This window comes from Simochromis diagramma, unplaced genomic scaffold, assembly GCF_900408965.1.
Source record: "Simochromis diagramma unplaced genomic scaffold, fSimDia1.1 OVJJ01000802.1, whole genome shotgun sequence".
NCBI classification, from domain to species: Eukaryota; Metazoa; Chordata; class Actinopteri; order Cichliformes; family Cichlidae; genus Simochromis; species Simochromis diagramma.
Genome location: NW_024387492.1, coordinates 10,544,677 through 10,833,034, shown reverse-complemented (window position 1 = coordinate 10,833,034; position 288,358 = coordinate 10,544,677). Strand labels below are relative to the sequence as shown.

Sequence of the window (288,358 nt, the reverse complement as noted above, 5' to 3'; positions counted from 1 at the left end):
TTTTTGCACATCTGATGCTATAATAGAGCTGTAACATCACATTCTGTGCTGTTGCATAACTAGTGTTAATGCGTTTTATTTTCTCATGCCTCTTTTGCGCTCGGTGTTGCCTTTAATATAGAAGCACACTGAGAAACATGATGTAGTGTAAAAGAAAGGGAAAATATATTGATTCAAGTATATATTTATATTCTTTCCATTTTCTGAAAAACTTATTTAGCAGGAATTTATTAAAGCCTACCCTTATGGAATGAATTATGGTCCCAAGACCTTTCTCTTTCATTCCATGGTTCATCTTTTTTTTGTAATGACTGATGTATGTGTAATGGAAATGCAAACTCTGCCAGCAAATATTATTGGCTTTCCTTACCTGAACTGCTACTGGACTTTCAATATTAACTGGGAGAGTTTTTATTCCATTGCGTGACTTGTAAGGTAAAGGTAAGAGTTTTTACATGTATTAAAATTATAGGTTTAAGCATTGTTGGACACATGAGAATAATAGAAGCACATAAGATATATAGTATAACTCTTCCTGGTCTTACTGATTGACGACTTCTCCAGGGTGTACCCAGTCTCTCGCCTGGTGATGGCTAAGATAGCTCAACTAACCCTGACCCTAAATGGGATAAGTAGAATAAAATGGAAGAATAGTTGGTTATAACACAATATATTCAAATTCACATATATAATACTGTGCAAAAGTGTTGAACCACCACTCAGTTGTTTATATTTTGCCTCCAAATAGCAAGTCTCCCTTGTTGCTTTTTAAAGTGGTGTTAAAGAGTAGTTCTCCAGGGCAGTGTTAAACCTGAGCTTTGAATCATTCAAGCATAAAAAGACACCTAACTCAAGGGATTAACCGGTGTTGTGTCTACACATAACAAACAACTTAGCAAATAATCAATTTTCAATTTTGTATCTTTAGGCATTTTGTTACTAGCAGCCTATTGAAGGAAGACAATTTGTTCTCTCTTGTTTAGCTAATACGGTTTGTCAGGCATAACATAGTTTTTTTTGGCAGCAACACGCTGAATGAGCTATTAGCCAAAAATGTGGCATATCTCAGCATGGTCTGCTGTGTATCCTTAAAGATTTGAGGCTAATAGACAAGTGGAGGATAAAGGGAAATGTGGGAGGCCTAAAAAACTATCTCCAGCATATGAATTGTTTCTAAAAAAAAAAAAAAAAGAAAAAAGAAGAAAAAACTGAGGGGAATATCCAGCAAAAACCTGACACAAGACTTGAGAAATACACTTGGGCCTTACGCTAATCCATCTACTGTTTGCCAGAGGCTCATCAGAGATGGTCTCAATGGAAGGGCGGCTATGAAGAAACCATTCTTAAGGAAGGGAAACAAGGAGAAAAGGCTGGGGTATGTCAAATTACACAAGAATTGGACTGAAAATATGTGGCAGTAGGTTTTATGGAGTGATAAATTCAAAATTTGCTTCAACATTATTTAAGCAGTGTGGCATCATCTTGACAAAGACACACCAAAAGGCAGCCAACATCCAAGAAAGAGCTTAGAGTCCTTCAAGAAACCTGGAGAACTATTCCTGAAGACTAAAGAAATTACAAAAAAGTGGTACAAAATGTTTTTGTCTTTCATTTCCACATCTGTGGGGACAGTTTTCAATAAATTTCCACACCTATTTCACATTTTCCTGGAAATCTAAAGAAATTAGGGGTGATTTAAGACTTTTGCACAACACAGTAACTTCAACCATTCAATAAAAAATCAGTCCAAATATAAATGATGTTATAAAAATACAGATCTCTGTATTGGCACTGTCAGTCACTAGACTACATAGTGCACTCTGTGTTCAAACATTGCCATTATATAGTCTTCTAAAGCGCTGAGCTTACACACACCTCTGAATCTCTGTCATGCTCACAGCATTTTACAAACTAGTATACTTAAATTCTTCTGCCATCAAGATCATATCCAGTCAGCACTTTTACTTTCAAGATGAATATCTCCCTGACTTGGGGATTTCAAAGACTCAAGACAGAATAATGACAGGTAGGATGAGAAGGATAAAGAGCTCAAGCTTAAGAATAGGGAGTGGGAGCAAAGGGATAACAAGGCAAAGGGCATTTCGCCGGCCAAACGGCTGGTTGAGCGAGAACAGATAGTGTGGCTGTGGCTCAGAGGGCGCATAAAGCATTTTTGAAAGCATTTTGTCATGTAAAGTGCCCAGAGAAAGGAGTTCCATAAATCTCTTTGGTATATTAAAGTATAGATATATCTGCCACCATGCTATTGAACCTTGTGCACATGCTTCAGTGCAACATCCTGACCAATTTTTATGGTTTCCACCTCAGCCACTATAAAGTAGATGATTGGCTGTTTGGTGGAAGGGCTGGGACAATCCAGCATCTTCGGCATAATTAAATGTATATTAAGCACCTTGGGAAAACTGTTGTTGTCAGCTGGCACTCTATAAATAGGAATGAGTTGAATTAAGTTGATTTTAGCCACCATCTTTATACCCCTTTGAGATGTAATCAGCAGACTGCCGTGCTGCTCTCCTGTTGGAAAAGAACCAATTTTAAGTACATAACTTGGATATTACAGCCTTTTAAGGCTAAACCAGGATGAAACCTACTTAAAATTAAGGTAAAGGCTCTTAGATATGGAGGGCCTTAGGTGCCAAAATGAATGAACTTCCCCATAAATCAACTACAACTAATTGTTTGAATAATAACTCGGGCCGGGAGCAAAGCTCAAATGACTCCTGTTTTAAAGACCTCACGGTGGTTGTGTGTAAGTATCTGTATTTATTTTAAAATCCTTTTACTTCTCAAGAATGTATAACCCATTTCTTAGGTCCCGTGGCATGAGTTTTTCTAGGTAGCAAGACAAGGTTTTAATTTTCTAGTTTTCTGTATTCGAGGTTTATTGAACACTTCTAAAGCATATTAAAATCACAGTAAAGTGTGCAGAAGCTACTATACAAAAAGACTTTGGCCAGTTGGTGCGATTAGAACCACGTCAGTCAGTCAACTTGCTAAGAATGAGCACCAGTGGTCCAAAAAAATCCTGACATTAATATCCCGTAGAAAGGCATGCAGTGACCCCCTCTCTTTCTGTTACACAGCCATTCCTCAGCTGCACCACATAGTGCAAAGAACACATGCCTCTGCTGTGTCCCGGTGTCATATACATCTATACCTACTACATATTAATTACACTTGTGCACACTGTTTGGTACCAGATGTACATTTTTTGCATTTGCATTTCAATCACAAGGCTAAAACCAGTTCCATATTCTGCACTAATCCCAGTATAGACTATGTATGCTTCCCCGTCCAGCTGCTGCAGTTGTCCAGCCATCCATGCAATGGATCTGTCTCTGCTCCTTGGATGAGAATGCCACGAAAAGAAGTCTATATTTAGACTGAAAACATAAATGAAATAAACGAGACCAACAGCTATTTAGATGTGAAACTGTATTGCATGTTACTTCTCCATTTATTGCCACTGCAAATTTCCCCCTCATAACAAGCCGGATTTCTGCACTGACTTAACTAAATGTGATCTAAAAATTGAGGCCTCGGCTCTGTGACTGATTCAAATTGGTGTTTCTGATGGGCCAAAGAGATGTATTTGTATTGCTTGTTTGCTATGCCAGTGTAATGGGCATAGCAATTAAGCCCATCTGCTGACTTTGGGAGCGAGATCTGGTAAATGGAGAGCTTGTCAGTCAGTCAAGGCTTACAGTAGGACACGACCATTCATGCTCACATTCAGGTCTACCCAATAGTTCCTATGTTTTATATTTTATGCACATTCACTTGCTTCTGATAAGAGTGTTTTTATGTACTGCATAGTAAATGTCATAAAACATTTTAATTTTTGTTTCATATATGTATATTTTATATATAATTTTTAATTATTCATAATATGATAGTATGTGATAGTGCCACCAATGCCATTGAGAGGGCACTGATGCTGCTAAACGCTAAACTAAATGACTAATGTGTGCTGATATAGCTAGTAAATGGAAAATTAATTTTTAAAGACATCAGATGTTTTTTTGCGTACATTTATCACATACAGTTTACTTACTGTGCAGTCGGACACGATTACTCACAGGCTATGCAGTGACACCCTGAGCGCTGAGTAACCTTAATGAATCTTCTGATGCACAAACAAAGGAGCACATGAAAAAATGGAAATGTTGCTTACAGATGATTTGATTTGAGTTCCCTGTGTTTATTATTCCGTCGCCAGAAAGGTTATTGTATTCAAATGGCCTAGATGTTACGCCTAATAATATTAGCAGGGGCGACACACACACACACACACACACACACACACACACACACACACACACACACACACACACACACACACACACACACACACACACAGAGCACCAACTGTAGCCTACGGACATTGCAGTTGCTCATTGCATGAGCCACTAACAACAATTAATCCCACCACTTCAGTTCCCTCCAAAAAAATTACATGCTTGTATTATTTTGATGTACTGTAACGTACTAGCTTTCCGTACTTCCTTGTTCTGAAAATGAGGCATCTGACTCAGAATGTGCTTTCATCTAAGAGGACTGTTTATGTTGGTGATGTCACTTTCAATTGCACTGCCTTTCCCTCTGCAATTATCTACGGCTGTGGCCTTTGTTTCTGTGTTTAATTCCTCCATTCATTTGAATCAGACCTCCGTCTGCTGCTTTCTGCAGAGTCCTTATTGAAGAAAATGAATGGATTGGAGGTTTTAATTAGGAAAGAACAGACATTGGATTAGGTCACCATTAGTCTTTTCCTGTCTGCCCTACCATTTCTTACTGCTGTAAATAGAGCTCGGTGAAATGGCCCAAAAATGTAATCTTTTTTTTTTTTCCTTTGTCACATGATGATTTATGACTTCAGTTAGGTTCAGTCATTTTACAGTGAGTCTTTATACAGCATTACTCTTTTTTGGGGAGAGGCTCAGAATCAATTGAACCAACTAACTTAATTTTAAACATAAGGATTGCTTTTAATACTTGGATAAAAATCCTTTCACTCAGTGAATACTTGGACGGCACCGCATGCACTTCCATTGAGATAGATTAGATTCTTTAGTTCTTCGAAATCGTTCACTGTCTTTCTGAGAACAATGTGTTTTCTTTAGCCTAATGATGGCCTCACGCACTTGCATCACCATTTCTTTGGGCTTTCAGATTTCAGATTTTAGTGCGTGAAAAGAAGCCGCGGGCGCCGACCTGCTCGCTGCTGGTTTAGTCAGTCCTTCAGCTCACAAACGTTATCAGGATCAAACCAGAGGAAAGACCGACTTGACCGGCTTAAAATTACAATGAAAAACTATAAAAAGTTTATTAAAAACCTGGAATCAGCTTCAGATATTTCTACTTCACCTTCAAGAATGGGGGGTTATACAGTTTAGAAGCCATGGAACCAGGCCTCAACTGGCCACCAAACTTTTAAGTGTCAAACAAATTTTCAGCCTCTGAAAACGGGGGAGTGTTTCTGTGCTATTTTCACCGTTTAAATTTTAAACTGTTATGCTATTTCTGCTAATGCCAGCTATATCTTTTGGTGCTCATAACTTTTATGCTTTTTAAAATATTAAGCTTTTGAACATCTCTACTCGTCATATCTCCTAAACCGTGGACTCCAGAGACATGAGCCTTGTGCCAATATATCTTCAGACACTCACAGTGAAATAATTTTTTGATACCGCTTACCCATGAATTACGTTTGTTTCAGGATAGGAAATCTATCCTCTGAGATTTCAAACTCTGGGATTAAAGCCGTTTTTTCTGTCGTCGTATCTTTCTTTGGGATGAATGCCGGTTTGGCTCACTGAGATTAGCGGGCACCCTGATGCGACAACGGGTGGTTTGAATCCCACCCGTTGCCACAAGTCTTTCCCACTCTTGCGCCTTCTGCTTTCTTGTCGCTCTTCAGTGTAACCTTTCAAAAAAGTCATCTTCAGCAGATAGTTCTATTTCTTCAGCTGTTTTCGGCGCACGATTTCTGCTACACAGCATTCACCCCACATTCTCGCAGGAAATGCAACTTTTTCTAGTGTCTATTGGATGTTTAGATGATATCAGGTCTAGCCTACTTTGAGTAGTTTCTACAATTGTCTATAAGATGAGAGGTTATAAGGCTCTAATTTATCATCACTTTCAAATTCACCTTCCCCCGTTGCAGCTGTCACTTTAATGACTACCATTCCTTAAAGACTATCCTTAAACACTAAGTATTATTTGGTACAGGAGTTTCTTTTATTTTTCAGTTTTGTTGTCATTCTGTTTTTGTTCATGGGTTAATTGGGGTTATCATACAGATGCTTTGACTTCATCCAAAGCCTTTTCATTTCAAGGAAAAACGTAATTATCTCTTGAAAAACATTTATTGTGTTTCCTGGAGAAAAATAATCCTGCAGAACTTTGAGCTCTAACCACCTCTGCAGAGACCTGGAACACCATGTTTGGAGCTGTTTATTTGTTTTGACAGCAGTGGAGATGTTTGGGGTCATAGATGTGGGCCAGACCCTCCACTCACATCCTAAAAATGTTAGCTAGATAACCCCTTCTCCTGACCTCTGCTTGTCAAAAGCTTTTAGTGTTGCTTTTTTGCAAACACATGCCCGCTGAAGATATTCGTTGTGCACAAACGGCCAGGACCAGAGGCTTATTTGTGTATGAGACAGAGTTGAAAAGTTCAGCTTAAAGACACGACCTTAACTAACACTGTTATTATTTAAAGGGAGGTTAAAACAGTGCAGTTGTACAATGCAGTCTGGGAAGAAGCCAATCAATATACAGAGATCCGCCTGTAGATCCGCCACGTGGATGCCATCTAACGCTGCCAAAAATGGAAGGATAACGCTGTTCAGTTGTGAGACAAATTGTTTATACTGATGGCATAAATACACTATAAACCTTAACAAAATGCTCCTTTCACTCAACTTCTTGTGTGAATTCTTTTGGACCAAATAAGAAAATCTTAACCACAAGTCAGAAAGTATTTCATTATTGTTATCATGGGTCATGTCTGGTTCTTTGCCTACTCAGTGTTTAGAGGGGAGCCAGACAGCCGATTTACATTCCAGCTTGATTCACTGTGAACTAAAAAGGCAGTAAAGGTCAAAATCAGCTATCTGGAGCTCCCAATGTGTTAGCAGGAATTTGCCTTTTACAAGTTCCTTCAAAAGTATAGACTCTTTAGACGTCTCCCTCTTCGTTGAATGAAAAGTAAACTGATAGCTGATTGTATATTTGTAAGGGCAGATGTACGCAGGGATTTTTAAATGAATGATTATCTCTGCCCCCAATTAACCCCCATTTTATGTGAGTGAGTGGTTTTTGTTCAGTTTCATGTTTCAGAGGTTCAGTTGTGTGGTCCCGTAAAGAGCTCTCACCAGTCTTATCTGGCAGGCTAAGTAAACACAACAAGACAGTTTGGAAAGTTTATGTGAGTGGGCTAAAAAGGTGACCTCGTTTCCTCTGGCTCTAGTTCAGATTTTTAGGACTGTGTTTATAGCTACACGGTATATTAATCCTTTAGTAGAAACCTTGGTATCATCTGCCAACTCATTATGCACAGAGCTCCCAGAAGAGATTGTCCCTTGATTTTATGCATGCTGTTCAGCTGTGATTGTTTACTTTTTTTGTTGGGACATTCCCACCTGAGCACACACAAGCACTTTAATACCAATGTATTCCATACAGATAGGAACGAGAAAGCGTTATATCATTTAAAAGCCAAAAATCAAACATGGTTTGGTCTACATGAGACTGCAAACTGCAACAATAATACCTTTCGGATATTTAAGTGATGAAAATTCTCTAATCCTGTAAATAAAAGCTACTTTTATTTTATATTAACCCAACATTCTCAAAAAGAAGCACTCCAAAGGGACGTGTGACTGCCTGAACAATGAGGCTGGCAGAGCTTGTCTGCTCATTCATTTTATCATATAGCCCGGATAAAATAAATGGACAGACAAGCTGAATTACATCCTTTAGGAAATGGGCTCAGAGATTATTAAGGGAACAGGATGGGTCATGTTATCTGTAATGTTATCAGTTAAATGTTCAGCAGAGCTGATGTCTGATTAATGAGTTTCAGGAAATATTGCCAGCTGGGTCTGGGACGTTAAGATAATCAGATTTCTGCAGTAAGCGTCCAAAAATCTGTTGATGGGAAGGAAAGTTAAAGAAAACTTGAGATATATATATATATATATATATATATATATATATATATATATATATATATATATATATATATATATATATATATATATATATATATATATATATGAGCTGCAGATAACTGATGTTATCAACACTTTTATATAGCCATACTTTTGGATGAGTTTTATATGAGTATTGCATTAAATGAAGAACAGAATCTCATTATTTTTCAGACTTATACAAAAGAGCTTGATTTAAGTAAAATAAGTGAACAAAGTAAATGTGGCCTCAATTAGCTACTAATATACTAAATATATGGCTCTAGGAAAATGTCTGAAAAGACATTTTGTGGTCAGACTGTTTTTGTGGGAGATGACATTGACGCCCAGTAGTGGATCAGTCCTTAAGACCATTCCTATAGCACTTAATGTGTCTACATTAATGTGGCAGCACCACAAGGTGATTGCTTTTGTAATAGTAAAACATATGAAGAATTGCAAATTCATATTAGTATAATTTGCTTTTTATGTGCATGCATACTTGACTCCAGCTATTTGTCCTCCTTTGGGTACTTGTTTATTTACTCCATAACTCAAATACTTCTGAAACAGGAATATTGTTAAATGTGGGTTTCCTGGTCTCCCGCAGACCACTGAGCAGTCACCAGCTCTGTGCCCCTTATTTAAAGCGTTAAATCACATTTACATACTGGCTAACTGGAGCAGCATGGCTCTCATGGTAATTTCTCTCTCTATATATAGGAAAACACAAATTCTGTTTTCACAAACAGATGCTCGCAAACTTTTATTTCCATTATTGATAAGTTGGAAATGAAATACATGTGAAATGTTACCTGGCACACAATGAGTACCCTTCATGCATCTCGGTATCCCAATTTCTATCCCGACAGATTCTATTCTATTCCATGTTATTGGGAGAAGATGAGCAACTCGGACATTTGCAGAGTAGAGCCGCTGCTCAAGTCTGGGCACTTCCCACCGCTTTTCTAGGTACACACAACCCAAAGATATTATATCTTCCAAGACCTGGGAATGCTTTAGGATACATTTGAAGGACTTGGAAAGCTTTGCTGAGAATAAGACTGTCTGGAATGCCACTCCCCTAACCTAACTTTGGATATGGATAGATAGATGGATGTATTAAATGATTTAAAGGAGTCAAGAATCTAAAAAGAATGGTAACCATACAGATAATTGCAGGAGAAACACATCTATGACATCTGCATATTAATGGTGAAAGCAAAGAGCAATGTTACCGGGTGACTATGGAGTTACTTGCATTTCTCTGTTTTGCTTCCTTTGCTTTCCCTATTTGCTGTCTTTCTCTGTGAAACATCTATGTGCGCGTGCACACACACACACACACACACACACACACACACACACACACACACACACACACACACACACACACAGAGGAATGCAGCTGAGCCTCTTTGAGCACCAACAGCTGTAATGGTGTGATAAGGTAGCAAAAATCCAACGCTGGGTTTTATTTCTTTAGGCATGGTCAGAATCCCAGTGTGACAGAGGTTTTTGCACTGCAGAGTTACATGGCTACCAAGCCCATATTTATCATTCCTCAAACCTTTGTGTCCTTCTAAATGGAGACCAGTAACATCGGCTGAAATATTTTCCACAGGGCCTCCAATCAAAGAACATCTAGATAAGAGACAGGAAAGAAAGAGAAAACGATGTAAGGAAAATAGTGTGTTAAAAAATCCTGACGAAGGCCCATTTCCATTTCCACCACGGTGACAGTGATCTATGTTTCCTAGCGGGCAATACAGTTTTTCTCCTTCTGTCCTTTATCTCAGATAGACTATACAGATAGTGAATACATCAGTTCACGGATGAAGGATGAGCCCCCACCCCTACACCACCTGAAAAAAACCCCCACACTGAGCCACTGCTGCTCTGGCAATACTCTGGACGATTATGGACCGAGCTTGCCACACCCACCTACTGATTCAAGGTTTGACACATAACTACTATACAATAAGGCCTCGGCGTAATGCCGAGAAAGGCCATTTGATAGTAGCTTTGATCAGAAATACATATTACTGTAAGCATATACGAGTTGCATTCATAAAAAGTTAACAAAAAATAATTTAACCATGTTAGCTTTTCTTAAAGCAATTGGAGAATTTTCTTGAAAGTAGATATCACTTTTTACTTTGCGGCACACTCGGGAGGTAGAGGATACAACAAGCTTTAATCTGTGTGATTTGTTTATGTCTTCAACCTGTCAGGGCTGTTACTAGCTGTTATTAAAATAATAAAGGTGACATACTTTTGAAGATCATTCAGATGTAGATAAAACAACTGCAGGTGGGATGTGGGATGATCAAACGTGTCAGTGTATGACAAAACATCAAAATGCTGGGTACTTTGTTGTACAGATGCTAGATCCACTATGTCACAACGTAAACGGTTATTCTTCAAGTTCCTTTTGCTATTTTTACATCTATTAATGAACTGATATGTTAATGAGGGGGAAAAGGGGGAATTTCAGTAACTTAATGTGGTGGTGCTTCCTAAAACTTTGTATTATCTCAGCTGAGCTTTCAAGTAAATGTTCCAGAAGCATTTTTTGCCATAAAAACCTCAGTCATCTCATGTTTGACCTGTGCAAAAGTAGTGCCATAATTTCCTCTTGACACAACATGTAATTTTCCAGTTTACGCGACATAAGAGGTGCCAGCCTCTTATGGAACATTAAGCTATATGCTAGCGATTAAATAGCAGTACCCTGCAGGGTCAAACTCCCAGCCTTTTGTCAAGGTAGCTGTAATTACACAAATATTTCACTGGACACATATGTTTTTATGAAAGACATGCACACACAAAGATGCACAGGAAACACAGTGCTTCCTTGCAAGTGTCAAGCCTCCCTGTCTCTATCTTAGGCCTTAATGTTCCTCCAATTACCGCCAATTACCGCTCTCACCACCGGCGGATAGCAAAAAGATTAACACTGAAATGCCAAAGTCATTGGGCTGCTTATTGAATGCAACACTCTTCTATCCCGGCGTGCTGTTCTTATATTGATTTTCAAAAGGCGACGCTGCTGATCCATGAAGGCAACATGGTGGCATATATTAGAGCCATTTGAGCCAATTAGAGTGATGTATGTCTCGGCAGCCAGTGGTGCCATAGTCAGCGACACACTTGAATGAAGACGCCCTCCGTCATTTTTCAGAGTAATTAGAAAAACATCACATGCCATGAGTAGAGTATGCACAGACACACAAATACCAAGGGAGAAAGAGAGACGACTAACGGCAAACACGATTTAATTTTGATTTATGCTGCAGATTTTGACCGAATAACTCGCATCACTTATCTTCATTTAGAGAGGATAGACATCTTATTTACAAGTCAAATCATGGATGATTTACCTGGCAATATTTAGCAAGAGTACCTCCACAGCTAGTTGAGTTAGAACACCAAGCTTTACATCACATCTGTAGACCTGCAGCTGCAGGTCCCTGGAAGTTGCAGTACAGACTAAAAGGAGTTTAACTCAAGCAGCCAAGCTTGCTGGGCCTATTTCAGAGAAAATTAGGGTGTGTAACAGTTGTGTGTGCGTGTGGTACATACATCCTATTTTTCTCTTCAGTGCTTCCCTTGACATGATCATTTTTGCCCACTTAAATCCTCACCTACAGTGTCATACACAAACAGCAGCTCGCTGCTACATCCCTGTGTTCTTTATGCATGGCTGTGCATACGCACATGTGTGTACAGTCAGGGTGAGCTGGTCAGGTCAGTCGCCTGAAACCACTGCAGAATGATAAGTACACACATGAAGATAGTGGAAAGGCAGAAAGGTGGGACTGGTGGTGAAGTCAAAACCAAGGATTGCTGTGCAAGATCCCAACAGGAAATAAAAGCAGGTACTAGAGTTCTAAGCAAATTTGGTACATGTCAAGACCGCACCACTAGAATGACAAAAACTACACCTGTACCTGTATGTTTCTTTCACTGATTGGTCTCTATAGACTCAGGAACAGGAGGATCATCAACAGATCCAAGAGGAGGATAGACAGAAGCCAACTATGGAACTGGCTAAGGAACAGGGAATGCCTTGGTTGACCTACCTGGAAACAGATTTTGAAACATGGCAAGTATTGACAAGCCCAGAAACAGAGGACTTGTTAGTCTATCCAGGTAAAGCAGACGGTTCAGCCGAGCAGCTGAGGTTAGAATAAACCCAACAGGCCAACTCAGGGGGACTTAACAGAGTGATGTGAAGGCTTATGGTAACCACATGTATCTGGTATGCTGGCAGGGGGGCTCATTGCTTTGGTATAAAAACAGACAGGAGGCTAGTAGGCCAGTTTGTTTCCAAGTTATCAGGGAGATTAACTTGGAGTTAGTGAGCCAAAGGCTGGCAGACATATGAGCTGAAACAGGCACAGAAATAGCAGGCTGGAATATGGACAGTGGTCTGCTAAAGGCCTGTTACCTCGTCTTAAGATTAGCAACCTCAAATGATTTGTCATCTATGGAGTGGCATGGTTCTCTGTTCAGTGTCGGCGTGGTGCTTTAGAATATAATGCATAGGGCTCAAACCCACTAGACTACTGGACTTGAGTCAAGGCCTGGAGTGATAGAGTAACAAGACAGCATTTAAAACACACAGCTTAAAAAGAAACACACAGGAAAGAGTCTATTTTCAAAATAAAATGGGCAATAACACTAAGAATGATCACACTAATTCAGCTAGACAATATACACCCAGGCTTAACACCACAATTGCAACTTCATCTACTTTTGTGAAGATTTCAGTAGTGCGTAACGCTGTACTTTAAGAGTGGTGTACATATAATGACCGTGTTGGATTAGAGTTGTCTGTGTCTGTATCCTCAAATAATAAACATGCATAAAGAGAGAGAAGACAAGAGGGACGGACACATGAAAATAATGTGGAACAAAAGCAGGCCCCTCATATGATGAGTGGACCTGTGTTTTCTATGAATAACAAATTGAATTAGAGCAATGTCCTCAGCTCTAATAGGGTATCTGTGTCCTGTTATATCTATTTACCTGTATCTGGTTCTGTTTTACTGCTTATAGAACTTGAGGCTACTTGGTACTGCTTTTATCAGCCTCAGGTCAAACTGCTGGATATTAAGGTTAACTGGAAAGTTGCTGTGTTTTTTTTTAAGAGCTACAGTCCTGGAAGTTTACATTAATTTCTACAAATGATATTTATATCCTTAGATCCTTTATATCCTTAGAGTAGTTCTAAACAGGTTCCAGCTGTTGCTGTAAATGTAACTTGCTGCTGTTGTCCTCTTAATGCGAGAGGTCTTTAAGTGATAGAGGACAGGAGCAGGATCTTTCTGTATGAAATTAGAAAAATATAACAACTTTAATATACTGGCTTCATACTATATGTGCAAAGTTACTGCCCCTCCATGTGCATAGGCATGGGTTTTAATTCCCCCTTATTTTTTCCCCACCATTTTTAAGCTCTCATGACTTCTTAGGTTGTGGGGATAGGTTAATTGGATAATCCAAATTGCCACTAGGTGTGAATGTGCGAGTGAATGTGAGTGCGAATGGTTGTCTGTCTCTGTGTGTTAGCCCTGCGACAGACTGGCGACCTGTCCAGGGTGTACCCCGCCTCTCGCCCCATGACAGCTGGGATAGGCTCCAGTGCCCCCCGCGACCCTGAAAAGGATAAGCGGAAGCGAATGGATGGATGGATGGACTTCTTAGGTGAAATAACCTAGCCACATGAATTTTTTAGTATTGAGAATACATTTAGGCCCTTACCAGCTGAAACATCTAGTGTTCCAGTGGTTTGGTTCTATTACTCTCTGTCATGGACATGAGTTTAGCTATGGAAACTATGGTATATCCCTTGTTATTGCTGCTTAAAGTTGCTAAAGTTTTGTATAGCCTCATTAAGTATGGCGTGGTTATTCTACAGAAAAATCTGCTGAATCTGAGAGTGTCAGGTGGGAGGTATCTCATTAATTTTTGTCATGGAATTGCCCATTTGACAACCCATCCATCCATCCATCCATCCATCCATCCATCCAATTGCTCACTAGTACTTATCTGGATGGTAGCAGCCTAAGTAGAGATGTCCAGACCCCTCCCTCTCAAAAGCCACACTTCCATCTCAGTTGGGTGAAGACTGAGACATTTTCAAGCCAGCTAAGAGGTGTAATCGCTCTTCAGCATGTCATGGGTCTACCTCAGGTCAGTCTCTCAGTAGAACACGTCTGAAACACCTCATCCAGGAGGCCCCGAGGAGACACTGATGTCAAGAAACAGTGGTTCTAATCTGAGACCCTCCTGAATGACTGAGCTCATCGACCTGTCTTTAAGGGTGACCCCAGACGCCCTATGGAAGTAGCTCATTTTCACTGCCTGTATCTGCAATTTCATTCTTTCGCTTACTAACCACACAGGTCACGGCCTCAGATGAAGGTGGGAACATAAATATACCGATAAATCATCAGCTTGTCTTTCACGTTCAGCTCTCTCTTCAATATCACCGCAGACAGAGCACTAATCCATCTGTCAGTCTCCCCCTCCACGCTGCAATCACTTATGAATAAGACCCTGAGATACCTGAAATCAGTGGGCACAGCATCTTTTTGCAGGTAAGAAACATGGCCTCAGATATGGACGTTTTTATTCCCATCCTAGCTGATATTTTCTCCTTTAACCTCACCGCGTCACCTCTCTCGTTTGAAAGAATTGGTTCAAATGACAAAAACTGACTAGTATTTTCTTAAAAATGTAATGTATTTGATAACTCATAGAGCTGCAACCAACCCTACAGTAACCCTTTTTCTTCATTGTCCTCGTTCTCACTGCAGTTGGTTGTTGAAAACCAGCAACCCTTGTAATCCACTGGGTCTTCTTCATTTGCTTTACTGCCAAGATTATATAAAAGGCTTGCATTATCAGCATGTTATATTTGGAGTATTTTTACTACTTTTCCTGCCTGTCAGACTGTTATTACTAAGATTAACCTGACATTGTTATAGTATATTGCTCTCATTTAGTGATTTGTGTCATTTTTGCTACACTGATACTTCGATTAATCTTTTGAAACAACAAAGTCACACAAGACCGCAAAGCAACACGGGGCTTTAGAGCAAATTTTAACATCTCATATGCAATGTTAAAAATCACATTGTTGCTGTAACTACCCTCTATTAATAAGTCTAGAGGTATAAATCTATTGGGCACAGATGCAGGACCTGACTCTCAGACCTGCACAAAATCCTTCTAATAAGCTATAGCTTTTTAAAGGAGATAATATTCATTTTTATCACAAATGTTACTAGATATTAATGTCAATTTATGTTTTTTTAACATTATTGTTGATTTTCCCTTAATGTAAGTAAATTCAAACATCCACTTTGAAATTCACTGCCTTGCTCTGTGCTCCTTCATGCTCTTCTTAACCTAGACAGACCTTGTGTCTCTTAAAACAGAACACCAAAAGAGCTTTTAATCATTGGTAATTGAAGACCCTGCTGGGAGTAAATGAGCCTTAATCTGACAGCTGAGTGCATACCATTAGCACCAGGGGCTTAGGCATTTGGATGGCACATTCAGTGCGATGCAGATAGAAGCAGGATTTATAGAAGTGTCGGTAACTGTGCAGCTGTGTTCGCAAGTTCCTCCACTTGTTTTGTAGGATTTCTCCCTGTGGGAATTTTACCTCAGGCTTAACCTACTTGTTTTTATGCAACTCTGTCCTCAGATGCACTTCTGTAATTTAACTGGTAAGATTGTAAAACAGATCTTTCTGTTGATCTACCTCATAAATCACATCTCATAATTTAGATTCTCCGTTTCCTTCACTCTCCATGGAAAAAAAATACATACATATATTCAGATAATGCATTTTCAGTTCAGAAGTTGTACCTATCTATTTTTCCCCACATGCACGGTATGAAGTAAAAATCTTTCTGACTTGCATCCAATTTGGCTGATAAGCTCAGGTTGGGTTTTTTTTCCTCAGGTGAGAACTGTCCCTCAGTCAACTTAGGAAGCAATGGGATTGAAGAGCAAGTGTGAATTAAAAGATAAGATAAAATTCATATGATAATGTTTATTTCATTTTCAAAACATTTTAAAAAGGTCATGACAAAGATAAACCTGTCATATCTGAAATGATAACATATCTGAAGTAGAGGTTAAAATATGGACAAGTTTACCTGGTACATAACTAATAATAGAAAACAAAATTCACTGATCACATATAGTAAATTCATATAAACACCTTGATCTCTTAGGTTGGTTTTCCTGAAGCCTGTAATGGAAATAAGAGTGGCAACACTTGCAACATGTAAGTGTGCTTGCTTGCTTGTACATAGCTGCTTGTGTTGGGGTAAAAGCTTTACAACCAAAAATGGTCATTTTTGCTATTTTTTGTCAAGTTCCATGTGACAAAGTAAAAACAGCTCCTCGATGGATTCCTCGAAGGTTAACTGGAGCTGCTGGGAAATGGAGACTTAAAAGAAAGGACACTGTGCGTGAGAAGTGAATTGTAGTGTATTTGCACATATAAAGAATGAATGAATACGCTACTATTCAGCTGATCATCTCTTTAATCCCATTGTAGCAATAGGTACAAAATGATACGTATTTCTGATGATATCCAGCACCTACTGTTGGTAGAAATCAGCTTTCAAACCACTCAGGTAAGGCCAGATTTATTGAACCTTGAGAAGATGTTGTTAGGCTCTCTGTGGAGACTCGGCAGTCCCTAATATGCAAGCAGGACAAAATGAAATGCAAACAATTTGACCATAATGATGTTTTATAAGGTTAAGGGTAAATAGCCTAAATAGAGCCTAAATATAAAGAGAAAGCTTTTATGTTTTATGTAGAATAATTCGTTTTGCATTTTAGTCTTAGGATTCTGCCTGACTGGATAGGATTTTATTTAAACGATAAAAACAGTTTCTGAGATTTTACAGTTGTTGAGCTAATACAAGAAAAACATTTTGTGTTTTACTGAAAGCTACACTGCTTTGTTGGAGGCAGTAAAGCACAAAAAGCTAGGGTGGATTTGAGTGACAAAGACCTTTGAACATAAAGAAAAGAAAAGAAACAACAAATTGTGTAATGGTTTTATAATTATTGATTTATGTAAGTAATACGAACCATGCAACAGACTGGTGAGCTGTCCACGGTGTACCCTGACTCTTGGCCTATGAGAGCTGGGTTAAGGACCAACCCCACTGCAACCCTGAACTGGATAACCAGAAGATAATGGATGGATGGATGGATGGATGGATGGATATTGATATTTTCAGTTTGGTAAAGAAAAAAAAAAGTCAAAACAATTTCCTCCCTCTCCATGATTTCTGCAGCCCCCGTAGTGTTGGAGGTTCTGACCTGGCGGTGGATTAGCAGGTTCTTAGTCAGCTCGACTACAGTTTGGGATTGACTTGGTACTCTGACCCATCCTCTTACTGCTAATTGGTTAACCCTCTAATCCAGTTCGCAGTCAGCTATAACACCCATTCAAAGGCAGCTTGACTGTTTGGCTAAAGCTCAGCGTGCTACACCAAGAAACTGCTGGCAGTCAGACTCAGTGTCAGTTCATTAACAATGAGTAGTGAGAATACACAGATACTTGGTTGACATATTTGTGTGGGAGGACTGTTATAAACAGTAAACTTGTACTCGGATTAAGTGACAGATGGAAATGTGGAGCCTGTGTAATGACTTCTTTTGAAGTCAGATCACCTTCTCTGATCTTTCAGATCTGTTATCCAGATCCTGTGATTATTGTTCAAGACATCAACATATAAACTTTGATTTTTATTCTACTCATACTTTATTTTTAGAAAATCATTAAAACACAAAAGCTGTTGAAAGAAATGCATTTTGTTTAGAACATGAAGAAAAGTCATTTTCAAGCACTCCATATTAGAACATTCCTATTATAGTTTTGGTGGGAAAGATTTTGCAGGATACAGACATTTAATAAGAAACTTACATAAGTGAAACACAGGATGGAACCTGTTATGATCGAGTTCACTGAGCTATCTATAAATGCAAACAAATGTAGTATATAAGGGTTTTACTTGGCAGGATTCTGTCAAAAATGAAATTAATACTTCCATCCATTTAGAAAACAATTAAAGCTGCAGAAGATCAACATCTGGAATGCAGCTCTCCTATTGCAGTTCTCACATCTCTGTGGTACAGGCTTACCGCCAAACAAACAAAGGCACATGTGTTTACTCTTCATATGAACTAAAGCTTTAAGGTGAAAACAGAAGGGAATTCCTGCTTCAATAATTTTAGCTATTGAAGCAATTTTGTAGAGCGTAGAGTGTTTTTAGAGCAGTAGATTTGTTGTGTATAATAATGTACTGTCCTCCCATTTATATCCAGCTTTTCTAGACTTATTCACTCTCAAAGTACTTTAGACTGCAATCTTAAGACTTTAACAATGCAGAAGTATTCTCTACACCTCACCTATTGCACATCCACAGCTAATTTAGAATCATCAGTTAACTCCACGTGGATGTCTTCGGAAAACAGGGAGAAGAAACTCCACACAGACAGGTCCGAGCCAGGGTTTGAACCAGGAACCGTCTTGTTGTGAGGCAACAGTGCTAACCACTCCAACAGTAGGTTTTTGGAGTTGAGAAGGTTATAGATCAGCACTGCCATTATCAGCACTGACAGTCTTATTGTTGGAAATGTGCATGGCTATTTACATAGTGAAAACTATGAAAAACTGTTGTGTTTTCTGAAGCAGGTTAACAATAATGTGTTTGCCTCCAGCAATAATAAAGAGAAAAGCAGAAAAGGAGAATGAGGCTAACACTGACAGCTGAAATAGATAAAGTCATAATTGGCTTACAAAAGACACCCTTGATGAACTGATTAGCAAGAAAAGACATCAGAAGTAATGGGATGGCTGTCTTTGAGCCAAAACCCCAAGTGTAAGAAATCACACTGGACAGGTAATCTTAATGAAGATAAACCAGTTGCTCGGGGGTCTTAATTACTTCATGTGTAATCTTGTTGTATTGCCATGCACAATCTGCCAGTCTTTCAATTTATACTAACAACATTCTGCTCAAGGAGAACAAGATACCATATGTGCATGTTGAAGCTGTCAACTCAAATCGAAAAGATCTGAGCCACTGAGTTCTCCTTTCTCTCCATTTGTGTCAGGTATTTCCCCCCTATGGCAAAATGGAACAAATGCTAAGGCAAATTGATCCAACTAATGAAATGGCTGTGCCGGAGACTGAGGTCATAAGCACCCATCAGAATTACAGATTTGCTTATACTACAAGGCAGGAATGATGGCTGAATAAGAGGGGGATAAATGAGTGGTCAAGGACTAATTAATTGATCTGATGAGTTGTGCAACATAGCTGTGTGTGTGCGCAAGTGTGTTTCCATGGCCATTTGGATGCAAGTCTCTGGCCCAAATGTAGGTATGATGGCTGATGGGATAGATTTGTGAGAGGGGAAGTTACAGTAAGTGGTTCCTTAATGGACAGCTGTGGCCTCATCTGTCAACTCTGGACAGAACCTTTAACCGAGGCATGACATGGACTCACACACATGCACCGTGTTGTTTGAAATGTCCTCTTTTTGGATGTGCTGACACAGCTATTCAATTAACCAATTTTTCAGTGACTACCAGTTCTGATCATTGATTACTCTGGTCAGTTATTTGACTAAAATGCCAATTGTTCAGTGGATTGAAGCTTGTTAAATGTGTGTTTGCTTCTTTACTCTGGTTCATGTCATCATACATTTATTGTATTTTCATTTTGGAATATTTTATAATATAAATAATTTTTCATCTCAGTTTTAATTAGAGTGCATTTATAAACTTGACTTTCTGTTCTGTCAAGATGAAATTATTTTATCAAAACATGAGCAATAATGTTGCGAGTTGACCTAACCCAACCCATAAAATCAGCTTCATTAATATTAATGACAATATCTGTAATCTATATCAGACACTGGCAACTTGATAACTACTTCCTGGCTTCCAAGCCAGTGAGAACAGGATTAAGATAAGGAGCATTATTGGTTTATCTTTACTTAACCAAACTGTTTTGCACCTTGTGTCTCTTGGGCACAGTGTTTGAAAGCTATGCCGTTTGCTCTGCCCCATAATGGAACATTCCATTAGCAAGTATGTCGTATGCCCCTTTGTCTCTTTTTGTTTGTGCATGTTTGTATGTCAAGAGTTGAAATAAAACTCGAGTGAAATAAAACTGTGCTGATAAATGTGCCTCCTGCAGACCCCCCAAGGTGCATTAAAGTGCTGCTCTACCAGGAGACCATTTGTCTCTGAGTGGTAAATACACAGTGGAGGCAGAGAAGCGATGGCACGGCAAGCTGTGTGGTCTCTGTCTCTGCTGGGGAAACTGTGCATGAGGTGGGAGGTGTTTTTTTTATTGTGGTGTGTGAGTGTGAGCCTATTTGGCTGTATGTTCACAGATTCTCACTTTCTAATTTTCTCTACTGAATAATGTGCTTCATTTGAATCCAAGGTCACGCTGCTTCTATTAAAACAGAGTCAAATATCTGGAGCCTGGTCAATATTAGCTAGAATTAAAAGAATTCAAATGTCAGGGGGTGAAACGGATTTCAGACTGTAACCTATTCTCCGTAGACGTGGTTTAATGTGGTAAACATCTGTCCTGGCTCCACTGAGCACAAGCTCTCAGTCATAGTATTGCTCATAAAAAAGCAGAATAGCTTTCTTTCATGTGAGGTCAGGAATCCAATGTTTAGACTTTTAATTTCTATTAATATTGACAGCACATGTTTCTGCAGACTATGAAACTACAAGCAGCAAATGATTATTTTTGCTTAGTACTTAGACAGGAAGCTGCAGGAAATCACCACCCTCACTCTAGACCAACTTAAACTGTAACATAATTGAAATAATAATGTAATATTTATCTATATTTTTTATCGTTATAACTCTTCACACAGAGCCGCACTAGTTCCCTTGCTTCTATGAAAATATACTGAGCTAAGCTAACTGTCTTGGAGCTGCAAGATCATGTTTAACAGATTTGGAGGCCTGTTATTAATTTTATTCAGCTCCTGCCAAGAAAGCCAGTTCTCTCTGCTTCTGCTCCTTGTGTTAAGCAGCCTTAACTCCTGTGTTGTGTTTCCTATATGCTACGTCAGGCCTTTACACTTGCTTGTTTGCATATCTCCCTGCCTTCAGTTTTATCTCCAGTATCTCGTCTACTTGGTTGAGGTGACTGACTTGGCCATTGGAGTATATCTCATTTCTTTGCCTTGAGAAACTCTTGGATTGCTTTTTCTTTGGATCATTATCCATTTGCACTGTGAAGTGGTGTTCGATCAGTTTTGCCGCATTTGGCTGAATCTGAGCAGAGAGTATAGCTGTGTACATTTCACAAGTCATTCTGTTACTTTTATCAGCAGTCACATCATCAATAAACACTAGTGGCCCGGTTCCACTGGCAGCAACATTGCTTCCATGTCTGACAGATAATGTGGTATGCATCTCTCCTTCTCCATACTTTTCTCTTCCCATCATTTTGCTGCAGGTTAATCTTAGATTTGAAATGTCCAAAGAAATTATTTTTCAGCACTTCGCAGAACCTTTTAGATATTCTGTGATAAAGTCTAATCTGGCCTCCTTGCTCTTGTATGTAACCAGTGGTTTGCACCTTGCTGTAAACCATCTATAGATAATAATAATGGATTGGATTTATATAGCGCTTTTCAAGGCACCCAAAGCACTTTACAATACCACTATTCATTCACTCTCACATTCATACACTGGTGGAGGCAGCTACAGTTGTAGCCACAGCTGCCCTGGGGTAGACTGACAGAAGCGAGGCTGCCATATCGCGCCATCGGCCCCTCTGGCCAACACCAGTAGGCAAGTAGGGTAAAGTGTCTTGCCCAGGGACACAACGACCAGGACAGAGAGCCCAGGGATCGAACCGGCGACCTTCCGGTTACAGATGCGATTCCCAACCCCCTGAGCCACGGTCGCCCAGATCCATTCGTTCATAGCAGACTTTGACAATAATATGCCTAACTCACTGAGCGTTTTCTTGACTTTGTTAGATGTTGCGAAGTAGTTTTTTCTGAGTTACTGAAATGATTCTATCATTATCCTTTTTAGTCTTTCAGCCCTTTTGGTGTTACTGAGCTGGGCAGTGCATTCACTCTTTTTAAGAATGTACCAGATTGGCAATTTCTAAAGGGTTTTCTTACAGTAAGTTACAGTAAAAAGCTATAAGATAAAAATTCAACGCTCTGAATAAACTTCAGACATTATCTCTGCTTTATTTGTCAAGGGATCAGGCCTCACCTGTCTATAATAAACTGTGTGTCTGCACTGAATCCACTTTGGTGGTGTACAAAGGTAACATTTATAAAGTTTGACCTTTTTTTTATTAAATAAATTATTTGTTTGCCATACCAATCACTTATTATTAATGTGCACTGATGTGCAGAATCAGACCCACCAATGATGATTATGATGAAATCCTGCAAGTAACCTAACCTTTAGTAATTTCTCCATCATATTGTTTTGGTGCTACTAATAAACCTTTGTTTCCTTGGGAAACTTTAGTTCTTAGTACAATTTTACCTAATTGCTGTTCCTCAAATTATCACCACATGTCTAATGACATATTTTCCAAAATCAGAAGTAAACCATGACAGCTAATGGACAAACTTGATCCTGTGGGCTACTCAACAAGCTTTGCACACCACACTCGGAGACCCTCGCACAAACATACACACGCTTCTAATAATAATAGGGTGCGACTCCTGAGGAATGTGTCCATGCAAGCAAAAACACTCTGCTGCTGGTTTGGCAGAAACATACTTCCAAGACTTTTAATTTGCCCTCCTACTATTTTCTCCCTCTTGTGCAATCAGGGCTTTGTGCATTTCTATGTATAGCAGGAGACAAGACAACGAGCAGAGCCTATTTATTTACCAGTTGTTTCTTTCAGGGGTTGTTGGTGCGTGACTGGGAGAAGCACTCTGGAGACAGTGCTGACTAAAGCAGACATGGTGTGTGGATTCAGCTTAGCTGTAGCCAGGATTCTGTCAATGGCAAAACCACAATACAAAATGAGTCCTTGTTTTCTAATAACAGTAGAATGCTGCAGAATAAAAGAACAGATAAAGTCCATGTAGCTGCAATATCAGCACACGGCTCGAATACTGTGTAATACTTCATAGAGTATGCTAATCTATGAAAGGCATGTTTAAACAAAGACTAATATTAAATCCAGGGCCAAAAATTGGAGCCAAAATCCACTTTGTCTATTCAGGGAGTGCTCATGATATGTCATTGTCCCAAGGCCACCCATTTGACCCTTCTGTAGCCACAACACAATTGTTAACCCTGCCACACCTTTCCATACCGCACACATGGAAATGGGCGGATATACAGAAGAATTTAGGTTTGTGTATAATTCACCTAACTGTAACATTATTTTCCTTTCCTGTCAGAATGAGAGGGGGAAATACTTTTAGTTGTGTTACACCCCCAGATGAAAACAGACTTTCTTTCCTTTCATTTTCGAGCTTGGACAAGGAAAATTCATTCTTGTCAGTTCAGTTCAATGCTTTTTGTATTGAGAGTAGCGCAATTTATTGGAAAGGAGTGTGCTGTCAGAAAATGACAAATTGCTCAAAATATGCTCCAAAATATGCTATTACATTGTCAATTTCCTGTCCAGTCGTGGTGTTTTTGAGCTGTGGTGAAAATGGGCCCGGACAGTTTAATTTGTCTGGTCTACTCCTCATCAGTTTTTATGGGCAGCTTTTATATTGTTTGTCTGTTTGTCTTTTTTCCCCTAGCTTCTATCTCATAGATGTTTTCAGCATGCATCCTTTCTTTGGGCCGTGGTCGGCTGCACACATCAACACCTTTGAGCTGTCCTGTGTAAAAACAGCTTGGGACTGAGCATTCAAGGCCATTGTAAGTGTAGCTTAATGATAGTTGTTGAGAGAGAGGAGACCATTACCCCACCACTCTAACCACCCAGGTTGTTTCAAAATGGGCTTTTGGGATGGGGAACTCTGAACCTAGGGATCTTTCACATTGTGGCATGAATCCATAAATTGTTTTTTATATCACTGGAACAACACAGCGAAATATACCGTTGTTTGTACAAGTTTTTTTTTTTTTTGGCATAAAGTGTATAATACCTTAAATGTAAAGCAATAACACAAAAACATTACTTGCTACATTACTTGCTTATGTGACTTGTAAACTGCTCAGTCAAAATACAGGTGAGGAAACTAGCTAGCTAGCTAGCAAAAAATAATGCTAAACTCAGTAGAGATAAATTGTAGCATTTGGGTATTATTTAAATCCTTTACATTTAAATAATACCTTAAATGTAAAGGAATACTACAAAAAAACACTTGCTTGTGAAACTTGTGAACTGCTCAATCAAAATAAAGACAGGAAACTAGCTAACTTAAAAAAAAACAGCAATGTTAAGCCTGGTAGAGATAAACTGTAAATTATAAACTCGTTTTATTCAACAGTCAGGTAAAGTCAGGTTTTAGTATTCTATATTGTACAATATTTAGAAATCAACAGATGGAAAATGTCCTGCTTCATGTACTTACCAAAACGTAGCTAATTCTCATTAGCAATGCTTCTTCACTAGAGAAGATCTATCAGCTTAACCTCGTATGACTCATTTTAATCACAGCTTATGTAGCACGGTGGCCTTTGCCCACCATCACTGCTCTCACCACAACCACAGAGGTCCCAACTCCTTTCTCTTAGTGGTCGTTTATCATTCAGACAAAAACTAATGGCCTGTGCTCTTCCATTGTCTGCTGCACTGAGGAATTCTGGGAACTTTCTCTCGTCCCAGTCATCATGCTCAGCAGGACAGGTGCTGGCGTTAGCTTAAAGCTAGCTGAATCATTATGATCAATAATCCATTAATAGCGTTAATGTACTTGTTGTTGGCCTCAGGGTAAGTGCAGGTAACTGAAGAACAGCGGTGCACAATGGAGTTAGAAAGCTTGTGGAGTGAAAGGTGCTGAGTAGTGCAAGATATATGATGTGTCCTAAAATCAGATGTACTGATGACACTGCAGCTGGAAGTCCACTTAACATTAAAAGAGTACTGAAATTGTCTTAGAGAGTATCAGCAGAGAATATGAAGGCATAAAGAAGGTTTAGAAGTAAAATAAAATCTAAAACTTGTAACCTACAATATTAGTCTGTTTTGTTTTTTTAAAAAACTGTTGTTGTTGTTTTCTGGGTTGAGTATAGAGTCTGGGTGCTCTTATGAGTTGCTATAAATGTTGAAATATGTCTTATCACACATCACACATAACTGATTGAGGTTCAGAATCTAACTGATTTATTATAAAACATGCTTTTCTGTTGTTTTTATTCTTTTGATTAATACACAGCATCTTAATTTGTGTAAAGATGTGTTTATTAACGATGCTCATTAGGATTATCCCAGTTTTCTGTTGATACCCATTTTTATACAGACATCCCTGAGGAATGTAGTTACATGTGAGCATTTAACCTTCTATGGGTTAAATAGAAGTAAAGCCGATTTGCATTGCGGAACTTCTTGAGTCCTAGAGTTTGGTCTAGAAGGTAAATGTATTTTTTTGGCACCCGCTACATCATATCTTCTGATTTTCCCCTATTCTTATTTTGCATAATTACCATGCTGTTTCAACTGGTCATGATGCTTGCTCAGAGTTGGGATCCCAGCTCTGTCTCCACAAAGTGGGACAACAATTGTAGTCACAGTAGGGACATAAAGCACAAGATGTTCGCCGCTTTTGGACATACGCCGTGGTAAACCACAACTAGTGCACTCCTGAGTTCTTGGCATTTTTGTAGCCCTCCTTGTGTCTTCCTGACGTCATGCCCAGGCAGTGTGGAATGCCATCTGTTGTCATTGAGGCAGGAAAATCTCCAGGAGTCCAGCGCATGTCCCTCACCCAGCCTCTTTTAGGCACTGCAGGTAAAACCACAGTGTATGGTCATGTATCAACAGGTATTTATAATTCAGTCTAATTAAATAGATAAAAGAAAGAAATTCTTGTTTCCTGCAAGAAAAGACAAGGAAAAGCTGGCAGATTTGATTGATTTGCTTCTGGCCTCTGTCCTTCATTTTTAAGCAAGGCCATGCATCTCCCCTTCTTCTTCTGCACCCTCTTTCCATTCTCTGGGAGAATATCTAATGCTGTTGCCTTTGCTGTCTGTATAGATTGTGAATTCCAGTTATGGCACATCTGATTCATTGGTATTCAGAGTGCAGGACACAAGTGTCGGGTATGCTGGGCAGAATCGACATGTACGGGTTTATTGAAATACACTCCTCGTCCTACCGGTAATTGCTCTTAGTCTTTCCTGTGCTCGTCTGCTTCCATCTTTCTCTCTGTCTCCCTACACTGCGTCTCTCAATTCCTCTCATCTTATTCCTTGTTCATTGTCGTTTGTCTTGTATGTCTTCCACCATTTACGGCATCCCTTGTTACTCCCTCCACTAGCCCTATTTCATCATCTTCTTTATCCACTTTGTTTCTGTTACCTTTCTCTCTCTCTCTCTCACTCGCTTGCTTCCTCCTCTATTTTCATCTTCATTGCCATTCTCCCCACTCTAACCTCACTGTTCCTTTTTTCACCTGTAGGATTTGAGTGCAGGATAACTGAGTTTCCATCACGGTTCTCATGAATAGGTTATGCAGATGTCACAGACACCACTACCCCTCATAAATACCCAACTTATACATACTTCTCTCTCCAGCACATGCATAATACCTGATGTTCATCTTGCCTAATTAGCTGTCTCTTTAAATATGTGAAATTTATGCAGTATGCATGACATTCAGTGGAACAATGCAGCAAATGTATGCAAATCACATCTTCTGTTTACCTGTGCTGGATGTCATCATTGCTCATGTGTTTGTCTTTGGGAGTAGGTAGCTTGTAAATCCCCTTTCTCTTTCACTGTGCTGCTTTCAGCTCTGTGTCTTCCACAGCCTTAGCCAATACAAACGTGAGTCGGAGCAGAAGAAGAAAAACAGTTCTTGTTGTTCCTTTTCTCTATTTCATGCGTCCCGCCTTGTCTTTTCTGCTCATACCACTCATAGTGTTTGCACAGGAGCTCTTGGATTCTCACTGACTCGCTTATATTTTCTCTAGTTGTGTCTAGTTTTCTCCCCGCTCTCTATCTAAATTCTTCATGGCTGTCCCAGAGGGACTAGGCACCATGTGTATATGCACTTTTCACCACCAAAATGCTTGTGTAGTGGTATGTGTAGATATCAAATACCTAGTGTACTTAACATTGCTCTTTTTATGGCCTTCAAGCAGCAGAGGCAGTGATATAGAGTTCGTTTTAGGATTATAGGTCTGGCTGGGTTATGAGTGTGGGTCTGGTGGCACACTAGGGCTGTTAACAAAGACAGAATTATGAACACCATTTCCTTTTGCAAACAGCAGGAGGCTGAGTATTACCCTGATCTGTTTAACCTCGTAATCAGCTGTGGAGGACTGTGGAAAATCCTCCTCTTTATGCCAGTGTCCTCTGTGCTAAGCAGGAGCAGGAGATAAGGAAAAAGGAAGAGGTGGAGTGAGAGCACATTTGCTTGTGCATGTCAGTGATTTGTCAACATGAATACAATGTATCCTGCTTTCAACATGACAGAAATAATCCAGAGAGTCATTGTGCTCAATTTGAGGCGCAGGGGCATTGCTTTAGGATAAATAAAGATCACTTCATGTTATATAGGAGAGGATGCCTCATTATATGGTAGGGGTCATCTCCAGATGGCTGAACGCCGAAACACAGTGGGACTTGGCTTTGCTCAACCATGTATGTAAGACACGTTGACCACCAGTGTGATCATCTGACCTTGCATCCCACTGCTTTGTTTGTGTCACTGAATACTCAGAACAGACTGCAGTGTGCGCTTTGTCACTGTTAATTTACAATTAGCTGTATTAAGCTTCCACTAGCAGCACCGATGCACGATTGGCTGCTATGAAAAGGGTGCTAAGCATGCACAATATCAGGATGAACTTGCTATCCAGTTGCTTTCCCCTACACTTTCTTTGTTTTCTAAGGCTTGGGCAATCTGTTACTTTATCTGCACCTCCCCCTTCCCACTGCTAAAGAGGTAGAGGAATAAGAGCTTCATTTGGGTCTTTCATGTCAGACGATTTTCTAATCTGCTGGATCAGACATCATATTCTTGTTGGAGTCTCTTCACTTTGTAAATAGGGGGTAATGAGGTGGGAAACTGGCTGAGGGTAGGTAACGCAGGTGTCCAGAGGGAGGGCATTAGCAACAAAGAACATGATGGAGGTGGAGGAAGAATACAGTGTGATTGATGGCTGATGGATACACGAAGGAAGTGTGTCAAGGGGTGTGGAGGGAGAGTGCAGGGGCTCTGTCTGCCTGCTGACTCTCCCCATAGGAACAGCTGTCTTTCAGACTGTAGCAGATGTAGATTCACAGACGGGGGGAACATGGCCTGACAACTCCTTTGGTCTTTTCTCCAACCCCCTTCTCTTCTTAAATAAAGTATATGTCTGTGTTACTAAATTAACTTTGAGGGTACAACATGGAGCTCTGCTTTTTACTCTTCTTTTATACGCTCATCAAAGCATTACAAGAGCCTCCCTGCCAGCTCGATTTTCCGCTATTTACGTCACTTCTCTATTTCACACTTAAGTGGTCAATGCTGTTGTATACCTTATCTACAGCCTGCCATAACATAGTCCCCTCTGTGTGCTGTGCAAAGTGGAACACACTCTAATGAAGAATTTAAATTCAATCAGAACGAAGCCTGTCTGCAGGAAAGAGATGTTTTCAATTACCCCGCTTCTTTTTGTTTACCTCCCGAAGGCTTCAGCAGGGTAATATATTTAAGATGGTGAGAAATGGTAAAAGATTGCCCCAGTTTGCTTGATTTGTTCAGATTAAATGGTGGATGTGGAGGAACGAGAATCAAATGAATTGTTGCTATTACTTTTAAAAGATATACGGGGACTAATATTGTAACCGTTCTGTATGCATAACTGTGGCGCAGGTGATGGAGTTAGTTCTCTGGTATATTCACACTATATTCCCACCTCCACATGCTAGACTGTCTTTGAGTAGGACACTTAAATCCCACTGCCACTGGCAGGCACCCTACATGGCACTATGTCACCACTGGTGTGCGGCACAGAGAGAGGGAGAGGAAGCGAAAGACTCAGAGAGAGAACGATTAAATGAAGCAAAGCATTTTAAAGCTTTTTGTTCAATACCGAGGTAAAAAAGTGCAAAAAAAATGCTTTAAAGGTGAGACAGTTTGTTTGAGAAAGTGGAGAATGGTGATTTAGAATGACATTGTTACGTGTTATATTTTGCATTTAATAGCCATTATAATATTAAATCAACCAACATGGAATACTTCAAATTGTTATTAATCTAAGAGTTTAAAAGACGAAGTGTATTTGGCAAGTAGAGAATCAGTTAATTAATTTATAGTGAAATTAAAATAGCCTTTCTAAGCTATTTAGATCTTATTGGTTACATGCTAACTTCTAGCATTTATTGTAGATTCGAGCACAGAACCCAGTTTTTGACTTGGCGTCATATATCAAGCTTAAACTAGAGGAGAATTTGTATGGAATTATGCATAATATGCTGACAGTTTAAGACACCTTTATCTGATTTCCCATGATACATGTGTGATGTAATGTAGAAAGATGAGTACAATTATACTTTGCAACTACTTAAAGGCAAATTTGAGGGAACATAAGATTTCAAGTGGTAAAATGAAATGCTTAGCTGTCCTTTCCAAAAGTCTCATGAACTGATTCTCATCTCCAGCTGCATGCTGAGATTCAAGACCTTTTGTTAAAAAAGTGTCAAATCCCACATGCTTCCCTGCTGATGCTTCTAACCTACTTTTGGGTTCAGCTGCAGAAATTCTGCTTCACTTTCTGGCCCCATTTGGGGTTCATTTGAAGGCTAGTGTGAATTTATGTGTGTGTGTATGTAGCGTACAAGAGTAAACCCGTTTGCGACTTCATGTGTGTTTTCTCCCATTGTAGCAAATTATCTTCTTCATTAATTTTGACATAAAAGGAAATTAGCCTGTTCTTTCCTCGAGGCTACACCTAAATTAGAACAACTGAGGTAATCCAGAGATTTCAAGGGCTTGAGAGACTGAGCCTACCCTCGGCTCAAATAGTCAAACTGAAAAAAAAAAAAAGGCTGACACTTCTAAGTGACATTTCTGATTTATCTCGTACAAGGTTATCTGCCAGCTTTTCGTGGTTGTTCGACCGCCTGGGGGTCACAGGGTGATTTTTCTGTTGTCATTTATATTTTCGGTATCTCTGTGTCTTTTTCATACTGACGTCTCTGAGTTCAATCTATGAAACCGATGAATTCTGTGCAAGCACAATTCTTGAACATGTTTGTCTTACACTGCTCAGGTAAGCACCGTCACCCCACCCCCCATCTCTGCTCAAGAACCTATGTCAGTTCTTCATTTTCCCATCTGTCATCCTTTCCTTTGTTCAGTTTGACTGTGTTTGTCAAGCGGGGAGGCAATCTCGGGAAAGCAGGCAGACTCTCCAGAGAGCCGATGGCAGATTCCAAACACGAGGCATTTGACTTGGGTGTCAGAGGATGCACGCTCAGATACTGCTGATCTGCCCACCCAGAGGCCTGTCTTAGCAGCAGTCAAGCAGACACAATGCAGCATCAGAGAAGAGGAAGGAGGAAAGGGAGAGAAGGAGGAGGTTAACAGCTGAGACAACCATGTACTGTACAGTATCCTGCCCTGTGGGAGGTCTTTGAATGAAAGAGCTCTGTGCCTGAGTGATTTTCATTTGGTAGTCTGCTGAACACAAGCACTTTGTTGCATTTCAGCTTGTTTCTTTTTGTTTTAATTGTGACATATGTGATTCTTATTTATTTTTTTCCGACTTAAGTGTCAGAGTCTTAAGTCTTTGTACCGCAGCCTTGCAAGATTCAGGCATTCTCATCGAATCTCGGTTCTTTCTGCAGGTCTTCACGTTACCTAGGGTCAGTTTTGGAGCACATTTTTACTGCAGGGTGTCCCTGTTATAAAAACAGGTCTGTTATCTGTGATGTCTCACTGCTTCCCTGAGTTATAGTACATTGTTTGTTTTGACAGTTTAGCTCACACATGTCATGGAAGTTTAGCATCAAGGCTATGGAATGAGGACAATTGCATTGCTCAAACATGGTCATCAGACGATTGTAGTGCGGTACCGCGTCTCGCTTACGGTTGGGACCGAGAGAAGAAAGGTTGCATTATAAAAGCAACAGATCCTGAGTGCCAACAATGCTGATGATGTCAGCTATAACTTTGGAAACATGGTAATAAAGGCTGGCCAAAAATAAAATGAGGAGTCTCGAAATGATGGACATTGAGTTACCTTGAAAATGCAATGAGCACAAGAGTTTTGATTTAATTTTGATAGTCTGTAACCATAAGCTACTGAGCAGCAGCTTTAACTTCCTCTTGCTCTTGTTATACCCTTTGTTCAGTTGCTTTCTTATAATTGAAATTATAATTTGGAACAATTTATACAGTTCTGTGCAAAAGTCTTGCGTCGCTACTCGTTTCTTTATATTTTCCTAGGGAAATGGAAAACTGATGCAGAGCTTTATTGACATGAGCAAACATACACGGAAATGCAGTATGTATGGTAAAATCATAGTTTGTACAAGTCTGATTTTGAGGCTGAAAGTCACTATTTAGTGTAACCACCTTTATTCTTCAGTGTAACCTGAACTCTGTTTCTTGGACATTCTTTAAGTCGCCTTCAGGAATATTTCAGCAAACTTCATGAAGGGCATTTCAAAGCTCTTCTTTGGATGTTGGCTGCCTTCTGTTTCATTCTTTGTCAATATAATTTGCAATATGCCTTCCTCTTATAATAACTGTTGCCACTGACTTGCAGTCCGGTTCTTGTGTAGTTTGCTATAGTTTAGCATTTTCTCTGTGTTTCCTTTCCTTAAGAATGGCTTCTTGATAGCCACCCTTGCACTGAGCCCAGTGCTGATGAGGTTTCAGCGAACAGCAGACAGATCAGCTGAAGAAGCAGATGCATCTCCTGTGTTAGGCTTTTGCTGAATTTTCTCCTGTTTCTTAAAGAAATGACTTTGAAATACTGTTTTAGACAGTAGTTTAGACGTGCCACTTTTTCTTTTGTCCTCCACTTGTCCAGGTTCCTCAAATAGTTTAACTGACTGCACACCATGCTGAGACATGCCAAGTTTTCTATTAGCTCTTTGGGAATCATCTTGTTGGTGCAGAAATGCCTTCTTATGCCTGTCAAAGTATTAGCTTTGGCATTTTTTTTAGATTCGGCAAAAGAAATGGGAAGAAATTATGTGTTTTTACCAGCTGTTAGTAACAAAGACTGATAAATAAACCAGATTACATGCATCTTTCTCAAGATCTGTTATTTTTTTGTCTCCTGAACATAGCTTCCCTGTTTTCAGTTGATATTGCTGCACTCTTTCTTCTAGATAACTCTGAAGTATAAACTAGTCATTTATTTGATATTGTTCTCACTCTAAGCCATTATATCTATATGTTCTGCTATTTTGGGCAGTAGAGGACAGCAACATAAACCAATTGGCTCTAGCTACAGGAATCTATCATCAACCAATGGATGTCTCTGAGCCACTGTGCTTTGGAGACCTCAGGCTAACTAGTCTGTATAGAGGATGGAAAAACTTTTGATGAAAGAAAACCAGCCCATCCATCTCTAACTGTTATTATAACTGTGATTTACTATAATTTGCACTGGAGTTTGTTCCTTTTATTTTCCTTTTATTATTTTCACATTCCTCTTGTGAATTTGGGGTACGTAACCACTATTGTGCTCTATCTTTGCTTTTTCTCTTTTTACTTACAAATTAAAGAGACACTTGGATATGAAAAGTTTTAAAGTTGAGGCATTGTCAGACTCGTCTCAACTGTCACAAAGTCCAGGAAAGTTTAATTAGTTTTCTCTTAAGAGTGAATTATGTTCACCATTGTGAGCATTCGGCAGATATCGTTTATTGCCTCTGAAAACATTTTGAATTTAAAATCAAGTCTTTGTCACTGACAATTCCTTACCGAGCAGAAAGCGAAACGAGTGATGCGGCTGATGCATTTTTCACAGAGCTCAAAGCATCGCTCCTCGGCTGAACCCCTTCTTTAAAAAAGAAGCCAAAGAGTGGAAATGCAAAGATTTCCACTCTGTTCCTTCGAGCTGTCAGTTGTTCAGTGATGCCTTTGATTTCTACAATGATGGTAATAAAAAAAGAAAGCGTTTCATGCTAGCGTACACCGTTGGTGAAAAGAGCTTCTTCTAGTTTACACTGTGTTGTCTGGTGTGTCTGCTGTAAAGGAAAGATGTTAAATCATAAATATTCACCCCCAAACAGGCAAAAAATTCATGAATCTCATCTCAACTTCATGCTGGTTATTCATGTCCCTCTTTTTGTTGTTGTTGTTGTTTGTCTTTACCACAAGATAATCCCAGAGCTACTCATTAGAGATGACCTTTCTTCCCAGTGGTGTTCCGGGACTCCTAACCCATGACTGCTGTGTTGTTCAAGCAGAGCTACTCTCGGCTAACCATCCCACCAGGGACAGGGAACTTGAAAGTGTGGGCCCCTCACAGCACTTCAAGTCATACTGAAAGCAACGGGGACATGAAATAACGAGAGTTGAACAGTGTCTCAGCTAAATCAATGAGAAATCAATACTACAGACTGTATTCTGTGGCCTTTGTCTTAGCAGATATACCTCTATGGTTTGCTCAAGTCTACATATTTACATTCACCCTCATAAAGAGCTGAGAAATAATACTTAAATCTTATATTTTTATGATAATACACATAATTCTTGAAAGTATATGGATTATGTGGCTGTATGACAAATAAAATATTTAGTGTGCAGGAATATGGTCACGAATACTAAGACGTACAGCATCCTGGTTCTTTTCCTTCCCTCCTTATATTTGAGCTCGCTGCTATATATTTATTTCGTGTCTTGTTGGAATGCGAGGTCATGATCTTTTCTTGTTTTTGCATTTTTCTCTTCACTCGTACTGTGTGTGTTTATTGTATCAGTGCTCTCACATCTCGGAGATGAAAACACTTTTCCTGCTGCTTCCCAAAAACCACATCAGAACCTTTCATCTCGCTGAAATTACGACGCGTCCATTGAGTATAAGTTATTTTTAGCATGTTCTCGGGCTAGCCTGTGATCAGAATGTTTTGGATTCAAATGAGTTCGGCTATGCCAACGCCAGTCTTTCGCAGCCTTTTCATGCAGTGCAGCTGCGACTTGAAGTGCCTGAGATTGAACAGATCTTAGAGATAAACAAGTTTAATGTGCTAATTTACAAAAAAAGACTACGCAGTCAGGCAGACAAGGCAATGTACTGAATGCTCAACGTCTTAAACATTTCATCCCACGGTCCCCTCCTCTTTTCTCCCTGCAGTTTGAAGGTGCTGCTATTGTTTCATTTCAAATGAACACCACAAACGGCAATTACAGCAAATGCCAGCAGTATCATTTGTATGTAAATTTCCTCTTTTATTTATTCCAGGTCAGATTCTAACCTAACCCCAACCCTGAATCTATGTTTTAGTTTATTGCTTATCAGCCTATGCGTGCAGCACTACCTGATAAGCTGCTTATTTGTTCTATAAAACACTGGATTTTATTTGTAAAGTAGCGACCTATTTTAACTGGACATGGTGAAATCTTTTTATGGCACTGTTTGTACAGCTGATGTGAGTTTAGATGAAATCGAGTGTATTGTAGCCCTCTGTTTTCCTGCCTTTTTGTTGTTTCTAAGTAATACAGCAGCAGTAGCGTTTCTGTGCCTGCAAATTTCGGCGCTCTTAGAATACCAATTCGTGTATTTGTACGTAGCACTAAACACGTTCCTCTAAATCTCTAGAATACATCCATTTCTTTCTCTAATCCGCCCCGAAGAGATGAGGATTTTCTTCTGTGTGACTCTGCATGCCTCAGCCCCCTCCACATGAAGCCAGTTATTTGCTGTAAATAGCTGGGCCTCTCCAGGGAATGGTTTATGGCCTGTGACAGCCGGGATGGTTGCTGTACTTTACAGTCTACTAGTGGCCTCCTCTTTAATCTGCCTGCAAAAAGTTTGCTTGTTTTTGCTTTTTAAACTGCTAGATTAAAAGATATTCTGTACTGTACTACATGTACAGCATAAATCATACTTATCTCGCAACGAGGTATGTCTGTGTATGAAGTAAAAAATAGCTTTTTGTATTTGCTATAACAGATTATCTTCTAATAGTGGCATACTCAATAAAATGCAGTACAAAATATGTCAGCGTGGCAGTAAAGGATATATAAAGAAAACCTGGAGTTTGATGTAAATAAAGATGCGCATACTAAGAAAATAAAATGTGTTAAGGGCAGCGAATGAGCCTTGACAGAGAGATAAAGCTTTGTTCGAGATCTGCACTGAGATACAACTGAGTCATGAAGCCGAGGTGATATGTAACTCTCAACCTGAGGCTAGTAGATGACTCACTCATTTGGCTTTGAAAAGTATTTGAAAGTGCTGACTTTCATTACTCATAATTTATTCTGCTCTGCTCACATTCCACGCAGAACTAGCTGTAAAAAAAAAAAAAAAAAAGAATGCATGCACTTAGTTGTAATTGTACCAAGGATGCACAACAAGCCTCGGGTGCTTGTATTCCACGGCCTCTTTGCACAAACACAGCTGCAGGAGCAATAAAAGCAGCTTCAGCAGGTAGAAGCTTAGACATAAAATGGGCTTGGGGGATGTTCGCCGCGCTTTCTAAGCAACGTTTCAACATATGGAACGGGAGCGGTGCTCTGACTTTTTAATGCAGATGGAGAAACACAACAATGCGCTGGGGTGAAGGAGTATGAAATTGTTTGCGTGAAAGCATCCTACAACTCCTGACAGGAAAATGAGTTTTCTTATCAGAGTGAGAGTGGGAAGTGTTGCCCTCAGCAAGCGACCTTGTTTATGCGTGAGCTGTTCGGTGTAGTCTACGGACTTACAGCAAATTAACTTCAAGCTGTTCAACTTTGCGTTCACGTGGTACTTTATGGATTTCTTTAACTCGAAGATTCCTTGAAAAATCACCGACATGCATTTCGCTGTGTGCAAATATAACCACTGAGAATATCTGCACAGCAATCAGAGCACGAATGAAACTCCTGTATAAATGCATCGCTGCTACAAAAACATTTGTTCATGCATTTAAATAGGAATATTATTTTAATGATGGGCATGTTCCACTTGTAGTTTCTGTTATTGCGCCTGTCTGTTACTTTCTCTTTCTGTGTCACTGAGTATTAATCTATAATTCTTTGAAGAGCGTTAGGGTCTTTAAAAAAAATGAGCTTAGACATTTGACCCCTTGCCGCTCTCACTTTGCTCACCCGCTGTTGTAGTTCACGAGGAGTCCAGTCTCCCTCTCCCACTCATCTAAACACTATCAAAATGAGAAATTTAACTTTATAGTATGCTGCAGTCTGTCAGGATTTAACAAAAAGTTAGATGCCTTTGAGGCAGAAGAAAGGGTGAAGGATTAGAATTTGGGACCACACACCTCTCCAGTCTTTGTGAGCTCGGTTTTTCATGTAGTAGTCACAGAAAGCGGCTCAATTCTAGAGTTTTTACGTGTTTTAGATATTTTTACTTGAATGTCATTGAACTTTATTCAGCCCTTACGACAGACATGACAGGCAGATGACAGAAGAGAGTGACAAGAAATTAGGGAAAGAGCAAAAGAAATCACATGCAGGAAGTGGTCAGGGAGGAGTCAAACCCAGGCTCCTGCAGACTTTATAACATGTGGGCCACCTGCTCAGTTCAGTGGATCTAACAACCAAGAAGATTTATGACCCGAATCTTACACTAAAATTAGATTCAGTCCTAAACTTACAGAGGTATGTATTCCCACATCGACAAGACTGCTAAAGTTGAAGCAGGCTACTCTGTGGTCTGACTGCATTGCAGAGCCAGAAGCTGAGAACACATTACATGTGCTCTGAACTCCTACACTGATTCCTTGTTACTTTTTATATTGATTTTAAAATTCTTTTACTCCATCATCTGGCTATGTAGTACAGGTCCTCGGTGTTACAGTAAGTCTGCTAGTTGCCTGATGAAAAGCTTTAGTGAGGCTGTCACAGGATCTTGGAGGTGATGAAATACCTTGGAATAAGTATGATTTTTACTGTTGTAGTCTAGTATCTTATTATAATCTTATTGAGGTATTTGAAACTTCATATTTTAATCACTTGTGTATTAATGTTTTATTCTTTTTAATCTAGAATTTCTCCTTTTTACCTGTCATCCATCAAAGAAGCATCACCTTACATGGCAAGTCCTTTAAAGCTACTTTCAATTGCTCTGCTTGTGGGTCACCACAAACAGAGGCACCTCTGCAAGTCAGAGTTGGACAGATGCCCTTTCTGACACTACCCTTAAGGGAATCTGTATCATTGGCTGGAGGTGAACCAGCAACCTTTCACATACCAAGAGAATGTGGGAATCATTAAACTACAGAGGCACATGATGAGAGTTTAAAGTGAGTTCTTTTAAGTAAAGAAGAAAAAAAACCTCAGTTGCAGCTTCTCATCTCATCATCGCAGACCAAAAGAGAAAAGCGTCTTCCTGAGATCAAACAGCATTTGTGAGACTCTAGAGCCAAGCCAGACCACGATGCACTACTATAAAACTCTGGGCTTGGAATTCAAGTGTGTGTGTGTGTGTATGTGCACGTGCATGTCTGGAAGTACAGGTGCTTTGTAGTGCTTGCAGGCAGCAAGGTGAAACTTTCAGGGTCCCTGGGGGTCTCTGCAGTAGATCAAATGTAGTAGAGCCATTCCTTTGCTTAATTGTGTAGCATGTTTGAAGGAGCTTACTTGAGCAGAAAATTGAATATAAAACACTTGAGTCATCAGACTCATACATTATCTTGCGAGCGCAGAGGGGGGGTTGGGTAAAAGGAGGGCTTCTGTGGAGATGAGAGAGAGATTACACTGGGCGTGTGTGTGTGTGTTTTGAGGAATGTCATCCTATTGTCAGCAGACAAAGGCAGTTTATATTTGCTCATTGTAAATCAATCTAGTGTGCATAGTTTACTCAAAAGAATAATCAATATTTAAGCATGTCTGTACACGAGGGAAAAAAAAATCAGCTACCACATTTTTCATGCCATTTTTCAACTTCAGTTGAAGCTGGTTTACATTTGTACGAATAAACCTACAACATATCGCAAGGGTTTATTTGTGGCTCCAAAAGGATTCAAGCTAACTTCTTTGCCAGAAATTGTGAATGACCCTTCACCATGAGACCAATACAATGTTCTTACAAAATCAATTTGTGTTTAATTCAATGGAAAGAGGAAAGTGGGAGATATAATTCCATCCATCAAATACTACAGCTATCAGACTAACCGTCATCTTTGAACATCAGTTTTCTTTACCTTGAATAAAAGGTTGTTCGTATTGAAGGTGAGTATATGGCTCCTAATTTTATCAACTCAATTGCTTTATAGCAAAATGACCTAGTTTCTTTTTTATATTGTAATGAAGTAAAATGCTAGCAGTGGACCATAACTGATGAGGTGATCATCCCGAGGCTGAGCTCACTGTGAGACATTGAACCTTATTGATTTGTCATTCCCTTGTTGGGAAATTGTTTGGGTTATGACAGAGTCTTCATCCACAGCCATCATTGTCACTCATAATGACCCCTGCACCTTTATTCCTTCCATCTGTCTTCTCTGTCTCACTGCACAGACTGAACCCCGTGTTCGATAACCCATTTATTTTACCTCATTTTTCACTCTTTTTTTTTTTTAATGTCATTCCTCTCTGCAGTGAAGTGTAATAGCTAAGACCTAATGAGATTATTTGAATTATTCCAGTTTTAAGATATTTTCATCCACTGCTCATCTTCTGTATGATCTCTGCTTTGCACCAACATTATAAGTCTATGTCATCTCCATGGACCTCAAGGATGGGTCAGATATATACGGGTTATATAGTAATAAAACATATTAACAAACCTGGGCTCACAGCCATCATCTTCCCATCCAATTGAGAATAGATTTATTATAATGAGACTGATGGTGCTGCGTCTAATTGCTCTTTTGTCTGTTCAGTTCTCTGAGGTACAGATACAGGGAGAGGGTGCAGGGAGGGTGCAGGGAGAGGGTTGACCCATAGCTTCTTAAATAAATCCTTTCACTCCAAAAATTAGAGCCACTGCAGTCATCCTAAATGACACTGTTTTACATATTTTCTAAATATATTACCAAACTCAAGTTCATCATTCAGTAGCTCTATAATAAGAAGCCTAGTAAGGCTAATCCTTGGTGTTTCTCCTAAGAGATAAACCTATCTTTCTATCTAGCACAGGGCAAGAGTATATATATCTATATATATATATATATATATCTATATCTAAATTCTGTGCCTTGTATATTTTGTCAGAAGCTCCTTTTCCATTATTCATTTTTTTTCAATCACCTTTTTTTAATTAAGAAAGAAATAGAAGTTTCTAATGAAAAGAACTGATCTTTATTAATTGGGCTCACTGCTCCGCTGCTTTGCTGAGGGGGCTGTTATAAAACGTTCTCCGGAGTCACCTGACGCTTCATTTATCATCAGCTGGAAACCTTCCCTTTAGGGCACAGAGCAACTCACACGCACTCAAACACACACTCAGATGCACACAAGCGACTGCAATGCCGATGTCATCGCAGTCTTGTTGCGATACGTTTCTCCATCTGTCTAAAGCCTTGTCTGTCTTGGTCTCTCGGGATTTGATCACAAGTCGGGTGCAATGCTCACCAATGAAGTAGTCTCAAAGGGACCTTCTGAATGTTCAGGTCAGCAGTAATCGCTCATGTAGCCACCTGGTTTGGTGGTTAAGCTTTATACCTCTGGGTGCCATTGTGCTCTGAGGTGAGCTTTAAATCACAAGGTGATGTGCCTAGCTGGAAGTGCCTTCAGTCAATATCTGCCAGAGATCCTTTAGTTGGACTCTCACCTCTCCAGATTATCCTTGTATCTTTAATTAATGTCAACTGAGACAGGACTCTCTTCCAGACTCTCTTCCAGACACTCTAAACCAAGGCACAATGTACATTCCAAATTCCTTTAATTTTAAATATGTTTATATTGTCTATCCTGTAAAATAGTCAGATGTCTATTCATATTAATGTACAGAATTCACCTGCTTGCTGCTACTACTGCACATTCACCCAATGTATATACTATATATATATATATATATATATATATATATATAATGTTCTTCCTCTACCCCCCCATTTTTGCACATGTCGAGGAGCGTGTCAGGCTACATTTCACTGTGTGTTATACTTGTATAACTATGCATGTGACAAATAAAGAACCTTGAACCTTGAACTGTGGAAAGGACAAGGACTATTCTTGGGTAGTCAGTAGGTAGACTGACTGACCAAATTATGTATATTTCTTTATCTCAAGCATTCAATCAACAGGTATGTAAAGGAGACTTACGGTTCCTGACTTTGGGTATGTGTGTCTGCAAGATTTGTTTTGTCTTTTCGCTCTAACATCTATATTTTTAATTAGCTGTCAGCTAATAAACAAATGTTTTTAACTGTGTGTGTGCCAGTGTCCCAGGGTTACATTACAAGTCACCCAATGCCAAAGAAAAATGTTACAATTTTATTTTCACTCGCAGCTGCATGTCTCAAATCGGCATTGGCCAAAAATGTTTGCATATATACATAATCCACTTACGCTCCTGTGCTTGGTCTCTGCATTGCTGTCCATACTAATTATAAGCACTCTGGTTCACTGTGGTGGCATATCAGGCCAGCTGACTGGGAATTAAGTGGGGGTTCCTGTGGGTATGTCTATGCCCTTTGAGTCGCTAAATCTCCTCTACAACCGCCTCTCCTGCTGCAAACGCAGGTCACAGGTTTGCTGGGTCTTATTAAAGCATCGCCACAGGCAATAAAAGAACTCATATTGCCTGATAATGCTCTCCTGGAAAATCCCTGGGTCTCCGTGATAGCGGCTTAAGACTACAAAGCAACTTCATTTCTCAGGTTACTTGCTTTGGCAGAAAAGACACTCTTGCCTTTTTTTTCATTGTTTGTTTTGCTGTGTTGAATAGAGTTTAACACAAAGACGCTTTGCACATCAGGTAAAGTTTGAAGGCAGCCTGAACCATTTACATTAAATTATTTTATTACCTGTTATGAAAAGGGTTTGTCTCCATGTATGTCTAAATGTTTTCTGCTCATTAGCTCACTGTGTAAGTTTTTTTAATACTTGGCACAATAAATACAATTAATTTGAGCTGCTGCTTGCAACACGAGTGATTTTAATTAGCAATGCTTTTATTGCAGTGGGCTTTGCACTTCCACTGTGCAAACTTTATCTCTTTTATGTGCCTCCTGCTTTGTGTCTTGCTAAAGATTTTCAGCTATTAAGCTATATTGCCTGTTTACAATCATGTTTTAAGCAGATAAAACAGGATGGCAATGTTTTCACTTCTTTGCAATCGGTGGGGACAAAGAGCTGTATCGCTGTTCTGCAGCGATCCATCCACATTGCTCCGTCCACCTTCTCTTGCTTATCCAATTCTTGGTCAGGGGGGAGGGGCTGGAGCCTATCCCAGCTGTCATAGGGCGAGAGACAGGGCACACCCCGGGTAGGTTGCCAGTCTGTCACAGGGCCAACACAGAGAGAGACGACCGTTCACTCTCACATTCACACCTACAGCCAATTTAGAATTGACAGTTAACCAGACCTGTGTGTTTGCATGGGTCTGTGGAAGGAAGCCAGAGTACCTGGAGGGAACCCACACAGAAATAGGGAGAACATGGAAATTCCACACAGAAAAGCCCTAAACTGGATCCGAACCCAGGACCTTCTTACTGTACTAACCATTGCACCAGCACACCACCCTCCCATTGCTCCATCTAATGTTAATATGGAGTGAAAAAGGCTTCAGGAGTGTAGGAGCTGATTTAAAAAGAAGTCTGCACTCAGCCTGCAATCACCACCACTGTCTGATCGGAGAGCCGTCCATCACCACCCGCAGCTCTTATTGAACCAGACCCCAGGAGAAGTTAAGACGCTCCCTCCAGCAGCAGCTCAGAGTGGCGGTCTGAGTTATGCCGTCACTGTTATTGCTCCACTGGGATTGCTAACATAGACAACTGACCTGTTCCTTATACTGACAGATCTGGTCTGGTGATTGGCAGGTGCCTGTAGCTGATGTGTTTAGATATTCAACCGTTGCATTGAACTGATCCCGACCACCCCCTACCCCCACCCCCACTCCCGGTGGGCCTGGGGATGTTCAGGTTGATATTGAGCTGCCAGCCGAGTGGCAGCTGGTCCTGACGTGCCTGCTTCACCCTCTAGTCTCTGGAGGCCGCAGCCCAGCCAGCCATTTGTAATTAAAAGCGTATAAAGGCAGATCAAGCTCCTTCCTTCTCTCTCCATTTAAAATGCCAGAAGGCTGAAAAGGAATCCACTAGATGCCCAGGACCACCAGCCTCCCTGGAGAGTGCTTTCATTTTTAAAACCTGAAACAAAAATTTCACGATTAGCCCTTAATTGTGTCCCAGGAGAGCAAACATTGAACACAATTTATACACATTCTCTCTTAAAACCATCCACAGTTCTAATATGTGTATATATATATATATATATATATATATATATATATATATATATATATATATATTATGGTACCAAATATTACATTTATGTTGGTAATTAGAAAGCCAGATCTGACGTGTCCCCTAAAGAATCGTCGTCAACCGACTCGCAAAGACATTTCTGGGTGTTTTGCATTTTAATTTTAATTACAGATTTTTCATTTAGCACTGATTTAAACTTGTGAAAATGGATGGTAAAGCCGAGCTCTAAAAGCTGAAGTGAATAACTTCGAAAAGAAAAATCTGTGCAGCAACACGAGTCAGAGATAGCTGACATGCTTACCTAAATCTACTGCAGGACCGCATTCAATTCGAAGCATGAACTCATATTTATGAATTTGTTTTTCCATCTCGGCTGTGTCAATACCAGAGCACTCTACATATCTATCAGGGACTGACAGATAGCCACACCAACACAGAAAGCCTCGATCTAGAACCCACCATCCATGACCTTCATGGTGCTTTTGCATTTAGGTGGACAGAAGCCATTCTCTGCTTCAAAGGATTTTAAAATTGAGGTCTTCAAAGGTGCAACGTAGATGTCTGAGGCCCAAAGAGACCCTAAAATTTCATCCAGCAGAAATCCCTACTTTCTAATACCCACGTCTTCCCTGTCAGAGTGAAACAGGAGCCCACCGCTATTAGCATAGAGAAAGCTTGGCTGTCTCCAGAGCTGCTATTGTCTGTCTGACTGTGACTATCTCCTCTCATCTACCTGCTGGAACTCTTCGTCCCTCCACTTGCTGCAGTCACACGCTTTCACTCAACGCAGTCAAACTGGCCTCATATACATATTCACCAGGAGCGATGTTAACGTGCGCTCTCATTGCCACAGAGTCACATTTGCCAGTGGTGATGCTTCTATATTTCAGATTTTATTAAGACACTGAGGTGTTATTGATGTGGCAGCTGCTCTCTGGCTCCAGGGCAGTACTGCTACACTCAGTAAGAAGAGTGCTTCTGTTGCCTAAAACGGACATGCACTGCCTTTTTATGTATCTACTACACATTATGTAATACAATACTGTATCACATATGACGGTGCACTTAACACAATTAAAGAAAGTCTTCAAGCAGTTGATAAAATCTCTAAATGAGTTCTACAACACTCTGTAGCAGATCATTTTTACTTATTAGCTGAACCAGTAAGAATGGATCATTTTTTATGTTGCAGTCTGGCAAACCATAATCTATAGAATAATCTTGAGAAAATAACACCAAGTCCCAGTCATTAAATAGCATCCTCTCACGAATGACCACCACATTCCTGAGTGCGTGTACGTGAACGTCATTGTTATTCCTGTGTTTTTCCATGCAGCTTACAGAACGCTCGTGCAAAGGCGCCCTCCCTTGCCTGTGTCAAAGCCCCTCTGGTCACTTACCATCGCGCAGGGCAGCAGAGTGGAAACACAGCAATCCTGGCACTGCCAATACGCACTCTGAGTTCATTCACCGTAGAGCGCACCAGTCTCCCTGTTCCATCTGTCACTCTTCTCTCGTAATCCTCTGCTCCGGTAAGCGATCGTACTGGAGCAGGAGACGCATCTTTGCTCAAAACATTGTGAGCACTTGGAAAAAAAAACACTGCAATAGGTTTGTGTTTATAGTGACTGAAAGGGTAATACCAGTATTTATCAAGCTTGTGGCAGTCATAAGAGTTCTCCAAAGCCTGCAGACAGTCTCTTTAATCTGAGACATTAGAGGCGATTTTCTTGTCTACCCTCTGGTATTTTAACAGTTTCTTTTTATTGTGTTTATTATTTCTATATGATCATGAGTGTGCATTGTTATGAGTCCAATTTAGCTTTATCTTATTTACTTTTACCAGGTGTGTTTGTCTTTGTGGTGAAGTCGAGCATTTTAACACTGGTGTCTGACTTTCTTGCTTTTCTGGAAACCTCAGATGGCCATTGTAGCCCTGTAGTCTGCAACTTGATTTAGTAGTATTTGTATATTGAACATTCACCATACATGATAATGTCACTATGCTGTGTGCAGGCTAAATATAAACTCCAATATATCATATCATGCTGTTCTCATTTGGGGTTTTATTGCTCACAGCAGCTAAACCCCTTTTTATATGGTTTATTTATTTATTTATTTGCAAAGCATAGGGGGACAATAGAGCATTCTGAAGTAATTACACTGACAGCAACAGACATGTAAATCAGACGAGATGCTAACCCACTCAAGTCTGATTGGACTGGAAACATCTCCCCTTGCTTACACCTCTGACATTCTGACATGCATTTGGCAGATTTGTGATGCAGCTTCCCCAAAAACAATGCTTTTCTCACTCCTCCCTGACTCGTGTACTTGTTCTCTCGCACTGCCATATGTCATAATAGGCTGAGGCAAATCACTTCCAGCTTAGAGCAGAGATAGTGATTGTATCAAACTGACCCCTAACAAGCTGTCAGCTCACATTTCATAAAGCATGCATCAGCACTGGGCAGCCTGGCATCCGTTTGGACAGTCCAGACAGGTCCTACTCAAGCCGTGTTATTTCTCTTAGTTGTCTGCCTCTCCGTGTTTCCCTGACAGTTTGACTTGTTGTCTCATACTAAATGATCGAGTGGTTTAGCAGTTTGATAGGGACTCAAGTGCAGTGTTGGACAGTCAGGAGATGTCTGCTCATTTCATCATGGACAAACAAGCCTCTCCCTCTCTCTTTATTTCTCTCTTTTCTGGTTATTAAGTCGGATCCTGCTGCTGAAATCTTCAGTTCCACAGTTACCACGTAGAGGGAGCCCGTGCGTGTTGAGAAACCAAAGCGTGGAAATGCTGAATGAGTGAGAGTGTGTGTATGAGAGAGGGAGGGAGAGAGAGAGGTGGACGAAATCAAATCGTAGGGGAGTAATAATGTCAAACAAACCAGCAGCAAGATAATCCATTCGGACTGTGCGCCAGGTTTAACAGACTCTCTTTTCGTTTTGGAGCAACTTCGGACAACTCGATGGGAACCTGATGACCCGCTGACTGCTCGGAGCTGCGCGACAAGTTGCTGTTAGGGGGGTTTAAAAAGAAGGCTCACTATTTTTAAATGGGTACAGAGAAATTTCGGGGGGCGTGGACGTGAGAGGAGCAGAAGCAGCAGCAGAGCAGCATGTTGGCTCTTGGCTCCAGTTCCAGTGTGGTGATGTGCCGCCTGGAAGAAGAAGAAGAAGAAGTGGTCTGCGCGTAGACGGAGCGGTTGGACGCGGAGCCCTGTGATTGTCAGGCGTCGGCTGCGGACTTTCTGTCATTTTGAAGATCTTTTGGTATTATTTGGATTTCGCTTGCTGCCGTTTTGGCGACAGAAAAGGACTTAAGGGGAAGGAGCAAGAGCTGTTAAAGGTTGCCCCGCGTAAGGAATGAAATCTGGCCACGCTACTGCTTCAATGACAGTTTCTTTTTTAAATATATTTGTTTAATGGAAACGTAATTATTGGTTAAGTGGCTGCACATAGTAAGTCACCGTGGGCTGGTTAAATCGATGATCAAGTAACGTGGCTTGAAAGCTGCCCTCAAGTAATCCCCAAGGGTTCTTCATTTGTAGTCTAAATACTGACAGGTGTTTGTCATTCAGACTGTGTCAGAAAAAGTGTTTTATTCAGTCGTTTTTTTCAGGATTTCATCCACATCAGACTTGGTTATGGTAACCAGATCTTTGGAATGGCTCGTGCACAATTATTTTGATCCAGTTATTTGCGCCTCTCACGCTCAAAGGAAACACGCGTTATATTTGACCACCTTACAATGCGTTTGAAACGCGGAATGGGAAAGCAACGATCACTTTAGCGTCTTCTTGCTCTTGAGTTGTAGCCGATTTGGCAACAGGCAAAATGACAAGCAACGGACCTGTCATCGTCTACGAGTGGCTGAAGACCCTCCAGCTTTCCCAGTATGTCGAGTCATTTGTGGATAATGGATATGACGACCTCGAGGTTTGCAAACAAATAGGAGACCCCGACCTGGATGCCATCGGCGTCTATATCCCTCATCACAGGCAGAGGATTCACGATGCTGTGCGGAGGCTGAAGGAGGAAGCCAAAGAGACAGCCAGTGGACTGTATTTCACCCTTGAACCCATGCCACCCGCGGCCGAAATTTATAGCGGGCACCTGGTGGAGTGCGAGTCTAAACTGCGGGGATCCAAGTCTTGGACCGAGCCCATCAGTGACCGGGTTGGGCGAAACGGCGGGTACATTGGGGCGCAGAGGAACCTGACCCTGGGCAACAGGAGGGAGCTGATGATTTACCCCAAGCTCAAGCTGAAGATCATGATCAGGGATAAACTCATCAGAGATGGCATCAACCTCGCCAAGCCGCCCTACTCTAATAAGGTAAGAGGAACCCCGGTGAACTCTGTGACCTCATCAAATCAGTTAATGAAAGCACAAGATATACAGGCAATTATGCAAACACATACTTTAAATTAACCCACTTAACAAGCAATTTAGTATGATGACCACTAAAATGTAAGCTTTTCCGTTTTTGCGCCTAAATAAGTCTTATTGAATTTTACTTCACTGCCTTTATCAGGTGAAAAATTACAGCAGATTTAAGAAACTGTTCACAACAAGAGTCAAAGAAATCAGTCAAAGCCGAAAGAGTAAAGCTTTTTAAACTAAACATGGACTAAATCCTTTCCGAAAGGGTTGTTTTGTAGTGTGCCTGAGATGCTTGTGGCAAGGAAGGTCTGTCACATGTTCACATCATCCATCATTCGGTTGAAAGATTGCCCTCTGTCAGCTAAAAGGTGTTTAGCATATTTCAGTGACGTGTTCAACGTCATCTAAAGAGCTGAGTCACAGGCAAATGTCAGTGTGATGCCTAAACATTTTCAGGACCATTGCACTTTGCAGAAGTGTGAGTACTTGCTGTCATTGTGAATGATGGGAGTGAAGTTGCTGCGGATCGATAAGAAGAGAGTAGAGCCTGAGGAGCTTTCACCCTGTCTGCGATTCCTTGTGGGGAGGAATTTACACCCTGATTATTAATCCACTCTGACCTCACCTGTCCCCCGACTTGCTTCGACATTCAGTGTGGGTGGATCAGCCAGACCCATGGGACTCAGGCCTAGCTCTTTGCCTTGATGAATTGGCAGCGGGCTGTCGATTGCAGGTGCAGTAAATGAAGAGAGCCCAGCTGGGTAGGCTATTGCTGTCCGGTGAGGAGCCAGACTGAGAGGGCCTCTTGTTTTCACAGCACTGATAGTGACCTTTCTTCAGAAGTGTTTGAATCATATGCCTTACCAGCTGAGAGGCCTCCACTGAATTACTGCTGTTTGCATAGAGCAGGGCTTTTTGAGAGGAGCCACTGAAAAGGAGCAGGTCATGTGATCTGTATTGTTTTTCTGTCTAAGGCTCTGCACAGCTAAGAACTGACCTGACACTGCACGGGCATCTTTAGAGGTCTGTTCCGTCGTAACATCAGGCTTGTTAACTTGTCAGCAGAACAGGCAAATCGGATGCTCGCTGCTGAACTATTACAACTGAATTATTTATCTTTGTGGTCGCCAGGGACTTCCACACTTGATTTAGCCACTTTTGAGCCTGTTGATTAAGTATTTTGAGATGTTGAGTGAGCCTGAAGAATTAAGGCAGAAACAAGTGCAATGAGTTTGCTCTGAAAATGTGTGGATTTGTAGTAAGTCTTCATGCTTCTAAGGGCCTCTGTATTTCTAAAAATCCTGGTTATGGCTTGCAAATTTATTTGAGGGTGTGTTCCCAATAACGTTTTTTATTATCTAGTTCCAGTCAGACTGAAAATAATCTTGAAACTACAGAGTTGTGAAAATGTTGATGACTATTTCTGGCTTAACACATGCGTCTACCGTTTATTTTGTAGGATCTAAACTTTGGTATCATGCTTGGTATTCAGTATTTGCTCGCTCCCAAATTGGCTTTTTGAAATTGACAACAGTTTTGTATTTTGCATGCTTTGTAAGCTCATTTTGTCCGTTTAACCATTTTGGCTAACTGCGAATCCCACAGAGATTTGGGATTTGTGAGGGATTAACTGTCAGACTCGGCCTGAAACAAAGTGTAGATTCCAGAGGGTTAAACTATCTTTCCATTTGAAGGCTGTATTTATTTAGAGCTGGAGCTCTGGCATTGAAGCTTTTGAGGGAAATGGGCAGGTCAAGGTCTTTCTGCTTCCCTCACTCTTTCTGTGTGTGCGCGTGTCTATGTGCATATGTGTAGCCCTGCAGTTTCGAGTTGGCTCCAGCACAGTTCTTTTTTTTTTTTTTTTTTTCTTTTTTTTTCCCCTCCTCCACATTAGGAGTGAGAGGAGTGTGGGACATGGAGCTGTGACCAGCTGATAGTTTGACTGACTGAGCTGTGATTGGTCTGTAGATATCTCTCCTCGCCCTGCCCTTGAGATGAGATGTCATCCCCAGTGGAGACTGAGACCAGAGATACAGACATAGGGCAATTACAGGACACACAATGTCAATCTCAAGGGATGGTCATTGTGTAGCATAACCAAGATCTCCATCCACATTTAAACCATCCTCCGTGCTCTCAGCACTCGGATTTTCATGAACCATGGCCCGTGGGTACTTTGCAAGCAAAACCATAGGCGATATAGGCACCGAGATTCATAAATCCTCTCTAGTGTGTGCTGAATGTTTTCGTGGGAGACAACCCATTATCAAACAATTCACTGTAAGGGCTCTGCTGGGTGTAATAAATACCCGTGATCCTTATCAAGGCCGCGGAGACCTCTTGTCTGAGAGAGAGAATATTATTTCTTATGATGTAAACAAACACTTGTGCCGTCGGTTGCACATTTCTCGATTTCTCATCGGGGAACAAAGCAAGCGGCGAAGATGCTGCCGCCAGTTTTCTGGTTGTTGAATGCACAGCAGTTATGGAGTTAATTTTCATTGTTTTGGTTGAAAGATTGTGAGACGTTGATGGAATAATACAGATTATCATTTCTGATGATCTGACTTGTACGTGTTTAATTGCTGCTTTGTTTTGCTTCCAGTAAGGGGCGCAGCACATGTGGACAGGATACAGGCAGCTGACATGCTTACATCCATACAGCTGTAATACCAAAACAGGTGTGGGGGGTGCATTGATGTACAACTGCAGTATTTGGACATTTGAAGATTTTGTTTACCTGTTCTTTTTCCTTTTTGAACAAGACAAATAATTGCAGTAAGCAAATACAGTATTTACCTAAATTCCCCCCCATTGTGTCCAGTTGCTCTATTTTCTAATCCAGTTCTTTTAACATAATTTCTTAAATTTCTCAACCATACTGGATGTTTCGGGTTGAAGCGTATGGCGCCTTTTCAGCAAGAAAAATTTTCAATATTGATGTACCGGCCGCTCGGTGCCAAGTTATGAAGATGTGTTCTCATGCTGATCTCATCCAGAGGCTGCTGCTTTCAGCACCAGCAGACATAGTCAGTCATAATAGCGCCTCTTTGTTAGCGCTGTGTGTCAGGAGGAAGCAGAAGCTAAACACTGGGAGATTCTCCATTGTTTGTATGGAAGCTGATGGAGCCACATGTCCTTTCACTACTGGTCTGTTTTGCATTCCCAATTTCCGTCCATTGAAACAAACTGCGGAGGCAAGTGTCCAGCATTGTACTGATGGGTGGATGATTTTTAAAAAATACAAAAAAAACCTTGGTATCATTCAGAGAAAGATAGAGTTGTAAATAGATGGGCACATTGTTTTTGAATTCTGGTGAAGGCTTGGTGGGCGTTTTTTGGTCAGGAACGGGCTGTCAAGTTGTGGGGGAAAGTTAGCTCTGTCTGACCCCACAGAACAGCTGATCACATGTAGCGGGTGCCACAAGTGACAGGCCTGCAGCCTAACTGGCCTTAAGAATGTAAGAGAGGCAGCAGGCCATTAGAGGTGTGGGGTGGTGCTAAAGAAAAAAGAGAGATGGCCTTTAAGAGGAAGTTCATCTTACATGACAAACACTCACCTCACTTCCTGTTTCTGTACTCTTATCTCTGTTATTATCCCAACACTCTCACACAGCAGGAAATTTGAGTTCTGTTTAAGGTGACTGCCTGTTGGCCCGCTGTGGCCGTTGATGGCCCTCGGGCTTCACTGGAAAGCTGCCAAGATCTGGTGGGGGAAAAAAAAACTAAAACAATTTTAATGAATCATCAGTGCTGTCAGATCATATACATTTACCGGCCAACTGCCAAATGCGGTTAAGACACAGAATTTGGCTTGCATGGGGAAAAAAAAAAAAAAACTGGCACAGGTTTCCAGTTAAGCTCCCATGCTATGTAGCTGCTACTCTATCACATAATGAAAAATATGTGCAAGGAAAACTATTAATTTGACATTTTTCCCAAATGAGGACCCTTTTCATCACACAAGTGAATGCTTTTTTTAGTTTTTGTTTTTTTTCCCCTGCGGAATACTTTCAATCTTTGTTCATCAGGGTAAGACGGGCTTTTTTCCCCGCAATGAAGGCGAAAGCCTCGGGTTTGTCTGTGTTCTGCTGAAAGCACTGTTTGCTCAGTTCTTATTAAAAGCTCCTTAAAGGCATAATCAACCAAGGACTCATAAAGGGGAAGTCATAAAGAAGTCAAGGACCCACTCTATTGTCCTGAGAGGACAGAGAAAGTTAATTAGCAGAGTGAGTTCCTCTTAACATTACATAGCGTGTCAGGGTTATATGATTGCTCACATTCCCAGCAGAGTGAAAAGGACTTATATGCACTCCTATAGTTGCTCCTTTTGTAAACAACTCATGTTTGGAGACCTCTATAAGAGTCTATGTAAAGCTTAAACTGAACGCATCACTTTCAGTTCCTCTTCAAATCAGTTTGATAAGCAGATTGAGGGCCATCACACAGACCTTTTCACCTCACAGTGTGTGCCCTGCTGGATCAAAACACAAAGCTGTCATGTTGATCTCGCCTAGACGATAAAACAGGCAGCACACCTCGAGTCTTCTTCTGGATCTTGCAGTCGAGTCGTCTTCTTTTTTCCTCATCTTGTATTTTAGACGGCCTATTGATTCAAGCTCATGTGATCATCTTCCCATTTGTAAAAACTGCTGTGTGCAATAACTCATGAGAAATTTAGCACATCGTACGGTCTTGCTCTGCCATTCAGCCAAAAGCAATACCTGCAAAAGCAGTTCGGTCCAGTATTTCGAGAAACGTTATCACTGCAAAGAGATATCCGTTCGCTGGATGGGTTTCAACTTTTTGTACTGTGAGTCAGAGAGCTTCTGTCTGTCCCTCTGTCAGAAATGCTGAACCACCCATCTCCTGGGAGCATGAGCAAATGTGGGAAAGCAGAATTTACACTATATATGCAGCTGGCAGTCTCATTTTAGCAGGAAGGAGCGAGAAGAGCTTGTTCCTACTGTGCCGTTTCTCACATGATCAGCTAAATTTTAAGCCACTTTTTTCCCTCTCTCTCCAGCTACATGAACTTGATGTAAGCTTGAAACTTACAATTCAACAGAAACACACTGAACATTCTCCAATTAACAGGAGTCGTCATCAATGATAATCTCAACATTTAGACCTTCAGTTGGTGTTGAAGGATTGGATTTCTGTCCTCTGCTTTAAGGCCCTCCTCTTCAGTCTTCTGAGATGTGTTGTATTTAAGTAACATGTGGAGACGTGCAGTATATATGTATCACTTAAAGTTATGCGGTCATGGTAACAGCTTTAAATAAAGCAGGCCTCGCTGCCATCAGGGCCATTTCATTTTCCACAGTGTGCTGGGGAACGGGTCCTGATGACACACATTCATGACAGATGCATTATCAGAGCTATTCTGGTCCAAGGTTCAGCTTCCTGACAACATGTCCAGATGACATGCATACTATGTTACCTGCATCGGGAAAAGATTGCCAGCTGCATTATAAATACTAAAGTATGTTTGGCTTCTTTTTAGACTCCCCTTTCTACCTTTTAGTTTGCACGTTTGCAAACTTACTGATTTCGTATACTTAATTTTTGCTTTTAGCGTCAATAAAAGTCTTACTGCTTGAGTCTAATGGGAGTGTTAAAACTGCATTTTTAGCTGTACTGCAGAAACCTCATTAATAGTGACTGTTTAAGCCAGGTGGGAGAAAGAGACTTTATTTACATGCAAAGTTTGACTTGGGGATTAAAAGAAAATGTCTTAGCACTTTTGGATCCAAGCCTTTAAAGCTTCCATATAATTTATGGTTTTGTGCACATAAGGCAGATTCATTGTCAGCCACAGCAAACAGAAACTACATGCTCGGTTACTACTGTAACACATTTCTTCTCCACGTCTTTCTCGGTGCTGTGCAAATGCAAAATGCACTAACAGCTTCTTGCTTGCATCCAAAACGTGTGCAGAAGCATAAAGGAAATCCTAACGTAAGAGCACCCTGTTGTGTTTGCAGTATATGTGCACAATAAATGACCCCGTAGTCCTGACAATGAAGATATCAAGCCGCCCCCCCATCTCCCCAACAGGATGGCAAGACAAGAGAGATGACAAGAGAGCAGGCCGGAGCATCTGTCTGTGTCAGGATCCAGATTGCACTCGCTTGCAAATCAACATGAGCGCACATGTTTTCTATCCCTCTACATCTCTATTTTCCACACACTCATTACTACAATCAAAGTGGTTGCCTCACAAGGGGTGAATTTTCTTATAAAACGTGACAAATTTTACTAGAAATGCACAACCACACTGTTGGATATTAAGTGCAATCTAGGGCTGTCACTCATCTCAAGTACTGATTTTTACTGTAATGTCCTAGGTGGTCGTGTGTGACCTATAGTCCTTGGAAAAAGAGCTAATTATCCAGGACTCCCACACAACTACGAACCAGAAGATCACACACTAAAAGAGCTGTGTTAAAAAGTTACCATGGAGACTAACAGAATGATATTTAAACATTAAACCAGATGTTTCATCCTGTAATCTCTGTAATACATTGCCAGGAATGGCAGGTTTAAATGGCAAACGCAGAGGTTGGGATTATCACAGTAATGCAATAATTCTATCTGCAAAACGAGCGCTCCATATATTTAAATGTTGCTCAAGCTTTTGGTTAAGCTGCTTTCTCGTAACACTGGTGTTTCTGAAAGTTAAAATTCATAAAGCTGAAGGGGGGCAGTTCAGCAATGAATAAGCTACAGTTTGGTAAATCTGTATTTTATCAACTGGTTCCTAGAAGTTAAATCTAATGGAGAATTATGATAGGAGTCCCAGTAATGACTATTTTTAAAGTTTGCCACTGCAGTAGCTTGCTTTGCCCAATCAGCAGTCCGTAAACCAAACATCACATTTAAAATTCCAAAAAGCTGCAAATCCTTTCTTTAGAGAAACTGAACATAGAAAAATGGATTTTAGATAAATGGATAACTGCCAGCTAATGATTCATATCACATGGGCTTATTATTTTCAGTTCATGGCTTAGTCATTTTCATCAAATAGTGAATCCCGACCTCTTTCAGCAGTGATTTCAGATGTTGACTGTTTCAGTTTTAGAAAGGAGTTAAATCAATCTGTTGATAAAACTGTCAGTTTTTAATCAATTTATTTGCAGTTCTTTTAAATTGGCTCATCAAATTCAAATAACAGTTTTCAACTAACCTTTATCAGTGCTGATAATCTGGATGGGTATGCATATGAGCTGCAACGGTGGGGGGGAAAAAAAGAGACTTGGACATGAAATTTCTTTTCATGAGCCCTGCTCTGCTCCTTTAGAACATGTGACATAGGGCAACACGACTACAATGTTCTAACTGGATAAAATAATCCTCTTTCCTATGAAGAAGAAGCTGTTAAGGATGAACAATGACTGTATTTCTTGCTAAGCACGTGGCTCAGACGTGCATCATAAACCAGAATGATCAAGGTTGAGAAATGTGGTATTTTACTAATGTTAACTGCATCTTAGTGGGTGGATTTCCTTAAGCAGGGTGCAGTTTTGGGTGGGTTAAAGCCCTACTACCTGTAACAGAGCTTAATTGTCTCACATGTAGCTACAGCTTGGCTCATGTCAGCCCATATTATCTTGGACTGTGTTTAAAGGATGTAATGCAGGGGTGTAGAGAGACAAGTAAGGCATGATAGCAGTGACTGTGAGTGTTAGAGAGACAGACAGGAGTGTGTATAATTACCTTGTCTGAAGCTGCTGCCAGCTAGGTGTATGGAACGCAGCGCAACCAACCCTCAGTCACCCTCCCCTCACCCCTTTACCTCTAATTGGTCCATTTCCAAGGCATGAGGGCAGGGCTGTGCTGAAAGCTTTGATCACGGAGACCACACCAGTGTAGATACGTCCCTACCTGAGTGCTTTTGTAGTGGCTGTGCCTGGCAGGGGATTAAGCCATTCTGAACCCACTGAGTGTCTGTCTGCCTGTCTTGCTCTGGCTTCCCTGCGGCTTTACATACCTGAATCTGAACTCTAATTACCTGGCATTTTACTACATTCCTCAAACACACCCACGCAAGAACACTCAAATGCGTACTGTGTATTGTAGCTCTTGTTTTAACCGCCCCCCCCCCCCAAAAAAAAAAAAAAAAATTTCATAGGTACACTCCAGTCTTGTGTGCTTTGCTGCTTTTGATATTGAAAGCACTTGTGGCTTTTACAGCACATTCTGAAACAAATGAGTCTGGCTTTTGTGTAATCGTTCTTTTTCTTTGCCTATATAAATAGAGCTCAGTTTCTGAGAAATTGTCCTATGCATGTGTTGTTTCTTACAGGAGACTAAACAACAAAGCATTCTGATGTGTAGCAAACTAACATATACAATTAATATGCCATTAATTAGTGCATGAAGCAACATTTTCTTGCCTGTTTAATTAATTTTCATTGAGCGACGGTTAAGCTGACTCTAGCAGTTCTGCCCAAATGGGATGCTGCCAACTAGTCAAACTCATTAGTACGTCAATCCAGACATGCTCGGTAAGGAAGAGTTCATCACACTAATTGCTGGTTTTTGACCTCCGTGTGTGTGTTAGAGTTAATAGTTCTATTCATTAAGTGTCAATCACTTGCATGGAAAGAAGACATTCCACTGTAGCGTCTTACAGGCAGTTTACACTCACTATTGTTGTCCTTGTGCACGTTGCACATGCCAGAAGTTACGTCATCACTGTTGGCGCATGGTGCTGTTTCATCTTGTTGTTCACTTTTCAGTTTTTGTATTCTGCAGCAAGACTGGAGGCACGAGTCTGCCATTAGGTCAGTTTGTATAAGGAGTACAGGGGTTTTTGGATTGCAAAAAGAAAGACTGATAGAACAGTCGTGGTCAGACAGTTTTCTTTCATGCCTTTATCTAATGGTATGGCAATGATATGTTTTTTAGTCTCCACAAAGAGTCTTTGCTTGTTTAAAACCCCTCAAAAATCAGTGGCATGTAGCTCCACCAGTATAAGCACAGAACAGTATAAAAGGTGAACGTCATCCATTGGTTTCTGATGTTTTGTTCTGGAGCCTCAGCATTTTCACTGTCACCATCTTGGTTTAGAAAAATAAAACCAAAACCGTAACAAGGAGGGGCAGGTCTGACTGTAAAACTTGGTGGTTTCAGAAATGAGGATTATCTGCGGCATGCTCATTGGCTAACAACTTCTGACTGGCAAGTCGTTAGCCAATGAGCAAGATTTACAAGCTATAATTCAGTAGACTCAAAAATGAGTGCCTGAGTGCATCACCAGAAAAGTGTTTAGAGGTCCAGTCAGAAAAGAAGTTTCTCAGACTTCAAAAGGATCTGAAGTTTTTTGGCACTTGGTGGCCTTCTGTCACAGGGCGAGAGGCGGGGTACGACCCGGACAGGTCGCCAGTCTATCGCAGGCCTAACACAGAGACGGACAATGATTCGCACTTTACATGCTTTGCAAGATGTTGCATTTTAAGTTTCTGCAAAGAGAAATGTGCAGATTCAATCCTGTCATTTTAATCTTGCACCAAAAGAGGGTTAACTCTACACGTAGGTATTTATTGTGCGTAAAAAGTATTTTTGTGAAATGGCTTAACATTCTGGTTTTTCCTTAACCTTATCAGAGTAAATCATGTTCCCAAGGAATATTTTTCTCTCATTTTGATGCTGCTGATGATGCCTTTTTGCCTGACGTGCACTCTAATGGGAGCTTCATGTGCTGTGGGTCAACAGCATAACCACAGTTTTCTTGTTAGCAGCTCTTTTAAAGAAGGCTTTGCCAAACCAACCACTGTTTACTTTAATAGCCCTTCAGAATTCTTTCCAAAAAAGAAACATGCCTCAGACAGTGTTCGCCGATCCTGCTGTATTTTAGGTGAGTTAATGGGGTTGACATTCAGAGGTTGGTCCCATCATCTGAAGAGCTAAGAACATTCTAACCTCAGCTTAACTCTGTAAAAGGTAAACGTGGTCTTAAGTCTTCTATGAACAAAGTTAGGAGAAAACTTGCCTTAACTTGATTTAGCTTCATTTTTAAATGCATCCATCTGAAACCATGTCTTTATTGCAGCTGACCTGATGTGGCTGCTACTGAAAGGCAAAAGCTTGTGTAACCAGTCAGCTTTCTGATAGTCAGCTTTGTTTTAAAGAGGATTAGACTAGTTTTTTTCCCCAACACGGAGGACTTTGAAGAAATATTACAACACAGAAGCTTGTGAAGAGCATTTGAATAATGGAGTTTATAGCAAGAAAAGTACAGACTAATGAGAAGGAGAGCCAAAGACGGAATGGATATGAATATTTCCAGATTCCTCTCACGACACTGACCCCTGTGTGGTAACAGCAGACTGATAATGTGCCCCGAACGGGCAGCAATCACAGCGGCATGAGAAACGGTCATCAATCTGGTATCTCACCTCTTTGCTGTGAATCAGTGCTGATGTCATACACAAAAGCCAAACAATAAACAGGCCAACTGACAACTCCTCATCCAAACCTAAGTGCTGGGGTCATGCATCGCACGTTTTCTCTGCTCCGCCAAACATCCTCACCCAGTTTCACTTCATTCTCACTTTCTTTCAGACAGTGCAGACAGGCTGAAATACAAATAGACAGACTGGCAGATCTGTCAAACCAAAAGAGAGGAAGAGATAAAGACAGACAGTTGGTCTGACAGGCGGACAAACCGGCACTTTTAGACCGACAGAAAAACTGGAATATACAGAGAGACAAGCTTGATTGACAGGGAGCTAAAATATGTGACGGGCATCTTAAGTCATTAAGAGTATTCTCTCATTTGAGACTTTTTAATGGAACCCCACTGCTCTCCTACCCATGCATATAACAAATTATATTTACAATAAACTGTATTCATCAGCATTTGCAGCTTTGAGTATGAGGCAGTTACACTGATTTCATACAAGAATGAGTGCTGAAGTTAGAATTTATGGTGAATGAGGGAAATGTTTATCTATCAGAGAACAAAGTTACTAGTGTGGAAACGGCATGTTTTACACAATTTTGTCACCTGATTTAAAAAAAAACATTTTCAGATGGGGAAATGTAGCACTGTTAACCCCCCCACCCCCCACCCTCTTTGGGACCATACACCTACTCGCACTCAGATTTTCATATGGTAGTAATTGTGAGCCTGTAGGAAATGTATGCTTTGGATTACATCGCAGCATGGGAACATTTTGTTTTGATCGGTTCTCAGGCGAACGGTATTGTGATGTCAGTGTTATGGTCACTTGGCTTTGTCCGCGGCCTAGAGAAGAAACTGCCCCCCCCACTTATGAGAACACACTGCCAGTTCAGAACAATGGACTTCAAGATTGGGGTTTATTCTCCCAGCAGCCTCTGCATCTCTAATCCCCGTCCACTCCATTTATGAGACAGCTAAATGCGAGTCCACCCACCTACCCCTCCTCAAGTGCTCCTGACCCTCCCTCCCCTAAAACGAGCGATGCCACAACTTCACCTGGTTTTGGTAAAACTTAGGAACAAAACCTGCAGGAATTTTAAGCGTCAGCTACTTACTAGGAACTTCTATCCTTAAGATCTTTATGTGAAACAGGTACATTATAAGATTAGATTACATTGCTAATACTTCCCAGAACATGACAAAAAGCCTTTACTGATTCCAGTGGCAGTCACTCTTTGGCTTGTTTGGAAGGAAGACTACAATACTGCACTGGAAGTTTAGGGTAGGGATTATGTGTGGAGGCTGCCTTCATTGTCATGCAGGAATCCCACAGCCTGAGCTTATATCAATTGTTATGTAAAGCGGCCATTGAAATTGCATAATCTGCTTTCAATCGAGTTTCTGATTTGGACATTATGTTGAAATGATATAGAGAAAAGTTAAAGGAAGACATGTGAAAGTATGTTACCATTTTCCCCCATCCTTTGAGTACAATGCACTTGCACACAAACTACCTCTTCCTTTCTTTTCCATCATCAGATGTATACTTCTGTAGAAGAAGCCATTCTTGTCCCTCCCCTACAACAGATAAATGCAGGGCAGTCTTAAACATGTTTGTCTAGAAATCAAAGCCACTTTTCACTTCCATGATCATTACCCTGCAAAATCACAACAGAGTGCACAAAGATCAAGCATTCTTGTTGATTACGACGAGGCGTCTCCTGTAATTCTAATCAGGATATTGATGAGGAGCCCTCTTCACTTGGGAGGGTTGAAGAGGGTTTTGTCTTGAAATGGCATTATGTCTTCAGAGGCTCAGACTCAGATGCGTTCTGCACACTGCAGTCACACTAGCAATGTTTTATATGCCTCAAGGGAGAACATTTAAAAACTGTTCTGTACTGATTTTAGTAACTTTACTCGAAATTCTGATTGATTTTTGTTGTCTTTTTCTTGATTAAGTTCTGTAATGACTACTTTTGTAGACAGAATAATAGTAATTAATATTCAATTCAATTCCATTTTAGTTAAATAGCACCAATTCACACCAACTTGTCATCTCTAGGTGCTTTCATATTGTAAGGTAAAGATCTTACAACATCATAAAGAAACCTCAACACAATCCCCTCTGAACAAACCTCCTGCAAAACCAGGCACAGGGAGGGGCAGCCAGCAGAGGGAACTGGAGTCTAAACAGAGTGAAAAGACACTGTATATTAAGAAAAGCAAATATAGTAATGTTATATATGAAATACTGATAATTTGTATAATTGTATTTACTGTGAAAGGAGGATTTCATGTTTTCCTAATGCAAAATTTTCTCATTAGGAAACAAACACTGTAGTTAGAAATTGGCACATAAGACTAATGGCTATTTTGATGCTCTGGCTTTTTATGACAGTCTCTGTTAGACATTTAAAACACTGCTGACCCAGTTTCAGTCTGAGAACTCCTGGTTTGTATTTCAGTCCGGATGGGCAAAAGCAGAGTCTTTGGAAACGGAGAAAAAGAGACACCTTATTTCAGACACAGACTCCCACATTCACCTCCTGACTGGGCCTCTTAGGTCACCGTGTGCTGTTGCCTTATTCATCATGCCCTTATCACATGGCCCTTTTTCGGGAATTAAACAAAGACATCAGTACCAGTGGTTAATTCAACATGGATAATGAATTACAGGTGTTTCTGACCTTGCTGTCAATGCTGCACACTTTAATTTATGCATCTACTGTCTACGCTGACAGGTTCTTATTACCAGTGATGTGACAATTCCCATATCAGGTGTACATATGCACTATATGGACAAAAGTACTGGGCCACCTACACGCTACACCTACAGGAGCTGCTCTACCATGGCAACACATGCCATGAAGCTCCCGGCGCACATTTTTCGTGCAGATTTTAATGCCAGTGAAGGTTTTTAACTGACTGTTGGTGACTTTTACACACTCAGCAAGCCCATTCTGTAACTTTAAACCATCTACCATTTCATAGCAAGGTTGCTGTGGTTAAAGAGATTAATAATAACTAATGATTAAATGCACAGTTGTGTATGAACAAATAGTGAGTGAAAAAGGTGACTGAAGAAGAACACTAAGTGCATCATGTTCCCACGATGCATCATTCCTGAGGTGGGAGTCAGGGCTGGATCAGGTGACCCTAACTATGATATCAAAAAGGAAACCTAATCTTAAAAGTAGAGGGGTGTTTTTCTCCCGAATCCAAACTGGAAGCTGGTTCTGCAGAATGGTGTATATGCATTTTTAGCCATGTTTGTAATATGGATTATTTCTAAAACGGTGCTAAAATACTCATCTCATCTTTCTCAAATGAAAACATGTTATTATGGACATAACCTCTTGAGAGTGAATCAGGATCCAAGACCAGTTGAAACCGGAAGATTATGGAGCCATCCACATTGTCAGACAATGAACAACTCATTAATGGAATCAGAGGCTCCGCAAGACATTTTACATGAGCTATCAAGCCATCGAATGAGCCATCAGCCTCTACAATAAAAAGAACCACAAGCTTTCTTTTGAGGTTAACACAACACAACGTTAAAGAGGAAATGGCATCAGAGTACCACCAAAGTAGCTGCAATAGCGACTGCCTACTTTGGTTTATTATTACCACTCATTAAAAGATGGTAACTGGAAGCACTCGGTAGGCACAAAGCGCAAGCTATTAGACGAGACACAAAATAATCACTCAAGATAACCTCGCAGTATGTGTTAAATTTCGGTTGGTATGAGGGCTGGGCGATATGACCTCAGCATCACATTAACTGAACATTTTACATCAATTACGACTAATGAACGATTGTCATTATTATTTGGGTTCTTGCCTTCATAGTTCACTGACGAGGTCTGAAAGAGGTTTGTACTTTTAATATTCTGGGGTCATTCTAGGTAATGCGATTGTGCTCCAAGTGTTGAAACAGAATGGTACATGAACACGTACTGGGAGAGAAGTATTACCAGAGTGGAAAACCCACAAAAAAGTAACAACATGGTAAGATTCTGTGGACTTAAAGGTTCTGAATGTCAGTTTTGGAAATTGGCTTAGTTCTTGTTAATATGTACAATATAATCAGTTCATGTAGAGCTTTAGATTCAGAGTGCATAGTTTGTATAAAGGCTTTATGTCTTTGTATTTAAAAATAACTTAATAAAAGGTTCATTTTCTGCAGTTTACTCTCCTTTATTGCTGCAATTTTCCCTAAATCTTAAATCCATTACTTCCATTCAACCAAAAGATCATTCTAAATAACGAATTAGAAAACATTTTTGAAAAAAAAAAAGTATTTTTACTTATTAGTGTTCCCCTCAAATATTCAGCAGCCTTCTTTTTCCAGCTTCACAAATACACAAGGCCGCCCCGATTTTTGTCAGCCCCTCCAATCAGAGGAAGCAGCATTTTTCTTTCTTTCTTTTTTTGATCTAGCTGTAATGGCTGTCTCATCCCTTCCGTGTCATGCCTGCTGTGAAACCGATCTTTGCCATAGATACACATCATTGTGAGTGCTGCATGAGAAACTAGACATGCATCTCAGCACGGGTTAGAATCTCCCTCGTCCGCAGGGGTCTCTGAAATCAACTACTCGATATCTATGAGGCTCGGGGGTTGTCAGATAGAGTCTGATGAGACTAATTTGGCTTGATGTTTATTTTCTCTCTGGGAGTTTGCCGGTGTGCTACAGACTGAATCGGGAGATGAATAGAAACATGTGAACTGATATCACTGCCTCTGCTAGCTGTGAGAGGGTAACACTTCACAATCTGTGGGGGGGCAACAAAATGCATATTTAGTTACATTTTTAAAAAATTGATCATTTTTCTAAATATGCAGTCTGCACAGGTTCACTTTTTTGGGTCACCTTAATAGTAAAAATCGTGTTCTATATCCAGCATTTTTGTACCTATATAGTTCAGTGGCTGAGTAAAAACCATCTGAGCCAAGGACACTTCCAATGGAGTCAGCACTCTGAGTCTCCAGAGATGAGATGGAAAACTGCAGTGGATGTAAAACACAAGCAGAAGTGACAATGCTCTTTTTTTTTCGTGGAAGCCATGTGCTGAAGCTGTGTGTGTCTGTGCACACGCGTGCATATACAAGCGTGCATGTACAAGCACATACTCAAATGGCTCAGTTTGATTACTGCCAACCAGGATCCTTTTCCCTCGTGCACTTACACAGATGGCTGCACTGTGAACTACATTAACACTGCAATGCACCTGAACTCCACTATAGAGCATCAAAATATTGTATGCGTTTAAAGCCTCTTCATATTTGGCTGTCCCCTGTGACAACATCTCCTCTGGGTATGTCCTGTTTCTAAAAGTGAGTATGAAGCCTGGGTATTTATGTTGACAGTTCCAACAGCCATGAGTGAAGCCCCCCATTGAACCCCATTCACAGCCAGCTCATTTTGCGATGTCAAGTCTGCCATCTTTCCTCTTTTCCAAGTATTTTTTTCCAACTCTAATAGGTTACCAAGGCAACATTTAGGAACACCGCTGAGGGTTTTTGGTGCTATGTTCTCCTGTGATCGCGTGGACAATAAGCCCAGTGACAGGCGTCGCTGATATGCCTGCTACAGTAATCATAATGACCGAGATCAGGGCTTGCTACCCAGTTAGAGCTGTCAGGGTGTCATTTATTGACAGGAAGTAGGGGATTTAAGCCTGTGCTGTAATTCCCTCAACTGCTTCATTTGATTTTCATTTAGCATATCACTCCTCAGGGGTGCAAGCCAAAGCTAAAGAAGTAGGTCACTATGTGTTGAAAACTGAGTGACTGTGTGAGTATATGTGGAAGCACTGTGGCAAGATCCTGCCCTTAAACCCCATTCTGCTAAATATCAACTCCTTGGAAGAATGCATTACTATAGATGAAGATCCTTGGCCATTCAATCCTAAAACGTTGGACTGAGGCATGTCCTGTAGGAATAGCCTGAGTCAGCCAATCGTGGCATGCCTGCGGGCTCTCAGCTGCTAATGCGCTCCTAACTGCATGTCACGTATCCCCCTACTGAAGGTCAGAGGTTTAGTGGAATCATTCATCTGGTCTTCACAAAGGCGGAAAAGGCACTGGCAAAGAGGGAAATGTGGCTTGTGCAGGGTGACAAGTGCCGCTCAGGGTCCTGGAACATGCCAACCCCCTATTTTCCACACAAGCAGGAGGTTATTATTAATATTCCGCTTATCTAGAGAGAGGAAAAGGGTGGGTGGAAAGAAGGACTTGTCTTTTTTTTTTTTTTTTTCCCACATTTCAGATCATACTTTGATATTTTTTTTTTTTTGCTTATTTATTTATTCATATGTATATTTTTGGGATGGGGGCAAAAAATTTTTGGTCTGATCCCTCGATCAGGATTGACTCACAAACGCTAAATGAATTCCATATTGTGGTGGTATTCCAGCTTTTACCAGAGTGGCTTGTTTGAGCAGTATTGGAATACTGAAAGTTTCCAATAAGATTTGATGGGAATTTGCATGTGCATTTTTTTTTTTTTTTTTTTTTTAAAGACCCAAAATGTATTGCATTTATTCCCATATGGCATGTTTTCATGCTATGAAATACTTCTGATTAGCATAAAAAGTTACACCACAACTCATTTTGACATATTTTTATGACCTTGGAGAAGGATGTGCTATCTAAGTGCCCTTTCGGTTTTTGCTTTTCTTTTTTCTTTTGGGTGCAAAATATGATTGAAACATATTCTCACATAGCTCGAGTAGTCTCTTTTTAATATTTTCATGTGCCTGCATGATCAGTGCTCCCATTCTGGCTTGAGTTAAGGCATAAGACTCCACTACCTCTTTTTAGCTCCACTCTGTAAATAAGAAAAACACCCATAGGCACATCATGACTTTGGTTTGAGCTGCCAAAAGCATTGTGGGTCAAGCACAAAGAAACCATGTATAACATTTAAAAACTCAACTAGCACCACGAATACGACCAGCTAAGTTACAAAACACAGTGCTCGATGCAGCCGGAACATTAGTTATGCAAGTCTTTGCTTTTTGTGTTTGTGCTTTGTTTATTTCTTACACTTTTACCACGAGTTGCTTCCTCATTCTAAGTTCAGAAAGGTTACATAGGAACAGAGCGGCTTCATCTATTGTGTGTATGTCTTCTCCATGTCTGTCGTGTCTGCCTGTCTCCCCTTTTTGTCTCAGAGGAAAACTCGCTGACAGAGGCTCTTTGTTAATAGAGGGGAGAGCAAGATGAGAATAGGTCATTCAGGCAGATTAGTGCTCGCTGAAATCCTATAGGAGGGGTCATCCACACAGTGCTGCTGGAATCCACTTGTGACCTCATTCGTGAACCTATTCAAAATCCTGGCCACATCCACTTATGTCTGACACTGTTTTGTAAACAAATACTGAGCATGCTATTTTTTTTTTCCATGTATGTCATTTTTATGCGGTTCTGGCACTGGAGCGTTGGGCAAACCTGTCTGGAAGCGGCCTTTTTTTTTTTTTTTTTTTTTTTTTTTTTTCTTTAAATGTTTCACTCTTCTGTGATTTTTACTTTAAGGCGTTTCGGGTGAGCCGGGCACATTTTTCAGCAAGAATGCTCAGTGTTGTCAAGTTCTTCAGACTGCCGAGGCCGACAGAAGGATTTTGTCTGGTAATGTTATTTGCCTTTAAATAAGGGTAAGAATGCGAAATGACTAGTGCTACTGTTATGAGCATTTGAGAAAAATCCCTATAGTCTATATCCACAAAAAAAGATTCCTCATTTTCAGAACTTCTGTTGGATTTCTTACAGCTATTCCAACTTATTAGTAAATAGAAAAAAGCGTATTGCTTGATTAAACTAATAGAATTAATTGGCAAATTTTCCTGTGCAAATGCAATCAACCTGCATCGACCCATTTAATATGCGTTCATTTATAAGGAAAATATGATTTTTATGAGAGTACAAAGCTAACCTTCACAGCTGAACTAAAGCAAGCTGATGAAAATGATTAGCTCAAGTCGTGTGATGCTTTAGAAAATTTCCACAATATGGAGACCGCCAAACGAGAAATGGTTTTGAACAAAAATGAATAAAAATTCAAGAAGCAGAGCTGACAAAAAAAATGTAATCCATCCAATATTTTAGATTATCAATCAGCAGCACAGCAAAGAGAGGAGAACCTCAAATCAACGGTTCAAGTGCTTCAGTTTTACCATGGCAACAATTACCATTGAAGATCTTCCAGATGTTTCTTTCACATTTCCCTTTTGCCAAAATTCTTTATGTGTTGCCAAATATTTGTCGTTACTGTGCTTTGTTGTCTAAACTGTTTGCATGTTGTGTTGCTATACAAGTGTTAATTGTGCATTATTCGCCTCCTTCCTTCCTCTTTAAGGGATAAATGGGAGCAGGCTAAATCACTGAAGGGCAAATACAGTCTGCACTTTTGTCAAGGCAAATAAAGCTCAAGATTACTCGGGGCTGGGAGGCACCACCAAGTGAGAGAAAGCAACCAAAGAAAAAAAGAAGCATTCACATGTTTTCTATTTGTGTTGCATTGGCAAAAGTTGCTGTTTTCCAATTTTAACATCTGTGTGCCTGATCCTTTGAAGTCAGAGAGAACTGTGCTAAAATCACTTAAGAAAATATATAAATGCAGTAAAGGGTTATTCAAATGTGTGTTCTGGGAGAGACTTTACTCATAGCAGCTGTTTCACTTAGCTTTAGTACCTGCTTTTCTACCTTATGATACATGACAAATGTAATTTGAAGGTACTTGGAGGAATTTCTCCCTCGTGGCTGCAGGTATCTGTACGCAACTCAGTAATGCATGCATTCTGCTTCCTTATCACAGTGTAACATTTCATCACTGTTCCAAAGTAGTCACCGTAAGATTTTCTACAGGTGGAATCTCTCGAGCGTTTGCTGTAATTTTGTTTGCGTGCACTGTGATGAATTAGATAAGTGTTTGTGCACGGCGAGGTAAGATTCTCTGCTCGCAAAACAGCGGGGCGCTGTATCACTCGTGGAACTGTTGCTGCATTGTGTGTTGTGTAGCTGTTCGCGTATCGATTGACTCTAGCTTGCATCAGGTGCATTAATGCAAATGCATGCATGGAGCACCTGCACACGATGCCCATGCTGGATGAGGCGACAGCAGACGACCACCACTAGAAATCGAGATAGGGAAGAACAGATTGCATGCTTGTCTGACCCAACCTGTCTGTGTTTGTCTCTCACACACACAACAAAGGTGGGAGCTTTTTGAAATTAGATGCTGGGCTAGTGAAAAAACAGACAAGCATTTCCAGTCAAATTAATATGACAGCAGGGAAGCAGGGGAACAGCCTGACCTTATGAGAAAAGCTTGAGTGGAGTAGAGCCAGGGGGGGTTAAACGACAGCTCATTATGTAGGTGACCTCCCTGATTGTTGCAAAAATGTTGTAAATTTTTTTTTTTTTTTTTTTTAAGATATTTGTAATAATGTGATTTTATGCCCCAGTCACACAGGCCTAGAGATCAGTCGGCTACACCCTGGCAACCACTGCTTGCTAGGGGGGGGAGAAAAAGAGTATTCCTGGACTGGTTGCTGTGAATAGATTACTTAAAAAGGCAGTCACACAGGGCTTAGAGACTCCCTTGTAACCACAGGTCACAGGGGAAAAATGTGTTTTTGCTGTTGCCTATTGTTTACAATAAAGACACCAATTTATCACTGGCTAAATACTCATCAAGAGTGGGAAAACTATAAAAAGGGCAAAGCAAACCAGAAACGGTACGCTTGCCTTTAAAGTAAAAATTGGTTAAATCTGGCTTATTTACTGCTTTTTAAGTACTTAACCAGTGTTTGCAGATAAAACGGCATCTTCCATGCAAACTGCAGCCAAATGTGGCATATGCTAGCAACCAAACCACTGTACACCAATAAAAAAAAATAAAATAAATTCACAATAAATTCACTACAGGACAGCAAGCTAACCTCTTTACCCCATTTAAAAACTACAGAGTATTTTCATGCAACATTTGAATTATACAAAGTTGGTGTACTTGTTTGTTCTGCAGGAAGTTTTACAATAAGAAATACATAATCTACCAAAACACTTCATATACAGAGCGAATATCTGATTAAAAATGAAAACTGTTTAAGCATCACTGAGCAAGTGCTTAACTTTAAGTATAACCTCTCTTCTTCCTCTCCTGTCTGGTCTTTCTTGTCTTTGTCCATCTCTGAGTGAACTTATCAGGCTCTTTTCTGATAAGAAATACAGCAGCTGTACCTTTAGCTAGGAAAACACTGTGCAACAAACTGGACACAAACAGTTTGTGTGTTTGCTGGTGTTTTCTGACCAGGTTCCCTGGAGGTGGCCAACCACTTTCTAGGCCTGCATGAGTAACACAGGATCCTGTGATAGGGTCTATTTTTAGCCGAATCCCTTTCTTTTACTAAACTTATCCAAGTAGATCTGGTAAAACAAACCAAACATTGGTTTCACTTCACATGTGGGGTATGACAATGTGTTGCATAATCCAAAAGCATATATATTTTATAAACTAATCTCTGCAGTCGGAATAGTTTTTTGATATTTTTTTCAGAAGACTGTCAAACGGGGGGAAAAAAAAAATAAAGCTGCTATTTTTGCCATTACGTGCTATTTTGCTCAATAACGAGCAACTGCGCTTTCTGTTATTATTATTCTATTATTGAAATAGTGAAGACATTCTTTAGATGTCGTTAATATATTCACTACATTTTTAAAAAATAGAAAAAAATAACTGTAATCTAGCCAGTCTTTGAAGATTTTTTTCCCTCTCTTCTCTCCTGATACTGTTTGCATGTTTGCACTCAAATTTTCAGCTGTATGTTTTTCTCTAGATGGAAATATATACAACATGACTCTGAGGGTCGCCTTTTTTTTTCCTTTTTTTTTTTTTTTTTTTTTTTTTTTTTTGGCAACTTCCCATGAAGCCTAAACTTCCCATGAAGGTTTGGGAAGTTTTGGCTTCCCATGAAGGTTTGGCGAAAACTTCCCATGATGATTCTCCAGAATGCATGGTGTCAAAGCTAACCGCACTTCTAATTGTGCAGAGATGAGGGATGTCACAAGCCATTTTAGGCCAAGTGCAACAGTTGTTTGTGATTACCACGCTAATGTGAGTATCAGTTTGATTCTAATTGGTACCAAATGGCTTGGGAGTATAAAAGTGTCAGTCATAATGAGATGCAGGTCTCCCTACAGACACTGTGATTGTAGATGTCAGTGTATATTCTGTTGAAGTTGCATCTCATTCCTAACACTGCTCCCGCTTGAAATTGAAATCCCTGCTGGGAGTAAATGAGTAGCAACGTGACAACAGAGAAATGCCCAGTAGAACTCCCTGCAAGGTTCCCCACTGCTCAACTTTTGCCTTCTGTATTGCAAACACCAGACATTCATAATGATACATTCAAATGACAGCAGCTCATACCACTTCTAAGTGACATGATCCTTATAAAACTGCAGGGATCTGTTATATTGCCTGTCAAAGTAAAAGTAGCTATTTTTTGTAATTGTCTGCACGCAAAAATAATGTGCACATTCATCTAAAGCATATAATTATCACTCTCGTTTTAGCATTACAAGAAACACAAAAAAATGGTTAAAAGCATATGATTACAAAAAAGTAGTGACATGCTAAAACAAGAACCTGATTATTCTTTGAATGTTTCCAAAGTACTGAGATCTGAGTGCCGAGATTTGTTTTTCTTGAACAAGTTCCTCACACTGATACTCATTTAGAGCTAATGATAGCCGTGGCACCAAAATGCTATTATCATTATCTTGCATGAATAGCTGGTCTCAGAACTCGTCATTACCCTCCTCTGTGAAAAGCTGCTAATGCTGCCTCTGTGATGGCAGCGGCCACACGGTCACGCACTGGCACCAAGCGCAGTATTTACCTGACGGTTGGGTGTAGAGCTCTGCTCACACACTTTATGCTCAGGCGCTGCAATTAAGTGAAGCTGCTAAAATAATTAATGAGGATTAAAGGATTAAGGAAGAAGCTGTCAATCTATTTTTGAGTCGTTTGTTGTGAAGATTTTACATCCCGAATTGATTTGGAATATTCTGAATTTAAAGGTATCTGGGAGTTCTTTAGAGAGATTGGTAGTCTGCTTTCTTGTATACACAGCCTTAATGTTTAGAAGACCCCACTTTCAGTAGACTAGGAAGAGCCTGTAAAGTCATGCAGTTCTGCTGTATGTACATCATTAGACACACACCATGACTTATTTTAGAGCATTTTTAAAAAGTGCTAAATGGCATCTGGCCAATTCATAGCAGACTAGCTAATGTTCTATGAATCCTAGATGTAAAATACTGTTCAAAAGTTTTAAGCCATTCCTCATTTCTTTGTATTCTGCTTCCATCAAGCCACACTTTCTTCTGCTTTTTTTTTTTTTTAAAAGTGTTCTTGAGCAATAGTTCTCCAGGCTTTCTGAAGGTCTTTTAAAGCATTTATTTTGACACTTTGTTACTTATTTTCAGTCCAGTTCTTGTACCTGACCATTTTCAGAGGAATGTTCTGTTTTTGTTTTGTTTTAGGCCACTTAACAGTGACCAATGAATTATTCAGGCATAAAAAAAGCTAACAAAAGAGATGTACCAGTGCTGTCAACCAGTGACTTGCATATCTTGGCAAAAAAACATAAATTAATTAACCCTTTCATGCATAGTGGTCACTACAGTGGGCAGCTATTCAAAGGCTGTTTTCCTGATGATACACTTGCACATAAACCACTACACTGGACACTGATGGGTCACTCCATACCCTGCGCACCCACTGGTTGTTTAATGTTACTATAGATGTATGACTTGTTTCATTGTAATTATTGTTATTTAACCCTGTCATGCATGAATTATGACGACCTCAATCAGGATTTTTTTCTTAAGTGTTTTTTATTAATCTTGTCATGCCTAAAGATGAATAAAGATACTTATAAAATCCTGATCGAGGTTGTCATAATTCATGCATGACAGGGTTAAACAAAAAAAAAAAAAAAAAAAAAAAAAAAAGAGGGGCGCTGTAAAATTAAGGGACAGGGGAAGTGGCAGACCTAAAAAAAATGTGTGTGGGCCTGAAGGTGTTACACAGTACTGTACATACTGTAAAATAACTTTTATATGCTCTTGATATCTTATTGAGATCTTTAAAATGATTTGTATTTGCAGCATTAGTTTAATGCTCCAAATGTAAAAATAATTCTAAATGTTTCTGGGTGTTTACATTTTTGACAAATTTTATTATTTTTCTATTTTCAGTGCATAGTATTTATTTTTTCTTATTCAAATCAAGTAATAAAATGTAATTGGACAAATAATTGATCATGTAAATAAGTATTGGCTGGAGCCCCATTTGATTTAATTACATTTGACAATAACTTTTACATTTGATTAGTTGACGCAAGTCCTGCAGGTCATCTCTGGGGCGGGTCATGAGCTTGTGGTTTGAAAAGGTTAATTTATCCTCTTGAGGGTCACACAATAGCCATGAATATTTTCCTTAGCCAAGAATTGAGTAATGACTTTGATTAGTCAACTCAAGGGTGTGCTATTGGGTTATTGGTTGGGCTGTTTGTGCTATGACATGCCTCTGTTACACCCACACCTCTTCATAGATGAGCTTGAAAACAAAGCAGGAGCAATTCATGGGTTTTAGCAGGAGTTTATGCATAAGATGATGATGGTAGGATGAGTTTGGTCCTTATTGAAATGACCCGGGTGATAAGCTCCATGAAGAGTAGGAAGCTGGCCTCAACAGGTATACTAACCATCTGCCAGTATTTGATGTCTTATTACCACTGAGCAAAGAGAATTTGGTTAATAGAGATGAGCCCAGTGGCGCAAATTAGCCCATAGCTTTCTTGGGGTTGATCATTCAGGGACTGTGTGTTTGCGCAGAGGTGGTCATTAACTTGGCAGGATTGAGTAGCCGTGGCAACAGAGGTGCTGCTGCTCCATTGTGAGGCTTGTTAATCAGATACAGTAAATAGCATTCATTTTGAGATGACAAGTAATGAGAGGGTGTTTACAGGGAGCGTGATGCTGTTATACTAATGCTCAGAAGGACTCAGACAAGAGCTGCCTTGCTACACAAGTTGGCAAAGGTTAAATAACTAGCGCTCTTGTTCTCACCAAACTTGGCTAAGCCACACAGCAGTTTTTAATAGGATACCTACGGTAAATATGGTGTAATTGTGGATAAGGAGATTTAAGTCTAGATGAAGGGTCTTGAGCAGAGACCCAACTTCAAACCCTTCAGTGCTTAATATGGTTATTATGTTAACTCAGGCCACGCTTTAGTTCTGTGGAGGTTTTGCAAGCATGCTTACTCAATAGCTGAGGGGGAAAAATTAAGTATTTTCAAAAGGCACTATAACCCAAGAAGGCAAATGTCTTGTTACACAACCATCAAACCATGACACACGAATTTGCATAATTCATGAAATTTATCCACTCTGTCATTGCCGAGCTGTTTAATCTTCGGTTGCAGTGTGTAATTCAAAGCTATTTTAAATTTCATCTGCGGAATTTTGAATGTGTTTTTAATATATCTAATCGCTGACTTTCTAGTTACTTGTGCTGAGGGCTAATCAGAAACATATTTGGAAGTCTAGACTCTGCTTTGCCACACACTGATTATTAGAAGCATATGCTGTGTAAATTGCATCTGGTGTGGGGGGTCTCTAATTTTGAGGACGCTCTTATAGTTTCTTAGTGAAGGTTCCCTGTGTTGCTACATAAACTGCTATCTCTTGTGTTTAAACCACCAATATTGAAGGCAATTGTGACAATAACAGTCTTTTAAAACAAAAATCAACTGGTATTGGCCAGTTGCTCAGATTCTGATTATGGTGCAGTTATGTTTGCTTTGTTCAGAAATGTATTCTTTCCTGTCATCATGTCTAGTTTATGAGATGTGCAAAGGGAATTACAGACAGACCCTCCCCTAATTTGGGCTGTAACCCAGCAGAAAGCGTGAGAAATGGATTGGGAGCTTGCAGAAGAAAATGTGCTCAGCTGCTGCCTTATGTATTGCACAGAGCTTTAATTAGTCTATTACAGCAGGGCAGTAGCAATGGGTTATATGATCCACTGCTATTAGAGCACTTAAAGTCAGCGTGTCTCCTGCTCATTTAACCCCGCTGAGCCATTAAGGCGGATGGTCTGCACGGACTCTTTATCAAATTGTCTCGTCTGAAATGAAATGCCAGAAAAACTCACGCAAACCGCAGTGGTTGAAATATCTCGTTACATGTTGTGCATGATGTGCTCCACGTGGTTTGTTTTCCATTGTTGCAATGGATATTTATGCCACTGTTTTGACTTTATTGACACGTGGCAGCCTGAACAGTGGCGCATACATTAGCCGTTGTACAACACCAAGCAATAAGTGAAACCACGGGCCTCATTGCTGCTACAGCCATCTGTCTAGTACAGAGTAAATCTGAGTGTGTTTTTTTTTTTTTTTTTTTTTTTTTTTAAACCTACGTTACAGACTTGCAGTGTTGTAATTGGAAGTTCTCTTTGATCCAAGCAAGAGAAAATTGGCTTTGTTTGAATTCTTGCCTCCTTTGCTGAAAGTAAGGTTACAGTGAGAGTAAGAAGCAATTGCGTATCTGTTGGTGTGATAGTGTATTTCAATTATTTGTATCTACGGTGATACAATCAGCAAGTAGGGAGCTTATAGCTGTCACTCATACTTTGTATGCTAACCAACCAGCTTTGATGGTAATTACTTACTAGCGGCTCTGTTAGCCTTCGCTGCAGGAGAAGCTGACTGCTCGAGCTGTATTTTAAAACAGACTGCTCTCTGGCAAATTATGTTTGGTACGTCTAATCAGCAGAGAAATAAGGCCTAGGTTGCTGCAGTGACATGAGGGAAAGATGCTGAGGCTGAGGCAGGATACTGGCAAACATGCAAGGAATCGCTAAGCAGTCTGAGTAATTATTTCTAAATCAATATTTTGACAAGCAAAGCTCTGGAGTGCCAAATCCCAGCCCGTCAGATTTGAGCGAACTTATCCCTGTGGAATCTCCAGCGCTCAGTGCTGCTGTCGTGATTGATTCCCACATGATACCTTTCACATCATGGCCATCTGCAATGTTAACAGGGCGATCCCCATCGATCGGGGTCCTCAACGGAATATATTTGAGGCTCGCTGCAGACCAGGCTGCACTTTGTGTGATCTGAACGTTAGTGTGATCTAATATTACAGCCTTTAATTAAGCCCTGTTTTCGTTTAATTAAAATGTTTTTGTTAAAGTAATTATGTCATTGTTAACACTTTTGGTAAATTCATGCTCGGGTGGCTGGAATAAGCGCACGTGGACCATATATAACCGCACACACACACTCGCGCATAAATTGTAAACAGAAGCAAGAAGGGCTTGACAGATGAGGCTATACATATTCATTAATGAGTCATTTAACTCCAGCCTTTGAACCAGCCTCTACTGGCTGTGCACCCAACTTGGTACTATATTAGCCTAGACAAATTCTTACACGGCCATTTATTTCTGCCTTGTTCTGCAAATTCCTCTTCAAAGGATAAATGTTTAACTGTAGCCTGGCTGCTGTATAACAAATTGTATTCTTTGAAAATGAATAAAAAGTGAATGTTAAGGTTTTATAGGCACAGAATCTCTTCACTGACTGTGACACTAATGAAGCAGGTAGGAAAACACAGCCTGCGCATTTTAGTTACATTTGTAAATTTGTACATTTAACATTTACAATAGGAAGAAAAGGATTGCCCATAACTGGGGGGTTATTTCAAAAGCTGGTGGAAAAGAAAAGACCGGACTTTTACAACATTTTGATTCTTGTGTTTATTAACCAACCCTATCTGACAACCTCAATATATACGCAACCGTGTGTGCGTGCATTATATATAGACACATGTTTACAGTTGTCACACATTTTCCCTATTTTCATTTTCCATGTACATCGTCCAATCTCTATCCACCATTTTTTTTTTCCTACTTCTTTTAGTGTGACACAAATTTCCTCACACCTATCAGTTCAGCCTCACACTTCCTGACAAACCACATTATCTCTGCACTGCTTCGTCCAGTGAACAACCCTACTCTCGGCCCCCTACATGCAGACACACAGAGTAACGTCTCTCAGATGAAGGCCAGCATATGGCAACATGGAATCTTTTAATAACACCTCTTGAGTACTTGTTCTGGGCCAGATCTGCTCTCAGAATGTCACGCTGTTGCTCTCACGATTCACAAAAAGATGTTCGTCCATTTAATGGAAAAGTCTTGAATCTAAAATGCTTCACTGACAGCTAAATAATTATAGCAGTGTATGATCAGCAATAGAAGTTTACTGAGCTTTGCATTTGTCTAATGCTACAGTTATACGAAGTAAAATAGTGGTTGGAGACTCCAGCACAACCAAAATTATTGCAATCTGCAATGAACATGCAATCCTTTAAAACTGTTGCTTTGACAGGAACCATGTCTGTGACACCTCAGTCAGCTGCCGTCTTCAAAGCAACTTCAGTGCATCGAGACGATGATGAAACAACAATAAGATGAAGTCGGGTTGCCATCAGTTTTTGATCAAATGGGGTCAAGTTGGAACTTACATGCTATCTGTTTGTAATAATATGGCGTTTAACTGTGATAAATCACTGAAAGTCACAAATCTGCTGCCCTCCACTTCACTACTATTCAAGAGTCCAACCAGACTCCAAAAATAGTGCTTTCACTGCAAAATGACATAAGCGCTCAGCAACCTTGCTTATATATAGGAAAACAACCAGAATACAACCAGTTGGCAGTTTGTTGCACATACCTGTGCGTTAAGATCTATGTTTCCTTTTGTTGAAGCAAGACAGATTATGCGATGGAGAAACAATAATACGTGACCGTGCTTCCACTAAATGACTACTCCAATTACTCATAGGTTATTGTTAATAAGTGGACATTTATGTTTAATTGAGTGCATTTTGTTTAAGATGAATTTCCTAGCTGTGGCTAGAAACGCCTCGTGTAGTCAGTGGATAAGCAATAACACAATGGGTCAAGTCTCTTTCAAGACAATGGTATCCAAATGACTGGGCATTTAATAACAAGTGACATGCTTTTTCAGTGTTCTTGAAATAGGTTTCAAAATCAAGATAAGCTTAAGATTTTAAGTAGGGTTATTCAAGTTAGTCAAAGAGACCAAGACACCTCCCAAGTGGTATGCTGGCATCGCAAGTCAAAATACTCTTGCTTTGGCATACATTTCATTATGGGAAAAGGTTTGTGGTAAAGTTAATGTGGCTATTTGCTAATGAGGCTAATTCCACAAGAAGGGCTGTGGCCAGATTTTGTACCAACAGACTGACGGGGAGAGAAGCGATAGAGGAAAAAGATTAAAGAGGAACAGCTTTACTGATAAATTCCAGAATAATGAAAAAGCAGCGCCTCAGTTCCCATCCTCATTCTTCTTCCCTCCGTGCTCTTTGCATTAAGGATAACTAATGTCCCCGTTCCCGCTGTTTGCTTAAATTGTGTATTCTAGTTGTGTGTCATTTTTAGTTAACATGCAAAGCACATTGAACCAGGTGGCTGTGGGGCACAGAGCTGTGATTTCCCTCAGCAGGAGTCAGGTTTTAGAAAGGAGCTAACAATGAGCAAACGTCTTGAATGGAGAAGGATGTTTTTAAGTAAAGGCGGATAGGAGCTTTTCATCTAGCTGTATGCTATTTTTTTCTTCCTGTTTGCATTTAACTGGGGTTGAGGAGCCTGCCTTGAATTCCATCCGGGATAATAAAAACACGAGTCACCCACAGCTTTATAAGAAAGCGGAGACTTTTGCTGCCTGCAGTTATTATCACAAGATATTTTGCTTCAGATTAATAACCATCGGGAGTTTTAAAAGTAGTGAGCTATACTGTGTAAATATGAATCAATGATTTTATCCAGTAGCAGCAGCAAAAATATATTGCTAGTTTTGGATAAAATAGCTGCTAAAGCATCCAATGCATTATCAATGCTTGGACACATGTATTCTTGACATATTGATAGCCGATAGCATATCCTGAACAGGGTTATTAGTAACCTAGGGGCTTTTTTCCCCCCCCACCCGGTCCCACAAGATATCCTTCTCAGCTGACATCCTACGCGTGATTGGCTGAGTGGGCAGTTGGCATATTTTCCTGGCTTTCCTTGTAGTCTTACTTGATTCCCTTTGGCTGTGTTAGGGGTGATGTACAGTTCACTTTCAACTTACATCCTAGCTGCTGGGTCGGTGGTAAAGCTTGTGTGTTAGCAAAGAGAAATCTTCTTAACTCTAGATGGAGAAAAGTAGCTGGTGAGGAGAATTCAAGAATTCAGCCCAGCTTTTTGTAAATCGGTGAGGAGAGAAAATAATGTTGATCAATTTGATGACAATTAGAGGAGGCACAGTATAAATATCCTAAATATTGTTAAATTAAAATTAAAGAGTGAGAGAGGGAGATGAGGAAAGCACAGCGGACGGCTAGATGGATTGACCTTTTTGTCTCAGATACCCAATCCACCTATTTGACAGAGTTTCCAATACAAGTATTGGATGGTTGCATCCCTGAAGAAAATGTGTAACGTAATTATTCTCCAAATCAACGAGCCAACCCAAATCTGCTGCTGATGCTGTCTGTGTGTTGATTTTTAATCACTGGAGCGTGTACGCTTCTGTGTGTGTCTATGCATATTTGTAAATACGTCTGCATGTGTGGATTTCCGGGTGGGTGTACTCTGACATATGCCTGCAGGTTTGCACCACTCTGAGGGAGAAATGGAAGCTTTTCACAATGACACCCAATACTTGACACGTCCAACCGTGAATCTACAATCAATACAGCAGCACATATTAGACTTTAGTGCAGAGTTGTTCTTTTTCCCCCCACCCCTGTTCTCTGACTGTGATCGATACGAAATTACAAACCCTGCCTAGGTCCTACAGTTGCATCTTGCTTTGAAGTTTTTCAAAGGATTAACATGAGCCAGCTAGCTGAGATTTCTGGCACACATTACAGTACATGTAGCCATGTATTTTCTGTCTTCCAATAATAGTCCAAGTCCAATTCGAGCAAAGATCCCAAATGTTAGTGGGAAATGAACAGTGCTGCAAGTCATGTTCACACACTGTCTCCATGCATACAAGGTGGTGTAGTATATGTCAGTGTAGCAACACTATTCACCACCCTCTAAAGTCCATTTATCATTTTCCAGTCAGCATAGACACCTCTAGACAATAGATACTTAAGCGTTTAGACATGTTCCATATTTAAATCAAGCAGCTACTAGGTTTAAGTGATTTTTATGAATGTGTGTCCCCCTGTCACTGATGCTCTCTGACCTTTCCTCCTGACCTTGTACTGTCTAGTCACCACCTGGCTCCAGGGGAAATGTGGTGTGACACAGGACGCACACAGTCTGCCTCACACGTACCTGACAAAGATTAATGGCACCTCAGATATTCATCATTATTCTCCCTAACAGCAGTCGGATATGGCCCTGGGCCAGATCTCTGCCATCAAAACCCACCGTTGTAAAATATTTCTTTTCACTGCTCAGCTGAAACCTGGCCAAAGCCGCGTAGTACTTTACAGCTTCCTAAACATTTTTTTAAATGCAGGATTACACAAATGAAGATTCACCAGGGTGCCAAAAATATGCCATTGCTACCAGAGTAAACAACTGGTTTTTTTTTTTACTGTTAAGTGGCCTTTTACAATCCCTTGCTGTCTGTACGTCCTGCGAGCAAGCAGTAGGCCTCCAACCTCTTGTTATCCATCCTAATTGTCTGGAAACGAGAGTCGATGAAGCTCATACAAAGGACTGCTGGAGGGAGAGGTGGTGGTGCTTGGATGGCGTGGGGGGTGGGCGGGCTATTGTTGCTGTCGGATAGATAGAGAGGTAATCATATGGGGAATGGAGGGTGGAGGTTGCTCTATCTGCCTGCTGCCTCTCCTCATAGGAACATCTGCCTCTCAGACTGCAACAGATGCAGAGGCACACAGGGAACGATGGCGGGCGATGGTGCTGCTGGGAGCTGATGCATCCTGCCAGGTTGTTGCGGGGAGATTCAGCACCAGTGTGGTTTTTAAGTATATTAGTTGTCTCTGTTGGCACTTCATAGCTGATCATTTTTAATCGGTCATCATTCACGAAGCAAGGAAAAGGCAGCAGCCAGCAATGTTCAAAACCATACGTTGTGCAAAGTTCTAATGCATGAGCTAAAATGGTAATGCTGTTAAAACACACAATAGATTAAATCAGTAATTGAGAAGAAAAAGTTGCTAATTAAGGAAAGGCTAACCGCAAAGCAGGTAAGAATGCAGAAAATCACACCCACCTATTAGAGAGTGCTGGGTGTGCACTTTTGGCATCATTCTTTGCATTGCCAACCAGATTTCTGTAAATTGTCTCAAATAGGCTGAGATTTGTTATTTGTCAAAAAGCGCCTTCCATTATACATGGTACATTTAAATAGGATTCCAATTATTTGATGCCACGTTACCTCAGATTGGCCTCTGAATGGCTCCACACACCATCTGGTGTGTAGGCTAGAATCGTTCGCACTGTATGGTCCTAAAATACACTTACAATACACACAAGCTCACGCTCATCCGCTCGCTCAGTTGTTCACTCGCCCGGACTAGTGCCTATCTGTGATGCGGTAGCACACCTCGACTGATAGCCTGCTGTTAAATCTCAATGAGCCAATTTTCTTCTTCCAATGAGATTCACCCAATTACAGTTCTGCGTATTGGTATACCACAGGACAGCTGCTACTGCTGCTGCTGGGAAATGGATTGTGGTTTGGTAAAGATTGGCTTCAGCTCCTGCTAGATTTGTTTTAATCACATGTTTGATTAAATAACCATAGCTCAAAGTTAGCTGTGAACATTAAAGGAAAGAGACACAGATTTTACACCAAACCAAACTTCTTTTTTTCTTCCTGCAGAATCTCTGTCTCCTCTTTGTTTCTCTGGAGTTTGCATTGTCAGTAATTTGGGGACATGCTTGATCTCAGACGGAGGGCTCACAGGCTCAGGCAGAAAGAGTTTGACTTTAGTGTCAGAGGTGTCTCAGATGTTTCAGGAAAGCAGCTCCCCAAAGACCTCAATATAAATACACATATCGCAGGTATGTGAGCCACACTTGTTCAGCAAGGGGTTACAAACATGACTCTGTGACATTAATTCAGCAAAGATTTGGTTTAGAGGACCGAGCGGTGCCTTACAGATGCAATCTTTCCGACCTTGTCATTTCTACTTCAGTGACGAAAAGGGCAGGTTTTTTTTTTTTTTCCCCAGTGAGCTTGAGGCCAGCTATTTTTAAAACTTATGTGGAGGAATCAGCTACTGTTTTGGATCCCAGGCAGATTCTTACTTATTAGGTTAAATCCATGACTTTGCTTTTTACTCTACTTTTCTTTTAAATCCCACTTTAGTTTTTTTTTTTATCATTACTTCCATCTGTTTCACGTGAAGGTCTTGTAAGGATGTAAGGTCTTATCTGTTACAGAGGTCTGGTGTGGACAGTGATGTGCCAGCAGACCACCGAGCCTGTAGCCGTGCTTATCAGCCTGTACTGGTGGCACCGGCCTGGACCGCTCTTTATCTCTTATCTCTAACACAGGATGTAGAGCAACATGGATTCTGGCTCAGCAGCAGCTAAGCAGGATATCAGGGGGGCTGCTTGCTAGCTGGCTTATTGTCGAAATGATATCAGAGAGATTATTAACTCTCACATTTGATGATTGTGTGTCTGTGTGTGTGCGCGCGCGTTTTGAAAGAAATTTTATGCAGTGTCTAACCTGATATTTGTATGAAAGGTGATTATAGTTATTTTTTTCAGTGTGCAGGTTTTTGGCATTGTGTCTGTTCATTTTCAAAATGACAAAGTCCAAAATTATGCAGTATTCATGTAACACTGTTCATGTTACACTAAGATGCTGAGATCACTATCTAAAAAAGTAATCGGCACTCAGATAACACATCCTCTACAGATTTTTAAGAATTATTAACTTTACAAAGCCAGTGTTTGCTTCATGGTTGCTGGTTTGTATTGGATTACACAAGTTTTGCCAAAAATACTGTTTACCTACCTCCATGTAGCACAGGGTGGTGCTCCTAACTACACAAAATCTCTAGCACTTTTTCTGTTGTGGACTTATAACAGAGAACTTCTTCCTACGACCTCTGGGTGTATTCATGTCTACAATAAAGTAAAATCAATGTTAAGTAGAATAATTTGAGTCCATGTTACAAGCAGTTCAGATATCAATACTAACATTTCTTCCTCTCCTCATTCCTGTTTGCATTAATGGTAACAGCAGGGTAAAAAGAATTGAATTAATGCTGATATGCTGCTTATGAGTCACATATAGTATTACCATATTTATGTATGTTAATTAATTCACATACTCTTTGAATCATCACATGCTTTGAGTTTCATTTTTGACGTTCTCTAACTTAGGGCAGCTTTACAGGGCGGCCTTCTCATTTCGCTCACAGGCTTTGCCGATGCTGACCACAAAGTGTGTTTGTTATGACAAGCATGATTAATATGTCACTGAGTGAAGACTCTTGCCAGGCATTTAAACTGATTCAGGGGAAAGCCAGGATGCCAGGGGGTAGAAAGAAGCCCCTGGATGAGTCTCACTGAAATCAAATGTTACACATTTTAAATACCAGGCTTCTTCTGTGACTTCTGTAATATCATGTATTTTATTTAGGTTTTAAAAATGCCAAATTGAAAATGAAATCGGGGTGTGGGTATTTTCCCTGTGTGCTAATAAATGGGTGTGCTTAAGTGCTCAATAACTAAAGTAACAGGTCATTTAAATTATTGATGAGTGACTTGGAGCAAAGACCCTGGGGGCAAACTGCCCTGCCAGTTGACCTTTCTGCTGTGAACTTTGATCCATTCTGCACACGACTCATTACAGAACCTGCTACAATTCTTGACCTTTTGCAAGATGCATGGGAAGTTCCAAATGTCAGTACCAACCTTCGGCAACATTGCGTATAGGCTGTGAGATTTTTATGAACAAAAAAGGCCAGAAGTCTTATTTGCGCTTTATAACAAGAGAAAAGCTGATTAACTACTATATTATACGATGAGGAATATGCAGTAAACCCCTTACTGTCCATTTTGCCTAGCAGCAGTGACTGATTGAATGGATGTCATGGCAAATGCCACAGCGCTGCTTTACATAGCGGGGTGACGATGGCTTACACCATGAGGAACAAAGCATCTTTAATAGTCAGCTATAACCCATCATTCTTTCAGGTTCAACATAAACCGAGTCACTCCTCCACTCATTTACAGTGTATATCACCCTCATGACTGAACACATTAAATCAATAACAGGTACATTCATTCTCGGGATTCACTGGTTTCCATTTCTCAGAAAGAAAAAGCCTCGTCCAACATTTTATTGAAGCAGTATATTTCAAACCTGGGCAGAAGAGCCTGTTATTAGCTAGTTAATGTGTTTAATGCTGTTGCTTTACAGCCTTTCAGCTCGACAGGCTAATGGCATGTCCCGGCTTAACCTTGATCTTTAGGGTGCCTGCATGCTGAATCATTGCGTGCAACAAAGGATATTTTTAGGCAGACTAGGACAACCAGATTCAAATCAGTTGTTACCAATCAGAGTGTGTGTTCTCCTACTCTAACATAATTATGATCAAACGCATCCGCGACCACCCATCGCACAGTTCCTGATACGGGATTAAATTTAGCACAGCCCTTAGGGTGGAAACATCTCTGTGAGCCCTGCTGAGACCCACAAAAACAATATTGCTGATCCTCCAGACCTCCCACTCCCACACAATGCACCACTAAGCTGCAGAAAGTGTTGGGTATAACTGCAGCACTTTTTGCTGTGGGATAGATTAGTGCATGCACAATTAAAATGGGTCATTCCACCAGCCACTGCCAGTAAGGTATTTTTATTGTTGGGAGTATCCCATTGGATTAGCCCCATGTTATGTCCTGCCTGCTGCATTTTTTTTTCCCCACAAAAAAGAAAGGGGGGGAAGAGGGGGGCAGAAGTTAGTAGGGAACAAATGTCACCCTTTAATAGTACAGCATTTACTTGGCTAATCATAGAAGAAGGAAAAAAGAGCAGTTTTAGGGATTTCGTATCAAGAATAGACAGTTTTGTGTATACTCTACACCTGTGCACGTCTGCAACTATCTGTGTGTTAATTTGGGTTTTGGGGAGGAGTCAATATGGCTAATCCCTGTAAAAGCCACATTTTTGCCTCCTCTGTTTTCAGAGTGCCCTAACCTGTGGCTTATCATCACCTCAGAAGCTTAAAGCTCTCAGAGCTCCGTCAAGGGTTGTCAAAAGATAGCTGGAGGGAGCGCAGGCCCGAATCAAGTTGCTGCACAAATCATCTGTTGCTGGAGGGCTGCGGCTGTCAGTGGCACCCTGTCAGATGACTGGAGCGAGGGAATGAGAAAGTGTAACACTGCTAGAAGAGTTGAGGTCGGCAGCTGCCCTTTCCTTAATATGATCATTTGAATTCAAAGCTGTCACTGATCTGATTGCTGGCATGCTTCGAATTTATATTCCATGACCGCTAGGCTTTACGAGGAGTTGTGAATGGAACACAGAGGTGGCATACATACACACTCATTTCCTGGCTTAGTCGCCCATGTGTAGCGTGCTGGTTTGCATTGATTTATTGTCTTTTTAGTTCAGACTTGACAACTTAGTGCTGAAAATTAAAATGCAGAAAAGAGTTTGTTACAGCAATGCTTCACACTATGACGTCGTTTTCTGGTAGCAGAGTAAAAATAGGGCAGGAACTTAGGATAAATCAGTGGTTGCAATAAATAAATTTTCACGTTTGATGACAGGATAGTGAGTAGATGCCCCGACCAACTGGTAGTCCAATGATTTGGGGTGTTTCACACCTTCAATAACAAGGTATGGGTCACCTGGTGGGAGGCAACCTCTCACCAAACAATTGCAGTCTGCCTTGGACTGACTAAACCCTGTGAATGTTTGCACATAATTTCCAGCATGCTGCATTCAGTCATTCAGGCAACTGACTGTGAGTCATCACAGACATGATTACCATCTTTTTCCTTTTTTTCCCTTTAAAGTAACCATCATGATCGGAAGTTTATTGCACGAGGTTCATTGCAGGTTTGGCAGTGCTGCAGTTGCCCACCATTGTCTTTGTGTGACTGCAGCATTAAGTGCATTAATGCATCAATTAATTCAGAAACAGTTATAAAATATAACTGTGGTACTTGCATCATTAAAATGTGATTGGTCTATGAGATTGGTGGCATGTCCTTGAAAAGCCCCATGCGCTATAATAAAATAAAGGCAAACATTCATCTGGTGTTTGTGTCTGCATAGTTCCCTACCTGTGCAAGTGAAGCATTATGGGAAATCCACAAGCTGCATGCTTGTGAACAGTCCTCAGCAAGCACTAGCACCTAGCCTGTGCGCTAAATGCAAAGGTCAAATTTTAACTATGTACAGGGTTAGCTTGAACCGGAAAGGGAATCGCTGTGATTGTGAAAAGTTTGGTTTCAGTCCACCATAAAAAAAACATTCTTGCTACCAGATATCCTCTATCATTTTCTGTAGCAGGAGAAAAATGAAAGACCAATAGCAGCCCGAACATGGACAAAAGTAGTCTACATTAGCAGCTGTTTCAAGTGGTCTCTACAACATGCATGCATCTGCAAAGTTTGGTGTAGCACCAAGATATTACCACTGATATCTGATGCAGGATCTGGTTCTTATTGGGTCCTCTTTCACACCAAGAAGGCTTTCTGCACCTCCTAAAGGGTTATCTTTCATGGCATCATGTTGAGAACTGTTCACTCTCAGTATTTGTTAAACAGACAGGAAAGCGGTGTCAAGCCTGAAGCCTCACTGACCACATATGTGTTTGTGTGTCTGACTGCAGTCCTTTCCAATCTAAGCATCTTTCATACCTCCCTTCTCTAAACCAAAGAGCATATTTGGGTGAATTTATGTGTTGGTGTAAGATGAGATACAAATCCCATTACATTCCTAATCAGAGAAGGATGCGGAGTTGGCAAAATTCAGACAACTGTGAGCAGAAGTGCGTTGATGCTTCTAACCCTGAGATGTCTGGAATCCACAGACTTTCTCCCCTGCTTCTACAGATTTATCAAAGTCCTCCTGTGTAATTTCTATACTAAATTACAGAACAGAAACTAATATCACAAAGCATGAAGATCAGCACTTTTTCTTTGGCCTGTATGCCATTCCTTTTTTGACGAAGTGTCTTGATGTGATTTCTCATCCAGTCTAGTGTCAGAGTATAGTAAAATGAAGCCATCTCAGTTATTATTTAAATGAATAAAATATAACAGCACAGCAAAGTCAGTGTTCTAGTTTTTCATAAATGAAAAATACATTACAAACCCCCACACTGAATACAAGAACTCTATCAAGAGGGGAAATTAGTGTCACAGTGTACTGATTCTTTTTTTTTTTTTTTTTTTTGGTTCTTTTTGGCTAGGAAACTGAGGGATTGCTAGTTATCGCCATGTCTATATTTCGCAGCTCCATATCATGAACATAGCCATAAGCAGAGTTAAATCTGTGAAGTGTTGAGATCCAGTGTGGAATGTACAGAGTCAGTCAGAGGGGCCTATTGGTCTGGAAGGCTGCTGACAGACAGATTGATGTAGTGCTCACTCCTTTGAGAGATGATGAATGACTTTCTGTGGTGCTTAGAGTTGCCAACTCCCCTCCAGCGGGAGAAATGTTGGCCCTAGAGACTGGAATATAGATTCTGGTGGCAAAAGCGGAAGAGTGGTGGTGCCAAACAAGCTGACGTTCAAGATGGTTTAGGTTGCGCATGGAGCACGATGAGGTTTATAACCCTCACTTTAATTTAACCCTGGAAAATCCTCTGATGGAATTAAAGGCAGTTCCCTTTTTTTAATGTGTGTTTGTGCATACTGTGTCTCAACAATCTGAGGTCACTGAAAACATTTTCATCTTTTTGTTTAGAGAAACTGCCAAATTATTGCAGGAGGCAGCTGAAATTAAGGTCAAGCACTACATAAATAAAATAATTTCAAACTAAATGTATTAACACACAGATCCACAAGGTTATAATTTTCATGACTGCCATTAGCTGTCTAAACATTATTATTGTTGAATTAATGTAATTTTTGAAATACTCAGTCACTTGATTCACCTTTCCCGTCCATTCTGATGCTCAGCTCGAACTTCAGTAGGCTGTCTGGACCATGTCTATAAGCCTAACTACATGGAGTTGCTACATTGTGATTGGCTGACTAGATACTCACATTAACAAGAAGCTTAACACGTGTAGCTACTAAAATGCAATGTATTTGCCTTCATCACAGTGCTTTCATTCATGTGATAGATTACAAACTCAGACTGAAGTCTTCTGGGTTCACGTGTAGGTGAAAGTTGTCTGGATGTGCGTTTCTCTGGGTGGCAAACGAATGTTTGTATTATTTAAAATTCAAAGAAAAACAAGGGGGGGAAAAAATAACACGCAGTAGTTTTACTTATCAGCTGCTGACAGCATGCCTTGTCTCTACTTGTCAGCGGTCCCACTCAGTCACGACGGTGCTAATTCAACCCTGCTACATTTCCTATATGTTTTGATAACTGCAGTTATCCATGGAGTGCTTTTATTATGCAAACATCGCACACAAGCAGCTGGAGAGCCGATTTTAATTCAGAGGGCCTCGTCTCAGCCAAATGCCGAGGAACCCTGTGATGTTAGGCTGATTAACAGCGTACATTGGCGTGTTCTTGCTGTTGGCTTTGTAGGTCAGGCAAATTAAATCTGAGCTTTTTCACTTAGATATTGTAGTGCCTGCACACAGTTTTAACAGCAGGTCGCATGTCACCAGTAAAGTGCCTGTCAAGAAACCCTGACAGGACTTCATTATGCGAATATGGCTGTTTCATACTGTTATAAATGACAATATAGGGAATTACTGTCAGCTTGGCTTTTTAGAGTCCACTCTGCTCTTGCTAGAAGATAAAGTACCTTTATTGAAATTTCAAATAGCTGTCATGCTAATTTGTGCATTTTGCTTGTGGCAATTTTTTTTTTTTTTTTCTCTTTTTTTAGAGAGAGTTTCTTGTACCGTCTGCAAACCTCTTTGGCCTCCTCTTTAGTTGGCATTGCTTAAGGCCTGTCTCTGCCTGCTGTAAAACCAGCGCATTAGGCCCTCTGTCATCGAGGAGATGGATGGACAGTGGCTTCTCAGCTGGCGCGTAGATAGCATTGCAGTTTCACGGGCGACTCTTTCAACAGGGGAGACATGCCAGCAGCAGGGAGGATGGATGGAGAGGTTGGATGTTGGGGGAGAGTGTGGATTAATGAGGGGCGTCTGGTGACGGATGGGGCGACATCAGTAGATGGCTGTTTCAATTTCAGCCTCCCACTCTACTTCCTGCCTATATTATTCATCGGGCCGAAGTACAGAAACTCCTTCGCTGCTAAACTTAAAGCAGTTATTGCTTTTTTTTTTTTTCCCCCCCTTTCCTTTTTTTCTTCTCAAGTCTTTTATTCCCATTTGGCCGATCAACTTTTCAACAGTAAAGCCATGCATTGTCATATATGTAAAATTTCCCTATAATTTTCATCTTGAAAGTGCTTGTTTTTTTTGTTGTTTTTTTTTTTCAATGTCAGTAGGAAGAAATTTAAGCAGACATAAGAGCCTCACACTCAAGTTAACAAGTCCCATGATGCTGGGTCATAAATTGTGTCCACCATTCCCTCCAGGTCCCCCTCCTTGCCCTCTCTCCTTATTCATCCTATCCAACCTCCCCAGTGGGACCATTATAATGAGTATGTTAGTATGTGTTTGTATTCTCTGAAGTTGGGGGGGCTTTTAGAGGAGAAGCCATGAGCAGCAGAACGGGGGGAGAGGAAAAGGCTTTAGATGAAAGATGAGAGGAGGAACTGAGCTATGAGGAGAAAGGGAATCAGAGGAGAAGTGGGGGAGGGGGGAGGGACACAAGGACTACATTAACTATTTATGGGTATGCTCCGATGGCTAATGGGAATTACATCTGTTTTAATTATTGATGCCCTAACCGTCTGTCTTTAGAATCATCTCCTCTGGGGATTGAACTGCCTGACAGATTCTATTGTTGTTGTTTACGTATGATATGGAGGCATATGTAGATTGCGTTCCACTAATAATATTTGGTTGCAAGTAATGGTCCCTAAATTAATTTTTTTTTCTGTTCCTTCCTTTCATTTTAACAACTTAATTCAATTATGCTTTTGCGTGGGGACTTGAAATAAGACATAGAAACTCAATCGCCTTTTCTACAATTGATGCCTTTTTGTGTGTCCTGCCTGAGGCTTGTGTAGGAAGCAAACTCATAATGATAATCTAATCGTGGTTTTCACAGGCAAAGTATGAGCATTGGCAGGTATTATAAGCTGGAAATGGCGCAATGTCTAGAAGGACAGGTCTTTGGAAATCGAACCGGTCCACCTGCATGTCTACGTTAAAGGCCTTCTTTTTAAGGAATCTCTTATCTTTCAAGGGGAACAGATTTAATGTTTGCTCAAACTTGGCCACCTTGAGTTTCTGCGTTTTTCTCTTGCCAGTTATCTCTCGAGTTTTGCTCTGCTCAGATTGGTTGCCAACTGGCCCTTAGTCAGCTCTGCTGTGAGAAGGTATTGGTGTAGCAGATGGCACTGGTAAAGCCTGAGGTGTCTTCAGAAAACAGAGGTCCTGGCTTTGCTGCAAGTTAGACGAAGATTATTTTCACTCAAGATGAACTCTTTGGGTTTGCGTATGTGTATTTGCCTCGTATTTCTGTGTTAGGGGTCTCACTCCTGCTACAAATACTACTCCATAATGTCACTGTATTTATAGAGAAGTGAACTTTCTCTGTGCTCGTCTAAGAACTGCTGCTGAAAGACACAGAGTAGTCTCAAGCAGTTATCAGCACCTGCCTCATGCTAGCCATTGTTAACATCACCACCGCACCAAGTATTAATTACTTCTCACTGCTAGGCTTGTCTGACTTGGACAATACCGTAAGAGACCCAAAATACACCAAATTTTATATAAAACTTTATTGTTCCAGGGTGTCCTGAGCTGTCCAGTCATGTCCATGTTCAGATGTGATGATGCATGGTAGCACTTTCTTATTGCCAAAGATGCTGAATTACAGTCTGGCCTTTTGTGGATGACTCCGCTGATTAATGGGCCCTATTAAAACCCGTCTGCTCGACGTGCTTGGTGGGGGGAGGCGGCAGAGACGAGTATCGAGGATGGGAAAGGGCCCATCCTCCCTCTAATGGATGGTCTCAGAAATGGTCCTTACCACATGTGTCATACAGCATCAGAAGATGTATTGATGTGCTAAAGCGGAGGACTGCTAGAACTGTTACGGCTGGTTGCATCAAGCAAGAAAGCATATCAAACACAAAAAAGGCTCTAATGCAGAAATTCCTTTGCTCTTAAGTGCAAAAAGGATAATGGCAGACACAGAGTGACAGTTGTTCAACTCAGCAAGTCAATATAGTGAAATATGCTAATCAACCAACTGACAATTACTAATAGGGTGACGAGAGGATCTAAATAAATCGTAGTGGTCCAGTACCTCGCGCTGAGGTGTTATCTTACTAACGGTGCAGTATCATCCTCATTAGAGCGTGTCCCATGGTTAATTATTGATCAGCTATGCAGAGATAAGTCACTCACCGAAGGCCACATGCTGGGTTTTGAGGCTCAACACTTCTCCCTGCTGGGCAGCGATGCACACGCGTGCGTGCACACATGCGTTTAAAAACTGTTAATCACGGTTTACTCTCACACCCATCTGTCTCAGTCCCAGAGTTAATGTACGTTTAATATGTTTACTAAGCACCCCTCACTTTTTAGTTTAATAGAATGCTGAACTCTGGAGACCATGTGGCTTATTAATGCACTAACGGCAATTAGGGTCAGACATGTTTGAAGAAGAAAAATGGCATGAAGCTTTTCTTAATTAAATGACAAATTTCTTTTTTTTGCCAACTTTGCTTTAATATGAAATGTGTAAAACAAAACATCCAGCTCTCCCTCTATTGTTCAACTTGTGTTCCCATTAAATATATATCAGCTGTGTCTTGTTTTTAGCCCCTTGCCTGTGTTAGCGGATCATTACTGTGGTTGCCTTTTTTCCTGGAATTGTTGGTGTCAATTCTTCCACATTTATGGATCTTGTTCTGCATCTTGTTGTCATGAAGATGGGGGGAGTGGGGTTTTTCTAGGAAATCTTGGTCAACTGAAATCAACCAACTGTCACATTAGAAGAAAAATCTGCACATTATCTCTAAAACTAAATTGGCACAGCACTGAATGTAATCTCTCAAAACGAGTCATATTTATAGCTCGCCCCTGCCCATAGTCACATGTTTCTAAAAATAAAATTCTATCAACTGGCAGCACAGGCACAAGGACTAAGGTGGTCAAAATGGACCACTTTTTTACTGGTAGTCTCCTCCTGGTGCCACGTGGATCAATCTTGGCTGGCTATTGATTGGCTATTCTTTCATCATTATAAAAGAAAAATGATTGAAAGTTCAGATGCTTCATCGCAGGATTTCTGCTAATGCTTAAAAGCATCAGATATCAGTGCTGATAGCTACCCTGCTGTCAAATATGTGCAAAAATATATCACTTGCAGTCTTGGACCTGCCTGTGATGGTGTGCAGAGATTTGATCAGTACAATAAGTACTAACAGTGAGATCGGGTCTGAGCCTTTTGAGCCATTCGCTCTCTGTAATAGTAGGACAGGCAGATAGTAAGAAATGTAACATGATGAATCTAGCTATTCTCAAGGTAATTTACAATGGCTTTGTTCCATGCCATTTGTTTCCTAGTGTTTACATTGGATTTCCGTCACTCTATATTTGACAAATAGGCATTCATATCTTGCTGTATGGCATCACGATTGAAAGAGCAGACTCAAGGTTATAAAAGGGTCCTTGTCCTTTATGGTATAATAAAGGCAAAGCCATTTTATTAGCAAATAATAAATGGGAGTAGTCTCATCCTTAGCTTGAGTGCACCTTGTCCTATGCTAAGGAACATGTTTTGTATTGGCTTTTACAGTTTTAGTTATTAAGTAACAAGTGTAAATATCAATAAGCTACCACATGCAGTATATTGTGACAATATGGTGTGTTTTTTGTTTTTTTCTTTTCTCCCCTGGAGCAATCAAAAGGAGCATTTCCTTGGTATCATGTGAAATAATTGAGTGCGTAGTCATTGATTTTCTTGTCTCTCCTCTCTTGCAGGTAAGTGGATGAGTTTTGCCGCGAGGGGTCCACGGGGCTGTGGGGTGGTAAGTGCAGAATCATTTTGAACACAGAGTCATTTCTCAGCTCAGGACACGAGCCCATTCCTCCCGGTATTCAGACACGCTGAATGAACAGCTGCTCACCTTAAAAGCCGTGCTTTTGCTTTAAGCTGTTCTCCGGATCACCCTCAGTTCGCAGCGTAACACGAACAGACACACAATTGATTAGCTTTACCTCAAGAAACGTTGCTGTGCAGATAAGCAAAGGGCAACAAGAAAAACACACGTATCCTATAAATGTGGAAGTAGAGCATTGTGGACACATCTCTACAGGCGCGTGGCCCTGCAGCCACCACGCAGCACATACACATCAATGTTTTAAAGCTCCGATGCATTTTTGATCGATGACAGTGTGGAACTGTGGAAACAATTATTTGTTGCTTAATGCTGAGAAATGAGCAGCATTATTTGTCTTGTAATTCAGTATATTTATTTCTTGTTCATTTCCTGGTTTCTTGAAAGTTTAGACCTCCAGTTGCCAGCACAACATTCAGAATCACTTTATTGTTAAATATTATAACTACTATTTCCCTGGCAGAATCTTCTTTCCTCAATTATCCAATAAAAGTAATCACCTCCAGGTTGTTTTGAGGTTGTAATCTGCAGCATATTAAATGTTTTTTAATGAAGGTCAGGATAATAACTGCAGTGGATGTGATATGGTTTTGCACACTGTGAATGCAGCTAATTCAGTAGCACAGCATCGGGATTTCAGTTTGAGCGCAGGGGGAGTATCGTTTCATTTTAGTAATTGACCTTTTTTAATTGATTCCATCTCCTGTTGCACAGGTGTCGCAAATATCAAGACGTTCAGAAAAACAGTTAACCTTCACACGGCGCGATTTACATATTTTAATCATCTACATCGATTAAAAGAAGCCCATTTCTCCTGATTTGAAAATGAGCAGCTCCTTTTTAAAACATTTTTTATATACAATCTTAGGTTTAGGTTAAATTTCGGGTATCTGTCATATCTCAGTGTTTGAGTTACTCTTTTTTTGCTGCCAAAATTACTTCAAATAAATCAAAAATAGTCTGGATGTTTAAATTGCAGAACCTTTGCACAGGTCCCTTAATGTTAACCTCAGATCTTTTCAAATATAATAATCTGTTACAACTTTCCAAAACTTGAGCCGTAAATACTCGCACACAGCAACTTATTTTCTTCTGACATGTGCCTCTAGCAAACTATGATTGTTAATCACTTGTCAGTAATCTTATTTGGCATAAGAGCACATACTCTACTCCATCGTATCATTTTCAAAAAGGATTGCACGCTGTGTAAAATGTAAATAACAGCAGAAAGCAATTATTTGCAAGTGATTTAAATCACATCTCATTAAAAATGGGACATAGACAACATGTTGAATGCTTTATGTGCTCATTTTGACTTTGATGGTAGCAGCACATAATCATCAGGACAGGGTAATCAAAAGCCTTTTAAGACAAAGTGACAAGGGAAGGGATAACCACCCTGTTAAGAGTGGATCGACAGATGGTTCAACAAATTAAGAATAAGAGTTCTGAGGATAAAACTGCAACACATTTGTGGATTTCATCACCCTCATCATATACAGACTCCATTCAATACTAGTAATCACTCCATGTAGAAAGCCATTGTCAGTTAACACAGTTCATTGCAGCAACAACTGCAAGGCAAAACTCTATCCTGCCCCAAAACATCCAGATCTGTGCAACCTTTTCCTGCCCTTTTCTACCTTTTAATTCTTTCCCACTTAAAGAAGACCTCTGATAACCCTCCCCTCTACCCTTAATCACGAGCTTTGACACATATATAAAAGATGTGGTTTGGCCATTAGAATATATTCTGGAGTTTTCCTAAGGTAGAATAGAATAGAATAGAATTCAACTTTATTGTCATTGCACATGCACAGGTACAGGGCAACGAAATGCAGTTTGCATCCATCCAGAAGTGCTTTAGTGATATAGATATATTACAATATATACAACAACAACAACAATCTTTATTTATAGAGCACATTAAAAGCCAGGGGCATGCCAAAGTGCTTTACATAAAACAATAAAACAATAAAATGATTTACACTAAAACATCGGAGTCATATAAGTGTGGGATTATGTTCACAGGTAAAAACCACTAATAGGAATAATCTATAGCACACAGCTATAGCAAAGTAGAACTGTACCATCATACACAGTGATAGAGAACATAGACAACGCAACAATAAAATAATAAAATAATTAGCACTATAACGTCAGAGTCATATAAGTGTGAGATTATGTTCACAGGTAAAGACCACTAATAAGAATAAACTATAGCACACAGCTATAGCAGAGTAAAGCTGTACCATCAAACACAGTGATAGAAAACATTGACAGCGCAGGACAACGCAAAACAACCAGACACATTTATAGAATAACTCACAAGAAGCGAGGCGAGAATTTTAACTAGTAGAAAAAGCAAGTTCAAACAAATATGTTTTAAGCCGTGATTTAAAAGATTGAATAGAATCAGACGCCCGGATGCCAATCGGGAGATTGTTCCACAGCTCAGGTGCAGCTAGAGCAAACGCTCGATCACCTCTAGACTTCAAGCGAGATCTGGGCTGAACCAACAATGACTGTGAGGAAGATCTTAAGGCCCTCGTAGGAAGATATGAATTTAAGAGTTCCTTAAGATAACTTGGCCCTGTGTTATTAGTAATTTTAAAAGTAAACAACAGAATTTTAAATTGAATACGAAATTTCACAGGCAACCAGTGCAGATCAGCAAGGACGGGAGTGATGTGAGCAAACTTCTTAGTTTTAGTTAGAATGCGTGCAGCGGCATTCTGGACTGTCTGTAATCTATGTAAAAGGGTAGAGTGGAGACCATAATAAAGTGAATTACAGTAATCTAGTCTTGACGTTACAAAGGCATGGATAAGCTTTTCCAAGTCATTGTGCGGGATGTAGTGTTTGGCCTTGGAAATAAGGCGAAATTGGTAGAAACTAGATCTGACGACAGCAGATACTTGTTTATCAAGTTTAAATGAGCTGTCAAGTAGCACACCCAAATTCCTAATAGTGTCAGGGAAAGAACTAGTGAGAAAACCAAAAGCATCATGAAGTTTGGCACGAAGAGCGTCACTGCCAAAGATCATAATTTCAGTTTTCTTATCGTTAAGGATAAGAAAATTTGCCAGAAGCCATTGCTTGACCTCACCCATGCACTCTCGAAAGTTACTCACGGACATAGCTAGATCATCATTCAGCTCAAAATAGATCTGGATGTCATCGGCATAATAGTGAAAGGCAATGTGGTATTTCTCAAAAATGACACTTAAAGGAAGCATATACAGTGAGAACAGGGTAGGGCCTAACACAGATCCCTGGGGGACACCACAGCAAACAGGTACAGCGGAGGAGGAGGAGGTGGCCAAGTGAACCGAAGAGAGCCGATCGGAGAGGTAAGATTTAAACCAATCCAAGGCAGCGCCCTTGATGCCTACAGTGTGCTCTAGTCTCGCCAATAGTATGTTATGGTCAACCATGTCAAATGCCGATGAAAGATCCAATAGCACTAGGACAGAGGGGCGTCCATTGTCAGCCATTAGTAAAAGGTCATTAAAAACTCGGAGCAGTGCTGATTCAGTGCTGTGGTGTTGTTTAAAGGCGGATTGATATTTATCATTAATGTTATTCTCATCCAGGTAGGTCTGAAGTTGAAGCAGAACTACCTTCTCAAGAATTTTAGCCACGAAGGGAAGTTTGGAAATCGGCCTATAATTGGCATAATCATTTTGATCGAGGTTACTTTTTTTAAGAACAGGTTGGATTATAGCATGTTTAAGAGCTGATGGTACATAGCCGGACAGCAAGGAGGAGTTCAATATGGACAATAGACAAGGTCCAATTGCACTAAAACAATCCTTGACTATACGGGATGGAAGAACATCATGTACAATATACTCACATATCTATATTATTGCTAATATATATTGTAATATATCTATATCACTAAAGCACTTCTGGATGGATGCAAACTGCATTTCGTTGCCCTGTACCTGTGCATGTGCAATGACTATAAAGTTGAATTCTATTCTATTCTATTCTACAAGATTAGTATTGTTCAGTTTCTCAATTAGATGCTTCAGAGTAGAGAGAGAAACAGGTTCAAATTGACAAAAAGTAGTAGAACAATCAGGGGTGGGCATACGGTCGGTCACCAAAGGAAGGGTAGATTTAAGAGATGCGACTTTATCCAAAAAATAACTTGAAAATTTTTCACAAAGGCCCGGGGAGCACGGCAGAGGCATAGAGGGGCAGGGGTTGACCACAGAGTTGAAAATTTTGAATAAAATTCTAGGGTTGTTTCCATTGGTGGTGATAATTTTAGATGGGAAAGCTGCTTTAGCCGTTCTGGCAGCTGATTGAAACTTCGAGCGGCTAATGCATAAAATGTCATACGATGACTGGAGATTATCTTTCCTCCACCTCCTCTCATCCCGTCGACACATACGTCGTAAGGCGCGAACAGAATCATTTAACCAACATTGTGAGTAGGTTCTGGGGCGTTTCATTTTGATCGGTGCTACAATGTCAAGGATAGAGGAACATGTAGTTAATAGAGTATTGGCGAAATTCTCAAGCGTATGTGGGGTAAGACAATCTGACGTAGTAAATGAAAAGTTCACAAAAGAATTAGGAAATTTCAACAGAGTATCAGCATTCACAGTACGCGTAGGGCAAAGAGGAGCCTCAAAGCGTGATCCGGTGTTGCCAAGGTCAAGATCGAAAATAACCGGAGAATGGTCGGAAAGTCCAGTGTTTCTAATTTCCTTAATACATATATCCACATCGTATGAAAAAACCAAATCAAGGGTGTGGCCCTTAACATGGGTAGGTTCATTCACCCACTGGGTAAGATTAAAAGAAGCAGTTAGTGCTAGAAAATCGTTAGCCAATTGGTCATCCATACAACAGACATGAATGTTAAAATCACCAGAAATAATAACAGAACCATATTTAAAAAGAATGGATCCCAAGAAGTCAGCAAATTCAGAAATAAACATCTTGTGGTATTTAGGCGGACGATAAACCACAACACACAGAGTAGTCAGAGGGCCAGTCAATTCCAATAACTGAGCTTCAAAGCTAGAATAGGTTGGGGAGGATAGCAGCCGTGCTTCATGTTTGTTTTTAAAAACCGAGGCTAGGCCACCACCTCTACCAGTGAGCCTTGGTGAGCTAAAGAAGGCACAGTCAGGAGGGAGAAGCTCAGAAAAGGGGATAAACTCACCTGGAGAAGTCCATGTCTCCGTCAGAAATAGAACATCCAGTCCCGTGGTGAGGAAAAAGTCATTTAAGAGAAAGGCCTTATTTGAAAGAGACCTAACATTAAATAAAGCCATCCGAGTCTGAGGAGCTAGGTCATTAGCGGTAGCCCGTCGCAGGGTGTTGAGATTGCTGTGTTGAACACCGCGGCCAGGCGGTGTAATCCAAGACCGAGCAGAGTGATAAGCCACTGGGCAGGTAGGATAGGTTTGAGGGCCAACAGGGCAGATCCAACGATGACTTAACAATTTAGCCGCAAAGCGGCTCCTGGAGTAGAAGATAAATCGTGACAGCTCATGACTTGTAGAAGGGTAATCCATAGCCATGGCTCTAATATAAGCCTTGATGCGAACGCGGGCACCACTCCTTCTACCCCGTTTCCTGAAGCGTTTCCTACGCAGAAAAGGAAAAGGTAAGTAGGTCGTTTTGATGGAAGAGACGGGCGGCAGGGGAGTGGCACCACCCATGGTCCCATAACTGTCCAGTCGTTGAGGACAGGAGAACCGAAGATTCAGGAGCGTGTCTCTATCATAAGTTATTAGCGTACAATCGCCTAGAGAACATAAAACCAAGGATAAAATAACAAAGAGTACTACGCCGAGGCGCAGTCGAGGTCGCAGACGGTCAGCCATGCACACCGGCGCCATCTTGAAAACTTGAAAATAGTAGATATATATATATTAGCAATAATATAGATATGTAAGTATATTACAGAAATAGGTCTATTATGGTATGTTATAATGTACACGGTATGAAGTATGTTGTGAATATTCTATAACTATAAGTATGTACAGGCTGTAGTGAGTACAAGCTATGTACAGGATATGAACAGGATATAAATATGAAAAACTATACAGAATATAAAATAAATAACTTTACAGAAATCTGAGATATACAGCTATACAGAAATGGGAACTATGCAAGTTGTAAACAGTTGTAGGGTTAAAAATTATCGTATGTACAGAATGATTATTTACACAGAGCTATACAGTAGTGCAGTTAAGATAAGTGAGGGTGTGGATCATTTCTACAGAGGCTATATAAAGTGCTAGTGGTTGTGAGTGGTGGTTCAGTCCATGTTATTATTGTGTGTTTGAGGGTACAGTTGTCGTGTGTGTGTGTGTGTGTGTGTGTGTGTGTGTGTGTGTGTGTGTGTGTGTGTGTGTGTGTGTGTGTGTGTGTGTGTGTGTGTTCAATCCATGAGTTTAACGTGGGTCAGATGTCAGGAGGCAGAGTTCAGGAGTCTGACAGCTGTGGGGAAGAAGCTGTTCCGGTACCTGGTGGTCTTAGTCCGGAGGCTCCTGTAGCGCCTCCCAGAGGGCAGGAGGGTGAAGAGTCCATGTGATGGGTGACTGGGGTCTTTGATGATTTTCCCAGCCCTTTTCAGACACCGCTTCCTGTAGATGTCTTTTATGGCAGGAAGTGGTGCTCCGGCGATGCGCTGGGCAGTTTTCACGACCCTCTGCAACGCCTTCCGGTCCGAGGCAGAGCAGTTCCCGTACCAGACTGTTATACAGTTGGTCAGGATGCTCTTGATGGTGCAGCGATAGAAGTTCACCAGGATGTCTGAGGACAGGTGGTTCTTCCTCAGTCCTCAAGAAGAAGAGGCGCTGGTGAGCCTTCTTGACCAGCTTGGAGCAGTTGGTCGTCCAGGTGAGATCCTCGGAGATGTGGACTCCCAGGAACTTGAAGCTGCTCACACGCTCCACAGCTGTCCCCTTAATGTGGATGGGTGGATGTGGGTCAGCATTCCTCCTGTAGTCCACGATGAGCTCCTTGGTCTTCTCGGTGTTAAGCAGCAGGTTGTTTCTGTCGCACCACTCAGCCAGACGATCCACCTCCTCCCTGTAGGCAGCCTGATCGTTGTCACTGATGAGGCCAATCACCGTGGTGTCATCTGCAAACTTAATGATGGTGTTGGAACCATCAGCAGGTCTGCAGTCGTGAGGGAGTAGAGGAAAGGGCTCATCACACAGCCTTGTAGTACACCGGTGTTCATCGTGATTGTAGATGAGCAGCGGTTATCCAGCCGGACATGTTGGGGGCGTTTGGTCAGGAAGTCCAGTAACCATTTGCAGATGAGGGAACTGATGCCCAGGTCTGTCAGTTTCCTGATGAGTTGTGAGGGGTGGATTGTATTGAATGCTGAACTGAAGTTTATAAACAGCATTCTGGCGTAGGTGTTGTTGTTGTCCAGGTGTGAGAGGACAGAGTGCAGTGCGATGGAGACTGCATCCTCTGTGCTCCTGTTCTGGCGGTATGCGAATTGGTGGGGGTCCAGGGTGGGGGGGAGACAGGATTTGAAGTGTACTAGGGCCAGCTGCTCTAAGCACTTAGTGATGATGGGGGTGAGTGCTACTGGGCGGTAGTCATTGAGGCAAGATGGGTTGGAGTTTTTGGGTATTGGGACGATGGAGGTGGATTTGAAGCAGGCCGGTACCACAGCGTGGGCCAAGGACAGATTGAATATGTCTGTGAGCACTCCTGCAAGCTCCTCAGAACATGCTCTGAGAACACGCCCGGGGATGCCATCGGGACCTGCAGCCTTGTGGACATTGATCCTGCTCAGCACCGCTCCTACATCGGTGGGGGGAGAGAGAGTCAGAGGTTGGTGGTCTGGCGTCACGTCTGCTTTGGTTGTGGTTGTGGGGTTCCCTCGCTCAAAACGAGCATAAAAGTTGTTGAGCTCGTTGAGGAAGGAGACATCAGAGGATGCGGGGGAGGGTTTGGTGGTCCTGTAGTCTGTAATGGTCTGGAGTCCTTGCCACATGCGTCAGGGGTTGGAGTTGGAGAAGTGTTCTTCTACCTTCTTTTTGTAATGGTGTTTGGCTTTTTTGATGCTATTCTTTAGATTAGCCCTGGCTGTACTGTAGGCGTGTGCATCTCCTGACCTAAAGGCAGTGTTGCGGGCCTTCAGGAGGAGACGAACATCCCGGTTCATCCAAGGCTTCTGGTTGGGGTACATGGTGATCCGTTTCTGGGTGGTGACACTGTCTGTGGTTTCGGAGATGTAATCCAGTACAGATGAGGCGTACTGGTCCAGGTCTGTGTGGGTGAACATATTCCAGTCTGTGTTTTTAAATCTGTCCTGGAGCACTGCATCTGTCCCCTCTGGCCACACTTTAATTCGTTAACGCTTCACACCACAAACAATGGAATATTATGTCTTCTAAAAAATATAAAAATGAAAATAAAATGTATTAAAAATGAACGAACAAACAAAAATGCTTAGACGCACAGAGAAATCTTTGGACAAATAGAAATCGAAATGTTGCACCACGTGACCAAACACGGAAGTAAACTTTTCATTCAGAGGGAAGGCAACGGTGTTAGCTTGTGCTTCAATTTTGAACCATCTCGCTGGGACTAGAAGACCGTGACTTTCTCATTTCTAAGTATTTAGTGGATTAAGTGGAAAGGAGACCATGACCCAGGCGGAGAAAGAGCAAGATAACGGGAAGGACAAAGAAAAGGAGCGAGACAGGGAGAAAGAGAAGGAGCAGCAGCGCGGGGTGAAAAGACCCATCGCTCCTCCGGCGATACCAGAGCCTCCTCAAGAGGTGAGACGGAAAATGAAGTACCCAGCAGGTAGCTGCATAGGCAACCTCTCTAACTTCTGAAACACAACCAATCATTTTGATTTAGAAGCAGGCCTAAAGTATGAGAGAGCTTCAAGGATTACTTCTAGTCGACTTTCAAGGGGTAACGAGTTAAGATGTCTTGAGGTAAACTGGAGAACTGTCCAAGATGTCTTACGAATCAAAACTTCCATCCATCCATCCATTCGCTACCGCTTATCCTTTTCAGGGTCGCGGGGGGTGCTGGAGCCAATCCCAGCTGTCATAGGGCGAGAGGCAGGGTACACCCTGGACAGGTCGCCAATCTGTCGCAGGGCCAACACACAAGGACAGACAACCATTCACATTCACTCGCACATTCACACCTAGTGGCAATTTGGATTATCCAATTAACCTATCCCCACAAACTGCATGTCTTTGGACGGTGGGAGGAAGCCGGAGTACCCGGAGGGAAGCCACGCAGACACGGGGAGAACATGTAAACACCACGAATCAAAACTAAAAACTTAAAATTGTTTTATAAGAGATTTAGATGAATACTATATCTTCTTAGCTAAAAAAAAAAAAAAAAAGGGTCTGTGTGTGCCTCCAGCATTTTGTCAGTACAGTTCAAAACCCACCATCCCTGAGGACATGGGTGCTTTTCACATTTGTCAAGGCCACATTGATGCTGAATGTGCTGAAATTAAATAAAATAAATCAAATGAGAACTTGGATCTCAAAATGTAGGGATCTCAAGGTGTTGACCAGTTGAAATGTGAGGTCAAGAAGAAAATCCTGAAATCTTTGCTTTTCAACCTACAGCATCTGGTCTCCCAGCTCCTCAGTGCTTACAAAGTGCTGTTAATAGAGGCAACGCAGTGGTAAACATGTTTCTGCCCCAACGTTTTTTGCAAACATACTCTGAGTGAATTAGAATTTGGTTAGTTAGGCGTCCAGAACAAAAACACACTACTGAGAGGCCATGTGTCCCAAATTAGCTCTTGCTGAGTCACTAAGTGATTTCAAATTTCAAATGAAATAACTCTGCTGCACTCAGTGTCAGGGGGAATGTGTCGAGTTTCTCTGTAAAACCTCTCCGGTCACAGTCTTACCCTATTAGCAATCAATTAACTGTATATGGCATCTTTAAAGTTAAAAATGCTTTTTAAAAATAGGAACTGTTAATCTGTGTTTATGTTTCTTAACTCAAAGTCCTCACACGTTACTGCATTATGTCACACGATCCATTGTGGGGCCTTATTCGCCAGGAACGAAAGTGCTTCATGAATGAGAGTGTAGTCTGCGAAAACTGCGGTGAGAAAAACCTCATCAGGATTCAAAGAGCACACAAAGCCACATGTTTGACAATAAAGCCCCGGAATCTCTAAGCGTGGCAGTGAGGAATGCGTGCCACAGTGAATGTATCGTGTTCAAATGGCTTGTAGCTGACATGACAGTTCACTAAGCCTCTTAAGCCAACCTTCCACCAGGACTGTGTTGTGATGACATTATCTATGGCAGGAAGCTGCACCAGTGTTCACTGCATTGTCCATTTTCAATCATACACTCCTCATCTATATCTATCGATTGATCGATAGATATGTGTGTATAAATAAAAAAATATAAGCACTGGCATTTGTACAAATTACAGCATGTTTGATGAGATAATACTTGATTTGCATATTAAAACATAGCATTTAAGAAAAAATGAAACATAATTATTTTAAAATAATAAATCGTTGAGGTGTTTTTCATGGTGATGTTTTTTTTTTTGTTTTTTTGTTGTTGTTTTTTTAAATTGTGGAAAGAAAATTTCTTTGGTTTTTTTTCCTAGATTTTCTTTTCTCATACGCTAAGCCAGAAATCTCACATCTACCAACTTTTGTAATTTTATTCCCGTGTATGTTCTGATCCCGTTCTCATTCCGACCACGTAATATACAGACAATTTGTCCGTCATGAACGTGAAAGGTAACCCTCCGTGTTCCTATGATACACACTGGGTTGTGGATGGAATCCAATAGATTGACGCTCCCAGTGGTAATACACGTTCCAGCCGTGTATTACAGCCCTAAACCTAACCTTAATCCTAACCCCAACCATAACCTTATCTCTAACCCTAACCACCACCTTAATCGTGTTAGATAGTGTTTTCCAAAGCGATTAAAGTAAAATAAACTTAAATGTGTAGATTGATTCCAAACAGTTCTCATGGTTCCTCATTTTCTTTCAAACTAGTAATATTGGGACGTGTTGGGTGGCCTAAAGCGTAACATACAGAAGATTTGTCATCTATGTGTTGATATTCTATCATACTTTTATACATAATAGATAACTAAATCCAAAAAAGAAAAAGAAACATGACAAACTTGGTTATTTTTCAAGTTTCCAAAATCCCCACCCCCTCAGAATAATCCTGCCATAATGATACCAGAATTTTGAAGATGGCATTATCTAATGTTCACATTTCTGCCCATATTTAGTCACATAATGCCTCATTTACATGTTTGTTTTTTTTTCTTTTTTTCTTTTTTTTTTTCTCCCCCCCGTTGACCTGTAGTGTCTCCTTAAGGGTGTCATCTGTGATTCGAGGTTTGCAGTATTGCACATAAATTGTCAGTCTGCCCTTTAGTCTTTTGAGGTTTTGCATAATTGCAAAGGCACAGGTGCATCTTTGTGTTTTTATTTGCATGTGATGGACGGGCCCACATCTATTGGCCCATGTCAGGACTCCAGCCAATCATTTTAGTCCCAAATAGCTTTCACTTAAACTGGGGAATGGGACTGGAAGACCAAAAAAACTACAGCACATTGAAGTAGCTGTTTTGGGGTTTTTTTGTTCAGTGTTTCCCAAACCATGGCTTTGGTATCCTTATCAAAGCTTTGCAGTGGCCGTGAGGCTAGATTGGCATTTCCTTTTCACCCACAAACCTGCTGCTAATAGATTCACTATCTGATTGGTAAAGCTGTCAAACATGACTAATTAAGTCTTTGCCGTGCAGTCCGTCATACCGCTCTCCGGTTAGTAACAAAGAACGAGGGCTACAATTCATGCACAAGCAACCATGTAATAAGGTTTGGGACTCTTGTCATTTTGCACTATAAAGGGGGGAAAAAAAAGAACGTGATTATCCACAGCGGACGAATATCTAAAGAAAACGAATATTTGATGTGACTTAAGTGAAACCAGCACAGCAGCCACAAAAGCATTTGCATATCTTACACCTGTCCAAACTGCCAAAACTGTCACGATCAAATGGGGTACAGTGGTGCCGGAATGTAAATATTAAAATAGGGAGGACGTAGAGGCCTTCTTTAGATGAAGAGGATGACAGAGAAAGAGGTATTTGTGCTGTGTTGAAAATCTTGCAGATAAGCATCTTTTGTTATGGTAATTAGATGACGCGGTGGATGACAGCCATTGGTTGTGGCAGTGAAGAGTGCTCTTCAGGAGCCAATGGCTTTTGTTATCGGTGGCTGGCAGCTGGAAAACCCATAAAGAAATGAAAGCCTACAAGAGGCACTGGGCCCTGAAACAGATTTTATGTGGGACTCATTTTGCCAACTAGAGTGAAAGAAGAGAGAGATGCGGTTGTCTGCAAAATGGCCTCAAGAGCACCACTAAATTTCCTGAGGAGAAATGGTAGTCATTATTAGTACCTCGTTCAGAGTGGGATCATCTTTTTTTGAATGCTATTTCTGGCTTGATCCTAGATGTCTAAGGGTTTACTGCTACATTTAATATGTTTTATATTAACATGCTGGACAAAGTAATGATGTTTTTGCTATATTTAATGCTTCTTTTCAGTTGGTGTAAACTGGTAAATCTCTGTGGGGCTTTAGTAGGTTTACAAGTCTGTGAATTTATTTCTCAGCTCTAAGTAGGTGTTGTGCTACTCCATTGCTCTTTGTATTTATTTATCTCCGTGTTGACTGCGTTCACATTCAAAGACTTTAGAGATAATTTTACTTGCTACACTTTTGACTTGGGAAATGTGCTTGTATTATATGCACTGTGCATACTATATATGCTAGTGTTTTGTGCAGATGGATTATAGCCTGAAAATGACTTTACAGCCTTGCTTTTAACATATACAGACTGAAAGCTACCATAGCCATATATTGACTGAGTACTAACATTAAAATGCTTAATTTTTTATTGTTGTCTGCAACTGTGTCATGGTCATTTTTATTTTATTTTTTAAATTTCCACCTACTTTGTCCTCCACACTAAAGATAGGGGGTGTTTCTCTCCTGATTCACAGGACGCCGGCATTGCTAATAACTTCTGGAATCAACTACTATTTCTGGCAATCACAGATCCCAAGTCTGATCAATAGGACAGGCAGAGACAGCAGGCTGCCATCCAGCCCAGCCCTGATAGCTGCTATTAAGAGTCCCCTTAACCACTAATACCCGAGCCACATACCATCTCTGTGTGGTTTCTTCCTCCCATAATTCACTGACGGATGACTAATAGAGCTGTGATTATGACTCAAAATAGAAGTTTGTTTATTTCTCCAGAGAAGTTCAAGGTTAGGTGGTTGTTTATAATAAGTTACAGGGCTTCACTATAAAATACTGTTTTTGAGCCTGTTGTTTGCGCACTCTCTTTGTCTAAAAGCATTGCCGCTTCCCACAGTGTCGAGAAATCTGCCATACATCCCGAGGTCATTAGAGTTCAGTCATGTCCAAGGGAAGCTTTGCTTACTGATACAGATTGCCAACTGGAAGTGCTTCCTAGTGAGATAAAGGAATCAATATCACAAAGTCTTACCACATTTAACAAAAAAGTAGCTTGTACTTGAGATCCTTACTGCTACGTCTGACTTTAATTTTTGTTACATAATCCATGTTTGGCTCTGCTGGAAAGCCAGAAAGAAATCTAAGTGAAAAAGGGGAGGCAATCAGTGATTTTCATACACAGAGGTCAGCCAAGGTAAGTAGAGGGTGGTGTGGATTTTTATGTTTGCAGCAGAGGGAAAAATATATGCCGGGCAGGCTTGTATGTGTAGATGTGACCTTTTACTGGCTTGGATGCCCAACCCCTGTTTGCCAAGACAAACAGCATCTTCGTTATAAACTATAAATTGAGTTAAAGCAACACAGAGTGCACTGATTAAACGTCATTTTGAAGGAGAGACGAGAACAATTTTATTATTAAATGTAGGCTTATTTGTAGAATAGATTTAATTGTGCAATTTTTATTTTGGACTTCCATTCCATTCCACGCCCTTTATTGCGTTTGCATGTTATCTGTAAATCTGAAGCAGTGCAGGAATTTATTCTAATACCTAAATGAATACTATACATCTGATTACAAAGGGGATTTAGCTCAAATTTAGTAAAAGGACTTAGATTAAAGCTGAGTACCTAATCCCTCTCCAGCCCATAGCTGAGCCTTATTGATGGATCATTCTCTCTTGAGAGGTAGAGGGGATCGATAGGCAAATGGCATCATTGATCCTGGCTGCTTTGAAGTCATGCCTGTCCCAGTCAGAGATCTCCATCTCTCAGATCCCCGCTGCCCCTCGCTGCCTTGTCTGGTTAATGGTTGTCATAAAACAGCCCGTTTTCAGAATATGTGGCTGTGCATAAGGTAGGGAGACATCAGTCAATGTGTTTCAAATTCCTTTTGATCAATTTGTATCAGTCCTGATTTAATTGTTCATCTGTCTCATTAAAATATCAAAAAGTTATTGATACAATGATAACTGTAGACTAGATGTCCAGAACTGTGTCCATGATTGCAGGATTAGGATATAAGATGATGCTCAGTGATGAAGTATGAAGTCCTAAAATCCCTCATTTTCACCACATTAACATGTCCCAGATGTGCAAACAGCACTCTGGGTAAAGTCTCACCAGTGACATCATCATCGTGGTCCAGACAGACATAGGCATTCCTCCAATGAACAGGCAACCATACTATTATGTGGTTCTCTGCAGGACTTTGCTGTCTCTCTTAAAACTATTTGTAACACAGAGAGAATCAATTTACTCGAGGTGTGGAAATCCAATTTTTCCAGCAAAGGCTACAGATAGTGATCGTTTGTCTTAGAGAAATGCAACAAAGCAAGCCAAGACATTTTTTTTAATTTATTTTATTTGTTTCACTAAAATCTATCCCTTCAGCTCTGTCTAAAAGTTTTTTTTTCTTTTATAGAAAACCCTATCCCTCTGCCTGCCACAATGTGCTTGCATAAGCAGTTATCACAGCGCCCAATAATGTGAGTGTTCTCACTGGTGAGCACAATGAAAGGCTTTGGGAAGTCTTGTCAAATCTCTGTATTTTACAACAATGGGTTACAATGGAGAGGACACGTTTGGATTGTAGAATTAACAAGAGACTATCTTGTGATGATGCCACTGAGTTCTCTGCCTGGATTCATGTTTAAAACTACAACCTCAATTCGTACAAATGGGGACAAAATGTAAAACAGAATGCCAATAAAAAATGATTGCAGTGATTTGTAAATCTCACAAACCCATATCAAATGTTTAAACTAAGATTTTATTCTTTAATTTAAAAATATTAGCTCTCTTTGAATTTAATAGCCGCCATTGGGACAGAGGCAACAAAAGGCTGAAGAAGCAAATGTTTGGGTTATTCGTAACAGGCTGGTAATGTAATCGGGTATAAAAAGAACATCTTAGAAAGGCTGAGTTTCTCAGAAGCAAGATTGGGCAGGTTGACCCATCTGCAAAAATAAAAGTTTCCAAATTACGGGACAATTTCTGAATGTTTTCTTAACCTTAAAAAAGTGTTTGGATCTAGTACTGTAGATAGATCCTATCAAAAGATGCCAGGGTACTGGAGAAACTGGTACAAGATCAGTATTGGATGACCGTGATCTTTTGGCCCTTTAGACGACACTGCATTTAAAAACAAGCATGATTATGTCATGGGAATTTCGACACGGGAACACTTCTGAGCCCAAGTGTGTTAAAGTGGGAAATATTTTCTTTTTTGGTGGGAAACATGAATGCCATATCTTCCAGCCTGAAAAGGAGCGGGCCCATCTAACTTATTAGCAGTTTCTAATTTCTACTTTATTTTTTTGTCTATTTTATGGTTGCAAAAGATTTTGTGAAATACAGGCATGAAGGGTCAAAAAGTAACAGCAATACCAGCAATGATGTTCCAGTCAGTCATACTCTTAGATTAAGAACATGCCTGTAAGTGTATATATTCTTGTTTATAGGCCATTTGATCAGATCCAAATGCCATAACGAGAACCAGGAAGATGTAGGTGTAATACTTGTATTCTGGGTGTTTTCAAAAGACCCGTGGCCATATGCTGTATGTTAGATGTCATGGCTATATCAAACATTTGGAGTGCTGTCATGTCTGTTTTCTTCCCCTGTACATGCTGACAGGGAGAGAAGCCAAAACAGCCCTGAGCTCAGCTCATTAAGATAGCTCCGTACTATTCCCTGTCAGCCTCACTCTGCCAAGGTATATGATGTTCATTTCCTCTGAGAAGGGAAGAGACAGCATAGAAGTTGAAGAAATGCTCTGTGGATTTCTGAAAAAGAAAGAGGAAATGGTAGACCTGACTAGAATAGATGAGTCAAAAGAAAATCACAGTTTTAGGTAATATTATATGCCGTGGCACCATTATTGTTTTCACCTTGTTTGTCTGTGTGTGTTATAGTGCAGTTGTTAAACTTTAATATAATTGTAAGCTTCAGCTTATATGTAAACAGTATTTAGTAGTACTTTCTACATACATTTGTTTGAATTTGGCCTGATGAGTTCTGCGACACACAAGTCAAACTTCAGTGTCAAGCCATAAAAGCAAGTGTTTAAGCCCCCACTTATCAAATTCTTATATACAGCAGACCTGCTATCAGTGCTCGGTATAGTTGTTAAAGAATGTATGTCCCCTGTTGCTTAGAATGGAGGCGCGCACATTAATTTTGTTTGTTTGTGCAGATACAGACATCTTTCTCTACAGCCTTCCACAGTACAAGCGTGTTTCATGCCCCCATTATTCTGCTTGTGGCAACTAACACCGGCAATCCCAGCCTGTAGGGAGTTGTTTGTTTGGAGGAGGCGGTCGATGGCACAGATTGCCCAGTGAGGCTGTAATTACACTGAAATCTAAAATGGCAGCAGTTGGAAAAGGATGAACTGGTCAATAAGTCACACTCCAGCCTTCCAGCGTGAACTCCGCGCACACATCTGGTAATTTTCACCCCTCGGCACAATTAATACTTGCGGAGAGCAGACGGCAACGATTGATTGTAGTGTTAACTGAAATATAAAGTCGTGTTAGAAATCGATGGAAGCGTTTGTCAGTGTCGCGGCAATCGCTCATATTTCCTTGGGTGTTTATTTGAGAAGGAAGTTAATTGGGGATTGAGGTTGCGTGTGTGTGTGTGTGTGTGTGTGTTTGTGTTTTTGTGTGGTACAACCGAGATGAGAGAGGACAATCAAAAAGGTTTACTTCAACATGCGCGTAGTCCAGGAGACATGTGCCTGATTTATGATTTTCATTTTTTTTTACACAAACTCAAATATCGTTTATCAGTATTTATTTATTTATCTTTTATTATATATCATGTTTTGTGTTCTCAGTAAAAAATATTGATAGGGAAACTTGAGCAACATTTTTACAGCTATGCCTATTTCAGCATATTTATTGCAAAAATATTATTTAGGAATTTTTACAGTGTAAACCAGTGAGGACTAGTGTTTTAAGGCCTCAGAAGCAGAAGATCAACATCCAAGAAGCACCTGGTTGCTCAGTGCTATAACGATAGCAAATCAAGGAAGAAAGCTACTATCAAAACTGGAGATCCAGGTGCTACAGCACAGGGTGACCAGTTGTGAGCGGTAGCTGATGCTTAAACTGAACTAGATGATGTCCAACCATCTCCAATGACAGAGCTGAGGGCACATCTCAAAGTGTTGTCAGGGGGAGTTGCTTGCAGATGTGAACACTGACTAAAATGAGCTCATGTATGCCACTGCCACAGTAATCTTAGAAACACTTGGGTATAAGGTCAAGAATGCATGGAATCCCCACACCCGGCCCCCCCACCCAGTGGAGGAAAAAAAGGCCAGATACCAAAATCAAAGAAGCTTCCCCTGCAAGTGTAATTCTTCAGACGGATGCAGATACACAGACGCCCTCAAACAAATACGCAAACATGTACTTGAACGGCTCCTTGATTGGCCTCACGTGGCTTCTCTGAGCACCAATTACTGCCACTCCGCGTGATACTGCATTTGTGTGCTGAACAGCAGATGCCAGTAAAACCAGGGCACTGACGTTACCAGCCAACGCTGGCCTCCCATTCCCCTTGTCTTCACTCCTCCCCCCGCTGCTTCTCTTCTCACCACTGAAGACAACTGGGACAAAATCTGCCTCCCAGATACAAAAGTGGTCTGGAGAGATGGACCTTTTATCTTGCTCTCCCCCTTTGAGCATGCTCAGAGCAGCATGCTCTCTCTCTCTCACTCTCTCTCTCTCTGTCTTCTTTTTGAAAATTATTTTTTTAATCTAAGTGAGTCTCCTACTGTGTTAAATTAAAGAATATAGGGGACATGTGTACGTGCCCTCCTCCAAAATGCTTTCATACCTCAAATCCAACTTTATTTTCAGTATTGTACTGTAAGTCCTCTGGGAATGTGAATGCACGCATTATGATTTTAATGAGTTTAGCAGTCATCCGTTGCTTGCACAGAGTCTCTGTGGTTTTTAACCTGCTTATTATTCATGAGGTCTTGGTAATTGTGATTATGCTTTGTTGCTGCCCAGATTTGATGTTGCTATTGCTTTACTGTGTGAAAGAATGAATTCAGGCTTGTATTATGTGCATATGTTTAAAAAAAACAAAAACCCAAAACAAGCTGCTATTAAAGCAGCATCTTCTGGATATCGCTTTTCTCTAGCCCGACCTTTACAAAACTCCTTTTTTTTTTTTTTTTTTTTTACCGAGGTCGACCTTGTCCTTGTATCTCGGTTACTTCAGTGACACTGGCACATTGTTACAGGAGCACAGATGTCTGTTGAAAGAGCTGGAGGGCAAAAGCGAGGGAGCGTCATAAAATGGAAAGGTTTATTTATTTATTTGCCTGTTTATTTATTTTCTCTGTCACTGGCATGTTGTCTGGGAGTGGAACATGGCTGCAGTGGCCCCAGGGAGTGGAAGAAGATTTGTGGACAAGAATGGTAGAATTCTATAGCGGCGGGCAGGCCGTCTTGTTCCTGACCTCTTTGGCACCCACTGTATACCCAAAAGAAACAAAACATTAAGTGTGTGTGTGTGGATGGGTATTAAGATCTTCGTGGGGACCAAACTATACTTGTGGGGACCGACAGCTCTTGTGGGGGACAAAATCCCAGTCCCCACGAGTTTGAAGGCATTTTTGAGACTCAAAATGTGGTTTTAGTTTCAGGGTTACAACTGGGTTATGGTTAAGGTTAGGGTAAGCAGCTAGGGAAACCATTATGTCAATGACATGTCCCCACAAGGATATAAATACACACGTGTGTGTCTTTTAAAGATTGGCAGTTGTTGTAGTTTTCCTATATTTCCACTGTTAACTGTCTAGTCCACTTCATCTACATATTTAAAGGCGACTCTGGTGAGAAATTAAAGAGCAGCAGATGGTAATGTCACCTGGAGTGTATGCATAATGACAGATGGCCACCTGCACTGGGTTCTTCTTACAAAACAAGTTTCAGCTTTGTATTGTGTGTTACAGATTGGAACTGTGAGTGAAATTGGCTAAAGCCGCTCCAATATACTCTTTCTAGTTGCTAAGGCCATTGCTGAGCCAAATCTAGTCGAGCTGTTGATCAAATGTGCCTGCTGCGTGGAAAAACAGACATTTGAAAATCACTTCAGTCGAAGAGCCAAGGGATAATCCTTGTAAGGTGATGCTACAAATAGAAGCTTACAAACTTGTAGGCTTTGGAAATGTTATTAATCCCACTGTCGTTACATGGAAGTGCATCAGTTAGTTCTTACTGTATTTTACTTTTTTTTTTTTTTTTTTTTGAGGGAGCATCTCCATCAACCTAACAATTACTTTCGGTAATCTGTTGGATGTAAATAAGATTGCTGGAGTTGTGTGAGAAAACACACAGAAGGCTTAAGTAATCTATAACTTCAGTCCTAGCAAAACAACGTTCTGATTCTCTCAAAATAAAACATGCTCAGAAAAGGTCAGAATAGGATGAGAAAGTAAATATCTAATGATTTGAAATAATCACTGGATTTTGGGGGGCTTAAAAAAAGATGACAATAAGTTGAAATGGTGACAGGAAAAACTGCGTAAAATATTCACCATCCTGAAACAATAGATATCATAAATGGCCTGCAGTTGATACTCCCAGGAAAATGTGTTAATAGGAGTTCCTGTTGTAGCCTGTGACTATTTACATATACTGAATTAAAGCTTCAAATGCACTTATTGCATTAATATATTCTCCTCCCAAACTCAGTGCTTCAAAAAAAAAAAAAAGAAACTGCAGATTATATATACCCCTCTGTTCCTCCAGCTTCCCTTTATTGTCTCTCTCAAACAGGGAGGGGGGCTCCTTAGAGAGCTGTCAACCATTGCCATCTATTATCTCTCTGGCTAGCCTTGGATCGTTGAGCACTGTTAGCCTGTGGAGCACAGTGGGACTCGGGGTTAGCAGGGCTCCCAGTCAAGACGTTTCTCTTGCACCTTGCGGGACTCCCAGCGGATGGCACCATGCTGATGAAAAGATCTAACCCGCCTTCTTTTTCACCTCTTTCAACCTCGCAACCAGCAGTTTACACACTGTGGTTTGTGTCCTTTGCCGCCGTGTATTAAACTGTGAAGTTGAGTTAAATTATGGTCCCATTTTGGATTCCTTTCAGTTCAGCTGGCCTGAAGATGTAATTTTATTTGCTGACAATTATTATAATGTTCTCAGTATTCGATATTGCTGTCTTGAGTTATGTTTATAGTGGAATCAAACGCTGTGATCTTTCTGCACAGATTATTATAAACTCTGGCTGGGTCTAGGGTAAAGCTGTGTAAGGTTAGATGCTACTTGTGCTTAAATAGTTTAAACACATGCACTGTGTTACTGTTTAGATAACCATAAAATTGAGTCCTTTTTGACAAACACCTTGCATATCCACTTTTAAAAAAATTGTATCTTTATGCTTATTATGCCTCACTGTAATTACTGCACAGCCGAAATAATTTTCCATGGAAAACTCCTTCAGGACTTTAATGAAGTGAGTGGCACTCCTGGGAATGGAAGGCTGGATGTAGCAAGGAATGCATGATTAATCCTTAAAATGCCTCTGGAATGTGACTCTTTGGTCTCAATCCAGTTTTGGATCAAAGAAAAAGAAAAACACTCATCTTGTTCCAACAGTATTATTTCCTTTGATATGATTCATCGTTTAATATAAGAGAAACCACATGTTTTAATGATATTGTTTTGGTGGGATTGTGTTTATGACAGGGAAGCAAGTAATTAACACTTGAGAAACATTGCTTAATATCAGAGCAGAATACTTTCCTTAACATTACTAACCAGCAACTGAGGTTCCAGTTGCAAACTGTACCAACACGTTCCTTATTAATTTACTTTCATAGAAACTGTAAATTGTTTCCACTCACTAGTTTATATTTAAGTCAAAGGTTTGGGTGGCCAACAAAGTTCAGTGATGGTTAGCACTGTTTCTTGCTTAACCGCAAGACAGTCCAAGGATTCTTATCCACCAGCTGGCTGGGGCCTTTCTGTGTGGAGTTTCCTTGTTCTCCCCCGGGTTCTCTCTGGGTACTCCGGCTTCCTCCCACAATCCAAAGGGTGTGAATGTCTCTGTGTGAGCCTTGTGACAGAATGGTGACCTGTCCAGGATGTACCCTGCCTCCAACACTATGGTAGCTGGGATAGGCTACCCTCAATTTGATAAGCAGAATGATGGATGAATGGCTGTTTTAGTTTCTCTCTCAAATAGGAATGTTGTTTACACATTCAGTAAAAAGTATTAAAAGTATAGGGGTGGCCTGTAATATTACATCACCTCCATGTTTGATGATATGACCTCAGGGTGTGATCTGATTTGTTGTTGTTGTTGTATTTATTTTATATCAGAGAAGGCCTTTCCTATCTCAGTAAGATGAAGCAATTGCCAAATCTAAAGCATGCAATGCACCGATTACTGCTATTGCAACACCATTATGCTATAACAAAAGTAATGATGCCAAACTGGTCTTCCTGCTGTATAGACTTGTTGCCCAATAAAACAATTTGGTGCATCATGGAGAAAGTTCCTGAATTTTTTTTTTTTTTTTCCCTGGTGTCCAATTCAAAATGAATTCATATTATAAGTGCAAGAAAATGTCATATTGTCATTTTCATTTTAAATATTGTATTATATTTAAATAGTTTAGCCAATTATTTCATTCTATGTTTCGATGTCTTGCACTGCAACATGCAGCCAAGTTTTAAAAATTGTAATTTGTCATTCTTTGTAATCAGTTATTCCCTTTTGGTATAGCGTTAACATGTAGCCTTTCCTCTTTAGATAGAACTTTGTAGTCATCAGTATGCGTCCCAATGATCAGAGCTTTGAACTGTGAAAATGTGTAAAAGGAATGGTGATGAAATATTCATCATCGGCGCCACAACTTGAGATTGTAAGTATATGGCCGCTATGCTCAGAAGTTTACAGTGTAAATTAATCTTATACATTTTTTTTTCCTCTCTGCTCGACATTTTAAGTGGGTCAGCCAGAAAATGCTTCTTACATTGTTTTGGGGGGGGGTCTTTGTTGTGTGCTGAGGGGAAAAAAGAACATTCTCCCAAAATGCACTCCTTATTTCCAAAACTAATAGAGAAACTAAGAGAAAGGTATTTTAGACTCAAGCATTTGTTGGTCTTAAGAATCCCGAATTCCATGATTTAATGGTGTGTATGTGTGTTTATTTATATATTTGTGTATATATTTGTATGTATGTATGTATGGTTTCAGTCATTATGCAAATGTACTGTTTATAAGATTGGGGAAACCTGCAGTCAGCTGAGACTGAAGAAGTCACTTGGATGAGTGACGAAACGTTTCTCCCACAAAACGCTACGTCCAGATGAACAGAATCAACTCTTTGGAGAGTTATGTATATATATAATATATTAGTGCCTAATCAATGTATTAGCCACCATCTAATCTAATGTTTATGCCACAGCTGCCCTGAATTCATAGTACTGCCACTTACCAAAATAATTTGTCTAGTAGTTGGTTGTGCAAGGTCTTTAATCAAAAATAGTATAAAACTTTTTTTTTTATTAAGAGACCAGATTAGTTATTTACTTGCATTATAAACAAAAAAAGGTTTTTAGTGGTTGATGGTTAATTTGGCTATAAAAATATGAATTCATTTTTAGTTTTAAAGAAGTTTTCTGTACATTTCTAATATATTTCTTTTATTGTTTTCTGGGAAATGATCTAATACACTTCTTAAGCATTGTAAGTCTTTTGCTCGCTAACAAACTGGGAGACATGGTGACTGGTTAAAGTGACATCTAGTGTACACAGCTGTAACTCCGTGGCTGAGAAAGGAGCTGCTCGACTGTTTTGTTTCCATTACACTATTCTGGGGAATTGTCATAGCAAGACTAAAGAAAAAAACATTATAATGACTTCAAAGTTCAACGTCGATCCTAACAATGTGTGCAGCTGTTGTAAATGTTGTTAACAATGTGGCAATTCTTTTTACTATTTCACATGAATTATGGAGAAACCAGGGAAGGGCTGAGTAGCAGTAATTGTGATATATTTTACACTCTGTTATTTCTGAGGCATAGCTATTGTTCATGAAACAAAGTCACATCTGCAAGGTCAAGAGGACACATCGAAACTGGACCGGGGCTAACATCTGATTATTGTCGTGAGTGACGACTTTCTGGTCAGGGTTCGGTTTTGTCCCGATGGAATATTTTCCACTGAGAGGATTTCTGTCACATGATCCTTAACTGGTGATGGTCTATACGTCAGGTGTGACAATTCACTTGACAGTTGTTATCTTTGTCATGGCTTTAAATGGGTCTTGGTGTCTCTGATAGTGGTGTGCTCTGAGTGCTCGGTCTGTGGTTTGAAAAGCCAGACATAGACACGCACATTAAAGAATGTAGACCTCCAGTACTAAGGTGACTCACAAACCACAGGTATAGCCAAGCTCACTTGCACAAGCAGGCACACATTTTCCAAAAATTTGCCAAGTACTTACTGAGCTGAATCTGTTTTGTTTTTTCCTTGAGAATAGTTGCAGTTTATTTGCAAAGATTCCCACTTTTCACTTAAATCAGACACTGATGTATTATTGGTCTCCCGATGGAGAAGGATTGCATGACTGTAATCCGCACTCATGGTTCCAGACTAGGCCAAATAGTTTTAATGATTGGCTTCATCTGTGTTCCTTTCATGTTGCGCTGAATTGCAATCCTCAAAGCAACAACAGAACAATAATGAGCCCGCATGCACCAATTTCTTTCCTGTGGGGTAATTCGCATGTCGTGCCATTTAGGGACAATAAAGAACATTTACCTTACAAGTTGGGGTTTTCTCAAATACGTGAAAAGCTCTGGATGGTATTTTAATGTTGCAAATTTTTAATCCAAGACTGCAACATTGTTTTTTTTATTTTTATTTTTTCAGTCCAAAAGCTTAAACTAAAAGCTTACAGTAGAAGAAAACATAATAGGAATACAAAATTTAAGAAAGCACTTGTGTTATAAAGAAAAAAAATTCTACGATCCTTTGAGGCTTTTATTTCCAAGCAGCACCCTGAATTGCAGTCTTGGGCTTTGGACTCGCATTGGAATAGTCGTCTTTCTTTGTAACAACTCCAAGAGCAGAGTCATATTTGTTGTTTTGTCCCTGTCATCTGAAAGTGATCCATTTAGGCCTTTACATATGTGTGTTTCCCAATTTTAAATATTGTATCAGGTGAGGTAGGTAGCCATTTCTAGTGGAAAATGCTCTCTTTTTGAAAACAATGTGTAGAAAAGGTCAATGAGTGTTACGCCTCTGAGAAGTTTGAGTTGATTGTGTTAACTTCTACCCTCCATTTAGCAACCCCTGCTTTTTGATTGGCTGTGCAATTGGCCAGAAAGTTGACCTAAAAGGACTCTGGTTCCCGAGTCTGTTTTTGGAGTTAACAGCAGGCCTCTAAGCTTGTTCCAGCAGGCACTTTAAGAAGACTCATTCCTCTGACCACTGAGTTCATCCTATTCACAGCTTGATGAATGTGTCAGGAAGTTTAATTACAGTTTGTATTCTTAATATCACCTCCATGTTTGATGATAGTACCTCAGGGTGTGATCTGATTATAAACTGCTTTGATACGTGATGAAATGTTACTTCTCCGACGAGGGCGATGGGTAACAAGCGTTCCCATAAGACAGCTCATTGATCACGGTGTTAACTTTATGACTGAACCAATTCCAGGCAGTTGCAATTCAGAAAAGGCTTGGAGGAACATAGAGCTGCCAGGCTGTCTGTCACATGTCCAACATTCTTGGCCAGCAGAAAAGTGATAGACAGACAGCTGGTCGATAGCTTGTCAAACATGTTATCATTACGTTTTTTTGCCTCTTTTTTTTGCCAGTATAGTAATGTTACTGGTGTAATAAAAGTGTTGTATGTGGACAAAGATGTTTGGGGTTTTTTTTGTTTTTCAGTGTTGAAGAAGGAAGACAAACCACCCACTTGTTTATTTCTGCAAGACTGACAGCTTGTCTTGTCATTCTGACATTTTTGGTTTGTCTTCAACGCACTGCATGATTTCAGTTTTTAATATAGTCCTGTTTTATGTTCAGGGTCCTTTTGTTTAACTCTAATCAAATCGAGAACTATGCTGAAGCTATTTTAAGACATTTTCCACTGGGAGTCAGATGAAAACTTTTTCAGAGGCAAGATGTGTTGACAGTGGTAGAGCCAGCTATCAAATGGGTATGCTGCCATTAAAATATGTGTATGTGTTTATACACGTTACAGTAGAGCTCTCTTCTTTGCGCACGAAGCTAGTGCTCGCAGCTGAAAGTGCCGCAGCCTGACTCGGGTCATAGATCAGCACAGATACAGTCTGACAGCTGGAGTTTTGTGGGCCGGCGCCTTTTCTTTGATGTGTCATTGTTGTGGGTTGAACATGATGGGCCTTGTCTTCCACCAGCTCATCTCGAACCACTCTTCTTTATCTCAAAGCCTCATGCTGGGAACGGCTGAATAAAAACAACAACAAATTATTCAGCTGCAGAAACCAAGAGCTGATGAGAGAAGTATTATGCCTGTGATGTCGCCTTTGTCAGGATACACAATGTATAAATAAGAGAATACCGATTGTTTTTGCCATCGTCTTAGAAAGAGAGACTGGTTTGAAAGTGTCTTTCTAGTTGTAATGACAGCAGACACGTAACCTTGGATGAATGTAATTGTTTGCTTGTGTTGCTGGCATTTTAATGCTGGAGGTGGGAGACAGTTAAAGACCTTGAAGGACTAAAAAGTGTGTTAAAGCCTTAATAGGATAAAACCATCCATGTCTTTCATAGACAGCAAAGACATTGCACGCATAAACACACACAGCAATGTTCAATGTACTTTTTTACAAACATTTACCCGACCACTTTATTGTCCCTGGAAAGTACACGCACACATTCATGCACACATCCATCACCTGTCTGTACAGTGCAAGTGTGATATGATGATGGATGGTTGGATGTTTCGACAGTGCAGAGGATGCCGGTACACTTTGAACCCATGTTCCCGGAGGGCTTTGCTGTTTTTTGCCTCAGGTGATACCGCCATCCTGAGGGTTAATTGTCAGAGTCAGTCAGCATTAAAAAGCCTCATAAAAGTTACACGTGTAAATGTGCAGTTATGGCTCAGCTGTAAAATGACATCCCAAACGACATGGAAGTGCAACAGAGCACCACCATATCTATTCTGCTGGGAATAATCTGCATTGATCGTGTTTGCTCGGGCCAGCAATTCATGTTAAGCACAGGTTTTTAAAGAGAAACAGCCCAGTTTTATCCTGTAATTTTGGGCATTTTAACGTAGAAAGCTGGAGGCCGTTTAGAGCAGACCTTTTGGGGGAACTGCAGGTTTTGGCACCTCAACAGCGGCTTGTAATTTTCAGCCCTGGAGGTTGCCACTTGGTTAAGGTATGCCTTCCTTTTTATTCTCTGTTTTTAATTTTCATCACACTGTTTTTCTCATGAAGTGCAGCAGTTGTCTCCGGGTGGTGAGGTGTGAAGGTCATTCTGACAGTGTACCCCCTCCCCCCCCCCACACCTGTACTGGGAAAACACAGTACCCATCCTATGGCAGTGTAGACTAGAGTGTCACCCTGCAGGTGCTAGCCAGCAACCAGTTTGACCTCAAACAAGGCTGTGGTTGCGCGCCGCTTGGCGCTGCCCTTTTCCACCCTTATACAGGCTTTTCTTCTCCTGGTGCTGCCATATGTTTTGCCATTGACTGTCATACATAGAGGTCAAAGGTGAGAGATGCCCAGCGGTATCATTTCAGCAGAGTGCACAACCCCATCGGGGAATTGGTCACATGGTCATACTTCTGTATCATGGTGTGGCATATTATTTTGACAGTAAGTTTGTTTTGGCTTTCAGATTCACAGCATGATTTCTTAATATTTGACTCTTTAGCCTTATCTGTCTTGTAAAGCCAATCCTCAAGTTGTTTCTTCCTAAGTTTTTTGCCCATTTTACATTTAAAGTAGATTTTTAAGCAGATTCTGTTGAATGTCAGTCAGTCGGTCTCAGCAGTTACTAAGCTTTTTTTTTGTTGTCACTTCCCTCTTACGAACACATTATTTAGCAGTAAAACCTCACACAGTCAGGAGTGACGGAGTGCTACTACAGATACGGAGGTAGCGTTTCCTGGTAAATTACCCTTCATTGGTGCTTTACCTTTCCGCTTCCTCTCTGTGGAAGAAAATAGGACGATCATGGTGGCCTATGGAGAGAAAAATGGAAAAGCTCCATGGAATCCTGGGGAGAAGGGGACACTTATTATTGTCAAACACAGAAATAACAATTTCTATAATAACGGGGAAAAAAACATTGGTGTGTTGCTCTGTTATTTCAAACATTGTGAGAATAAATACAATTGTTGATGGATGTCCAAGACCTTTGGCCTCCGTGCAGCTAGCATGTGATGTTTGGGAATTTCAGCTGTGTTTAACATTCCCTAAGGCTTGTGGCTTTGTGCTGTAGCAGTTATGGCAGATATGTCAAACTACTCCATGTGATAGCTATAGAGCAGAAACAGGAGGATTTATTTGATCCAGATTATACGGCAAATAGTGACTGCATGGTATTAGAGGCGCTGTCTGGTTATGTAATTTCTTCATTTTATCTACATATTGTTTCTCAGCTGTATTTTGTTACACTTAAGCCTTGGCTGTCCAAGTAAATGTTTGACAGCATTAGTTACTGTTCCTCAAACTGAAGTTCTAAGGGATCACCAACTCTTACACTCTTGGTTACCACTTTCCCACAATTATTTTTTAAATGTAAAATTTTATTTTAAAATAAATAAATGGCTAGAAATAATGTGAATGCTAGTATTGATATAGAATGTCATTTTGTGGGCTGATGTAGAAAATGACTTTCTGAATTCAGTTGCATTATCTCTGAAAATCGTAGACTGTTTCCACTGTGACCTACAGGGAATCTATGCGAGGGGAAAAAACATATCTGTGCATCTAGCCACACTGCAGCCCTCTTCACACAAGGTCCTTTAGGAAAATAGCAGTCCATGCATTTAAATAGGAATATTATTATAATGACAGACTGTCACATTATGTGTGTATGTGTGTGTACGCCTGAGTGTCACACCAGGTTTTGCAGAGGGGAGTTTAGGCCGTAAAGCATGTCTACAGTCTGACAGGTTCGAGACTTCTAGTGGAGACATGCCTGAACAATTGACCTCATGGCTTGGTCTTCTTGTTAATGCCTGAGAATTTATTATCAACCAGCTTAGGCCTTGGGGGTACTAGTGATTAAATTTATGAATCTAGCAGGACAAAAATCACAGTGGCAGTATATTTATTCTTTCCTTTTTTTTGTTCCTGTAAGTAAAAATGCTGCAGTTTGCAGTGACAGTTTCAGGGGGGAAACTGGGTATGAGATGAACTGCAAAAGAGATTCGAGTTTGGACTGTTTCATTGTTATGAGTCAGTCATGCTGTATGTTACCTAGAAACAGGTGACATAACCATGATGATTTGTTGGGTTTAAGTGTTAACAAATGGCATTCAACAGATGTTTTGGTGCTGTTATAAATGTAAGTTTGAAGAGTTTAAGTAGCAGTCAGGTGCTGCTAATCAAAAGCAACTGATCATCAGTGAGCGTGATTGCAGCGTAAAAGCAGAGGTTTTGGCAGTTTCTGATCTGGAGCACTCAGGTGTGTGTTAACACAATGGTGCAATCTTCACTGAAGTGGATATCTGAGCAATTTCACCCCAAGCTCAGACTGTGCAATGAAAGAAATTGCTAAAGACCAATGAGCTACATCTCAGACTCTACAGGCCTCAGTTAGCATGCTAAATGTTAAAGTTCAAGACAGTGCAATTAGAAAAAGACTGAACAAGTATGGATTGTTTGGAAAGATTGCCACAACAAAGCCTCTTCTCTCTTAAAAAAAAAAAAGAGCATGGTCACATCTTGAGTTTCATCTGACTAAACCACAAGACTCCTGGAGCAATGTCTTTTGACAAAGGAAAAGAGCAAGCAGAGCATATCAACAGTAACTGTTAAACACGGTAGTGTTAATAAGTGTTGTAGTGATAATTTGGTGATTATCACTCCTTATCAAGCCGCAGGACCTGGCCAGCTTCCAGTCATTGAGCTGATAAATTCCTCTAGGTAAACATTGCATACCAAAGAGTCAAAAAAACACAGGACCTATGCAATGCTATTGTGAGGCCATCTGTCAAACAGCTAAAGCTTGGCCAAAACTAGCTTATGCAACACGACGATGATCTCAAGTACAGCAGCAAATCAATGACAGACTTTATTTATTTTTATTTTTTTTAAACGAATGGCCTATCAATTCCAGACCTGAACCCAATTAAAACACTGTGGTCCGTAAAGGTTATGAATGTCTGCAAACCTCAATGAACTGATCCAACGTTGTAAAGAAGGAACAGACAAAATTCTTCCACAACAATGTGAGAGACTGAGAAAGTCATACAGTAAATGACTATTTCAAGTTTTTGGTGCTTAAAGTGATTTTGCAAGCTATTGAGTAATGAGGCGGACTTTCACAGGACTCTGGGGGGTGTAAATATTTGAAGCGGTAAGAGGATAGATGTCTTAAGTAACTAACAGTTAATAGTGAACACTCCCTGGTCATGTTTTACATCTGTCTCAACACTTTTTATCAACATCTTTTGAAGTGTAGTGAAAGGGCCACTAAAAGGACTACAGTGGCTTGCAAAAGTATTCGGCCCCCTGAGTCAATACTTTGTAGAACCACCTTTTGCTGCAATTACAGCTGCCAGTCTTTTAGGGTGTGTCTCTACCAGCTTTGCACATCTAGAGACTGAAATCCTTGCCCATTCTTCTTTGCAAAACAGCTCCAGCTCAGTCAGATTAGATGGACAGCGTTTGTGAACAGCAGTTTTCAGATCTTGCCACAGATTCTCGATTGGATTTAGATCTGGACTTTGACTGGGCCGTTCTAACACATGGATATGTTTTGTTTTAAACCATTCCATTGTTGCCCTGGCTTTATGTTTAGGGTCATTGTCCTGCTGGAAGGTGAACCTCCGCCCCAGTCTCAAGTCTTTTGCAGACTCCTAGAGGTTTTCCATGATTGCCCTGTATTTGGCTCCATCCATCTTCCCATCAACTCTGACCAGCTTCCCTGTCCCTGCTGAAGAGAAGCACCCCCAGAGCATGATGTTGCCACCACCATATTTGACAGTGGGGATCTTGTGTTCAGAGTGAAGTGCAGTGTTAGTTTTCCACCACACATAGCGTTTTGCATTTTGGCCAAAAAGTTCCATTTTGGTCTCATCTGACCAGAGCACCTTCTTCCACATGTTTGCTGTGTCCCCCACATGGCTTGTGGCAAACTGCAAACGGGACTTCTTATGGTTTTCTGTTAACAATGGCTTTCTTCTTGCCACTCTTCCATAAAGGCCAACTTTGTGCAGTGCACAACTGATAGTTGTCCTATGGACAGATTCCCCCACCTGAGCTGTAGATCTCTGCAGCTCATCCAGAGTCACCATGGGCCTCTTGGCTGCATTTCTGATCAGCGCTCTCCTTGTTCGGCCTGTGAGTTTAGGTGGACGGCCTTGTCTTGGTAGGTTTACAGTTGTGCCATACTCCTTCCATTTCTGAATGATCGCTTGAACAGTGCTCCGTGGGATGTTCAAGGCTTGGGAAATCTTTTTGTAGCCTAAGCCTGCTTTAGATTTCTCAATAACTTTATCCCTGACCTGTCTGGTGTGTTCTTGGGACTTTATGGTGCCTCTGAGGCCGTCACAGAGCAGCTGTATTTGTACTGACATTAGATTACACACAGGTGCACTCTATTTAGTCAGTAGCACTCATCAGGCAATGTCTATGGGCAACTGACTGCACTCAGACCAAAGGGGGCTGAATAATTACGCACACCCCACATTTCAGATATTTATTTGTAAAAAATGTTTGGAATCATGTATGATTTTCGTTCCACTTCTCACGTGTACACCACTTTGTGTTGGTCTTTCACGTGGAATTCCAATAAAATTGATTCATGTTTGTGGCTGCAATGTGACAAAATGTGGGAAAGTTCAAGGGGGCCGAATACTTTTGCAAGCCATTGTATGTAGGTCACTCGATCACTTACATGGGAAATGCTCACTGACACTTGAAGCTTACATATCTCTCCATCAATCCATCCATCCATCTATCCAGGTTAGACTCACAGGGGGACTGGAGTCTATCCCAAATGTTATTGTGCGATAGGTGGGATACACCCTGGAAAGGGTCATCAGTCTATCGCAGGGCTAACTCGGAGAGAGCAGCACATAAGCGCACCACCGTGCTTCCCAAAACCATGTTAATTTTCTTTGCTTAAGGCTTATATTAGATTAAACTGCTCGAAGTTTGATACATGATAGGGAAAAAAGATCCAAAAATTAACACTGAATTAGTTTGTCAGTTTTTGGTTTCTTTTAACATAAAATCAGAGCAATCTCCCTCAAAAGATAATTATATTTGGTTTAAAAAATATGTTTAAAAATTGTTTCCTGTGAGAGAGAGTTTGAAAACCACAACTGTACTGTGGGCTGAGCCAGCACCAACAGTGTAAACCTCCAGCTCCAGCCAGCAGGCTGTAGAGAACATTTCAGTGCACAGGGAGTAATAACTTGTGTGTTATTGCAAACAGGAGGCTGTATTTCTCCTGGTGATCAGTCTTGCTGAGGGCAGCTCCTAGAGTAGCAAAAAAGAGTATGAAAAATAAATGAAAGGTTTTCCTTGAATATGAGCCTTCCCACACTGACAGCATTAAATTGTTAGCTGTAACTGAGCAAACGCCTCAAGCAATTTACCTCCGCAGAGTGCAGAAGAATGTCTTTTTCCCCCCTCTCATTCACTTTGTTAAGCAGATCACAGAAGCTCACAACACATCATTTGGCTGCCAGAGTAGATCTGGTGACATCTGCATGTCTGTAAAACTAAAACAGCGATACCTCATTAAATATTTGATACTGGCTCACACTGTGCTTGGCCCGCTTCGACACTTCACTCAAATCCGTTCCAAGCACTTATAAAATGTGGTGAGTGTTTTGCTTGTCAGCTGTCCCACGCCTTGAGGTGGGACCCGGACCAGATGGGTACAGTAACGGTGAACTGAGCTGTAATACTGAACTGCTGCTGAACCCCTGTTCGCAGTGTAATTCCTCGTCGCGACTATATTGACACACCTGACTTAAGAGTAATTGCTGCAGTTTACTTAAATCAATTAGTAATCCCAAGCATCATTAGCTGCTTATACTTTGCACCGAGCGATATCTCTCATTCAAATCACAGTGCTAATTCCTAACTCTGTAATGACTGGTTAAATGTCTTAATGACGCAATATGCTGATTAAATGACTTAGAGGATGGTGGTTTTGGAGTATTTGTACTGAATTACAATGTTTCCTCTGTTTCTTCCATGCACTTTCTGTGGACCCTGCCTGTAATGACTTCTTCCATTGCTTTCAGGTAAGAGTAATTCCCTGAATCCCCTGCGCTGGCTTTTATAATACATTCAGACAGATGTGCAACTACAGCAAAAATGTGGACATCATTGTTTTTATTATACCTTTGTTATCACCTTGCATGTGCTCTAACACTGTCTCATTTTGTTCTTGTCTGCTGATTCTGCCACAATGCAACTAACCTAATTCAGTGAACCTAATTTTGTCATAGTTTAGTTTGCTTCACTGCCTGTGGGAGTCCAGTAAAAGAAACACACGGATGTTTCTGGTGAATTTCACCGAACAGCTCACTGAACCGTGAAACAAAATGACTTCCTAGAATGTTTTTTTTCTTTTCTCCCTTTTTTTCATTTCGCTATGTGTCCACCTCTCTAATTCTCCACACATTTAGTCAAATAAGATGAAAGGGGAATTTAATAAAGTATCGCAGACACATGTAATTGGATAGACAAAGGCCTTCGGAAAGAAGCTCCACAGGAAAAAAAAAAAAAGACCCCAACAAGGTCACCCCATTCTTCTTCTGAGCACCCATTGAGCAGTTGAGAATAGGAACAGGAGAAGTGTGCGTGAGACAAGATAACACACAAGAATGGCATAGCGTAATTGAGATATCAATCAAGGAGGTTATTTCAGGGGTAATTGCTGAGGTCCTTTGGTTTGTGTTTGTGTGAGTGTGTGTGAGAGTGAGAGAGAGCAGATTCAGTGGTGGAGGGGAAAAACCAGTGGATAGTCTTTATAATCCATCATTCATCTTGGTAGAATAGTCTGTATATTTATTATTCCTGTTTTTCTCTGCTTCTTTTTTTCATGTTCCAAGGTTGAGAGATTTTTCGCATTAACAAAATAAATAAATAAATCTGCTTCCTGTTTACTCTTAGAATAATAGCTTAGTTTTTGTTATGGCTACGAGAGTCTCTAGGCCTAGTTTTATATTTTTATTTATTTATTTGTTTAGTTTTAATCCACAAGTCTGAGAGACGTAATTTAAGAAATGCGTGCACTTATTTTTGGTCTATCTGTAGTCTGACGGATGACAGTAGATGACAAATAAAATTTGCTTGTGGGTTGCACTTGTCATGCTTTGCTAAGATAGATGCATGTCTTTTCTCTAACTGGCACCTTATTTTGAAATGGAGCTCTTCTGTGACATTCATACAGTACTTTATGTTTATGCATGTGGAATGTTTCATTTTATTAAATGCCAATCCGCTCTTGCATTTGTATGGATGGCCATTTGAGACTTTTTGAGAGGCATCGAGCTTTGTTTTAAGGGCATCACAGTGCTCATGAATATTCCATTTCCTCATGAGATTACTTCCTGTAATAACACTGCTGCTCAGCTCCTCAAGGACATACCACTACAGAAGCTACAGCCTCTGCTTCGGGCACACACACTTGTACACACTTTTTTTTTTTCTTAAAAATGCCACCGGCTTTCCTTGCATACATCCCCCATGTAAAAAACACACACACACACACCCAGGTAGATTATGTCTATCTTGGCATATGAATGTTCATTTTTAATTTGCCATTTTCTGCACAAGTGCTCACTGATAATACTCCTTGCATGGTTAAGTTTGAGAATAAGCTTTTATAATATATAGCCTACTATATTACGTGATTATTTATAATATCAGTGACATAGTTGCTCAAGTATGGTGAAGAAAGCAAAAGTACGCAGGCTCTCAGCAACCTTGCTTTTACATAGGAATATAACCAGAATACAACCAGTAGGAAACCATTTGAGTTGAGTTTTGCAATTGCAAAGAAAATGCATCACAGATAAGTCGCAGTCGTCAAAGCAGACTGGCTTCGATTGATTGCAACATGTATGCAATTTTATAAATCTGCAATTCATAAATTAGAAGGAGGTTATTTGCAAACTGATCTGTCGGAGAATGATTGTGGTCACTCTGAATTGGAAACTGGTTGTCCCCCATCAGGTGACCTTGCAATTGAAAGTGGTTTCTGCAGGTACTTGCAACTATTCAGTTGGTCGTTGCAGCTACTTGCAATCTGTCTTTTAGCAAATTAATTCAATGCAGTCACCAGTCAAATACTGTTTTTGGTAAGTTTTTGTTGTTGTTATTTTCCCTCTTTTCCTGGATGCAAAAAGGTTGCCGTCCTAATTTTTCTCTGTGACTGAGCCATAATCCACAGACACAAAAGGGTGGGGGGTGTTGGTTTACTAAGTATTATGTATTTCACAAACTTATTAGCTTATCTTGAAGACACCACTTGATTCCTTTCGATCAGAGATGGAAAATGTAAAGTAAAATCTCCAGCGTTATTCCAACGTTGAAGTTTATCAGTGTTTTTGGAGGAGCAAAGGAGAGCGCTAATTTTTCTTTTTGCTAGATGTTGTCAAAAGTAGCTTTACAAAAATGGAAGTACAAAGCTGTGCAAACGCCACACAGAAAGATCCCAACCAGATGGAGTCAAACTTGGGACCTTATTGCTGTGAGGGAACCACCGTGCTACCCTAAAATTGCAAAACTGGCTGTACATTAGAGCCATGTGGATAGATCAAAATATCGATACCAGTGCTGTTGTTGGTATCAGATTGCTACTAGCGTGACTGGAACAGTTTCTGTCCTCTAAACTCAGTATGTAGCCCACTGAATTGTGTTAAATTAAGAATTCTTTTGTAACCGAAAAGAAAATACTCAAACATGCACTGTGGAAAAATATCAGAACCTTCTTTTGTCTGTTATTTATACCCTATGGCACATTTAAACTGCAGAAGTTGGTCCTTCAGAGACGGGCACAATTAATACTCTGCCCCCCAAATACCCAAGTTTAGAGCACATGAAAGCTGAAAGGTGTGTTTTGTTGTGTTAACTAATTATTGTGGAAACTTAAAAATTACAGTGATTTAGAGGTCATTAAAATGTGCTCTGGAAAGTGATGATTCATCCCATAAGTAATGACACACTGCCTACATAAGCTCTCTTACATAAGCTGCCTTATTAAGTTAAAAGTATTGGTATCAATATTAATGTCAATATAGTGGCCCTGTATTTACTTTGTGTAGCGCAGCACACGGCCTACTGCTGAAAAGTTAAGCTTTTTTATAATGCTACTGGTTTTATATCACACAAGACGGTAACTTTGGAGCATTGTTTAGGTCTTTGAAATTTTTGAAAGAATGTCTTTGTCTAATCTGTCTGCTAGCAAAGTCAGTGTAGAGACATGGACTGTTTTCCTCTCTGGTCATCACATCTGTCCTTGAGCACTGCAAAATTGGATTCTTTCCAGTTATTATTTTGGTGTGTCTTAAAAGTTAACACAAAAAGATGGATAACCTACAGGAGACACCACTACAGATGAATAAGAGAAAAATGTGTTCTTTAATATTTGTTCTTTAACATCTGCAGCATATGGGAGGGTGTTTGCTGCAGATGTTACATTTTTGGTAAATCTAAAAGTGAAAGTCCAAGACCAGGTTTTTACTTCTCTTTATTTTATTTAATCGATACCATTTTATCTTTGGCATTTTGGTATCTTCTTCCAAATCCATTTCTCATTACCCTTAAAATCCCATTCTCTGCCACTCCTTTGAAAGCAGCCATGTTATTAATGACACACAACTTCACTATCAACCCTTCATTGGCAAAACCCTGTGCATGTTCACACCATTCAGCAATCACTTGACAGACATGCGAAACATCCAATTATTGGCTACCAGCAAACAATTATTCGCATTATTCGCCCAATCATCACCGAAGACCGGCAATTAATCTTGGCTCCAGCCAGCCATGAAACAGACATGATGGGCACATTAGAAGAGCAGTCCAGGGTGGTGATGTGGTGAAGGAGGAGGATGTTTGAGCATGTTGTCAACAGGCCTGAGATGTGGATGACAAATGGCCAGTGCTGGTTTCTCATCAAACTGATGTCTGTGTTATTCGTGGCTCAGTGTTTGATTAGATAATGCAGTTTCAAAAGAGAGCAAAAAGATTAAAGGCACCTTTTATGTGGAATTAGACACCCCCACCCCCAGAATCAGCATATTGATCAGGGGGTTATCAATCAATCAATCTATATATTGGTTAGTCACCATCAACGGCCTTGATCTGTGATTGCTTTCATCCTTGAACATGTCAAGATTTTATTTTCCGTGTGTGCCCCAGTTTCTTCTTTCTTTGATCGCTATCTCTTTGTACCGTAGCAAAGAACCATCAAAGTTCAGCACCTGTACTGTGTCTAATGTGATTTACTGAGATTTACTGAATAAAGACAACACCAGTCAGCTAGCTGGAGGTTGTAGTTAACGATCTGCTTCAGATTCTTTGGAAAAATTGGCTTTAAGTTTGATCTTTAATTTGGGATTTTTTTTGTCCTCTTTGAAATAAGTCTCTTTTTTTCTTGCATTGTCTTACTATGTATTCCGTTTTAATTAAATATGTTTATGAGTACAGCCCTTTCTCATTCATGAATGCTGAGAGGAAAGGGAAACATTAAAAAAAAAATAGCTGTGCTGTTTCATAAATTGCTTGCTGCCTATGGGACATGAAAAAGACTTTGACTAGGCTGGCTGATGCTGACATAAAAGCTGTCTGGTGCTTTTGAAGGCGCAAGCCTTTGAGAACTGACGCTCTGAATCTGCACTTTGTCAGAGCTACTGGAACTGTGCTGCTGCTGCTGGGGACCAAATACAAGGCAATATTTAATCAAATGGAATTGAAAAATACAGTTCTGTCCACTGAGATGTTGTTAGATTGACAAGTATTTATCAAAATTCCCATTATTGAATGTCTCTCAAAGTGTGTTTCAGGCTTTTCTGTCGAGATCGCTCACATGTACAGGCGCACGTAGGCTAATGCCTGGTATAGAAGGAATTGCTGCATTAAAGACTCTAACAGCTTGCCTATTAAATGCAATTCCGGTGTATTTTTAAAGAGAGAGAGACATGCAAGCTGGCGGAAAAGTGAGACGGAGACACAGAGGGCAAGAAAGGAAAATCACAGATAGTCATCATTATCTAGCTCCAGTCCACCCAGCAGTGGAGCAGATCAATACAGTGTACCCAGCATGGCTCTGCAGTGGAACCAGCTCCACAAAACCTCTCATTACTGCCCACACTCTCATTACTACACACACAAACCCACACACTTTCAGTCACAGGGCTGCAAGTGCATGCACACACATGCACTGTTCGCACTTGCGAACATGCCTATGCATATTGTGTTTATGTGTCACTCTTAGGCAGTCCTTCAGCAAACGTTGCCCACACATTACACATCTGAATAAACATGTGCTTTGATTTTCCCTTGTTTCAGATGTTGCAGCGCTTGGTTAACTGGTTGTAAAGAATTTGAATGAATCCAGAGTGGTGGCCTTTTTGTGAGTGTGCATTAGGGTGCGGTTTATTGGGTAGTATCCTATAGATTGGTTTTGTTACAGTAAAGCGTAAATCCCATTAACGTGTCAGCCCTTATAGTTTCACATGCACACTTCCAATTATTCCAAATCCCAATCTCAGTGAAATTAGGTCATGATATTTACTGTGTTAACGAGTTTCTATTTTTGCATAATTATCATGGAGTTGGTGGGATTGGAGGAGGGAATTGAGTCTCAATATAATCCTCCATGCCTCTAGTGAATGTATTGTATGTAAGGCAAGTTGATCTGTGCTCTGGGTTGGTTGTAGGAAGATCTATCAGCCTCCTTGTTTGACTCTTTGATCGAGAATTTTTTTTCTCTCTTTTTAGAGATGGAACAAGGTTTTGGGATATCTTTTTACTCACTGTTGTATACATTTAATATATTTGTTTAAAAAAAAAAAGTCAAGTGCATCTGCCCTTCTTGAAGAGCAGTATGCATTTATGTGAGCTCTCCAGTACTTTGGAGCACCCTAAGGGTCCTCAAGCTCTGTTTTGCATTCACCATGAAGTTCAACAAGCCAAAGGATGCCGACACCAAACTGTAACACAGAGCTCTGTTTTTCTCGCTCTTAATCAAATCAAGGACAGGCTGTTTGTACAGCAGTTTGCAGACTTTCATTGCATTCATTTTCCCCTTGTGACTCTTGATGCATGTAAAATGAAGTTGGTGGTGCTCAGGGGACTGGAAGGCGCTAGACAGTCACTCTGGCAGAGTGGAAATCTGATCCAGAAAATACAGCTGTGTGTATCGGTGTGTTTTGTGTCATTTCCTCACACACACACACACACACAGGAACACCGAAACACCAGATGTTCTTCTGTATTTTATTGCTAGCTGCCCCAGGAGAGAGTAGAGCCACCTGCTGGATGAGCTCTGCTGCTGGTGCACCATGACCTTGTATATGTATAGAAGCTTCCATCTGCTTCCTTTGCACAACATACAGCTGTGGCTTACTCATAAGGATTGCCACCTCATAAAGACTAAACTAAGTTCAAAGAAGGAAGAGCATGATTTTCTTTTTGATTTAATAAATGAAATGTATCCTGTGTGTGGTTTAAATAATGTATGTGGCTGTGGAGTCTACACAGTGAGCCTGTCAGCACATGTTTTTTTTTATTAATAGTGCAGAATTTGAATGTGTAAGTTGAATGAAAAGTTGGTTTACTTATTAATGCACCACAATTGTAACTCTAGGATTCATCTTACTCAATCAAGGAATTTTGGTAAATGCTTCCTTTGTGGAAGCATGTATAACCAAGCTCATATGAGACTGACTTGTGCATCGATGTTTTCCCCATGTTATCTTTTCAACCTGTCATGACTTAGTGATACAAAATCAGCGTGATCGGCTGTCACCCTCTGAATGCATTAGTTTGAAGCCAAATCAAAAGAGAGAGACGCATTATGTATTTAAGCTCCTTTCATCTTACTCTCACATTCCCAGCCTTCATATTTCAGTGAAAATTGCCATGGCAACGTGTCTGTAAGGCATCGGTGCGAGAGTTTAAGGGACGGAGAAAAGACTGAGCAAAAAATAGAAAAACCAAAAAAACATAGCAGCTTTGGGCAGAGAAAAGCAGGCAGCAAAAGAAGGAAGGTGTTTCTCTTTCAGTGGGTTTACAAATGCAGCGCCTTAGTATGGTTGTAGTCAACCAAAAAACATCTTGATCGGCTAAAATCGTATTCTCTCTTCAGCCAATGGATTTATCATGGAAGGGTGCAATATCTCTAGATTAACTAGAGTGCACCTTTAGCCTCATAAGCCTAAATAATCAACATAATGAACTATCACTTAAAACTCTGCAACTTTTTTTTTTTTTTACCTGAACAACAACAACAGATTCTGAGCCCACACAGTGAACCTCATGTCCTCCATCATTTTAATACTTAAATGATAAGTAAATAAAATGATCAGTAGACCAAACATAATAAAATATGCCAGTTCTGATATGTTGACAAAAATCCCCAAAGTTTAAACATGAAAGCTGCTGGAGCATTTTAGCATTAAGGAAGAGGATTAGGCTACTAAAAAAATCTTTAGGTCATGACCTTTTTCATAATTATTATTATTATTATTATTCAGTATGAATAATTTATTCCCATGACAAAATGCAAACTTCTTAAGTTTATAATCAACTTTTTGGCCATCAACTAAGTTCAGTGTCAGTATACAATAAATAGGTTTGACATAGGAATCTCCTAATAGTTTGGGTAACTCACCCTGATTTGCCTCTTGTAGCCTGTTGGTTAGGAAAAAAAAATCAATCCTTTTTTTTTAATGTGACTACAGCCCTATTAGTTTGTCCAGTTTTTATAAAAAAAAAAAAAAAAAAAAAAAAAAAAAAAAATAACAATCTATAATCTGATGGCTGGATTATTAAGTGAATATTTGATATCAAGAAACACCTGGATTCACTCAATATGGCTCTTTCCTTATTAAATACTGGCTGAAGGCTTCCTGTGTGACCAGAATGCCGTGGGCCTCTGGTGCAGTTTCAGTACAAAGTACAGTGCGGTTGAGAGAACTTGAAACAATCCTATGGTAAAAGGATTATTCTAGTTTAGGTGGTAACATTTTTTTTTCATGGGCCTTTAAAGTATTTTCAGACTAAGTATCTGATTAGGGAAAGTAATATACCCTGCAAAAAAGCCCAACGTTTTGTTATTTGTAATTTTATTCTGGGCACCCAGGTAACTTTTGCTGATCGTAAACAGAATCATTAGACCTGATAAGATTGTACACATTTTGCAGAGACGTACTGTCAATCCATAACAGCAGTCTTAGGTAAATTTCATGTTAATAAGTAAAATTGGGAGATATATCCTTTGGCTTTATTTTATAAATATTAAAGTCACTGTTATTGTTGCACTCAATATCCCATTTCATTCTTTAATGAAGTAGAATAAACCTACTGAAGCTAGCACAATAGTCAGTGTGTGTGTGTGTGTCTGTGTGTACTCGTTGTGCTGCGCTCATTCACACAGCCTAAGGAAGAGAGGGTTACAGTAGGAGTATTTTCAGTTTTCCCAGTGCTCTCAGTAAAGGAACTGATCTAAGCTGTTTCCCATTGGCATTAAATATGCATTAGTCCCAGCCTTTCATGTGGGCGCTGAGCTGTGTTTTGTGTAAGAAGTCCTGAGGATATTTTCTGATACTTGGAGCCCACCAATTTTTTATCTCCATCTTTTAATTAAGGAGGAGAATGAGGTCTGTAAGAAAGCAAGCTAATCTTTATTAAATGGAATTTCTGGGACACTGATTTGCTTCAGGGCTAGTTACAAAACATCCTGCCAACAAACACTACAAACCCCCAGCACTAAAATCTATTCTCATCAATTAACCTTGAGAAACCAAGGGAAAAGACCACACTGAAATTATACAAGGCATGGTATTAACATTGCCTAATAATCATCTCTACCCCTTACCTGTTATTTCATTCATTCTCTTTGAATAATGTCATCCGAGGGTCTAGTCCCTGACAGAATCCCACGTTCACCCTGTCAGTAAGCTATCACCAGCTCAGGCGTTGTGCACAGCTTGTGGGCCTCGAGCTTGGTTCTTTTTTTGTATAAAGACACGGTAATCAATCTTTTTTTGACAGGTTTTAATGGAAGGGTAGGGGGTCTATGCCCACGTTGGGCATTCCCAGAAAGGGGTGATTCTTAATCCCAACATTGTGCTGGCTGGTGTGGCCACCTCTGGTTGCCCTTATTTCCCCTCTACTGGCAGGTTGGCCCTCCGCTGTTCTATTATCCCTCTATCTGTAATTAAACGCAGCCAAAGAGAACTGAGATGGAGCGAGAAAGGGGAAGAGCTCAGGCTAGGTGTCCATGTTTCACACAAAGGGTTTCTGACAGGAAGGATCTGCGGCTTTCCATGACCCGAGGTGGTGGGTGGGTGGGTGTGTGTGTGTGTGTGTGTGTGTGTGTGTGTGTGTGTGTGTGTTAACGTTAAGTCCTCATACCGTAAAGGTTAGAAAGGGATTACTGTAACGTTAGCCAAAATAATAAAGCTGGAGAATTGATCAACTGTCCATCAGATACAGCGCACAAACCTTTAAAATCGCACGATTTGGACATGCAGCCTGTCTTGTGCAATAACTAATGCTGCCCATTCCCTCCAGAGACCTAATTTCGTCATGAAAGCCATAAGCTCACCTTAGAACGAGTGCAGAAGCCTGCACCCCTATCTCATTCTTTGTGGGGGTTGTAGGTGTGGGTAAATAATGGTGATACTCAACAATTCTCACCAGCACACTCTATGACTGTAATTTCACACAATTTAAGCACGCTCTATTCACACTCATAAATCTCAAACTTCTCCCTATTCCCCCCCCCCCCCCCCCCCCCCCCCCCAATCTTTCCTCTGGAGACCTGCAAATGTTAATGCCAGTGTTTTGTGAGTGTAACCCCTTGCCAAGGCTTTATCTGTGGGCCCACGCTGGCTAGAATTGGACAAGATTGGAACCTGTCGCAGTAATGGGGTCTCTGACCCAGTAGGGCCATCACAGACAGTCTTTGTGTGTATAGGTGTGTAGAGGTTCATATACACAGGTCTGTGCATGTGCTGTGATTTATAGGGACACAAACCTTCCAATAGAGCCTGAAGGGCATGGCTGGGCTTCCATAAATAAGCAGCCTTGGTTATCAGCAAGGTAGGAAATATTGATTATTTTAAATGGCTATCGCATTACTCTCATAAATATGCATCGATTGCACATCATCGGGTTGATGTCCTTCGATTTGGTTTTGAAAAATGCGAAACCGTTAGCAGCTCATGAAATAAACAGCCATTTGTAAAATCTTATTTATCTCCTGAAGGCTCCTTTGAGAAAACGTTGTTTACGAACAGGCTATCCCGACTGAATTACTGAATTCAAGGATGGGAAAAAAAAAAGGAGAGACTATACCCACAGTCGTATAAATTGCTGCAGGATAACTATCATTTATCTTATAACCCCAAACCATACAAAACGGAGAAACCTCTACTTTTCCAGGAACCTTTGGAATCATTTCCTAGTAGTGTTATCCATCAGTCGTGTTACAGCCCATTGAAAGAAAACAAAATGTCAGTCGCCCCAGAATAGACCCCATGAACCATCATCTCCATGTTCCACTACAGTTTAAACCACCATACCTTCCAGATACAAGACTTTACCAAAGTACAATCACAGTGTCTGCAAAATATACAACACATCATTAACTGTGGTCTACCTCTGGTTATTTAATACACTGTTTCTTCTTTCTGCGAACCTCCCCCCAGTGGAAAAGCCTCAGGAGTATAGATGGTTCGTGGATACCACTGCCAACACAGGAATTTTGAAACCCAAGTCAGCACTCATTCTAAGATGAACTGCGCTTTACCTCTTGCCTCTTTCTTCTGTGCATTAACTCCGGAGAATTTTGGCTGTCGGCTTTTCCCTCGTTTCCTCCAGTAGCTGCTGAGAAGGGGTGATCACTTTGACGTCGCTGAGCCTTGCTCACCGTGGGTGTAAATAATCAGATTTGTGACAAGAAGGGCCGCTAGTCAGAGGAGGTGAGAATTGAATTTTTGAACTCTCATCTTATTGTTCTGGTATGAATCATCTTCAGCCGATAAAACAGCATGCCTCCGCTGTTCTCATGAAGAGAAACTGAATTACTCGTTTGAAACTGAGGCGAGCAGCGATTAAAGCGGATTCGGCGACTGGCAAAGGGACTCGTGCAGCGTGCCAAGATGCATCTATGCATCCCATCTTTGATAGATTTGGCTACTGTATTTAAATAAGTGAAAGCTTCTCACATTAATCAGAATGCTTTGTTTGGAAAAAAAATTGTTGGAAACCCCAGAGAATAACTCAAAAAGCAATATTGTTTTACACACCCACCCAAATTAGGGAATGTAAGTTGTCACCATGTCAAGTAAGATAATTAAGATGCTTTCCAACGGCATTGTTGACAGAGTTGTAAAAAACAAACAAACACGAAAACACTTGTATGTCTCGTGCATCTTTGTTGTTTGAATCACCACAAAAATGGTGAGACAAGTGTGTGCTGACAGGCTGAATTTTGTGAAGCCTACACAAACGCAAGAGTTAAATGTGATGGTGAAAAAGAAAAAGAGGGAAAGACCACGGACCCGAGTTCAACATGCTGTTGCTCACTGCTCTGTGGCCTGGATGGAGAATCCAACTTTATTATGTAACACCAGTGACTGTAAGCTCAACAAACAGGGTTGAGGTTGGGCTGGAGCCCATCCCAGCTGTCAAAGGGCAAGAGGCGGGGTACGCCACTGACGGGTTGCCAAGTATCACAAGGAGATCTTAGGAGAACTTAACATGCTTATCTTTGTACTGTGGGAGGAAGTGGAAGTAACCAGAGAGAACATGCAAGCTCCAGCCAGCAGATTCAAACCCAGCACCTATTTGTTGTGAAGCAGTAGTGTTAACCACCACACCCACGTGCCTGTGTGATACACAGTGAGTAAAATAAAGAATGATCCCTTTTCCAAAGGCATAGATATAGAAGCTTACGGTAAATTTTGAAATGCTTAGCTGAATATAAAGTTTAACATAGCAAAACTTACAACGTGTCCCCTTCATGACACGTGGATTATGCTTATATGATTTTCAAACATGTCCCATATAATTCTGAGCCTGTTTGGAGTCACTGCAGCCACTGCTGCTGTTGTGCTGCCTACCAGCAACCACGTGAAACTTGCATGGTACTGGTGAGTGGCTGGGGAATTAAAGCCCTTAAAATAGGATTATTCTTTTTCATACACCCTGTATGTTAATATAATATCATACTTTTTCAAATGCCAATGTCCTTCATACCCAAAGTGTAAATTTTTACTAATCGGTCATCAAATAGCTTGACAGTCATTACTTTTCTGTAAAGGATAGAATTGTAGCGCTTTGCCTCCATTCAATTTATTTTTCCCCACCATTTATCAACCTCTAAACTAAATTCTCTCCATGGCTGAAGCCTGTGGATGAGATTTTATTCATCATTTTCCTCAAAATAAAAGTTTTAAACGCGTTTAATAAATGAGTTCCCTGGAGCCTGACCGAGCAGGACATGAGCAGATTCAGCCTGGAGGCAAGGCCTTGAATAGAAAGAGCAGCGGAGAGCTTGATCTGTCTTTATGCGCTTTTAATTACACACGGCCGGATGGCCTTCAATCCCCAGAGAGCTGAGGTGAAGCTCACGTCAAGACCAGAAAGAGACGGGGAGAGGGGAAGGATCACCTGCACCTCTGAGGGCAGCGCGAGGTTAATTCAGCAGACACATTACAAGAGCCACAGGCGGCTGTCAATCATTCCACAGTATTTTGACTGACATGTAGTGAAAAAAACTGTCAGTTAGCAGTAGACTCACAACCCTTATTCTGCATGGATTTACTGCCCGTGTTTTAGAACACGTATGCATATTTCCCCAGGAAGGAAAACCCTCTTTACGTTTCCAGTTTGTAGAGGAACCTCAGCTGAGTTAATGTGCTTAGCTTTTTGCAAAAATGTAATGTTTCATTTTAATGATCAACTGGCAGGTAGCTAGTGCTCTGTAGTGGGTAATGTGAGAAGACATATGGTTTGTAAAACTGACTGATCAGAAAGACGACAGATAAGATCAAGTTAAGGCTAGTTTGTGTGTATTTGTGTGTGTCTGCTGCCCATATTCACATTAGACTGAATATGCTCATTCACGTGCAGCTATCAACAATTGCACGTCCACATAGATTCTCTGTTGAGTCCAATTTTCCCCATTACAGTATCCCAAATTGCAAATTCTCCCTGGTGGGCTTTACCATCGATACTGTTCTTTCTCCGTCTTTCTCGCTGTTCTCTCTCACACATTTACTTTCAAACACATTTTGTCAACACACATTTCAACAGTTCAGAGCACGCTGAACAGCAAGATCAGAGGGAATAAAACACTCACACAGAGAGAGCTTTTATGTATCAGAAACCCTCTTCATTCTTATGAATCTCACCTCCCAGAACTGTACTTTTCTACGAAATGAGTGCTATAACCTCAAGGCAATGTCAAGGTGAAGGAAACGTGTCAGCGCCTCCCTGTTGAGCTTTTTCTCGCTCCGGCTCTCTCCAGTTAATGACTTGAGTGTGGAGAGTGTTACCCTAGCTAGGCCTGGCCAGATGAGCCCAGAGGAGATGGCCAGACTGTAATCACAGGCAATCATCAGCTCTCTTCCTAGATCTCTGCTACTCTGGACTGAACGGTATGGTCCTAAACCCATGATTTGAGCCGTAAGGTGAGTGAGACCGAAGGAAAGGGGAGGGAGAGGATAAACAATAAAGGTTTACACTATGAAGTATGCACAAGTGAGAGATTATAGTGATGTTCATGGTCTTTATTTGGTGTGTTAACATGCTAAAACACAAATTTTATTTGAAGACAGGTATTTAAATGTGGTTACATTTTGACTGGAGGGGGGGGGGTTACATGAAAAAGTCCTTATCACCAAGACACGAAATTCTTTAAAATCTATTAAATATTGCCTAGAGAGCAGTAGGCCCAGGGTTTGAGTCTGACCTGTGGCCCTTTGTCTTCCCCTTTCTATCCTCACTTTCCCATCTATCTACAATGTCTCTACCCAATAAAGGCTAGAAGGCCAAAAAATAATAATCTTAAAAAAAATAAGAAAAGAAAATCCATTTAAGAGTTGCTCAGACTTTTATAGTAAATCTGGGACGAGTGAATTCCAAGGAAACACCAACATGGTGTGAATTCACAACGATGAGTATCTGTCTGAAATTTCCTGGCAGTCAGTTCAAAGGTGTCTGTAGTGGTAGACCGATCAGTTAACCAACAGATCAATAAAAAGCTGTTGAGTAAGTAAGACAGTCTGGGAAAAAAAAAAAGAGGGTTGCAGTGCAAGTATGAGAAAATGTCCATAATAATTAGTCATCATAGCTGCAATTTGACTCAATCTTGGTTGGTCCACCGCTGATAACTGCGAAAACTTCAATCGTAATGACATTGGTCTTCTTCTGACTTTCTCTAGTGCAGAGAATTCACAGCACCTGAGTGGGTGTAAAATAAACAATCCACCCCTCATTCAAGAAATCTTTAAACTCCACACAAACAAACAAAAAAAAGATCCACAAGCATGTCTCACTGCAGGTCAGTAAGAAGACTACAGAAGGTAACCCTATTAAAAAATAAATAAATAAAATCACGCAGCTTGACGTGGTGGGTCCAGGGACTGTGACTTCAAAATCCTCGAGGCTAAAACTAATGGAGTTCTGCTTCTTCCAGCTTGTCTGTCTCTCTTCATCAAAACACAACAACAACCCCCACATAGCCTGCAGCACTGATAGTAATATGCGATACAGAATGGTGGTTCGTTTAATTTTACAGCCAGGCATGCTGGTGTCACTCAAAAAAAAAAAACCCTGAAAAAATAGTCTAATCTACCTGGACTGATGGACAGAAAGAGCCATGATTTTGCAGGCATGCCAGCTCGGTCTTTGGAGCTGTAAACTTTTACATGTCAGTGGTGCTGTGTGAGAGAAAAGCCTTGGACTTTTTGTCTCCTACCCTCAATCCTACGTGCTCTGCGGTTGAGTCTGGTTGTCTGCTTTCTGCTGTGGTCTCTCATCACGTTCACTCCCCATTCTGGCATGCCTACTAGTATCTCTGTGTGTGTGTGTGTGTGTGGTTGTGTGTGTGTGTGGGGGGATAAGACAAGAACTTTACTGCCATCTAGTGGCAACAAAACCACTGCCCTTCCTGTGGGGTCAAGGAGATCAAGAAAAAGAAATGCATGGAAAACAGTGGTGTGGAGTGTTGTCTAAACACTGTTCATATACATCTCTCATGTGTCTTTGTGGTGGTTGATGCTGGTACTTCATTAATGGGAGTCCATATTAGTGTAGCAGGTCAAGTTAAGTCAATGAGCAAGTGCTAATTCCTCTGCAGTCCTGTGCACTGCCACTCGTCACACATTTGCATATAAATTGCTTTAAACGTGATGTTGCTGCTAAATTCCTTAACCACCACTTGTTTAAAATTCATGAATGCTTTTGAATTTTGTCAGGCATGGTTGAGCTGTCAAAAAAACCTTTGATACGTTTAAAAAAAAAAAAAAAAAAAACCCTGCAGGTGTGCATGCGCACAGGCATTTGGCCTGAGATTTTGTGAAATTCTCTCCTATTTTGTCTGTGAAAAGCTCTGGAAGCTCCCTCTGTCTCAAGCCGTCTCTCTCTTTATTTCTTTGTGTGTTTGTCCCCGCACGCGTGTGTGTATTCAGACTCATTACCCAGTCTTGGCTGGTGAAGAGAGCCTTGTCTCTGTGGGCATCGATGTGTTAATGTACACTGTCTAGTTATCTCTGGTTACCATAATCAGTATTCAGAAACAGTCTCTGCTGGAAGGGCAAATATTTTGTTAATTTTCAAACTGGGACTTGCAAAAACATGCATGTGAAACACTTTTTTTTTTTTCCCTGTAGACTTTAGATGTTTTGCACCACAGCTAACCTATTTCTAACCTTTTAATCAACATGAACAAACCAAGGTAGAACAATTAAAATTGGGCATGTCACAAATTGTTTTGGGCACAGGATATACCCATGCTCTGATGCTGCCTATCTATTGCTAGCAGGGGATCGGATTTTAGACAAATTCTCTTGTTCCGAGTTAATTTGTGTCTGCTGTTTGATTGTTTGCCTCAGGAGGAACAAGGATAGTGCTTAAAGTAATTGAATGGCCCATTTACATTCTACTAATTGATTGTGAGGGTTTCGATGATGGTATTTTTTTCCTGTGTTGCCCTGTATGAGACAGAGTAGAGTCCAGCAAGAAGCAGCAAATGAAACCTTTACAATCAAACAATAAACAGATCAAGTAATTGTAATATGAAAATATATTGGGGGTTTTTCCAAGATTTCGAAAAAATGTATATATTAGGCCATAATGTAGTGGATTACACATTCACCTGACAAACAAAAGTTCCCTGGGAGGAGAGACAAATCTATTCTTGTTTAAAAAAAAAAAAAAAAAAATCTACCAAATCAGAAATGCAGTGCTATTGGATGTGGTGACCCCTTGTGACAAGAGAGCAGCTTTATTTGCTTTGGGCTACATAAATTAAACAGTCAGCCTTAATAAATCCTGATCAAAAGCAATACTTCATAAACACTAGACACTAGAAAGGACGGCTCTTTAGGTCATCAAAGTATATCTGTTTGTCATAACTACAGTGACCTGCAACTTCATGCAGTCAAAGCCAGCTCAGCAACAGTGGAATGTCTTTGATGTACCTGTACCTGCTTGTGCAGCTTCTTTCGAGTATGCGTGGCTATTTTACAGCATGCCCCTTTGAACTGTTTTGGGGTTTTGTTTTGTTTTTAATTTTTTAATTGCAGTGGCCATGCTCATGCGGTTTGTATCTAGCTTGCTAGCTGAAATTAAAAGAATACAAATCTCTCTTGTTCATGCATTAGAAGGTTTTATGGGCTGTATTAAAGGCTGGAGCTTTGTGCTGCTTTTGTTATAACTGACTGATCTGAACTGAAGGTGTAATACGCAGCATCGGGAACTGCCTCGTCTAGCAGCTAAAAAAAACATGAAAAATATTTAACTTCATCTGCAGGAAATGTGCTGTCTAACCACTTGAACAAAGAATGTTGACCGCATTTTCTCAGTCTGCCTTCATCTGTATGTGTATACACTCCTAAAGACAGCCTGTTTATGTTCCCTGGTCTCTGCACATCCTTGAGATTCACTTGTGTGATTTTTTTTTTTTTCTTCTTCTTTTCTTCTTCCTTTTTTGCAAGTCCTTCGCTGCGCATTTACATGAACCCTTGCACTTTGTTTGCTTCTCTAAACGTTGTGATGGCAGGTCTAAACAGGATGCAGGTCAGCTGAAATGGTTTACACAGGAGATCCCGATGCATTTATTGCGTTGAGACAAAGCTGCGCTGCTACACTTCAAACATCTCCATGTAGCAGGAGTTGCAATGAGTTGCTGCACAGTTTGTCTTTACAGTTGAGCTATACATCTCGCCTCAGGCTCTCCAGCCCATCTTTACCAGCTTTGGAAACACAGATGAAAATGCAAGCTGACCAAATAGACTTCCTCCTTTTGTAGTTACATGTTTTTAGCAGCTGCACATCACCTCTAGATATGGCTTCACAGTGCTTTGAGCTTCAGTTGCTTAAATAATGTGCACTGTTTCTGATTTGCCAGCATGTCATTGTCTGCTCACCATCACCCTCGCGTCTGAAAGAGTGGCGTACCCTATGCTATTTGGTTGTGTCAGCAACACTGACTTTGGTGAGCCATCTCCTGGCGAGTGGATGTGGGACATTTCTCTGGTAGCTATCCAAGCCTATGTCTGCCCCGCCATTCCATTCCTCACTGTTACTATCTGTCATCCCCCCAGTTTCTCCTTCCTCCTCTCCCACGACCTCAAGGAGTCCTCAGGAGGTGAAGTTTTCCAAAATGGGAAGATTGTTTTTTTTTTTGTTTTGTTTTGTTTTTTTCTTCCTCCCCATCTGTCTCTTTGGTCTCGTTTTCCCTCTCACAAATTAGCATAGAAAAAGAAGAAAAAACACCCCAAACCTCAATGCCGAGTGACTCATTCAAATAATTGTTGCTTTAACTGTATCAAGTTACTCTTTTCTCTGACTCCCTTTTTGCTTTTCTTCCTTTCCCCAGTACAGTGCGGTATCTGGGCCACTTGTGAATTGGGGCCTTTCAGTGAAAAGGCAGGAAAAAAAACCAGTGACATCAGAGAGAGAGAGAGAGAGAGAGAAAGAGAGGGATCTAAAGTCGCCCTGTAATTTTCTGTTCTGTTTCTGTGATTGCATATATGACCATAACAGACAACCGGTTAGCTGGTTCACTTTGTACGTGTACATATATATTACATTAGTAAAGATCTCCCATGTGTCTGTGTTTTATTTTAGCATGTTTGCGCTGCTTGTGTGTCTAGGTGGAGCTTGACATTGTTGACTTTTACAGCAAAACAGTTTTACAGGAGGGCTGTTCATAACCGAATAACAGAGAAAACAAAGAGACCCTCGCGTGTGTGTGTGAGTGTGTGTCTGTGTGTGCAATGAAAAGACAGTAAGAACAAAGAGACAAGAGATGGCGAAAGAAAAGGGGAGTGTACGGAGAAAGAGGAAGGCCAGAAAAAACTCCACTTTTGAGAAGGAGAAGAAATTTGAGACATGTTGAAACATTTTTGGATAGAGGAGAGGAAAAGGGCAAGACATGCGGAGTGAAGGATGAGATCCCTCCCCCTGCCAAACTCGAGTTATACTCTTGACTATTCTATAGCTAACCCTTCCTCTTTTCCCCTCCTCTCCACGTCCCATGTGAGCAGCAGCCCGATGACTGGACCTCTGTGTGTCTCCACTCTGCTTACGCTTTGCTGCGCTCTGGCAGACATGCATTGTTCTCCACTGTACACTACTTGTTGCTCCCATTCTTAAAGAGTTAGTCGGTGTTAGCTCGGCAGAAAGAGTGGGAGGAAAATACTCAGCGACAGCCTCGCGGTGAGTACTGACATTTAAATTTTTTAGAGAGGAATATTCTTGTCTCATTCATTTGTGGTGCCTGTCAAAAGGTTTTCAGTAGCATAACAAGTTTTTCTGAGGGATATCTTCAGTGGAAGATTTTTAAATAAGACAATCAGTTTGGCATGCCATGTAAAGAACATAATTCATTAGTTTTTTTTTCATTGAGTAAGTTGGTGAAAGACATGCTCTGGTAGTGAGAGCCCTTTCAGCTCGCCTCTTGTTTCTTTTGCTGACTCACTCTATTAACTTATTTTATATGGCTCCGTGGTGTGTAGGAGTGTGTTGTGTGCATGTGTTTGCCATTGTGTATAGTTTCTTAAGGAATTCTGTACAGATGCACGTGTATATGTCATTTAAATGTAATTATCAGCCCCTGGCCCTACCTGATGGTGTAAATGTGAGAATTTAACAAAGATGGAGGGAGCAAAACATAAGGGAGGGGGGGGGGGATGCTGGCATACATCTGTTACTCACTGTTTGCTTCGCTCTCTCAGGTCTGTATTGATTTCCTTCTCTCTTCCCACTAAACGAGAACAATAGCTTCATGCCTGGCCAAGACCCCCCAGTAAATAACTCAGCTAAATATCTACAGCAAATCTCCAGCAAGATGTTGTTCATTGATTGCTTTGTCATCAGATGTGCACACACAAACACACACACATACATACGGAGGAGAAATACACAAACACTCAATCGGGCCTTGTCATCTAGAGGGACTTCATTGTTTGGTGTGCATAATTGTTTGTGTGTATGTGTCTGTAAAGGCCTTGTCCAAAAAGGTCTTGGACAATGAAGTCTGTCACCGGGGGATGTGGATTTCTATCTCCCTCTCCTTCCCTCTCTCCCTTTGCTTTTCCTGTCCCAGTCTCCCTTCACATCTGGATCTCCCCACCAGCTGACAAGGAACAAGGGAGCGGATGGAGGGAGGAAAAAGGCATGGATTGGGGGGGGGGGAAAAGAGAAGGTTAGAAATTGGAGGAAGGGGAGTGTATTTGAGCCAAAGTTCCCTCCATGCAGGAAGAGCAAACTTCACAATGTTATTGTGATTGTCTGATGTATGGGAGGAAGCGCAAACACTGCATACACACACACACACACACACACACACACACAGTCCTTAAGTTCACATGCGTGCAAATACAGTAAATGAACATGGGCAAATGTACACACATTTAAACACATGCAATACACATTTAAAGGACTGTGAAGCCAGCGTTAAGCCGATTGAAGTGACACTCATGCGGCGTCACTATTTAGGCTCAGAGAAAAACTGGTGCCGGTGCTTGTTGGAGGGCTTTGGCCTTACCATGTGTTAAGTTTTTAATAGGAAATTTTGCACAAGGCTTTAGCTGTCAAAACAAGTCCTTTTCCCTCTCGGTCTCTTTACTCTACTGCCTTCCAGCTCATTAGCCCATTGCTAAGCTATACTTGAAATTAAATCAGTTTCCTGGATTGAAATTAGAAGTAAAAAAATATATATATATCTGCCAGAAGAAGCCGTGCAGGCCTACTGTTGCAATGTTCTGCCAAAGCTGGTCAACCTTCGCCTGTTTATCCATACCAGGGCAGAGCCATGTGCCATGGCAACAGGTGTATGCTGATTATTAATATTAGGCAACAGGCGAGGCTGCGTGAATGCACGATGATTTAAAGGGGTAAACGTCCCCCTTACATCTGCTTTGGCGGATTCTGTGTAGCACACACGATTGGGGGAGGTAAAGATTGGGGACATTGATAAAACACCAGCAGTTATTTCCTCCACAGCCTCCCAGGAATTGTTTGACTATGCAGTTTCTGCCATATGTGCATGTGTAATTCAGCCATCTCCCTCTGTCAGTGCAGCTGGTCTGCGTCTGCCTGTACCGCTACTTTTCATATTACTTATGGCCTTTAGTCAAGCCTGCATCATTGTGCGAAATATAGGCAAGAGGGATGATGTTACAGTGCAGGTGGCATGAGTAAGACTGAGGTCACTGCTGTGAATGGGTTTACAGTGTGAATAGCTTCTCTTTGTGACTTGACATCACTGTGGATACTATAATTTTAGGGTGCATGAGTTTTTGCTTTTCATAGTAAGCATGTTTTGATATATATAAAACATATATAGCATAACAGTGATGGACTGGAAAAGTGGTCCTGTTTTGGCTTTGTAATCCGTATAGTTCTTATACTGTGGTAGTGGATGTCGACCAAGTGTGTATGTTTTACATCATGATGTCACTAAGCGGACTGAGGGCTACAGCCAATGATGTAGTGTCACTTGGCACAAGTGACACTACATCGCACTGTCTGTGTGCCAACCAACAATCAGCCAGGAGAAAAGTGACATGTGTTGAGCTGCGTTAAAAAGCCCTGATTTGTTTTGGTCTGTGTAATAACATTCATTCAGCAGTGGTGTCAGTACATCGTGTACAACGATCTTTCTCATATTTATGGAACAAGACCAAAAAAACTGACTGATGTCAAAGAAACTGACAAAAAGGGACTAAATGGACAATGATAAAGTCAGTGTGGATAAATACAAGGAGAAACCAAAGTACTGTAAGCGAACATAGAGGTTATTTGCATTCTTTGTGTTTTATTCAAACCAGCCAAATCTGGTTGAGCATATCAGTAGGTCTTCAGATATTCAGACGGGTGGATGGGCGAAAGTAGGCTACATGGCAACCATCAAATAAGAGCAGAACTTGAGTTTGGTTCTGCTCTTATCTCGGCTCATGTGCAATACATCACACTTTCTGTGGCCTTAAATGAGAGATTTGCCAGAGTAACTTCACTTTGGCAAATCTCTTATTAGTAGAGGAGGATATGTTTGCTATATACATGTGTGCGCACATGTGTAAAGTGCACACATTACCACTTGCATGTTGTGGTACTATGTTGTAGTGTTTTATGTCTACAGTTAAATATAAATATTTTTTTCATATTACGGATGAACTTTGTGACTTTAGGCATTCTTTGCTGCAGCTGCTTGCAGAGAGGCACTCAATCCCTTGTTAGACATTCCTGAATTTATTTTTTGGATTTCACGCAGTCTTTGTTTTTCTTCCCATGAATACAACTGTGGCAGGGTCTAATGACAGACCAATGGCTGCACACAGAGCTTCATGGGTGATGTCCAAAGTAATCTGCTCCCTGACTAGTACTTGTGACAGTCTTATAATAAAGGCAAATATGTTCAAAGTGACACATGTATGTATGTTTAATATTATGTTTAGCAATAATAATTATGCTGCGTGCAAGAAAGGTAATAGAATTTAGACTAAACTCTGTTTTTCACCTTAATTGTTTTTCAGAAGGTATACAAATGATGCTAATACTCTGTGTAGACTGAGTGGGCATTTATGTAGCACACCAAATGTCTTTATCGTTGCAAGTAATCTGCAATCTGCTAAAAAATCTCTTCATTTTACAGCCTAATTGCTTTTTGGTGTGCTTGCAGCTTTGCCACAATAGTTTATTCTACAGTCTGTGAAGCAGAAGATTTGCAGGTAGATTCTTTTCCCCCCATTTGTTTTTTTTCCAAAAATTCAATCAGTCGTATCTTTCTTTTTTTTTTTTTTTTGTGCCAGTTTCGTCTTTCATCTGGAACAAGATATCTGTGTGTGTGTGTGTGTGTGTGTGTGTGTGTGTGTGTGCACGCACGCTTCTGTCTGAATGAGTCCTGGCAAATTTAATTAAAATTTTGCTAATAACCAACACTGAAGTCTTTGTTTTAGGCATATAATGAGTGAAGGAATCAGAAGTCACTGCATCGACCATCAGTTTTATTAGTTGTCACATTGAATACATCTATAGTATATATTACTATCAAAAGAATTTGTGGGTATGCATACACGTGGTAGTTGCATATACTCAGAGGGTCCTGCATGCTTGATTCTCTGTAGGTATTCTTCAAAGGGCTGTGCATTGCTGAGCTTATCCCTGAAGATTATCGCTATTCTTCCACCCTGTCATTTTTTTCTTCTGTAGCTCTGGCTGGTGTAATTCTATGGTTCAGCAATTATTATGAAAGCTGGCTTTGAAAGCTCATTAAATCTATTTTGAAACAAGGTGGAGGCCAGGTATAAATCTCCTGCAAAAATCCAAGTTTTGAGCAGGTTACACATCATATTGAGATGAGAGGATTACAGCTATTATTGTTTAAAGAACATTCCCTGATTATAGCTCGCCCCTGTGTGTGGATACAAAGAGTTGTGATTACTGCTGGCACTGCCGCCTCACTTCCCAAGAGTCTAAGCATTGACTGGCACAGCAGGGGGTGCAGGAAAGGCGGCAGGCATACACACACACTCACACACATAGATGTACCAACACAAAGGCAAACATGCAGAGACACATTAAACGCATGTTAACATCATGTTTTAATGAAAAGCACAGTCTTTTCTTGAAAAGAATTGCACAGCTATTTTCATAATGTGTATTTAATACAGATTTCACCTATAATAAACACGCAGAACAGCTGCAGGCATTTGGATCAGAGCTAATATTGAAATATATTAAATGTATTTTTTTTTTCTTTTTTTATGGATGATAGGCTTTTTTGCACGATTGTGTATAACACATCATTCGTCACTCAGTACACCATCGGAGTTTAATGGTCTTATTTAACAACAAGCGTTCACACACACACACACATGCTTTTTCCTGTTTGTGTTGCCTGTGGCAACGGTTTGGCAAGGATCAGTGGTGATGTCAGCAGTGATGTACGAGTGTTGGAGTGCGAGGAATGACCTCAGCAGAGGGGAAGTCCCGGGAGACTCATATCAGCTGCAGCCAGTGTTCGCCTTCAGAACTTTCTCACACTACAGCTTTGCCGACCCCCCCCCCCCCCCCCCCCCCCCCCGAAGCCCCTCCTTCTGATCCTTCACAGGCATCACAAATCACCAGCATGCAACATGGCAAAGAGCTCTGACATGCACACAAGAAAGCCCTACTCCCAAAGCCAATGCTGAGAGTACATAGAAGGGGAATAGGCAAATTAACTGTTACTGCCTAGTGGGGAAAAGCCATTCCTTTGACAATATTTTTTTTCTCCAAAATGTTTGGTTTTTCCTTTTACTGACTCCTTTTGTGTCAGTTAGTTTTAAAGTCTTGTAGTGCAGTACGAAGCATGCAGTCTCTCCCCCCCAGCTTCCCAAAAGTGAGAATTTTATCTCGGGAAGCAATTAATCAGCAATTGAACTGATAGTTAAAATATGAACTGGCTTAAAATGAGTCACGTCCATATTTATATGCTTTATACATCCTAACACTGTAAAGCCAGACTAATATACAAGCTGGAAAATATTATTAGCAGATATGTCTTCATATAATAAACTGTATGAACATATTTTGTTTGATCACAACTAAACTGCATTACTTGAAACGGTCTCATTACATAGTTTCACTCAGACTCTATTGTTTACAATACTCTTAGCACTGTTAGCTAATGCAGCAGAGTATGTATCAGAGCGAGCCAAAGGATGTCTTGATGCTAACTAGTTTGTGAAATGCATTGCAGGAAAACTGGCAAACAATGATCACAGGCTTTAGCCTTCATAGTATATCTGTGACAGAGCATGTGTATAAATGGGTTCGTCTATCAGAAATATATTGGCCAATATATCAGTACTCCATTTTTTTTTACTGCTTAAAATTTGTAAGTGGCATTGGTCATATTGCTAATGTGGTTTAAACAGTGACAGCGTATTAGTTCTCTCACTGTACGGTATAAAAACACTTCAAAAAGGCTGGGAGTAAGCTTTGGAAATGTTGAGTTATTGAAGAGAGCAGTTTTCTTTGAGAAATCAGTCTTTCTCTTGTGCTCATCACCGCATTCTTCTTCGAGAGATTAATGTGTGAAACTGATAAATGTTGTTTCCATTTATCTGTGATTCACTGCAAAATATCAAAAATTGCACGAGACTTTCTACTTGGCAACCTTTTTTTTGTGATTTTATGTTTATTTAAAGTTGGTAACAAGAAAAATATTCCAACTCAAATGTAACTCTGTTTTTTACATGTGCAGCAAACATTCTTTGCATGTCTATCCGATCCATGCTTGATGACTCTTGCTAAATTTTAGTGAATTTCGGTAGTACTAATGTGTAAAATAAATACCAGAGAGCATTATTTAGTGTATGCAATGCAGATTTTCCATGCATTTGTGAGAGTGTTTTGAAAAGATCAGTTTTGTGTGCTGTAATTTAAATAATAATGAAAGCATTTCCTGTAAGTAAACCTAGTAGTTATACTGATGAACCTTATTTTGAGACCTGCACGCATCCCATTGCCTTTTTAGTGGTAGTAACCTCATCATCTATGCCTATGTTGTGGGCCGTTGTTGGCGTACACATATTGTTATCGGATATTTAAACCCATTACGTCCTCCTGCTTTTAAACACACCAGCTGCATCACTGCGGTGACATCTAGCATGTGAACACAGCTTGCGCCCTCCCTCCAGAGTGGTTTTCTGTCCAGATTGCTGAACTACAGTCCAGGCTTTGCTCTTGATTCAAGCAACAGTCAGTTCATAAATGAATGGTTGCCTCTTCCTAGGACAGCTGTGTTGCCAGGCATGAATGGAAAAATGATCACAAGAGTACCAACCGCATTCGTGAACCGCATACTGTGTGTGTGTTTTCTAAGCCAAGTACACGGTGCCTGTGCTCATTTGCAAGCACACGTGTGCTCGTGAACCTGTTGGTGTGTGAATGAGTCGTGAACTATGAAACATCGAGGGATCAACTGCCACTAATGAATCAATGGGTGAATTATTTATCGTGTTTGCATTTGCCTTGATTGATGTGTCATTCGAAGGTGGGTGTGTAATGGCTGCTGGCTGGTAAACGCATAAAACAGTATGTTGAGAGTGTGGCGAGAACAGAGGAAAGTACAAATCAGTACAACCCAGTTTCCACAAAAAAATTAGGCGCTATTATTTTGAACTTATGATGAAACTACAAATATCATGTACTTGCCTTGTATGCTGTCAAAACAGCCTACCCTTTGGGGTATGGGGCCTTTTGTGGGGTCTGGCATAGGACGCTGGCACTGGATGCCTTGGGTCCTGTGGGTTCCGGGTGGGGCTTCTATGGACAGGGCTTGGCCCAACACATCATGCAGATGCTAGTTTAGATTCACATCTACAGTCAGCATCTACATTTTTAGTCCATGTCAGTGCTTTAGGGGACCCTAAAGCACTGACATGGTGTAGATAGCGTACATTTCTCCTTTATTGGCTTCTTTTCACGGGCTCCTTGTCAAATCCAGAATCAAATTTAAAATCCTGCTCCTCACATACAAGGTCTTGAATAATCAGGCCCAATCTTATCTTAATGACCTTATAGTGCCATTTCACCCCATTAGAGCTCTTCACTTTCAGACTGTGAGCTTATTTGTGGTTTCTAGAGTATTTAAAAGTAGAATGGGAGGTAGAGCCTTTGATTTCCCCCCTGGTTCTTCCACTGGAGGTTCCTGTTAAAAGGGAGTTTTTCCTTCCTGCTATCGCCAAAGCGCGTGCTCACAGGGAGTCATATGATTGTTGGAGTTTTCTCTGTTTTCCTTGTATTATTATTAACCTATTATGTAGGTTCTTTACCTTACAATATAAAGCGCCTTAAGGCAACTGTTGTTGTGATTTGGCCCTGTATAAATAAAATTGAATTGAAGCTTTCCCAGGAGAACATGGAATATATTGAGATGTTATTCAGTTCTCAGTGGTTTATTCTCATGGCTAATTGTATGGCTCAATGCAACTTTACCTAGAAATTCTAAAGCATTATCAGTGCTTTGCCCCAGGGGGAGCTGTTGCTCCAGCTGTGTGTTGGTCCTACCCTGGTCCTTCCTACCCCCTGGACCCATGAAACATCCTCTTTTAACCTCCCCGTTTTGTTCTATCCACTTCTCAATCAATGTTTTCTATTTACGTTCCTATTTAAATCGTTTGCTCTCATCATGGTTTACCAAAAACGTCCCTATTTTCAAGTCATGGACAAAGGCAAACTTTTCCCCACCTTTCTCTTTGCCATTACATCATAGCCCAAACCGAGGCCACAGCTGTAAACATGTTTCCACCACATGTCCATGGGTTTCTAATGCCAGTCATTTGCGTGCATAAACAGACTGAATCAGACGTCTAGCTGAGGTTATGACTGAGCTAAACGTTGGAGAAAATCGAAGCAGACTTTGTTCCAGCTCCAGTTAAAGTAAAGTGCAGTGTTGGGCACTTCTGATTTTATCCTTGGAGATCTTTTCCTTCTTTTCCTGTTTCTGTGAGTAAATTTGTTCCTTTAGATATTTAACACCCATATAGTGTAAGTACCATGCATGCTTAAATTGTTTGTCTCAGTAACTAAAGTAAATGTTTTGTCACCAGGTACATATGTATGCTGTTATATTATTTGGTGCCCTCTTAATTTGGTAATTAGTGGAAAAACCTTGCATTTCATTATACTTATATTTTGTATCACAATAAATGAAATGCATTTAGTAGGTTGTTTGCTGTGCTATACATTCTACCCCATATTTACTGAATTTCAAACACAACATATCAAACTTTAATGCTAAATAAAATAAGAATATGCTCATTTTAAATTTGATGCCCCACATTTTAAGGTTAGAAAAGGTTCACGTTTCTCTGTGTGTGTGTTTTATCGCCCAGTCTTTTATGAAACCAACTGTGTAATTACAATTTTAAACTAGTTGAAATAATAATATCTGTACAATAGTGCGTAAACAGGAGAGGGACCATCCAGCTTGTACAGCATCTGTGTTGACATGGAGGTGCATTCACACACATGGCATTGGTGACTTGCCCATCTGTGAAGGCACCATTAATGCAGTAGGATGTATGCAGGTTTTGGGGCATCACATACTGCCATTCAAGCGAAATATATTTCACAGACTGAAACACACAGCAATTAAGTCCAAAATAAGAGGTTGTTTTGTTACCTAAAATGTTAAGTTATGCTCTTTTTTGTTTGTTTTTTTCAGACAACACATAGATGTATATGTGTAAATGTGATGCCATAAAGCGATATAAATTGTCAGAGGACGGTGGTAGGAATCACATGCAACTAAGAAGGAAATCAAAGGAGTTAAATTAGCTGTGGTCAAGGCTCTTGATGTCAGTAGGAGTGCTTAATGTGCTCTGACCAATCCACATGCACTACATGTTTTCAGACCACAGTTGAATCTAGAGAGCAGGGTGAGGTATACAAGAGCCAGTCGGCAATTTACTCTGTGGTACCTGGAGAACAGAGATACCTCAACATGGCTCATTTATTTCTAATTATAGTGACATGTGAAGTACCTGAATGAAGTTGGAGTTTATTTATCTGTGGTCACAAGACAAAATGAGCCAGATGACAAATTAAAGGAAAAAAACAACATAAGTTTCTAAGCCATCATCTTTACTTTTCTTTTTTTCTTTTGCTCACGTCAGGTCTGTGCTTTATAGACCATGTGTGCTTATGTTTTGGGTTTTTTTTTTTTTTCCTTTGAGATCATCTGGATCAGATCATCTTGCAGCTGTCCTTCAATATATTCCAGGCTTTGACACGAAGAGGAAAAATTGTGTGTATAAGGAAAGCAAGGGAGAGAAAATAATTAAAACTGAGGTGTCACTGTTTGAGCATATGTGCTCACATGTGTGTGCCTTTGGATTAGGATTTGGTAATGATATTTCATGTCATTTGCCTCTTGGTGTGTCCATTTTTATATCGAACTGCTTCTAGGTTTATACAACTGATCAAAAACAGAGTGGTATGAAGTTTCGTTTTGGTATGGTATGGTTGGTATGTTTTGTTTTGTTTAAATGTTCTAGAAACTGACAACACGGTGCAAGAAACAAAATTCTGTATAATCAAAGAGTGGTCTCGGCTAAATGCCAGGTAAGCGCCACAGGGTATGGATCTCTTTTTAGCCAGCATGGGCTCAGAACCAAACCCTGCGGCACAAAATGTCTTTGCCAACTCAGGCCTCCTGTGAGCGCATATATGTGTGTGTTTGGATGTCCCCCGGGGATCTCATCCCTCTGACCATCAGTGCCTTGCCAGATTCTTTATCTTGCTTCTATATATTTTGAAACCTACTAGATCGACCAGGGTTTCTTTTTTCTTCTTTTTTTCCCCCCTTTTCCACAAATATGGGCCAAGTTTGATCATGGCACCTTTACAGGAGACATTTTTTGGTGATAATAAAAATAATGAAAATATTATTAATAACAAAACCACTTAAAAACTAATAACTGTCCCATTTTTGGATTGCCTGTTTCTTTTTATAGCATCTTTTACTTATCAGTAAGGAAACCTACTATCTATTCAAAAGCAGCAACTATTATTAGAAACATGTCTTTACTCGAGGCAAATTAATCTGTAGCCAAACCTCTACTTTAACCGACATGAATTTTATCTCCATGGGGTTCTTAACCTTTATCCTGCTTCTGGTCCCGCTGAGTTGTGTTGGCTTCAGAGAAGATTCACTCTTCCAGAAGGGAGAGTGGGCAAAGGAGCAGGCCTTTTACTGGTGCATTGGCTGGCCTCTAACCCAGACAGGAAGGACAACCATTTAAGCCACAAAGCTAATGACCACCGACTGTTTCGTTTGTGTCATTTATTACCGTGGATGTGGGGTTTTTGTTCTTGCTGTTTGTGTTTGTAAGTTGGCAGGTTGCACGCTGATTAGATCTGCAGGGACGTGGATAACGGAGAGTGACGAAGGAATCGAGTCAGATTTAGAAAGGTGTGTTTAATTAGGTCTGAGTGACCGTCTGGGCCAGAGATTTCAGACAGGACTCCCCACCAGCCCATAATGAGGTCTCGTCAGGTCGAAACGAGCATCAACACAGGTTTGCCAAACATCAGGGCCATCACTATGGTAACCTAAGTCGCTTTACCATCTCAGAGGTTTTGTTTCAATGAGGCAGCTACAGAACAAAAATGTGGTTTAAAAACATTCAGATAGGCAGCAAAGGTGACAGTTGTGTTTTTCAATTAATTGATTGTAGTGATTTATGGAATAATTATGGTTATAGATGGCAGAAGGGAAAAGGGGATTTTGAAAAGAACTAATTCCTGCCATGCATCTCTATGCGCTATACACAAAGATGAGAAGGTGGCTCGGATGTTGGCATGTTTGTTGGCAAGGTGAAAATATAGAGGTGAAATTGAGATTTGTCAATTTTTCCTAAAGATTTTTGTAGACGCCCCGTTTTTAATTGGGAGTATTTGGCAATGGATTTCAAAAACGTACTAAAGGTATCTGTATGTTTCTATAACAAAAACTTATTTATGATATCAGCACTTGTATAGAGGCCTCCTTAATGTTACATCCAGTGAAGTCCATTCATATACTTTGAAAAATGGTTAAAAACACACACATCGCTTTACAGTTTTGAAACTAAAGGCCTAAAGGCTTTACTGAACAGAAGCAGATTACTGAGAACAGGAAAACTGTGTCTGTGAGCATTGAAAGTACTTGCTTGACAGCACAATCCACAAGTTTGACCAGTGCTTTGTACATCACCATGTGAACCCCTTTAAGTCATTGGGAAAATATACATGTTTTGTTTTGTGTTTTTTGTGGCTCAATGCTGCCACTGGGTTCATATTTTGTCGGTGTAAGCAGGATCCTCTGGGCCGAAATAGGGGGAAATTCCTGTGAAAGTGGAGGGCTGCAGTGGTTGAGCTGAGTTTGCATTATGTTTGTGTGTTGTGTGGTTGAGTTTTGAGTAGACAGCCAGACAGACAGAGACGGATTGAAACTGCTACATGTTACTCTTAGACAAAGAAGTCTTTTTTTCTCTCTCTTTTTTTTTTTTTTTTTAAACAGTGGCATAGTGATTATCCTGCTTGACAATCAACTATGCTGTTTCTTAAGAAAATGGAATTATGTTGCTCAAATTGTGATTATTAAATTAAACATCAAAGTGTATCTACACAAAAATCCACTTTAAATTCTGATGTTTATGTCAGCCGTTAAGTCTCTTTATTTGAGATACTGGTTGCTTGAAACACATACATGTGCAAGCATAAAACTCGATGTCCCACCAGGATGCATAAGGAAATATAAATGGACAGTGGAAAGACAAACGACAAGTAGGACTCAGAAAATATTGGAAAGGAAATGTGAAAGCGCTGTGGTGAAGTATAGACTGCTAACCGAACTAGCCGCTGGTGTCAGTGGGGATGTCTTATGTAATGTGCTCTAACCAATCCACATACTGTACATGCTGTCAGACCACAGTTAAATGTGGAAAGCAAAGTGAGGTGTACAGAATTACACATTTACTCTGAAGAACAGAGGCCACGGTTTATAACTTTTCACACTAGTAGATTATTAGTTTGTGGTCACTTAACAAAACATTGAAATTAATGGAAAAACATCTACCAAGTCACTTTGAGGTGTTGAGCCACAATGCGACAACGGCTTCAGTGGTCGTGGAACCGACTCTCCAAATTTCGGAAACTCTTACTGGAGGGATTAACTCCATTCTTTCAAAACATATCCCCTCATTTGGTGTTTTGATTATGGTAGCAGAGAGCACCGTCCAAATCTCCAGAAGGTGTTCAGTATCCATGGAGACCACAGCATCTGATTCACATCACTTTCATTTGACAAAACTATTCACTTACTAGTTAAGCTCTATGAATGTGGACATTGTCATCTTGGTAGAGAAGCTTTCCTTCAATCCTTTCATTTAAGGGGACAAATGGATCCAAACCATACCGGCAAAGCCTTAACTTAACAGAGCCAATGGACTGTGGGCTTTGAAGCTTAAGGTTTTTAATTTGTTGCCCATCTGTAATTTAATCTATTATTAAACAGTAGTTTTGTTCTCCTTTTCTGAGATTTCATGTCAATCTTATTAGCAAGAAGAATCTAAAAATGTATTTCTATGTAGTTTATTGATTAGAGGCCCCACCAGAGAATTTGTGATTTAACACTGAGAAATAAATGTGGTAATAAAGTGTTTATAGTCGAATTATTCAGTTTGAAAATTGAAAACATAAGAAAATGAATCAGATTGTGAGCAAAGCAGCAGAGGTTTTAAATCCCATTATCTCTGTTTAAATAGAGAGAGGTTTTGTCACACAAGCGAGGGAACAAAAAAAAAATTGTTTTATTTTTTCCATTTTTGACTCCTGAAATTGAATAATAGTTTTGGGAAAATATTCAACTGTGGTACTGGCCGAGTGCATACCAATATCTTTACCAGTAAGACTTTAACAGCAGAGAGTATTAGGGCACATGTTTGTGTTGAAAAGCACTCTGCGCTGAGGTTTTGATATCCATCCACCAGTGCGAGTCAGCATGTATTTCAACATGGCTGTTTATTTTCCTTTAATGTGCAAATGGCCAAATATGTGTGACAGATCGTGTGCTGCGGGTTGTGTGCGTGTGAGATATATGATGGCTGCGTGAATGCTGACAGTAATTACAGAAGGGTGTACCACAGCAGCCTGGAGCTGGCTGACTAACAAGTTATTATAACATCTAATACATAACCAAATGTCAGCCATCTCTGTTTGCTGCTTGCAAAGTGATATAAATCTACAGGGATAGTGAAGGAATCTGTAAATGCTTGTGATGCATAGCTAACTGAAAAGATGATAAATCTGGGCTTGAGGTATTTTAGATTTGATTTGCAGATTGCATGCTGCTTCTTATTTTGACAGTTAGTGCGCTGTGTGTGTGTGTGTGTGTGTGTGTGTGTGTGTGTGTGTGTGTGTGTGTGTGTGTGTGTGTGTGCCAGGGATAATGTGGCATCTCTAGAACAGGAACTCTTCTCCGCGCCATACACATAAAAGCGCTGTCTCTCTGTGCTCCTGCAGGACCTGAATGTTCTGTCTTCTAGTTTCCACTAACAGGCCTTTTTCACATCAGCTGCTTTGCCATGAAATACTCACTAAACGCAAGAATTACCAGTCACATTAATGAAGGCTCACATCTAAATGGACCTGAACCTTCATTTGTAACTCCCATCTCCCCTAATTCATGTCAGAGTGGTTGCTGTGAAAAAGGTCCATGAAATGGGCTCTCTAAATAATACACACCTAGTTTTTACAGCCCAGATTTTAAAGAAGTATCTATTTCACTGCAGGCAGTGCTCAGTAATTGAATGTTGGACCAATATTTGTTCTTCCTGTGGTGTTTAAATTCTCACTAACATCAGATGCAACAACAGGTGAGAGTACTTGGGCAGAGACAGACCCATGAAATCTTTATTGAGCCCCACTGGCTACTGTCTTGTTAGCATTTGGATTTGTATAGTAAAGGAAAAGCTATGTTATCGTTTCCCCTCTCTGGTTGCGTAAGCTTCAGTGTGCATGCATGCCTCTGCTCCCCAGTGTGTATTTGAGTCCCATAAACCTGAAGCCAGTACTATAAAACTGATCTTTGGATAAAACTGCAGGGGATAATTATGCAGCGTGTTCACAGCACACATGGTCATTAATAACATTGGGGGCCAAGCCTATTTTTACTGTATCTAGCTTTGAGGCTAACATATGGCAGCCTGGCTGATTTGACATAAAAATATGTGCAAGAGCATTTAACAGTCCAGTGTCTTGCATGGAGGAGAGGGCGAGGAGGGCATGCGCACTGTGGCTTGTAAATATATAAGACAACAGCAGGGGGACCCACTATGTCCCATATTCACTCTCACATAAAGGCACGTGGAAGAATATGAAGAGGGTGAAAGTTGTTTTTTTTAAGTTTTAATAAATCTAACAAATGTGAGGAATTCAATTTCAAAAAATCATGTTAAAGTATTTATATTTAATGAAACGTCCTTTTTATTTTGCCTCAATTCATTATACACATTATAGACGTTAAAGTAGTTGCTGCCCAGATAACAGTTAACAAGCATCCATGTAGACAGTGAATGACACCCTGTGGCTGTACTCATATCAGTCTAGTATAATTTATTATAAAACTGTACTGATGAAAATATTTGCTGAAAAGGTTTATTCTAAATTTATTCTAAAGTTATTTAATTTTAATCATTTGTGTACATGTATATATTTGCATAGTGATACGTCAGCACAAGTATAATTTCTTTTGTGGGACTTTATGTGTTCAGTTCTGGATTTCTCCCATTCTCTAAAACTAGCCTGTCGCAGTGCATCTAGTGCAGACCCCCAGTACACAGAGTGAGATGACGCACTGGACATTAGCAGTCAGCCTGGCAGTGCCACCCTGACACCGACGCAGCTGCCGGCCGAGCTTCATGACCTCCATCTCTAGCGAGACCAGCCCGTCGCCTCCACCTGCACCCGTGGACTCAAACAAGCTAGCTTACTTTTTTCCCAGCACTCCTGCGGACGCCATTTTGACACAGATGCAGCACACTCTTCTTCCATGGCCTTTAGTCTTTCCCGCATACATCCATCCAAATGATCACTAAGCTCACGCACGCTAAACACCGGCTGCTCTGTGCTGCTCGTACCTTTTGGAATTCGCTCACATCAAAAACAACATCTGTCCTTTCAGTCGGGCCTGATTAAAACGCGCTGGAATCTCAGTCACACGCGCACAATGGCGTAACTTAATCAGCTACCACATGGCCACAGAGGCTTGCACTGCATGGAGAATGTGGGAATCCGGGGCTTAGCGGAAATATGCTTTGTTTTTATATTACACAAAGCACAATAAAGGGGCCTGCAATTGCAAGTGCATTACTGAAAGCATGGATGAAGACTTGCGAATGCTACTCGCATATGCATGTGGCCATCGGAGATATTATTTATCGTGTAGACATTTTCAGTGGTATGCATGCTTAAGTGGCGGCCAACAAACACAAGAGTCTTACAACTTAATTCCCTTAAATGAAACATGAGTAGGGGGCAAAATGAGCACCAAGAGCGATTCCAAAGAAAATGCTTTGTCTTTTTTTTCCTTTTTTATCAACAGTGTTAGAAGGTCATGTTGTAACACTGAGAACTTCCTGCTTCATTCCAGACTTTTTCTTCTTTCTACATCTCAGTGACACAAACTTTCTCCTTTTCCCTGAATTCCTGCATCTCGTTAAAGCACATAATATTATCCAGTAGGATCTGTGTGTACAGAGTTGCCATTTTTTGACAGCACTATCCAGACTGTTTTTACTGACATACCAGACACTGTATGAGCCTTCTGAGAAGTTTTTTTTTTTTCTCCAGTGTGCTCAATGCTATGCACAGCTGGTTATCACATGCGCCTCATACCCCAGGCAGACCATCTCCTTTTTTTTTCTATATCTGTTTGTTGTTGTTCTCAGTATTCTCCCTGTTGCCCATGCATATCACTCGGTGTGCTTATTTCACACACTCTCAGCTGTCATCCTCTTTCTTTCTGCTTTCTGCCTCATTCTAGCCCAGAGGTAATTCCTGTGTTGATATTTGAAGCTAACATTTTCTCAGCTTTCAAAAGGCTCCAGTGTTATGGTTGACCGCCCTATGAAAAGTAATACCTAGAACACATAAATAGCAAGTGGCAGGCGATCATTATTACTCCCTCAAAGCATTGTTTTCAGACCAGAGTGTTGATTTAATTTAATGAGTTAGCTTAGCTGAGGGAGGGGACCAAGGAAACAGTAATTAGTTGTCATGCTAATTGGGTCTGTGTGGGAGTTATCGCATGTCTGCATGATAACTCTCACATGCATGTGAAGCACACTGGGGCTGGCCTGCCTCTCTGTTCATCTCACGCACACATTTTTTTTTTTGTACATTGAAATGCACATAAGCATGCATGTATATGCACACACACACACACACCGATAAATAGGAAAGGCAAAGGTTCACATTCTGAACAGCTCACAGAAAATGCCAAGGGACTGTCAGGCCTTTGACCCATCGACTAAGAAGAATTAATGATGCGAAAATCTTGATCCCAATTATTTATCAAGAGAAAGCAGCCTGAGAGCTAAGGAATAAGGGTTCAAGACTTTGGATCCAATTAGCTTTGAGTGTAAACTTAAATACGTTAACTTGAACAAAGGAGGAAAATATAGCAGTGCAGGGTGAGAAGAGGTGATGATGAGTCATGTCATGCTCGTATAACAGGACTGGATGTCATCCTGTCGGCTCCACTAATTGCTTTATGAAGAGCTGATTTTTATGCGTTCCAGCCTGTTTTAGAAGGGCAAAACTAACAAAATGTCACCAGACTTTTACTGATTTATACCTTTAATCCTGAAAAGATGAAAGCTGTAACCTGAGTAATCATATTCTTTTTGATCTAACAGAATATACATGTAATTATTATTTTGTCATCTGTGGGATCACTCAAGTATGGTGGCCTTAATGTCTTTCCACCATATTTATGAACATCTGTCCCCACCCTGCCAGTGGGGTTTGTGACTCCCTGTGGAGCTATTTTTAAAGCCCCGAGGTCTGGTGACCTCCAGGAAGGGTCACACTCGCTATCAGCGGAGGTCCAGCCCTGCTTTGCTTTAACATGATATGCATTCTTTTTTTGTCTATCTTCATTCCTTCCTTAGAGCTGCCGTCTCCATCCCTTATTCCTCTCTTCATCACTCCACTGAGGAATCCTAACAACTCGGTGTTGAAAGTGAAAAAGCCATGACCTATCTTAACCTCGACTTTTCAGCAGTTCTGTACTTATTACAGTTACGTACTTTCAGCCGAGTCGCAATGATTCCTCTCATCTCCTGTGAGTTTGTTTAGACATGCTGTCTGTTTTTCACCATGGCGAATGAGAACTTTTGTATATGAGTCTCTCAATTCATGCCTGTATTGATAGCTGCAGGACATGTGATTCTCTTTCCAGAAAGTGGAACTTTTTTAGCAGTATTGGTCCCATTCTCATCACAATGTCCAGTTCTAAGCCCTAATCATGCTTTAATTGAAGGTAATTTGGGGCAGTTTATAGAGTACAAAGCACGAATATGGGTATTTCTTATTTGGAAAGTAAACATTTTAGGCAGTGTTTTAGTTGTCAGACTATTAACCCTGACCAGCTTCTGCTAATAAGCAAACAATCAGCAAATAATCTCACACACATGCAGAACTGAGTTTCAGGATTCCTAATGTAAATTAAATCCTAGTGACGGTGCAATTTTCTAACTGTGCCACAATTCACCAGGATCAGAAAATAATATTAAAATGAGGTTTAATAAGACATTAAAATGATTATTACTGAGAATTAAAACATGGGAAAAGATGAAAGACGGGGAAGATGTCAACATAAGTACAGCAATTGACACCGATCAATCACAGTCAAGCCCCTAGGCTTTCAAGAGGTCTGTTCAAAATATGCTATCTGAGCAATTTATGTTCATGACATCACCCTTTTCCTGACGGAGCCATCTATATATTTTGAGAACCATCAAATACATTCTTCCATTCCTCTCAACAGATTTCCACCGTGAATTGCTTGCAGGTGTATCCTCTGCACGTTCATATGCTACACATTTTATCCTCATTTCTGACCAAATGTTCACTCTGAATCTTTTCCAAAGAGCCTGTCGAGAGAGAAAAGACTGTTAACATGTGCAATTAGCATCTGCGAAGTAAGTTTTATTTCCTCTTGTCTGGCAATATGACACCTTGAATAGTGGTTAGTGTGAAAAGAGTAAAACGCGGCAGCTACACACAGAGACAGCACACCAGCAGTGTTTGATAAGTCAACAGATGCCCTCCTCTCATTAATAGTTTGACCCCTCTGTTTGCAGCAACTCCAGGTGGGGGTCACACTTTCTTGTCTTTGAGTAAAGGGAGTTCCAGCATGTGTTTGTACATACTGAGCGATATGTGCGCTTGTGTGTCTGTGTGTTTAAGGGCACGACTCCAAAGAGCTCAATCCAACTGAAAATAATAGGGAAATCAGGGTGGTGCTCTGAAATCACACCTACAAATCAAACATAGTTGGCATTCTGTAGCAACAAAGGAGAGCTGATGGGCAGAGCAATGACGCAATGCCATTATAAACACTAGTAGTCCTGCCACTTGCTGCTGCTGCTGCTGCCACTCCAAGGTTACAAATACGAGTCAGTAGTGCAGACCCCGCACTTTCAGCATGTCGCCCAACAAAGCTGCTCTTGTGTGAACGTGTGTTCTGTGTGTTTAGACTGTAAGCAGGACACTGTTGAGCAGCTGCCACTCATCCAAAGCCATTGCTCACCGACACAAATTTAAAACCGCGATATTGTATATAAAGGAATTAGCAGTCCCAGAAGAGCAGCAAAATCAAATTCTTTTTTTAGCTACACAAACGGTGCTGTGTTGTGGAGTCCAACATTTTAGTCTAGACTGAAATCATTTCACAGATTACTTTTTAATCTTGTGTAACAGACCTTTAGTCTTAATCCTGTGGACTTGAATGGACTCTACTTATATATCACTTTTCTACTCAGTTTGAGCACCAAAAGTGCTTTCTTATCACAAGCCTCTTTCTCCCTTTCACACAAACATTCATACAGTTACTTTTTTCCATGCCTAAGCTCTTTGCCGAACATTCACACACCAACTCTGATGGATACATCACGGACAACTTGTGGTTTAGCATCTAGTCCAAGGATACTTCAACATGCAGGCTATCTGAGCCAGGAATTGAACCACCAACCTTCCAGTTAGTAGATGACCTGCTTATCAACATCTTGACATCCTCTTTTTTTGTATCTGCTGCTTTTATTCACTTTCAAGGACCACAGTCTCAACTGTTTTTTGATAATGATATGATGATTAAAAGAAGACACTGCAGTTTGGGGAAGGCCTTACTGATATGTAATAAACAGCTTATAAACAAAGTAAAATCTGGGAGCCTTTTGCATAATTGACAGCAGTTCTCGAAGCAAAACTGCAGCTTTATGGATTATTGTGTAACTGTTTTCATGTTTGCGCAAAAGATTGTGGGGTTGACAAATTTTCTGTCTGCTATCTCATCTTTGGTTATGCTGCTTTTGAATAAATTTGTCCTGGTGTGGCAGAGTTATGTGGTAAACAGCAGCTAAGGCAGCATTTTATGCTGACTTGAAATTACAGGGATTGGAGCTTAGTGTGAACTGAAATTTCAATTTTACTCTTAATTTCTGTTATTTCTGGCAGCTGTAGCTGCTCCTAGAAAATATGCTCTTGGCAACAACAAGGAGAGCCAGAGTGTTTCAGGACTTCATTACAAAAGAGAAGCCTGCCTGCTGGTAGAGCATAACAAACAGCTGATCAGACAGGGTAGCTGTGCAATTTCATGCTTATGCATAAAGTATCTCTCTCCCACTTTTATTCAAATAGCATCTGCGGCACAAAAAAAGAAAAAGAAAAAAAAATCACATAGCTGTTGGACTATATGTAAATCAAGTTAGAATCTTATGGTTCAATAAAAGTCTTGTGTTTCGGTGTCATTGTCCAGCGTTTTGTACAGATTTACGAGGGCATAGGGCACCACATGCATGAACCTCTTAAAAACATTTTTTTTCCCATAGGCTTTTTTGTTTTTCTAACAATTGTGTGGAGAATGTGCTTTGTTCACGTTCCCTATTCACTAGGCTGCAGAGATGTATTGGTGGAAGGCATGTCAGCATGTGATTAAAGTGATTTCTGTGACAGAATCCCTTAAATGAACTCAGTTTTAGCAAAACTCTAAAGTCTAGATTCAAATATATTCACAGAAAGCAATAGACAGATAAAAATGATTATTAACTGGGCATTGAAACGTTGTCAGTGACTAGCAGATGATTGAAATTTGAGGGGAGGGTTAAACAAAGTCTGTTTTTTAAGGTTACAGTGAAGTTAGTTACTCAATCAAATGCAACAGACTCATTTGGAGGGAAAAATGTATCGATCATGTGAATAATTGGTCACTAGTGTGCGCTAATTCCGGGACATTGTACTCCTGATGCTGGGAGGGGTGTGTAGGGGGAAGGAGAGTGAGGGAGTGAGAGGAGCAGGGGTGAAGAGAGGGGGAGGCGCCTTGTTTGGAGGCTTTGCTGTGTGTTCCGGGCGTTCTCTCACTCGAATTTTTAATGGAAATACGATTGAGTGTGCTCTCTGTTGCAGTGTTGAAAGTTTTGTGACACTTACTGGGGGGTTTTGTGAACTTTTCGGAAACTTTTGCCCCATTTCGACGACTTCTTCTTCCTCAGTTGTGGGGTTTGGTTTATACCCTGGGGCACCGGATCCGTGCATTGCAGACTGTGGAGCAGGGGACACCGCGCTTGAGAGTTTTCAGACGAATGACCGGGTGTGGGTTTACATAATTCAAGGCCGACTTTCTTTACCTTTGGTCTCTCTCTCGGAGTTTTGCTAAACATGTCGGGACGCAGTTTGCGCACTAAACTTCAAATCGTGCCAAGCAATGCTGGAGCATTTCACCAGTGCGTCAAGGGCAACTGTCTGTGAAACAGCCTTGGCACCGATATCTTGTTTACTGCTGGGGATTAAGGTTCCTGCCTGTGGGCTTGGAAGCAAGCTACAAAATACTGGTGTGACTCTGAACAAAGTTTTCTAACATTATGGAAGGTGATCAGGGGACCGGTGCGCCTTCCGATGAGCCTCAGGCAGATAGCGCTGCTGCGTCCGACAGTTTCTCCCAACTGTGGTCGGACGTTATGGGGATGCTGGTAAGTTTGGGGGGGAGGGGTGACGTGATAATTGGTTGACATCACAGACTCCCAACTAACTGAAATTGTTTCCTTTAACACTTGTATTGCGAAATGAGTGTTTGTTTCACCGAATTATAGGTGTATGCAAATTACGCATCAGCTCTCTCCAACAGGCCCATGTTCCAAATCCATCGGTGCTCTGCGTGTAGCCTTGTATTCTGCTGGAGTTGGCTCTAGGCTGCCAATGATGAGCTCATACAGCCAAGTCAGTCCGAGATCAAAGCAAACAGGAGTTGATTGTGTGTGGTGTGTTATGCACCGAAAAGTTACCCTTTATGGGTTATGTACGCGGGTCCGGTGGGTCCTCTAGATCTTAAGAAGTTTTGAGATTCCTGTTGTCTTTGTAAACTGCTGTTATCTCATTCAAGTGAAGTTTAGTGTATGTTACAGGTTTATGCTTTGAAATCGTTATCACTTCAGAGTTGTTCTGTGTTGAGTAAACCAAATTCCTGAAACAATGTTTTGTGTGGCTTTCAATGCATTCTTTATTTTACTGCCTACATGGGATGTAATAGATCTGTTATCTATAGACACTGGAGTCCCTTTGGTCTGATACTGAGGATGTGTGTATGGCGTACAGAACTGTGTGTATATGGGGAAGGAGAATGCTGACACTAGACCTGGCTCCCAGCCACGCAATTTATCTAGATTTATTGCCTCTGGAGGCATATGTCTGCTAGGCTGCTCTCTTTTGTTGGTTTTTTCACCTTGAATGGAATCACGCATACAGGGAAAAGCAACAAGTTTTGCTAAAGTGCATTGCATACACTCCAATGTTTCACCATCATTTTGAAGTCTTTTTTTCCCCCCCAGATTGCTTCAAACACGATAACAGTGAAAATAAAATCCTATCCTTGGAAAGTTTTTCTTTTTTTGACAACATTGTTGTTGTTGTTGTTTTGTTGTTTTTTTTACCTTGAATTCCAAGTAGTTGGCCATCTAATGAAGAAACAGCCTGAAGGACACTGAAAAAGAACAACAAAGAAACAACCCAATGTCACTGACCTCAGCTTTGTTGCTGTTTTTTTCCCATATTAGTTTGTAGTTTTAGATCATCTTATTTTCCTATTTTGCTGTGCAAGAAATTTCAGAAATGTGAACGAATGGGATTAGATTGGCCTCCTCCAGCTTCTGAAAACGAGTCTTTAGCAGAATCGGCAAGCCCATAACTGATTTAATGAACGTGATGAAAGAAGAGAACGAACATAACATAACATCTGGCGCGTAGGGCTATGAGATATTACTTTGTTTGTTCTGCAAACGTAAACTGAAATGTCCCTTCATTTCAGGCCAGTATTTCTTTGCTTTTGTTTAATTTGCTTACATGATTCAGTTTCTGCTCGTTTAGAATGCTGCACTTAACTACAGTGTTTCTTTACGTATTGGAAAACATTTCTAAATTGTTAACATTTAACTAAATCATTTCACGGGGAACCTTGAGCTTAACACTTTGCTCACGCTCATATCTCTAAACACATCGTGAGATTCTGAACACAATGAACACCGCGCTCTCCTTCAGCAAAATGGATGCTATATATAACCAACCCACTATGGATTTCAATGCCTTTTGTTTTGCTTGAGAGCTTGCCCTTTGAATTGGGATTTGGTCTTAGCTTGTTGACCCAACTTAGCTCACTGTTGCACATGTGCCTGATCTTTGGTCTTTGCACGTGGAAACAGGCCTAAATACCTCTTTACAGATAGTTTTCCATCATGATAAAGATCTGGTCAGACTTCTTACTGTTCTCCATCTTCCACAGATTACCGTATGTTTCGGCACACATACCAAACTTGGAAAGTACTCTTAAACTTTAAGCAACCGTTCAGATAAACACCAAAATGCTCCACAGCAAAGTGTTTGTCCTTTGAAAATAGGTTTTCATAATGCTTTAACTGTAAATCAAATGCTGTTTCAATCTGCTTTATATTTTCCCATCTCTGAGGTTAACCATCCACAGTGATGTGTGGTGCAATGTGTTTAATAAGAATACCTTAGAAAGCTATTCATTTATGTGCGGTTTAAGCTCAGTAAATAGCTCTTGAAGTAATTAAAACTCAAAGGCAGTTTAGGACAGTGTGGCGTAGGAGCTGTGAATTGTTTTAAGTGGTTGGATTTACACATGTCTGAAAAGGGAATTTGCTTCTGCTTGGCCCGCCCCACGTCTGGAGATATGGGGGGGTCCCTCAGAACAGAACTTCTTCACTAGCTTTTAAATTAATCTGAGTTTAAACACAAATGTGCTTTATGAATTTGTATGGAGGCGGTCTAGATTTCAGTTCCTTTTCATTGGATCCCATTTGGGAAATATCCTGTGGGATTTGACTATAACTGGAATAACTGCTGCTTCACTGCTGCTGATGTAGAGGAGAGACAGAACAGAGATTTCAGATATGTATTTGCCTAAGGCAAGCTTTAAATTGTGCCCCCTCACCGTATAGGAAGGTATGCTCACTAACCTGGACAGCTGACAGTCACTCCCTCTTTCCTTCTCTCCAGAAATTTCTCCTCTGTTTTTTGCTTGAAAGGCCATCTGAAGCCACAGCCGTGGTAATATTTTATTTGCCTGCAGGGAGTCCTTGTTGTCTTTGAAAGGAGTTTTTTGTGGTGTTTTACACAGTGTGGGTGGTAGTTTGTCCATTTGGAAAACTGATTATGTAGGAGACAGTGCTCCATCTTTAAACCTAAGAATGTGATTCTGCTCTTGAGACGTGATTATTGATTAATGTCTGGGAAATATATGGCTAGATGATGTGACCCCTAGGTGCTTCCTCCCACATAGCATTTCATACATAGTGGCAGCATATCCTTCAGTTGTCTGCTTTCACTTAAAGCATGGTTAGCTGGGCCAGTTTGTCTTTGCCAACAGTGTTCTCAACACAGTCTATAATAGCTGAATTTAGTCTATTGGTGCCAAGTCCAACTCTGGTCACTTCTCCTTTGCTACCCCTCCCTGACCAGACTCATTATTGAGGTCACTCGGAGATCTGGCAGGTTTCCTCTGCTGCGATGGCAGAGTACTGTTCTGCTCAAGCCACGGATATCCTGAGGAAGCTCTCTAAAAGACTGAGTTGTGGCCCCTGGCCTTACCCTCCTTAACAGTCTTCCTCTACTGGCCTGAAGGCCAACTTTTAGTCAGATGTCTCCTGGTTTGGGGATTTGTTTCGTGCTCACCTGCAGCACTTTTAACATTTTTAAGAATTGCAGCCGGCTGATGCAACACCCAGGGATGTTTTTATCAAATTGTCTTTTTGTCAAACGTATATTTTGTGTTATACTGTTAACAGATGGCATGTTCTCTTTCATGTTATTTGTTACCAATAGAATGGTATTAATCCAGAGAAGGAGGGCGGGATTAGTTTATGGAGGCATTTGAGGAACTAAGTAGATTGATGGATGTAGTAACAACTGGCTAATTTATCTTATGATGTTTGGACTATTGGAGAGGTGATGTATTGTTAGTGTTGGTGACTCAAGAGATTCACTTATAAAAACATTAGTACAGTGCACCACAATGCGACCCAGCTGGCAGCAGTTTCAGTCTGCCAGTCCTGTCCTGAGTTTGCTTAGCAAGTGAAAGTGATCACGCTGCTAACCTTCTAGCATTACATCAGACGGCTCTTTTGTCATCCATTGTCATTGTTCTCGAACACACAAAATGGGTAGACACAAGGGCGTGATTGTAACAATAGTTAATACCATCTACACTTCTATTCAGCCCATGTAAAACTAAACACCGGTATGATAAATGGAGGAATTTGACGTTAAAGGTTGAAACAGAACAAAAATATTTGATTTTTTTTTTACGTATTATATACTGGCTTTTCTTCAGCTTATAAACAAGCAAGCTTTTGTTTAGATATTCTGTAACATGATGTGAAGAAGATAAACTGAGTGAAGCTCCAGCCTTAGCAGATATTCTTCTCATGTCACCGATATACCAAGAAAGCGCTTTTGAGCAGATGTTCCCAAGGTTGCAAGTTATCAGTGCCTTGCATGCTAGTTGTGTGAATTACCTTCATTGGGTGCCTTTCACATAGTTTTGACTTTTCCCTCTTAAAGAAACTGTCACTTCAACAGTGCACTGCCTCTTTTGAAAGGACTGATCAGCCCTTTATGTATTCTGTTATATGAAACGCTCAAGCAAAAGTGTTAAATCCTGGGGAATTTTCTCTCCAGATTTATATCATATTTAATTTAAAATACTATATTTAATATGTGCTTGATGTTGGTTACTTGAGTATAAAGCACTTACTTGGTTTCATTTTTATAATGTAACAGTGGGGGTGAATGTCAATATATATATATTGTAATTATATTACTTTATTTTTTGGCCATAAATTCATGATTTAAAAAAAAGAGCCTGAAATTGAAGCTGCTGAAGTTTAGCGCACAGACATGCCTCATGATTAAAGTGATGCTTCTCCAAATTGACTTTCTGAATGTCTGTAGAGGAACCCTGTGTCAGTAAGAATGCAAGGAATTCCATGGCCAATTGACCCGAGGCTACTAAACCTTCATGCTGTTTCCCTTCTCTGTGCAACCTTTGCATACAAAGCATATGCATGTATATCTTTACTTTTTAATATGTAAAATAAAGCAGATTATACGTGATTTGTGTAGAAATACATATTGACTTCATTTTTATTTCTGCCATAGATGTAAATCATCTTTTTGAAGCAATTGTAAAGGAACTTTATGTGCCGCAGATCATTCAGCATTAATAAGCGCTTTTAATTTCTATTTTGATGGTGGCGCAACATGTCAGCCATTAATTTGCAGTGGTCTTCACACAAACGAGTGATTTGTTAATTTCTTACAGTTTTTTGGGGTTTGTTTTTTAAACAAAACGGAAATTTTTCATCTTGAAATTAGAAGTACCCATCGTAATGGAATGATGAGCTTTTGTGACACTTGCACACTCTTTACTCTGATTTCATACAAGCGACCTCACCCATTCTTGCTTGGGTGGAGTTTTTGGTACGACTATTGTTGCTATTGTTCAAGTTTAAATGGGGAGTTGGCCTCCTTCACATCGAGGGTGGAGTAGCTGTTACATCACGTACATCGGCACACAGTCATGAAACTAGATGTGTTTATAGTTCTATATGTGCGCATGTAAAGCGGCTTCAGAGTAAGAGTTTTACAGTAAGGATCTTTTGAGACTTATTGCCAACAGAGCCTGTTTTGTTTTAGGTTACATAATGACTTATGCGTTAGAGTCTCTTACCAAATGAAGGATCTCTGTTATCAGATTACAGCTGTTTTATTCTCTTCTCACCAAACAGCTGCCCTGGTTTGTAGTCCACAGACTATCCCTTTTCCAGCGTCAATGCCTACCCTCCTGCCAAATTTCCAAACAATACTACCACATTTTCACTTCCACTTTGACAGATTTACTCTAAAATGTGGACAAAGCACTTGTTCGTGCGATGACATGACCAGTCATTATGAGAAAACAGCTGGTTTACCTTTACTTAAGGCTGTGATTCACCCAAAAGCATCTGGAGTCATTATACAACAGAACATGTGAATGTGTCACTGTACAAAGTGACGGTGGAAGTGAAGGCCCGAGGTTCAGCTGTGTCGAGCGCCTATGAGGTAATCCCACTGGTGAATCAGAGGAATCTCAGTCATCTCTGCACACACACGGAGCTTGGGGGCGGGGGCTGTTTTAGCAGTCTATCTGAAAACATCAAAATATATGCAGCTTTACCTGTCCACAGCTGAGAGATAGTACTGCAAGTGGAGACAAAAGACTTGAAAACGTAAATAATTCTAATGCAAAAAGAAAAAAGAAAAATCCATCACTGTTTAAAAAAAAAAAAAATTGGAGTCGTCGTCGTCTAAAAAATGATTTGTGCAACTTTAAAACAGGCATTAGTCTTTCTATTTGGATGTTGCAAATATATGTGCACAGTCTTGATGTCTGATTGTAACATTTTGGCATTCTCTAATGAGTGTGCGCTTTCAATCAATGTGAGGAATGAAGGCGAAAACATGTGTCTGCTCAGGGAGTGTTTCCACTGGGATTCTGTCAGCTCAAACCACATGTCTGGCCAAAACAGGATTTCTCAAGAAAAGATGCTGGGAGGACAGATCACAGCAAGCCAAAGTGTGCATTTGAGACGAAGCAATTGTGTGCGCATTTGAGACGAAGCAATTGTGTGGTTTGTTTTTTTTTGTTTTATTTTCAGTAATGTGCTCATCTTACAATTAATAAATCGTAACTCTGTCTCACCAAGCTGTGTTTGTGATTGGCTTAACTCAGTTTGTTTTGGTCTGATGCTTTTGAAATCCCCAGCATGCAATGTGTGCGCATACTAATGTGTGTTCTCCCCGACTAGACACCAAGGTCTGAAGAAGACCTGTGTGTGTATGCACGGGTGTGCGTGTGACACCTTACTCACAGTGATCCATTCATTTGTGGCCTGGCACCCAGATAGGGAGTCCAGTTGAGAAAGACAGAGACTGAGGGAGACTGTTTGGACCCTGCACAGTGACTCAATGCTAGCTGTCTGCCTGGCACAGATTAGATCAACACTGATGAATATTCAACTGTGGGCCATCGCTGCCAGAATGGCCTAGATTTTAACCAAGGCAAGACGCAGGAGATGAGCTTCTCTCCCACAAAAGTTATACAAAAGTTGCTTTATGTCCTGCAAAGAAATATCAATGACTTAATTCAAGAAAGTAATTAATATTTAAGTGCTTTTTTTTCTTCCTTTTTTTTTTTTTTAAGCCTTGAGAAAATAATTAAGATATTCTAAATCTGAAAGGTGGGCCGACATAAACATAAGTCACCCTAATTAACTTCATAGATTGCTTTATAACCGGCCCCTTTATGTTGACAGTTTATGTTCAGCTACGCATTTCAATAAAACCTGAATTTAAAATGTGCTCGACTACCTCATAGTGTTATCTTCTTTTTGGTAAGCTCTTTAATGTTTGGAGCAGAACTTCCTCCATTATTCCTAAACAGATCTTCCTCACAAAGGCAGGAACTGTGCTAATGTAAACTGAAGCTTGCCGGAAAAAGTGTGTTTGGGTTGGAGCTTGGTGAATGTCTGAGGAGGTAAAGGGCATCTTGAAATAAAGACAAAAACCCAGGAACAAACCAAGGCCTGCCAGTGACACTGAATGGAACCTGATAAGAATGAATAAATGGGCCTAAAGCCCTTTTACCGGGGGTATTTTTAGGTTTTTTTTGTTTGTGTGGCGTAGTTTGCCGCAGCGTGGTCTCAGTTTGAACGGTAGTTGACGCTTTGAAATTAGTGGCATCGCTAAGAAGAATGCATATAAAGAATAATATTGTTTCTACTTATCCAAGAAAATATTTAGTTTATCCAAAACTGCGTAGGAGTGAGAGGGAATGTCTGTGTTAGGCATACAAAAATGCATCCTAGTTAACTTCTATTTGCCACTAATTGTAAGTGTATGTTACATTGGTTATACAAAGTTTTGAGGGCATGTGAATGTCACACAGTGTGCTAACTCGTTTAGGCTTTTTCCTTTCCCTGCAGTACTGGTGGAATATTGTGAAGTGCAGTTATATGAAAGCGTGTAAAGGAAAGACCAAGTGCAGAAAGTAAATCGAAACAAAGCAGTTGAGTGTTCATAATTCATGCAAAGAGTTTTTCCAGTGGGAGCATTGTCAGCGAAATTATCAGTGGTTTTAGTGGTTTTAGTATTCTGGCTAAAACTATGCCTCTTCTTCTCCTCAGGATGGTTCTCTGGGCAACATAGATGACCTTGCACAGGAATACTCTGAGTACTACAACACCTGCTTTAGTGACGTCAACGACCGCATGGAGGAGCTACGCAAACGACGAGTCTCCCAGGAACTCGACATGGTAAATACACGCTCACCCATGTAATTACCTCGCCTAATGAAATCATGTGAACGGCTATTCATGCACAGCATTTTCTTTGCCTCGCCTCTGAACTTGCATGCTTGATTTTTTTTTTTTTTTTTTTTTAACGCTCTTTACTAACTGCCAGACAAAGAATAGCAGAGACTGAACAAACAAGATGAATTTGTGTTAATGTCCAAGTCTTTCCCCGAGGCCAGTGTGCCTGAACACCACTACAAGTCCTTTTCAGAGAGATGTAGGATACTAAGACACTTCTTTGGTTGCCAAGTTGCAAGTAAATCTATGATGGAATGCTGCTGGTGCTGCTGCAGAGGGCCTAGCTTTGTGCAGCATACAACCCAATGGGTCCACATGCTTGCAAGAGCAAGTATAAGATCAATTCAGTAAGTCCCTGTAAATAGAACTTGGGCAAATAAATTCTCAAACACACACAAAAACAAATGGTCAATTCTGTTTTTCTGCTAAGCTAGCTGGCACTCTCCACCACGTTTGCTAGAAAGTCAGACATAGTAGTGTTATTGCCCGATAAAACAATGATTCAGCTCTCCATCCACATACTTTGCACACATTGTTGTCACGTTAGACTTTCTTATTTTAGACCTTGTGCCGATTGTCTCCCCATTTTTCCGCATGTTTTTCTGTCATCACGTTTCCAGTTTAATAGGCAGCCCCTCTTGCTCCAAGGCGACCATGTGGCTCAGCTTGCATTGAAAGGCACAGCTGATTTATTGTGCTGTGCATTTAATGATTTCAGACATTCAGTTGTCACCGCTTTCATGATAGACTGTAAATGCATTTTGCATCTTATTATAGATTAAGTGCTGTCTCTTTGGCTGCACACTTTGATCTGTGCTTACCTTTCGGGCATTTTTTTTTGTTAGTTTTGAAGGGAAGCTCTCCTTCTGAGTTCTTAAAACAGGGGAAAAGGAAGCTGTGAAGGCTCAGGGGAGGGGTTGGGGGTTGTGCTGAGTGGGACCTGAGCCTGAAGCCCAGTGCAGGAGGAGGCTAACGACATGAATAGTGGAAGAATGAGAAGGAAGGAGGATGAGGGGAATGAAGAGGAGTGGTGGAGTATGTGAGAGCCTGCAGCTGTCCTGCCACTCTGCAGAGTTTGGCAGCAAAATATAGAAGAAAAGAAGAAAAATACATGGAGGAGGGGATATAGGTCAGACAACACCTTATCAAGAGCTCTCAAATGTGCAGTATCAACCCACACTATATGGATTTAACCTTGCCTTGCGTTTGAGTGCAGGCCTTTTTCTAAAATTAGTTTTGGGTGCTGTTCAAGTCCAGAACAGTCTTTTCTTTACCAACCCTTCTAGGATGCAATGGATTAAGACAAACTTTTCTTCTCTTAGACAATATTGTTAAGAGGCATTGTGAAAGTAATACACAAGGCGTGTACCGAGACAGAGCACAGGACACTAAATGAACTGAGAATGAGCTTAGACAGAGTGACGGACACCCAGTCAGAAAGAGAGTAACAAAATGACTGTTACAGCTTTTGAAGTGTGTCCAGAATTCAGTGGCTGCAAGCCAGCGTCATGCAGTCGTCACCCCTGGGACCAGTGCCAGATGGTTAGGCAAGGTCATAAGAGCCACATTAATAGAGACAGATTTTATTAGTGGAGGTGGATGGTAAAGCAGACAGGACTCCATAAGGCTCACCTCTCTTTAGCCATTGTCTTAATTTTCATGCGTTTCATAATGTCAGATTTATAGATCAGTTATTGATTTAAATTATTATTATTTTTACTAGTAGGTAACTTGTTTCTTCAGATCTCTCCTACTATATGCTTTTCAGTTCAGATCTGATCTATGTAGTAGAGATTTTAGGGTAAAAGTCACCTAAGCTTTGACCTTTCTTGGTTTGCAATGCTGTACTAGAGAAGGCTGAAGTTTAGATAAATGTGGTATCGGAGAAGACGCCATGAAAGCTGTCTGGTTGCCAGTAAATCTGTGATGGAAGTCCTCATACTCCAGGTTAAATATAACTTGAGGAAAACACTGACTGGATATTTGCTACTGGAAAATTCCCATGCGAAAGCCCCACTGTCTAAAGTGTTGCTGTGGTCAACATTGTAACACCAAAAAGTAAGAAGAAGGCCTTTTTAAGTTTCTGTTCTCCAAAGCATTCTCAACTTGACTCTTGGTACGGCGAGTTTGCTCATGATGGGAACCATTCAGCTTCTCTTTCGGGGTTTTGGGGGCTTTTTGGGTTTTTTTGGGCTCTTTTCCTTAAAGTAACGAGAAATGTAACATTTGGATTTTTTTTTTCCACTTGCACAATATTATTAGCCTGCTCTTGCATTGTGCCCCTTTTAACATAGTGATGGCTATCTGTGTTGTTGCAAAGCAAGGGGCTCTCTCTATTAAGAGTTGATGACGGAAGCTCTCTCTTAGATGGCTATCGATGCACCTCCTTTCTGCGTGGCTTCCTCTCAGTTGTTTCTGTGACTCTATGGTAGTTTTATGAGTTAGTGGGATACAAAGGGTTAAATAAACATCCTCTTTGGGAATGTGGATATGGATTAGCACGACGGCCTCGCAGTTTCCCAGCGCTCTTATACATTAGCGTTCGGACGCTGCGTGAGGATTTTTATTATTGGAGTGACAGGAAATGCTGGAAAAGAGCAATATATTCAGCAGTTTTAATAAAGTGTGTTGTCTCTAATAACGGGTCAGTAAAAGGTCAGGTCAGAAGGATAAATAATTTTTAATTTTTTTTGCCTGGGATTCAGTTACATTTTAGTCTTCAGTGTTCCAATTCTTAGCTAAATACAAAGGATTTAGTTATATTTTAGAATAATGTAGATGCATTTGACCGTCCTAATGTATCTTACATCTGTAACCATAAACATGATTTGTTTTTCAGTGTCCCTTTTCAAAATAGGTGCTTCATAGTAGTTTATTTGTACGATAATTTTTAAAAAGTGAGTTTTAAATTTCAGCATAGCAACGAAAATTTGCTTGGCCCAATGTTGAAAACAGTGATGTCGGTGGCTATGGTAGAGGTTACCTCAAATAAAAAACAAAACAATGATTGGCAGCCCACAGATTCCAGGAAATGATCCCAATTTTGGTTAGTAACACAATTCAATCACTGGTTTGCAGATCTGTTTTAGATGTGGACGGATTCTTAAAAGGCACCAAGGCAGAAGTTTGTAAAGGTTTTAACCAGTGGCTTTGAAGTAGCATAAATTATCATTGCATATTATCATTGCTAACAACTGCAATATATGACATTCTTTGGTTTCTGAAGCGGATGATGATCATTTTAAATACTGCTCCATAGAAGTCATCTGAAGTTGAAGTAAATACATTTAGTTAACTTTTGTCTTTTTCTTCTTGTTTCTTCAACATCAAGGCAGTTGGAAAAGTTATCTATCTATCTCTATCTCCTTCAAGCTATCTCCATGAGCAGCCACAAAGTCACGCTACAGTTATGTCAGTGCAAGTTTAGTTTAATTCAAAGGGAAGGAAAAAAAGTGCCAAAACGCAGACATAAAACACCAGAGGAGGGATCCCTTAAACATGCAGGGACTGGTTGTTGGATGACTAATCTTGTCTGGCCAAGGGAGAGAAATACCAAACTCTGTTTTGACATCACTTTCTAACCATAGCACAATAGTACAAATGAAGTACGCTAAATATAAATCAAGAGAGCTCATTTTGGCGTTTGTGGTTGTTGGGCAAACATTTTAACACTTGCTGTTAACCATAATGAGACATTGCACTGCTGTGTGTGGTAATATCTTTGAGGATAATTTTAGATAAGTGCATAAACAAAGCATCCTATCAATCATAAATCTGTTCATCGTAACCTGCTAACTCAAGGAAGGCGTTTTATTTGTTTTATACCTGAATTGCCTGACAGCCGTGGGTCAAGACTCAGGCACGGACTTGTGTTTTTGTTTTACCGTGAGACGAGGAACCGTGTGGTTAATGCCCACGTGAAGTTAAACCATCAAAGTGCGTCAGTTCAGCTGGGTTAAAACTACAGTGTAGAGGAAAGACAAACCGTGTTGTGAACTCTGCTGCTTATTTATCCTTTCTACTCTCAGATTTTTGCCTAGAAACATAGCAAAGTCAAACGCTCAAACAGCAGAGACTTTGTTGCTGTAAGATTGCTTTCAAAGGACGTTCGTGCTGCTGTGTTTTTTTTATTATTGGCAAAACCCTTGTGGAAAGCAAGCGGTATATTTAAATGTATTTTGTGATTTATTTGTCACTAATGGGACATCGGTTGTAATAACTTTGGTATTTGTTTTGAAATACCAAAGCTGAGGAGGATTCTCAAAGCTGAGGAATGCTCCACGCGCTATAAAAGAATGCAGCCCTGTGCGGCGAGCACGTACACACACTCTCCCAGACGTCCTTGAAAGGAAGAGGATGGAGATGTTGGTGTGCTAATGTATTTCTCGTAAAAACATTTAGGCAAGCGGCAGCTTGATTGGTGTGGCGTGGTTGAATTTCAGAAAACACAAGTGTGGGTTTTGTGTGTGTGTGTGTGTGTGGATTTTCCAGAACAGCCAGTCCCGCAGGCTTGCACTGTGCTGTACTAGTTCCACCTCTAACGTCTTTTTCAGGGATTGCAGTAGGTACCTGTTCCACTACATATCTTTCTACAGGGCTACTTACAGTTGCCCACCCAGGTTCACTCGGCCATGCCAGCTGGCCTACCTCCACTACGCCACCTGGTCTTTTTGCTACACATACACCTTTTTTTCCATCTGAGGTTGGGAGTAATTTTGGTGAAGTAAAAGTGACTTCAACAGGCTTTTGCAGTGAATGGAATATGTGTTTAGCACTCATCTGTATTTTGAAGCTTTCCCTTTAATTTAAAAAAAAAAATATCTGGATCTCCTGTTGCGCAGCTAAACTTTGTTGTAGTTTCCAGGTTAATGATGGAAAGCACTGTGGTTTTTGGAAGTAAAGTCACTTTTCAGTAGCGCTTGTGTGTTAGGGTTTAGTCGTTTCCGATGCCAGTTTTCCTGTGCTCAGACATCGTGATCCTCATTAGTCAGAGCTCTCCCTTCTTTCCCCCTTTCATTTTAACTTAATTCAGTCATGCTTAACCAATCATTCTCCCATCACAATTGCACGCACATACACACTAAGCGAACCATGCACAAGCAACGCCTTTGGACATCTAAGGGGAAAAACGCATGCACGTTCACACGCTTACATGCCACTTTTAGGTAAGTAGGGCAGCATCTTAAGATTATTCTGCAAAGTTCGTGTAAAGGATAGCCTGCCGCCTCTGGGGGGGATGCATTGTGGGATCTATGCTTTGCACCGCCTCAAACACAGATTGCCTTGATATTCTCTTTCAAGTAACCGTGTCAGCAAGTTATTCATCGTTTAACTGTGTGTCTGAGAGAAATGGAGGTTTACTTTTGGAACCATTTACTGTTTGTCTCATCACATCTTGCTCTGTGACAGATTAATCCCACAGATCTCTAGCGGAGAGTGAACAACATGTAGGTTTTGTTTGTTTTTCACTCATCTTTTCAGCTTTTCACTCTCTTTCCATGTCAGAGATGGCACGCACAGACAGGAAATAAAGGGAAGCTGAGGATGAGTAGGAGGAACAGAGAGCCACATTGTGTCTTATAGGTCTTTTAGTGTGTGTGAAAGTGGGGGCGAGATGTGTGAATGTGTGTAGATGTTCCTTGAACTGGGTTTATGTCTGTGGTGGAATGAATGTGGCGATGCCAGGGTCAGTGTCCGGCTGTATTTTTGTGTTTATCCAATATCCAAGCAGTACAGAGACATTGTACATTAAAATCACTTTTTACAACGAGCTGGCATGGTGCTTACAGTTACCCACTGGTGAAACTGGTATCTGTCCTGTAGCTGCTGTCCGGAGAAGCCGCAAAGAGGATCTGATAGCAAAACCAGCCAACCACTACCTTTTTGAAAGCGTTTGTGCACTGTGTTTGCATGGGAGTATACTCCTCGTTCACAGCGCCCCTCCCTCTTAACGTGGTTCCACAATATTCTGCACAATTCATTTGTTTAAATAGAGCTGCCAAAGTGGTGCTTGCTTAAGGGATGAATGTGTTGTGTCTTTGTCTCTCGTAATCTCTGCCTTTGCGAGAAAAAAGACAAACAGTCCTTTTCGAGATTTTCCTTACATGCAGCTTGGTGACTGTAGAAACAAGCTTCCACGATTGTAGATGTGTACCTGCTCTTTGACTTATGGGAATCCCCATATTCCCTGGGATGTACAAATTAAATGGTCTTCCGACATGACTTGATTTACTTCACGAAGAAGCTTCCAGTCACATGTCTCTGTCTCGTTGATTGATGTAACAGACAAATACACAAATGGCCAGTAGGACTTGTGTTGAGCAAAAATGATTGTTTAATGACTGTCTCGCTAAAATCCTTACAGCCACCTCTCAGTTGTGTGTGGTTATTGTGGGACTTGGGCTAATTTAGAGGCTTTAAGCCACTTTAGCACTTCAGGTCCTCTGCTCATTTGACTTGCAACTTACGGTTGTTCCAAAGTTCCAAAGAACGCTTAAAGGTAGTTATGTCACTCCTGACTAATACACTTGCTCATGCCTTACTCATGTTCATGGGGCAACAGCGTGGAAGGATTGCACTCCCTCAACCATTATATGAATATAAAAAGGTTAAACTGGAGGTCGTCCAGATTAGGAAGCGTGACTCTCTTAACTGTAGGAAACTGTCTGTGTTATGCTTCCCGTGACTGCTGTCCTACAGCTTTAATACCTGGGTGTGGAGATGCAGGATGAGGATGCCAATTTCCTTTCCCGCTCTCCATTTCGGGGAAATTCTAGATTACATTTGTCTTTTGTTAATGGGCTTATAATAGAGAATTTTTTACTGATTGTAGAAGTCAAGACAGTCCAAGCAACCCTCAACCATCCCCTATATCGTGTTTGTTATCCTGCAGCGAGAGAGCCAGTGAAACGGAAAGCTTAGAGTTCTGTAGAAAGACGGGGAAATAGTTTTTTAATTTTAGATGTGTTAAGAAATCCTGGACAATTTCAATATAATAGGACAGACAAAATAACCAAAAATAAAAATGTAATATCAGCATTTACATCGGGACTTGTTTCCTGTAATTCTTCATGAACTGCTAAATAATAAAGGTCAGACAGAAAGAAAGTGGAAGTGCGAACTTGCCTTAGATTTTGGTTTCTATTTTTAAGGTGGATCTGATAAATCTCATAAATGTTGCTGACAGTGACCCAAACCAAAGGGGTCTTCACGAGGGTCTTCACCTTTTTTGTAATTCGATGACCCATCTAGTTGAAGACCCCCCAAACCCAAGCCCTGCATACTCTGATCATTTATTAGTGCTTCATTAGTAGTTTTAGCAATGTTATAATTGACATTTTCTTACATATGTTGCAAATTAAGGCAACTAATGGGGTCTTTTCCAGTCTTGCTTACTGACATGATAGAAGGGATGACAACAAATTAAGAGTGAAGTCACATAATGATAACTGTGCAACGAGTAGGGGTATGACCTTCAGCAAATAAGAGCTTTGTCCTGATGTTAACCTCAGATGTTGGGTCTTCAAGCCTGAGAGCCTTTGAAAAAAGTATGCTCACCAGCCTTAAGCAAGTTGTTGACTGTGTCTGTTTCTGTGCTGGTTAATGGCCTGAAGTTTAAAAACAGTGGTAGCACTGGGCAAGTCTGAGTATAGGGAGTCATGATATCTCCTGCTTGACAGTTCAAAAGGACACAAGAGTGCTGCCAGAACTATGTAGTCAGCCATTCCCTCAAGGAGTCTAATTGGCTATTAATACTCACACGCTGCAAGTTAAAATCTTGTTGCAGACTCACTGTGATGGTATCTGCCTCAGGGTCTGTCTTTATTCAGCACTTTATTCAAGTCACATCTGTATCTGGAGTTGTTATAAATGCACCTGCTTCAGACACATTCATTAGCTCCAGCCAAGTAGTGCAAACACACTGACAGCGAGTTTAAAAGCTGGAAAAACTTGGCAACATTTTGTGTATAAAGAGAGTTTAAAAATAAATGCGATTTATATTGTTTTCGTACAGTTGTAGTGAAAGCCACCGTTAAATTTACGAGCAAAGCTCAGCCAGGTCTGGATGTCTGTTTTGCATGTCTGCCTGTGCAGTTAGTCAAATATGGCATGTTGTATTCTAATGTAAGATAAGAGGCAAACTAGCAGGTGTTTGTCTTGAGTGAAGGGAGTTTACTGATGTAATTGTCATTACAAAATCAGATGCACGGAGCCAGTTTTGCAGGTGCCGAGTTACATTTCAGAACTGTTCACGCAGACTGGGGCGCCTGAAGCAAGTCATGACTTGCCCAGCAGCAGTTGTTGGTGTACACACACGTGCTTGTGTTTGTTTTGACGCCTTTTCAAGTATGTCTGACTCTGACAATAATAAAAAAAAAAACGTCTGTACATGCATGAGTGCACTGTGAAGCATTCCCTCCACTGTTGCTGTATTTTTTTTTATTTTTTTTTATCCTTTCGTCTTTAGCTTTCTTTAAAGAACTGTTTTACTTTCCCGGTGTTGTGATTTGCTCCTTTGCCTCTTGGATTGTGATGCTTGACCTTCTCACTCCTCCCCATCTAATTTTTCAGGAGAAACAAGACCCAAGCAGCACCTCTCTGCAGCTCCGTAATGAGATCCAGGTAGGCGAAGACACCTGCATAAGAGTAGCACTTGTGAAATACCGTCAGATGTCATTGTTACCAAAAGTCTGACACGTGCCTCCACCCCCTTCCTTGTCTCTCTCTCCAGGAATCTTTAGGCTTCAGCAGCGAGGTGTCCACTCCTGAAACGGACAGAAAGTAAGTTTCCATTTTTGTCCCTGATAAAATGTGACTGTAGCAAATGCGCATCTATGAAGTATGCTTGGATTGAGATGTCTGTCTGCTGCATTTCCAAACAATTTGCAGCCTGTGTCTGGCTCATATCAACCTGTGCATGCCTGCACACAAAATCACACTTTCTTCATGTCCACGGCTAAATATGGAGAGAAATACACACAGCTTCAGACACAGCTAATGTGTTTGGTAGATCTATTATGTGGAACCTTGTTTTTTTTTTTTTTTTAAAGCAGAAGATGCTAGTTTACGTGTGCATATTTGCTCTAATGATGGTAATAAAATATTACCCACTGACTATTTAGAAGGTCATTTTCAAGAGAGTTTAAAGTTAAGGAGCAATCTGCACTAATGGACGTCTCGAAAAAGATGTAGTTGGTCTTCCATGCTTCTCTGCTCACATTGCTGCTGCAGTTAAAGGAAACCCAGTGACTGCTTCCTCTGGCTGACTCGCTTGGACCAGCAGCCATTCTCTATTCTCCAGGCCGTCTATACTTCCTTCCTGCCTTTGTGTTCTGCGATGTACAGGGGGGGGAGACGGAGAGGGTGATGGCCAAAAGATTAGAGCAAAAGAGCATGAACGAAAGAGCAGGATGGAACTGGGCATGGGTGGGGTTCCTTTTTACTGGATCCTGTTACACAAAAGTATGTTCTTTTTTTTTTTGAATACCACTGTATTTTGCTTGCATAAAATTTCTAGGTCGTAGCCCACCATGAGGTCACTGTTATACAGTGCTATGCAAATTTAAAGCAATCCAAGTTGGCTGAGGTTGGCTAAATGGCCTGATCGCACACACACGGTCGCTTTATGGCCACGTATGTTTGATAAATGAGACGGAATGTTAAGAATATATTTGTTTCCTCATGACGAGTTGTCTAGTAAAGACCTCGTTACAAAATAAGCTCCTTGGGCAGTGTTGGTCATTGGTAGTGATAAAGAAAACCCCCAAATTTTAGGAAAGTAATCAGCCCCGGTGGAGCTGCCATCTTCACGTGATGACCAGCGAAGTGCATACTGCAGACATGATCTCTATTCCCATGGCTTTATATGTTGCACAGACAAATGCAGAAGATGATGGGATCCAGATGCCAAAATGACGTCTCTCTACTGTTTGAAAGAGACCCTAAAAGAGCCCCTAACTGTACTATATTATCCATTTTCTTACTGTCAGTCTGGTTTCTTTCTCATGCGTTGCATGGTTTCTCTTTCCCTTACCATCACCAATAAATATATTTATATATATGTGTGTGTGTGTATAATATAACTTGTAAACCTACCATTCTGAGTTTTTATTCTTAAATTACAAAACTTCCCACATCGCACTTGTAATAACCCTCTTTGTTTTAATCTATCATTCACTGGCAGCCTGTCTGCTCCCACTCACCCCAGTTCTCTTCTCTATTAAGTTGTCCATTGTCCACTTTCCACCATGGTGAATGGATTTCAGGTGGAGTGATTTATCATGTGCAGGCAGACTGATAGGCATGCCCCGTGCATTCCTGGGACCCGATTCCTTACAGCCGCACAAAAGGCACGCTTCCACGTTCATGCGCACAAGCACGGGTACCCCACTGTCGCCTCTTTGCGGGACAATAGCAGGCAGATAAGATTTCCCAGGCTTCATCCAGGGGCTGGAGTCACCCTTCTTTTCCCTGTTTCTATGTCACTTTGTTGGCAAGACGTGGGCACAGCTCTGATTGTGCCGGGTTTACAAGTGGTGTTGACAGAGAGCTCCCAGAAGGCTGAAAGGTTCAAGTTTGCAACATCCTGTTTTTGGAAGCTGATTGGTTGGTGGATATTGCTGTGCAGAATGGGCACCTTGCTTATCAGTAAGGTTAAAAAAAAAAAAAGAAAGAGGTAAATGGATTTTGATGAAAACGCACATGCAGAAACAGAATATACGAATTGGCGGCTCCAACTGGGTTTGAAAATGGTAGTGCGCTTAGAGGCATCTGTGCTGCTGGAAAGCGCAATAATCAGATGGAAGAATCTGTTTCAGAACAAGCACCACGTTGGGAAACTAAAGCACCTTGTCAGCACATTTACCTTGTGCTGGTGAGTATTGTAGCCTTAAGTTGAACAAAGTAGATGGCAAGTTGAACGACAGGAAAGTGCGCTCGTAGTTGATATCCACGTACTTTTTCAGCTAAGCGCATAATTTTCTATTTTCCTGCCTTCCCTTTTGCGGTGACCTCTCTGACTCCCTAAAGAGGTCGTCCCTCTGTTCTTCCTGTGGACACTGCTACCGTCATACTGTCACCTCTCATTGTTTCGTCAAGAACACCGGGGATTGCTTTGCTCCAGGTGGCCAACCTTGTAACCACACAAAAAAAAACACAGTGTCTGTGTACAAACATGCGTCCATTCCCGTAATTTCACCTGAGCGCAGTACAAAAAAATGGCAGTAAGATGCCATTAAACATGAGCTCACACAGCTGTGTTCAAATCTTCCCATGTGCTGGTTTATCATCATCTGCTCTAGACAGCACCTCTGTCACACAGCATATGAGCTATATTACATATCTGCAGTAGTTTCAAAGCCCTGTACTGTAACACAAATGGTACTTGCAGCTTATCATTTTGAAAATTACTCATGCTGTTCATCCCAGCTAGGAATAGTGCTCACAAACATATCATTTTCAGAGCGCAAAGCAAGCATTCACGCATAGTGAATATGGGCTTAAATAAGCAAACACATGGTAACTTTAATTTTCATATTGTACACACATCATGAGAAGCAACCTGTGCTTGTTCTGGACAGGTTCAACCCAAAGTAGAGATACTGTATGTTATACAGTACCTTTGTTAGCAGTTACATGTTCCCTTCTCACTGCAGAGAGGAGAATTGAAATAGGAAGGCATGCCAAAGATTTAAGGTTAAACCAATTAAGTTGCCTAGCCACACTATGCTGGGTTAACACTTTTGGAAGACATTCAGGCTCTTTTAGCGAGCGGATGTGTGCGCGTGAGTGCATGTGTCTGTGCGCTGCATGGGAGGTTAATTTATAGAGCATGAAGGTGGGGTGGGGGGGTGACGATGCCGCTACAGAAAAGCTTCTATTGAGGGAGTTCTTTTAGCATTAGCTTTGGCCCTAGCCTGTCTGGGAGGGGGAGCAGAGGAGTAAACCATACAGGCATCCATTCAATTAGCATCTCATTACGTTGCCATGGCAGCCGGGCTTTAAGCCGTGCAAAGATTTCCCATTGCACCTAGACAAGGGCTACCATATTTGAACAAATGTACGTGGTCGCATGCGCGCGCATACAGGGCCGTGTACCAACTGGAGAGGAAAAGTGACCTGTTCATCTTGTTTTGATCCCGTCACTCTCTTTCATGATGCTTCAGCGACAACCACCTGTCTTTGTGTGTGACTCAGCAGCTGTATGCACGTGCGCAGTTGGCTGAATTCACAGACGGGTGTGTGAAAACCTGCCGGTAAGAGACGGTAAAAGAGCGAGACATGCCTTTAGAAGAGAGATTAGCTTAATAAGTCTCTTAGGTTATCAGCTGGATAAATTTAAAGTACTCTGTTCCCCCTGTGATTTATTTCCATTTAACTGAAAGAACAGCTTACAGTGTGCAGCCAGCACCACTCATTATCACTCCCACACTATTATACATCTAAACATACCTTTACAGTGTTGTCACAGGGCCTCTATTTTGCAAACTTTGCATGAAAACTCAATAACTCACAACTTTTAAGACAAAAATAGAGTTCTTGATGTGGTTTGTCAACTTCTGCATAACCAGGGAGTCAGCTGAGATCCAACATGCTGCTGAACTTTCGAGAAAATGGCGAGAGGTTGCTCATACACCGCAGTTCATGTTTTACCAGAGGCTTTTACTTTTTTTTTTGAGACAGATTTATGCGCACATTGGGGTATTTGTTTTTACTCACACATTTTCCATTTCTATCTCTCTCTATGCCCTTAGTTTCAGTCTCCCATCTCTCTTCCTCGTGACTGTCTATCCTGTGGAGGGAAGTGGAAACACAAACAGGCTGAGTCTGCCCTGTGGTTTCTCCTCCTCCTCCTACCCCTTCTGTCTCCTTCTGTTTCTCTATTCCTCAGTTCCTTACTTTCCCTCTTCAATCTGCGCACCACTGTTAAATGTTGTTCTTCCATTCGTCTTTTTGACCTTCCTGCATTCTGTACTGCTCCTAAACACTTCCGTATTACTGCCATCTTCATCTTACCCACTTGTTTTTGCAGCAGGGGTGTTGTTACCCACATCTCTTTTCCTCCCTCTCCCTCTCAAGCCTCAGGAGCCTGGTCTAAATCACTAAAGTACCAGCACTGACCCCAAGTGGTGGATACACAGAAATGCAGACCCACTCCCTGAACATTTATAATTGTCGCTGAGCATCAGTGTACTTTTTATGTGGTTCACTGAGATTAGAAGAGACATTGTAAATTTTTTTTTAAAACAGTGATATTTTTCTGTTTTCTTTCAGGATGTCTCTACACAAGTCCAGCTCTGAAGATGGATCTGGAGGTAAATAGATTTCAAGTCAATATACAATTATGCCACCTTGAACCCAGCTGGACTTCCAGTAACGGTGCAAAGTGTCTGGGCTAAATTGCCTATTTTTGACACTATCTGCGGGATAGTCACTACGTTTTGATGCTCTTTTAGGGTAATCATAATCTCCTTGCTGTTTTTAACACTTTATTTTTAGATTTAGATTTTGGTTGCGTAGGTGAGGCAAAATACCTGTTTATGTAAACCTCCAATATCATTTTACATGTCCTACATCAAGCAGGGTGGAAGCATAAGTGGGTACCCTGTGGGGTTTAACCTCAGGATCTCTCACACCTAAAACCAGCATCATACTCACATCTTTATTCACACCTTCTCAGGTCTGGACGATGAGGCAGCAGAAGTTTGAATGAAGTGTAATATTGCATTTTAGTTTTACATTAATTAATTTAGTAAACATATAAAATTTTAGAGTGAAACACATTCCAGTCATGGGTAGAGCTCTTATGAAAACAGTTATATTTTGTCTCCTGTGCACAGGAGAAGGTTTGTCAGATTTGAGAAGTAAATCCTGATGATGTCATAGTGGGATCGTCAAGTTTGCCTTTGATATAAACTCAAGCTGTGGTTTAAAAGACACATTTATCAGAGTAATTCTAATGAAATTCCATTACAGGATTAACCATTGTAGAGTACATACTAGTGTTTAATAACGGAGTTGTTTTGACTGACCTAGTTTTCGTATTTAAAGCACTGAAACACTGAACCAAACAGTTTCTTTCCTGTATTCCTGAAACAGCAAAGTGCATAACCCGGTTTAGTGTATTTCTCATGCTCATCGTGTTTTCTTGCTTGTGTGTAACCTCGTCTTTTATTTCCTCCCTTAAGGTAAATGGGACAGTAAGAAGAAGAACAAATCTTTTTGGCAGAACTTCCGCAAATCTCAGCACAAACCCGTTGTACGACAGACGTCCAAAGGTTTGTGCGGCTCTATTGTACACATTAGGGTCACCGAATATTTGTTGCTTCGTGTTTTCCTTTTTGCTCATTGGTCTTTACCACAATCAGGAGAAGATATTGGCTACGTGGCCAGCGAGATCACCATGAGCGATGAGGAGCGGATCCAGCTGATGATGATGGTGAAAGAGAAGATGATCACCGTAGAAGAAGCTCTGGCTCGGGTAGGAACCTCCCGCATTGTCTCTTGCACTTTATCCCCTCCCTCATCGACCCTCATGCCCCAACGACTGATGGGCTGTAATCTTCTTTAAACCCTCCCTTTCTTCATACTCCCTCAGCAGCTCTGGCTTTCTAAAACGACTTACTCTTACTAACCAACCCCCTCCCTTTTTACCCTGTATATATTCCCTATATATATATTTATTTTTTTTTTTTGCGCCTGCATTGTTCTCTTTACACACACAGCACACACACATAACTCCAGACTTAATGGTGTCTCCAGAGGTTGAGGAGTCCAGGGATTTTGGAGTGTGAGCTCTTGGAGTGTGTGGGTGTGTTGTTCAGCTCATACTTGCGAGGTTGACGGTCATAGTAGCTCAATAGCCCCATCTGTTGGAGGGATTCTGTGGTGCATTGTGGTCTTTCTCTTTAGTTGGACATGGTGGATATTCATTTGGCTGTCCTATCCATTTTTTTCCCCAATGCACTTTCATTTTGATCTGACTCTCAATCAATATCTGTTGATTGGTTTGTGACTTTTCTGTCGTCTGTTTTTTTTTTTTTTCTTCATCTCCTCCCTTTCTGTCAATTTCAATTTATGGTGCTTTTCTCCTGGGTAGCATGCCGGGCCATCAGAGTTAGAAGACTGGATTGCTCTCCCAAAGGCAGATGTTAATTTTCCTTTTACATGTCTTTTTATTTTCTTCCAGGATATTGATTTTAAATTGGAGGATTTTACCTGTCTTATGATTGACATTCTGTCAAACCAATCATAGAATCTGAAAAAGAAAAAAAAAATGGTGGAAGGATGCAGAGACCTGTTTATAAAATCAGTAACCTTGCTAATTTCCCTCATGGTCACCGACCTCAGCCGTCAGTTCACAACCTATAGTAGCCATTCTATCCTCGTGAATGCACACTGCTGATGTTTTCCAGTCTAGTATATAGTGAGACACAGCATGCTGGGTGAGAGTGGGTGGTCCCGCCCTGTTCCTCTGCCTCTCTGACCTCTTCTTCTCCACGTAGCTGAAGGAGTATGAGCGCAGCAGACAGTCCAGCAGTACTGACACTGCAGAGTGGGCTGACGGATCTGCACCCAATCTAAACCAGTCCTCAAACTGCAACGTAAGTACACCCTCACCCCTGCCCCTTCCTCCGTTACCCAAGCCTATCAAAGCCTTGATCTGTTCCCTTTTACTCTCCCTCTTCTTAACACTCTCACCTCAGCCACTCTCACTTTGAGTTTAAACTTTCACAGGAAAAGGATGGGATGTAGAACAGCGACATGGAGTTGATTATATATGCGAATGTGTTTATCCAAATGTGAATGATTCAACTTTACTCTTGAATTTCCTTTTTTTTCTTCCTTTATATTTCTCTCTCTGTTCTGCATTCGATAGCCAAACTACAACATAACTGCCTCTGCATATGCATTCTCTCCACCATGTCAAGTGCATCCTAGTAGTATTGATGTTGCCTCTGAACATTTCAGTTCATTGCTCAACTCTGGTTTTCCTTAGGCTCTGCTCATTTTTTCTTTTTGGCAGTCAGAACAAGAACTGTGCAATTCTCTGAAAGTCCTCTTCCATATTTTAGTCATCAGTTTAATCCTCGCCTGGGCATCTCATTAGAAAATTGTCCCACCAAACGTCATAATTGGCTGCTGCAGTGACAGGGAAATTGTCTTGTGGAAATTTAGGGCAGGTCTGTTTACATCAGTTGGTTATAATTGTAACTTTTGGAAAGCCAAGTGGAGAAGCACACAAAATCCACCCCAAAACTTTTGCAGCATTCAGCATTGAGGATACTTGATGTTCGAAAGTCGGCTGCATAACGGCGGCTATGTGTTCAGAGGTAGGAGCGCCGACAATCACCTCTTTGTTGGCCGCTGTTTGGATTTTGATGACAATCAGTCGGTTCTTTTCTTGTGTATTATTATGTGCTGCTACGTGTGTGTGTTTTGCTTGAGTGTTTTTTTTAAATGGAGGTCAGCCTTGATGCAGAATCGAGACTTGCAGTGGTCAGGGCAGTTGTATGTGAACACGTAGATTATAAAGAATGTACTGTATGGCATCGCTTGGGAATAGCATGCAAAGTTTTATGCGTGACCCACTTTTTTTTCTTTGCAGGAAGTGAATTTATACAAACAAAAAAAATTCCAAGCTCTCTGAAAATAACTCCCACACCCATGTATGTTGTTTTGAAAAGAAAATGCCATCGGTTCTTCACCAGAGTCTCAGTTACCTGTCCTGTTTCTCCCCTTTATCCACCTAATTGAATGAACATGCGTTTGGTGGTCTTATTGTTAAAGTTGACCCCATGTTCTGCAGACAAATACAGATTTCAGTCCAAGCAGAGTTTGAGTACCATAATCTTTCATTTAAGTGAATGAAAATGCTTCGGTGACTAATGCTCTAGACTTTTGCACATTCACCCCGTGTGACTCCTCAGCTTAAGTAACGATTGCATTCATATGGAAATCAGATCTGCATTGCCGTTTCTTTATATGACTGAATCAGTAACTTTACGAATGAAGACCCATGCCAAACAGTTTTCTCACACCATCAAGGGGCTCCATTATTTATTCTTCTGGGTAATGATTGATGATATCCATTCACATGGAAAAATAGGTCAATTATGCCATGCATAACTTGTATCTGTTATCTGGTTCTTTGATGTAGTGCAGTATGCTGATCAGCTTGTCAGTCTCCTGAAACTTTCTGTTGTTAGCGGCTCACTTCCTGTGGGAAGATGGTTGATCATTTGGGGGATTTTACAGACTTGAGAGAAGACGGAAGAGTTACAGTACTGAAGGATTATTGTGTAGCAGAACACACAGTTTGGCCCTTGGAGGCAAATGCTGGAAGCCGAGAGGAAACTAGGGAGACAGAGACTTAAGATAAAGACTCAGCCCCCAAGGCCAGGAAAGGGGGAGCTATGCATCTCCCTTTGCCCCATGTTCCAGAATTGGCCATTACAGGAAATATTTCTTCTCTGCTGGGGCCTCTATTGGTGTCACATACTGCCCTTTCTCCTCTCTAGTGAATAGAATTGGTTAATTCCAAGATCAGTAGATTTGCTCGTCCGTGCATTCCTGTATGCTATATACGGACACAAATATACAGCTGATGGTTGTAGCTGGAATGTTTGCAATAAACCTTTTTTTGGTTGCTCTGTGACTTTTTCCATCCTGATGCTGTTTTTCTCTGGTCTTTTTTGCCCCGGCAACGGAACCTGCATTCCAGGGCTGGCCATTAGCGATTTGGGGGCCAAGGCAGGGTCAGAGGGGCTCAAACGCTGGGATTGTTCTCCATGCACAACATGCCTTTTCTCTGCTAGCCATGAAGCACGACCCTTCCAAACAGTCCCTCATTCCTCTGAGCTAAACAGGCTGCGTTTGTGTCTGCCTGCATGTGCACAGGGGCACAGATATTATTTTGGATTGTGCATGCGAGGGAATGTGCTCAGGGCACTACGGATTTGATGATCCTGCTTGATTGAATTATGGAATATTAACACAGGAAGTGCTGCCCTGCTTTTTCCAATATAGTGGTAAGTTCTATTGGTCTTCTGAGCTCACTGTTAGATTTTCTTGTAAATGCTCTTTTTCTGTATTTGCAGAGAAATTTTCGTGTGCCTGAAAAGGACGTTCAGTCGTAGCTTTTGTTTATAAGATGTTTGTAAAGTTTTTACTTTTCCCATGTTTTAAATGGCAGCCTTTTGGCCAGCTTGATTTATGTCCTCGTTTTGCTAGGCTTTCTTTCTGAGTTTGTCCCTATTCCCCTGTTTATGTGGTCATTCAAATGGATAGTGCCTCTTGGGAATGGGTTGGGATTTATGTCACTATCTCCTCTAAATCTTCTATTCATTAGAATAGAAGAAGAATCACATCATTCAACCCTGACGTTGCTAGGGCATTAGCGCTGCACATAGTTCTTAATATGATAAAATGACTTTTTTCCAGTTTTTTAAACTAAGACTCTCTTTACATTGAATTTAATGAAACTAATGCACTCAACCATCACCCAGGGTGAATGGCAAGTAGAAAAAGCTATCATAGCAGTCAGACCAACATTGTTAAGTTGTTGGAGGGACAGTGGAGGGGGGTTTCTTAGCCTGTTTCTGCAGGTTTGTCATCCGCCAAACGAGTGGTCTGGTGTTCTGGGCAGACATGGCAGAAGACTACAGTTTCAAAAAAGAAAATATCCTGCACACTGCTCAAGCTCAGTATAAAAATGTATTGATCGGACCCTTGGGGCCTTCATTGTATTCGTGCAGAGGTGCAGGACAGTTGTTTTCCTGTGGGAGTTTCATTCAGTGATTTAATGTTAAATGCACAGTCTATCACAATATCCACATATATGAAAAACATGATCATGTGTGACATGTGTTATCTATTAATAAGAAGGGTTACATCAGACCTAAAACGTAGCTCTGAAAGCGATGATGAAGTGGAAAGCACGGACTTACACAATGACACTTTTAGGAATGATGTGTAGTTTTTCCCTTTTCACGTTGGCAACAGTTAAGGTTTGTACTTGCATACCTGCAGAAAATGAAAAGTCATCATGTTGTTGTGGCCTTGGTGTGGTGTTGTCTGGGATTTGTGGTCACTGTCAAATGTTTGCTCAAACCAAGCCACAGTTGTTAACATCATCCTGACTATATGTCAACAGTCTCTGCGCCAAGCCTGTGGTCTGTTTTTAGGGTGGCGGGAAAGCCTTCTTTTTTCCTCTTTCAGATGCATAAAACTGCGTGTTAAAGTAAAGGCAGAAATGTGCATGCATATTATTCTTGTCAGATTTAGAAGTGTGTGCATGGTTTTCTAATCTAAAACACTGACAAAAAAAAAGGTTAAAAATTGACTACATTAGTACAACAAAAGCAAATGTTAATATTCTGTGTTTTGGGGACAAGAAAATTGTAATATTCATAAATATATTTAATAAATATATTTATATTGTGAGTTTTCTTCCCACTTGACCACATGAGGGTTAATTTACTCAAAAAAGTGTGTATGGAAAGTATGTAACTTTTTTTTTTTTTTAAAGATATGGTTGTTTATATGTAGGAAAAGATAAATACACTTTTGTCCTTTTGCAAAAGATGTTCCCATGAATGTGAGCTGGGAGCATGTTTCCATGATAGTGACAACAAAAAGCTTTATCTGTTCTCGCAGCAGTCGAAACATCACCACTACGAAACAATGAAATCGCAGTGAAAGTAATGATGCTAATAAAGATGTAAAAACACTGAAAACAATATATAAAAAGTAAAATTAAATAGAAATTAGAGTAAAAAAAAAAGTCCTGTGTGTGTGTGTGTGTGTGTGTGTGTGTGTGTGTGTGTGTGTGCGTGCGTGTGCCGTTTAAATAGTGGTTTCCTCTGAAACAAAAAGTCTTTGAAGGCAACATAACTCTAGATAACCTATTTTTTTTAAAAAATGCTGATTGATTACATCATTTGGTTGTGTCACTTCCTCCAGATCACATGCCACCTGGTTTGTTGTTTTAGTGCATTTCATGTCTCAACTGAATATGACCTTCACACAATGCAGTGTGCCACCATCCCTCCAATCCTCCATCCCTCACCTCACTAACTTTGCCGCCATCCTAAACAGAGCTCCACAATCTGTCGCGTTGTAAAAGATCTCTTAAAATCTCAAAGCATATTCATCCAAGTGTTTTACCTTCTCTGCCTAATCATTTTAAACCACCTGTTTCTGTTACAACTGCAACCATGAATTGTTATGCTGAACTGGAAAGAAATTTTCAGTGTTAGCTTTTTTTTCTTTATGTATTTATTTATTTCTTTATTAAATTTTTTTTTTTTTTTTTCTTTTTATTGACCCTAGCTACCTTTTCTCGTCTTCTTCTTTGTAATATCAGCCCTCTCTCACTCTCTCTCCACCAGTCTCGTGAACAGTCAGATGATGAGCAATCAGAGGACTCTGTGAAATTCAAAAGGCTTCACAAATTGGTTAACTCGACACGCCGGGTCAGGAAAAAACTCATCAAGGTGGAGGAGGGCAAGAAACATGCCTCCGAAGGTTTGTGATTCTGTCTGGCAGCAATATATTCATTTGATTACTTGATTATCTTTATGATTTATTACACACTCCAACCAGCTAAATAATGTTAATGTAATTGGATTTACATTAATTTCAATGAATAACTGCTTTAGGCGTTTTAATGTTTTTGGGGTTTCCCGATTCTCAGATTTTAAGAATGTAAATTTTTTGATGGGTAGCTAACTCAGGCAGACTTTCCTGTCTAACCCTCCTGAGTAACAAACTTTCTGACTGTTTGTGTTTCTTTAGATTTTATGAATCTGGAGACACCTCCCACCTGTGAGGACAACACCGCTCTGTACACTGGGGTTCTAAAGAAGCCCCCTTTAAACCAGGAGGCGTCTCTGCCCTCACTCACCCATGACCAGCTTTCTCTGGATGGAGACACAGATGGCCTGACGACCTCCCCTTCCTCCAGCAGTTTGGACACCTGGTCTGGACACAAGCTGGTGAAAACGTTCAATAAGTCTTCTAGTACCCACGGTCTTATCCGGCCCCCCAGGAGGACCCCAGCGGGCTCCAGTGCCCTGGGAGGCTCTATTCCTGGTGTGACAGGTAGTGGCTCCTCCTTCTCAGAGCTCGATGGCTGTGGATTGGACGATGATGGAAAGCTGTCACGCTCCACTACTGATGGCGAGATGAGGAAGGCCCTGAACTCCATCTCCCATGGGGTAAGTAGCAACGAGGCCCTGTATGCTTTCTATGGCCTGACTAAACCTCGCCCCAAACCCCATTCCCAGTCCCGCCTTCTGATCTCCCTGGATGACGGTCCGCAAGGCAGCCCCAAACATCAACCTGCCAGCCGGCACCATGGCAGCTGGACGCACCGGAAACCTGATCCCAACTATGCATACTCCACCAAGCACCTCCTGTACCAGCGCTCGCGCAATGCTAAGTCCCCCGTTTCTCCCCTGTCAGTCACCCCATCCTCCCCCGTCCGCTGTGATGTATCCAAATCAAAGGTTTTTGGAAGTGGGGGAGGGGGCTGGGTGTTCCCCTCTCGCAGGCTGCGTGGGCGAACAGCAGTCAGTGAGCTCAACATCACCTATGTGGTAGAGCGGAGCCTGTACGGTCACCTCAACTGGGCACAGCTGGTCCGCCCGGTTACACTCAGCCGCGCTGAGCGGCGCTGTCTATTGGAGGAGGACCGTGAGGCGGACAGGAAGTGGGCGGCCAGCGTGGACCGCTGCACCAAGCGTGTGCTCTTGCGCATCCAGCAGAAGTCTGTGAGTTTAGGTCTACAGGTTTAAATCGGCCGCCTCGTGTGAGAAGGACTCAGTGTGCTTCAAAGTTGCAGAATAGCCCAGAGGTTTATAGGTGACTGTCGCACAAACATACACAAATAAGATAACAGGTCAGCTGTTACATACCCTATATTAAACGTACCCATTTAATATAGTGTGTGTGGAAACATGCAGGTATTGCACAAGTTCTTTTATCTTGAAAACATCAAAAGCTGGCATATCAGTGACAGACCTAACTGCCCTTATAAGAATGCCATCTTCAGTGACCTTTAAGCGAATGCCTTTGCCTTCAAGCCTTTTTATTTTAGCTGAATATGAAATGATTATGGAAAGCGCAGTGCCCTACTTGGGAGGTTAAGTTACAGCAGAGGTTTTATAAGTGCCTTTTATAAATGTCAGATCCCTGAAGAACACATGCACTTACAGATCAGTAGTCGCACTGATCCCTGTGGGTGCAGGGGATGTTGTACAAGCTCGGAGCTGCTCATCCTCATAATAACTGCAGCACATAACATTCAAAGACGTATTGAATGGGTTGACTTGTTAGGTGAACTTCAGTGACATAATAGTCGCCATACTTATTTTCTTGCACATTTATAAGGCTGTGAATAGCAACAAAATGATGGAAAGGTCAGAAAACCTTAATCATCATACAGTGATTGTAAAAAGCCAGTAATGACTTTTTTGACTTTAACCCAAATGAAAGTAGTCTGGTGGAATTTTAAATATTTTAGTTCTTTTTGGCAAACCTTCCCTATAGAGGTTTGTCATGTGAGGTTATGAGGTTATTTGCACGTTGATCGAAAGTTGTCCACCATATTGGACATGATACACCACCAGTTATTCCCCAACTGGTTGGAGAGTGGTTGCAGAGTTCCACAGTGTCACTAAGCTGAAATTGCTCGCAAAAAGGGTGCTGCATTGATTGCAGTTGCCTGCAGTTTACATAAGAAATGCCACCTTGTTTGCAAACACTTGCTAACTGCTAACCAAAGCAGCAGTAAAACTTACCACGAAAACCAGAAAAGTAAAAGTTCTGCCTTTGTGCTGCAGTCAGCTTGTTTCAGAAGATGAAATGTTTAATATGAAGGCCTTTGGTTTCCAGTTTGTGTCACAGTTTCACTGCTGTGCAACCTACAGGCGGAAATCAGCTAGTGACCAAAAAAAGGTTGTTGCCAACCAGATGGGGAATACTAATTTTGCCCTGACGACCGATGGTTACCAGATGGTTGTGGACTGGTCTCTAGGCTTGTGTGACTCGGGCCTTATTGACTTGACTCTGCATTGTCACCATAACCCTGTCACATGTCGAAAATGGTGGACAATTTAAAGTCACGTTGCTAGTAGTGATGTGTCTCAATAATCTGTGTATACCAGCAGAAATAGTGACACATAGAGGTAAAGACGTAGTAGAGCTATCCTGCAGCTTTGAGGGTACCTGAATCCTATCGTGTTCTAGTGACGTCACTGGAGGTCGTTCTCATCCAAAAACTTTGAATCCACTTATTTCTGTTTTTGCTTTTCGTCTTCTTTTTTGGCCCGTGCCTCTATTGCAGATGTGATTTTTCTTTTTCTTCTCTTTCTCTGTAATTATCTCCAAGAAACATCTTTTTTTTTTTTTTTTATCTGGGTGCATGTCCATTCCATTGAACACCATCATCACATTCAGGCTTATTTATGAGCATCTTTGCAACAGGTTATGTTTCCTGGAAAGCTGTGGCGTTGATCGCAGCATTAAACGTAAAGTAGAAAGGCCATTTTCTTAATGTGCACCGCTCGCCCACTTGTTCAGGGTTGAGCTGAGCAGTTTTGTAATTGCTCAGAAAGCAAAAGGGAAATGCCATCACGTGCCCCACTTGAACTGTGAGCGTTGTTGGCAGATGCTTTGTGTGCATGTCCGTGTCTCCATCTTTGTGTTTAGAGTTTAACTTAGCAATTCGAATGAAAGAATTTATTTTTTCTTTACGTGTCGAAGTTCTCTGTTGTGTCTGCCTTTATTTAGTTTTTGATCTTGAGGAAAAAAAATCCACATTTCTCTGTCCTCTCAGCAGAAACAGTTGGCTCTTTCTGAAAATGTTTCTGGCGAGACTAATATATTGTTGGCTCTATATGTTGTGCATGTTTGCTAACTATGGCCAACTGCATTGGGTTGAGATGCAAGGAATATATATATCCACATGTAAAAGTAGCTTAGCCACATCAAGAAAAACTTAATGTTGTCCGAGGATATCAGGGACCTTTCGGAGCCGACAATATAACAGCTCATTTGACTGGAACCAAGCAATAACTCGCAATTTTAAAGAGGAGCTCGTATAAAAGTTTGTTACATCATGTCTGTTGGCTGTCTGCAGTCCCATATGACATCATGCCCTCGCATATATGCGAACCATACATCCATGCGCATTAATCAAACTGCTGCCGTGTTGTGCCGAGCATGAATCACTGTGAGTTGACTCGTTGGGTGTGGAAGGGGAAGTTCTGTAACGTGGCCTGGTGAGTGTGACTCATTTGATTGTGTTTTGGCTCTCCCTCAGAGAACATGCAGCTTTGGAGGCTTTGACCTGTCCAACCGTTCCCTCCATGTGGTCAACGCAGGCAATGAGGCCAATGTAAGTGGTAATAAAACAGAAGAGCACGAGCTAAACTCTCCTGCTACGCTTAATCGCGCTGATTTCCCTTTTGTTTTTGTGATCTCTCTTGGTCCTAGTCGTACCCTGTGCAATCTGTAACGTCTCATTCCCATCTCCTCTCATCTGTCTTTCCGTCTTTTTCTGCTCTCGCTTTTCTATCTTGTGATCACAGAGTAAAGAGCAGGAGGCAATATACAGAGAAGTGGTCAAATCCCCCACTACGTCTCGGATTTCACTGGGCAAGAAAGTCAAGTCAGTGAAAGAGACGATGAGGAAGCGCATGTCGAAGAAGTACAGCAGCTCTCCTTCTGAGCAGGTTTGACATAAATATAACATGGATGCAGACGTGGATGCAGTTTTTGAATGCTTCATTTGTCCCTATCTTGGCCTTATTTTTCCTAGTATTTAAAATAAGGCTTTAAAAAAAGAGTCCTATTGTGTACACATCTAAAGGATGTTTGCAGAGTAAGCTGCATATTCTGTCCATCAGCTGTGGCTGGGTTGGGAGTATTTATGTTGGTTACAAGATAAACAGAGAGCACTACGTCACATTCACATTTGGATTTCTCTCTCTGCTGTTCCCCTCCTGGACTAAGTGTCTTGGGTGGGGTGTTTGCTTCAAGTTGAGCTCAGGGAGTGATGCAAACCTCCCCCAGGCCAGCACTTAGGAGATGGAGAGTTAAAGTATGCGAGTCTAAAAGGATCGTCTCCTTTGCACTGACCTAATTTTTCTGGGCATCTACTCACTTTACCAGTGGCCTGTCCAGCTCCACAGTTTGATGTCACCTCATAGGACGTGTCATTAACATGCAGTCGGCCATCTGCTTGCCATGGTGGTCAAAGTGACCCAGATATCCTCACATGAGTCATGGAGATGCTGGTTGAGGAGGAGTGAAGAAAGATGAATTGCTATGTTACAGTTTGTCAGCTATTTGATAAACCACAGTGCCACCTAGTGGATTTATGAGACACGAACAGCAAATGTTGACCTGTCACTATATAAAAATATATATCACTGCTCCAAAGTTTACCTTCATTTCTCCAAAAGTTGATTCTGTTCATCTGGACGTAGCGTCTCCCACAAAACGCTACGTCCAGATGAACAGAATCAACTTTTGGAGATTTATTTACCTGGATGATTGAGCATACATCAATATGTTTACCTTCATTTAGAAATCCGTTTGATTTTCAAAGAAATTTTAATCATCTCATAAAGCCTGATGTTTGACCTGCACTAAGGTAAAGGAAGAACATAATAAACTTTATCAAGTAACACAGTGTGACACTTGGGAGCATGGGAGTGATGCCAGCTGAAAATGGGTCTTCGTACATGTGCTCTTAAAAATCATAAATGACTAAAGCGAAGAACGAGCGGTTAATATTTACATCTTTCTAATCTGTTTTCTTTCAAAAAGAAACAGCACTAAACATTTGACCGACTGTCAATAAAAAGACATGTTTTTATTGTTTTTAGACATTCAAAGCTTAGCTGAGAAGACTTGACCAATAATCAAAGGTTTTTCATCTAGTTGTTACTAATGTGTTCCTCATTTGCTATTCTCATTATGTTTAATGATTTGATTATGGTGTGAATAAATTAATGTGTTCATACTGTTTTTGTTTTTTTTCCTCACGCACGCAAATGTTTAACCCCTAATCCTGCTAGCTGGTAAAAAATTTGATTAATGGCTTAAACAAAAAATGCTGACATCCCCTGTCATACCCTCACCTGCATTTTAACCAAGCTATGATTGTCTCCCTTACGTAATTTCCTTTTTTTTTTTGTTGTTATACGTCCACCTGCTGTTTATCACATGCTTTCGTCTCTTGAATGCAAAATCATTTGTGCCTTTCTCTTCCTTCGTTACACATCTGGATCTCTCCTTTCCATTTGTCTTTTAGTCCAGTCCAGATGCAGCCCCTGGTTCTCCACAATCCCCTCTGCCTGACACAGACTCTCTCGAGAAACCGAAGCTTAAGGCCGGAGGTTCTGTGGAAAGCCTGCGCAGTTCACTCAGCGGACAGAGTTCAATGAGTAAGACTTCTTTTAAAAGAACGTTTATTCAGACAAGGGTTTGACTGTGCAAACAGCTGCTTTCATATTTTTCCTACCAGATTCTGAATAAAAACTGTATTTAGGTTCTTTCAAATCAACAAATAATAAGGACAATTTATGCATTTGCATAGATTTAAACAAAAAAAATAGTTGTTTTGAGGCAGCCACAACACTAGATGGTGCTTATAGCATTTGCTGCTGGCTGGTTCTTCTCTGCTTCAGTTATGATTTTTGTGGCATGATTATAACCAGACCTACCACCTGATCCTTGTGTTATGGCCTTGGAGTTTTCAATTTTTTTTTTTTTCTTTTAATCTCTTTAGCTATTTCATTTAATTACATTATTTGGAGTCTTCAACCTTGTGTTTTTTTGTGAAAAAAAAAAAAAATACACTGCATCACTTCAAGCTGTGGCTGAAATGAAGACTTGGCCAAGTTTCAGTGAGCCACAGAGCAGACACACAGGCCAGCATATGGTAATGATTAGACAGGAAGTCTTAGCTCTCGTATTCCCACACGTCGACATGATTTCAACACACTTCACTCAGAATCAGAGGGAATGTGCTGTTTTTCCCAATAGTTTGTAATACAAGTGATGAAAACCCAGTTTTAAAGTTTCAATCACTGTAAAAAGTAAAGCTACCTGTTACCTATTGTCATGGTTATTGATGTAGAGTGTAATGGAAGGCCTGCACTTTTATTTCGAGAAGTTTAGTAATGGATTTATAGGCAACTATTTTGTAGCTTTTAGCTATTTTGCCTCTCTATGCTCAGGTGGTCAGACGGTGAGCACCACCGACTCATCAACCAGTAACAGAGAAAGCGTGAAGTCGGAGGACGGCGATGACGAGGAGCCTCCTTATAGAGGACCATTCTGTGGCCGTGCCAGAGTCCATACAGACTTCACTCCTAGCCCCTACGATACGGACTCCCTCAAACTGAAGGTATTATTGGACACTGACAGTAGTGTGCAAAAGTTTTGAGCCACCCTTCATATCTCTGTTTTTCTACTGTGGAGCCAGATTTTCTTTTCATTTTTTACAGTGGTCTTGGGCAATAGTTCTCCAAACTGTCTGAAGGTGTTTCTTTGGACAGAATGAGCGGCTGTTTTTTTTTCACTCCTTTTGAGTTCAGTGTTAGTCTAGTTATTGTTGGTTGTTTTACAACTTAACACTGACTTATGGATCACCTGAGCATAAAAATGCTCCGAACTCAAGGCATGAACCAGTCTAACAGCCTGTCACAATAACCCATAATGTGTTCCCATTTCTGTAGCGGACTCTCAGTAATAATAACAAAATAATATTTTTACCCAAACAAGCTGATTCTCAAAGCGTTATTATCTTGGCATAACCCGGCATGGTGTGCAGTGTTCCCCTAAAAAAATTGGAGGAAATTCCTCAAGCGGAGGACACAAGAAATGGCAGAACTAAATAAAATATCTAGCGCAGATGAACAGTATCGGAAAGTCGTTTCTTTAAGAAATAGGAAAGAATCCAGCAAAGATCTGGCACTGCACATCTGTAAGGTGCGATGATTTGGGACTGCATTTTAGCCGGCGGTGCTTGGCATCATGTCTCAACTGATGGAATTATGCACGCAGAAAACTGCAGCCCTATTCTGACTTATCAGAAAAGCATCTGCTCTATTTTCAGCATGAGAATGAGCACAAACAAAACACACAATGGATGGGTGGCTCAAGACTTTTGCACAATACTGTATGCTGCCTTGTAACTCTGAAAGTTTTTCTACTATAATCTATTTACAGATGTAATAATAGGCTTTCAGCATATTCCTTGCCCTCACAGAGACATTGAATCCTCTATCAGCCAAAGCGGTTTGAAACCTCAGGGTCAAATTTAAAATGTCATGCTCAGCTAACTTATCTTTTCTCCAGCGTGGGGATGTGATTGACATCATCAGCAAGCCTCCAATGGGAACGTGGATGGGCCTGCTGAACAACAAAGTAGGCACCTTCAAGTTCATCTATGTGGATGTGCTGACTGAAGAAGAGGAGAAGCCCAAAAGGCCAGTTCGGAGGAGGAGGAAGGGCCGGCCACCCAAACCCACTTCAGTGGAGGAGCTACTGGATCGTATCGATCTCAAGGTACATTACCAGCCAGATTTTGCCATGTATTGAAAGTGAAGTGGCTTTAATGTAAAAAGTTTTGTTCGCTGGTTGCAATCAGTCGGCTGTCTTAACTGGATAATAAGCCCACCCATCTGGCACTTCGGTAAAAGCAAACAAATGCTTTGAAGCAAATGAAAATATTGTGTTAGGCAAATATCTCAAGCACATTTGCAGACAAGCGGAGATAAATATAGTATGTCTAATTACAGGCTGCACAGCTTTGGATGTTTGATTTGCCACTGACGCATAAACATTAACACCCACACTGTGACTGCCACACCCCGACAAATAGTTCGCATCTTTCATCAAAACCTACACATCACTGTGAGCGTGATATCATTTCCTCCCACCCGGGCAGCCAGCAGGCCTCACTTCCCCAAATAGAGAGAGAAGTTTTGTGTGTTGTCTCTTTCATCCCATTCCAATTTGGTGGCCAAGCCGCAGATTAAAGATTAATGCTACTAAGCTGTGAATCTGGCTCTTATAAGTGCATCAGAGTGCTCATGTCCTCCCAGATTTGTGCAGTGGGGAACGGATGTTATACATGATATACAACCACAGTGCATTCATTTTTTCAGGTGGTTTAAGTGGCAAAGAAAACGTGAGAAATAACTTCAAGCTCAACATTTTTCTTGATCTCTCCTTTTAGCCTGCCATGTCATCTTGAGCCCAGTAGCTAGAAACCTAAAAAGTGAAAGTTGGTTAGTGAATAAGGAAAAAAGACAAAATAATCCATTATCTTCAGATCATTTTTGGCTACCTCAGTGGCAGACAGTTTTATACTAGATGTAAATCAATTGTAGTGAATGCCTCAGTAATCTTTTATAGTTCCAGCCTTTCTCAGGTTTTCCTCCGTTGCAGTATCCATCCCAGCAGGATAAGCTATCTAAGCACTAAATATTCTAAAATTGAGCTGTCACAGGCCAAAGTTTGTGTTTTTGGAACTTCTAGGCCAACATTTGGTTACACTGGAAAATCAGATTTCAACAGGGCCTCTCTGTAACTGAAGTGTAAATCTCCTCACCCCTGTTGTTTTCCACCAGTGGACTCTGCCAAATAGTCTTCGGATGTGGAGCGTGTTTACATATTTCAGCTGGCACAAAAACACGAAAAAATTGGTGAATGAGAGGAGCCAGCTGCCTGTGTTTGTGTTAGTTGGTGGTCCTTTGTTTAGTCCCGCATCATCCAGCAGAAACGGGACAGACCAACCTAGTTCTCTGCCCTGGACTCCAGCGCTGTAATTGATGGTCTTGCTCATGACACACGGTCTCAATATTTGTCCAACAAAAACGTGTGGGTCGCACAGGCGTGGAACCGAGCGATATTCAAAGTGGAAGCGGTCGCTGTGTTGCTGTCAGTGGACTTTGCGCTCACACGGGGTGTATCCCAAAATAAAATCAAAAAAACTTTCATTGTGTAACTTCAGATAACACAGTGGTTTGAGTGACTTGCTTTAGTGTGTGTTTGTGTTGGTGGGTAATACATTGACATCTGAGGTTGAGAAGTATTTTGATGAAACTCTTTGAACCTTCACTTGTTCCCACGTGTGTTGGTTTCCTTTTCAAAATCTTGCTTGCCATTTTGGTCACAGCCAGCTGTGGCCATGTTCTCCACGATGGTGATGCTAGCTCGCTCGTTTTTTTTGTTTGTTTTTTTTGGCCTCATATATCTGTCACCATTGCAAATGTTGCGCTACATTAAAATGTGTCGACAGATTAGCAGCCATAACAGAATTAGCTGTGGCGTAATGTGATTACATGGCACCAAAAATATCAAAATAGCAGTTCAGATGTTGCCCTGCAGTTTAAAAATGGAGACAGGAAATTATGAGCAGATGAAAAGTATCTGTTGTACAGAAGTTCTTCTTTTTGTTTTTGTTTTTTTAACCTGGTGAATTTTATGCTTCTGCTCCTGGTCGTGTGACTCAGATCAGTGTATTTTTCTTTAGTCTGCTGCATTTATTTTATTTGGTCTTTAAACAGCCTCGAGCTTAGCTTGTTGCTTTCTCTTGAATAGGATTACATGCCCACTTTCTTGTTCAATGGCTACGAGGACCTGGACACGTTCAAGTTGCTGGAAGAAGAGGACTTGGATGAACTGAACATCAGCGATCCTCAGCACAGAGCTGTACTGCTCACTGCAGTGGAGCTGCTGCAGGAGTATGACAGTAAGTAGACCGTTTAGACTGTTTCCATGAGCTTATGTTTTTGATTGTGGTTTTTTTTTATACAAGGACATCTTCATGTAACCTCAAAATATTGTTGTGTGCCAGAGTTTTTAGGATAACAGTGAAGGAAACCTGACAAACTGAAATATAAATTTAGATTTATGCAGCAGCAGATTACAGGAGCCAAACAGGGAAAGGGAAATCTGAAGGAAGTGACTAAAAAGTGGTCCCTCGTTTATCGCGGGAGTTACGTTCTAAAAATAACCCGCGATAGGTGAAATCCGCGAAGTAGCCAATTATTATAGATGTTTTAAGGCTGTAAAACCCCTCACTACACACTTTATACAGTTTTCTCAGACAGACATGAACGTTTTCACACTTTTCTCTCTTGCTTAAACACTCTGAAAGTTCAAACCTTTGTAGAAAAATAAGTCCAGTATTATAGAATGAAACCAAAACATTTCGTTGACATTGTTGTTTGTTGGGGAGAAAACTTAAATACAACATACACTACAGCACTTCAGAGTCACACTGCTAGCGATCGAAGACTTATGTAAACTTGACAAGCTGAACGCATTCTGTACTGTACAGGAGACACGGCACGAGATTGATTGACAATGGTCTACAGCCAATCAGGACACAGAACACAATGCGCTGTTAAAAACAAAAAAGGCATTCAAAATTACACAAAATAAAATCAGCAAAACAGTGAAAGGTGTACTGCGTTATAGCGAGGGACCACTGTATGTATTATGTATGTATTATGAGGAAATAATACTTTTAAGTACAAGGAAATCATTTGCCTTTCTGTGACTTTCTGTGAGCAGGTAGCAGCGATCCAGAGCGCAGTGGAATGTCAGGTTCCCAGGAAAAGCTGCTGCTGGAGGGTCGGAGCATAGTGGGAGACTCCCCACGGGATTCTGGGTGCTACGAGAGCAATGAGAACCTGGAGAATGGTAACGCTTGCTTTACTTAGTTTATGCCACCATTACCCAAAGCCCACTGGGTATTAGGCTAACTAAGGCCTATTCTTGTTCTACTCTAGTCCTAGTACCACAGTGACTCCTTTGCCCTTTTCCTGTCTGGACCTTCACCTCTCTCCATCACTTGTATTGCACTGCATCTTAACACCCTGACCATGTCACTCCTTTGAATTAGCATCTTCCTAAAAGCTCATCTTTCCATCTGCCTTACCTTCCCCCAATCTTTACAAAGCCCTTATTCACTTCAGACACTTTTACTGTGCTTGCACTCTACTTTCTTCACCACTCTTTTCATCTTATAGGCATTCTTTATCATCAGTGCCAAAGTCCAGTTGTAACTGAGAAGGAGCCAAGCCCCAGACCACTAAGCCTAGTCCACCCCACAATACTGGGAACACAGAGGGGGACGCGCTCCCCAATGCACAAAACCGTTCTGAAGAGAACAAAATCACTGCCCACTCATGGACTCTGCTTCCCAACTGTCTCACCTGTGGGCGCAAGGCCTGTAGGTGGATACGAGGAAGACGATTGTGAGCTCAGAGAATATTTCTGTTGAGTGTTTCTAATCCAGATATAAACTTGCAGAGTAGTTTGCCAGTGCACGCTTGAGCTTTCTTGCAGTGCTGATTCTCTCAGCCGATTGAAATTTAAGCAAATTTAACGGTCAGATGTCAGATCACAGCTGGCAGCTCATCTTATCATCACCGATTCATTGTTTTATTTGTTTTGTTTATAGCGACCATATTGCACAGTCATATACAGTATGTGCCTAAAATGATGCGGATGAAAACATTTTCAAACTATAGTGCAGTTTTGTTGTTTTTCTTAGAGGTTTGGGGTCTTATTTTTCCAATCGATTGTGTACTTGTTGAGACTGGTCCCTGCAAAAGACTGTATTCTTCCTCCACACGTAGGACCATTTTAACAGCTCAAACACTCACCGATTACTGCTTTTTTTCTGTATCTGTATGGCCCCAGTGTAACTACTGGTTTCCCTTTTATGTACATATATGTTGTTAAGGCTGAAGAGCAAAGCAAAGCTTAAATCTCTACTCTTGCAGTCTGCAAGAGTAGAGATTTAAGCTGTGGAATAAAACCACTTCTCTGATTAAAAAAGGACTCTGGTGCTGCTTGTTTGATTTCTGTTTCGCCTTTTTTGTCTGTTTTTTCCTTTCATGCCTCTAAACGCTGTTCACAAACTAGATCCTTAACAATTAGTAAACACTCTGCATTTCTTCTTGTACTTTCAGGGCTCCACAGCTGTTCTCTCGGTACAAATCAGTAAGGAAAAAAGTAGTCATTTTGTATTATTAGTATTGTGTAATCTAATGCAATTACTATTATTAATTTAAGACTTAGACCTGATACTAGATTTTCATATTTTCTCATGCAACATGCAATACTGTGCTAAAGTTTTGAGCCACACGCTTGTTTTTTGTTTTAAATATTTTGCCAGGAAATAGATGCTGTGATTTATAGAAATATGTGCAAACATATGTGAAAATACAGTTTCTGCCTTATATAATTCTAAAAAGCTTTAAAGTGAATTTGATATGGCTGCTTTTATTCTTAAACACAGCCTGAACTCTCTTAGACAAGCTGTTCCTGTCATTATTGTCAGTCTTCAATAGTTCTCCAGCCTTCTTGAAGGACATTAAAAGCTCTTCTTTGGATGTTCCCTGCCTTTTGTTCCAGTCTTGTTAAGATGATCCCACACTGCTTCAGTAATGTCAAGGTCTAGGCTCTGGGGATGCCAATCCATGATTGATAGCGTTTCATTGGGTGTGTTTGCAATCACTGAAAAGCTGAAAAATGAAGCTGTTGCCTAAATCTGACAGTACTTTTAACCATTAATAGTTCCATCATTTTTGACAAGATCCCTGATGCATCTCTTAGTTCCTGTGTCAGGTCTTTGCTGGATATCTTAAGGACATGAGTTTCAGATGCTATTCATCTGCTGTACATATTCTTTTGGGCCTACCACTTCTCGTGTCCTCCACTTGTCCAGTTTCCTTATTTTTAAGGACACACTGCATTCAATGCTGAGATACGTTTGATTTCCTGCCTATCAAACTTTTATCTTTGAAGTTCCTGTTGAATCTGCAAAACATTTACACAGGCCCGTTTAAAATTGGTTCTTTCTCAGTTGTCAGTTATGTGTAGACACAACACTAGTTCATGCTTTGAGTCGGGTGCCTTTTTGTGCTCGGTTGACTCACTAAACTCAAAAAAAAATCTGAACCTGGTCAGGTATTGAAAAAAACAGTCAATGTCCAAAGAAAAAATATGCCCCAAAATCTGGAGAGCTATTGCTCAAGGCCATTTTTAAAAGCTATAAGAATGTCTGGCTCCTTCAGGGCAAAATATAAAAATAAAAGTGGTGGCTCAAGACTTTTGCAAAGTACCGTAATTAAAACAATTAAATCTGAATCTGGTAAATTTTGAGAAAAATGTGAATGAATACTTTTTAGGACTAAATAATAGTATCCGGCTGGTATTTTATGATTTTTTTTTTATATCAAAATAAACTTGGTAGTAGTTACTATTAGAGGGAATGGGAAAGGCTTCCATTTCTTTTAAAGGATGTTTCCAACGTAAAGAATAGATTCATTAATATGCTATTGTATATTAATGAGTATTTCTGAATATTTATTTATCTAGAGTATTGGCAAAGGGCAGCATGAATTTTTATAATGGAAGATAACTGAAAACCAACCAACAGATGTTATTTAAACTTTATAATTTTGGGGAAAATGTCACTGTAGAGCCCTGAATGTCTGCTCTTCTTTAACATTCTGATTCCTCTGTATAGATGCAGCAGATCTCCCTCCAATCATTAAATAACTCGGTTATTAAAATACTCCTTTAATGCATTAATTAATGCTGGCTAAAAATATTATTTATAATATGTAATTTGTGTGTGTATGTGTATCATGAGTGCACTCAGAACTTTTTTTAACTGTATTTTGTATTTTGTATACTGTATTTGTAACAAAACTTTTTGGGGGCATCAATGCAGTCCATTAAGGTATTTTCCCCCCAAAATGACTGAATGCCCAAACACATTTTCAGCTTATATTTCATTTATAATCTGAAAGATGCTAAATTAGTCACAGAACAGAGTTCAGCCATTTACCTGTTTCCCATCTGTGTGCCGCTGTCACAGCAAAGTATAGTATCCTGACTATAGAAGTAATTAAATGTAGAGATTGTAATTAAGAGTGATGCAACGGTATGTGCATAATTATGCAATTATGTATTTAAAAGTATAGCTTACCATCCTTTTTAACCTTCGTAGTCAGTCAACAAACTTTTCTGATACACATGAGAACTGTTGAAGCATTTCTTGGGATTTCATCTATTGAACTCCTTCCTGTCATTCCCCTGTTTTAAATCTTTGAGTTGCACTATATGGCTCTCATCCATTTCATTCATCCATTTTGCTCTGTAAACCAAAGGATATATGGTAAGTTACTTCATACTTTTGTTCCAAGGCTTTTGAAGTTCCCCGTTCAGGCAGCTTTCTTTGGGGTTATTTCTATAGTGCCAACAAAAGTTCATGAATCAGACCACTTATCTGAACATCTTTAGAAGCCCTGTCTGCTTTTGACTGGCTAACGTTGTAAGGATATGATGTTTATATCAGTTTTATTTATTTATTTAGTTTTACTTTGGAACATATTCAGACCCACAGGAAAGTGAGTATTGGTGTTAATTCATTTTTTTCCTCTAATAAATTTTTCTTCATTTTTGCAAAAAGTCATCACAGAGGACAGCAAATGTCTGTGGTGCAATAAATGGACAAATTGGAGTCCTGCAGTGTGCAAGCTGCTGAATTTTTACAGACATAAAAATGTAAAACAGTTGGGAGGAAAGGCAGCCAAGACAGTAAAGAACACTCATGCTGAGTCATGCACAGTATTTGCATGAATAGAGTATTTATATTAGCGCAAGTCTTTCCATGAGAAGTGGAAGAGCGAGAAACGTATTCACTGTAAAGAGGGAGAAACCTTGGAAACTATCTAGAGTTCAAAGCTAAGAGAGAATTTTTTTATTTTCCAGGTAAAAGCAGGAAAGCAACCAGTCATTTTTCAGCAGGACACCAGTCTCCAGATTACCCAACACTGCCCATGACTCTTTCTACAGAGGCTCTTCAGCAGAACAGCAAAAATCAGCGCACAAAGTTTCCAAAAAGTTTCTTCATCAAGCCCTCCCTTAAGGGCTTCAACCTGCTCGGGCTGCGAAAAGCCCAAAGACGGTCTCCAATCCCAGCCAGCCGCAGCTGCGAGGACCTTGATGGTCCCCCGCAGCCCACCGGACCCTGGAAGCGTTCCCACTCTCTGGGAGATCTGCAGAACTTTGAGCAGAAGAACGATCTCAGTGTGGCGCTTAAGCTTAGTAAGGAAATACCCAAATCAGGCAAAACTAGCCCCATCAAGCCCTGTAGAGACGCCGTTTCTCCAGCTCAAAATGGGACTCCAACGGTTAGTCCTAAAGGAAGGGCTGATAGGCCGCCAGTACCCTCACAGCTTCGCCTACGCTCTTCTTGTCCAACATCAATGTCCTCCAACCCTCCAGAGCTCCTTTCCAGCCCCACTCCAAGTCCTCCTGATTCTAGTGCTAGTGGGGAGAGGGTGATGCGGACTCACCCCAAAAAGCCTCCCATCCCTCCCCCTGTACCTGCAAAGAAATCTAGAGAGAGACTAGCCAATGGCCTTCGTCACCCCCCTCTCTCCCTTCCCTCCTCGCCATCCCCTACCGCCTCGCCTACCCACTCCCTCAATCGCTCTCAACCCAGCAGCCCTATAATCCGCAGCCCTGGCCTGAGTGCCCCTGCTCTGCCTCCCAAGACCCCAAGTACTCCAGCCAGTCCATGTGCCACCTCATCAGCCTCATCCATGGGCGAGGAATCCGGCACTCCACCAGCGGTGCAGCCTCCCTGGCTCTCGGATCTTGGAGGCAAGATGGCTGTTACCAGGAAACTTTCCCATACCAAGCTAGGTCCTGATCTTTTTACCCTCCTGGAGCAACGGCTGCAGAGTGAGGGCATTGATCTTACCGAGGAGCCCTACTCTGACAAGGTTAGTTAAGCATCATCTAAAACATGAAAAGTTACCTCATATTTTACATTACAAATTACATTTTACTTTCACTGGTGATAGATGAATTTATAACCAGTTCAGATACCATTAAAATGAAGGGTGACAGTTTAACATTGAATCATTAAAAAGCTTAAAACTGGTTTCCTTCAGTAACTGTTTGTTCTTGAAGCAGAAGTTTTTGTGCTGAAAAATAGATGTACACACACAGATAGGATATTTGGTTTTTAAAAAGAATCACATCCTTTTCAGTGCTCAAGAAAAATATTTGATTTATAAAAATCCAAACCACCTCCAGGCCATACTTTTCTGGCGTCAGGGTCTTTTGGTTCAGCATTGTAACATGCCTAACTTAACTCAGTCATAATTTTACTGAAGCTCTGATCCAAATAATTTTGTGTTCAGGGCAAAAACATGAGCAGCTTGCTTTTGGAACTTTGTTTAAAAATAGACACTAATAGAGTCTAGAGTCTGTGTGTTTCTCATTGTGTGCGCATGCCGTTTTATATCTAAAGGCATTTATTTGTGAGTGAGGGTGTGGGTGGGTGAGGGTGTGTGTGTGTGTGTGTGTGCGCGCGCAATAATAAATATGCTGGAGCTGAGAAGGAAAGACTGTGGCTTGAGTCTCACTATGATGCGGTTCAGACTGTTAAGTTTATGGGCTGAATCTTACTGAAGGCAGACGGGGTTATAAAACCTCCTGGCTCTTGCCAGACCCCAGGCTGGGCCCCTTGAACATGTTGGAGCCCCCAGCACTGGCAAGAAAACAACACATATGCAAACAGAGGCATGAAGTGATGAGGTGAGAAGTGGGGCCCTCGACCACAGCAGAGCTCTGCTGGATTCCTGTTAGTCATAAGTGGACTGGCAGAGACATGAGAGGCGCATTGTCTTACTAGCAACGTGTGCCAGTGCGCCTTGAGGCTTCACTCTGGCTGTCAGAAGTCAGTTAGGTAACTTAATGAATGATTTAGATTATGAGTGAATCAGTATCTACAGATTTCAGTGAAGGAAGGCGTTAGGGCATGGCTAGTAGAGATTGTAGGGGGGGAAAAGGAAGATGAAAGTCTTTTGCGATTTGATGGAGCAGCATAGCAAAGTTTTGAATGAAGGTAGGAAATAGGACAGGACCCAGGGGTTCATACATTCCTGGTGAAGGAGCAGATGGACACTTTTGGATGACACTGATGTTGGAAATGGGGAGGAGGTGATTTGCATGAATAGCTGTCTAAAAGGTCAAATGAAAGAATAGACGTTTCAAAGAACAGGAACGCATTTGCTTATTGATTTTAGAAGGCGTTTAATGATACTAGCTTTAAGTGGTTTCAAAGTGTTGTTCTCTCCTAGCCATATTCAATGTCTTTCTCACAACTTTCCTCCTTCAGCACGGCCGATGCGGCATCCCCCACCCGCTGGTACAGCGTTACTCCGAGGATCTGGAGCAGCCAGTCAAAGACGTGGCGTCTACCATAGACCAGCTCAGAGTCAAAGAGCTCCGTAAACAACACCGCATGGCTGTAAGGGAACAATAATTATCCTGAGTGTTTCGATAGAGTCCACTTTTGGGCAATTTTATGCATTTTAGTGTGAGATAAATGCTGTGAGGCTTTTCTGAAATGTAACAATGAAGCCTGGAAAATTGGTCAGTTCGAAGGACCAAAAGCCATTGTTGGGGTGAAGTGCAAATTACGGTTGTTTGGCTATCTAATGGTCCAGCTAAATGTGGAAATAATAAAGGGAATGGCTATGTAATTACTGTTATGAAACAACAGTAAAAGCACTAAAGATGTTAATAGAGCCTCATGAGTTGTTCAGAAACAGAGCTTTCGGGCCAAAGTTGCCTACAAAATGCACCATCATCCTGTGAAACTAATGATTTTTAAACCACTGTGTCACTCAGATCCCCTCTGGAGGTTTGACGGAGATGTGCCGAAAGCCTCCCACCTTAGGAAACATCAGCACAGTCTCCGATTGGCTCATCTCCATCGGCCTACCCATGTACTCCACAACTCTGGCAACAGCAGGGATTGACACGCTGAGCCGCGTGGCCTTGTTAACCGAGAGCAGTGCGTGGGAAGCTGGGGTGCGGGACGAACGTCACGTCCGCCGCCTGATCTGTGAGGCGCGATCGGTCCACGCACACAGAGAGGTTCAGTCGTAATCATGCTGGTGGAGTCGAGTCGCATCAACTCACTGATCCGCACCATCTCGTGGTCAGTAGGTGGCCTTGGGTAAATTGGCCCTCACGGCACTACAGCGTTTCTTCTCGCACATGTTAAAGACATATCCTACTCTCTGATTTTATTTTTTTTTTCCTTTCTCTTTTATCACGCTGTCTTTTTTCCAAATGTTTACGACATCGAGGAGTTCCTCCAAACAGCCAAGACAAGATATCAGATGCCTTTAAAAGAAAAAAGACAAAAAAGACTGTAGACTCACTGTGTGGGATGACTTCCATTCTGAAGACGTCTCCCAAAGTCTTAAAATAAAGACTTGGATCTGCCTTTAAGGAAGATAGCACACAGGGTTGTTTTTTTTTTTTTTTTAAGGGTGGATTTTTTTTAAAAAGAAAACCAAGAAAGACTATTTTCTGCATATTTCATAAGTGCTTCGTTTTTCATCGGTCGTGTGGCAGAGGCAACTTAATCTGAGGGTCATTTAAGGAAGTAGCTCAGCCAAAGCGACATAATTCGATGTTTGCTTCCCACTAATAGTTTCACGATGACGCGACACATTTAATATCTGGACTGTTAATCGACTAAATACACACACCAAACAATGGCTTCGAGGTGGCTTATTTTGTGTCATGCTTATATATTGTAGCATAGTGCACATCTTAATTTCAAAATGACTCGTGTTAAAATTTGTGTTTTGCATTTTGATCGTTGCGGGCTTACTTCGAGCCCACCCTGTCATTTTGTAGTTCTGTATTTTATACTTTACCCTTTCACAACAATATCCTGGATGGGCACTTTGCTCTTATATAACGTCTTAAAGAAAGCTCTGTTTTGCTGTAGAATTTACAATCACCTCTCGCTGAAATAATACATTCCCTGGTGTGTCAACGGACCTTTTAAGTTGCCTTACCATTATGATTGAGGAGCTACAAAGACTGAGACTGAACTGTGGCATATATCCTATACTATACATATTATACATGCATTCTCAACTAGATCATTTCACTGATATACATGGATGTGGAGCCCAGAACATGTTTCTAAGTGATTGAAGTGTTCATTCCAGTGAAGCCAGGCTAATACCACAACACCACAGGCTTGCCACAGGCATGACCATTGCATGCTGAACATCTCTGGACCATATTAAAACACACTGACTGTACGCGTTGCAGAGGGGTTATGGAACCGGGAAGCACGAAGACACAGCTGACGTCTGGGCTGTCAGGTCCCGAATTTACTGGACTGTCGACAATGGCTGCAGCGTTGAGGAATTTAAATCATAGCAGAACAATAAGCTGTGTGGGATGTATTTTCTTCTCTTCAAATCAATGCTAGTATGAGTTGTCAAACAGTTAAAAGGAATGGTCGATGCAAGCTGTCACATCAGGTGAAAAGCTGACCTCCGTGTTCAGAAAAACAAGTTTTAAAATTCAGGGAAATGCTGAGCGAGGTCGGCCTGAGGGGGGAGGGAATCTTGGGATCAAAAACACAACTGAAACTATCCAGAATCTCATTAGTCTTTCGTTTGCACACGCTAAATGAAACTGAACAAATAAATATTATTTCTCTCCCTCCCTTTTTATTTCTAACAGTTATAACTTTTGTAGCCAGAATCAAGCTGATGACTTACTTCATTTCATTAATCGAAATTCTGAACAACAGTTACTCCAAAATTTAGAGGTTATGTTTTGCAGTGGGCACTTGGCGGGCAGATGGATCGATGGATATACGATGCCTTTTTTTCCTCTCAATCAAAGTGGTGCTCTGGGCAAAGTGAGGAGAGGGGGTCGTTAGTAGAAGACCCGAAAAGTGTTTTGTAAAGATTGAAAATACTGACACTGTAAATGCACTTTAGATGGTCTAACTGTTTTATAGGCAAAAATTGGCTACATTTTGTTCACAGGTCCATTAATGGACAACTTATGTCAGGTAATGTAAAGAGTTTCAAAGGGGTTATGCTGGTATTTTAATGTAGTATTGAGTTCCCAATGCCAAGTTTAATTCAACTGAGTTCCAGTTACTCACTTCCAGTTTGTTTTGCAACCTAAATTCTTAATTACATATATGAAATGCTTAGCAGAAGTTGCACATTCTGTATATGTAATTGATATTTAAATAACTTATTTTTTGCTTTTTTTTTCATGTCATCTTGTAATTAGCTGTATTATATGAATAGCAATACCTTCCTGCGTAATGCATATTGCTTTAGCCAGTAAGGAGCGACAGTATGTATTGTAAAATATGTGTACAAATAATTTTATTTGGTTTTCATCTACCTAATGATTGTCCATACAGATTTGCCTGTGTATTGAAACAACAAAAGCAATGTCCATAACTATTTGTCATTCTGAAATATAATAAACTGTTTCTTGCAATGACTGTGGCCTGCTGATTGCAACTATACAGCTGTACCCACAAAGGCAAAGTAGTGGAAAGCTATGTGTAAGCTATACACTGGCTTTGGGCCTGTGTGCTGGACTGTTGAGATCTGTTTTAAATATATATTAAAACAATAACCTAAAAAAACCAAAGACCCAAGACTTGCACTGTACTGGGCACATTTTGTTTTTAGAGAACTTGCTTGTGCCACAGAAAACTAATAAAGAGGCAAGAGATGATCTGTTATCATGTTTGGAATTGGCAGATCTGAATAACCTCATGTAGATACTATAATGCCAAAGGCTCAGTTGGCAGAACTCTGTAAAGACAAGGAGCTTAGAAACAGTGTCTTTTGTCTGGCTCATAATGCCTCATTTCAAAAACTATACACACATCAGCTCATGACAACAAGATCCAAAGCAAATTTGTCCTGCAGGCTGGCTGTCTCTCTAGCCTTTGTTGCAGTGCAGCTGTTGACAGCGAAAGCGCACTGAGGTTTTCCAGTCTTATTCATGTTGAGGAGTCACAAATGAATAAAGAGCAGAGTGTAAACCCCGGTTTGGTTATGTGCCCCCCCCCCCCCTCGATGACTGCATGGGTCATTTGGGAGTCGATTTTACTTGCATGGCTTTTATCTCGGCTCATATCTATCTTTCTTCGGAGTGAAAACGCAGCTAAACAAGCATTTCCTTCAAGATGGATAAGATCAAAAATATGTGATGGCTGCAAAAGAAACCCTCCAACAAATAAGCAGCAACAGTTCAACAATCTCTTGTAGTTTTATAGTCTTATAGTTATACTTTATGCCTACCCGACTCAATGTCAGAAAGAACCACTGCTCATTGAAACTGACATATTTCAGGGGGAAAGGTTTACAGTGAACCTTGTCTGCTTTAGCTGATTTGCCATTGTTCTGAATCACTTCTCTTTCCAAGCTTTTGAATGGATGCTGTATAACTTCATCTTGCCACAGCCTATAATGAAAGCTCCCTAAGATCCTGAGGGATTCTTGATAGAACAATCCACCATACATGATACCTCATTGGCCATTTTATTAGGTACACATCTAACCATGCACTTATGCGTCAGCATATCAATGTATTTAGGTGTGCAGTATTCAGAAATTGCTGCTCTACTGGGATTTTTTTCACATAATCATCAATAGGTCCTAATAATAGAAAATATCCGGTGAGCAGAGTTCTCTGGGTAAAAATGTCTTGTTTAGGTCAGAGGAGGATAGCCAGACTGCTTTGGGTTGATAAGTAGAAACTGTTAAAGTGCAGAAGACCATCTCTGAACAGACAACATGTGTAAGACCAACTGAGTGTCATTTCTGTCAGCTAAGATCAAGAAATCCAGGCCACAATTCACACAAGTTCACCAAAAATTGGCTGAACTGATGATTCTTGATTTAAAGTAAACATAAAACCATGGCTCCGTCATGCCTTGTAGCAACAGTTCAGGCTGCTGCTGGTGGTGTAATGGTGTAGGGCAGGGGAACTCCAGGCCTCAAGGGCCAGTGTCCTGCAGGTGTTAGATGTGTCCTTGATCCAACACAGCTGGATTAAATGGCTAAATTACCTCCTCAACATGTCTTGAAATTCTTCAGAGACCTGGTAATAAACTAATGATTTGATTCAGGTGTGTTGACCCAGGGTGATATCTAAAACCTGCAGGACACCAGCCCCTTGAGGCCTGGAGTTCCCCACCCCTGGTGTAGGGAATACTTCCTTGGCACTCTTTGAGCCTTTTGGTACTATTTTAGCATTCTTTAAAAGCCACAGCCGACATGAGTATCATTACTCACCACAGCGTACCCATCTTCTGATGGCTGTTTCCAGCATGGTAACATGCTATTACACGAAGCTCAAATCATCTTAAACTGGTTTCTTGAACATGAGAATGAGTTCACTTCACTCTAATGGCCTCCACAGTCACGAGATCTAAATCCAGTAGATCACCTTTGGAATGTGGTGGAATGGAGGATTCACATGATGGATGTGTAGCTGGCATATCTGCAACTGTGCTATTCTAGGAGCTTGGAAAGAAAGCAGCTCGTCTTCTTTAAGTTTTTTGAAAGTTCAAGAAACTTCAAAAGGTCCAGTTCGCTTCTTTCCAAGCTCCTTAGACCTACCACGACCTGATGACTGAGAACTGACAGGAAGAAATCAGATGTGTGATTTCCTCAGGGCCGAGAGACCAAAATCTATGAGGTGTGTTTCGAACTTTGGAGGTGCAGTGTGTTTGCGTTTAATAATAAGTGACCAACGGTGTGACGGATCATTGGACTCATCAAAAGAGGAACCACAAAACAGGATGAAAATGCAATACTTTGATCCAGTGGTTCCCAAACTTTTTTTTGCTGGGCCCCCCTTTGTTTTGCAAGAAAAATATCCCCCCCCCGCGCGCGCGCACGCACGCACACATCCTCCAACCACACACACCCATATTTTGCTCCATTGCGGTTTTTTTCACACCTCAAACATTTAGTAAACAATTAAGCAAATACAAGTAATCTGCAGGTAGTAAACTACTAACTCTTTTACGATGCGTCCGCACGTACGCGGGTGATTTTGAAAACGCAGCTGTTTTGTCCACACGGCGTTTGGAATCACCGAAAACAGAGATTTTTTTTAAAACTCCTTTTTTGGGTTTATGTGTGGATGAGGAATACTGAGTTCGTCACGCAACGTTAAAGGTATGTGCCTTTTCCACGTCACGCTGTGCGCCACGTTATTGTTTACTAAATTCTTAATTACATATATGAAATGCTTAGCAGAAGTTGCACATTCTGTATATGTAATTGATATTTAAATAACTTATTTTTTGCTTCTTTTTTTTTTCATGTCATCTTGTAATTAGCTGTATTATATGAATAGCAATGCCTTCATGCGTAATGCATATTGCTTTAGCCAGTAAGGAGCGACAGTATGTATTGTAAAATATGTGTACAAATAATTTTATTTGGTTTTCATCTACCTAATGATTGTCCATACAGATTTGCCTGTGTATTGAAACAACAAAAGCAATGTCCATAACTATTTGTCATTCTGAAATGTAATAAACTGTTTCTTGCAATGACTGTGGCCTGCTGATTGCAACTATACAGCTGTACCCACAAAGGCAAAGTAGTGGAAAGCTATGTGTAAGTTATACACTGGCTTTGGGCCTGTGTGCTGGACTGTTGAGATCTGTTTTAAATATATATTAAAACAATACCCTAAAAAAAAACAAAGACCCAAGACTTGCACTGTACTGAGCGCATTTTGTTTTTAGAGAACTTGCTTGTGCCACAGAAAACTAATAAAGAGGCAAGAGATGATCTGTTATCATGTTTGGAATTGGCAGATCTGAATAACCTCATGTAGATACTATAATGCCAAAGGCTCAGTTGGCAGAACTCTGTAAAAACAAGGAGCTTAGAAACAGTGTCTTTTGTCTGGCTCATAATGCCTCATTTCAAAAACTATACACACATCAGCTCATGACAACAAGATCCAAAGCAAATTTGTTCTGCAGGCTGTCTGTCTAGCCTTTGTTGCAGTGCAGCTGTTGACAGCGAAAGCGCACTGAGGTTTTCCAGTCTTATTCATGTTGAGGAGTCACAAATGAATAAAGAGCAGAGTGTAAACCCCGGTTTGGTTATGTGCCCCCCCCCCCCTCCCCCCTCTCGATGACTGCATGGGTCATTTGGGAGTCGATTTTACTTGCATGGCTTTTATCTCGGCTCATATTTATCTTTCTTCGGAGTGAAAACGCAGCTAAACAAGCATTTCCTTCAAGATGGATAAGATCAAAAATATGTGATGGCTCAAATCATCTTAAACTGGTTTCTTGAACATGAGAATGAGTTCACTTCACTCTAATGGCCTCCACAGTCACGAGATCTAAATCCAGTAGATCACCTTTGGAATGTGGTAGAATGGAGGATTCACATGATGGATGTGTAGCTGGCATATCTGCAACTGTGCTATTCTAGGAGCTTGGAAAGAAAGCAGCTCGTCTTCTTTAAGTTTTTTGAAAGTTCAAGAAACTTCAAAAGGTCCAGTCGCTTTATTTCCAAGCTCCTTAGACTACCACGACCTGGATGACTGAGAACTGACATGAAGAAATCAGATGTGTGATTTCCTCATGTCAGTATAGACCAAAATCTCTGAGGTGTGTTTCGAACTTTGGAGGTGGTTTACATAATAAAGTGGCCAACGAGTGTGACTTCATCAAAAGGAGGAACCACCAGCAAATTTAGTCCCATGAGACTGAGAGGTGTCCTCATTATCCCAAGATTCTACAAAACACAGTGATACATTGAAGACAATGCAATACTTTGATCCATCATTAAATTTGTTTGCACCGTTTATCCCATAAAAGAGGTCGATATTGATTTAAATAACTCCACCACCACAAGGTTTGTTGTGCAAAACTGAAGTTCATTTTCTGTTCCTTTTGGTATTTTTCAAGCTTTTACTAATCTGTATAGTTCACACAAATCTTTGAGGAGTCACAGCTTGGTTCACAGATGCACAGTGCATCTATGTTAAAGCGCAAACTCAAAGAAACATCAGTAGTACTACAGTCCAAAGATATTACTGACCAACACAGAGTTGGTCAGTAATATCTTTATAGTATCTTCATAGTAGTCTTTTAAAGTTAAGATGGCTTAAAAGTAAACACATCTAAATTACCAACATCTGAAACATTCGCAGTGGCCTTGCAGACTATGAGCTTCCTCTTGGTGCATGTGAGACTTGAAACACATCAAAAGGAGAAGACTTTTGGAGCCATGTCCAGTAATTCTAATTAGACTACGCCTGAGGTACTGTGGTGTCCTCAGTGCTTTCCATACTGTAGTACCATGAAATAAACTTCTGTGCTGTATGGCAGATTTTGACTAAATTCCTTATTTTTGTGTCTAGCTTGCATTATGCTGTTCATTTCAGTGTGCTCACAGTTTTTTCTCTATTCCTCTTTATTACATTTTCCCTTTGGAGTCAAATTGTTGTCACAGCTCCTGTGTAGCTGTCAAGGAAGTAGTTACTGTTTTGAATGGCCTCCTAAGTACAGGTGTAGTGTAATGGTGGGTTCTGGCTGTGCTGTGGAAAGCAAAGCTTCTAACAACAGGCCTGAGGGGGAAAGAGAAAGTTACGACATACACACACACACGAGGGGTGAGCAGATAGACTTACTCGGTAGCTTCTTTTTAACATTTATCAGACAAATACTTCCTTTTCATTTGGTGATAAGACAATTTTAAGCTTTTTCCGAGTAATGACCGTTTTATCAGAGAATATAAACTTTTCCGTCTGTTTTTTAAAGCCTTTTTTTTCAAAATTTTCTGTAAACACAAATTACAGAACTACGATTTTTTTAAAAAAAAAAAGCTGCTGCATGATAATTGACTCGTTTCCACCGATATCATATGAGAGTCCGCTCCCTGGCCTTTAGGCGACGCTGTTTTACGCACTGCAATCCAAACCAAAGTGGAAGTTTTTCTGATTTCCACGTTTAGTAATCTGACACCCAGACTCTGAGCAGAAGGATGGACCCTTAACTCGGCTGGGAGGACGGAAGGAAGGAGCAGTCATCCAGCGAGCAGGAGCGAGCAGAAGCGAAACGCTGTACGCAAAAAACAGCCCCGTGGCTCCAGCAGCGGAGAAGATCTGGGTGCCAGCGCGTCTCCAGTTAACTGTCCGTCTCACTCAAATGATCTCAAAGCGACAAGTTTCACTTTCCGCATGCGAATGGGTGACTTTCCGCAGCGCTTTGTGAGGAGAAGAGGATGAAGAATTTCAACAGCAGTGCCCTTCACAGCCATAGCCAGTCTACCAACCACATTAGAGAGCGAAACAGCAGAAAGTACAGCTTACTCTCTGTTTTACCGTTGCGATTTTCTCTCCGAGGTTATGGGTTCTGCATGGCTACGCTGTTTCTCTTCTGTTTCGGCTCCCTATTTTACCAGCTGAACGGAGGACCTCCTAAAATCCTGCTAGACATCAGACAGTATCTCGGTAAGAACTTTTCCTTAAAAAAAAAACTCCTTCCTGAAGGTCGTTATCAAAATAATAGTAAGAAGTTGCTCTCCGCGTCTGGACATTTTTTTTATCGGTAGGAGTTATTAAGAAACGTTTATCAAAAATGGAAAGGGTCTCTTTCATGAAACCCACCGGAGGCCACATCGTCTCCTCAACCTCATTCAGCCCAGATGGACGAAACCGATTTTCTCTCGTGCTTATTTCTAAGTGTTAATTTATCCATGTGGAGTTTGTGTTTTAAACCCAAAAAGACCCCCACATTTTAATATCAATGCAGACACTAACTATTGCATATACACAGCTGTGTATCATCCCGAGTCAATATCATCCCGTCAGTCTACAAAGATGTGTGAAAAAATGTGAAGTTTTTTCACTCATTTTGTTTAACCACCTAAACCTGGGGTATTTATCGTCACTTTTACGCCGCTGTGAGTTCTAAGAGCATGATTGAGAGGTGTTATGGCAACTAGAACTTAGCAACTGTTAGGATTCATGCTGAAGACTGACGCCTCTTCTTGTACAGCCAGCTGGTGCGCTCCAGCCGCGCAGCTCTCATTACGCACGGCTTGCACCGGTTGAACGAGGGGTGAAAGGCTGAATTTATGCGGTTATTTAAAGCCTAGAGTGCATCTGTGGTTGTTTTAATAAAAAGCACGCTACAGTGTTGCCAGTTTTTTAATGTCAGGCAGGTTTCCAATTTAAAATATTCTGGCCTGAAGGGATTATTTTTAAATATTTATATAGATATATTTTAACATTACTTGGCAGCTATATTTCTGTCATTACAGTGCACTGGATCTTAACTACGGTAAAGTGGATAAAGTCTACTGTGTGTGTGAAAAAGAGCCCATTTGTGGCCACATCTGCCACAGACACATGTCTGAGTGTCAGCCTCTAGGATAAGATCTGTCAGGAGTCAAAAGGCAGTGTCTGCTTGTACAAGTCTGATCTTGTGACTTCAACCTCTTTGATACCCTAAACAGAATCAGATGCAAAGGTGATTTTCCAGCGAGAACACGGCCTGTGTCTTGAAAAAATTAGGTTGCATTTCTACCTATTTCTCACAGGGGGCTAACCTTTTATCACGTGATAAACATCTGGAACAGAATGAGAGTCACTTTCCAGGTCAGCTACTAATCCCCTGGGTCAGATTGGTTTCCTGTAGACACACACAAGCACACAGTCTAACCGACTGGCATACAAATACATAGGCAGACTAAAGCTGCACAATATTGTCAAAAATAACTTGGATTTCATTCAAAGCATAAGCACAGATTCCTAAAATAGAACGTTTTACCTTTATTTTTTGAAGAGTGCTAAAATATTAAAAGTTCACACTGCAGAACATTCAACTTTGGAGCCTAATAATGCAATCTAGAAATCACGGCAGTCAACACCAGTTTATTTTATTTTAAAGTACTTGCACAAAGCTAATGCATGCATGGTGAGATAGCCTCCTTACTGCAGCACTGCTTCTAAGAAGTGCTCTATTCTGAACAAATACACTGATATGCCTAGGCTGATGATGGGGCAGATGTATGTGCTATTACCACAGACGAGCAAGCAAGCAAATTACATCAAAACACCATTAGGAAAAAAGAAATTTATAATTTGGTCCACAAGGCTGAGTGTTAATGGCTTATAGGGCATAAGCCATTAACACTCAGCCTTGTGGACCAGGATGAGGAATCCCTCTAGAAAATCTAGTCTCTGCTCCCACCTCCACGATTGATCTCCACAGCATCTCTACACAGAGACCCTGTGGACCTGAGCCTTGTTAAACAGTGACTCCACTGTAGTGTATGGAGTTCAGGAGGGTTTTTCTTTATGTAACAGCGCCACAGTGTAGCACCTCAACTGGGATGTGGATGACTAATCGTCTGCATTTATTATGATGCTGAGGCAATGAAGAAAGACTTTGTAGCTGAAAGTTGTGACAGGGTCAAATCGATCATATAAAGTTAAAGCCTTTTTTGATGTTGTTTTGTTTCCTGAGTCTGAGTCAGCAGGTTTGTGACACATTTCAGGTAACTTTGTTGCATGTAAAACAGCTGTAGAAAGAGAAATCCAGTTGGGCTGGTGTGTGAAAGAGCTTGAGATGTGGTCTGCTCATTGTCTCTGTTCTGAAGTGTGTGTGGTCTTGAGGGAGAGACCGTGGAAGGAAGAAATCTAGGATAAAGGAGGGACGGTACAAAATACTCCTGTGATTGGGACTGCTTTGAGCAGGTTCATAGGAAAGTCATTTTCACAAAGAGCTCACACAGTCTTCACTCTTAGTTTGTTGTGTCTGTTATTCAGAACCCAGATGCAAGCTCCAAAAACTGTATAAGGGGAAACTTCACAAATCACCAGAATTATGAGGAAAAGCAGACCTTTAAAATAAATGCCTCCTTCTAGTGAATAAAATAATAGCACTTATAAATCAATTACTTTTAATATAATAGCTCTAAGCCTGGCGTTGGCATTTCTAACTAATGAACCACATTTTCTCTGATGAAGAGATACTTTATGTCTGTTGCTGTGCCTCGTTAAACACACCTAACTTGTGTTACTTTTGGCTGCGCTGTGCCAAGATGAAGGTGAGGAATCCTGTTGAGGTGGGTGAGTGTGGGCGTGCACGTGGAGGTTGGCAGCTTGATTTAGTGCGATTGTGTGATAGGTGTGTGGGTTTCTCTCAGTCAGATGTTGCCGGTAGGGAACAGATCTTGTTTTGTTTGGCTCGGTGGGGAGGTCGGTGGATGAGGATGTCACTCAACATGCCGTATAGTCGCAGTAACTAAACTGCCGTGCAGACCTTTAAACCTGCTGAATTTACAGCCTGCTCACCACTGTGCGTTCACACTCGCTGACCTTGTCTAACGCTTTCTCGTGTCTGTCTTTCCCTCCTTTGCTCATAAACTGTATGCTGACCCAGCTACCTTGCCAGAAAATGCCTCTTCTTGCCAGGGGGTGTATGGACATGTCTGTGTGGCAAAAATCTGTATATAAATGAAAAGTTACAACAAAGTTTCAACGACTGGGAAAGAAGCGTTCTTCATATTTTATGCCATATTTTTAAGTGCTTGGAGCTGAGACAGCAAAACAGAGCGAAGCAAAATGTCCTCTTTAACTGTGCTCTTACTCAATACATGGTGCACTTACTCCTTTAACATATATTTCGATTTAATGGACTTTTAAGCAACATTTAAGTACGCACGTCTTTCTAAGTGTTTGTGTGTTGTTATAGCCCCCAGTCTTCTTGCCATGAATCATAAATGCTGAACTTGATGTGGCTGGGAGTCTTTCACCACTAACTTTGCTCTGCTTCTCAAAAGAACCCTTTAACCTTTTTAAAACACACACACGTAAATTTAACTTTTCAGAAATGGGCCAGTAAAGTGTCCGAGTTGGAGACTCTGGGGCGGTATTAGGGATTAGACAAGTATGCGTAGACACAGAAGAAGCTTTAGGGTCGCTCGGCCTCCCTTCAGTTTGTGTCATGTTTACACCTTTCCTGGCCAGGAAGTGGTTCAAAGCAAACTTTTTAAGTGAATTCAAATAAAGTTTAGTTTGGCTGGTCAGCGCTTAGTAGGTGTAGTGACACAAACTTTATATGTATATAATAAATTCAGGGAGGATGAGTTGGGAATTGCTGCAGAGAGAGAAAGGGAAGATTTTCCTGCTGTTAGAAGAACACATACTGTTCCTCGGCCTCCTACAGACTCATGAATAATACACAACGAGTATAACACTGTGTCTTACATACCTTAACAGGGCTGAAACCGCTAATGTAGAGGTGCTTAAACTGTGGGGTGGACCAGACTAGTGTGGGTGATAACAAAGTTAAACTAAACTGAATTAATTAGATTCTAGTACGGGAAATAAACAAATAGCAGTTTGGTGATATATTGTGCTTACCTTTATTTTCTATTGCTCTACTTATATTATTGTATTCTTATTATTTTCTAAAATAAATGATGGAGTTTGAGGTGTGAATCCATTAATGGAGTAATTGTTGTAAGTAAGTCTGGAAGTTAATGAGATGGCGAAGCCTCCGTCGTCCATCAGTGTGTCTATCCATCCATCCCTCCCTCCACAATTCACAAAATTAGCTATAGAGCGCTGGGCAGATTTTAGCGAAGATTGAACACAATGACCAACTAATGGATCCTTTTTCCAATTTTTATGCTCTTCTCCTCACTGAGTATTGCTCAGATTGCAGTGAAATTAGATTAATTTGTTTTGAATATGTCTAATTGAGAGGCTTCCTGCCTTCTTCATGGATTTTAATTCTAATTGGTTTGTACAGCGAACCAATGACAGCTTACAACTTTCTTTCTGTGCTTCACGTACTATATTAACCTGCCAGATGAGCTACTACATCATTGATATTCTGGTGGTCAAAGATCAGATGCATTAAACTGCTCATCATTCCTTTATTTCACATCAGAATAACCTTTTCGCTTTACCTTTTGCACCGGTGACCTTTAAAGACCTCTAACTTCAAATCTCACCTTCTGCTTGAATTTAAATATTTTATAGTTCACAGTTAATAGTATATATTTTATGCACATGCATGCACATTTATGTTTACACTCATACTGAAAAAGCTGACAAGTTAGTCACATTAAAAAGCTTTTTTTGAACGAGGCAGTCATGTAAGTGTGAATTCTGGAGCAAACTCGCCACTGTAGTCACACAAATACACCCACTTCCTATTAAAGGATATTAAAAACAAGCTCTTTTTAAAATTTAAATCATATTTTGCACTTTTAAATGACAGATTTATTGGCACTGACTCTTTGCCCAAAGTGACAGTCTCCAGGCTTCATGGCAATATACCAAATGTCACATAGAGTGAAAATCAGGCCAGTGCTGGTCAAGCTGTCAGTCAGCATTTTCAGCTGCCTAACAGGGTTGCCAGATGTGCACTTTGAGCCTAAGTGAAATCGGTGATGTGGAAAGGTGCTTGAGCTCCCGGTTTAATTCTTTACTTAACACCTTTTCATTTTTGTTATTGACTTGTGCAGCAGATAAGCAGAGGTTACCAACCCAAGCACAGACATACATTTATTTTTAATGCTAAAGACTCAAAATAATCCAATATTTAGAATAATATTTTGCATTCATCCAGCACCTCCACCTGACAAGCCTCATTAGGAAGTGAAGGCAGGACAGCTTGGTCTACTTACTCTGTATTCCTTCTAACTGCAGGACTCAAGTGTTGAGAAAAACTACACATTACTTCCACTAGACCCCAAAATAACCCCTAACTGGCAGCACATCCAACTTAAATGCCAAAACAATCAGATGGCCCATAATTTTCTTAGGGTTGGTAAAACAAGCAGCCTTGCCTGCTGAGTAGAGTATTTACCTGCTTTGTAACACGCCAGATTCTAACTGAGTTTAAGGGTCAATAAAGGATAATCAGCTTTTTTTACTGAATGGAAACCAAAGGGGAAAAGCTTCAGTGCTTCAAATTAGAGGGGTTCGCAATGAAGACATGCAGTCATCAAGTTATTATTTTATGATTGTTACAAGTACTCAGTTAGGCATGCATTGATGATAATCTATTATCTTTTTTTGTGTGTTTTGAATTTTCAGGATAGGAAATCATTTGAAAAAAATATTTGTGTTGACCCTGTCATTACATAATGGAAGCAATTAGCATTACCAATTAGCATCTCCACGCTTGAGAGACTGCTCTCCCTCTCCAGAGAGACAGGCAAACACTAAAACAACACAGGGTAATTATCTTTCATTAGTGCATTTGTTTTTGCCACATGAAAAGAGAGCAGATGGAAAGAACATTACAAATGTACCAGTGCTGTTAAACTGCAACTGCTGTTCAAGGCTTGCTGAGCAATGATGGTTATAACCGAAGACAAATCCCAGATAAATTTGTGGGCAATGGTTTGTGATTGGGTTTTTGCGCGGCGCTACTGAACGTACAGTGCTTCTTCTTTTTGCATGTCACTGAAGAAAAACATGAAACTTGTTCTACAAACTTGGGATGTGTCCAGTTAAACTGTTCTGTAATGCTGTTTTCAGTGATGTTTCAGTAAATTGAGCGGGTATTTTGCAGTTGCTTTCCTGCTTTTTCTGCATATATCATGCAGCAATTAGTGCATGCTACTAACTTTAGTCTTCAATTGTATGAACCCTTTCCCCATGGTTTGTAAAACTAGACGATATTTTCTGATTATTGAGCCGTAAATGTGCTGGCACTCACGCTTGTCACTAGAGTGGCATTTTTAGGCCTGTCAGTGGCGTTTGTCATGCATATCCAAAGTTTTGGTAACCCGATGTGCACAGCATGCTTGACTCATATGCTAAATGAAAGAGCTGGAGGACCTACTGGCTTTAACTAGCCTTCACTGAAGTCTCCCTCGTGCAAACGACAAAAGGGCCACCATCATTTGTGCCAGCTCAAAGGAAAATTCCCTTCTTCTTGATCTGCTGCATCTCATTTATGTTTCATCGGAGTAGCATACTTTCTGTATGTTGCCTCTTCTTCTTCTGCTTTGCTTAGCAGCAAGTATAAAAGGGCTGTCAAGGGCCACTTCCCCAACACCACTGTCAAGGGCCACGTGCTTCAAGCATATCTGCGGCTTCCCGGGAGGAAACTCAAACCAAACCCCTTTGGGGTTGCATCAGGAAGGGCATCTAGTGCAAAAATCTGCCAAATCAAAACATGTGGAGCTACCCACTTGTGAATTAAGGAGCAGCCGAAAGTAGTTTTTAGTTCTAACTTCTTAGTTATTGATGTGTTGTGGTGTTAGTAGATGGATTCGCTGTCATATAAAGAGTCTAGCTAGCTGTCTCCCCCTATTCACAGAGCGTCTGGGAAGCTAAGCAAAGTGGTTGCTTCAAGTTTATTAAGTTTATGATGTGAAAATACCCCATAAGCATTTATAAAACGGACTCTGTTTGTTTCACTTGTTTGTATGCTGTGTAGTCAAGAATACATCATCTCAAAGAAGCTTTATTGTCTTGTTTTAAAGGGTTGCCAAGTCACTGATGATGGCTGGCTGTGTTGACTTTTATGGTAGTGCTTGTGGTGATGTGTGAATGGGTGGGTGGCTCAAGGCCCGGAGCCACTGGGTGGTACCCAGGCTCGTGCTTTTGAAAAAAGGTGACTACATACAGCATATCCCATAATTTAAAACATCATTGACCGAATAAATAGAGGTCCTGTGAGAGAATTAAGTGTCTGCTTACAGCGTGTAAACTGAGCTCCCGGCTTTAATCAACTCCTCCCTGTTCATTCAGAAGGAAAAGACCTTTAATCTGAATCCAAGTCCTTTCATGTCAAAAATAGAAATACAATAATTGCACCCTGCTACATGAGAATTTTTTAAGCTTCACCCTTCCTCGTATCTCTGTGTCCTGGTGTTGTTAGCCATTTGGGAAGTCTCTTTGTTTACTTTGGCGAGTGGTAAATAACCCCACATTCCCCAGTTTATTGCCACAGATCATCTGAAATGTTGAGGACTTGTTTCTGCCAGCTGGCCACATACGTTTCCGATCAAACAGCAGGTCCGCGAGGTCACTAAAGTCAAGCAATTATCTTCCAGTTTTATCAAGCAACTGGACTGAGAGTGTGAAACACATTACCAGAAGCCACAGGACTTGTTAAAGAGAAACATATTTGCCCGGTGGTCAGTGAGATCAAGGAAGCCTGGTTAACTTTTCTCGGAGTGAACTTACCACGTCTTGGTCTGCCCACCCTCATTTCATGGAAGTGAAATAGTAAGAAGTAGTTTAAAATAGCTGACTTAAATATATAGCAGGGGAGATATAGTGGGAGGGCCCAGCCCATGTTCTTGAAACCACTACATGCACTTTTGGGGAAATGCATTGCAAGTTTTATGGAGCCTGTTTCCCTTTTTAGGTTCAGCGGAGTTAAACTGGATTTTCTGTTTTCTAGATTCAGTTTATTTGCAAAAGTCATCTTTGAGTATATTTGAGACTTCAAAGCTGCACTTATTAATACGTCTATAGTAACGATGTACTACAGGCAGCTGAAGGATTTAGTGAGAATTTACTTCTTTCGTAAAGCACAATTTAGCCTTTTCTATAACCTCTAGCTTTTAAGATTGTAGGAAGTCTTTCATCTACTTCAAAACCCTGACACAAAGATAAAGCTGATATTATTACAGTTACTGGTTACATACAGTACTTAACAAATTTACGTAAGGTTTTTTGTCACAACCACCCTAAATTAACAATAGTGGTAGCTACCTGCCGTTTATTACTGCCCTGTGGACTCTGCTGCTGTAACAATGGGAATTTCCCAACTCTGGGATTATTAAACAATATGTTATTGTATCTTACCAAAATCATTTTTAATTGTGTTTTCACTGTATTGCCACAGGTGGTCTAATACATTACAAATTAAAGTGCCTTGAGGCGACCGATGTTGTCCAGTCCAGTGTACAAGTTCAAATTTGGATATAAAAACATGAATTCTGTCATTTTTATTTTTTATCAAACTTTTTTAAAGTAGTATTCCTAAAATATTTGCGTGTTCTTATTTTTACAGATGGTCTAATACATTTGTTAGGCACTGTATATAAACAGGTGAGGGTGTCCTACACATATGCACAAAAACCCACACGTCACGTAGACGATGCCGTTATTTCACTGCTGTGCAAGTGGTGCAAATATTGACTTTATCGATTTCATTCCACTTCACGGCCCAGCAGCTTCTCCCTTTATTTAATATGAGCTTTTCTCCCTCTATATTCTTGATATTTGAAAAAAAAAAAAAAAAATTTGTGATGAGTATTAAAAAAAATAAATTTAGAGAGAGACTCCATACCTTAATGCACAAGCAAGACTTCTAGTAACAACCTCCACTCCCCACCTGAACAAAGCTTTAGGTAGCTGGTTTATATTTCAATTTGTCACTTTGTATCAGAGACACGAGACTGAAATAGACAGACAACCACAAGCACAAACTTTGACACATTTTGGTCATAGAAGTCGTTATTGTTACACAGCGCAGTTTGTTACCACTGAAACAGCTCGAAGTGAAACCTGTGTGTTCTGCTTTCAGTGGGCCATTATAGAATCGCACATTTTAATGCTCACATTATTACATTTACTTTCGTTTTTGCAAATTGTTGGACACTCTCAGCTGTTTTTCTTTTTTTAAACCTCGTAACAGGTGAAATAAATGCGATAATGTGTCCAGTTATCATCCTAAGAAAATACAATTATTTTAGAGCGTTTGAAGGATCATAGCCCGAAAAGCATTATCAATATGGAATGTGGTTGTCCCCAGCGAAAAGCAAACGCCACCTGTGCCAAATCTCACACCTCTGTCTCAGAATGTGTTCTCCTCTGAAACCCACCTCTGTCCCAGTCTCCCTCATTACATTTTTGTTTCTTTCAACACCCTCCCTGCCGCTTACATGAAGTCAAGTGTACAAAAAAATTACAGCTAACTTCTCATCAAACGATTCCAAAAAAGTTGGACGTTATAGGAGTCGACGCTTTTGTCGCCGTTGTCACGTTTACCCACAAAACAACAGCTTTTTCAAGTACTAAAGCAGAGATGTACTGTAGCAGTGTAGCTGTAACCCTGTACAAATGTTCTGCTCCGCTGGGGAAACCGCATTTTCCAGATGTTTTAAAAAGACATCTTGAGTGAAAGCAACACAAAGTTAACAAAGTCTTTATCCAAGAACGCGTAGCGTCCAAGAAGTTGTTCTTTTTCCCGTCCAGTTTTACAGTCCAGACTGAGGTTGAGTCCCTATTCTTCCCACAGAATTGCTTCTACAAAGCAATCAGCAGGTGTGGTTAGAGGTGTTAATTACAGGGTTGGAGAGGGATGATTTGTATCTGACTAGTGTTTGTGTGTCTGTGTGCAAAAGAGAAAGTGATGGGCTAAATTGTAATAGTTTATACAGTGTCTACTTTTTAAAACCAGTCAGAGAGGTTTCGGATGTATCCAGTATGAAGTTAAATGGGTTGCTGTTCATAATTTAGTGTTACTTCTTACACTTACTGTGTTGGTACATCCCTTAAAAAGCCATCACTTGTCTGGCCTGGTTCATTGGCACAGATCCTGGTTGTGTAGCATTTCCACTGACCTGCCCAGAACAACTTGCCTGTCTTTTGGCCCACCACCACTCTGCTGCTGCACCCGTCTGGTTTAGACTGTACTGAATTTGTGCCAGCTGGACCTGCTGTTCCTTTGAATCCATCCATCAATCTGTAAAAACTCTAATTTTTTTCACCCAAATTTTCACCAGAGGTATTGCAACACTCTCAAATCCTGCTTTGCTTTTTCCATTTTCTTACATTTCTGGCCTCCATCTTAATGTTATGTATCACTCCAAGTCCCCCCTCACCCCTCTTCTGGTGGAAGTGTTTGCATAAACCTTCCATCTAAATTCTTTCCTGGACAGCAAACAGATGCAACTTCTGTGTTGTAGTGCACACTGCAGTAGACATGTGCGACACAAACAAATGTGCCACTGGGTATACCGGCCGTGCGATCTTGCCAGCTGGAACGTTTGCCCCTAATCACTACATGCAATTCCATTACATCCTCAACCACGCAATTTCAAAACCAGCCTCTCTTGTATCCTCTATTCAGTCGCTTGCCTATTCATCTGCGTGTGTTACTGTGTTTATTCATGTTTTTTTTAAAAGATCTGTCTGTGTGTGTCTACAGAAAGTCAAGAAGTGTCATCACGTCCACAATTTTGCAAATGCACTTGCGTATATTTATGTCTGGGTTCGGAGCACAAAAGATATGTTTGAGCCTCTTTGCTCGACAGCGAAGACGACCCTCAAAAATTTTCTGTCTCTCACTTGTGCGTTTCATAACAGGTTGTTTCACATTTACCATGGAGCTTAGTGTCATCTTTTCTATAATTAGCCATTCAATTCTAATGAGGTGTTTTTGAAGGGCTGAAGAAAACCACTCACCACCAGCTAGCGTAGCTCAGCCCACATTGCCAAATTAAAGAGAAGCTTGATCTTTAAGGCCAGGCTTAGCCTGAGCCAGCACTCACAGATGGTAGGCTAGTGCACTTTAGTGAGTGGTAAACATAGAAAACATTGTGGAAAAAAAGTGGAAGTGCAGGACCAAGTACGTTTGCTTTATCCTTGGCATTACATCGGAGTTACACAGCATTGTGTCTGAGTTATTTTACATATGAGCAAAAACGCGCGTTACTGAAAACATGCAGGTTAACTTTTGCCCTTTTTTGTCCTCTCATGTCTTGTAACGTAGAGAGGAGTACTGGAAGTCTAGGGCTGCGGCAAAATGAGAGGTGCCAAAGGCTTTTACTCAGGTGTGTGTGTGAGGGTGGACACTGATGAAGAAGAAGATGACTTGTATGAATTGGCTAGACAGAGATCGAGCTGGAAAAGATGGGCAGCAGGTTAGGATGATTAAAGATATGGATGGAAATGTACTAACAAGTGAAGAGAGTGAGCTGAGAAGATGGAAGGAGTGCTTTGATGAGTGGGGAAAATGAAAGAGAGGAGGATGGAGAGAGGAAAGTAAATGAATGAGGAAGTGCAGAGGATTAGCAAAGAGGAAGTGAGGGCAGCTCTGAGATGGTTTGGACATGTGCAGAGGAGGGATAGTGGATATACTGAGCGAAGGATGTTAAATATGCAGGAGGTAAACCACAGAAAGTTTGTTTGACAGTACAAAGGATAGGATGACATGGTGGCAGATGATCACATGATCTGCTGTGCTTTTAGACAGCCATCATTAGCTTACCTACTAGTTTGAGTAGTTTCCGTTTTAGTATTATGACTAATTTGGAGCCATAATTAGCCGTTTGAGGAAATGCCATTTTTGACACTTAACTTTGACTTCATTTTTTTTCAATCATGATAGTTCCTGTTTAACTCTTTTTTTGCCACCAACTGGTGAAAGTATTATTCAGAGCTTGTACAGGACATTATTAGTATACAGTATTCAGTAGTATCCAGTATAAAAGATTTTTGCCTTTACAGTTACGTGCAACAGTTTTATTCTATTTTGTTCGTCGTTGGGCGATCGTGGCTCAAGAGTTGGGAGTTCGCCTTGTAATCGGAAGGTTGCCGGTTCGAGCCCCGGCTCGGACAGTCTCGGTCGTTGTGTCCTTGGGCAAGACACTTCACCTACCGCCTACTGGTGTTGGCCAGAAGGGCCGATGGCGCGATATGGCAGCCTCGCTTCTGTCAGTCTGCCCCAGGGCAGCTGTGGCTACAGCTATAGCTTGCCTCCACCAGTGTGTGAATGGGTGGATGACTGGATGTGTAAAAGCGCTTTGGGGTCCCTAGGCGGGACTAGTAAAAGCGCTATACAAATACAGGCCATTTACCATTTGTTCCAGGTTTTTAATCAGTTGAAGTGTTATATGTAGAAATGCTGCAGCTGTCAGATAAATGTAGTGTTGTAGAAAGGGGGATCGTTCTTTTCAGAAGAAACCTAAAAATGCTCCATTACAGTATAAGGACCTCAAAATAAAATGAGGTAATAAATGTACACAGTTAATACCACACCAGTGATTCGGCTGCGGACAATCTGTACCAAATGTGCATTAATGGAGAGGTACCCATTGCTTAATCACACGCTATGGTGTACAAGCTGGTGCCGTGCTGGTCTATTTATAAGAGTAGAGGATCCCTCTGGGTTGGTGTAAATAAAGGGGTTGAAGGACCAGCTCAAACTGGACTCATGTGGGTTATTCTCTTCAAAAAACAACTCAAGCTTCCCCGGCTGTGTTGCTCTGCAGAGATAGAAGCCACGCCCCTCGAGTCGAGCTTTAAAAGGGTTTGTGCGATCCGGTCGATGTTTATGCTGTGGAATATTAAGTGCTTTTCAGGGTACCGGATGGAAATGTATGGCGTCCCGCTTGGCACTATATCCTCATTTGCCAGATGTCCTTTACTTTACTGCTTCCTTTATCTCTTCTCTCCCTCTGTTTTCTCCTTCTGAAATCCCTCTGACAGTGCCACCTCCCAGACTAGAATCTTAATGAGTCAGACAGATTCCTGCCTTTATATTTATAGGGCGAGCTACAAGCATTTGCCCGCACAAAATCTCACAACTGACACAGCAATTACAGGTCTGTGCAGACTGTCTGCGTTTTTGAACCGTGACCAGGAGGATGTGACCAAAAATGACCACGACCTGCTCGGAGTTGCAGTTAGACACATGGAGGAGCACCGCTGTTGTGCGGCTTGGTCCTGATGTTTCCTAAATAGAGTACATGTATTGAGGTGAGAATATAACTAGGATCCAGACAACGCTGACTAAGCCAATAGTTCAGAAATTGGGTAAGGATGCAATGTTCGGTAGTTTTACGGCCCATATCAACTCATTACTCAGTACCGGGTTCAGTTTTCAACATGTTTTTAAGCCGCACGCCAGTCACAGACCATGAATGAATGCCAGCCATTCACAACCAAACAGCCTAGCCACAATTAAGAGCTAATTGTCCTAGCTGCCCTCAAATGACAACAAGCTGACCGTCAGATGGTGTTTATGAATGAAGGCTAGTTATTTCTTGCTGCAGTTCTCTGACTTAATATTTGGCCTGAATTTGAAGGCATGCCCGTGTTTCCAACAGGCCAGTCGAGGGTAAGAGAGTTTCTCTCACCTTAAGGCCTTGCTGCTCCACCACCCCGCATAAATCAACAGCGTCGGCGGGTCGATGCCGTGTTTGTTTGCCTCTGCCTTGCATGCCTGTGTACAGTAGTGATATGTGTGTGTGTGTGAGAGTGAGCGAGATCTGTCAGACTAAGCAGTGTCCCTGCTGGGAAGGTGGATACAGTACAAGGTTTTAGTGTGCCGCCTCTAACCTAGATGTGATAAAGGCCAAAATGTGACCACGCCTTAACACGGCACAGCACATTTAGCACTTGTAAGCCTTTCTAATGCCCTTTCCCTCTGCCCCTGATGACAACCAGAGAAGGAGTACTCTTGGCAATCCATTGTTAATACAAGGGAACCCACTTTATGATGAAAATTATGTTCTAATGACCCATAATAGCCATATATTTCTTCACTGCTTCTCCTTAAAGCTTGTGGTTTGGGTTTCATTGACAGAGAAGTGCTGAAGTAAGAAGGCATGGTAAAAAAGGGAAATGACTAAAATATACTCGGACGCTAACAATACCACGTGTATTATCAAAGATTCTTTATCATAACCAGTTAAATTTAATATAACGTGGTAACTGTTAGCTATTGTTGATATGATATGATGATATTTGTGTTTCTACACTAATTACTAAAAGAAGGTTAATTATAAATGAATGTAAAACTTAAAGCCCTGTCAACTCACAGAAAGTTCCTGGGCTTAAGACATCCTGGTTTTCTGGAGCCTTTCTGGAGTTCTCCGTGTGCCTGCCAAGGTTTTCTCACCATTCAAGGGGAATGTATATTAAGTTTTTTTTGTTATTCAAAATTGGCCATAAGTGTGGACGTGAGCATAAACGGTTGTTTGTCTCTTTGTGTTAGTCCTGCGACAAATTGGCGACTTGTCTGGGATCTACCCCGCCTTGTCTAACTCTAAATTGGATAAGCGGAAGTATGTGGATGAATGGATTAGCGATTGACCATGTGACTGTGCATATGAACATAAACAGCTGTCTTGCTTTGTGAGCCTTTTCATAGACTGCTGACTGGTATTGTCACTACTGCGCAATCTGAGCAGGGGTCTATGCTCCAAGATCTCCATGCACTTCTTATTTTATCTCTAATTGGACAGACATTAATAGAATCATAGTCAGAGTCTCTATAATGGTAAAAGTGAGTTTGGACACTGGGCCAGAAACCAAGTTTTACAAAAAAAATCCACCTATGATGAAGACACCATTTAATTGAGAGTTGGAGTAGCTCTGCTGGAACTGAACTATCTAAAAAAATCTTTTCTATACCAACCGAAGCATCCGTTTTGTTATTATGCTAAAAATGTTGGTGCTCATTGGGAAAACTGTACTTGGAATTCAAAGAATTTGATCAGTACTATTACAGCCCATTCTTTAATATGACTGTCAGCTGAGTGAACTACAGTTTATAAAGTGAGCCTTATACGACAGTTTTACCTCAAATACCAGCCTTGTTTAGTGGATAATTACACTTACGTCAAATATTTAAATGACCACAAAGTACATAAATGCGTCAGCTGGTAAACGCTACAAACTGGTTAATGTTTGGGATTTGCCGTTAAATCTGATTCCTAGACTTTGAAATTCCCCCTTTGAAACTGCAGTGAGGAGCCTGTTCGGAGGCCTTCATCTACAAACACTGCTTTGCTGTTCTTGGAAGTGCGAGCTACCATCTGTTGTTTATTGTTCAGTTGTTGCTCTTTACTCTCTTTCTGGCCACTGTGGTCCATTCAGGCGTCAAATGCCTGTCACTGCATTTTAACCAAACTGTTCAAACATTGTCACTCCATTTCACTTTAGTTGATTACAGTTTTTTAATCTCCATATTAAAAAGTTGTTCAACTCGACTGATTTGCCGTGAACATGTTTTTGATTACGCAAGCGCGATATCTGATTTCTCAAGTGTTCTTAAACAAGTGTGTTAAAGTTCTCTTCTTCACTGGCTCAGATCAGCGTCACCAACATGTGGTCCACACATGGCAAGTGCGCTTTATTTGGCACCTGATGAGAATACGGAAAAAATAGCGCGTATTGAGAAGCGAGCGTCCCTGCCTGTGTGCGTAGAGCGTCGGGAGGCAATGGAATGATGTCATGTGGTACAAGGTGGTCTGCTGCAGACGCACATCCTGTGGCTTCTGTTACCAAAACTGCAAAATGTCCTTGACTTGCATTTTAAAATACGCAAGCATTTTTCCTTTTTTTCATACGCTGTGAAACACTCACACAGACGCATGCACTTTCTTTTTTTGTGCCCCCTAACTTCCACATTCACTTACATGCATATATATCCCGAGACAAGAGAGCCCAAAACAAGGGAGTGGCCATGTCCTGATCCAGCAGTGGTTTAACCTGGCACTGACCAGTTCTCTAGACCGATGGAAGCTGACAGCAGTTTCCTTCAAATGAGTATTTATGTAACAGATGATGCATGCTTAGAGGTCAGGGCCCTGCCACCATCTACTGTGTGATTAGTGAGTGGTTTGGGGTTTCGGTGACACATGCGAATACACACACGTGCATAAAGGCACTCATCGCATACATGTGAAGCTGACAAGGCAGCGACCTTCATGTGCATGCACATGCCCATTTTCTGATTGGACCAAGTCTCAGTACAGAAGAACACATACTCTACATATGTGAAGCACATGCCCACTGGCAGCTGCTGTACTCTACAGCTGCACATCACTGCTGTTTATGGAAAACAGTTAAATCCAGAGAGGGAGACTCATGGTTTGGATGAGTTTAATTCTTCCGAAGTTGCAATTAAGCTAGAAAAACATTTCCAAAATATGATTATAATGATGATAAATTAGCTTAATCAAAGCGAAGCAGTTACCTCATTATGATATCCGACTAGCTTTTGTGTGTGTGTGTGTGTGTGTGTGTGTGTGTGTGTGTGTGTGTGTGTGTGTGTGTGTGTGTGTGTGTAAAAAATCAATGGATTTTGGCTCCTTTGTGTTGTCTGTGTAGGTTCTCCATTATCCAGGTCAAGTATACTTAAAGTCCAGTCACCTTCTTTCTAAGCTCCGTAAGGTCCTTTCTATTCCTTTACTGGCAGTTTATGGTATATTTCTATGTCTATGAAATTTCAATTGCTCTAGTTATGTTTAAGATTTATTTTATGAGACTTATTTTTACAATACTTTGCAAAAGTGTTGAGTTTACCCCTCATTTTTTTTAAATATTTCGCTTGCAAATAGCCCAACTTTATTTGTCATTTTTTAAAAATGGTCTTGAGCAATAGTTCTCTTGGCTTTCTGAAGCTCTTTCAAAGTTTTTCTGTGGACACTGACTGCCCGTTCACATATTTTTAGACCAGTCCTCTTGCCTGCCCATTTTCAGAGGACACACTATCTTAATATTTTTTTGTTAAACCACTTAACACTTACCTGTGAATCATTCAAGCATGAAAAAAGCTCTTAACTTAAACGATGAGCCAATGTTGTGTCTGCCCATAACAGAAAACTTATCAACAAACCCATTTAAAATAGTATTTTTAAGGTACCATGTTGTGTAACTGTATTCGCTTCATGTAAGACAGGTTGACAGGCAGAAAATGTTATTTTTGCACCAACACGTTATTTCCAAAGTGGTATTGGCTGAAAACCTGGCATATCTCAACACGCTGTGCAGTGTGTCTATTTAAAAAAATCTGATGAAGCTGGACAAGTAGAGGACAAATGAATAAGTGACAAGCCTAAAAGAAACGATCTATATAAAATGAGCATTATCTGAAAGTCACGTCCTTATGAAATCCAGCAAAGACACGAAAGAGGACCTGAGAGATGGATCTGGCCCCTAATCCAACTGCTGTTCGCTGAAGCCTCATCAAAAATGATCTCAGTGGAAGGGTGGCTGTCAAGAAGCTATTTTTAAGGAAGGGGAACGGGGAGAAAAGGCTGAGGTATGCCAACTTCATAGGTTTTGGACTGGAAATAAGTGACAACAGGTCTTGTAGAGTGATGAATCTAAATTCAAGTCAAATCGTTGACAGTATGAAATCAGGAGAGAGATACAAAAGAGTGTCTACAGTCATCTATAAAAACATGTTAGAGGATCTTTCATGATTCTGATCTACTTTTCAGCCAGTAATATTGGGGATATTTTCAAACTGTATGGAATAATGACTGTAGAAAAGTACAGTCAGGTTTTAAACCACTGTACAATGCCATGTGAAAAGTATCTGATTGCTAACAGGTTCTTTTTTTTAGAAGGATCTATGACAATGATCCCAAACACATTGTCAGTATAGTAAAAGTATACCTGAATAGAAAAACCCAACATGGAACACTATCAGTCGTGGTTTGGCCTCCTCAGAGCCGGGATCTTAACATTATTGAAGCCGCGTGGGATTATTTTGATAGAGTAAAAAGCAGCTGACAAAGAAGAGCTTTGAATGCCCTTCTAGAACGCTGGAGAACTATTCCTGAAGACTAGTTACACAAATTAGAAAAACAGCGCTTGCTTTTTTTTTCTTGACGAATAAGCAGATATGAATAGTGGATAAACTTGCTCACATGGCTAACTGACCATTACATATGTCAGTAGTGTACCTTATATCTGGAATGGATCACGTCTGTGCTGAAATCACACCTCTCTGTGTCAAACAGAGCACTGTAAAAGTCCTAGAAAGGTCTTTTGTTGGGGCCCATGAGAAAAGTCGCATGCTTCAGTTGACCACAGTCACATACTGTGTAGGGCTCTCACTTCCCCCCCCCTCTGGAAATATTTTATGACATGGTCTCAGTTTTGACAAGGCTTTCCAAAAAGCTATTACAAGAACCAAACTTTTTCTGCACTATAAGTCTCTTATTCCATTTCATCATTTCGCTGTGCATTGCTGTTACATCTACCTCTGTCTCATCATTCTTTGAAAAGCCTTTATGTTTCTCTCTTCTTCTCTCTTCTGCCCCTCACTTCAGTGTGAGACTTAGCACCACACAGGGGTGCTTTATGCAGTCTGTTTGTTCTGCAGGACCAAGCGTCAGCTCTATCCCGGCCTTGCTGGTGAGCGAAGTCTGATGAGAAATGCTGCTACTGCGAGAGATAGACAGCTACTAGATATTAGATCTGAGACTCAAGCGGTTCTGTGCGTGTGCGCGAATGCTTGACAGACGTACGCCGACACACATGGACACACAAATTGTTATTATTAAAGTGCTGTCGTAGCTTATAAAAATATAAAGAGGAATGCATGTATCTCTCGCCATCGCTGAAAAGATTTTTTTTTTGTGATTTTTTTTTCACAGCTGGATGAATTTCTGAGCCAGCACATCTGTCAAGAAGCAATAAAGCACCATCACACTCCCTATCCTATATACTTTTTAATCATTAGATCCATCAGGTATCATTTTAGATAACTCATGAATGAGTTCCTAATTTTCATTAACATTCAGATAAGTACATATGTACTCGTATCTAGGGGCTGCTGTAACAGTGTGTGTGTACGTGCATGAGTGCGCTTCCTGGTGGAATCTGTATGCTTTTCTCTGTTGAAGGCACTTTGCAAAGGTCATTGGAAAACCCCTAGATTTCAAATATTGCAATTCATCTTCTTCTGCTGACCTCCAGAAAGGGCTCACAAACTGATTAGGTAATAATTTCTTCCTGTTCACTGTCTCCCACTCCACCCCTCTTGATCCTTCCTCCTGACTTTCTTTTCATTTCCTGTGTGCTGTATAGTATAACACCTGCTTTTCCTGAATCTGTTTTGTGCCACACAACGAAATGTAATAAATCACAAACTCCCTCTCATTCCTCCTTTATATAGCTTTTTTCTTACCCTTTCTCTTACATCCCATTCTAGCATTTTCCTATTTTTCCATCCAGAACTTTATCCAACCCCCCAAACACCCCCACAGGGCACGTGGCAGAAGGCGATTTACATAGCACACCACAGACATTCATGGATTCTTGTCTGAGAGCTTGCATGCTCTGTTTTTCTCCTTTCAGGGTTTAAGAGACCATAATATGATATGTGGTTGAAGAGAGTGCATTGACATTTGGGAAAATGCACATTTGTTTTCTTGCCAAGAGTTGGATAAGAAAATCGATACCACTGTTGTGTTTATGTGTGAGCTTCAGCCAGTGGCTGACTTGCTTAGCTTATCATAAAACAGGAAACAGTGACAGGAAATAGGAAAACAGCTAGTCCGGCTCTGTCAAAAGATAATAAAATCTGTTGATGTGCATCTATAAATCTACTAAGTGAGATTCAGATGGACTAAAAGTGTTTGGGGCTTTTTTCACCCTTGATTAAAGCAAGGCCTTCTGTTTCCCATTGCTTTCACGCTATACATTAATCTAAACTAACTGTTTCCTGGCTCAAATTCAGACTTCCCGTAACTTACAGACTGGGAACTTGTAATAGTTTTCGTATCGTTGAGTGTGACAGTGTTTAATTTTCCCTGCATTTTTGAGTCAATCTTCTCGAGCGTTCAGACACTTTTCCTGATTCTCTTTCAGATCCTTTCAAGCTAGCTGTTCTGTGCATCTATAAATCTTCAAGGCTTTCTTGGTGGCTACACGCACATCCGAGCATAAAACCTAAAGCAAACAGATAGCCGGCACTCTGTGAAAACACACCCAGTAGGAGAAAATTCTTCAGGTTTAGACTCATGAGCCATTTTTGAAATTCTGTGCGACACTTACATGTATGTAGCAAAGTTCCTTGGCATTTATAAGCAGCTGTTTCTCTGGCTTAAGGCTGCTTTTCTAGTTTGATCAGTGGCTATGTGGGAAAAGAACCCTTCATGACTAACAGCATGACATGCCAAGAAAAACAGAAAAAACACTAGATGTTTTTATTATGTACAGGAAGGCATGAGTACGCACCCAGCTCTTTGTCTTTTGACATGTTTATCTAGGCTATGCCTCAAACAAGATTCAGAAGCATCACCACTGATCCCAAAAAGATGTGTGTAGGATGTTTAAAGCTTCAGCAGCTGCATGGTTGCAATAACGTATGCGTATATTTAAAAAAAAAAAAGTGTGTTAATGAAAAATATTCAAGGGGACCAATTATGCCCCTCATTCCAGCTTCTACCTTTATTCTTTATCAGAGCAGTTATGCATGATTCATAGTGCAAAATATTCCTTTTTCATCTTATTCTATTCCTTAGGGGATGAACTGAAGGCTTGTACTATCTGAAAGAAGCTGTCTTAGCACCTTTTATTGTCTGGTAATTTTTCCTTTAGGCCAACTTAATTTTGATTGGTTCCTTCTTATAAACAGAAGATTTGAACCGCAGGTGGGTGAAGCTACTGAAACCGAATGATTACGACAGTCTGAAGCCCGAGCTGTTGTCTCACAGAAATAACTTGGTCATGTGCAGGCCTGATGGTCTGAAACTTTGACCATGTTTAATATGAGCATTCCAGCAGTGTGCATGTAAGAAAATGAACAAGAGCTTAAGACTCATAACTGGTTGTTCACAAAAATTCACTTTTTCTGTTTTGTTTTTTGCTTATGTTTCCCACATATCACCAGGAAAACCATTATCGGCGCAGGGATATACAAGATAAGCACAGCAGCAGGCCACCAAGCCACAAACAAGCAGTTGCATGTTGGGGAAAAAAATGCGCTCTTTTTTCCAAAAACTGTTTTAGCTTGGTCTAGGCTCAAGGCCAAGGGAGCTGTATTGTAAACAAACAATTAAAGCAGGGTGTTTTTGTGTCTTTTCGTAGCTTCAAGCAGAACCTTGTGTCCCCAGAGAAAATGTTGTGGTAAATTTAAAGAGTAATAATTGTGATCTTGCCGAAAAACACTGTAATAAAGCAAACGAAACAAGGTCTTTTTTGCTTGAATAGTACAAGAAAAAGCAACTGTTTTTTTTTCTTCTGTTTCCGGAATAACAAAGCCCTAATTTCACAGTTACAGTGAAAACACTTAGTAACAGTTTTGTTTTTAACTATAAAAAGACCAGTTTGAAGCCAGATGCTAGACAAAACCATGTGTATTTATAGGATCTTAGTGCTCACAATAAGGCAATTGTTTAATTGAGTAATGAAACTATGATCTTTCAGTCATTTCCAGCTGTGTATCGCTCAGTTGTCATCAGTTTTGTGTTGGTGTAGCAGTGGGGAACAGCCCTTTGTGCAAGATGCATTTCCACATCTGGTGTGTGTTTATGAGTCTAAGCTGGTGCAAAGTAACAAAGGGTGAGTAGTTACCCTGCTTGCGGTTGGCTTTTAATAGGATAGTTGGTGTTGTTGCTGTTGTACATATGGGTGTACCAATATTTGTATCTAAAAATCTTAAGAAATTTGAAGGACTTTTAAAACATTTTCATTACCAACTAATATGCAGTTCAGTCCTATATATAATATATATATGACTCAAACAGTGATTGAGTTATGGAGACAGGAACATCTTCACTTTTCACCATGATAGTGATCCAAAACACACTGCCAATGCAGTAAAAGCAAAGCTGAATAAAGAAAAAACACAGAATGGATGAGTATCAGTCATGGATTGGCCTCCCCACAGTCTAGACCTTTTTTGCGCCACGGACAGGTTTATGTCTGTGGGCCGGACTTTAAGGTGTCGTGGATAAATACAACAAAATAAAACCAGTACCAATACCAAAAAAAGAAGATTTATTAAAAACACAAGGGAAAAGACCCAGGGAAACTGAGTTAACGATAAAGAAATAACGCTAAAAAATGATAAAAACCCTGAAAACCATGATTTTCACACCTGAGCCTCAACTCTCGGGGGCCGGTGCCAAACGACTCACGGACTGGTCCGTGGCCCGGGGGTTGGGGACCGCTGGTCAAGACCTCAACATTATCGAAGCAGTGTGGGATCATCTTGACAGGGAATGAAACAAAAGTCAGTCAAAATCTAAAAAGAAGAGCTTTTCAAGAAGCCTGAGGAACTATTCCTGGAGAGTATTCAAAAGATGACAAGAAAGCTTCCCCTAGAGCAGGGGTCCCCAATCCCAGTCCACAAGGGCCGGTGTCCCTGCACGTTTTAGATCTCACCCTAGGTCAACACACCTGAATCACATGATTAGTTCATCACCAGGCCTCTGGAGAACTTCAAGACATGTTGAGAAGGTAATTTATCCATTTAAATCCACTGTGATGGATCAAGGACACATCTAAAACCTGCAGGGACACTGGCCCTCGTGGACTGGGATTGGGGACCCCTGCCCTAGAGAGTTCAGGCTATATTGAAGAACAAAGCTGATTATTCCAAATATTGACTTTCAAGCTCTCTAGAATTTTACAGCCTTGTATACTGCATTTCCATTTATATTTGCACATTTCAATAAATTGCTGCAACTCTTTCCCATTTTCCTGGCAAAATATTTAAAATAAAAGAAATGCACTATATATTTATATATAGCTTTTGTTCACATCTGTAGTCTTACACCAACAACTATGTTTTTATATGATGCCCCCCTTGGCCCCAATGGCTATTTTTGTTCAATTAACCAATCTAGAAGTCAGACTTAAAAGGTCCCCTCCATTTGACTTCTTTTGTAGGGTTATGTGGAAAAAATCACTGGTCAGTCAAAGTGGCCCCCAGCAGGCTCTTTATCCATAAGGACAGGGTAGCAAGACATCTGGTGTCGTGCCTACATGACTGCAAGAGGAGAAAAGGTATGTACAAACTGCACAAGCACGAGTGCCCTTTAATAAGAATTATCCAAAATTGTCTGACAAAGCATTCAGATTATGAGAAATCCTCGAGCGCATCACATCTGTGACGCGCCAGTACTTTGTGTCTCTTGCCGTTGCGCAAATACTAACATCACCCACAGAAAATCCCAGAGAAAGAAGAACATTGTTCCTCGCATCACTTCTTCACTAGCTGATGAGGATGATTACGCTGCTGACTTTGACTGTGTGGCGTCAGACTTGTCCAATTTTCTACTTCACGCTTCATTTCTTCATTTCAAAGCCACCTCATTTCGAAGCGCGTTCAGCGCTCGTAAACTCTGTGACAGCCTGCCGGATAGACTAAGGTCTCACACGGTCACGATGCATACCTAAGAAAAATATTTCAATTCGTTTACTCATAACAGGCAGATGGAGAGCAGTCTTTGCTGTGGGCTGTGAAATTTGGTTCTGAAAGGGCAGCGAGTCCCTCAGTCCAAAAAAAACCCAAACAGATTTAAAATACAAGAGTGCAGCAGCAACGTGGCTTTGGGGCTCTAAGAAGTGAATGCATATCTGCTCATCGCTTTGCTTGATTAAATTGCCTCACTTGATCGGATGACTGCTTCTAGTCCTCTCCAAGTTTGGAGACATGAAATGGCCTGCTGGGGGTTCCGTAAATCAATTGATTTTGACAACTGTAAAATCTACTGATGATAGTTTGGGAGAAACAGCTCAAAGTGTATTATTTGTAACGTCAATTTTAGCTGCACTAATGTGCTGATCAACCACCCAAACATCAGAGAAGCGCGACCGTAAGAGTTGTGTTCTTCAGTTCAAAAACCAGTTATCATCTCTGTCAGTTATACTCCTCTTTTTTTTATTATTAATTCTTGAGTCAGATGTCTTTGTTCTGTGTTTAACATAAATCACTGGAAATGTTTCAGCTTTACCTCTTCTTGTTCTGTAAATTATCTGTTTTATTTTGGGCTTTCTTGGCATTCCCAGCTGCACAGCCACTAAAGTCAACACTGCTTTGCTGGGTCACCAATTTACTGGTACTTCCCTGTCATACAATATACATGGTGGCAACCACTGGTGCCTGCAAATCATATACCAACAGTCATGCTGAATGCTCCCATCCCCTGCACATCTGCATGCCCATGTATATGTTCTTACTATATTTCAGCAACCAAAATTTTAAGGGAGCATCAAGTCCACAAATTAGGCTACCGACCAGGGTTTGGTCTTTGGGCACCTGGAATAACAGAGCAGTGGCTCTGCCTTTCTATTTATATCACAAACTTGTCTGATCATTGTTGATTCTCAAGTGACTGTGGGATTGAGCTGAAGCAGGGCGAAGTGGGTGGAGACCCTAACCCTCAGCTTAGCTTCCTCCTGTAATTAGCGACATGGGTCGCGATTCTCGTCTTAATGGAGAGCGACTCCCACATGTCGGATCAAAGGGTCGGGTGACCGCACACCCTCATTTCACAAGCAAACACACATAGAAAAGCCTGTACTGTATCTAACTCCTGCACACTGACTTTGTTTTCCTGTGCAGACAATAGTGACACAAGTGTTTAGTGAGGGCTGTAACAATAGACGTGTGGAGAATCTAACTGGGTGTGTTTTTACACAGATCGGTCAGGCTGGAGTTATGTCACTTTTGACTGGACTGAGGAACATCATGTGATCTCTGTATCTAACAGTCCTGCGTTTTCTTTTCTCTGCTTGAGTTTCAGCACGCCGACACCTTTAATAGTCGTTTCCGTCTGGTATAGAGAAACTACAGCAGGATGTGGTTACACATGAAAGAGCTTAGTCTTCACAACATGGGGAACCTGTAATCTGGTTTCACACACTTGTAGAACATTCCATGGCTGCAGCTCTGTAACCTTCCATCAGCGCTTTCAGTCGCGTCCCACAGCAAAGCTAGAGGACTCTTAACTCCAACCCTGTGCCTGTCCTTTTGGCCTTGCTCTCAGCAGCCATTCCTGTGTGGTTTCCCACTCCCACCTCTGCCTATTCTGGGACGTGTTCTTTCCTAAGCTCTACTTAGCCATGCTGCCAGCTTCGCAAAGCAAATGAAATGGTCTACGCTCTAAATACATGTTTATAAAATTCCCAAACTTACTGTAGCATTCCTGGAGTAGGCCAACAACAACGGAAAATTCCAGAGTCTGAAGGACTGATTCTGGGCTTTGTTGACAGAATACAATCCTAAAGACCAAAATTTCCTTCAAACACTTTTTTCCTCCAGCTATGGTGGCGTTCCACCTGTGTGTTTTGTAGTACCTAACCTCCAAATGTCTGTCCACATCTTAGATTTTTATTTTGTTTGCTTAGGAATTTGAATATGGAGGTCTATACTTGTGCCTGTTTTAGCTGCGGGCGCGACAATAAAGCCAGTCTTAGCTTTGTTGTTTGAAGTAATCACGATAGTGTTCTCTTTTAGAACAAGAAACATCAGACGGATGCACTTTTACCTTTCTTCTTTTCTTTTTTTTTTATACCTGAACTTTTTGATTTAACAACAAGTGACTTTTTTTCTTCCACTGAAGAAAAACAAATCAGTTCAGCTAATGAGGTGACTAATTGATGTGCATGGTCACTTGGTTTAAGAAGTTCCTGAACAGGGGCAGCTGCTGGCCTGGTGTGTGTGTGTGTGTGTGTGTGTGTGTGTGTGTGTGTGTGTGTGTGTGTGTGTGTGTGTGTGTGTGTGTGTGTGTGTGTGTGTGTGTGCTTGTATTAAAATGTAACTGAATGTTGTTGGTTTTGGTGTGAGTTTTAGACACTAATATTCTTAAACTTCTTGATGATTGTGAGGCTGGGCTGTGATTCCCCTCAACACATTTCCATTACTCTTATTAGTTCTTGTGGGCTTCTTAATCAGTGCAGAAAACCGCATCTTGTGCATTAATGAATTTCACATTTTCTTTGCTGCATCAATCCTGTTGCATACTATCTCAGCTTGAAGCTGTACGATACTTACTTTTTTCTTTTTTTAATTTGTTGGGGACAAAATCTTTTGAAAATCTGCTTTGGGAGACGATGTAACAGTAATTTACAGAATGCTGGCATCCCCGCATGGCACAGTTCCCTCTAGGCCATTTAGGCTCTGTTGTTTTATTGGTTTTGTGCATTTTTAAATTAGCTTTGCACTTGTGAGTATAATATGTTTCATATTTTCGGTGATTAAAACTTAAAATCACTGCTGCTTTATGCTGCCCATGATGTGGTATTGATTAATTGGAGTTGGAAATAGTAATGCAGCTGTTCTTAACAACAAGTCCATGGATCTTGTGACTCAGTAATCCAATTAACCATTTAGCTACATACCAATGCAAACCCACACTCCATTAGTTTCCTTGTCAATCAGCCATTGACACAAACACACACACGAACTCACAAAATACAACCATTAACCTGACGATATGCTCAAATGTGAGATTAGTTTAGATTAAATTTGTAAATTTGCTCTTCCTCTAACCTAATAGTTTCTCAACTTGACCTTTCTTGACCCATGTGTCATTGGGACCCACATTCAGCCTTTAGCCTAACAAAAGCTGTCAGAGCAACTTCACTGATCTTTGAAATCTATGGCCCTGGAGTTTTCCTCATGTTAGTGATGGGATTGTTGATTTTAAATCAACCTATTGATCCACAAATTCCCTTATGAGCATGGGAGAAATCATAAGAGACATAACAGCAGCACTGTGTATTGTTTCCAATTAACTTGCATTCCTTTCGCTAGTTTTTAAAGGACATTCCTTTATGGGCTGTTTTGGGCTACATGTGTTAAGTCATTCTTATCAGATTATTTAGTGGAAAAGAATTATGTCCAGGGCAGTCATAAAAAGTCAGTTTGGGAATTAAAATATTTATTACTCAAGTCCCATTAGACTGTCATTGTCGTCTCTGATATTTGGCATAGGCTCACAGCACAATCAGGTCAATGAGTACAGTTTGTACAGTGGCTCTTTAAGTTGATTTTCCTCTCTCTGTGGGCGGTGGGGGCGGAGGGCAGCTGTCAGCTTTTGCGAGCCTCGTACCCTGGAAAAAATTAGTTCCGATCCTCTATCCAAAACGCTAATGAGAAGCACACACAGGAGGCAGTGAGGGGTTGGAGGTCGCGGTGGTGGCAGGTGGGGGGGTGGTTGTCTATGATGGATGACAGAGGAAGGAACAGAGTCTGTCTGCGTCTCTGCATCCTCACCCTGCCGTGACCTGAAATGCCTCGGAGTAGAGGTGCAAATGTGCGCTTGCCGCTGCATTCCTCAGGAAAACTGCGTAATGCCACGAAAGCGCTACAAAGACGGATGAAAAGATAGAACGAGACTAAGAAACACCTGAGGGTGAGCACAGTGCAGCTGTATTTATACATCCAGTGCCCGATGAATTAATGAGCCGCGACATCAAACTGAATCCAAGCAAGTCTTATATATAGTAACTACTGTGGGTGTGTGTGTGTGTGTGTGTGTGTGTGTGTGTGGGAAAGCAAGACAGTCAGGCAGATTTTATGTCAGTGTAAGACTAATTACCCAAAGCTTACACACCACTATCTAAAGTGTAAACAGTATTTACAAAGCTATGAACTTCCAGCAGAGTAACATCTACAAGCATGTGCCAAGTGGGAAACTTTGGCCTGAAATAAAACAACGTGTGTGTTCACGCATCATTTCTTTCTTCTTCTGGATCACATTTCAGAGACAAAAGGAGAGATTGTTCTGTTATGTAATATTTCCTCAGTTTATTACTTTACTCAGACTCCACCCATGCACGCTCGCCAGCTTGTCTTTTCCCTTTCTTTCTTGCAGTCTAACTGCTGTAAATGTGATGGGCAGCCTTTGTGTCTAAACAGGCGATGAAAGAAAAGGTCGCTGTCATAGGCTTGGGCTTGCATTTGGAGCGTGGGCCGAAAGACGGGCACAGATCCTCAGTGTAGGAACAGCCTTCAATGAACACCATTATTCTGTTCCATAAACAGCTACGAATGGAGCTACTTCGACTAGAGCTCTCGTCACAACACCTTCACCTTTAACACTGAAGAGCCATGTGTGGTTTCGACGAATGATGTAGAGTTGGGTCGAGCTGCGCCGTGTGATGCAGGCTCTCACGTGGTTAGATGCGGCAGGGTTTTGAAGCATTTCGGTAGAGGAAGTGGTTAAAGGAAGAAGGGTTTAAAAGACAGGCGTTCGCATCAGTAAAACATATCAGTGGAAACTAAAATGTGATGATTGATGTCACTGATTTCGTACTTTTTATGTTCATGATAGCGATATTTCAGTGTGTTGACAAGTTGATGATCAAAATTTGCTGCAATGGGTTAGTGGCATTACATGTAATTTTTTCTCCTTGTTACTATTACCTTTCTACAATTTTTACACAACAACTATGACTTCTGAGAAGTCTTTCACTGCCTGAAAAACTCCAAACGGCCAAAAATAAACATACAGAGTCATAAAAGGGAGAAAGTTCAAACATTCACAGCATAGCTGGGAAACATGAACCCTTGGGTCTGCTGACATCAGCAAAAACTAATTAGAGCCAGTAGTTTGCAAACCTGGAAACCAGTCAGTGACAAAAATCGAGGCGCGCGATAGGACCGCTTTGATCAACTCAACTCCAGAATAGTTTCGGTATATGCACGAGCCTAGGAAGAGAATAGATGATAACAAAAAATGTAGAGATACTCTGGAATGACCTTAATAAAAAAGAAACATCCGATATCAGATCTAAGAATGTGGCTGAACTAAAGCATTCGTGTAGACAATACAGCTCAGGTGTTTTTCTATTTTGATATAAATGAGTCATTTTTACCCTCGTGTTATTTATTGATTAGTTTACTTCTTATTTCGTTATAAAATATAATCTCTCCATATATATATAATATGATGTTTTCAGTATTTCAACTTGGATACTTGCTTTTGCAGGTGGATCCACGTATCTGGATGATCACGGACAGCCTGCTCCAAGAGTGAGTCACTGTTATCATGTCTCAGTGTCACTGTGCTTCTTCTCCTGTTTTGTCTAATTTTCCTTTTTTTTTTTTTTTTTTTGTCCTGCATTCTCACCTCCCCATCTCCTCACAGTTGCAGTTAAGTGCAGTTAGGATAATGGTTTGGTCTGTGCAAGGGAGCTGCGTGCAAACGCACTCGAAATACCAGCTAGACCTGGCTTCAGTGCTACAGTAATGCTTTGAACGCAGTCTCTCTCGTACACAGAGTGCTGACACAGGGGCCTTGTATTCATCCAGCTGCATGTCTACGGGACTATCTCTCCTCTGTGCTCCCTTTTTCTCTCCTTGCCAACTTGTTTCTGTCTCCGTCGGCCCCTTGTTTATTATCTGCTTCTATAGTCAATCACCTCATTTTCACCTCATTGAATCCCTTTCTTAATTGCTTTATTCACTTTTTAGTTAAAGGAGTCACTGGTGTTTATATTGCCGGGCACAGGATTTATTGCATTGCTAACTTGAGGCTTTATCAAGTATGGTTACGAGGTTTGCTTGTGGCCGATGTGAGCAGCTGTTTTGATTTGGTTAGATCACATCTGGCCTTTGTGAGTTGTGTTTCAAACTCGTTTTGGCCACTCAGACAAACCTGGCAGCTGCTGTGTTTGTTTCGTAAAGAGAACAGTGGGGTCTTATTTACAGTACGTGAAACAAACTGTGGCTGACTGGAACACAGTGGAAAGATTGTCGTAATTTCCTTTATGCAGTTTTATTTTTTAACACGGTACTGTTATCTGAAAGAAACTCTTTTTTTTTTTTTACACTTAGAGCAAGACCCCACAAGTATTCTTAGTCTCTAAACTGCATAGTGCAGGGTTGATGTCAAGCTTTCAATATCATATAGGATATTGCAGAAAATGAATTTCAAGTAGGCCTAATAAATTACAAATCATTTCCACAAGTTTCTCCTGAAGAATGAATAGAGTTGGACAGCTTAAATATGTCCCGAGGCATCTTATTATAATATTTATTATGCAAACACAGAAGCTCTGGAATTCATTTGACATAGAAAAGTGTGAAAAGGGGGAATATTTTTAACTTTTGAAAACAACAAGAGATCATTTAAGAATTGAATCTGTTACTTTATGTCTAAGTATATTACCTGATATTATTAAATATCATTAAAGATGTGTACTGTGTCTATAACTAACTTGATATCACAATTTTGCTCACTTTCTAGTTGTAGGTGTTTTACAACAATAAAATCTAAAGCATAGACTGTACATAAAAGATGAACGTCTCTGGTTTAACATCTCATGTTGTTTTTCTTTTAGAGCCAATGATGGTGTTCTTGGTAGCTTGGTTATCACGGTGCAGCTTTAAACTGTGTGGATGCATCATAGACACGGCCACCCACTCGGTAGACTGTTCATACATTGATTTAACAGAAGTATAAGTATAGGACACTTCTTTCTTGTTTTTTTAGGCTTCATTATCATTATCATTACTATTATTTTCTTAATTTGGCGGTGGGTTATTTCTAAAGTTCCCACCAAGTTCCTAGATTTTTCACTCGGGCTCTGATTTCAAATTAGATGACAGTTGCCATGTGCAACCACTGTAGCAGCTTTGATAACTAAATACAGCCTCCAGATATATAAACTAGGTTGAGTAGTCTGCGCATCTGGAGGCACAGACTAGTGATTATATGTTATTTGCTTGCATTGACTGATTCCATATCTCATCTCTTCCCAGACAGATGATGCAACTGCCATGTCAGTGGCAAGCAGTACATGAGCCTCATCTCTCATTATCGTTTTAACATCCCCCTAGAGTTACAGTTGATCTGCACCTTCAGCAGAGGTCTGACATTCCGTAGCATGCGTGTGCAGAAGGTCGAGCTTTGGGTAAATGTGGGGAAAGATTAGAAATCGAGTTGAAAGCTCAGCATGAATGAGGGTGTATGGAAAAACCACGCAGCTCTCAGAATAGAGTTATGAGCCTTTGCGTGTGCAAGCACTACAAGAATGTCCTCTCTACAATTTTTGCACATGTGTGAAATGTATATCCGTCACTTTATGAAACACACTTTGCAGCACTTTTCGATATAATTACATAGTTTATTTAATTGTTAGAATTGTTAGGAGAAGCCATCTGCCCTTAAGCTTTGATGAATTTGTTATTGTATAGATTTGGGGGGGGCTCAGATGTATGCTAGAGGGGACCTCATTATGCTCCATCAAACACAACATGGTGCTTATGAACTTCTGCTGTGGAAGTGCAAAAATGGCATGTTTACTGAAAAGCATAATCTCTTGTTGACACTATTTTAATTGAATTCAATTTTATTTACATAGCATCGCAACAATAGTTCCCTCAAGCATAATCCTAAAGGGCTGTTCAGCACAAGTATCTTATATTAATTTCTCTTACTATCCGAGTTATTATTTATCGGGCTTCCACAGCTTTCTTTTGTCCTGGTTCCCTCCTCCAAAGGCAGATGGCTGCACCTTCCTGAGCCTTGTCCTGCCAGATGCTTCTTCCTGTTATAAAATGGAGCTTTTCCTCCCTACTGTTGCCATGTGCTTGCTCAGAGTCGGTCATCTGATTGTTAAGGTCTTCTCTGTATTAATGTAGGGTCATAACCTTATGATATAAAACGCCTTTAGGCAACTGTTGTTGTGATTCGGCATTATATGATTAAAACTGAGTTGAATTATTCTTGTCTCATTTGTTAAGGCACAAATCAAGTCATTGTTCATTTCAACTAATGTAAAGCATTAGTGGTGCTTATTTAGATACTTTGATTGAAACTCCACTTTTACTGCTACTGAGTGCAGTAAGACTCCCTTTCTCCTCTTTTGGATGAGAGTGAAGAAGAATGGATTTAGAGGAGAAGTATTTAGAGGAAGTTGCTGAGAATGTCGACTGCACCCTAACACTAATTGCCACCCCTCACATAGCGATATATGAGCTGTTGATACTAAGGAGCACTGAACCCAAATCAGTCCTAAATAAAACCAGGGTGAACACAAACAAAGGGCAGGTTAGCAGCATATCGGTGTGTGGCTTTCCTGGAGCAGCTGCAAAAGACAGATGAGTGTGTGTGCTGTGGTCGTAACGCGCAGCCGACCGGGACATTTTCTCAAACTTCCTGTTAGATGATTGAAGATTGAGAAAAATTACCGCTAATCACATTCATATCAGAGATGGCCGGTCCAGCCATGAGAAACTCATAATAATTCATGTGTGTTTTTTGAACTAATGACACATTTCAAACTGTGCAAAAGAAAAAGAAACTCGATACTTTTTTTTTTGTGTGAACGTGTGGGAAGAATTGTGGAATAGCAAGTAAGAGAGGGGAAAAAGGAGAATAGGAAAGTGGACTGCTCATCTCCGAGTCTGCTTGATATAAGCTAGAGATTAAAAAACCCCATAACAACATGAATATCAACAGGAAAAAGTGTCATTCTCTAACATGATGGGAAACAGCATGGTTACATAATACTTTCTGACAGAATCTTTACTGGCAGACCCTGTGGACATTTCTCCCAGCGTGTATCAGAAACCAAGCTCTACAGAGTGGGAACAACAATAGCACAAGCTGAAAGCTTGCCCTTTCTGTGTTGTCAGTGCCAGCGGGAGATTTGGACTTTTGAAGGCATGTCTGCTGTTATTCCTGTTAGTCAGCAGCAGGATGTTAGAAGTCTGACAGTCATTTGTCATGATATGCTGTCCTGTGAAACACTGAATGTATTTCAGCCTGTAGTTACTTGGCAAACACTGTGGAAAGTTGAACTGCTGTCCAAGACATCTATTTCCTGTCAGCTCAAAAACTTTTCCCAAATGTAATGATATCGCTTCTTTTTCTTTCTTTTTTTTCATATTTTTGTTAGAATAACAAACTTTTCTTGTTAGGTAATAAAAAACAATCTCTAAACTTGTATAATCTTATCCTAACTGAAGCTATGTTGTCATTTCAGTTCTTTACCTCTTTATCTGAGGGCATGTTCTCATGTATTTGCATCAAACGTAGTCACTTGCTAATGAAATCCAGGAACAGGCTTTGATTCTGGGACGTATATGCGGGAAGTGATATTGATACGGTGGTGTCATCTTTCTCTTCTGGCCCTCTCATCATTTCTTTCTCCCTCCTTGAACGCTTCAACATCAGTCCTATTGTTTTCTCTGCTTTTCCACTAAATTCTGGCAAATAGTCCGAGAGGCCTTCACTGTTTGTACGGATTCTGTGCTGGGGTGGGGCTGCTCTTAGCGGAGAATCAGAAAAATAAGGCTTTGTGTGTGTGTGTCAGGGAGGGGAGGGGGGTGTTCTCACTGATAAATTTTCTCAGAGTGCTTTCGTTCTTTAGGGGCCACTTGTGTAAGCCTTGTGAACTCTTAGAGATAAATGCCAAATTAGTGCATTCTTACTGACCTTGTGCTTAAATGTGTTTCATATTTAAATTACACATCAGCGATAACCTTCCAATGTAAATCATTAGTCAATTTCTTGGAAATGAAATAGACTGGTATCGACAGTTTTAAGTTTGTGAATCATGGATGAGCTAATTGGTGAGTCATGTGTGAACTTCCAAGTGATTTTGCCTCAGTATCGTTTTGACTAAGTTCTGTGGAGGAGCTTAAGGGGAGAACAGTTAAGCACTGTATACTCATACTAGGTCTTTGTGTCTGTTATTTTTAATGTACTATTAATGTGTTGTCAAGGCAGTTTAGTTCAGCTCTAGAGAGAGTAGGTTATAACTAGAGGTCAAAGTTCAGACACAAAGTTACAGGAGAATGTCGTAAGAATTTAATACATTTCCTCATTTCCCTTTTTCTGCTTTTTTCACAATATTTTTTCCTTAGCTGCTTTTTTATAGGCAAAATAGCACAGAGTAAATGCACTTTTCACTTATCAACAGTGAAAGTAAAATACAGAATACATGTGTGCGTTTCTGTCCTCGCAGGTACTCCCGTTCCCAAGCCAGGTGATCTATAATCGTGTGGGAAAGTGCGGCAGCCGGACGGTGGTCATCTTACTGAGGTTACTCGCTGAGAAACACCAGTTCAACCTGGTCTCCTCTGACATCCACAACAAAACACGCCTCACTAAGCATGAACAGGTAAGATAGCCCAGATCGCGCTGTGGTCCAGTGATAATAATAATAATAATGGATTGGATTTCTATAGCACTTTTCAAGACACCCAAAGCGCTTTACAATACCACTATTCATTCACTCTCACATTCATACACTGGTGGAGGCAGCTACAGTTGTAGCCACAGCTGCCCCTGGGGCAGACTGACAGAAGCGAGGCTGCCATATCGCGCCATCGGCCCCTCTGGCCAACACCAGTAGGCGGTAGGGTGAAGTGTCTTGCCCAAGGACACAACGACCAGGACAGAGAGCCCGGGGATCGAACCGGCGACCTTCCGGTTACAGATACGCTTCCCAACCCCCTGAGCCACGGTCGCCCCATGGCTCGTGATGCATGGATTTAAAAGACTGGTAGAAGATTATGGGGAAGATCTAACATGTGATAACACATTATATTGTGGAACAACAGAAAGAACCAAAAAACTGAACGGAAACAAAAGAGAAAGCACAAAATATAGCAAAATCTATCTTTTTCGTATTATATTTTGTGTGTGTACATGTTTAGATGTTAAGACATCTTTGTGAGGACAGAACATTGTCATGCTACTATACTTGTGAGGACCAACAGTCATTTATGGGGACAATATGCTCTTCCCAAGAGTTTGAAGGCATTTCTGAGGCTCAAAATGTGGTTTTAGTGTCAGGGTTACAATGAGGTTATGGATAGGTTTAGGTTGAAGGTTGGGATTAGGCATTCATTTTTGATGATTAGGGTTATGGTAAGCGGTTAGGGAAAGCATTATGGCAATGAGATGTCCTCGATAAGATATGAAAACAAGTGTGTGTGTGTGGGTGTGGGTGTGTGTGTGTATACAATTCAGAATTGTATAAAATTATGTTGAAAATCTCTTTGGGGTCCTGGAAGCTCTAAATAAGTCTACGGTCAATGAAAGCCCCAAACAATATCCTAGTTCATCCTAAAAAATCATTTGCAGTTCAGCTATGAAAAAAACGTCCTTTTAATAGTTCATCAAAAGAAGAAAAAAGAGGCACAAGGCTTTAAAATCTGCCAGCTGCTCTTCAGAGCAGTAGATGCAAGCTTAGTACCAAAAATAAGGTTCGCCGAAGCACTACATCTCACATGTAAAACAATACAACAAGTGTACTGTACATTACACAAAAAGATAGCCGAACTATCAAAAGTCTACATTGGAGTCCCTTAATAGCAGTTTTGGATCATTTAAAACAATCTAAACTTAGTTTGCCATGGAAATGTAGCTTTTTTTTTTCTTCTCTTCCCTTTTACTTGGACAATTTAATCATCCTGGAAAATATGGGGAAAAAAAATGACACTAAAAAATAATTTCTTTCATGTGAGGGTTTGTGGTCTTCAAATCCGTCAACTTTAAACTGTTTCCTAACTCATTCATCATTTGTTTTTATATGAGTGTAGTTAAACAGGTCTAAATCATTTCACTGTTAAACAGCCAGATGATATTGTCACATCCTTCGAGTAGCAGCGTGTGTCCCCCAGGTGAAGCTAAAGCAACTGTGCATTGTTCAAATAACTGTGTGGTCAGTGTCAAATTAACAGCAGCGGTTTATTCAGTGCTTGTTTTTGTAGTTATTGTGAGAAAAAGACTGAAGGATCATGAATCTTCTTTTATTATTTCCTGGAATATCTTGAGGACATGAGCATTGGGTTTACAGAGGAAAAACTGCGTTCCTTTAAAAATACCACAGCTTTTTAAGACGTAGTGCTCAGCCATGCTAGTAGGAATAAGAGTGAAAATGCTAAGGTGTATAAATAATGCCCTTTCTTAAATCTTTTTCTAATTGATATATGCAGTACTGTGCAAAAGTCTTGATCCACCCATCATTTCTATAGATTTTGCTAGCAAATTTGGAAAAATTGAAGTTTTTGCAGCTAAAGGGAAAAACAGAGTATGTACAATTCTGAAAATCAGTATTTGGTTGGCAACCTTCATCCTTCAATAGACCCTGAACTCTCTTAGGCAAACTTTCTTGTAATTTCTGTAAATAGTCTTCAGGAATAGTTCTCCAGGCTTTTTGAAGGACCTTCAAAGCTCTTCTTTAGATGTTGGCTGCCTTTTGTTCCATTTCCTGTCAAGATGATCCCACACTGTTCTAATATTTTTGAGGTCTAGGCTCTGAGGAGGTCAATCTATAACTGTTTTTCTATCTAGGTATGGTTTTAATAAACTGGGAGTGTGATTGGGATAATTGAATCAATTCGCAGTGAGTCCTCCAAGTGAAAGGATGAGCCATCATTGCTCAAAAAAATACAGCTAACTTATTGAAAGTGTTTTACCCTAATGATGCTCGCGGTCCAAGACCAGGAAAATCAAATTATTATTATTCTAGTCTGACCCCACTACAGCATCAGTATCCTTTCCACTTGCCCATTCAGCAAGGTTAATCTTTGAGCAGCAATGAGCCTCTACCTTCAAGAACATAGTTCATGGCATCGTTTTCAGCACCATCCTTTCATTACTTCCACAGTTAGCACCAGGATGCCAGTTTCCGTTTCTTCTATCTTACTTTTTCAACATACTTCAGTATGTTGAAAAAGTTGCAGGCAGCGGGGTTGCCAGATGCAATTTCTCTGTCCTACTTGTTATATTTATCTACTCCAACTTCTAGGACCAGGTTGCCAAATCTTTCTCCATCCCCACAGTTGACCATTCTCCTGGGTTGCGTTTAGCCTCGATAAAACATAGCAACGAGATGCTATCATATACAAGTATTGCCTCAAATGGGATTACGGTGGTCTGTGGCGTACTCTGTCATTTAATACAGCAAGGTGTATTACTGCTGACTGGGTACACTTGTGACAATCATTCCTCGTAGTTCAATCAAGAAACTATAGGAAACTGATGCAAATGAAATTGCTCTTAAGTGCCCTTGGCTCATCTTTGGCACCAGGATGCCAGTTGATGTCCCATCATTTCAAGTCTCTTTGGGGCTGCGTTCAAAGAATCTGCATTCTCTGCACCAGCTGGTCTTGTTCCTTTTCTTGCAATAACAAATACATATATGCAGGGAAAACAGATAGATCAAGCATTCCATCTATTAATGACAAGCCAGTGTTGCGCTATGTTTTTGTCCAGCAGGGTTTACAGGCACGCTGTGTTAAGTTAAACATCCAGTGCTTGTCAAACCCATTAACACTCTTTACTCTCTAAACCATTCCTGTCAGAAACCACTGATGACATTTACAAATTAAAAATCTTCTGTACCTCTCTCTGGCACATCAGTCTCACTATATGGCTTTTAAGTGTTGGCAAACTGATGCACTGATTAATTAACAATTCAACCTGCTTCTTTATCAACTTTCTTAGCATAAGTTGCCAGATGTAAATACTGCTTATTGCATTTTCATCATCTGGCTACATTTTAGCTACTGGTTGCTATGTCCTTGAACTACTGAGAGCCAATTCTCCGTTCTACTGATGCCAGCTCTATAAAGTCTGGTAGTGGATCCACATCGATAATAACAAAAAGTGACAACATCCTCCAAGTTCCTCATGCCATGGCAGGCACCATCTAATTCTTACTCTGTGAAACTCAGCAGCATCAGTCTGATAGTCCTCCTCACAAAATGTTCTTCTTACCCTTTCCTGCCCCAATTTGCTCCCTCTTCTGGCACTTGATACTAGCCCTGTGCATCATCTTTCTTGACCAGTCATTCATTGCCACTCTCTCGCTGCATCATTTACACCCTTGCTTATCAGCATAATTACCCATGACAGCTCCTCTAAATCACAAATGTGCCTTCGGTGACCCCGCTTGTGAGTTTAAATGGTATCTTCTTTTAGGAACTTGACATTTAAGATGTCCTCCAACACAAATTAACTCTACACAGATGCCACTCCTTTCACTGGTATTGGGGGTTTTTGCAGGAACTCCAAAGAAGAACCAGTAAGAATTCAAAGAATCGGTCAATATCACTAAACTCTTTCTTGTCCGTTCTTAGCTGCTAAATCTGTTCTGTAGTAACTGCAGCTCTGCTTTGGAGGCATAAAGCAAATTGTCTGCATGAATGAAAATCCATTTTCATCAACCTAGCCTTGGTAGAAATATCTATGCGAAGAAGAAACTGCCATCTTTGCTTTTATCTAATGGACCTAAATTGTCAAACTTTCAACAGCTGTCCTGAATTTTCATTGTTGCTACTTCATCTCCTATGCCCATCTTTTCCTGTGCATTAAAATAGCAAATGTTACAGTAAATGTTGTCTTATTGGCATCGATGTCATATAAATTAGACACCATTTCAACCGTGTCTACTCATCACAAGCCTTCAGCATCAAATACATCTTTATCGCTGTCTATCGTTAACTTCTGATCTCCTCTCCCGCAGCATCAAACTTTATTCAAAATATGCTCGCAATCATCCATCATGTATGCATCAATTATGCTCCTGGAGGTGGGGGTCTCCTTTGCGAGCTGCCAGTCCTTACCTTTGTGTGGTCTTACTTCTCTCTTTTTTGTATTGTGGGTTGGAGTTATTTAGAATTATTGTATCATATACCAGTCACATGTACTTTTTAGATTTCACTTTTTCAGTAATGCAATGCTCTTTTAAGCCATCTGGGCAAAAAAGAAATTTAATCATGTGGTTGTGTGGGAGTGCTGCAGTAGTGACTCACATTTGCAGCCTTCTTTCGAAGTAAGGTACTGCTAACCACTTGTGAATGGTCAGCAGACACTAAATATATATAACCATTACTGACCAAACTGATGTAAATATTACACTAATATTGAAACAGTTACTTGTTTGCCCATTCATCAATCTCTGAATGCTGGCTGCGCAGACAGTGGCAGAACACGGTTAGTCTCATTAATTCACGGGGTATAAAACATCTTTTTAGAAAGACTGTGCACATTCCGGTGTCTAAGCAAGGGGGGTCCAGTTAAGAGTGTAAGTCTGTGCTTGTGTTTGTGTGTTCTTCTCACATGTGTACTTCTGTGTTGACTTACGCAGATCCAGACGCATGTCACCTAAGTTTAGAAATGCTGGTCTCATCAGTTGTGGTTCTGGCTCTGGACTGCAGTTTTGGATGGGTTTCCTGCTGGCACTCCCAGTAGTGCTTTAATGGGTTTGCCCAGGGTCGATGCCTTGTTTGCTGATTACCAAAAGTGATGGTGCCATGTTTCTCTGGAACTTTGCAAAGCTGCTATGGGCTTTGAGGCACACAGTATCGTGAACTATCTGTGCACCAGAACAGGCTTAGTGAAAGAGATTTGTGGCATTTCCTGAATAATAATTATAAAAAATAAACGTAAGACCTTTAAAAAACAAGGAGAAAAATTCTTTACCATCCATTTGTCTGCCATCGAAGTCATGATTCCTACCACTGTCTGGCCAAAGATAAGAGTGTGTACCTTACCACACTTACTGATTATTTAGGCTTATAATAAGTTGATTGTGATATAAAGGCAAACTGAACCCAGGGCAGCAGTCAAATCTTTCTGTGGTTCCCCCTTCGTTTCCCCTGATGAGCCCTGTGAGGACACCACCAGAGCTGTGGGGAGGAGGTAGTAGGGGCTCAGAGGGTTGCAGGTATGCCTGGAATCTCAGACCGTCCTCTACTTTCTTTCTGGTGAATGAAAGTGAGGTCTGGCCAGACGGACTAAAGGGGTGGGGCTGAAAAACACACAAATACAGCAAACGTGCTAAATGCATTCAGTGCCTGCATGTTAACCTGGGCGCGGGGGTGGGAACATCAGGGGAAAATGTTTTTTAAAATGTACGTTTATATGCGTAATTCAAGTAAAGTAATAAATGCTGTAGAGTGGCTTAACAAATTCCACAGTGCTAATGAAACTCTTACATTTTTTACTTTTCTAGCAGGAGAGATCCACAGAAGGGGAAGCAGAGTGAGTGGAAATGTACTGAGCCCAAATCTGATTGGGGCCTCAGATTAACCACTCTCCGTACATAAACAAGTATACATATTACTGTTGCTATCCAAACAGTAAGTCTATGACATAACAGCTGCCTGTATGTAGTTTTTTAAGAGCAGGTCATTCAAACTGTTACTTAACCGATCGGTTCATTTGACTGAGAGCATTTTAAATAAAGACCGAAACTGTAACGACAGGGAACATGACCGTTATAAGTAAGATTTGAGAATCGGCCCCAGTTTTACAGACGTGTTGAGAGTATTAAGAAGCTGTTTATGCCAATTACAGTAATCTTTATTCTGCGACAATGATAATACTTTACGTCTTAAAGTGAAACCCAACTTACCAAGACTTACTTTTCACTTGTATTTTAAGATTTACTCTTGACGTCATGGATCATGGGAAACGGAAAGAAGGAAAAGTAACGCATTAAAGCAACTTTAACAAACACAAACACTTGAGTCCCAAACTTTTCTTAGCCTTACCTGATGGATGTGAGGAAAGGGTCTTTGCACCTTTCTGCAGGTCATGTATTCAAAAAAAAAAAGTCTTGAAAGAAATTTCATGTAATCGACCTTTCTTTGCCTTGCATTTAGTTTGCTGCTGCTGGTAACCTCTGAAATAACTGTGCTTGGTCTCTCCTGGCGCTTGTTGATGGACACACAAACTCATCACTGAGAGAGTTTTGGCTCATTGACATCTAGCCGCTGTAACCTGGAAGCCAAGATTAAAAAAGAAACTTTCCAACTTGTTAAGGATTTGCCTGCAGCGACATTTTGTTAATGTGCCCATTATTCCCTTGTAATGCATAATTCACCTCCGCTGTCCTTCTGCTGTGCAGTAGTGGAGAATTTTAAATGTGCCAAGTTGGTGTCCTCTTCTCCTGCTGCAGCTTTATAGATTTTCGTTTTCTTCTGCAAAGACTGTGTTTTCCTTTTGAAGGGTTTTGTGTGTACTCGTTGCGATAATGATCTAACAGCAGGCACCTCTCCCGGTAGAGTCATGCTCTGTGTATTGCCACTGGATGAAAAAAGGTGGACATGGACCAATGCAGAACACAAAGAAGCCCTTTCAGCCACTCTTTTTTTAAAATAAATGAATGAAACCTTGCATGGAATGTAAAAAAAAAAAACCCACAACCCAACGACAACAAAAAAACACATAAATAAAAACAGACTGATTTATTGAGATTATATTGCTGAAGTTCTCTTGCTCTTTTTCTGCACCCCTATAAAAGGTAGATCTCAACAATCCAGATTCCGCTAGATATGCAAGATGTGGGTTTAAGGTGCTAGAGTCACGTCTTACAGATCCTCATTACCCAAGCACACCATGCTGTTGAATTTGCAGCAATGTAGAATTGCAGATTGTAGACAGAAATGACTATGGCTCTCTGTAGCAACAATATTGTTATTCAGAGGTGACAGTGACAGCATCTGATAAGTGTGGAGTATGGAAGGCATTACAAGAAGAACCAATTATATCTAAATCTATTATATCCAACGCAATGGACAGTCCACAAGAGAGGTGAAGACGAGTACAGGCAAGGTGGAGTGGGTGGAAATGAGTGTCAGGATTGTGATTTGTAACAGAAGAATAGTGGCAGGGGTGAAAGAGAAGGTTTACAAGCTGTAATGTATGGTTTGAAGATGGCAGCACTGACGAATAGACATTAGGCCGTGCTGGAGGTGACAGTTGAAAATGTTAAGGTTTTCTGGGAGTGACTAGGATGAACTGACTTAGAAACGAGTATGTCAGAGGTACAGCTCAGGCTGAGCGGTTTGGAGACAAAGAGAGACAAAGGTTGAGATGGTTTGGGCAGAGGGGGGGAAATTGGGTAGAGTGGAATTGCAAGGAAGGAGGAAAGGAGGATAATCACAGAGAAGATTCACGGATAGTAAAGTTGGATGTGCAGAGGGTTGGTGTAAAAGAAGAGGATGCTAGGGATAGGGTGAGATGACAGATGATTCGCTGTGTCGACAATAAAGGGACAAGCTGAAAGACGAATACAACGAAAAGAAGCAATTATATCACAGCAGTTATGAGGGCAACCATACAAGTCCCATCCTGAAACCCTATGATGAGCAATTCAGCCATTTGGGTGTTTTTGAAGCAGATATGATAAGCTAGAAGTGGATATCACTCAGAAGTAGTGGGATATAATGAGTTTTTAAAAACAAGATAGGTTCTTACAAAAGGACACCGTTCTTTATCTGACCTTTTTTCCCCCAACCACAGCAGTCGCCGCTGATAGCCAGTAGAAAATAATACAGATTTTAAGGTGCTTCAATACTGCTTTCAGGAATTGTTAAGTATCAGAAGCTCTGTCAGTCTTTTATATATAGTTAGGATGGAGGAGTTGGGATCACTATGTTTTGTTCCCTTGTTCTCAAATCGCCTGCATTGTTCTGCCATTGAGCTTGTTTCGTGCTAGACATGGTCATGCTTGTTTCCATTATAACCTTGCCTTGAGACCATCTCTGCCCGTCTTCTGCAGTTAATTTTGTGGGTTAGCCTTGCCTCTCAGTACAGTCCTCAGCCTCTATCTCTCTGTCGAAACGTAAAACTGATGGGTAAAGTCACACGCAGACACACAAACACATCTTTTGACTTAAACTTCACATGAATATGACTTCGAGCTGTGCGGTCTGTTTCCTGGCTTTGCAGTGCTGATTCCTGCTCACTGGTCGAAAGGGCTTTGATATAGAGAAATAGGATGAACTTTATTGCAGTTTTATCACTGGTAAAATGAAAAGAAAAAGTTCCTGAAAACAATGTGTCATGTAATTAAAAGTGACTCTGGTGCAGGAGAAAAGGTCTCCGTAATTTGAGAGACGAAATGAAAGAAAATTAAAGTAAGATGAGACAAATTGGTAACAGAAGCTACTTGGACTTGAGGTACATTCATCTTTGGACTCAAAGTACCAGTGTTTTTTAACTTCCCCTGTGGCCATACCGAAAGACTGGGCCTATAATCTCTTTTACACTTATCTTCTGTCTTTAAAGGCTCAGCTAAATGAACTTGCCAAAGTTAAACTACACAACAGAGACTGGAATAAAGAAAGGCAAATGAGTAAGGGGAAAATAAATTCACAGCTTGCATACAAATAGACAAATGCAGCTTAGTATATTTCAAACTGGAAAAGAGCGCTGCACTCTCACATCTTAAAGTAAAAGCCACTCAAAGTACTTAAATGTCGCTACAAGCTAGCCAATATTTTGAGTCATTGTTCTGTGTTTTTATTATTTTTAAATTAGGCATACTGCATCATTTTCTGATGCAGAGACATAACTTGAATTAAACTAACTTTTTACATGTGTGACTTTGATAACTGGATCTTACATAGTGAATTACTCCAATATGGAACCTTTTATGTGAGGAATGACTAAGATTTTGGGTCCAGTTGCTTAGTATTTATGCTATTCTGCACTCTGTAGTTGTACTTTTTGCTTGCCTCTCCATGCAGACCTGGAAGCCCAGTGGGAATCTTTTTATTTCATTTTCTTAATTGATTTATTTGTTCATTCTGCAGAGGGTGGAGAAACTTTGAATAACAGCTTTAGAGGTGTTGGCAAAATCTTGGCTAAAGATCCAAGATGTTGAGGTGATGAACATTGTGAGATGAACAAAACAGTGATATTACATTCTGATTCTTTATTGTGAATCCAGGCCGCCCCATAGCTATTTACATAATGACTTGTTTATTTTATGAGAGGTTATTTGAGGTCAAATATTTAACTAATTCAGATGGGAATTTTTGATTTCTCTTTAAAAAACCAAAAATTAAAGATGCTGTTTTGTCTAAATTGTCCGTATCCATTGCAGATGTTTGATTTTATGCATATTCATTTTTGTAAAAAGACACATTAAATGAGTCTTTTTTTTTTTCCCAGGTGGATCTAATGAAAAATATCAGCAGTATTCCTCAGCCATTCCTTTATACCAGACATGTTCACTTCCTCAACTTTACAAGGTAATGTCTACAAAAGTATTTCATGAGTGTTGGCTAAAATGTGGGGTTGTTTTTTTTTGTTTGGGTTTCTTTTTTTGGTTCTTACCGAGTGCTTTTTATTTATCTGTGTCAGGTTCAAGATAGAGCAGCCTGTGTATATCAACATAATCCGGGATCCCATCAATCGCTTCCTCTCCAACTATTTCTTCCGTCGCTTTGGTGACTGGAGGGGCGAGCAGAACCACCTAATCCGAACTCCAGGGATGAAAGATGACGAGAGATACCTGGTGAGAAGCTTTTCTGCAGAGATGCATTTTATTTTTGAAAAGCCTTAAGTGCACATGGACTTACTTGCTTAAAGTTCTCGTGGATATGCGTCTTATGGTTTGGGCTTTTGGGCTTTTGTTTTTTTCTCTCCTTGTTGTAAATGAAACAACAAGAAACCAAGCTGGTGAATAAATGTATTGCTTTTCTTATAAACAAAGAGGTTTGAACTAACCACAGCCTCGGAGACTAACAAAAAGGAATCATTACCAGAGCGGCAAAAACTGCGGTTCTTCAAAGCTGTTTGCTACTTGAGGCTGGCTGCAAAAGCAAAAGAGTTCCCATAAACTCCAATGTCAAAATGGTCAACTTTACAGGAGAAACATGTTTACGGCATAGTACAAAAAATAGTTTTGGCCTCTCGTGCTACGCTTCAGTTCACTAGAAGGCACCACATCCTCAATTTGATTTGATGGTGATTCTTAACAGAGAATGACAAGTGGCATAAGGATAGACCGAAGTTTGAGACAGCAGTTTGTGGAAGGCCTCAGTGAGGAGTGGTGGCTGCTCCCAGGCCTGGCAAATCCCCAAATACTAATGAGAGGCGTGAGAGCTGAGAAAAGTGGGGAAGGGTGGGGCACAAAATCGTGAACTAACTTATAGTGTAGGAAGGTTTATATAGTCGTGGAACCAGAAGGGGAGTGTATGAGGTGTGATCCCGAACCTGAAATTCAGATAAATAATCTAAAAGACAGTTGTTGAAGAGGTCATTCCTAACTGTTCAATTCAGTTCGGCCCCAACGATCAGATAACCCCCTGTGAGCAAGCACTTGGCGACAGCGGGAAGGAAAACCTCCCCTTTAACAGGAAGCAACTAGTTTGGGGGGTATTTGATCTGAACCTCTATTGTGGTTTAAGTCTCTTAGAATGGTTTTAATGCAGTTTTTGTTCACAAAATAAAGTAGGTCAATTGTAATAAACATGCTGCCTAAGTAGTCTGTGCTCAAGTTGTTTTTTTTTAAAGATCTTATTAATATGGTAGACCTTTATCACAAACTGGGCCACACGGCCATGACTAAAAAAGGGAGATGCACACAAATGCCAATTAAAAGACTGTTTTTTTCATTTATAACAAACAAGGAAAGAACTTCATGCTGTGTTTAGTCAGTATGATAAGAAGTGTAAATAAGTGCATTGGCAAAGAAATGGTGTATGCAGTGTCGATTAGTGCAAAAAACCCAGAGTCTACCTGCTGTCAGTCACAAACGGTAAGTTACTTAAAACATTTGCCAGTCCCCAACAATTATTTGTTCACCGATTTAATAACCCCAGTAAAACTCGCTCCTCCAGCAAAACTTACCAAACCCAGCCAAGTATTTTGCAAGTCTATCTTGCTTGTTGCTCATGTTGCATTTGCTCAGCAAACAGCATTGCCCCAGGTCGGTTAGTACATGAAAGATACAACATGTCCCTGAACCAAAGCGGAAAAGCCTCCTTCTGCTTACCTACTTTATGAACCCTAGTCTTCATTGAAATTAGAGGTGAGCCATTTAAACAGCAGGAAGCTGGTGACTCACCTGACACAACCAAAACAAAAAAACCTACAACTAGCACAAATGGGCCACATTGATATGCCTACAATTCACCTACTATACTAGAGAACCATGCAATCACTGCTAATAGCTCACACCTGCCCAGGTGTACACACACACACACACACACACACACACACACACACACACACACACACACACACACACAGCAGCTGTAGGATCAAAAACTTACCAGACAGACACAGTTCAAATTAACCAAACAAGTCAAATTCAAACAACTCAGTTCTGACTCACAATATATCTCCTGGACACAAGTTGCAGCAAACACAATGCATATTGCATGCTTCACACAAAACATAATGTAATGGCAACAACCCAAACAACAAAACAAAACAGCCACAAACAAATTCATTTAAATAGATAAGCTTGTACTTGTAACAAACAAGTGGGGAAGATGCACACAAATGCCAATGAAAAGACTATTTTAAATAAAAAAAAAAACAAGGAAAGAAATCATCTGTGGCGTGTGCAGTCAGGGTGAAAAAATGGCATATGGAACATTTATTGCAAAACCCAAAAAATGAACAAAATCCAAAAGGTTATTTCAGATAGGAGAGCCTCCACTCTGCAACTTCGATGGCTTTTAGAAAGCATTGCCACACTGGGCCCAGGTGTTGACAGTGTTATTGATGGAAAATGGGACACAACAGCTCTCCAATGCCAGCAGATAACACCTACACCACAAACAGGCCAACAGGAAGGCAACGTGGAGTGGGTCATCACACTTAACTCACAGATACTAACCAAACTGGCTAAGGTTAGCTAAAAACTCACCACAATGAGGTCTATGTGGTCATAATTATAGTCCACAAACCACTTTGCAAAAATCTGATGTTCGCATGTTCAAATTCAAGAACCAAATCAGAGAAGCTCTCAACAATAAGAAAACACACTCGTAACAGCAGGTGACGCTGTGACTTTTGAGGGGGCAAGACATCTGGTCGCCATGGTGTTGTGATCCCGCAATATCCAGTGCCCACAAACTATAACAGTATTATTTAATGAGTCAAACAAATACTGAACCTTTTTCCTCTGTCTGCTTTTAATGCTGGTCCGAGTGCCCCAAACCCATTTGCTCTCATATTGACATTTGCTAAATCAGTGACAGAGATGCTTGTGATTTGAAATATGAATGCATTAGAAGTGTTTGACAAGCTAACACACTTAGTTGCTATGCGTGAATCACTGGTTGGCCGGTAACAGTGCATTAAATTTGAATAACTTTGGTTGCAGGCCCACTAGTTTCGCAACGTGATGCTCAGTAGAGACATGAACTGAAATGTTGCATAATGAAGTCTTATTCTGGTGTTTCCATGATGTAGACTTTAATTACAGAGGCATGTATATTGAGGAATGTTTATACATGCTCTACATATATGTAGTAATGATACTATACACTGCACTGTAATTAGCCTGTAGGATCTCTTTAAAAAATGTTAAGAAGAGATGATCCTCCTGACGTTAATATTCTGCTTTAGCCCTTTTCTTCTGTATTTCTGTTTGTTGCTGTCTCAAGACAAATTTTAACTTCCTAAATTCAAAAATATAAGCAATATATTAAAACCACACTCTGCTCTCTTTGAAGATGTTCCACATGTGGTGTTGCTCCAGGGTGGATGGCAAATTGTAAACTCATGGCAGTCTGACGCTAACCCAATATATAAATCTGATTAGGATTCGAATTAAAGACTCGATTTACCACATCAGAAACTTGATATCCTACATCTGCCTCACAGAGTTGTTTATCCCTGTAGCACCAGATTGAAGTCACTGCATACCATTTTTTTTTAACTCTACCTACCATATGGAAGCATACTGTAATTTTCAAGCTACTATTTTTTGATCTTTGTGTTCACTCCATTCCCTTATATACTTTTTAAGCAGATGACAGTTAAAAGTTAAAAGTGAGATGAAGCATCTGATCGGAGGTCGGAAATCCCCCTGAAGTGAGACGCCCAAGCCTCATATAACATTTAGGGGGAATCCAACGAAAACGGAAAACGGTGTGTCAAAACAAAAGTGAGGTCAAAACAAAATCGTATTAATATTTGTTTAAGATTAGGCACAAACTCTTCTCATTCTTTCCTCCCACAGTAAGTGCTATGAGAGACCTAAAGGGTTCAGGAGGCTGTTCTGAGAAGCTAACAAGAGGAGTGAATGTCATTCTGGCTTGAGTCTGACTCGCTGTAATTAAGTATTGCACTGTTTGCCCTGCAGTTTTGGACCATGTGAGTTGAGTTATTAAAGTATGCAGACCACAGGGGCCCCTTGCTACAGTTAAAGGAGAGGGGAAGGCTGTGTTGTCATCGACTAGCCTACCTGTGTGTGCATTTAGCTTTAGATACTCTTATGAGGAGAAAGTATTCCAGAAATGGTAAAGAAAAGTACATTTTAGATTATTATAACGCTGGTGCTTAATCCTTTAATTGAGTAAAGTTTAGGAATGCTGTGTTGTACTTAAATCACTAGAGTGTCTTATAAGGTTTGAAGTAACTGACCAAAAGCTCTGAAAATATCAGGAATTAATATGTTGATGGTGTTCCACAGATTTTGTCTTACTGTACTGGCATAAAGTGTCTCGTGGCAGCATCTCATAAATCAAAACTTTTTCAAACTCAGTCTTCCTTTGGTTTCCTACTTTGCTTTTTATGTTACACTGCTGCTCCTGGTGTTATTTTTGTACTGTCTTTATTAGCAACAGCAGCAACCTAGTTCTAGTATCTAATCAGTAAAACCAAAAAAACAGTTGTTGCAAAAATATGCCTTCCATCTGCACGGTGTACACGGCTGCTGAAAACAGTACACACTGCAGAATATGCACAGAAATGTATTATATGCAAAAAGATACATTTAGGGCTTCATGTATCAATTGATCAATCAAATATTTATTTCAAACATATAAGCAACAAATTAATAAACAAGAAAAACGAAGAATATCAAATCAGTGAAGAGCATCATATTCACACGACCATTTCCTTTTGGAAAAGAGGAGGATGACTGCATTGATTCTTGGCAAGTCACCTCTATAGGGAGATTAAGTAGGTCTTTCATGGTTAAAGTTTCATTGACAGTATTGGGAAGATGAATGTCCACACTATAAGTACAAATTCAAGTATGTACGGAAAGAGTACCCCTAATGTTAAGAATCACCCCTCAGACTGAGCATGGCTGTATCCTCCACCTGGTGTGCTTCAGCCTGCTAGCCCTGTGTTGGTTTTGTATGTGAGGTGTTGATGAAAGAGCGCTGTCAGTTGCTAGCCGGGGCCGAGGGAGCCTGATGCACGTGTTACTGAGACATTCCTGTGGTCGGCTTGGATTTTCCGTCAGTGCCCACACCCCCTTTTACATACACACATGCTACTTTATACAAAGGCATGCACTGGTCAGTTGAACATAGCACGCACACACTTAATCACACTCAGACACACATGATATTTACCACATGCGCAGTTATTTTGTGAACCATTATGCAAATTTAAGTTGCTTTAAAATGCCAACTTGGAATGATGTGGTTGGATAATTTATATTGTATTGAGCTGAGTGTTTGACTGTTTTGTGTGTGTGCATGTGCATGTTTTTTAATGAATTAAAACAAAATACAGATGCATCCGCTGACAGTACTAAATCAACCTCTGTCTTGCCGCAAAGTACAAAGTGCATGCATGGCAGCCTACATATGAATACGCTTGCAAACACTTATAAAAAATGAGTGTCTGTCCTCACTGAACCTAAAGGGCCCAGCTTTTTCTCAAGACTTGGAAATACTGGTTCGATCAGATGAGATTCCCACAGTAATTTGACATAATCCAACATTTAAAATGACAAGTAGACTTATTAAATAAATACACAAATTGTATTAGAGGGTTTACTGGCAGCAGTCTTGCCTTAGCCTGCCTTGACTACAATAACAGACAGGTGGTGTGTCACACTGTTGGCCTAAGGCACAACGAACACATGAGGTTCACTCATTACAGATTTTTTTTTTTTTTAATGAATTTCTGTGGTTTGTGTAACATAACTATAATCAGTGTTTTGATACTGAGGAAAACCATGAGTGCAAAGCATAGGTCCTCACTCTTTTAATAATTAAAACCTAATTTGGCTTGCTGCCTTAAATTTCTTTAAGGACACACTGCAAACTATGCCAAGATATGTCAAACTTGGTCAATTTTGGCATTTTAACAGATTCGACTAAAGACATGGGAACAGATTCTGTTTTCTTGTGACAGGCTGCACGTAAAAAGTGCCTAAAGGTAAAGTTTTAAATAGTTTCTTTGCTATTTTGTCTGTTTTATGTAGACACGACACTGGTTCATCCCTTGAGTTAGATGCCTTTTCCTGCTTGAATGATTCATAGGTCAGTGTTAAGTGGATTACCAACATTAAATATTAAATTCAGTCAGGAAGCCTCAAGACCATTTTGTAAAATTACCAGAAAAATAAATGGAATGGTTAAGCCCAAAATAGGCCTAAAACTTAAAGAATATTAAAATTACAGTTATTACCTCTAATCTTTACTAGAAATGCTGATGTACCTGTTTAAAAGGCACCCACTTGCTCATGTGTTCAAAAGATTAACTCAAAAAGCCAAAGCGTCTTTCCACTGCCTCCAGATAGCAAATACAAACAAAAAGTTCTTTTTTTGTTTTCTCAAATTTGAATGCAAAACGTCCCATGGGAAAGGTTAACATCATCAATTACCCCTGTTTTAATTTATGTCTACATTCCATTCAGTGAAATGGGAGACCATTGTACAGATTAGTGCCTATTTTGCTACAGTTTCTGTGAATGCTCTGTTGGCATAATCCACAGTGAGAAAAGGAACAATGAGCTTGAGTGTGCACACAGGAACTCTCTTTGAAATACTAATAAGGTTTTCTAAAGAGAGTGCGTATTGTCTGCGCGTGTGTGTGTACGTGTGTGCGTTGTTGTATACAAGCTGTGGCTGGATTCCCAGAAATCACCTAAATGTTGACGCATGAGGGTCTCTGTCAGCGAATGTGCCACTTCCTGTCTGTTTTTGTTTGTTTTAGTGTATATGGCTTTTGCACCTTTTACCATCAAAGAACATACTCATAATTGATGAAAATGGATCCACTCACATCACCATTCTTTAAATAGAATGGCGCTTCATAAACCTGTCATTAGTACCTGGGGATCTGCCCAGTCCGCGAGCTGCCTTCCAGTCCTCACTGAGGCCTTCCCCAAAACCGCCGTCTAGATCTCCATTCGTGGATCTAGCTTTATTCCACCTACTGTTTTCCTTCAAGAAACAATGTCTTGAAGATGTGGTCCGTGCTAGTGAAATGAAAAATGAAAGAAAAACATGGCAAACTTTACGCAAGTCTGCGCAAGACTCGTACACTAACAATAGTACAGTGCTGAACTTTTCTTTTTTTCCCTGAAGGTTCCTCTGGGGTATTGTTGTGGTTCCCTTTGAAGGGTTTTCCAGTCTTTTGCTTCACTGATCACCAATAAGTCCTGTTCCCAGTGCACAGCTGAGAGGAGTCACTCATAAAGTTCAAGCACAGCCTGCAGCCACTCTGTGAATCAGAGGCACAATTGTACCACAGTTTTCAGCCGCAAGAAAAATCTAACTAATCAAGTGAATAATTTATTTCATTCCAGCGCATGCTGCACAAGGCTTCTTGTGATTGCAGCTTAGATAGATGCTAAAGTGATATCACTATTACAAATATCAAGTCCATGATATTGTAGGTGAGTCTTTTCTCCGTTTGGAGCCTTTAAGTCATTTTACTTGCAAGTATTTCAGACTTTATGTAACATCTACTGCAATCCTGCCCCTCCTACAGAGGATCCAGGATCTTTCTCGCATTTGTTTTTACAGGCTTTTGGGTTCAGTTTGTCTTTATGTAGTCTGAGAACAAAGGTTGTACAACCTTAGAAAAAGATGTTTGAGACTGTATGAAAAACCCTGAGCAGACCTGATGGCAACATTTTTCAATGAGGTGTTCTCGTAAGGCTTTTATATCATGCCAGAAAATACAACTGGAAATAAATAAATAAGTCGAGGCTAATAGAAACATTAGCAATGAGTGTGCAAATGTCTCCAAGACACATAAACACTTAAGCATATAAACATGCTCTTCTACACATGGTTTATGCCTTTTTCTATGTTTACACTCCAGTCAGCATCTCTGTTTCAAGCTTCCTAGTGCACTCAGATGATTTCTTATGCCACACCTGCAGCAGCAGGAGCAGCAGCTTGGATCCTTCGTGAGGCTCTCTGACTTTTGTCCTGTCGGACTTGGCCATTTTTGTGATGATCCATGTTAGGCTTAGACTATTTTTGCCAAATTGCTGTTTAAGTTAGTCATTACAGAGCCATTATGGTATAAATCTAAACAACAACCTATGACAAAATGTTCTAAATTTGCCTCATGCATGTAGTCTGGTGTTACTGTAGGTGACATATTTGAGCGCAAGCCTTGTGCACACATGTGCCTGCTGCTGTGTGTGGATGTGAGCCATGCTTCGTGGAGTGTTTTGTTGCTCAGGACTTGTTGCTATCCCTGAGGCTTACGTCACCTGACATGGATTTGACTGCTGTTTCCGTGGCACTCAGTCGCTGGCCAGCTTCACTCCTGCAACTGTCTTTTTTCCATTCATTACTCAATAGCTTTTCAGATAAGTGGTTTTTCAAGTTTCACAACTCTGGTCTCATTATCTTAATCGTGACATCTTTAAGTTAAACACGAATTCATTTGAAATTACTTTGTCTTCCTATGTGGTATCATAGCCTATGAGATCAACTGAGATGAGAGGGAAGAGCTTATCTTTGTGCACAAGATGTGGTTTGACAAAGCACTTTGGCTTGTGGGGTAATGACAGGCAAGCAGTCCAGGTTCACGGCAGTGCAAGTGAATAGCTTCCTCTAGTGGTAAAAAGAAACAATTGCAATTCTGATTGAGATCAAATTCGCTGCAAGTAGAATAAAAAAAAAATTAAAAAGCATAAATTATTATTAAAGCAAAAAATATAAAGACTCATATGTGTTTGTCTGCTTTCAGGACATCAATGTTTGCATCCTAGAGAATTACCCTGAGTGCTCCAACCCAAGGGTTTTCTACATCATCCCCTACTTCTGTGGACAGCATCCTCAGTGCAGGTATTTATGAGATTTTGTCAAGTTGCATTACAAAAGCTTGGTAATATTTCTTTCCAAGTAATGCTACTCTAGTGCAAACTTTCTCTTGGTCTTATTTTCCTTCTGTCTCACACAGAGAGCCAGGAGTATGGGCTTTGGAGAGGGCCAAACAGAATGTGCTGGAGAACTACCTCCTTGTGGGGATATTGGAAGAGCTGGAGGACGTTCTGCTCCTGCTAGAGAGGCTCTTACCTCATTACTTTACTGGAGTACTCAACATCTACAAGAGCCCTGGTAGCTGCACCTTGTGATATAGAATGTTTTATGTTGTCAGAGTATCGAGTGAATGTTTTCCTATACAAGACAATAAAAAAGTCTTTAGCATGGTAACGTGATCAACGTAATTAGAATGTGAACAGTTTTGCGGGTATTTTGTCACAAATTTGCATAGCCTGGTAGTGACCGTTAAAATGCTCTAACTTCCACACAGGACAGAGTTAGTTCTCATGATTTGATTTATGCATACCTTTTTTTTTAATGAGGTTCTGATCACAAGATACAGTTTATCTGTTTATTTTGAATGTCATAAAAATGTGCTATTACATGATTTGGGGTGATCTTTATTACGAGAAATATTCAGTGACTTCATACAAAAGGTATTGCAACACCTTTTGTATGTGATTTATCAAAAATATCACCTTTATAAGAGCTGCAATAAGAGTTAGGTAGCACTCTTAGCACTCATATGGCTAGTAGTCAAGATCCTGTGACTTCCAGATACAGACAAACAAATTGGTGATGGCTAACCAACAGGGCATAGTAGTGGTGGACAAGCAGAGCAAGAAGGCCATAGTGACAGATATAGCTAGGAAGAAATACCAAGAGCTGCATGTTATTTTTGTCCAGCTTAGCGAACCGCTTGTCATGATGACTTAGTAGCAAGATATCTAAATAGATGAGGTGATATATGAATCATTCACATTAAACAGCAATCACTTGCTACTTAACTGGAAAAATAAGTGGCTTAAGATGATGATATATGATATAGTTATTAAGTAATTTCCTGTCTAAATAAATGTGCTTGAAACTTTTTTGAAACATTTTGATTTTAGTCTTTGCTGAACTTTGTTGTTTTTTTGTCTCTCCATCATTTTGTTGCAGATTATAGGAAAATGGGAAACATGACGGGCACTGTGCGTAAACAAACCCCCACTTTAGAGGCCCTGCAGGTGCTGTATCACCGCATGCGCTATGAGTACGAGTTTTACAACTTCGTCCGTGACCAGTTCCACCTCACGAAGAAAAAAATCGGCCTGAAGTCTGTTTCCAAACCCCCCGCCTATTCAAATGATTTCCTGCGGCAACTGGCCCTTCGAACCCCAGAGCCTCTGGATGAAGACGAGGAACTGGAAACGGATCTGGAGGATGCAAATAGCTGGCTGGTTCATCCCTAAGGGATGCTCGATGAACATTAGACGCAGCCACGTAACGGCTGCTTAGCTAGGACTGGCTAAAGAAAACTGTACCCTGAGGACAAAGGGGAGGAGTTTCAATCTTTCAGCGTCACCCAGAGAAGTGAGGTGCAACTCCCAACCTGACAGGCTCAGCACTGAAGACTGTAGAGTTGAGAAACTGGATGGACAAAATGCTCTATTTATAAATTGACCAAGGGCAATGGGAAATAATATTCAACTCGATCTGCTTGACTCAAGTTTTCCTTTTTATAATTTGGGCTTGTTTTTGGGTTCGTGTAAAAACCGTACTGTCGCTGTCATCTCCAGGGAGAGATTAGTGCAAGATCTGGACAGCTAACTGTGATTGGAAATGTGCTAAATGTTATCGCCAGGTTGTTTACTATAGGAGAGGAATTAAAGGCATTTCCCAAGACAGATTACTACTTTATGAGAGGTTTGATGTCCTGAAAGCTGGATGTTGTTGTGAATTTTAAAAAGTGCCATAAGCCTTTTAGGTATATTAGTCTTCCAGGACTGTTGTCAGACCTTATTGAGGGTTCTGGGATTTGTGTGGCAGAAAGTTCTGTGCACAGCTGGCAGAGTTGTGACATAGTCAGTTCATTTGTTTTAGTATTGGTTTATAACATTTTGTGTAATTTGTTAAATACTATTAGGTGTAAATGAGGGTTAAACTGCGAGCACTCAAGTATGAATTCAGAGAATTCCAAAAGTGTGCATGAATGATTGAGTTTGACCAAACAAGCTGTGTATTTTAGCAAAGATTTATTATTTGGGACAGGCTATATGTTGATACTGTAGAGTGAGTTAAAAGCCTTTATGAAGCCTAATTTGTATTCCAAAGTTTAAAAGATTGAGCTTGCCAAATAGCAGTTTTTTTTGCAAAACTGTATGAATACACTGCACTTTGTGTTAGGTGACATTTCCTTAACATCTGCAGCAAAATGAGGGATTTGGTCACAACTGAATGCTGATTTGCCTGTCATTTCAACTCAGATTATTTGCTGTTTAAGGGTTTTCTGTATATTAATGTTATCATCAAAGTGTGTGAAGTGTTACCAAGCCCAGTTAATACTTATTTCTAATTATCCAGCAGCTCCACAGTGCTTTTTCATCACAGATGTTTAAAAAAAACAATTAACCATAAGCTATTACGTGACTAAACATTTCACTCTACCATCTTAATCTTTGTTCCGCGTATCTTCATCATTATGTTCCATGTTTTGTTTTTTGCTAGTTTTATTTATTGTTTTCTATTCATTTGCATTCCATATAAAATTCTCAGGAAGATAAAAAAAAAACAATGTTTAACGCTCACATTTTTTTTGTTGTTGTTTATGCTGGTGGCTATAAAACAATTTTCGGCATTTAAGGGTGTCTAGAATGAACAATGGACAATGAATGAACAACTAACAAAGACCGTCAATAAATGTCCTCTTACTATTGCAGCTATTGCCCCTGTTTTACTTAAAAATGGTTTTGATACAGAAAAAAACGTACTTTTTACAGACTTATTATGGTGACTCCATTCGGGGAATTGCTAACTATATGTATATATATAATATGTATGCATTTTTTCCAAGAACCTTTGTTTAAGAGAGGGCATTCACTCACTGACCACTTTAAAAAAAAGTGGCCCTTAAAGACAGAAAGGTAATTTTGGGGACGTTGAGGCATGTTGTTGGTACCATGATGTTTTGGGATTTTTCCCACACCACCACAGGGTTAACAGAGTAGAGTCAGAAGAAAATGGAAAATATCCACTTGGCAGCATTTCTCTGGGTGACAATGCCATGCTGATGTCGGAGGTCAGAAGAGAATGGCCATACCACTTCAAGCTAAGTAACTGTGTAACTCGGGGCATGAGTTACTATACATACCTAGCATGCAGCTATGTATGCACAAGAGTATTTATTCTGGCATGTCAAATCTTGAAGCAGATGGCCTAAAGCAGCCACACCAGGTGCCACTCCTTTGAGCTAAGAGCAGGAAACTGTGGCTACAATTCAACAGGATATTGGAAGAATGTTGCCTGATATCTTGAATTCTGCTCAGACATTTATGCTAGGACGTAAACATCATGAAAACCATCATGATCTATACCGACTTATATCAATGATTCAGGCCACAGATGGTGTTTAAATGGGGTGTGGGATATTTTCTTGCCGTATTCTGGGCCCTGAACAGTGTTTAAATGCCACATCTTACCACTGCTTTATGAGCACAATGTGAATGTGTGAATATTTCCAGCATCTTGTTGAATATATGCCACAAATAACTAAAGCTGTTCTGAACACAACAGGCGCTCCAACCGAATACTAGCAAGGTGCACTTAATAAAGCGTAAATAGTCATCACTCATTGTAATACTCAAATGTTTTTTTATTTAAATCTTGAAAAATTTGAGTGACAAAATGTTTTTGGAAATATCCACAAACACTCGTTACATTTTCAGAATTTTGGCACATCGTCAACAACAGGAGATAATCACTTACATGAAGCAGATTGATAACAACATCCTTACATCCTTACTCACTCCATTTAGCCCAGTAATAGCCCCCACTCTATTTGAGGCACCAGTATCACGCCAGAACTGGAAGTTCACGTTAGAAGAACTCATGTTTAGTACTTTTCCATACACATAAGCACACACACATAAAAACTGGTAGTTTTCTCCTGAAAAGTTGAACACAGAGGACCTTTATGTATTCGGTAATGGCGATGGGAATGTCACTGTGGCTGTGGGACTTCCCCTTCACCATCAAACACAAAGCTGTTAATGTATATAGGCACCGTATCCTCAGACCTGCTGTATTATTTTTGCATTTCCAGCACCAAGTTCAAACTTTCCTTATTGACAAATGGAAGGAATTCGCTTGCTCCTTTACCGAGGTTTATAAAGTCTCTTTCTGTATCACTGTAAAACTGTGCTAACTAAAGCCAGTTCATATGAACAGAATGAAGAAGCCATAAACCCCAGTGTCAATCCTCTGCATATTTATTGTAAATCAAAATAAGACGAGGATGCTATTAATGGAAAAGTCCATACTGTTGATTGCAGACCAGTCACCAGTTTTAGAACACCAGCCGCTGTTCTTTTTCTCCTTTGGATTAATGCACCATAACTGTAACATAATATTGTAAATCAGGTATATACAGTACATCTCCACAGTGTTGTGGTCCATCCCTGTATTTGGTCCAAACATCTGGAGATCATATTTGACTCTTGAAGACTCTATAAGGTACTATTATGCTTCTTTTCTTAATCTGCCTAGCGTCTGATTGCATATAAGCGCATATAAAAAAATCTTAACTTGACTGTTCTACTCAGTTATACCCACACATGCACACAGATTAGATAACAAAGGCATAGTAAAGCTCAGCAATGGCATCTTAGACAAGATGAGCAATTAAAAAACTCCTGCACACTGTTATTGTGATCGCTGTAATGTTTATGGGTAATTAGAAAATTCATTAACCTTTAATAAAGGTCACAATAATAGGAAGAAGAAGACCTAATAAAGGTCTAACAATGGTGTGCAAAACTTTGCTCTTTTGTTACCTTTAAATATTTGATCTTTAACAAGAGGCAGTTGAGGATAAATCCAGTGAAAGATTCACAGCAAAACTGATGTCCTGAGATTAAAAGAAAGCCTTAAAAGGCAAGTTGAAGGCACTTATTTAATATTAGAATAATACATTCTAGATACACGACATACGGTTTATTATGGTATAAAATAACCAAGGCACTGCCATGATCTGGTCAGATGGTTGTAGACGTCAAAAAATGTGCAGCAGTTTAGCTTTGATAACTTTGTTTTAAAGGATAACTTGGTTCAGTACAGCTGGAGTCTGATTTTAATAGTTTTGGTCATCACTTCTTGTCGGTAATATAAACACTGTGGTAAGAGCAGGAGGATACCCGCTGAAACACTGCTTGAAAGAAGCCCAACAGGGCAAGAAACACCTGACGACCTAACATAAAAATCTGCTTTTGTTCTGCCTATAACTACAAAAACTTCATTTGATTTAAAAATAAATAAAGTCTTTCTATTGTCTGTCCTGTCTGTCTTATTTGTAGCTGTGTTCCAAGAAATTTTGAACATTTTTTTAAGTACAAAGTTAAAATCAGTAATAGAAATTATGATCGAAACTACAAAAAAGACTCAAAGTATGCTTTCACAAATTACCACACATGGCATATGATTTTCATTGTTTTGTGATGTTTACATGATAGAGCAGAAGAGTGTGAGGAAGTTCTCAGGCCTCCTAAAATATCAAGCTGTTGGTCACTTTACAGAACAAAATGTCAACAAAAAAGTCACTTCACAAGTTATCATAAAAACTTATCTTTTCTTGTTTTTCACTTTTTTCCCAACCATCCTATTAATCTATGTCGTTTTTGTTTCCAGGTATTTAACTGTTGTCACCTCGTCTCTCTTCCACAGCTTGTCTCCTTGTGTGTAGATCTCTGTGTTCCCTGAAGTGTACGGCTCAAGCTTTTGCTCCATGCTGGTTCAGCTCCAGTCTGTCGTTCATCTTGCTGGGCTTAAGTCCCAGAGATTCAGCCTCTTCCAAGGTGGTTGTCAGAGGTTTGCCAAGGGTCTCAGGCAGAAACAGTGCGAGTACTCCAAAAATTAATGCCAGGATTCCTACAATAAGCTAAACACAGGTTGTGATTGAGAAAAAGGGGGGAAATTTTTTAATTTAGCAGTGCTGCCAGGGTAAACTTAGAAATAAACTATGATAAATGAGAACAAATGCAAGTTGACAGCTAAAACATTAAATGCATTTCTATACCTGAGGTAGGTAGATCCAGATGTCAGCCAGGTAGACACAGAAAGGGGCCACCACACTGCCGACACGGCACATCATACTGCCACTACCTACTGCCAAAGACCTGGAGGAAGAGCAGCATTACTCCCTCTGTTAGAATTAATTAAAAGTCGGAATATTACATTGATTTCAGTTTTTAAATTTAGTTCGCAGGTCTAGCTAGTTCTAAAGTGGAAGATTCAAACATGAAACTTTGCCCTTAAAATAGCAGCAAAGTACAAACCCCTATTCCAGTAAAGCTCTCAAGAACAGAATGCAATGATTTCCAAATCAAATCAACTTTAACCTGAAATTATGGTTGTATATGAATGCATGAATTTTCTGTTTCACGTATAAAGAGTTCTTTAGTTTTTGCAATATGAAAAAAATAATAGTTTTAGCAGTTTTAGCAAACCCTTAAAACAAAAACAAAACTCTTTAGCGTGCTTACCTGATGATAGTCGGGTAAAGCTCGCAGGTGTAGAGGTAGATGAGACCAAAGGCAATCGCAATAGCAAACTTTCCTATCATACTCAGAACAATAGTTAGGATCTCTATGTCCTGTAGAAATGAAGAGAGAAAGAAAAACAAAGAGAAAGACAAAGATTTCAATTCAATTTAGCTTTAATCACGTAGCACCAAATAACAAAATGTAAAATGAAATGTATTTGATTATTAATTCCCATTGACTACAAAGCAGTGTATAAACTGTATACAGCCAAGCTATCGTGTGGTTTCTATTAAGAAGTGCTGGAAACAAACTGGAACTTAATGAGACTGCAACTGGATTCATGACAGCTGGAATGAACAGGTGTGAGTAAAAGGGTCGCTACTGCCGTGTCAGCAGGGTTGCCACGCAGAACTTTAGACGTGTCCCCTGTCTCCATGCTGCTATTTCTTTTCCATCTTTCACTGTTTGCGTGGCTCCTAAGATCAAAGGTCATATTTATTTAAAAATGAAGTACCAGCTGTTTGCCAGCTCATGCATGAACAGTGCTAATTTGGGTCAGAGCTCAGAACACATGTTGGGAGCTTCAAGTGTCGGATCTCATTAGTACCGGTCAGTGATCACAAAATACATCACAATAACAGTCGAGTTCATTAGAGTACAAGTACTTTAAGTAACTCTATGCTATATTTGTTCTATCTTGTAAGCAGTAGCATCACTGTCACATGTGTAAAGCTCCACATGCAGTTAGGATGCAGGATTACAAGCATGGCTCATTTGTAAGAGTTACCAAGACGAAGCCTCTTCCCTCCAAAAAAGACATGGCGGTATAGCTTAGGATTGCAAAGTTGCCTCAGAACTTAACACATGTTAGAGAGAGTTTCTTAAAGTACATGTACTTGTACAGTTTGGACTGTCTGATTTATCGCCTTGTCACTGGGCTGGTACTGTTGAACTCTGACACTTGCACCTAAAGATGACTGCAGATTTCTGTGAACAGCTGAACTTTTTTTTGGTGGTGGGGGGTGGGGGTAGGGTGCATCTCTGTACGTACAGCAGGTACCACAATAATGAGAAAACAGGCGACCGCGGCCAGGAGCAGAGATGGGGCACACGTCTTCTTCCTTCCAATCCGATCCATTGCAAAACAGCCAACCAGATAAGAGGGGAGCTCCACTGCACCTGGAAACAACCAACCACAGCCGCTCTCTGTCAGGGGTTATCACTGGCACTGACAGTGACAGTGACATTCTATCTGGAGGACCTAAATAACCATCTGAAAAGCTGCCTCCCAGATATGCTCTTCACTGTGCCTCTAATGGAAGTAAATGGGGATCACTCACTAAATATTCCTCTGGCAATTAAATGATCAAGATTAAAAATACACTTTCCGTTGAGCGTGAAGATACAAGACAATTCATTTAAAACAATTACTTTGTGACTTGAATTAACATAATTTACAATTATATTTCTAAGCAGTCATCCTGAAACACATTTCAGCAGTCATTTTGATGTTAACCTCAATTTCAGTGATGACCTAGACATCCAATCTGCATGTTAAGAATCAACAGTCAAATCTGAAAAAAACCTTCAAGTTTACTGTCCTGAATGGAAATCTACTGGAGAGTTGTGAAATGCAAAAAAACCCCCAACAAAAAACCCAAAAACAAGCCAAACAACATCATTATCCAATCATGCTTCTAGACTCATGACAGTTTTAAGGGAGAGGTGGCAGAAATATTCTTCTACTCGACCTTTAGGTAAAGATGGAGGTAAGTGGACTTTTTCTTGGTCGACTTGGTTACACATTTGGTTATCTGCCACAATCTTTACTCTTATCTAATGTCAACAATTTCCCTTGTGGGATTAATAATCTACCTACCTACCTATCTAAGTCACAGCTAGTAATAAATTCTGCAAACTTATTTTATTATTAAGTGATCGTACTGAGTCAAAGGTTAAATAAAATCCCGTGTTTTCAAATAGCATTACATGAACACTATATCAGTTCAACTAAAAGATGTTTGTTAGACTGTAAATCCTATTTTCTCAATCAGACAGAAAACCACGTGGAAGCCATTTAGCTTAAGGATGGAGCGCTGCTATTTTTGTTGAGTCCTCGCAGTCTGATTTCACTCTCGGTTACATATACAGAGCACTAAACAAAGCAAAGTAGAGGAACATATCATTTTTACTGTGTTTGAAATTTCCACATAAAGTTCTGCTCAACTTAGAAGTAGCAAGAGTTGTTTTTAGATTAAACAGATGAACTAAATCATCTCCAGACTCACTGGAAACACTCTGAAGTAGAGTAAGAAGCAGAGACACTATTCTACATCTGACACCAAAGGTAAAAAAAAAAAAAAGTGCCAATATGATCACAATATTAAATACATGTTTATAGTTTTGCAATCTCAGTACCAAATTCACACTCATGTGACAATCACTTACCAGCAAGGAAGAGGTTAACATACTGGTTTCCTCCCAGATTTACTGAGCCCAGAGAGAAGACGTAGTAGCCCAGACTGCCGATGAACCAGATGGCCCACACTGTGCATGTACGACCGGCCATCCTCCAGCTGCCAAACAGGTCCACGATGGTCAGCTTCTTCTCAGGCTTGGATGACTGCTCCTCTGTGTCTCCCTTCAGCAGACTTTTGCCATCTTCTCTCTTCCCTGGCTCCAGGAGATCCTCAGCTTTCAGCCTGCATTCAAGGCCGTTGACGTGGGCAATCACATTCAGCAGTTTCTCAGTTTCCTCATAGCGGCCCTTGGCCATCAAGTAAAAGGGAGTCTCGGGAAACTTCCAGCAAAAGAGCAAGAAAGGTGCGGTGCATACGGAGAGGACTATCTGGTAGATCCACCACACCCGCACCAGGTAACCAGTCAGAGCCACCATCATGACGCCAACAGCAAAGGCTGCATGCACATGCATCGATGTCCATGTGCGTACCTTGTTGCCAGTGAACTCTGTTACGTACACAAAGACCACCACCAGATAGCCACTAGACACCTGTCAAAAGCAAAGATAAGAAATAGGAACTAGTCATTTTAATAGCAGTTTAATAGCAGTTTTCCACAGAAAACAGATAAAGTGGCCAAGAAATGTAGAAAAATAAAATAAGAGATGGAAAAAATGCCATTCTAACATGTTACAGATGTTGATGTTGTATATAGTACTGTGCAAAAGTCTTGAGTCATCCATCATTTCTTAATATTTGGTTTCCAAGGAGCTAGACTTTCTTAAGATTTTTAAAGTGCACTTGAGAGACAGGCCTTCTGAAGTTTTTCTTTGGACATTGGCTGCTTTTTCACTCATTTTCAGTCCAGACTTTTTACCTGACCTGGTGGCTGAAATTTTTTTGCTTTTGTTTAATTTGTCTTTGGGAGGTTTGTGGTTTTTGTTTCTTTGTTTGTTAAGCCACTTAACACTGACCTATGAATCATTCAGGGATAAACTGGGGGGAAAGACAGCAAAGATCTGAAAGATAGATCTGGTCAATCAGTTGATCCATTTACTGTTGGTTACAGCCTCACCAGAAACGGTCTGAGTGGAAAGGTGGCTGTCAAGAAGGCATTCTTGTGGAAGGGAAATGGGAGAAAAGGCAGAGGTATGCCAAATTATACAAGACTTGAACTGAATTTGAGTGGGAACAGATCTTATGGAGTAATGAATCGAAATTTAAGTTTTTTGGTTTAAGTCATCAATATTTACAGAGGATGTCAGTTCAGTGGTACAATAGCGACTGTCTGCAGCCATCTTTAAAACACAGTGTTGTGGTTTGGGGTGGCGTTTCAACCAGTGATGTTGGGGATCTTGTCAAAATTGATGGATATTTGAACACCATCAGATTTTGATCCACCATGCAATACCGTTAGGAAATAATGTAATTGCACTTCATTTTTCATATTGGCAATAATCCTAAACCCATTTACACCTGGACAGAAAAAAAAAATCACAGTGGAACACTATTAGTCGTGGATTGGCTTCCCCAGAGTGCTATGGGATCATCTTGATAGAGAACAGAACATAAGACAGCTAACATACATAGAAGAGCTTTGAATGTCCTTCGCGCTGCATGGAGAACTATTCCTGTAGACAACTTAAAGAAATTACTAAAAAGTGAGAGTTCAGGGTCTGTCAAAGAATAAAGGTGGTCATCCCAAACATTCCCTAAAAACTTGTTAGACCTTTGCAGAATCTGTCCTATTTATTGTATTTCCTTGTATGTTAGCTCATGTTTCAATAAACAGCTGCAAATGCTGAGTGAGAGGTGGCTTGAGACTTTTGCACAGTACCATAATTTGTCCACAAGATGGCACTCTGCAGCTTCCCTGCTGGCAACCTGTTTGAAACGCCCAACAACCAGCTAATCCCAACAGAGTCGGACAGAGTATAAACAAATAAGTAAATAACTACACATAACAAATGTTAGGGAAATCTGTTTTGGAAAATATCGGTCGATATATTGGAATATCAGATTTTTAAATCAGCAAATATCTGTATTAGTCTTATATAACTTATGTTGCTCAGACTTTAAATATAAGGTTATGATCATGCTAGTAAACCTGAAGTATATCCTTTGTGTTCAACCTTATGAACTTATGAAGCAAAGAAAAACTGACTGCATGCTCATGTCGTACACAGTACCAGCATACAACAAATTTATAGTTCATAGAAATGATTTGGGGATATGTCTTTGTAGGTTTGCCGTGTGGTTTCATAGTGTAGCTGTGCAGTATCAGTGTACAAGGGCCTGACTCTATGTGAAAAACAACAGCTGTAACTGAGGAGGACTGGGGGGGGGGGATGGTAGAAGACGGAAAGGAGTGAAATAGTAAACAGACTGAAAGGGCCCTTTCACTGCTAATGTACTGACATGTGGACTTGTAACCATACAGACCGCCTTCCTTAGGGGTGTTAGTTTAAGCAGATATGAAATAATCTGCATCTAAAGCAAACAAACCCATGTTTAAATATAAAGACAGAAACCTAACCCGTTTGTCACTGTTTGTGTCACATTTCCTTAAATTACATATTTAAGGGGTATTTTTGGTTTGCATGTTGGCTTAGCTGCAATATGCCTACAGGGGGTGTATTCAAGTATATTACCTGAGAACATTAGGGACTGGACAAGAGGTTGTTTAGCTGAGAAACATCCACTGGTGGCTGTTTGCAAGAAGAACATTGCAAATATGCCACTTCTCTTGTCCCACGTTGGCTTTTTATAAAACACACGCACGCACAGGTACGTAACCATTCACAACCGTACCCACCATAGCAAGGAGAAAGCGGAGCACCACAAAGAAATAGTAGTTTCCGGAGAATGCTACAGCCACTCCGAACCCAAACTGACAAACGCTGGTGAGCATCAGAATCTTCACACGCCCAACTCTGGTGGAGAGAAAGAAAACTATGTGAAAAAGAATGACAGAGACAAGCAGACCAACAGAGGAGGCGAAAAGAGCTTGTATATTCAGTTAAGGAATCGATTAAAAGGGGCTTATAAAGTTGTCACAGTCGCACGTGGTTTTAAATCATTTCGACAGGAGTGCTTGACAGGAATATGATACTTGTGCATGAAGTTACGGAGAAGATTGACTGCTTTCTGCTAAAATTTACTGCTTTAAATGGTAAATGGCCTGATTCTTATATAGTGCTTTTCTACTCTCCCAGAGCTCTTTATATAACAAGCCTCATTCACCCATTCACGCAAGCATTTTTTCACTTTTTTGCTCAAGTGCTTTCTATCTAACAATCACACGAATTCGCATTCGGAGAGCAACTTGGGTTTAGTTTCTTGCCAGAGGATATTTGGCAAACAGACTGGAGCGGACTGTACCACCAATCTTTCGATTAGTAGGTGACCTGCGCTACCTCCTGAGCTACAGCCACCCCTGCACATGTAAATGCTAACCACTCAAATCTGGCTTTGCATTCTGCTCCAGTCATTACCTTCCACTTCTTTTTTTCCCCAATCTACATCAACTATGCTTTCACTTGTCCTGCCTCATTTTCACTATAATAATTTCTTTCCACTACCTTCTTGACCTAATGTGAAGCCATACGTCCTGAAATTACAACTACATGAATTACAACTACTTTGGCAAGTTCCTTTTTTTTTAAAACATATAGTCTATGCCAGGACAGCCCTTCCTGTTTAAAACTTAACTCAAAAAGTGGCACATGGTAACATTTAACCCCTGTCTTTGACTCTACATGTTGCCTGAAAATAACCTTGACCTCATCTTACAGCAGCCCCTGCTTACCTGTCAGCAACGTCCCCAAACACCAGCGCTCCAATCAGCACCCCGAGCATGAATGTGGGCTGGCACAGCTTGGCCAGCCACTCTTTATCACATACCAAGTCCCAGTCGGTCACAATGCTTTGGTAAACTTCGGTGTGGTCATAAACAAAGTTCCCTGTACATTCTTTCACTGTTTTGTTGCCATCGAAGTCATACGAAAAGTGTGTTGGGTTGATGCGAAGGGTGCAGCGGCACCAGCTTAGCTCCCACTGTTCTCCTTCTGCTGTCTTCACCACCAGCGGTCCACTGCCCGATTTGAAGACTGGTAAGATTTCTTCCAGGCTGCTTGCTGTCACGTTACCATACAGAACGTCGGTGATGTTGCCGGGCACGCTAGACACAAAAATTGGAGTTTCCACCAGAAAAACTGAGGCCAGGTAGTGGATTCCACAAGCTATGGCCTGGAAGACTGCTGCAAAGTACAGACATGCCTGAAATCTGGACAGAAGGAGAATACAGGAAAATTATTGTGGTGATTTTACAGTATCACCAAAAAAACAAAAACAAAAAACTTCTACAAAGGCAACCTTAATAGTTCAACTTTTAATGGAATCTAAAAGACATTTCCAGGTATCCAACAGCATTATCGTTTCAAGACAATTGCTTTGAATGTAGTAATTTATTCAGAAAACAAGTCTATATCCAGTGTTGGGGAGTAACGGAATACATGTACCGCCGTTACGTATTTAAAATACAAAATATGAGTAACTGTATTCCGTTACAGTTACCGTTTAAAAAGGTGGTATTTAGAATACAGTTACTTTGTTGAAATAAGTGGATTACACGGCGGTACTTTCCTGTTTCATATTGTCGCGGGTCAGGACTGTTTGGGTTTTGTTTGACAGCTATGTTCTGTTGTTCCAGGCGTTACGGTTGCCATGGTTACAGGGTGACGCTCTCTCTCTGCGTGTTTCCTGGGTGAGAGAGCACTTTTTGTTGTTGTTGTGCTAAGCTAATAGGCAGAATGCTACAGGTATAGCTCTAAAGAATGTAGCATCATAGGCAGTGTAGTCCGTGCTCAGTGTTGGGAAGGTTACTTTTAAAATGTATTCCATTACAGATTACAGAATACATGCCCCAAAATGTATTCTGTAACGTATTCCGTTACATTACTCAATGAGAGTAACGTATTCTGAATACTTTGGATTACTTAATATATTATCATGCTGTTTACAACTACGTGAATGTACTATTGCTGTGATTTATTACTGTTACTGAAGGTCTGCGGCTCCGAACCGTAGTAAAGGGACCTCTGGCTAATACGGTGGGTTCTGTGTCGGGCTCTTAGCCGAAAAATAGCTTTACTTTGTTGTGTGGGTCAACTTTGCTTGCGAGAGACAGAGAGAGGCGTTGAAAGGCTGCTACAACGGAACTTATTGTTTTTGGAGGAAAACACGAACACGGTGTACAGTCGAGTCTTAATAGCTCACTTATAACTGGGCTCTTCAGGCACTCTTCTTGGCTGCAGTGGTTATTATTATATTTACATGCTTCAGCTCCTGTTTTTGCTTTTTCTCCCTCCCTCGCTTGATGAACCAGCATGATAATATATTAAGTAATCCAAAGTATTCAGAATACGTTACTCTCATTGAGTAACGTAACGGAATACGTTACAGAATACATTTTGGGGCATGTATTCTGTAATCTGTAATGGAATACATTTTAAAAGTAACCTTCCCAACACTATATATCATAGACAGCATCTTGAGACACCCCTCATGCCTTGGTTTTCTTCCAAGGAATCAGACTTTCTTGTCATTTTTAAAGTGACTTCGTGCAATAGTTGTCTGGGCTTTCTGAAAATCTATCCATGTTCTTCTTTGGACACTGGCTGCCTTTTTTTTTTTTACTGATTTTCAATCCAACCCTTGCTCCTCTCCATCTTCAAAATATAAAGAAATTAATGGTGACTCGCGATTTTAGCAGTGTACCCAACCTGTATGGAAAGGTGAAACTTTTTTACCAGCTTTTTAATAAAACCCTAAACGTTTTTAGGTTAAAAAGTGGGAAAACAACTTGACTGATGGAGAGGTAGTCAGGTAAAACCAACCCGCACAGAAAGAAATAATTCTAGGTGTGTTTATTAAGTCATTTTGGAAAAAG

At 40.6% G+C, this 288,358-nt stretch overlaps 3 protein-coding genes and 1 long non-coding RNA gene across 10 annotated transcripts in view; 3 read left to right on the top strand and 1 right to left on the bottom strand.

The window, feature by feature from the left end:
• The first annotated feature begins 45,788 nt into the window (after nt 1–45,788).
• sash1a (SAM and SH3 domain containing 1a) lies at nt 45,789–214,048 on the top strand. Of its 6 annotated transcripts, none has more exons than XM_040017299.1 (20): nt 45,789–47,313; nt 172,451–172,579; nt 181,208–181,258; nt 181,368–181,417; nt 185,909–185,949; nt 186,823–186,912; nt 187,003–187,115; nt 188,140–188,238; nt 193,027–193,162; nt 193,433–193,854; nt 196,962–197,036; nt 197,230–197,373; nt 198,960–199,092; nt 199,888–200,057; nt 201,011–201,220; nt 203,261–203,411; nt 204,239–204,367; nt 208,457–209,475; nt 210,879–211,010; nt 211,394–214,048. In XM_040017299.1, exons 1-20 carry the CDS (start codon nt 46,813–46,815, stop codon nt 211,652–211,654), a joined length of 4,056 nt encoding a protein of 1,351 aa, XP_039873233.1. In that variant the 5' UTR covers nt 45,789–46,812; the 3' UTR covers nt 211,655–214,048. The 6 variants fall into 6 exon arrangements, with proteins under 6 accessions (XP_039873233.1, XP_039873234.1, XP_039873238.1 ...); XM_040017302.1 differs by lacking the exon at nt 45,789–47,313 and adding an exon at nt 140,785–143,117; XM_040017303.1 differs by lacking the exon at nt 45,789–47,313 and adding an exon at nt 150,858–151,397.
• LOC120724844 lies at nt 164,693–170,542 on the top strand. Its single transcript, XR_005694014.1, has 2 exons — nt 164,693–165,012; nt 165,047–170,542. It is a non-coding gene; the product is annotated as an uncharacterized LOC120724844 (long non-coding RNA).
• A 5,439-nt stretch (nt 214,049–219,487) lies between the features above and the next one.
• usta (uronyl 2-sulfotransferase a) lies at nt 219,488–278,741 on the top strand. Of its 2 annotated transcripts, XM_040017306.1 has the most exons (9): nt 219,488–220,054; nt 243,179–243,295; nt 249,229–249,272; nt 254,216–254,371; nt 264,169–264,248; nt 264,361–264,514; nt 273,136–273,233; nt 273,349–273,506; nt 274,374–278,741. In XM_040017306.1, the coding sequence occupies exons 1-9, from the start codon at nt 219,826–219,828 to the stop codon at nt 274,664–274,666; spliced, it is 1,329 nt and encodes a 442-aa protein (XP_039873240.1). In that variant the 5' UTR covers nt 219,488–219,825; the 3' UTR covers nt 274,667–278,741. The 2 variants fall into 2 exon arrangements, with proteins under 2 accessions (XP_039873240.1, XP_039873241.1); XM_040017307.1 differs by lacking the exon at nt 243,179–243,295 and having other exon boundaries at nt 219,498–220,054.
• A 316-nt stretch (nt 278,742–279,057) lies between these two features.
• Nucleotides 279,058–288,358, bottom strand: part of slc22a16 (solute carrier family 22 member 16) — a 10,048-nt gene continuing 747 nt past the window's right edge. The window contains exons 2-8 of the mRNA XM_040017305.1: nt 286,217–286,693; nt 285,224–285,341; nt 282,398–282,959; nt 281,001–281,128; nt 279,950–280,059; nt 279,484–279,583; nt 279,058–279,345 (exon numbers count right to left, since the gene is read on the bottom strand). Of these exons, the coding sequence (XP_039873239.1) occupies nt 279,178–279,345; nt 279,484–279,583; nt 279,950–280,059; nt 281,001–281,128; nt 282,398–282,959; nt 285,224–285,341; nt 286,217–286,693 (1,663 nt within the window). The 3' untranslated portion in view covers nt 279,058–279,177. The remainder of the gene's footprint in view (nt 279,346–279,483; nt 279,584–279,949; nt 280,060–281,000; nt 281,129–282,397; nt 282,960–285,223; nt 285,342–286,216; nt 286,694–288,358) is intronic.

What these genes read in the sequence shown, in the direction of transcription:
- sash1a (XM_040017299.1), top strand. Translation starts at nt 46,813, where the DNA reads ATGACAAGCAACGGACCTGTCATCGTCTACGAGTGGCTGAAGACCCTC. An exon ending in AGCCGCCCTACTCTAATAAG is followed by an intron (nt 47,314 to 172,450) that starts GTAAGAGGAACC and finishes TCTTCTCCTCAG; the next exon opens with GATGGTTCTCTGGGCAACAT. An exon ending in TGTACGACAGACGTCCAAAG is followed by an intron (nt 186,913 to 187,002) that starts GTTTGTGCGGCT and finishes TACCACAATCAG; the next exon opens with GAGAAGATATTGGCTACGTG.
- usta (XM_040017306.1), top strand. Translation starts at nt 219,826, where the DNA reads ATGAAGAATTTCAACAGCAGTGCCCTTCACAGCCATAGCCAGTCTACC. An exon ending in AGACATCAGACAGTATCTCG is followed by an intron (nt 220,055 to 243,178) that starts GTAAGAACTTTT and finishes CTTCTTTTGTAG; the next exon opens with GGTTATGTGGAAAAAATCAC. An exon ending in AAGATGACGAGAGATACCTG is followed by an intron (nt 264,515 to 273,135) that starts GTGAGAAGCTTT and finishes GTCTGCTTTCAG; the next exon opens with GACATCAATGTTTGCATCCT.